Source organism: Gambusia affinis, linkage group LG05, assembly GCF_019740435.1.
Source record: "Gambusia affinis linkage group LG05, SWU_Gaff_1.0, whole genome shotgun sequence".
NCBI classification, from domain to species: domain Eukaryota; kingdom Metazoa; phylum Chordata; class Actinopteri; order Cyprinodontiformes; family Poeciliidae; genus Gambusia; species Gambusia affinis.
The window spans coordinates 30,566,281-30,847,010 of NC_057872.1; the positions used below are offsets into that span (position 1 = coordinate 30,566,281).

A 280,730-nucleotide genomic window follows, 5' to 3' on the forward strand; every position below is an offset into this window, starting at 1 on the left:
TGTCGGTCCAATCAAATCAGTGGTTTCATATTCAGTACTGGTGGCACATTTATTTTTAGCTTGCGAAGGTGATGATCACCTGTTAGAGCCTTTGTCAGTTTTGCTCATACGAATGACTCAAAGTCTCCTGGAGAGAAATGTTGAGAGCATAAGTGTAGGTCCTTCGTAAGTTGTGTTCAGGTCCAGCTTTCTCCCTCAGCGCTCTTCTTTTTTCATGTGGGAATTTATGCAGATTCACCTTTTTAATTACAGCCGATAGCAACACAGTGCGGCATAATCTAAAATTACACTACTCAAATGCAATGTGATGAACAACGACTCAGGTGAAGTTAGCCTTCCTGTGTTTATGTTCTGTACTGTGGATTTCAGAACAGAACGGACCAAAATGCGTCATCAACCCATTGAGTGAAAATTATAAAAATATATACATTTTGAAGTTGTTATGATCCTTGGCATATCACAAACAGCAATTGTTTAGTTAATAGGGAAATTATAACATATGTAGGCCAACATGTTCAACTAATCCTGGGTCACTTTGAGTAAAAATGTAGATGTATTTTCCACAAGCTTGTAGAAGAGTTAAATATACTGCGTGACAACGACTCCAGGATCTCCAGGACGCCTTCAGATGCCAGACCTTGGTGGACTGTGGCCTACACCAATCCTGGTGAAGGCCTTCATTGGTAAAGTCAGGGGTGATCAAGATGAAACACCTGATTTGCAAACATGCAAAAAGTGAAGACTTTTGTTCAGAGGGATGAATAATTTTTAGATTGGAAGTAAAACTTTATGTTGAATTTGAATAAAATATTTTTGCTACATTGGGTTCATTTAATTTTTTTGTGATTTATTTCATTTATGGGGTTGAATAATTTTAGATTCAACTGTTAAAACCACAAGGACATTTAGGGTGCAGCGGTGGCGCTGGAGTGAAGCGCTCGACCCGTGTTTGAGTCCCGACCTGTTGACCTTTGCCTCTTTCTCACAACCCACTTTCCTGTGCACTCGAAGTCAAATCAAGATCACTAGAGCCAAGAAAGTCCTTTCAAAAAATCAGGTCTTTAAAATCAGATTTTCCAAGTTTGTAAAACTCCTTTCATTTACTTCTGCCTGACTTCTTTCCACGTGTGTCTTCATTCATATAGAGACAACAACACATTTAGATGCTGACAGTGTTCAGTTTGATGTCAATAAGCTGCTGTAACATTTTAATTTTATAAATGTTCTGAGGTCCATGTTTCTGTTTTAAGGTTCTGGATTAAGGGGATTCCCCATACTTCAGGAGCAGCACTGCATATTCCACAGAAAAAGCCACAGAGAGCTGGAGAGCAGAAGACAAACTGGAAGCATACAAATTCATCTGTGAGCGTCTGGAGATTTCCTGGGCCTTTAGCTAACACGGTTCTCTTAAAGCTTCAATGACGAATACTCAGCTGTGTCACCACATTTTGGTGAATCTCATCAATAAAAACTCAATCTCTGAATGTTAAGTTTTGAGTTGCTATAGTTCTTCTAACATGGCAACTGCGATTCTGTCCGCAGTCAGAGGTTAGTTTTTATCCACGGATGCTCTTCCACCTCTGAGCGGTCCAGTTATTGTCCATCCTAACACCATGATGTCCATTTCCGATACTGTTGATTATCTGCAGTGGTTCCAATGCTTTGGGAACGTTCGCTCCACAATAAGCAAGTCAACTTCCACTTCGATAGTAGGAACCTTTACTTCTTCCAGATGTGACCAGATGTTAACATCCTCCTGACAGGGAATATTCTCTTTTTTTAGTACTTACATTTTATTCATTTTTACAGAGCAATTACACAGCCAAACATCAGCAATAACTAACATAAGTTTTTTCATTTGGCAATATGTGAAATAAATTAGTTACACTTTTGTAGGTAATGAAACATTTTTAAAATAGGATGAATTAAAGAAAGAATCATAGATAAAGTCATTATTCTGACTGATTAATTCTGATGTTCATTTCACTCCTAAATGTGATTATATTGCTCTCTGTTCTTTTCTTTTTATATTTAACAATCATGACATCTGTCGTTGAGTGATGCAGTGGAACACGATAACTGAAGCCACTGTAAGTATAAACTTTATCAAAACTGAAGGTTTTATGCCAAATTATAATGATAATATAAAAAAAATATTTTTTTGTCTTCATAGAGCAGGAGGCAAAAAGGTGGGTGAACAGCAATTTACTTACAGGTGAATGTATTTATTCACCCAACCACAAAGATGTAATAAATATGTGATCTGAATGTCTTTTAGTTTGCAATGTTTACAGATTTTCTGTTTATGTTCCCATAAATTTGTCACATTTTGAAGCTCTTGCTGTCTTGTACTGAAGTGGAAACGATTGTAAATCTGAAGTTAAATCGCTTTTGATTATTTTATTCGTTTGGTGATTAATAGTTTCTACCGGAAAGATTAATTTAGTTCTACCAGTTGTATTTGTCAGTTTGAGACACGCAGCCAACGTGGCCACAAGAGGGAGCCAGACACCGTCTGCTCTTTCTGCAGACCAGTTTTTAAGTAGAAGAAGCTTTGTCTGCCAAAGATCTATCAAATTCACCTGGATATATAAAATAACTGTAGACCTGTTTAGTTGGTCTTGTGTCATTTTTATAAACTTTTATTCGTTACGTCTGTTTCATTTAATGTAGGATTTCACTATGCATTTTAAACAGCTTTAGGTTTAAATAAATTTGTTATTGTCTGGTAATCTTTCATCCGTCCACAATAAAATAAAAAGTTTATGTATATATAAACTTTTTATTTATATATATATATATATATATATATATATATATAAATATATATATATATATATATATATATATATATATATATATATATATATATATATATATATATATATATATATATATATATATATATATTTATATATATATATATATATATATATATAAACTTTTTATTTTATTTATTTTTATTTAAACTTTTTTATTGGAGACTGATTGACTGTTCATTTAATTTGTTTTAGTTTGTTTTGTTGATTAATTTTTTGTTTATTTTTCCAAACATATTTACCGAAGTAAATACATTTTAAAAATTTCTACGTTTGTTTAATCTTTTTACTAAATGCTGTTTATTGCTTGTATCGCAGTGACTGTATGATGTAAAATCACTGAACTGCTTTTTCTTCTGCTGCTGCTTTTTTAAATATTCCCTAAGCAAAAACTGTTTTATTGTGAGCGTATCGCATATTTTCATATTTGAATCTTTTTAGTGTCTAAAGAGATCTTGTGGACATCTGTGAAATGTACCCAGTATTTTATGTGACTGATGTACTTTTTATCACAAGACTGTAAAGCACGGAAATCTTTCTGGTGATGACGTCAGCAGGGGGCAAACATTTATTAATCGATCTCTTTAAAAACAACAACAACACATACTTTAGATGATTTCAAGCTGAATGACGCGGTGATCAGAGTTCATTTGACGCTGGCCGCTGCGCTGTTATTACCTGCAGCGGGACAAAAGGTGAGTCATGCGCAAAGTCCAGCTGACCAATCAGCGCTCAGGATCGACTCCAGGAAACGCAGTCGGTCTCCAGCACCTGCTCAGACTGAAGTTGGACAAACAGCTGCTACAGCTGAGACAACCTCTGGCTTTCTGATCCGGACAGTGGGCGCACAGCAGCGATGGTTTGCGGAGGATTCATTTGCACCAAGAACGCGCTTTCTGCGCTCAACGTCGTTTATATTGTGAGTAGCTCTGACGAAATTCCGGAGTTTATCTTTGGGAGGAGGTGAAGGACTGGAAAATGGCAACCGGCTGATGGGAGGTTTTACCTGCTGTTATTATTCCAAGAAGTTATAAAATCTGCGCCGCCTTCATGTTCCTGCTGCTTCTCCGCGGTTCTTTATTCAGCCTGATTCACTTGGCGTCTAACAGCATAATTAAACATGAACAAAACTGACAAAAAAAACAAACAAAAAAAAAAACAACAACACCTGAGCTTTACATTAAGAGTCAGAATATGGCGTCATGTTTAAGACTGAACTCCTCTGTTTTTCTGCAGTAAACAGGAAAAGCTCCTAGGAAACACTAGAGGTCAAGGAAATGTCTGCTTGATTGGAGTCTGTTTTTTTTCTGGTGAATATTCAAAAATAATAAACAATGTGAAAACACCAGGCTCAACATCTGTGAGGATTTAATTAGAGAAAGATGTTAATATTTATAGACCCGCCTCTAAATGTCAGTTGAAACCTTTGAGTTGAATGACAGAGTCCACAGTGACGTTGCTGCCCCTCTGTTAGTGGGAGCAGCGGCTCATGGAAGCTGAGTGGCTGTTTTAAATAAACACACCTGTGAAATTCAGACCAACTGCACAATAGAGATGCATGAATGGGGGGCAGAAAGTTCAGAGAGGTTGTGACATAACAACCAAAATGAAATGTTGGTTCTGCAGCTGCTCAGTGAGAACGAAGTTCTGCGGTTGGTCTAACGCACACAGGCTGCTCGTGATGAGCCGGTTGCCTCACCAGTTTATGGGAGCTTTTTTCTGTTTGATTGTGATAAAGTTGTATCAACATGTGATATTCCATGTTGGTAACCATGGTTACTGTTGATTACGGCAACCATGGTTACTGTTTCTGCTGATGTCAAAGTATCTTGGCTTCCTGAGAAGATGGAGGCGCTGGAGGCTTTATTCTAAATAATTTGGGTGTCTGGTAACGATGCCCTGGTGTCCGTCTGTGTCTCCACCTGCTCAACCTGCTTCCCTGAAGAACCAGAGGCTTAAAGCTGTGGCTGCCGCTCCGCCCAGTCAGGAAACTCTGACCGCTGTGTTCACCCAGCAGGTCTGGATGCTCCGTTCCAATTCTTTGCTGAAATCAGACTTTTCTTTTTTTTTATGGCCTTGTCGTTGTCATAATTAAATCTGAATGCAGTCAGACTTCTGTGTGAATAACTTGCGTCCCCAAAACCACCCGCATGCGCAGAAGAACCCCTGAGAACCTGAGAGGTCTGGAAGGTTGATACAACAGCAGCAGATCTTTAACGTATTGTGCTGATTTATAAACTAACATCAGTATTTTAAAGTCTATTCTCTGAGCTACAAGGAGCCAGTGGAAGAACTGGGCGATGTGCTCCATCGTCCTGGTTTTAGTGAGAACGCCAGCAGCAGCATTCTGGATCAGCTGCAGCTGTTTGATTGATTTTATTAGTCAGACCTGTGAAGACACTGTTGCAGTAATCAGTGTGACGAAAGACAAACACATGGATGAGTTTCTCTGATTCTGAGACATTAGTCATCTGATCCTAAAGACGTTCTTCAGGTGATAGAAGTCTGACTTTGTGACTGTCTTTATGTGGCTCTGTATGTTCAGGTCAGAGTTCATCACTTCTCCCAGATTTCAGCCTGATTTCTGGTTTCCAGCTGTAATAACTGAAGCTGTGTGTGACTCCATGTTCCTCTTCAGGTTCAAAGACGGTAACTTCAGTCTTGTTTCTGTTGAGTACCAGTGACCTGCAGGTCGGATGAATCCAACTCATTTGTAAAGATCTGATGCTTATCGGATTTAGGACCACATATTCAGGTGGCCTGAGTCACATGTGGAAAAATCTGATCTGTGTTGTTCAGAGTCATGAAAAGATCAGATGAATGGGGGCAAAAAATGAGCTTTGGGCCACTAAAGGCTGCAGTGAGTGCAACCTAAGTGGGACGGATTGGATTATTTTGGGAAGGCAAAAGGATTTAATTGAGCCGTTCAGGCCGCTGTGAAAAGGCCAGCTGTAGGTCGCATGAGGGAAAAGCGGATTTGGGTTGCATTTGCTTGCTGTGTGTATGTAGCCAAAAGTATGTGGCCCCCAGCCACCCTGACCGTCCCTGTTCCTTCCTCCTTATCGGGTTTCACAGGAAACACTCACAAGCTACAGAAGGTTACTATGCTGTGCTGAAGGGAAGTGACTCTGTCAACCTTTCCACCTGTTGAGTGTTTTTGGACTGGGATTTAAAGTGACATTTAGCTCAACTGTCAACTCAAACACTTTGCTTAGGAGCAAAACCACAAAAAACAACCTGCGATAAAAAACAACCTGAAATAAAAAACAACCTGCAATAAAAAACAACCTGCGATAAAAAACAACCTGCGATAAAAAACAACCTGCGATAAAAAAAAAACAACCTTAGTTCAAAAGCTCCCATGATCACTCTTAAGTCTTATTCATTTTTAGCTTCACTGCAATCAAGCATTTAATTTAAGAGGCCAAATAAACTAAAGTTAACTGACCTGTAACGTTGGGTCACGTACAAAATGTACACAAGACAATTAAAAAAAATGAAAATCACATTTTTAATAGTAAAGGGAGGAAATGATCAAATTTAGTGACTAAAATAATTTTTTTATTCAAAGGAAAATCTCAGTGTTTAGAGGTGTTGCTGTGAAGATGATGGTTCTGATGATGTGATAACGAACCCAGCAGATCGGTGAGGTCTGACACTCACTCTGGGTTCTATTGGTGACGTTCTCCAGCAGAACCGAAGCTGCCATCGTTACAAACACCTTCATCAATCCTGTCCGATTTGATCGTTTTATTTTTCAGTCAGAACAAAAGTGACTCTCATACAACCTGCATCAGAAACCAATCATTTCCATTCAGTCTGGTTTTTGTATGAAAGCAGGTTTTTCCATCGTTTTAGTTCTTTTCTATATTTGTGTGTTACCTGTATGATAAAAGTGTCTCAGTTTCATCGGTTCAGATTAAACAATAACAACTCTGAAACACATGGAGGCCTTGAGTTAAAGACTGGAGTCTCATTTCAGTGTTTTTTGGGTTTTCGTGCTTTGTGTGCGCCGCTCACTGTAACTGCAGGAAGATGGCGCTATACAAACTTTCACGCCTCGTTTATGGCGACTCGTGTATAAAATTTGCCATTTTTCTGCGTATCCTGGCTCCATGCATGAGCCGGCTGATTGTTCTGCTCCCCTCAGATGGTGAGTCTGCTGATGATCGGGGTGGCTGCCTGGGGGAAATGGTTCGGCCTGGTCTCCAGCATCAGCGTGGTGGCGGCCGTCATCGGCGTGGGCGTCTTCCTGCTGCTGGTGGCCTTCGTGGGGCTTTGCGGCGCCCTGAAGCACCAGCAGGTGCTGCTCTTCTTCGTATCCTTTAAGTGGGTTCTGGTCCACGGTTCATCTCCTCCCCTCTCAGGACGTCAGAGTTCCTCAACCTCCACCAGTACATGATGATCCTGTTTGTAGTGTTTGTGATGCAGTTCTCCATCTCCTGCGCCTGTCTGGCTCTCAACACGGACCAACAGGTCGGTCCACGTCTCTGCTGAATTAAATTATCTGACTGTATGACGGAGATCTATGGCCATCCTAAGAAAAATAAAATAAACTAACTTTATGAGCATAAAGTCAAAATAATAAAGGAGTTTTAAGAATAGTCTATTCCGGTAATATTACAACTTCTTGTAATTCTATTCTTGTTATATTATCTCATGTGATGTAGATTTTATTCTGTATGATTTCTGCTAATGTTATAATGTTTAATCGACCCTGATGCTGCATTCCAGTCGTTTCATTCAGACAGCTGTCTGGGTTTCATGTCCAGCTGTGTGAATTCAGCCTTTGACTCTAAATGTGTTTCCTTGAGCAGAACCAGCTGCTGGAGGTCGGCTGGAACAAGTCCGAAGTGACCCGGGAAGACGTGGAGAAATCTCTGAACTGCTGCGGCTTCTCTTCTGTGAACCAAAGCGTCTCCTGCCCCGCCGTGAGTCGAGCCTCTTCCTCCTTCCTCCCTCTGCTGGAACTCCATGTGTTTTCTCTGACTCTGTCCTGCCGCCTTTCAGCGATGCTTCGCCAACCCAGAGTCCTGCAGGACCTGCTCACAGATCCTGCAGGAGTACGCCGGCCAGGTGCTGCGCTTTGTGGGCGGCATCGGCCTCTTCTTCAGCTTCACCGAGGTCAGTCAGTCAGTCGGTGGATCCGTTGGTCGGTCGGTCGGTCGCCTGCAGACTCGATGCCTCCCGTCGGTGTGAAGCTCGGTGGACATTTAAAAGCTCTTCCTGTTTGTTCCAGATTCTTGGCGTGTGGCTGACCCATAAGTACAGGAACCTGAAGGACCCTCGATCGAATCCCGGGGCCTTTCTCTAGCCGCTCTGACCCAAGTGAACCCAACATGCTGCGATTCCTGTGGCGCCCTCTGTGGAGATGTTTGTCTAAATGTGTTTAATTTGATTCACTGCAGGATCTGTTGCATCCATGTGGTTTCTGTCTCCTGCATAATGTCACTATCAGTCTCTATTTAAGCTCGTCGTCGTTTTTTCTGTTGGAGTTTAAAGTGGAAATGAAGTTTGTCCAATAAATTCCTCTGAAAGCAGTGAAATGTATTTTCTCTGCAGGTTTTTAAAGTGATTTGTTGTTTAAAACTGTGAAGGAATAAATGAAGAACTAAAGATCTGTTTGTTTCTTTACTCCTGGAAGTTTGAAGGCCGAGTTCTCAGTTTGCCTCTTCAGTCATTAATTGGGGGGAAATTCTGATTTATTTGCAAAAGATTAAAGATTTCAGTTTTTTCTGGTTAAATCTTCACTCTGACTTGGTGACATTTTTGCCTCTGAAACGGAGAAACGATTAGTAAAACAAATGAGCTCAGATTTCTGGTAAGTAAATTTTTAATTAAATAAAACTGAAGCAAATGTTTGTGGATCCCAAAGTGGGATCCTGATTAAAATCCAAAACTGATAACCTGCAAATTTCTCAATGTCTGATCCTCTTGCATAAAAGGCTGAAACAGCTGCAGCGTCCACCTCCACCTTTCAGAAATCACCATGGAGACCGAATCACCATGGAGACCGCGCCGGGCCAATAAACTGGGATCAGGTCTGATCCGGTTCGACCAGGACGTGTGAACTTTAAACACTCCTTCGGCAAACAGCCGGACGGTTACTGACCCGGTCGCAGGTTGAGACTGAAGCTACAGGAAATAAGAGTTTCTTATAAAATCCACCCTGATGTTGGATTTAATGTGAAGGTTTGTGGAGCATCTTCAGGAGTTTGTAGTGAAACGGTTTGAATCTCAACCTTTCCTGTCCGTCACAACTGGACACAACATTTGTTCATCTGATCATCCTATAAATAAGAAACTCATTTCAGCCGATTTCATAAGAAACTTTTAACACGTCACAAATAGATTTTGGATTAAAGAAGTTTCATGTAAAATTATTCATAAAATCTATCCTAAGGCGAATCTTCATTCTAGATTCAAGAATTTGAATCTGTTCAGTGATTCACATCCTGTTCAGGTGTTGTCCTCTTTTTAATGCTTTTTGACAGAATATGTTTGACTTTATCCACAATATAGAAGCACAACTTTTGCTTTTATAGAAACGTCTTTTTTGGCCTCACTGGTGAAGGAATGCTCAACAACTCTGAGTTTCTCATGAATCCTTTATTGTTTCTGTCTAAATATGGTTTTCATTGTTCCAAATGCTCTGAAAGGAAACCATGCGTTATGGAAAAAGGTTAGTAAAAGGAACTACTAATTAGTTACTAATTAAAGTTTTACTGCCTTTAATGAATGAACTGTTGGAACCCGACGCGCCTGTTTTTCTTGAGGGAAACAAAAGTTTGACTCGTCATTGTCTGGTTTTGACTCGTGGGTCGGGTTGGCAGGTTGCATTCCTGCAGCTGAGCAGGATGTTGGCGGTCCAACCGGTTCTCCAAGCCCGGCTCGGATCAGCTGGTTCCCTCCTGTCTGCGTGGGCCAATCAAACTGCAGCGTGTCGCCTCAGAAATCTGTCCTGATAATCCTTTATTCTAAATAAATTGTATAAACTGTTTTGTTTTAGAGTTTATGCCACATTTAGTAACAAGTTTATTAATCTGAAGGTAAATTTAAAACCTGTAGAAAATAAAAATCTAGTGCTGTTAAAGATTTTTTTTAAAATCCTCTTAAAGATTTTGTCAGATTTGAGTTTTCTAACATCGACAAAATTAAAGTTTCTTAATGAAATGTAAGTAAGTCTAAATGATTTAAAGGAGCAGTGACACATTTTGACTGAATGTCTTTCATTAAAGCCTAAAGGGTGAGAGGCGGGGTCACCGTGCAGAAAGACCCCGGGCCGGGAATCGAACCTGGGACCTCTTACTAAAAGTAAAATATAAAAACTGTCAGAAGAAAAGAGCATTTTGAAAGTTTTATTGCATTTCATTGCAACTTTGATCACAAATAACACTTTACAGCATTAACATACTGTTTTTAAAGAGTTTTATTTTACAGTTTGTCCTTTTCTAATTATTTTAGGATTAAATAATTTATTTTTCTGCAACCTCTGGTTGAGCCTTCAGCCTCAGACTCCTAACGCTGCAGCCTGTGGGGTGAAACTTCAGGCTGAAGAATTATGTTCATCGTTGATGAAAGCATTTAATTCCTCCTTTGAAGAGGAAATATGTTAAAGAACAATATTAAAATAAATGATAGGACCAATAAACGTCAACTAATATGTACGAATGTGTGATATATTTACATAAATGTGTGTGTGTGTGTGTGTGTGTAATCCATGACTTGATAGTTTTAGCCTCTGTGGCAAATCTGTGAAGTTTGTTAAAAAATATCCTTCTGTATATTTTTTGCCATCATGAAATATTTTTCCACACATTTACCAAGAGAGTCGGTTTTACAACCTTCATATTTAAAGTCTTAATTTAATTCAGGACTGTGGCTGTTTATGAATCATAATTTAAGCTTCTTTTTTTATACAGTTGGTTTTTCTGTTTCCTGGTTCTCAAGATAAAAAAAGAAAGCACAGTGGTTATTTAAACGAAGGTTTTTATTCGGTTTCCTGTACATTCATGTACCAAACAGCATCACATTAAAGTCATCGTGTTTGAAGGTGTTGAAGAAAGAATCAGATTTACGCTGATGATTCGGGTCCCTAAAAGCAACAGCAGCTCAGGGATCCAAACCAAAGAATAAGACGAGTGTCGATGTGTTTAATGGAGGCCGATTTCTCTGCTAAAGTTGGAGCACAAAGCAATAAATAGAAGAAGTTGGTAGTTATGTTAGAGGATTCTCAGAATGTTTCTAGTTGATTAGTGGAGGATTAGAAAAATAACTCCATTAGTTACATTCTTTAGTCGACGTTCTGCACAAACTCCATCCTGGACTGAACTGAGTCGATTCATCGTTTTATTCCTTTGGAGAAACTGAAAATTTTTTTTTATCTTGTTATTGAAATAATAAAAACCACCAGGAACTGGCATGAATTCATTTTCTATTCATGTTCAGGAAATTCAGTCATTTATTCAACATTTCTTATCAAATTTTCAGCTGTCAAATTATGCAATATACTGTTTCACCACAAGAGGGCACTAAAGTAACTTTACAGGTTTCTGATTTGCTGTTGTTCTTCCTGCTTCCCACTGAGTTCGTTATAATCAGTAGTTTTACGGCTTTAAACCGACTAACAGCGTAAAGAACTTGGATCTTCAGCAGCTGGAGCCGATCCGTTTTATCCTGAAACTTCCCAACAGATTTCCTGAAATAAATACTGGAATTTGCCTCTCGTGCTTTCAGACCAACAGAGAGGAAAAACGCTGCAACTTCTGCACAAGGATGTGCAAAGTGACAGAAACCAGCTGATCATGATTCCTGAATCTTGTTTGTTGAAGGAGCCGCCTGCCTCTCTGTTGGCCGGAAAGCGGACCCATCAGAACCCGGCTCCTCCTGGAGTCCAGCAGCTCTCTGGGATAAAGCGATCCACAGAAACCAAAAGGAAATACAAACGAAGGGCTTTAATGCTGCAGGGAGGCGGTTAGGAGTCCGGGGAGAAAGCTCTGTGTGTGTTGGGGAACTGCTGCGAGTTGAAGTCCGGGTCTTCTCTGACCCGCTTCTTCACGTCTGCTTTCACCTGAGGGGGAGAGAAAACATCACGACGCTCAGCAGCACAGAGGAAACATCTACAGGATCAAACTATTTGATTTTTAAGACCAAATCAGAAAACGTTTTTCTGTTGAAAATGGTGAAAAGATTCTGATTCAATTATGTGACTGACGAGGAAAAAACAAAACGATTCATTTAAAACAATTTGATAAAGTTTCATCTGTTTACATTGAAACAAACAGAAGGTTGTGCATAAAACTTTGTACCTTAAGTCACCAGTGGTGGGTTAGTCTCTTTTAAACCGTGACAGAACACACACCATGGTAAAAACAGTGACTCCCACTGTTCTGGTCGTAGTGTGTGTGTGTGTGTGTGTGTGTGTGTGTGTGTGTGTGTGTGGTGTCCAGAAGGAGCAACACACACGCACACAGACACACCCCAACATTCAGACTCCAGACAGGAAATCCACCAAACCACCCGTGACTTTAGAGTGAACAAACATGGCCGACGAGTCAGAGGCAACAGTCTGAGTGATGACAGACAAACCAAGAGGAAAAGGTTGGTGGAGACGGTGAGCAGCGGCTCTGGGTCAGACGGAGGTTCTGGGTTTCTATTAACTTTTACAATGTTTAAAAGTTTCTGTTTTATTTGGCTTCACCGGTTAATTCTTAAAGTTTTTGCTGTTTTAATATTATGTTTGCATTCATGTGGCTGAATGAATCTTGTTATAATCAGCGACAGCTGAGAATTTACCGGCTACATTCATTTCAGTCCAACTTGGTTCTGATCGGACTCACATGAAACGCTGAACAAACATCCATATTGTTGCCACTTATTCACTAGACAGGCCTCCATCAGTCCTGTTCCTTGGGACTTTACATCACCGCGCTTTCTGATTGGCTGTCGCATTCAGCAGGCTGCGCTCTCATTGGTCGACAGGGAACAACAACACACTGCAACGTCGGGCCAAAACCGACCCACATGCTGAATATCCCTGATTTTAGACCGGAGCGGTCCGAGCAGATCGCTCTGAACACACACACACACACACACACACACACATCCACACACCCACACACACACATCCACACACACACACAAACACACACACATCCACACACACACACATCCACAAACCCACACACATCCACACACACACACACACCCCCGGAGCGGTGCGAGCAGAACACACACGCAGCAGGATGAGGGCTTTCGCTGCTCTGACATTCAGGGCGTTCTGAAGCTGCTGAGGAGGAAATCAGGACGAACGTCACCATGAAATCTTCCCTGTAAACCAGTTATTGGCTGAACGGCTTCGTCTTAAATAAAACGATATCAAAGAATTATTGAAAATATCTCTAGAAAACATTAAGCTGCCAAAAACATTTTGCAGCGTTCTGAACTTCCCTACAGTCTCTGCTGAGCAGAAGTGAACAGTGAAGCTCTCCTTCACTTCCTGTTGAGTCGGTCCTGACCTGCTCTGAATACGCCTCCTTCACTTCCTGCGCCTCCAGGTCCGCCTGCAGCTGCTCCGGGGAGCTGATGGGCCGGACGCCGGCGCTCCTGGCCGCCTGGCCCACTGCGTCGGACAGCGAGAGCAGGCTGCCGCCGCCCTGACCCGTCTGCACACAAACACACACCGTGCTTTAAGGAGAGCTGGACACGCTGCGGCCGACGGCTGCGGCCGACCCCAGTACCTTCCTGCGTTTGGCCGGCATCCCGTGGAGGTAGGCGTCGGATAACGGCGGCTGAGCCTTCATCTTCCTCTGAGTCATCATGTCGCAGCGGATGATGGGAACCCACTCCTGCAAGAAGTTATTGCCGCCTTCAGTCAAGTTCCCGAACTCTAAGAAGTTTTATTTTCTATATTTGGACTTTTTCTCCCTGAGCAGTCTGGATTAAATGTTACTAATCGAGTTCAGAAACTGAACCTGGAAATTGTTTTGAAACTTAAAACACTTTGAATTCACAGCTGATTTTATTTATTTTTTTTGCTCATCAGGTGACATCATGCTGAACAGATAAATGATCGATTATCAGATTCAGACGGATGTGCAGCTGCACCACCAAGGAGAGGAAGAGTGATGAAGAGGAGTTGTCTTACCGGAGGAACGGCTGCCGCCCAGGTCTCCGCCTCCTCGCTGCCGCCCTCAGCTCCGGCCGCCGCCACGTCGCCCCCCAGCGGCGCGGCTCCGCCCGACGCTCCCAGGTCTCCAGGCAACGCTCTGGTCTCCCTTGACGACGCAGCGGGGGTGTCGTGGGACACGGACATGGCTTCCTCGGCGGTGGTGGCAGCTGCGGGTGAGAGAGTGTCTCCGATCTTGGGAGGAGGACAGAGAGGTGAGAGACGAGGCGGGACGGCGGCGTGCGGACGCAGGAACACGTCGGACTCACCGTGGCGCTCTGAGCCTCCTGCTCGCCGCCCGCTGAGCTCCGGTCCCTCTGTGGAAAAAAACCATCACATCTAATATTTATCAGCGCCTGAGGTAACATGAGACGCAGCAGGGCAGATAAAAGGGCCGGCCGGAGCGTCGTGTGAGGGGTCAAAGGTCAGGATACCTGTGTGTAGACGATGTAGCTCTGGATCTGCTCCTGGGAGACGGGGATGTGCTCCAGAATCACCTGCAGCCGCATCGTCATCATGCCGGTCATCCAGTTCACCAGGCTGGGGTTGATGTCGCTCGACATGCGGCGCTGACAAACAGCAGAAGAAGAAGAGTTTCCTGTTTACAGCTGCTGGTTCCTCTCAGGCTCACCGCAGCAGGTCAGAGGTCAGCTTTACCCCTGAACCTGTTGGGACCGGTTCAGGGTGTGGTGGTGAAAAACAAACCGACCGGCCCTTTAAATGGGCGGGGCATCAGGTTAAAGGTTAGCTGACCTTCAACCTGTAACAACATGCAGATGCAATCTTTAATCTTTAATAATTGATCCTGAACTGTTTGATACCGACAGTAAATCAGACGTTCAGTTCATGTGACTCAATTAAAATGTTTTTTGTAAAGTGTCTCAAGGCGACGTTTGTTGAATTGTTGCTATAGAAACAAACTGAACTGAGTTTGTACTGATGGCAACATTACAATGCTGAATATTTTTACAGAAAGTCCTATCAAAAGTATTCACACCCTGAATTAAAAATCTCAGTAAGACACAAAGAAGTTTGTTGCAGCTAGAAAACAGAGGGTGTGAATACTTTTGATAGGACTTTCTGTAAAAATATTCAGCATTGTAATGTTGCCATCAGTACAGCCTCCAAAACTCAGTTCAGTTTGTTTCTATAGCAACAATTCAACAATCAGTCACCTTGTTTTCTAGCTGCAACAAACTTCTTTGTGTCTTACTGAGATTTTTAATTCAATTAAAAATATTTAAACCCAAAGGCAAATTAAATGTTACAACTCAAATGTGCAGAAGGCCATTAGTGGATCGTGATGGTAGGAAGTGAAGGACCTCCAGTAGCAGTCAGAGGCCTGCAGACTGTGGCTGTACTACATTCTCATGACCATCAAGACAGCAGAGGCGATATTCCACAGCAACATGTCCTGATGACTTCAACATTTGATGGCTAGCTCTGCTCATCCACCTCTTTTGCTTTTGCAGCTCCTCTTTACGTCTGTCTGGCTGTTCGGTTAGAGAGACGCCAGACAAACGGCGTCAAAGATGGTTTGAACGTCCTCCGTCTCTCTGCTGCCATGAAGTCTCATTTTCATCTCGGCTGGGATTTGGGGACAGAGTTCAGGTTTCATTTGAGCGTTTAGATGCCAACCAGCTGCTTCAGTTGTAAAGACGATACCTTGTTGCCACAGTTACGCATCATAAAAACAAAAGGAGCAACAATTCTTCCAGGATGCAGAATTAGAGGAAAAATGAAACCAACGAATATGATGAACAAAAATGCAGAAAATGTAACAACATGCTGCCACCATGAGGGGCGCTATTCCAGAATGAAGTCACTGAGCCAGAGACAGTGTGAAGTGGAAGGAAAGTCATTTAAAAACAATCTATAAAGTGCAACCTGCCTCACTGCGACACCCAAAGTAAAACCAGTGCTGCCATCCGTCAGCTCATCAGTTAACAGAGAGTAATTTAGTCGGACAGCCGGCCATGCAGCAGCAGCAGCATCATGCTGGGGGTCAGGGCAGCTGGAGGAGAAGCTACAAATACTTCAATCTGACAATGGAATGCTTTCCAATGTGTTAGAAAGGTCTAGTCAAAGCCCAGTCCTCTAAAAAATGTTCTTGCAACTTTTTCTGGCCAAATTCTCTGAACAAGAGAAGTTTAGTCTGATTTAACTTCAGACGGTTAGGAAAAAAAGAAACCGTGTCTTTCTGTTAGGTTTATGAAAATATCTGGTTTCACTGTAAATTATATTTTCCAAATTTAGGCTTTCAATCATTTGTTTGACTGGACTTTATTCCAAACTGTGCATTTTCAATATCAAGCACTTTTAAGGACTTTATACAGAAATCAAGAACTTTCCACACCTTGAAATTCAAGCATATTGAAGGATTTCAAGCTGTTTGACTCCTGCACCCCTAAAAGCTCAGCAGCTGCAACAGCAGTGAAAGGAAGGGGACTAAACCCTAAAGCACACCACATTATCCAGATCTTTCTTCAAAAAACAGGAGAGATTTTTGATTCCTCCTCATATTTATGCAACACACCCCAATAAAAAACACAAACGTGGTTTCTACTCACGATCCTGTGGTTGATGACGTCGGTCAGCGCTCTCTGGTCTCCTCTCAGGCAGTGCAGGTTGAGGGCCAGACACTCAAACAGCGCCTGGTTGCACATCTGCAGCAGCCTGGGCCCAAACGTCTCATCTGGACCAGAATTATCCCAACATTAAATAACAGCTGATTCTGCCAAGCTGCAGCTGAGCCAGCAGGGGGCGATGGGGGGTCAGGATTACCTGTGCAGCGCAGGATGTGAGTGGAGATCTGCGTCAGCTGCTGCCTGAAGAAAGACATGTTGGTCTGAGTGGCGTCCACGCCGTCCAGCACCGAGACGGAAGACTCCCTCTGCAGGAGAGGAGGGTTTACTGCAGCTGCTTTCAGACGATAAGCTCAGGTTTCCTGTTGCATGTAACTGATGAACCGCCACAAATAAAAGCTGCCAAAGCTTCAGAATCAAGTTTGTTTTTAAAAAAATATGACGGGGTATCAGGGCCACGCTAAGAAAATAAAGTCATAATACTATGAGGATAAATTTGAAATACTGTAATGCGAGAATAAAGACATAATATGACGTTATTTTTGTCATTTTATTTTTCTTACTTTGGTCCTAATACGGCATCATAAAACAACGTGAAGAACTAGAACTGGAAGATATTTTAAATATCCAAAATAAATAAGCAAAACAAACAAAAACGTTAAATAAAATGACTTAAAGTCTCCAAACAAAACAAAGTGTTAGTTAGACCAAAGCATCCAATAAATTAACTGATTTATTGATTATTCCGACAGGCCTATTAATATCTTATATCTGCACATTTATACCAATCAGAGTTAGAATGAATTTAAATCTCATGGCAGCCAAAACGGACAGAAATAAAGTTCTGTGGCGTTAAACAGTAGAATTGTAATTTCAGTTGTACAGTGTGAAAACAGTGAATAAATGGGTTTTTAAGCATTCGGTGTGAAATGGTGATAATTAAAACCACGTTGTTGTCCAGTCGTGTCACACCCCCGTCCCGCTCAGCCAATCAAACGAAAACACCATGAACGGCCACACTGCGTTCAGAATGAAACTCACGAAGCTCTCGGTGATGTACTCCTCCAGATCGTTGACCAGGCTCTCCGCAGCCGCCTGCACAGAACACCAGAAGAAGAAACATCAGCCGCCAGGCGTTTGACTGGACCAATCAGAGAGGATTCGGCGAGCGGTACGGACAGCGATGTTCTGGTCCGTGGGCTCTCTGCCGCTGAGGTAGTTCTGGGTGAAGAACTGGGCCAGCTGGGGCTGGATGCGGCTCAGCGGCTGGTGCTGGCCGTGCAGCAGCAGCACCAGGTCAGACATGGTGAACGTCTGGCACACCAAAATCAGCAGCTCCCCGAAGAACCCTGGGAACCAAAAACACAGGAAAGGACTTTAAAACCCCCGCAGAGTTTCTCAGGCGCTCCACCGCCGAAGCCAAAACGATTAAATTGGGTCAATCAGCCCTAAACCGAGTCATCGTCAGGACAGCGGATGACACGGAGGGCAGTGGCTGCAGCCGGGAGCCGACCTGTGGGGTCATCCTGGCCGTTGAAGAGGTTGGTGGCCTGCGACAGCCGCTGCATGAACTGAGCGATGCTCTCGGTGTCGTTCTGGGCCTGGCCCAGCGAGCCCATCATGGTGCTCAGGACGCCGCGCATGATCCCTGTGAACAGCTCCGGGTTCACGGACTCTGCTTCACCCCCCGCCGGGTTGGCGCCTGCGGTGGGGCCCGCAGAGGGAGGAGGAGGAGGAGGAGAGAAAATGGGCTGGGAGGCCTGGAAGAAAAGGAAGAGGGTCAGAACCAGTCCTGGAACGTCTCCAACGGATCCGAGCAGCAGAAAGCCGCCCACCTGCTGCATGAACTCCGTCATGCCCTGGATGAACGCCGGGACGCTGGAAGTGGTGACGGTTATAGATGGGGCCCCAGCCGCGGCGGCGCCGGGGCCGCCGGCGGCGCCCAGGAGAGAGCTGAGGAGCTGGCGGAGGTCCGGGGCCAAGTCCTGGGGCTCGCCGCTGCTGCTCTCACTCTGGGCCGGCGCCATGGGCGGCGGGCTCGGACCCGACGTGGAAAAGGAAAAGGAGCTGGAGGATGAAGTCTGAGAGGAGGAGGAGGTGGAAGTGGGTGTGGAGAAAGAGGAGGAAGAGACGGTTTGGCCTGCTGGAAATACAAACAAATAGTTAATTATCATTAGTTTATGATCATTTAACGAGATTTAAATTTAAAGATGAATAAGGTACCCATCTGGCCCGGCATCAGGAGCTGCCCAACCAGCCCGCTGATCATCTGGTTCAGGGCAGCAGGGTTGAAAGCCTGGGGGGCGGGAACAGTTTAACAGTTTATATAGAGGCCAATATACATCACTGAGTCATCAGAAATATTCATTCATTGAAACAATCCGGGTAAATAAAATCCCAGCTCAATTTAAATGCTTCGACACAATAAGTGAGGAAAATTACAAAAAATCTTCTTGCTGAGTTCATTCTTGGTGATTCTAACTAAACTAAAGCAAGAGACGTTTGGTCTGATTTATCTTCAGACAGTGAGGAAAAATATCTGGTTTTATCTGTAAGTAACGTTTTCCAATCGATAAAGCACTTTCAGAAGGAATGTAGCATTTTCCAACTATCTGGTTGAAATTCAAGGATTCTCCAGGCCTCCAGGGCCTGCATGAGGCAGCAGCTCCGTGTTTCCCACCTGTCCCGGCTGCTGGCTCGGCATGGCCGCCCTCACGTTGATGGTGGTTCCCCGGGTCCCGAAGGCCGGCGGGGGCATGCCGGCGGCGAAGGGGGGCCGAGAGAAGACCACCCTGGCCTGAGGGTGTTGGGGTCCAGCCTGGGAGGGCGGAGGGGGGGCGGTGGGGGTGGTGGTGGGCGTGTTGGGCCCAGTGGTGGTGGCTGAGGAGGTGGGAGTGGAGCCGGGGGGGGTGGGCTGCGGCGGGACGGGCTGGCCGGTGGCTGCAGCGGTCGCAGCGCTGGTCGCCACAGCAGCTGCATACTGGCTGATCTGCTGCATGAGGTTCCGCATGAAGTCTGGCGGGAGGCCCCCTAGAGGGCGGAGGCCGGAATGACAGCGTTACGAAAATGGAGCAGAGATACTTCTGCTGTAATTCAACATCAGATTTCTGCTGTTTATTAATGTTCAGTAAAGTGTTCACACTCAGCAGCCTGGCTCTGCTTCTGGGAACAGGTTGAGTTTTGTAATTATATAAAAACAGAAAAAAATAATAATTCAGCAACTAACAAACTTATAAACAGAATGTAAAAATGTAAGGAATTATGTAACAAAACTAAAGATAGAGTGAATGTTTAAAATATAATTTAGTTAAAGAAACATAGAAATAATACAAACAAAGCATTAAGGATAAAAATAGTTAAATAAAACTAAACACAACATATAACATTATTAAACAGACAGAAAATGTGTGGAAAATGTAATAAACTTTTTAAAAATAAAATGAAAAACCAGATTTTTTAAATTTGAAAAACATAAATTGATTTTAAGCAAAAGACAAAAAGAAATATGTTTAAAAATAAATAAAATAAAACATATTAAAATAACTACCTTCATAAATAATTATTTTAAAACATTGAATAAATAAAAAAAACAACCAAAGAGGGAATCAGACCAACATTACCTGCTTGGCCAGGCATTTGCTGTCCACCTGCTGCACCGTTTCCTCCAGGACCTGCATGTGACAAGAAAAACGCATAAATAAAGTGAAAATAATCTTTTTCTCTAGGAAATCACTGGAGTTTCTCTGCGACTCGTTTCTGTTGAGCAAACAGCGACGGCTTCATCCGCTGCCGAGCAGCGACACACACACGTCTCAGAGCTTCAATCAGTGGCGGGGAGGGGACAACACACCGTCCGCGTTCATCTGCATCATGACCACCGGGACTGCCTGGTGGCTGATCCTGATGACCCGGGAGCCACCCTGTCCCTGTCCAGCCTGCTGATTGGCCGTGGTAGTCTGTGAGGGGGAGGTCTGTCCCTGACCTGCCTGCTCCGGCTGGCCGCTGGGCTGGGTGGGCGGAGCTTGTCCCTCAGTGCTGTTGGCTGCAACAGTCACTGTGGCTCCCAGGTTCATCTGTGGAGAGAGGTCAGAGGTCAGCGGGGCTCAGGGCCGCCGGCGGGGACGGGCACGGCGCCGCCTACTTGCACTGGGATGTGATGGTGCACGGCTCCAGGGAGGCCGACGGGGCTGCTGTAGTGGGAGAACGGGCGGACCACGTGGAGGTGGCGGGGAACCGGGCTCATGAGGTTCAGCCGCAGGTCGCTCAGGGCAACCAGGGCGTTGCCCAGCAAACGCAGACACTCACAGATCTGAACCAGAGTCCTCTGGTCGTCCTCTCTCTCCTGCAGGAAAAACACAACAGACAGGCTGCAAACATCAACGCCGCAGCTGCTGCAGCCATTTTGACCTCTGCTGTCCGACACTTTGAGGTGATTTATGATAAGTTTTATGTTTTAGTGAAACAGAATCTTCCACTGATGACCTCCAAACGTAAAATAGTGACACATCTAGCTTACAAAATGTTCAACTATTTAAGAAATATCACTTTTATCTGAAATTAATCTTTAGACTTTCTGAATAACCTTTACATGATGTCATGGTCTAAATTATGACTGAAGAAATTCATTGTGATGAATCAATTATTGAAACTAATTTAGTAATCAATTAATTGTTAACTGGAGGATCCAGACTAAAATATTTACTGACAGAAAACACTCAGATCTGAAATGAAGGTAAAACTGTACAGAAATATTAAAACATTCATGACTTGTATCCTGGGAAAAATCATTTCCAGGGCCACAAATGGCCCCTGGGCCACGCTTTGGACCTCCCTGCTCTAAAGTCAACACATTAATATCAATTTCTGCATGCTGTGAGAGACCAGAGTCCAGTGTAACTCTGTATTTGTGCACAGGCATCTTTTGCCCCGTACTGTATTGTTGTTGTACTCTGCGGCGGTGGCCGTCTCCAGGATGCTGTGCGCTCGCTGCATGAACGGCTGCAGCCGCTCCTCCACCCGCCGCAGCTCAGACAGCATCTCTGCCAGCTCCGCCGGGCTGGGGTGGCTGCAGCAGGGACCAAAAACAAACAAAACACACAGCAAGCATTTTAACATCCAGGATGTATGACGATGATCAGCTGTGAAAGGCTTTACCTCTGCAAGCATGACTGAATATTTTACTAAACTTGTTCCTGAGAAACTGAAGCAAACCAGAGGAAGTCCCTCCGTTCTGATCTGTCTGTGAGAATTTCCAGATTATCTGAACCTAATCTCCATGATGGAGGTGAACAACCTGTCCCCACCTTGGACCCGGCTGTGGGGTCGGTCCCTCAGACTGGGCGGAGGAGGAGGGCGGAGGCGTAGTCGGGGGTGGAGAGGTGTCCATTGGCTGGGCGGAGGGAGACGGAGTGGAAGTGGTGGAGGAGGAGGAGGGAGGCGGGGGAGCAGCAGCAGCTGCAGCAGCAGCTGCAGCAGAAGTGGTTTCGGTTTGGGAGGATGAGTCAGTGGTCCGACCCTGAAACAGAAACCAAACATCAGTGAAGTTGCTCTTCCCACGACTTCCACAAATTAAATGAATTTAGTATCAAATGTCTGTAGAGATGCAAACCTTTCTCTGTCTTTCCATTTGATGCTGATTTTTAGTGTTTCGATTCAATTCAGAAACAATTTTTCTGTTCAAACTGTCTAAATATTCTGTTGAAATGATGTGACCGTCAGAAGGACGAGGCAGTGTAAACAAAAGACATACAACTGAAGTGCATTTTAAAACTGATTTTGGAGCAGGACTACAGAATCTTTTTTTTCTGCACCTCTAAATGTCCGTGCAGCAAAAGTTCTCCTCTGTGTTTTCTGATCTTTAGATCAGAAAAAAACATTTCTGATCTAAAGAGATCAGAAATGTTTTCAAAGGCCAACCAACTCCCACACTCCACAGGATCAGGAACGTTTGGTGTCAATCAACTGCTACAAATATTTTAGCTGCACAAAAGTAACAAAAGTAACATCACCTTTACTTTGGATTGGCTGGCCGACCTTTAATAACCTCTGTAAACATTTAGTGATATCTTTAAACTGGTAGCTGCAAAAACAAAATATTTTTTGCAGACAGTCAGGTGCTGTGTGACCTCTGGACGACCTCTCACCTCCATCCTGTTGATGACGTCCTGGATGTCTCGCAGCAGGTTCTCGGCCAGCACCAGCCTCAGCCTGGGCTCGCTCTGGACCGGCTGGTCCATGTCGATGTGAACGTTCACCGAGCCGTTGCTCTGCAAAGGCAACGGCAGCTTCAGTCAGAGGGACGCTCCACACCGACAGGTTACAGGAAACTGAGCGGGTGGAGGAGCTTACCCCGGTGCTGGTGGTGACCCTGGCGTTCCGGGAGTTCTCCCCCATTCCCGACACCATCTGCTGCACCGTCATCTGCTTGAAGGGGAAAACACAAAGTGTTGGGAATCCTGGACAGCAAACCTGGAGCTGCTCATCAAGTCAAACATGAAATATTAAAAGTTTTCCAGAAATCAAACATTACTGAGTTGAAATATGATGTAATATTCTACCTTTGCCCTCCCAAAGTGATATTAAATATTTTGTTAGATTTTTGTTGCTCTGTTTCTCTGAGATGTGTGATCCGTGCTCGTTATTATTTTAAGCTCTTTTATATCAAAATGTCTCATTTATCAGCAGTTTTGTTCAGTTGTTTAAATGTATTTAAGAAGGAAGCTCCCAGTGGAAACGCTCTTTGACCCACTGAAGTGTTTTCCTCACTTTCTCATGCCTGTTATTTAATCTGCAACAACAGAAATGTTGTTTGAACTTGTTGAAACTGAAAACTGAAGTGAGTCACGTTCCTTCTCGTTTGTCTGGAAATGATAAACTCCTGACTATAAAAACCTTGTCTGTTTGTGACTCCAGTGTTTCCTACCTGAGAGCTGCAGCTTCCCACCAGATCTTAATCTGCCTCATAATTTCATCTTTTTCATTTCGCTTCTCTTGAAAATTTACCTAAAGCAACTTGGAACCATCAGATGAAGACGGCCGATGATTGTGGCTGTTTGTTCTCTGGTTGTGGTCTCCCAATGGAAAACCCCACTACCCACTTGTTTAGATGTTAATGTAAAATTTCATTATCAGTTTCTATCTGCAGCTTTCCCACAAACAATCTGACATTAACGCCCACGTCACGCTGAGATAAGCACATTCTGCAGCCTGGGGATCTGTGTGGCAGCTGTCAGTCTGCAACAGGAAGGCAGAACTAAAAGGTGTGATCCTCTCATACTCATCTGTTCTGAACTTTATTTGATCAACTTATTTAAAGCAGCATGTGTTCAAAGCAAAGATTTTCTCACTGAATAAATGATTTAAAGACTCATGACTGTTTTCTTTCTGATTTGTTAGTTTGCTGATTTATTGTCAGGATGTGGAGCAATAAATAGAATCCAACACTCTGGAGGCATCTGGACTGTCTTCAGAACGTTAATCTTATTTTTAGATTTTGAAGCAAATGAAAGCACAGTGACTTAAAAACAGTCAATTATATAAGTGAGAGAATTTATCTAATCTTGTGAACGTGAACAGGAGGAATCCATCTTGCTCCAGACTAACCTGGATCTGCTGGGGGTCCATGATGTTGACGGGGAGGTTGAAGGTTCCTAGCATAACGTAGCTGTTAGCGTTGCGGTCGTGTGGCACTTGGGACGTTCCCTGGGAGGATGAGGACGGGCCGCTGTCCGCTGAGGGTCCTACAGACCCCGGACCGCCCTGGGAGGGTGGAGGCGGGGCCCGCTCCACCAGGTGGATCACCTTTCCACCCACGTCTGGGAAAAACAAAAAATACCTCAGCTTCCATACAGAGAGGAAAAAAACCGATACAAAGCAACTAACTGTCCTGTCAGTTGATTTATTTATTACAGTTTCTCTAAAAATACAACAGACCACAAAAAAAACCTTAAAATGTTTCCTGACTCACTGTAGTCTGCGAGCGTCCGTTCATCCTGCAGCACTCTGCCCTGGTAGATGAGCCTTTGTTTGTCCACAGGAATGCCCACCGAAGGGGCGATGTGCTCCTTAAACTCCCTCACTGTCAGCTACAAACCGTGGGTCACAAACACGTGAGCGAAGGCTGACAGGAAACAGAAATGTGGAGCAGAGAACAAGTTTCTACCTGAGAACCAACAGTGTAGGTTCTGCTCTGGGAGTCTAGTGTTTTCACCGTCACTTCTATGTCTGAACTTTGCTCCTCCATGATGTTTCTGTAGAAAACATGAGAAGAAAAGACATTTCTGGAACATCAAAGTCAATAATAATGTTGATATTTCATTTTATATTAAAGAACAGTTGATAAAATCTCTGGGCGTTTTATTTGACACCATGTTGGATGGAGGCCGTGAAGAACCAGTTCCAGCCAAAAAGCTATTCAACATAGAACTATTTCGCCAATATATCTTCATTTAAATGTTGCTGTGTGCAACATTCACATTGCAAAGGACACACTGGAATGAAAACACTACATGGTAATATAACCACAACTGTTATGAACTTTCATTTTACATGCAAATGTAATATTTAGCCAGGTGATCTGAGTCTCACACTCGTTGATAATGATGTTGTCCAAACTGCTAAAGGCCACAGAGTGATGAGAAAGAGAGAGAATAAAGAGATATTCATATAGCAACTCACATCGCCAGCACAGAATTTATAAATATCAGGATTTTCAAACATCATGCAGCCCAGACAATAGAAATAACTCTCACAAGCAGGCAAACATATCCTGTAATAGTAAAGTTCACAGACAGCGGTGGGATCAGTGCAGATTAACTGCCAACAAGCCTGCAGGAGGGAGGCATCACTTAAGCTGCTGTTCACATCCTCTGTTGAAAACTCCTGCATTTTTTTCATTTCTCAATAAATATCGCATGATTAGAAAAAAATCTGAACGTCAGTTTATTCCAATATTCTGCAGCCCCAATACAACCAAATAAAGTCACCAATAAATGTATTATTTTAAATCTAACGCTGACTAAATTATAAAAGAAAAAATCATGACTAACAGAGTAACATTAATTTGATACTAAACATCATCCAGTCCCTGATGAACTCAACGCTCCATCAGGACATTCCACTTCATTACATCTGAAATTACAGGGGGTTTTTTTTTAGATCAACAACCAATAATTTCTGTTAACCTGACAAAATAGCACATGCACAGGGTGACTGAAATACATTTCATATACAACTGTAGAGATTAATACTGTCCTCTTGTCGACAGTCAAACGTTTGGGCTGCGAGGTTAGGAACAAACCAGAAAATGTCTCCATTAGAAAGCTGCAATAAACTGATCCTCTTCTTGGTTATGTAGACTACAGAAAAACAAGTGGTTTAGCTTTTTTCCATTTGACGCCATGCTTTGGTTTCCTACTGCACATAGTTCTTCAAACCTTCATGAGCCTCTGTATCTGTGACATTCAGATACTGAACACTAACTGGCCTCAAATTTCTGCAATTTCAATCACACAAACATATTTTTCTGACAAAATGCTTAAAAGATCCAGGAAAGTTTTAATAAATAAAAGCTTTTTATTAACCAACAACAGAAGCACAGAGAATAATCCTCCTTCAGTTGCTGAAACATGAATGTGTGACATGGAAATTCAGGATCAAAGCCCTTCTTTAAAATATCTCTTCATAGAGCTCACTCTGAGGTAAAGTTAAACTAAAGCATATTTAATAGATACACAAGCAAAAAATGAAATTGAATGTTTTCCACAACATTTCTTTTTATGTAAAGTTGCTGTAAGTAAAAAGAGTTTTGTTGTCAGAGTTAAACAAAGCAGACAAAAACATAAGCTGAGGTGCATAGAAATGACAAAATTACACAGCGTGGTTCAATGATTAACTAAAGGTAAACATGTTTTATTGTTACATGCCCCATTTCCCTTTAACAAAGCAGAACATCATCATTGAATATAAGAGTTATGACTCTTGATGTGAATAAACCACATTTTTCAGAAAACTTCTCCATATTTTTTTTATCATAACAACGTCTCCATCACTCCCAGTTTCCTCATCTTAAGCCCTAAAATCAGCTGTGGGCGTCCATCCAGCTGACATAAGCACTATTATGTGAATGTTATATTAACGGATACTGCAACAATGAGTGCAATTTCATTTACTGTGAGCTAAAAAAAAATAAAAATAAGGGAGATGGAACTGAAGGAGGCTCCAGGTCATGTTATGGAAACAAATTACATAATTATTCTGTGTTGTCTAATTAAACTGTGTGCTGTTGTGTGCACAATTAACTATACAAGTCAATATCCATCTAATTAAGTTTGATAAAACATAAATAATAATTGAAAGCTTTAAATCTTGTGAGTGTGTGTGACAAAAATGATTTGCTTTGGCAGCTGGTCTCTTCCAAAGGTTTAGCGCTGGTTACAACGCCGACATCCTGCTGCTACTCTAAATTAAATCAGTAAAATGTTTCATGTTAACTTTCACTCTAAACTATGTCATAATCAAAAATAACTCCAGTCTTGCATTTAATTGTTGGTTGTAAACAGCTAAGACTTAACAAAGACTATCCAGCTAGGTTTATGTAGCTAACTGGAATGACGGCTATGCTAAGCTAATGATAAGTAGCTAAACATCACAACGAACAGAGACAGTAAACGTTAATTTCCACGGATGTTACGCTCTTACCTATTAACCACTCTACCTTGTCACTATATCCGGCGTTATTTGGTTGTTTTCACCGGAGAACGAACCGCTTTCCGGTGGGTCGCAGCTCCGGTGTTTGCTTGAAGCTAAGAAGCTATCGAGGAAATGACGTAAGGGGGCAATCGGAAGTGTTCTACTGAGAGAAGAAAAGATGGCGAACTTGGTGGAAGCGACGAGCCAGAAGGATTTTGAGGAGTTTCTCGCCAAGGCTAGAAAATGCCTCACCGTGGTACACTTCCACGCTGCGTGGGCCCCCCAGTGCGGCCAAATGAACGACGTAATGGCGGAGCTGGCCAAAGAACACACCGGCACCACGTTCGTGAAACTGGAAGCAGAGGCAGTCCCGGAGGTGTCGGAGAAGTATGAGATTTCCTCGGTGCCAACTTTCCTATTTTTCAAGGCCGGGGAGAAGGTGGACCGGCTGGACGGGGCTCACGCTGCGGAGCTCACCAAGAAGGTCCAGCGGCTGGCGGTGAGCGGGAGCCCGGCTGGAGCTGCGGAGGTGCCGGACCTGAACGAGCGTCTGAAGAAGCTAATCAATGCGGGGCCGTGCATGCTGTTCATGAAGGGCTCCCCGCAGGAGCCCCGCTGCGGTTTCAGCCGGCAGATCGTGGGGCTCCTGAAGGAGCATAACATCCAGTTCAGCAGCTTCGACATCCTCTCCGATGAGGAGGTCCGACAGGGACTGAAGACCTTCTCCAACTGGCCTACCTACCCTCAGCTGTATGTCAACGGGGAGCTGGTGGGCGGACTGGACATCGTGAAGGAGCTGGCCGAGTCCGGGGAGCTGGAGAACACCTGCCCGAAGGCCGTCAGCCTGGAGCAGCGCCTGAAGTCCGTCATCAACCAGAGTCCGGTCATGCTGTTCATGAAGGGCAACAAGGAGGCGGCCAGATGCGGCTTCAGCCGGCAGATCCTGGAGATCTTAAACGGAACCGGGGTGGATTATGACACCTTTGATATTCTGCAGGATGAGGAGGTTCGGCAGGGGCTGAAGACCTTCTCCAACTGGCCCACGTACCCGCAGCTGTACGTGAAGGGCGAGCTGATTGGAGGCCTGGACATAGTCAAGGAGCTGAAGGAAAGTGGGGAGCTGGTGTCGGTTCTGAAGGGGGAGTCATAGGTAGATGTCCTCCACCGTCCTCCATCCTTCAGACAGGGAACAAGAAGCAAGGGCCCCAAACAGCAGCTCCTCAGGGGCCTCGAGAGCAAAGATCAACAAGAACTTTCAGATTGTAGCAGTTCGGTAGATTCTGTTTGCAGAAACAGGGAACATGTTTGTTTCTTAAGAAAACGCATGCAGACACTGGAGACTCTTGAAAATACATATTTAAAATGTTTAAAAAGTAGGAATATATGTGGGATAATGGCATAAAATCCTGTAATTTGGCCCCTCACATCTTATTCTTGGGAAGATTCTGATAAAAGTTGCTTTTGGTTTGAACTTTAAGGTTTTTGAGGTTCATCAGATCGTTCCTCTTCATGTTTTCACATCTTCATCTTTGGGAAATGTTTCATAAACAGCTTTTCATCCATTTCTTTCAATTCGTGAGACTTAAATCCCATTTCCTGCCTCTGTCATTCTTCCTTGATAAAACAATGATTAAATGATTTAAATGAACATAAAAATGTTTGCTTCTGTTGTGTCTAAAGATTACTGCACATTTATTAAATGAGTCGTCCTGTTTTCCTCTTAAACCTGCTTAGTTGCATCATGAATCCCGTTTAACTATTGAACATGATGCTATTCAAGCTGCAGCAGAGCCAAGCTAACTTTTTTTAAAAACAACACACCTGACCAAAGAGCTGAACAGATTAAACTGAGTATCCACAGAATCTGAACCTATTTCTGCCGACCTGTGACCTGATGAGCATAAATGTAGAAGATAAGACGCTGCGACGGCTCGTCACTGACATTAATATTTACTTGATTTACACCAATAAATAGGAAGTGAACAGTGGAGGAGCTCAGAACATTAAGAGAAGCATCTGAAGGTTTTATTAAACTGGTTTAATATCTGAAATAAGCCTTTGAACTAAAATCTTTGAGTATCATAAATGTGTGATATAAAGCCACGTAAACATCAGTTAGTCTTCACGTTTATGTTCTTCAATCCAGTTGCTGATTGGATGATTGTTTGGCTATAGGAGCCATTGAACAGGTGTACCTAATAAAATGGCCGTTCAGGATACAGAAGAAATTGCAGAGAATGAATGCACACTAAATAATCTGCATAGTAATATTATATTAATATTTAGATGACAGCCTTTCTTCTTCTGTTTATTCGGGTAACTCTAATATCCAGGTTGTCTAAAATTGTTTTTGTTTTTTTTCAAACTCTTCAATTGAATAAAACTTGCAGGCCAAAAAAAAAAAAACATAAAAAAAAAAACAAATCACAGAAAAATATTTCAGGATTTTTATGGCAGTTCATCAAAAGCTCAGCATGAAATATTTCAGTGAAACAAATATATTTTTGTAATTATGAAAGGGACATGAATCAAAACTTCAAAAAAGTTTCACCTTTTGAAAAAAATCCAGTTTTCTAAATCTCCTTGGCTTGATTAAAGGTAACGGAAAACGATGTAATTTATCATCAGGAGTTAAAGAAACAGGAGTTAAATCACCGTTAATTTAAAAACACTTTGTGTTTGGCTCTGTTTTTAAAAAGTGCTTAAAACTGATCTGGGTGCATCAAACTCCACTGGATGGATGTGATTCTATTCAGCATTAAATCACAGAAAAATCAGGGAACCTGGTTATTAAGATGCTTTGTGCTGTGGCAAACATTTTTGAAATATTATTTCAATTTGTGGATAATTATTTTGTTTCTACCTGCATCACATTAGCATCATGTAGGCCATTAGTGGCCCCGGGCCACACTTTGGACCCCCTGATCTGAGGTGAGTCTTCTGCTAAAACTTCACATCGTTAAGCCTTAAACCCTGAGAATCAGCCAGGAAAAGGTCAGGAAATGGTCAGGAAGTGGTCAGGAAGTGGTCAGGAAATGGTCAGAAAATGGTCAGGAAGTGGTCAGGAAATGGTCAGGAAGTGATCAGGAAGTGGTCAGGAAGTGATCAGGAAATGGTCAGGAAGTGGTCAGGAAGTGGTCTGGCTGACCCTCCAGATAAAAATACGTTTGTAGAAGCAGGAATTATTACAGTAACTAATCCTAACTCCACTATCTCTCTCTGCACCTCTCTCCTTGTTTAATAGTTTCCAGTGATTTGATGTAAATAAATTTCATTACTCATTCATATTTCTCATAATTTTTTACTTGGTAGAGCAGTCTAACCCTAATAATGTTACTATATTAATAATTTAAGCATTAAACACTGAGTCTATTTTGGATTAACGTAAAATGATTCAGCGTAATGATGACATTTCAGTGTGTGTATTTTAAATTGACATGGTGAAATCAGGTATTATTAAAACAAAAATGTATTTTTTAAATTTCCAGAGCATAGACTGACCTTTAGTATGTCAAGAGTTTCCCTGAGGGGTTTTATTGTTTACATGTAAATCAGTCCACACAGCACAGCTCCTGGAAATGACGACTGTGTAACCAGGGTTATGACTAAACAACCAGAAATGAGAAGCACTCAGGTTTTCTACTGTGGTCACTGAGACTTTAGGTGGTAAAACAAGAAATACATTCAAGCTAAAGACCAAAAAAAATAAAATAAAAATAGAATTTACTCTTTTTTTCAACTGAAGAGGAATAAAGGTTAGTTCACATCTAAGAGGAAATAAGTCAACCTGACCAGAACCCCAAAAGGTCACCAGAACCAGAACACATCCAGTCCTCGGCTGCTCCTTCAGCTTCATGCAGCTAAATGTTGGTTTGTTTATCCACACAGCATGTTAGTCATCTTTTTAGAGAGTATTGTGTGATTACAAGGTCATTAGATCCTCACTGACCTAAAGCAGTGAAGCACCAGAAGGTTTGCTAAAAGGATGAGATGCCAGAGTGGATGATCTGGCAGGCGTTCCCTCTGCAGGCAGCGGGAACCTGCAGGCGTTCCCTCTGCAGGCAGCGGGAACCTGCAGGCGTTCCCTCTGCAGGCAGCGGGAACCTGCAGGCGTTCCCTCTGCAGGCGTTCCCTCTGCAGGCAGCGGGAACCTGCAGGCGTTCCCTCTGCAGGCGTTCCCTCTGCAGGTGTTCCCTCTGCAGGCGTTCCCACTGTGTCTCCTGCTGAGCTGTGTGTGCACCTCCTGTCTCTGTTCACTCACCATCGCGGCAGAAGCTCCAATAACCTCCAGATGCCACTCATCATTTACAATCTCATCTACGCATCAAGTCCAAAATGGTTTTAGGATTTACTTATTTAAAAATAAATATTGATTTAAAAGTAAATAAATAATCAGTGATTCTGATCCATGAGGTATATTTCATTTTCTTTTTGTGGCAATGATAAGAAAAGAACATGGAAAATAAAGACCGCTCTGATCTTTTTTCCTAAAGTTATTTCATTTACTTATTTACTTTTTATTTTAGATTTATGCATTAAATATATTAAATACATCATATGTAGATTATATGATTTCTAAAAGTAATTTATTTAAATCTTTTGTTTATTGTTTTTTAAATATTTCAATTTCTTTTAGAATGGCTCAAACAAATTAGGGGGGAAACTAATAGCTGTAATCCTGTCCCCCAAAAAAATGCCTTTAAAAATATTTATTTATGTAGTTAGTTAGTTAGTTAGTTAGTTAGTTAGTTAGTTAGTTGGTTAGTTAGTTAGTTATTAGTTAGTTGGTTAGTTGTGAACCGTTTTTTCTAAAAATACGCTCTGCTCCCTGAATGCAGGCTGCAGCACAGTTAATAATTCTGTTGAGATTCTGGTTCTGACTGTTTTTCTTTAAACTGTCTCTGATACAGAAGCTGTGGTTGAAAGAAAACTTTCTTTAATGATCTGCTCCTTTTTGATGAGATTTTGACATTACCACATCCTCCCACAAGGGGCTGATTCACTCAGGAAGTTAGTTTTTTTTAAAGTGGGTTTTTAAATGTTCATCTCTTTGAAAAAATGAAAGTTGGATTCATTTTATACTCTGAACAAGTTCATCTAAAAACCACATTTGTTTGAATTAAAGGATGCTGAAACCTCATGTTCAGCCCCAGATGATTGTCGTAACGGCAGCACCGCCGCAGAACAGTGGCTAATAATTCACCCACACCCACTCTGTTTAATTTAGCAACATTGCATAAAGTCAGACGTGTCCTTGCAGTTCACTGACATTTCTTGTACATACTGATTTAATTTGCAGTCATGTTCAGTGAAGTTTGGCTGTACTTGTTGTATTTTCATGCTTTTGTTCAGCAGATTTTTGCTCCCTGCAAGTATCGTGAGCAGCTGGCTGTGAACTCGCTCGACCTGCACCAGGTGAGACTCAAAATGTTTGCTTTCTGTTAGTAAAACAGTAAATGGACCCCTGAAGGAATGCTAACCGTCCCTCGTGTGGTTTACTGGTGCTTTTACTGAGATGCGTTGCCTCAAAAGGGAACTTTCCACCTCCTCCTCTGTTCTTTCCGTAAGTGGTCTTTGCTGCAAGTCATGAGCTTCAGTCTTTAATAATCTTCTTCTCGTATCTGCCGCTCCCTCCCCCCACGCCACACCGTCTCTCCCTGTGTGTGTGTTTCAGTTCGCGGGGAAATGGTTCTTCAAGGCGGCTGTCAGCCTCAGGGACTCAGACATCAACAAGTTCAGGATGTTTGACAACATCGTCTTCACCATACAGGACACGTCCAACTCCACTCTGGTCCTGACCGGAAGCATGCGGATGTAAGAAGTCAAACTGCCCCACTACACACACACACACCCACAGCCGCACACACACGTGATGTTCTGTTTGCCATTCCAACACACTGATTTGGTACCAGCTCGTCCTTTTCTGCTGCAGCAGCTCCAGGTTTCTGGAAGGATTTCCCCAGGAGAGTTGATGGGAGTTTTTGATCACATATGTGAGGTCAGACACTGATGTTGGATGAGGCTCACCATTCTAATTCGTCCCATATGAGTTCTGTCAGGTTGAGGTCAGCCCAGTCCATCTCTTCCACTCTAGACTTTCCTGTTCATGGCTGATAATTTGTGCATTAGTGAGAGGTCATGTTAGCATGGCTGGAGGCCAAACTGCTTTTCATTTCTGCACTCGACGCTCCGCGTTGCTCTTGTTGACGTAACTGGCAGCTCGTATATTTTCAGCGCCTCAGTTACAGAAACCCATTTTTAGAATCTCTCTACGCACCGTTCTGAAGAACATATGAACTCTACAGAAGGCTCAGACCTCTGACCTCTGACCCCACTCTGTGACTAAATATATCTATCTATATATCTATATATCTACATTTAGATATATAGATATATAAATATATATACGTGTGTCTGTGTGTCAACAGCGGATTTCTTTATTGATTGGCCATTTAATTGTATAATCCAGCACTTATGATTCCTGACATTTATGATCTTCTGCCAGATGGTTGAACTTTAACCCTTTACAGACCCGTTTAACTTTCAGTTTTTGCTTACAGTCCATCTTTGGACGTTGAACCCAAACATACGAGACGTTGGTCTAAGATACCAAGATAAGCTCCAATGTTTGTCTGGCTGCTTTTTAGTGAAGGTTGATTAGCTTTTTGTATTTAAAAACTGTAGGAAACTGCATCTATAAAAACCAGCAACAGAGGACGCGTTGCTGTTCAAAAGTTTAAAAAGGGAAGTAAAGCTTGTGCCTGTGAATTTGCGTCAGTTTCATTGAAACCAGAGTTATTCAAGGCAAATAAAGCAGCTCAGTTTGTAAATAAAAACTAGAAAAGGGAATCTGACAGCAGAAAAAGCAAAAATGATTTTGTTTGAAAAATGAAACTGTTGCTTCACTCTTGTATCTCTCAATAGGTCAGTTTTGGTTTAATTTTTTATTTTGTAGGGGAGACGCCTGCATAAAGAAGAACTGGACGTATCATGTGCAGCCGGGGAGGGATGACCTGCTGCTGGAAGGTCAGAGCAGCTTTTCCTGTCTACGAGTGTTGACCCAGAGAGGAGAAACGGATCAGGATTTGGTGGTTAAAACGGGTGGTGGTGTGTTTATGTTTGTGTACGAAAACACCTGACATCGTGGATGTGATTCTCTAGAACTATTTTGTGAGCTGCTGGGGAAATCCCGGCACTGGTTTTGGTTTTCAAGCCTGTAGAAATGTGACATTCTTGGGAATGTGTTCATCTTGCCACTTTGCACCAAACATTAGAACCACTTTCTCATCACATGGAGATCCCCAGGGAACTGATTTGGGTTAACTGTTTTTTATTATTATTATCATTCAAACTCATCTTTCTTCACTCCAATCATAATATTTAGGAACTCTGTTTCCTCCAGTTTCCCCACTACAGATAATAAACTTGCATAATAGCATAAACTGCCTTCTATTGCATTTACTGTCAGCTGCTTCAGATTTGTCAAAGATCTCGTTTATTTACAGTCAAGGTCTAATAACAACACTTAATAAGACTTAATAAGACTTTAACAGTTGTTGAAGAAATGTTTCCTGCAATGAAGACAGTGAGGGACTATGACTGCAGGGAGTCCTCTGGACTTGATAGAGTGAAATACACGAACAGGAAATGAACCATTTACAGTCAGTAATTCAGAATACTTCCAGGATTTCCACAGATTTTGACAGTGATTGTAAATACCTGAGCTGCCTGAAACAACCTCGTCTGGTTTACTGTACGTCATTGTTTTGAATTGAAAATGTGTCTCAATTTTAAAATATTTTTCTTTATTAAACATATTTGGTGAAAAACTGACAGAATTTTATAAACAAAATGATAAAGTTTTCTGCTCACTTTAAGGAACAAGCTAAAATTTTTCACACCACTGTAAATGGTTAATGAGATTAAATTAAATGTACACAACAAAATAGATATTTGTCTTAACTTCATACTTATTAAAAAACAAGAAACCCTTCTTATACTCAGCTTGACTGTGTGATAAATGAAGCAGAAATGGATTTCCTTTTACATCTGGACGAGAGACGATCCGCCTCTGAGCCTTATCTGTGTTTTACTGGTGGTTGTCGGTTCTAATCCAGGGAGGCCACAGCGCCGTAATCTGCTGTGGAGCGGCATGTGGGCCAACTGCAGCGACTGCATCGTTTTCCAGGAACTAGAGCCGCCTCTGAACGAGACCGACTCTGAGGATTCACTCAACAGATTCCTGCTGTACAGTAAGGAGTCACATTCAGCCTTTTATCAAACAATAACCTCTACAACTGGAAATACTTCACTTTTCTTTTTTTACATCAGTTATATTTATATTCTGCTGGTCAAATTATTTCCATTTTGGTTTGTGTTGTAAATAATTTAGTTAGTTGTAGAGATGCAATTCATCAACTTGTGATTGATTGTTTATTAGATGAAAATTAATTAACCAATAATCGCTTAGACTTTTCTGTAGTGTTGTAGTTTGGGCAGCATCCAGAAGAGGGCGCCACTGGTCATCTTTAAGCAAATTAGTGGATTCATAAATAAAGATGGTGGGGCCATCCCAGAACGGGAGAGAGAAACGGTGTGGAGGGGGATGAAAAGTGCATTTTATTTGGTTCTGTTTTGAAATCTAAACACTCACAATATATAATGTTTTAAAAAATCCAGCATATTCTGAAAAATGTAGCCCTAAAGAGGCCAGAGAAAACGTCCAAGAATTTAGCTAATTGAACTAATCATTCATTAAATTAAATGTCAGTCGATTATAAAAATCAATCAAGTTTAGATTAAGTCAGTAATCACTAACTTGCATCCCTACTAAGTTACTTTTTTGGGCGGTTTGACCTGAAGGTCGGCAGAAGGACGTCGACTCGGAGATGTTGACGACGTTTCTTAGGAACTCGGCTTGCAATGGCCTGACAGCGAGCGTCACACTGCCGCATGAGAAAGGTTTTTCATCAGCTATACACATTTTGTTTTCTTTAATGTTAACATTTATTCTAACGGTTTGGTGTTTTTCCAGAGTTTTGCATCTAGACGTGAGAGTCGAAGGTAGGCACGGCTTCTACCTGCTGCAGAGTCGCTTCCTGCTCAGTGAAATCCCAACATTTATCTCATTTCTTACAGGATGCTTTGGGAGATCTTGGATCTTTGTAACTGCGATCATTTTGTCTCTCCTGCGCAACACTAAAGTGAACCAGATGGCCTCAGAAAGTTGCTATGATTTTGTTAAACGCAGCAAAGCCAAACCCATCCAGAGGTTTTACTTTCAGAGCTGCAGCTGCTGAGGCGGGAAGACCCGACAGAATCCACCATCAATAAAAACCCAGGAAATCCCAGCAGTCAGAAATACCCGATCACCTGCGCAGGAAGGAGCAGTTTGTGTTCTCAGATAAATATTTTAGTTTATTCTTTTGAGAAGAATAAACTAATGTGACGCTGTGACTCAATGTGAATATTTCCTTCACATTTCTCTGAATAAACAAAGTTTCATCTGGAGATCAATTTGAAATGGATTCACTGAACTCTGATCAGACAGTTAGTATGAAAAAGGAAAACGTTTCTGTTCCAAGAGGTTTTCAGTTTCAGAGGCTTGTTTTTGGTTTTTGATCTCTGAAGATGCAAAGCTGCATGAATGAATCATCCGGAGGTTTTGTTTAATCTGTTGTACATTAAGATGAAGATAAAAGTTTCATTTGGGTCAAAAGAATGTTACTAAAGTCAAGTAAAATAAATGTTGAAGCTTTGATATTATTTATCCTGAAAACATGAAGCTAATGCTCACATCATCTGATGTCCAGCTGCATCACTGCAGATTACAAGCAGACCAGTTAATCCAGCTCCATTAAAGCTTCATCACTCATCTTAATTCATAACTAATTATATTATAATCCTTTATGAATAGATTGGAATCAGATTTGAACTAAAAAATACATTTTAACCACATTTATTCCTCTGCAGCTTCCTGGCTGCTGATGGGAGATTTTAATAACAGTAAAATAACAATTTTTCAACTTGTCCAAATAGAAAAGATAAGAGCTTCAATCTGAGTTTTGGTCTGTCAATTATGACCATTTATTGAATTTAGATGAACTAACAGATTTGCAGATATATTTGGAAGAATCAGGGTGCAGATTAATAAAAAATAAAACAGAATACCTACAGAAAATACAGAAGAAGAAGAAGAAGAAGAAGAAGAAGACATGCAGCAGAGTCAGAGGAAAGGAGAGCAAAATAATAAAACCCCAGAAAGCTTAAATAGTAAAGGTCCAGGTGGAGAATGGGTCTGAGTGCAGGTGAGTTAATCAGGGGAATGTGGAACAGCTGAGGAGGAGAACCGAGGAAGAGGAGGAGGACTGAGGAAGAGGAGGAAAATGAACACAGAAATCACAAAGGAGAGAAAACAGTAAAAGCATTTTCTAAAATTTATTTTAGGTAAATCTTTTTATCAAATTTAAAAATGTTAAATTCGCTGAAATCCCAAAATCCTTCAGGCTTCAAAGTTCTGCAGTTTTTACAACAGAGTTATTAAATGCAAAACATTTACACACTGCAAACATCTGGCTAGTTCAAGTCCAGCTAACTTCAGCTGTTAATTATTTTATGTGTAGTTTTGTCAAGTTTTGCTGGTAATTTTCTTTTTACCTGCAGCAGAAAGATGTTAAATCACCGTCAGAAAAGGAAGAAAATCTGTTGTCAGCAGCAGACAGGAGAGTTTCTGTCCCCTCAGAAAAAGACAAAGAGTTGAAACAACAGTTTATGTTAAATGTGACTTCCTGTTTGCAGACCAGCTGAGTGGAGTTCAGGTCAACGTAGAAAAACGCTGATATCATCACTGCTGTTCATGTTTTTATAATTTTACTCTTTGGAATACTTGATTTTTCATCTTACTTAATGATAAAATGCAAATGAACCTTCAGGTGTGAATTCTGACTGGAGTTCAGATGTTTTTTCCTGGTTTTTCCTCCCACAGTTAGAAAACATCTCTGTCGGCTTCACTTCTCCCTGAATTGTCCTGCTGTGTGTGGATGTTTGTCCTCCATAATGGATTACTGGGTGACGGCACCAAAATGATGTCATCAGTTGTTTAGCTGGTTTTCTGCCACCGTTTTGAGGATGCATTTACTTTTCCTGTTTTCGGTCGGAGAACTCGGATTGGAGTCGAGATCCAGTAGAAACAGTCGAGTTTATTTTACTTCACTCTGTCCAGGTCATTCAGATTTACACCAAATTTTAATCCAGTCGACTTTAATCCGACTGGACTAAACTCAAGTCTTATCTTAATCTTCACTAATATCTCCATATTTATTATTTCATTTTGTCTGAAATTTGTTAAATACTCTTAAAGCAGCAAGTGGCTCTTTGGACTTTCCACAACGGCTCTTTAATATTTTTGCTAAAATGATAACTAAGTAAATAAAGTTTCTGTGTATATTTATTACAGTTTTCATAGTTTTTCCATTTTTTTCATGGAATAATTGGATTGAACTTCTACAGTCGAATGACTAACGTAGCAGTTACTTTCTTTGGGTCTGTTTTTCTTGTCATCAGGTTGGAAACTAGACGCTTTAGTTAAAATCGTTAAATTGACATCCGATAGAAAATGTTTCCATTTTCTTTCTGCAAAGGCTTTTTTAATTTGTTTTAAAATCTAAAAATAGAAACAAAATTGAGGTTATTTAAAAATTGCAACACATTTTCTAAAGTAAATATTTATCAAAAATGAAAACTGTTGTTTTTTTAAAACTTTATTTCCTCTTTATTAACTCTATTTAGTTGGACTAGTTAAAGTTTCACATCTCTGTGTTAGAAAACTGCAGCACAGTTTAAATTTAATCTCCTCCATCTGGCCTGTTTGTTTTGGTTGTTTGCTGCAGAAACTTTAAATACATGGATGTAAAAATATCCTAATTATGTTTTGTTTATACTGACGGATGCAACCTCAAACAGAGAAGTGTGAGCAGAGCAGCGGTGGAAGTGAGCATGTCCTCATTCTGCTGGTTTGAACTGTGGCTCAGTTAAACTGGGGCCTCACACTGGAACATGGTGCAACCTGTGGGTGAATCTTCACACTCTCTGACTTTCAAACAGCACCCGTTGGGAACTACCTGCGAACTCATCGCCCTCTTTACTATTACAGGTAGGATGCACAGGAAGCGGCGGTGCAGAGTCCCTCCGCTGTTTAGAGTGGGGACAGCACCCTGCAGCCCACATCCAGGCCGCTTTGTTTTCTCGTGTTGCAGGTGTAGGTGTGTGTCTGTGTGTATGCGTGAGCATGTGATGAAGCAGGAGAAAGTTAGTGACATTTTCAGAGTCCAGAGAAACCTTTTCAGCCTGGTGGGGGGAACTGAGGGGGAGGCCCATGGAGCACGAAACCAAAAACTGCAAAATAAAATGGAAACAGACATGCTCCTCTCACTTCTGCTTTTTTTCCCCAATCAGTCTCATCCTCGTGTTCAGATTCACACTTAAATTTGTGAATAACACTTCTCCTCTTCCAACCACTCAACGCAGCTTCTAGTTTCAAGCAGCATGTCTTTCAGAACAAACTGATTTTACAGAAATTACTGCCTCAAATATGGAAACTGGACAAATGGAGAACAAACTCCATGGAGTTCAGAACAACTGATAGTCACTGTGCATCGATTATTACTTCTTTATTCCACTAACAAATGCACACAACCAGAAAACACACCAGTGGTTTCCACTGCCTGATGTCACACAGTAGCTCTGGTTCTGCTTTAAGGGCTCCAGCTGATGACATCACCAGATTCAATGATAGAGTTACGCTCATAACGACACCAAGCTCTGCTAATCCACCTCACTTGCTTTTGCTGCTCCTCTTTAATTCTCTGTCTGAGCAGACAGAAGTCAGACAGAAACCATGTGACAGATTCATGATCCCAAGCAGATGAATTCTACTTTTCAACTCCTTTGGGATTTTGGGTCAAAGTTCATGTATTATCTTATTGATTAAACAAAGAAACTCACCTTGTTGCCATGGTTATGTATCATAACAGCTTTCCAAATGTAAAAACCATAAATGTCCAGACAGAAACCATTCAACCAGACAATGAACTAAAGTCTAGAAAACAACTAATCAGAACCAACAGAACAGAATAAATATAAAGGAACGAAGCTGGAAACACCTGCAGGACATAAAAACCCAAAAGAAAATAAACACAAACAAAAACTCAAACCCAAACACGGAGTGTGGATGTAGAAACCTGACATTTGTGACATCACAGTTTCATGGTCAAAGTTTAGAAAAACCTTTACATTTAAACCGATTCTATAGAAACATCACAAGTCAACAGAAAATAATCTCACTTGTATAAAACTGAACTTTCTACAAACTGAACTCTAAAAACATTTTTCTCCAACCAGAATGTTCTGCAGGAAACATTGAGAGATTGAATACTTTCAGTATCAGGGACCGTTAGTTCCTCTGCCCCATCACAGTTCATTTCTATTCAAAAATGGCTCATTAAATATTAATCAAGAGTAAAATGAAGTCCCTCAGGTTCCTCATTGATGTTTAATCTGCAGGATGAAAAGGCCTGCAGCTTCATATCTGACACTGAATCAGAAACGCTGGTAGTGAGGAAGAATTTCCCTGTCATGTTTGTTTGTTACACAATGACCTATAAACGTGGGAAATCTGAAAGCCGCCTTCAGCAAACATGTATGTGTCATTGAGGGGCCGCACCACAGCGCCTTTCTCTTTACATCAGCCTGCTTTCCTCACCAACATCCCCTTTTTCCTTTCACTGCTGAACCTTCAGGTTTAGAAGAAAGTGTTGCAAACCGCTTTACACACACACACACCTACACACACACACACACACACACCTACACACACTCACACACACGCGCTGGACAGGGCTGGTAGGTTTTATAAATTGAATAAACGTGTCAAACCAGAGGTGCTTCTGCGTTTCAGAGCGATGAGTGGAGCCACCTACACCACAAGCAGCAGCCCTCCCCCCTCCACTCGTTCTGTTTAACCACAACTCTCCCTGCAACAACAACAAAAAATACCTTCCATCTCATCTCCAGCTCAAAGAGAAAACCCTGCGAGGCTGGCATGTCTGTCAGAGAGGAGACTCAGATGAGCGTGGAGCAGGACGGCGCAGGACGCAGGTGAGTCCACTCTCTCACCAACATTCCTGGGATCCATCCCGACTTTTTCCATTCAGCCCAGCAGAACGATGCGGCTGCAGTTCGGCCGCTTGCTCTGAAATGCCTAAATGAATAACTTGTTTCTTCGTTTAATCGTCTGATTTTGAAGCATTTGGTGCAGATTTACTCATATGCCACCAAAGATTTCATTTAGTTCCTCTTTTGACAACTTTGTCCAGGCAATAACTGAGTTATGAATCGATTCCGTTGCATTTTACATTTTGAGTAATCAGCAGTTTTATTAGTCTTTCTACGAATATTATTAATGTGAGTCTTATGATACAAAGAAATGGTGATATTCTGAGAATCCTGGTGATGAAGAACTGCGACACTGCTGGGCCAATGAGATCATCCGCTTTTCTGTTGAAAAGATTTAGATCCGACAGCAGAGAGGAGATAAAACCTCTGAATATCAGCTTCTGTTTGCACAAATTTACTCACCATGAAAGACGTTTCAAACTATTTAAATAATTCATTTTTGCTACAGCAGCATAAATCTCAGAAAAGAAACAACCTTAATCTCTAAGTGGTTTTAGAAATAAAACATGAAACAGAATGGTGCATCTATGCACCACAAATCTGGAACAAACTTCCAGAAAACTGTAAAACAGCTGAAACACTGACTTCCTTTAAATCTCATCTAAAAACCCACCAGTTTAGAGTTGGATTTGAAACGTGATCAATTACTAATTTATTGAGGGAATCTGACTTGATGTGTTTTATTGTTGTTTCTGTGTTTGATTTGATGATTTGATCTTTGAAATGCTGCTGAAATGTGCTATACTAATAAAATTTGATTTGATTTTGTGAATAAATCCAGAGCAGCTCCACAGTTATCAGACCTGAACACAAACGTTTGGAATCTGTATAAAAACTTCACATAATGCTGTTCCAGTGTTTCTTAATGTATCAGTGACAAAAAAGCACATTTTTCTTTTTTTAACCTCATCTAAAATTTTCTCCATATAAAAAAAATTCAAAGCCATAAAAATCAAAATGCCTCAGTTTCTACATCTTTACTGAAACTTCAGCCGGTCTCTTCAGGAGTTAAAAAAAGCTGCAAAACCAGAAGTATTTGTGTAAAACCCAGCAGGGGGATTGTTGTGGAAACAACGAAGAGTCCTCAACTCAGAAAAAAGAAAGAAGTCAGTGTTTCATGTTGTTTAGGGGCGGAGCTTAAACACCTGTCACAGACTGACCACACATGGGAAAAAATCCCACATTTACTGAAAATATTACCAAACAAAAATCCTCCTGCTGTCACTTTAGCTGCGCCTGTAACTGTATAGTTAAAGCACAGAAACCTGCTGGGTTTGGATGTTTTTGGATCATCATCCTGCTTAGAGATCCAAATCTGACCAGACTCTCTTCACTGGCAGATTTTATGAGGTTCTCAGTCCTTCAGTGAACTGAAACGAGGTTCCTTGTGCCTTTGGAGTAAGAGGCCCACAGCATCACACGTCCTCTACCATGCTTCAGTGAGAACAGCCTTGTTCTTCAATGAGGAAACCGTTCCTCATTGATATTTAATCAGTGGCGTTTACAGAACTGGAATGTCAGCCGCCAAACAACTGGCAGGAGATCGATTAGCTTCAAACGGAGACTTTAACTCTGCTGCACGTCTAACCCCCCGGATCCAGCTTGGTTGCCATGGTTACACCTTTGCATTTCAAATATTCCCTGTAGGGATCAATAGGAAGTGCTGCTGGAATCAGTCCTCACATCCACCCGTCGAACAGCGGCGAGATGTGCAGGTTGAGGCAGGCGAACGGTTTCCACATATGAAGATCAAAACTCATCTGGTTTCTTGGTTGTTTTCTTGTCTTCCCTATTTTGGAGAGTTGTTCAGAGAAACGAACGTCTCAAAGAAATAGGAAGTAAAGAAGCTTATGAAACGCTTCAGTTCCATTTATCTTATGGGAATCATCAGGAGTTCTGACAAGTGAGGCGTCTGTAAATAAGAAAAAATACATTTAAATTTCCTTCACTACTAAAGTAAAAGGGAGTTAGATATTTTTTGTCATGTTTTTTGGGAGTTTTTGCTCCTTCAGATGAAAAGATGAATTCATTTTAAGGCTTTAAATGTGGAAACTTTGTCAAATAAAACAGATTTTATGAGAATGTCTGAGTAACTACGCCCTGATCGGCAGATCTTGTTGCTGATACAAACAATTTTTCTCCAACTGAAAATGACCGACATGGGAAAGAACGGGCGGATTTAGACCAGCGGTTCCCAACAGATGGAGACAGGGCTCCAATGTGGACCACGAAGAGTGAAGGAATGGGTCATAGAAGGTAATTACCTTCATCAAACAAAGTCACATTGAGAACAAATCCAGCCATTGTGGACTCATGCAATCAGGTTTAATATCGCTGCTCTGCACTCAAAAATTCCCACAACTTATCATAACACACTTTTGAAAAAGGCTTGCAGTCCGACTGAGAACCACTTCACTCGCGCTCCATGGTCAGGGGTATTTCAACCAACACAGGGAGTTTCACTTCACGTCACCACAGGTAGAAAATCTAGACCACCGTCGTTTTCTCCCTCCGTGTGTCGACGACTGAAAACTCCCACTGAGGTAAAACCCCAGAGAAGCAGAACAGGTTTGGTTGCTATAGGTTTAAGGCACATTTACCCACAATGCACTGCAGGCTGTTCTATAAATATCTTTCATAGTAATCACTGAGGCCGTTCAGTTTAACTCTTAGAGTCACAAACGTGTTGAGTTCAGGCTTTAAACCTGATGAGTGCAGCCAGTCAGCATTTCCTTCTGCTCACATCAAATCTCTGACGTCTGCAGGAAAAGCATGATGGGAATTTGTTTAAAAGTTATGCAGCCGATGCATCAGAGTCTCACATCACTGGAAACTCCTGCAGCAGAGTTAAATTTTAAACAGAAATGTTTCTCACAACACTGAAACCCCCAAAACCTTACAAAGTGTTTCTGTCTGCTTTCCAGTGCAAATATATTATTACACTTGAAAAAAGACACAAATAAATTACAAGTGAGTTTTCAGACATGGGAGCTTCAAGTCAATAATTCCTTAATATTGATGGGAAAATGAGGTTGACCAGTGGAACTGGTACTTTATTTTAACCAGTATTCAAGGATTGTTGACAAAAACAAACTCCTGTGTCTTATAGAAAAGTTACTTGTAACTTAGTTCAGTTTTATTTAAAGTGTGAAGAGATATTTCCACTAGAAACGAGACAAAAACACTTTGTAAGGTTTTGTGTTTTTGCAGAGAAACTGTTTTTTATTGCTGTCAGGAGATGTAGTTTTATGAACATCAAACTGTGTTTAATCTGTTAATCTTTTAATGTAACACTCCAAATAAACCCCAAAGTCACTTAATTAGAATTAGAATGAGACCAAAATGGATAAATTGTATTTAGTGCAGAAAACGAGCGATGATGGAAGAAACCCTGTTGGAAGCTGCAGAGTCTGAGGTGGAGCTTCGCCTTCCAGCAGGACAACCACCTGAAACATGCAGAGATACGATGGGCGGTACAGTCGTGTATCAAAATGGCCTAGTCAAAGTCTAGGCCTATGGCTAGACTTGAAAACTGATGTTCAGAATCCAGTCTGTCTGAGTTTAAACTGTTTTGCACAGAAGAATAAGAGGAAAAGTTCAGATTCTTTCAGCTTTATGACGGTGAACCAAACTGTGTGAAAGTTTGGTTTGTGAGTCTGAGGGTTTATGAAGGTTGGTGACATGACAAACTGTAACGCTTCAACGGAGAGATAAACCTCTGCATTCATGTCACACAATGGTGATTTTTCTCCCTGAATCAAAGCAACAGCAGAAGAAGAGAAGTAAAACCTAAAGGAGTGAATCCTGTGAAGTGAAGAAAGAGAAACATGTTTGGTTTGTCACTGGGTTGGAGGTTTGATGCAATCATTTAGTTTGCATGAAAACGGAGCACAAATTTAGCTCCCTGTTCTAAATTTGTGCTAGAGGTTTCCTCTGAGTGTCTTTTCAAACGGTACTCCTCCTCCTCATCGCTGCCCACAGCATGATGCTGATCTGAGTTCAGAGGTGGAAACTTTGAGTTGAGAATCATCACAGCTGGAAAAAAGAGTGAACTCACTCCAGCACCAGCTCTGTGTGACAGTCTCCATCTGATGTCAGTGTGTGTGTGTGTGTGTGTGGGTGTGTGTGTGCGCGTGTGTGCGTGTGTGTGTGTGCGTGTGTGTGTGTTTGACAGAATGGAGGGTCAGTGCCGGTCGTCTCAGAAGTACCTGCTGCTCCATGTGTGGTGCGGACTCCTCACCGTGGCCCTGGTCATCATGGCCGCCTTCATCGCTTCCACCAAACCAAAATCTGAGCCAGTAAGTAAATCTGATCCACACATTTTCACATTATAGCTTCAAAACTTTGGTGCTTTGAAAATATCTGAACCTAGATTCAAAGGAAAGCCAAGAAAACATTTTGTGGCTTGTTGCTAAATAGAATGAAATTCAAGAATTTAAAAGACAGAAACTCTAACGTTTCTCCAACAGGTTGTATCAAATGTACTCCTGATGAAAAACTCGTTTTCAGTGAGATAATCAAACATTAGATGACGTTTGAGTTCAGATTCCTAAGACCAGGATTACACCAGGATTCCTTTTATAGCACCAGAGCAGATCTGATCTTTCAGCAATAAAGACGACAAATACTGGCGTTTTTCTCTGAGTCGATTTGTGCTGAGGCCGTTATTGAGTGGGTCAGAACCAAAGTGATGCACAGAGAACCACACGAGATTTTGACCCAATAACAAATGTTGCTGTTAACTTGCAATTTAGAAAAATATCTACAACATCTTGATCGATATGAGTTATCCGGTGCAGAACAGCAGCATGGATTAGTTTTGATTGATCCATTCATTGAAACAGTTAAAACCGGATCTGGTTTAATTTTCGCCAGTAGGTGGCAGCATTTTCAAAACTGACAGACTCTCCTCGGGTTTCCCCAGAGGGTTTGGCTCCATTGTGGGTTCAGAAACATCTTCACACTCCGTCTGTGACTCTGATGATCTTTATCTATCTCTGATTGGATCGAAGCAAAAACTGATCAGAAAAGATTTGCTCTTAAGTGTCTCAGAGTCTCAGAGGAGGAAATTTCATGAAAACCCCCAAACCTCAACCAATCCACCAGTAAAGCTGACAGCATTCATGACCACAACCGGAGCTCAGTGGAGCTGAACAAGCTGCTGTTAACACCTGATGCTTCCCAGCAGGAGGACCAGAGTGAAGTTTCTCTTCATTTTTCTAAAAACTGGTTTTTGTTCATCAAATAAGTGAAACTTAGAGAGAAGAAACACATTAAAACTCCAGCAGGAGAAAATTTAATGAAAACAACATAGATAGATAGATAGATAGATAGATAGATAGATAGATAGATAGATAGATAGATAGATAGATAGATAGATAGATAGATAGATAGATAGATAGATAGATAGATAGATAGATAGATAGATAGATAGATAGATAGATAGATAGATAGATAGATAGATAGATAGATAGATAGATAGATAGATAGATGTTGAAGTGTGATGCTCCAGACTGATTTAAAGTTTCTGCCCCTGCAGCCCGGCGGTTCCCAGGGAAACCCTGCAGCAGGTACGCGTCACAGAGTCAGACTGTCTTTCAGAGTAAATCTCATCAACTCCACTAACTTTGTTTCTTGTGATTTTTCTGTTCAGTCAGCGCTCAGTTCTCTCCAGAGGGACTTGCTGGTATGTTGGATCATTTAACAAACATTAATGATTCACCAAACTGATTCAGGAAGCTGAAAAAATCTTGTTTGTTGCTTTTCAGGAAAGTGGTCTTCCTACATTGAACTGGAAACGGGTGAGTTCACCTTCACTTCCCTCTAACATTCAAATGATCCCTTTCACTTCCACAAGAAATTAATCCGTTTTATGAGTTTCTGAGCTTTTATTCAGGATTTTCTCCATGTTTCAAAGAAGAGAGCTGTCGTTTTTTCACTTGCTGCTCTTTAACAGGTTGAAATATTAAACTTCTCATTTTTCAAGCTGTGAAAAGCAGCAAACTGTTTAAAATGAGCAGCAACAGAAACAGATTTAATTCATGTTCACATATCTGTGTCCAAATCACCACAAACACATTCAGGTTCAGTCACATGGAGTCAAATCCAGTCAGAATTACAGTTCAGTTCATGTTTTACTCCTCCTTTGGTTTTCTACCCTCATTTTTCTCTGTGAAAGGGTAAAATAAACACACCCGACTCCTGAACTTTGATGAACTCTGACCTCAACCACATAAAGACGGTTACAAAGTCGGCCTTTTATCACCTGAAGAGACATAAACCTCTTTTATCAAAGCACCAATCAGGATGTTAATGAGGAAAAATACGAATGTAGGAGCGATAAATAAGTGTTACTATGGTAACGAAACGACAGCAACAAGTTTTTAATCAAAGTAAACTTTAATAATTCAGATATTGTTTAAATAAGTATTAAATATTCACATCAACCCAGAATTCAAAAATCCAAAAGGATATTTTAACTTTAAGGAAAATGTTATCATCATTAAATTACAAGGTAACAGATAATCAGCCCTCATTTACTGGAGCCTTGACCTTTAACCTTACTTGTGTAGATGAAAAGCTCTGATGTGACGCCTACATGTTTGGTTACAAAAACTTCAAACATGTTCTGGGAGAAGCTCAGTCATTCTGAGAACGGTACAACAAAACCCAAATCCGAAACTCCTCTGCTTCTGTTACATAAAAGTTTAATTTGTGTTTCCACCTTCAGGCGACTCCATTTCTGAATCCAGAAATCCTGAAACTGTAGCTCTGGTATTTGTTTTTGGCAAAAGATTTAACCTTTATAAGAGTATCTGAAGACTCTTTATCTCTGAAGACTCGAATTTATTTTCGACAAAATTTAAGATGGTAAATTTAAAAAGACAGGAACAGTTAAAGTTAGTTTTCAGTCACTGATATTACATTAGTCCAGTCTGCAGCGTCAGTAAACGGGCCGAGCCGGTCGGTGTGTGTGAGACGGGGCAGAGAGCCGGTCGGTGTGTGTGAGACGGAGCAGAGAGCCGGTCGGTGTGTGTGAGACGGGGCAGAGAGCCGGTCGGTGTGTGTGAGACGGGACAGAGAATCCGGCCTCGTCATGTTTCCAGTCGCTCGTGTCGGCTTCCTCCCACCATGTCGGCTCCTTCCTGTGTGAAGAGGCTTCCTACAACCACAACAAACCTGCAATGACTTCAGCCATAATTATGAGCCACAGCAGCAAACATGAGCTTGGTGTTTACAGAGGAGATTAGGCTCTAATTGGAGGCTCGGCTTCTTCAGGGTTTTATTTCTCACAGCTCATGATGAAACAGGTCTGTTTATCCAGCTGGAAGCTGAAGTGAACTCAAGAATCTCAGTTTTTCATTTCAAACCTTCTTTCATCCCTGTGACAGATCTGGAGTCACATATTAGCAACTTAAACACATTTAATCTTCTATCATTTGCATCTATCCTGTTTTCTCTCTGACTCTTTGGACGCCATCATCTCTGAGTTTCACTGACTGGACATGAGCAAAAATCTATTCCTTGTTTTTTCAACCTGGGATCCTGAAACTCTTGGAATCTTAAAGTTTTCCAGGTTTTCTGAGGATTTTTCAAAATTGTTCTGCATTTGAGGAATGATCCAGAATCAACACGAAGCTTCAGTTATTACAGCTCGAAAAAAAGAGATCAGGCCTGAAATCTGGGTGTGGTGATGAACTCTGACCTGAACATTCAGAGCCACATAAAGTCAGCTACAAAGTCAGCCTTCTGCATGCTGAAGAACATTTCCAGGATTTAAGGACTGATGTCTCAGCCAGATCTTTTTTAAATTGTTATTGTCTTTATTTAACCAGTTAAAACACCATTGAGAGCCACATCTCATCACATTGACCTGCAACACACACATCTAGAGAAACTAGAGGTTAATATTTAGTCCCTGATTAGTGCAGCAGCGTCTTCACAGCTTAAAAAAATCAATTCTCCGGCTGCAGCTGATCCGGAACGCTGCTGCTGGCTTTCTGACTAAAACCAGGAAGATGAATCACTGAACGTCTTCGCACCACAACACGTTAAAGATCTGCTGCTGTTGTATCAACCCTCCTGACCTCTCAGGTCTTCCGGTTCTGGTTCTGGTTCTGGTTCTGGTTCTGGTTCTGGTTCTGGTTCTGGTTCTGGTTCTCCATCCACAGAACCAGAACCAAACATGAAGAAGCAGCTTTCAGCTTCTGTGCACCAGGAATCTGGAACAAACCTCAGAAGCACTGAGTTCCTTTGGGGCCCGTCTGGACCCCCAGCGGTAACCACGGGAACGTCGACCGACATGTTTGATGTGTTTTGATGATTTTAATGATGAAACTTGACAAAATGTAAAATCTGTTTCTGGTTTCACAGCGTGATGTGTTCATGACGGCTTCATAATATAAAACACTTTGAACTGCCATGTTACTGAAATGAGCTAAACTAATAAACTTGACTGATTGATTAATTGATTGATTGATAATACCAATTGGTGAAACAACCCATAATGCCCTCTGGTACTTAGACCAGAAACATTTGATAAAGGTTATAAAAAACTAAATTCTTTCCTTTGGATACTGAAGGAAATGTTTTGGATGTTTTTGTGTTTTTGCAGACTTTAGTAAGGATGCGTGGAAGGAGCGTGTGACCTGTGAGTCCTGCTCCCTCTGCCTCCATCAGGACGCCGTCTACGTCAACAGCAGCAGCCTTGAGCGCTCCATCTTCTTCTTCTACGCCCAGGTGGTCTTCAGGAAGAACCTGACTCACAACCTTCCCTCGTCTGTGACGTTGATAAGAAATGCCACTAAATATCCCAAGAAGGACGAGAGGGTTCTGGTGTCTGTCCCGGCGGCGGGCGAGTCGGTCTGGTTGGGGAAGATGGTGATTCTGACCGGAGGCGACAGCGTGAGGCTGAGCATCACAGGAGAATATCTGAGAGGCGATTCGTTCTGGGGAGCTTTCCAGCTCCATTAACGCGCCACGTCTGGATGGACTCGTGGTCCTGCTGTAACTTATGAGCTGTTCAGTCATTTGGTTAGATTATTTCCCCCAAATACATTTCTGAAGTATTTCCATTCCTCCCATGGCCAACATGGAACACTAACTCCATCAGACAAGTTTAAATGCAGATTTTACTCCCAGTCGTTGAATAACTGGCCCTTTTTCTCCGTCCGTTTGCTTCAGTGAAGTTCATCCTCAGTTTGAAGCCAGTAGAAAGTTTAGATGAATGTAAACTGTGAATGGGCCATAAAAAAAACTCCTTCATCTTTCCTATTTTGTAACTTCTGTGTGTGTTTTAATTTATAATTAAATATTTTATGGTGGTTGTTTGGAAACTAATAAAATTTATTCTTATTATGAGTCCCATTGTGTTTTTGTGTTTAACATTTAATTTTTTATTACTCCAGTTGTTATTTTGTTCACTTATAATCTTTTATGTATTTATGAACAATATGCATTCATTTAACTGGACTCTGAATTATCCTTCGGACTGAAATGATGGATGTTATTTTTGCATTAAAATGTTCTAAAGGTTGTTTTTTCAGAAAATCCATGAAGTTTCTGTAAACATGCTGAATCTTGTCTCCTGAAGTAACACTAGACGGTTTTATTGTCCAACATTTTGAAATTCCATCATTTCATATTTTCAGATTTTTATCCGTGAACTTTTAAAATGAAAATCACATATTAGCATTTTATTTTCATTCAATATTCAACAAGTTGGGCGGAGATCCCACATCACACATCAAGATGAATACATGTAACCTTTCTGAGACGTAACAAAACCCTGACTGTGGCCTCAGTAACTTTATGAAAGCAATGAAAGTAAAAGACTGCTCTTAAATTATGAACGATTCTCCGGCTGTGGCCTGAATGCACCGTCTCACATCCTGGTCCTCATGGAGCTGAACTGGACCCTGTTTGTGTGTAATCACACGTCTCCGGGTCAACAGGCTGATCTGGAGGATGAATCCAGTCTCTGCTGCCTCACCGGAGGAGGGAATCACCAACACCAGCCAACGTGTTGAAATCAGGGAACATTTCTCCAACCGAAGTGATCAGAAGCCGGTAAGACTTTCTGAACGAGAAGTTTCCTGATCCAAATAACACCTCAGACGCTGCTGGGTGGAGCCAGGCCTCAGATGGAAATTTATATATCAATATATTTAATTAACTGAGTTAGCTGTGCGATATTCTCAGTGGATAAAACTGAAATGTCCTGGCATGTGCTCAGCTGTCTGAATTGTAATCCGTTAAAATGATGGAAGATCATCAGATGTTTCAGTTACTTAAAAAAATAAAAACAGTCAGAGATGTGAAATATTCAGTGGATGCAGACATTACTTCTGATTTGAAGTCATTCATTGTCCAGAAACCTGCCCTCCAGCTCTTCTTTAGAGGAAATGATTGCTAACAATAATCAATGATTTGAACACATTAACTCTGATCTGGACTCCTGCTTCTCCTCCTCCTCCTCCTCTGATGATGATGATGATGTCATCATCCCTATTTTCTACTAAACAATGAAGATGTGTTCTAGTATAAGTAAACTTTAGATAAACCTTTAATAACGTCACAAGTGACCAGCTGCAATTTGACCACATGGTGGCGCCACTTCCCACGTGTGTATTCTGTAAACACAAACTAATCGTTTTGAATTATAGTCTAAGGACACATTTATAAGTTACAAGAATAACAAAGAAAGACATAAATAAATATAAATATTGTATATGTTGTCAGTAAATTCTTCAGTAATGTTTTGGGTCTGAAGGTGAAAATGCAAACAGACATGGAGTGAAACCTCAAAGGTATTTATTTACAAGATGCATCAAGCAGCAGCAGCAGCAGCAGCAGCAACACAGGAAGCCACATATTTGGTGCAGCATCTGTCAGCCTCCTGCAGCCTCACTGCCAGGTTCATCTCTGAGGAACATTGATCCGGTGAGAACACTGACGTGTAAAACTGGGTAATTGTTTTCAGATGTTGTAACGTCTGACCTCAACACTCATTAACTCCTGACGTTTTGGGCTATTTTTAGAAAATTCCTCCTGAGGAGATAAAAATTCCCAGATTCAGTCAGAAACAGCTCCTCAGCCAGAATGCTAAAAATACATTTGAAAAGCTTTTGTGAAGGACTAAAATAAGCCACTTACACCTGATTAAATAAATCCATCCATGAGTCACATTAGTGTTTTAAAAATTGGAGAGTAGATATAAAGCCGGCTGCTGTAAACCGACAGCTGCAATGATTCCTTTAGGGACCATTTTATTCAAGACTTCATTTAATGTGCCAGGTTTATGAAGGATCTGTACCTCACTTGGATCTGCGCTTCTTAAAGCTCAGCTGAAATCATCCAGGCCTGAAAGGTCAGCTAATCAACCGGAGTGGTGTCATCAGATCTTCAGGATCAGTTTATTGTGATCTATCACAAGCAGATCCAACACGTAGAGTTCAGTTCCAACAAGATGATTCCCTGAGGGAGAGAGGTTTGCCACTTTCTCTGCAGTCCAAAATTTAAGCCTGAATTACAAACCCAGTTCCCTCAGAGGACCTGGATGAAACCTGAAGAGTGTAAAGAATATTTCAGAAGATTATTCTGGTTCTTTGGAACTAAAACCTGAAGATGTTTTACTCTTGACTGGATGGTGTAAACTAAAAAAGGCCTTTAGTAAGAAGTCCGTTGTTGTCTCATGTTATCACCGCCGTGTGACAGGAGGAGCCGTTTCTTGCTTTTGCTAACAAACAAAAGTCATTCCTCTGGAAGGTACAAGGAACGAAAATAACTGAAACCAAAAAATCCTGTGGAACTACATGAAGACTGCTTTAAAGATTACAGCAAAGTTTTGCTGCTTGGAAGGAATGTCCACATTTCAACCTTCATAAACAACAGCCTGATACTGACAGAAGAGTCTTCTCCGCTCTGTGATGTTTGATGGATTTCTTTCATGCTCTGTTGGTTTTAAATCTCCAGCAGAATCTCAATAAGACTCAGGTCTGAGTTTCAGAGCGATCTGCTCCCTTTCTGTCTCTCAGTCCTTTCCCTGATGGATTTTTTCGGTGCTGCACGCTTCACCTCGGCTTCAGCTTTGATTTTTGTCAGATGTCTCCCTCTGATACAGCAAAGTTTTCTTGTGCATTTCTGAAAAATGAGTGTGGATTTTCATGCTAATGCTTCAAATTCAAGCGTTGGTTTATTTTTAGCTTCAGTTCTCTGGATTGAAATGCAGCTGCAGACCAAATGATTCACATTAAAACACAAGCTGCCTTCATCTGACCATGGGTTGTATTCCTTTTGTCATTCGTCTTGTTTTAACTTGTTACTTTCTATGGTTGTTTTTTGAAATACACTCGTTGACCTGAACTCCTTGGAAGAAGAATTGTTCCTCATCTGGACTTTCTTGGTTGAAAAAGGCTGATTAAAATAACTAAAGATAGATTTTAGAGTCATCTGCCCAAACCACAACGTTCAAAAAGCCCAACTGTTTCCTCACTCTTTCACTTCTTTAATGTTTTTTCTGGTTATTTTTGGTCCAAATCAGTTGATCTGAACTTTCTTCTTTGTCTTTCTGTTTTCATTCTTTGTGTTTTTATTTTTCTTTTATTCATTTAAAGTCTGCACTGACAGACTGTCCATCGACAGCAAAGGCAGTGAAATCAGAGTCTCCAGCATAAATGTAAGTTTATAACATGAAGATTAATACGACAAATCATAAAGGAGGAAACTCAGGAGAAATGCAGCCTGCGTGACTGAACGGCACAGTTGACTTTGATTCACCACAAAGATTAATGGAGATGCCAAAATTTGAAATAACTTCCTCAATTTTGTAAAAAAAAAAAAAAAAAAGTTTTTATCTGACCTGATAGAACAACTTCTGACAGCAACACACTGAAAACCTGCCTCCATTTGGCTCAGGCACTGAAGAAGGTTTTCTACTTTCTGAAGGCTTTGTTGGTAAAAACCTGCAGAAAGCTTAGAGGGTTTATAGTTCTTGTTTTTTTTTAATCACTGTAGACTTTTGTTGATGTGATGCACAGGCGACTAGTAAATAAAGAGTAAAAACAACAGACACTTTATGCTCACAAACAACAGTGTGATGCCACACACTCCTGACTCACTGCTAGAGAAATCTGCACAAACTCTGTCATCTTTGGATTGTTCCTTTTCATGAAGCAAAGATCCAAAATATTTGATGATTTCAGAGCAGAGTGGACCAAACAGACTCTGTTCTGCTGAGTTCAGGTTTGATCAAATGCTCACCTCTTTTCCAGCTTAGGTGATGTTTGGGGAAAGAATCATTGTTCACTCATTTTTCTGTGTTATCATCATGTAGTTATGCATCTTTGGGACATTTTCCATTTAAAAAAGTCTCATTGTTAAGGGAATAACTTATTTTCTTTTAGAAATTAGTTTGAGCATCTAGAGAACATGTCGTCATCCACAGTCAGAAATAACTTTCTGTTTTAGAGAGCTGTGCTCTTAAATAATTTATTCTGCTTTCATTTTAATACTGTAGTCATGATTTTAGTTGTTTTACCAAAATGTAGGAATATTTTCAGAAACAATCTGGACTGATTGGGATTCCAACTAGACATAAAATGGATCGGTTTAGATATTACGTTTGCCTCGCATTTCCACAAAACCTCCATCTGATCCAACAGGGTGTCCTCGGCATTTCACTGGACTTTATGTTGTTACCGCCGTCCGACTGAAGAATTTTCTCTCAGGTGACTTTGAACTTAAACAGGAAAAGCCGGGGAATCACCAACACCTCTCTGAGGGACAGATGAATGTGAAATCAGAAGAAGAGGAAAGATTCACTGTAAAATTGTGTCAGATGAAACATTTTGTTGCTCAGTTTGATGCAGGTGTTTCCCCAAACGCTGCAGAGAGAGAACAAACTGTTTACATCAGACCAAACTCAGAACGGGCCTCAAAAAAGGAAGAAGTTTCAAATTACACAACTTCAAATGGAAAACAGACAAACAAACACAACAAAGACGAATATGAATCAGGATGCAGACAATATGTTTATCTACTTTTAGTTCCTGAACCGAATAATAAAAATTTGCTCAGCTTCTTCTAACCCCTGAGGAATCTGGAGCTTGCAGCACATTTCCTCTTCCGTCTCCAGCCTCGTTGATCCCCTGCTGCTCCTGTCAAACCTCTCATGACATTTAAATGACACTAAAAGCAGAAACGCTCCCTGTTCAAATATCACCCGACACTGTGGACTCAACACAAAGCTGTCCTTTCAGAAAAGCAAAAGTTCAACTCAATTTTCAATTCAGCTTATTTATAGAGCATCAGTTCACAGTGGAAGTATCTCAAGGCACTCTGGGAAAAACACAGAATGAACAAAGAGAAAAATGTATTTAACAAACTGCATGTTTACTGATTTATCTGGCCTTTATTTAACTATAGGTCAGTTATGAAGGGCAGATTCTTCTTTACATTAATGACCAGGCAGGAAAGGAGGGAAAACACAAACAGTTCGAATAACCAAACAGTAACTTTACTGCTGCGGTCAAAAAATAATGAAAACTATTCTGTGACATAAACAGAAAACAATCCAGCACAAAATAAAAAGCATGTGTTCAGATTGCTCCATAATGAAAAAATATTTCTCCACATTTTCAATTAATTTTGGAGAAACTGAGAAGAAAAACACAAACCAAAAGATTTTCAACCAGCTTTTCTGGAGACGACCAGATAACTGCAGAGGAGAAACCAGAGAGACTGAATGAAACGGGAAGAAGAGGAACATGGAGGGGAACATAGATCTACCTTAGAATAGAATAGAATAGAATAGAATAGAATAGAATAGAATAGAATAGAATAGAATAGAATAGAATAAAATAGAATAGAATAGAATAGAATAGAATAGAATAGAATAGAATAGAATAGAATAGAATAGAAACATTCTTTATTGTTTTCTAAAGATTTCAGGCATCATCAGGTTCACACAGAAAAAGTTCCTAAAGCATTAAAAACTATATATGTTAATAATAATAATAATAATAATAATAATAATAATAATAATAATAATAATAATAATAATAATAATAATAATAATTAAAGCTGCGGAGCAGCGTCGTGCGGCCCTCGCAGCAAGCGCCGCTCCGGCTCACTGGCCACCGCGGAGTTCCAGCCGCCGCGAAAGCTCTCGCACCGGCGCCCGCCAGCAGGAGCTGTCACGAACCTTCCCGCCGATCGCCCGCCAGACACACATGAAAGCGTTCGGCAGCGCTCCCCGACAACTCACAAAAAATCTGGCGCAGATCGGTCCATTTATGGCGGAGATATAGCTGATGGATTAACCTAGGGGGCGCAGTGGAGTCAAATTACATTTCAAAACTTTTGAGCTCTTTAAAGGTTACCACAGGTCTTACATTTCAAGTTTGGTTCCAATCGGCTCATCCATGTGTGATTTAAAGACAATCGTATGAATATGGCGAGGGTCTGATATTCGCCATTTGGCCACGCCAACACTGTTCAACCAGCATTGACAGATGTCATCACCTTATCATTTTAAGTGAGTTTGCACTGGATTAAATCCATATGCTCGGGTCTGATATTGTATTTTATCAGACCCGGCGGGCGTTAGAGGTCACTTGACATGCCGCCACGCCCACCTGCTCCATCAAAGCCGGTCGGGCTGGAATCCAAAATACACCAGAAAGTCTTCTGTGTCTGGAAAAACTTTCAAGTTGATTAGGTCAAAGGTGTAAGATAGCGACCGTTCCCAGTAAAACATGACACTTCCTGTTCTCAGGGGGCGTGGCCTGAGTGATGTCATCATTTGACCACAGGGTCTTTTGGGTCAACCCATGATGATCAATCACTGAAAGTTTGGTTCCTCTGAGAGTTTTACTGTAGGAGTTATAAGAGTTTTATGTTTCATGGCGAATAGTCAAAGTTTGACACATAGCCACGCCCACATACTTTGAAGTACGACAATTCCTTTGATAACTTTTCACCTTTCATGCCTCAAGTGTGTGCTGAGCGATTTTGAAGTCTGTATCAGAAAAACTGTAGGAGGAGTTCGATCAAATACAAAGGCTGTAAACATCAAAAATGGGGTCAATTTTGGAACTTTATTCCAAAATGGCCGACTTCCTGTTGGGTTGAGACCATGGATCCAAGAGACTTTTTTGTACATCAGGACAATATACAGATGGGTAAGAAGTGTTGTAATTATAGGTTAAAGCATGGCTTCGGGCCGGTCATTTAAAATTTTCTAGGGGGCGCTATAGAGAAATTAGGCCACGCCCACCAAATTTTATTATGGATTCCTGTCTTGGGGTGGATAAAGATCCATCCTAGTGAGTTTGGAGAAGTTTGGCCCAAAACTGTAGAATTCAGAGCCAAACGTATGACAGCGGCGTTAGAGGTCACTTCGCCACGCCGCCACGCCCACCTGCTCCATCAAAGCCGGTCGGGGCTGGAATCTTCAATACAGCAACATGTTTCCTGTCTGTTAACACAGTTTCATGTTGATTAGGTCAAAGGTGTAATATAGGGACCGTTCCCAGTAAAATATGACACTTCCTGTTCTCAGGGGGCGTGGCCTTAGTGATGTCATCATTTGACCCCAGGGTATTTTAGGTCAACCCATGATGCTCAATCACTGAAAGTTTGGTTCCTCTGAGAGTTTTAGTGTAGGAGTTATAACTGTTTTGAATTTCGTGGCGAGTAGGTGAACTTTGACCCCTCCTAACCCCCCTTCAGCATACTCAAAAACTCACCGTTTTGATAACTTTTAATCGGCCATGCCTTCTGATCAGACTCACCAAGTTTGAAGCCAATCAATCAAAATCCCTAGGAGGAGTTCGATCAAATACCAATGCTGTAAACGGCCAAAATGGGGTCAAAATGTGACCTTCGATCCAAAATGGCCGACTTCCTGTGATACTTGCACTATGACAATAATTGTAAATTCTGAGCGTCTTGGGGAGCTCTACAACTGTACCAAATTTCAAGTCTCTACGACAAAGTAAGTGAATAGAAAAGGGTCTTTTGAAAATTGCTAGGTGGCGCTCTTGAGCCATTTTTTTTGCGATTTTTGCAACGACCTTAAAATTCAAAATTTTTCACCAGTCTCTATGCTTCCGCCAAGTTTGGTGAGTTTTTGAATATGATAAATCCCCCAAAAAGGCCCCTCTTTGGGGGGGCAGAATAATAAGAAGAATAATTAAAGCTGCGGAGCAGCGTCGTGCGGCCCTCGCAGCAAGCGCCGCTCCGGCTCACTGGCCACCGCGGAGTTCCAGCCGCCGCGAAAGCTCTCGCACCGGCGCCCGCTCGCCGCAGCAGGAGCTGTCACGAACCTTCCCCGCCCGATCGCCCGCCAGACGACACACATGAAAGCGTTCGGCAGCGCTCCCCGACAACTCACAAAATATCTGGCGCAGATCGGTCCATTTACGGCGGAGATATAGCTGATGGATTAACCTAGGGGGCACAGTGGAGTCAAATTACATTTCAAAACTTTTGAGCTCTTTAAAGGTTACCACAGGTCTTACATTTCAAGTTTGGTTCCAATCGGCTCATCCATGTGTGATTTAAAGACAATCGTATGAATATGGCGAGGGTCTGATATTCGCCATTTGGCCACGCCAACACTGTTCAACCAGCATTGACAGATGTCATCACCTTATCATTTTAAGTGAGTTTGCACTGGATTAAATCCATATGCTCGGGTCTGATATTGTATTTTATCAGACCCGGCGATAGAGGTCACTTGACATGCCGCCACGCCCACCTGCTCCATCAAAGCCGGTCGGGCTGGAATCCAAAATACACCAGAAAGTCTTCTGTGTCTGGAAAAACTTTCAAGTTGATTAGGTCAAAGGTGTAAGATAGCGACCGTTCCCAGTAAAACATGACACTTCCTGTTCTCAGGGGGCGTGGCCTGAGTGATGTCATCATTTGACCACAGGGTCTTTTAGGTCAACCCATGATGATCAATCACTGAAAGTTTGGTTCCTCTGAGAGTTTTACTGTAGGAGTTATAAGAGTTTTATGTTTCATGGCGAATAGTCAAAGTTTGACACATAGCCACGCCCACATACTTTGAAGTACGACAATTCCTTTGATAACTTTTCACCTTTCATGCCTCAAGTGTGTGCTGAGCGATTTTGAAGTCTGTATCAGAAAAACTGTAGGAGGAGTTCGATCAAATACAAAGGCTGTAAACATCAAAATGGGGTCAATTTTGGAACTTTATTCCAAAATGGCCGACTTCCTGTTGGGTTGAGACCATGGATCCAAGAGACTTTTTGTACATCAGGACAATATACAGATGTGTAAGAAGTTTTGTAATTATAGGTTAAAGCATGGCTTCGGTCATTTAAAATTTTCTAGGGGCGCTATAGAGAAATTAGGCCACGCCCACCAAATTTTATTATGGATTCCTGTCTTGGGGTGGATAAAGATCCATCCTAGTGAGTTTGGAGAAGTTTGGCCCAAAACTGTGGAATTCAGAGCCAAACGATGACAGCGGCGTTAGAGGTCACTTCGCCACGCCGCCACGCCCACCTGCTCCATCAAAGCCGGTCGGGGCTGGAATCCCTTATAGAGCCACATGTTTCCTGTCTGTTAACACAGTTTCATGTTGATTAGTTCAAAGGTGTAATATAGGGACCGTTCCCAGTAAAACATGACACTTCCTGTTCTCAGGGGGCGTGGCCTTAGTGATGTCATCATTTGACCCCAGGGTATTTTAGGTCAACCCATGATGCTCAATCACTGAAAGTTTGGTTCCTCTGAGAGTTTTAGTGTAGGAGTTATAACTGTTTAGAGTTTCGTGGCGAGTTGGTGAACTTTGACCCCTGCTAGCCCCCCTTCAGCATACTCAAAAAGTCACCGTTTTGATAACTTTTAATCGGCCATGCCTTATGATCAGACTGACCGAGTTTGAAGCCGATCAATCGAAATCCCTAGGAGGAGTTCGATCAAATACGAAGGGTGTAAACGGCAAAAATCGGGTCAAAATGTGACCTTCGATCCAAAATGGCCGACTTCCTGTGATACTTGCACTATGACAATAATTGTAAATTCTGAGCGTCTTGGGGAGCTCTACAAGTGTACCAAATTTCAAGTCTCTACGACAAAGTAAGTGAATAGAAAAGGGTCTTTTGAAAATTTCTAGGTGGCGCTGTTGAGCCATTTTTTTGGCGATTTTTGCAACGACCTTAAAATACGAAATTTTTAAATAGGCTTTACGCGTCCGCCAAGTTTGGTGAGTTTTTGAATATGATAAAGCCTCCAAAAAGGCCTCCAAAGAGGGTGGAAGAAAAAGAATAATAAACAATACAGATACAATAGGCCTTCGCAGCGCTTTGCTGCTCGGGCCTAATAAACAGTACAAAAACAATAGGCCTTCGCAGCGCTTTGCTGCTCGGGCCTAATAATAATAATAATAATAATAATAATAATAATAATATGTGAAGACTGTAACTGAAAATTCTGTGCAGCTATTAGGAATTGGAAATCACTACAGTAAAAAATGTAAATAAAAAATGAATAAAAAATGTGAATAAAAAAATGTGAATAAAAATGTGAATAATTGTCTTTTGGACCAAAGTTTTTCTCTGAAATGTGAGGAAGTGTCTCACTTCCTCCAAACCTCATTAAAATGATTAAAATGGTTCATTTTAATCATCAGAAAACATCAGACAGAATAGATTCCTACTGTTTCATCATCAGTTGTGGAAAATTATTCCAATCTGTAAAACGTTTCCTGTCAAACGAACAGCAGGGCGTTGTCACGTTTGCAGCAATCCCTCCTGCTTTACGGCTCTCCTATGTGAACCAACAAACTAAGAACCAAACATGGAGAAGCAGCTTTCAGCTTCTATGAACCACAAATCTGGAACAAACTTCCAGAAAACTGCAAAACAGCTGAAACACTGACTTCCTTCAAATGAAGGCTCAAAGCCAGTCTGATATGAACCATCGTGAACCAAAATCGATGATTTCTGTGACGTTCGTTTCTGGTTTCTCAGTTGTTGACTGGAGTCGATTTTGTGGTTTTATGAAGTAAAGCATTTTGAAATGTGCTGAACAAATATTGATGGACGAATCATGAACTGTTGTTGTCTGGAGTTTTTTGTTCAGGTGATAAAAGTGACCATAAAGGCTGAATAAATGATTTACTTTACATTAGTGCAGAATGTCAATGTGAAGGTTTGACAGAAATAGAAGAATATCTAATATAATCTAAACAGTTTTTATTATATAAGTTCAATAAATATTTTTGTGTTTCTAAGTTCTTTAAATGATCTGTAAGTAAATGTGGTTCATTAAAAAAACCTTCTACAGGTTTGTCTTCTCCTCACAGCTAAATTATTGATTTTCAAAGATAAAGTCGGCTGAGGAGGTAAAACTGGAGGTTTAAACGTTTTAATGCCTCTTCCAGATCTGAAGGACTGAAAGGAAAAGTTTGCTGCTCCAAGCAGAGTCTGAGTGGGGAAGGAAACCGGATCTAAAGGGAGTCCAGCTGAAACCATCCAGCTGCAGTTCTGGTCAGATAAACAGAAATCCTTTATTCATGGTTGTGGTTTCAAACACTGCAGGAAAAACAAGCAGACGAAATATTTCTCTTCATTTTAATCACCAGAAAACAAAATGGATACATAAAGCACTAAATGTGTCTTTGGTTAATTGAGCTGCCTAATAAAGCTGATAAATAACTGAAACTTCTTTCCGAGCAGAAACCATTTCTGATGTCCAGCCTGCTGCTGTTCTGCATCCTGGGACGTCCCGGTTCAGGAAGCAACTGGAAAGTGATCAATCTGTGATCAATTTATTTAATGAGCTTGTATTTTTAGACTCTTAATTTACATTTGAAGCAGGAGAGAGATAGAAAAAAGAAGAATGTGAACTGTGAAGGTCCACAGTTCCTGCAGAAAACAGAAGAGGAGGTGAGTGAAGTGAAATCAGGTTCCTGGAGTCCAGCAGACACGAATACCTGCTACAACCATTTCTGGACAGAAACCTGAGCAGGGAAACTTACTGACAGGAGAAACTCTCAGATTGTGGTCACTGGTTCCTGCTGGATGAAAGAGGATTTAAAAACGAGAAGAAATGCAGGAAAACACAGAAACTGTTTTGGCCAGAAGAGCAGCAGCAGATCTCTGACAGCCGAGACTCAAACAGACAAAGTTCTCCTTTTCTCCATCTATTAATGCTTTTAGTTTCCATGCAGGCTCCGTTTGGACGTCCTGGTTCCACTGCTGGTCCCTGAAGTAAAAAAAAAACAAAACATGTTTTACCACCTTTAACATGAGCTGTCATCTGAAAAGCAGATCATTTCCAGCTGCTGTGCAGCAGGTGCATCACCTGGCCGCAAACATGAAATCATTTTGTTCATCACATCATCTCTACTTGCCTCTCTGCAGGAAACTGCACTTTCAGAGGACAAGGAAACAAAAACCTGACCTGTCAGGATCCCAGCAACCTTCTGTTTGGCTGGTTGCCAGCGTGTTGATGTGCAGAAAGTAGCCCTGCGGAGGACAGTGACAGGAGCTGAGGAGCTAAACTGCACAGGTTTTGATGTCTTTAACACTGCAGGACTCTGATCTACATTAAGATGTCGAGCCGCCGGGTGAAGAACTGCTGCAGGAATCAATGTGACCAAAGATAAAGGCCTGGATGAGTCTCTGATGCTGAGACATCAGTCCTCTAACCCTGGAAACGTTGTTCAGGTGATGGAAGGCCGACTTTGAGAACTGTCTTTATGTGGCTCTGAATGTTCAGGTCAGAGGGCAGCCTGATCTCTGGTTTCCAGCTGTAGTGACTGTTCCTGTTTAGGCCCAAAGATAATAACTTCAGTTTTGTTTTTGTTCAGCTGCAGAAAGTCGTGACACATCATCACATCGGTTTGTTCTAAGATTCTGTTCAGTTCTTCTTCTTTGTGGTTCATATTGTACCTCAGAACGCTCAAATATCAGTCCTGTGGTCTCCACCTACCTGCAATAAAATTTCCCATCAAGTCTAATAACATTTTTATCATCCATCTGCACAGCTTGTTGGAACATGAAGTGAATGTTATGCAACACAGATCCACGAGGCTTTATCTGATCACACAGGGTGAGATTTCAAATGATCAGGATTTATTTAACTTCTACTTACAATTACCTTATGGTAACAATTAGACTGCGTCAGAAAATAGCCTTTCTTCTGATGCGGCAGGGCTTTGAACAAGGAGTGACTCAGGTTACAAAACCTGTTGGTTCACCACAACAGGTGCACCACCTGTTGGTGCAACACTGGCAAAGAAACTGAGCTCAGACTGGAAAACACAGCGAGGGCAGAGCAGGAAGGAGACAAACCCAGAAACACCTGAGACACGACAGAGGCAGGCGTGACGATTAACTTCCTACCAGGACGGCCTGCAGAGACCGAACACAAAGCAACACAACAAAAGTTATTCATGACGATTTACAAGACTAACAGTTCTTAACATCCATTTCAATTATTCAATCAGATGGAGACGTTAAGATCTAATTACTTTCTGTTTAATTCAACCCAGATCAGCTGATCATACAAACCCAGGGTAGTAAAACGTTAATCATCTTATAAAGATTAAATTAAATCTGAGATTAAAGAAGAACGACCAGCCAGTGTCTGCTGTCAGAGCCTTAGAGTTTCAACTTACACACAAATTAAACTCAGAAGAAAGAAAACCAACAAGTACGCAAAGTAAACAGCAGAGACATCCAGGTAAAATGGAGAGTAGTAGGAGAAAGTAGTCAATGGTCACTGGAACTGTGAGGAAGGTTTTTGGCCTAGTCAAAGACTGGATGTGATCCGCTGGGTTGCTTTAGGTAGAAACTTTTTAAAGTATTTTGAATAATCAATTGATCATACTGTACTGTTTGATAACTTGGATCAATTGAAATGATTGAATTGAAATGATTTTTTGTAAAGTGCCAGAACCAACTCACACTGAAATGAACTGGGCTTTAAAAGTAGACAGGAAGTCTGTAAAGTCCAAAAAAAGGAAAGAAAGGAGAATGTTGGCAATGTAGGAAAACATGGAGGTCTGTAAACGTCCAGATGACCAAAAAACAAGATTTCTGAAGTTGTAAAGAAGAGAAGGACGAGTGGCACCGAGTTATTCATTCATAACTCCACTAATGTAAAACTCTAACTTCATGTGACTGCCACATAAATTGGTTCTGATATTGGAAAAGTTTCAGTTTTCTGCTGTAATCAGTACCTAAAAGGGAAGTAGATTGTTGAGTGAACCTGGTCTTTGTTCCTAAATACCAGCTTCTGGTTTTCAGCTCAGACTCGACCCCTCCAACCGACCAGCAGCAGGAGGGGGAGGAAACGTCAGAGCTGCTTTTGTTCAGGCGACATTAATGATCCACTGCTGTATCTGTGGCGCCGTCACTCTCCAGGCTGCGAAACAGGAAGTAACCTGCGGCGGTTTCCACGCTGCGTTCTGGTCACTGCTGCAACAAAACCCAGATCTCTGAGGGAACCGAACGTCTCGTCGCTCCGCTGACACTTTACTCATCCTCTCTTCAGGGCCTGACAGCCTCCGGTCCGTTTGGTTGGACTCTGTCGGCACGGCAAACCTGAATGTTCTCCAGCCACAGATGGAGAACAGTGCGGTAGAACATGACATGTTCTACCTCATTTAGTGAAGCTGAACTTTGACAGGCCATTTATGAACCAGAAGTTTCTTCAGGATTGATTTAGATTTATGTTGGGATTTACTGTGAATCTAAAAACATTAAAATCTGAGCTGTTGCTTTTAATCCCTACGGACAAAATTTAACCAAAATCCAACAACAAAGATGATGTCAGATTATGATGCTGCCACCACCGTGTTTGACCCTCACTGTCAACTGTGGCTTCACCTGAAGGCTGGAAACGAGAAGCTGGCTGGAAAATCCGACCCGATTAATCAGATTGATTATATTTGAACACAGGAGGGAAGTTTGAGGTTGTTGACATCCAATCAGAGTCCATCCAACTTCTTTATTAATTCATTTTTAATTCTCACTCCACCTGATTTTGTTTTAATATTTCTGAATCACCTGGACCAGCGTCTCCAAGTGTCACTATGAAAGTCAGCAGGATGTAACAACGCTTTAAATCTAACATGCAGTTTTAAATCTAACATGCAGTTTTAAGTTCATCAGGCCCTGACAGGTGCAGGACTACTAACAGCTGACTGAGCCTAAACCTTCTTTAAAACTGTATTTAATTACGTTTCATTTCTTCCATTTGATTGTATTTCATACAGTTTCAATACACTGATAAGGGGTTGCATTGTTATATTCTTGGTGGAGGCCCTTTGGGTTTTCCTTTCTTCATCTGTATTTTTAATTGTGCAAACTAAAGAAAGTTAAACTAAACTCCACTGATGTTGTTAACGTCACAAACAGAGTTTACAGCTCCTGTTTTAGTAGAAAGACGGTTCCTGCTGCGTTCCTCACACTCCCCTCCACACAAAGGGGATCACTGTTGCCTGCATGATAAAACTTTTGTCTTTTAAATGCAATGCTATAAGGATGTGGAAAATGGATGTCATCACTTCCTCCGTCGTTGTCGTGAGAACGTCACTCAGCTGACCTCAGCTCATGTTTTTAGGTTCTACTTCCTTTATTTACTACTGCCCTGTTTGCATGTATCAGTTTTTCTTAGTTCAAGCAAACGTTTGGACTTCCTCGCGTCCAATCAGTGAGACTCCACCGTTTACTGATTGTCTTTAGCAGAGGGGTTAAAGCTTGTTGCTGACTGTTTCTGCAAACATGAATCATGAAAAGGTCAGAGAGAAAACGCTGTAATGTCACTGTTGTGAGGATTAGTCACCTCTCAGAGTGACAGAATCTAACCAACATGAAACTGAAGACGGAGTGGAAACGCCTGACATACAGTAGAGAGTCGGGGCTCTGCGGTCCCCTGGCTGGCTAACAGGTGTGCTGATGGCCTGTAATGAAAGTCTCTGCGGTTGCATCAGGCTGGGCCTGCTGCACCAAAGGAGGTCAGGTCTCCTGACATTTACTCTGTTTATGAAAACTAAAACATCTCGTTGTTTTATAAATGTTCTGAAAGGATTTGTGACAGCAGCAGTTCAGGCTAAAATTATTCATACGCCTGGCAGATTTATCTCCAGATTAAATCCTTTCTCTGATACTAGAATTGGCCGCATGTGGCAGCATGTTGGAGGAACTGCAGCCTTCGTTCCAACCAGGAGGAGCAGCAAAAGCAAATGAGGTGGATTAGCAGAGCTGCCAATAACTAATGGTGTCAGAGTGAAAAATCTGCTCTGCTGTCTGGATGTTAACGACTCTGGATGATGGAAGTTCAGACACCATGAAGTTATTTATGAATCTTTTTATTTGACCTTCTGATAGGAAACATCCTCTGAAACATCCGACCTCAATCTGGAAAATTATTCCATTTTGATCTTCATTTTTCATGGCAGCCATGGCAGCCATCTTGAAAAAGCAAAAGCTTTCTGTGAAAATGATTTCTATGGTTTCAATTGAACATGATTTGGCACTTTAAGAATTCATTGATATATTGGCAAATTTAGCGCACAAATTTATTTTCCTTGACGGCCTGAATTCTTCAGAGGCCAATATTTTTATTTTATTTTTTTTTTTCCATAAAACAAACCCCTGGTAACATCTGTTAGGCTCTTCTATCCACATGTGAAGAATTTTGCTCACAGAATCAATTATTCAATGATCTGCTGGACTATAATATCCTCAATATATGGATTTACTACTTAATGCTCAAGTAATTATCATTTTTAATCATTTTGTGGAAATAAACTTCCCTTTCTTAAAAATAAAACAAACTCAGATCAATATTTCTTTGGTTCCTGTTTTGATCAATAATAGCAAAGCAGATAATCAATCCATAGCTAATCCATGCTAACGTGTATCAGCTGCTGACAACTAAGAGTCTTAGAAGATTCTGTCATTTCAATGTTTAAATGTTTAAACGTCTGTAATTAAAAATCTGAAATATTCAGGCTGATCAGATCTCAGCAGGGATTTCTGGGGGGACAGGAAGTGTTTGTCTGACTTCCTGCCCAGGTGGCGTCCAGGTAGCCGCCGCTGCTTTGAGTTCAGCCTGTGTCCAGCTTGAAAACAGGACAAAAAGTGAAACTGAGGAGAGTTTAGGTGCCAAATCAGATTCAGTTGAAGTTGACAATTATACTTTTACAAACTTGAACAGAATAAAGATAAATGAATCAAAGGAAATCAGTGCAGTTGATGAAGTGAAGCTGAATCCAGGCTACTTCATTGTAATTAAGCCCAGACTTCCTGCCAGAGGTTTGTAGGTCGCCGAGCGGCAGCTGAAGCCACGCAGCTTCGTTGGTTGAACCCGGCTGTGACCTGATTTCGGCTCCGTCAGAACCCACACACACGCTGCCACCGGCGCAGCGAGTGATGACAGGGAAAACCGAACCTTTCTGATGTGGATTTGTTTCTTAAAGAGTCGACACCTGTGAGTGTGTCACCGAGGGAATCTGAAACTGACGCTCTTTACACAAACAGGGCCTCCACTTCGCCTACAACTGGTTCCTTCCTACGCTTCCACTTCCCTCCCCCCGTCACGCTTCCCCTTTCCATCCCTTCCAGGTCTGATGTAATGTGTGGCTGCTTGGGCTCAGCTGTGTGATTACTGCACTTCTCTGGGATAAAAATGATGCAATCCGTGATAAAAATCTGTAAAGAACAAAAGAGAGCTTTTTTTGGCCGTACAGATAACAACAGGCAGAGTTAGAGGACAGAAATACGTCAGCGGGGGTTTGGAGGAGTGGAGGAGGGGAAAGGGCAGGTGGATACAGGAGAGTTTGTGTCCAGCTCTGTTTCCCCCGAGGCCGATGAAAAGAGGGATTTGTGTCAGGGAGGAATCCCATCGGACCTGAGTCACGTTCTGCTGACGACCTCTGACTGGGAAAACTTTCCTGCCAGGATTTACAGATACAAATGATTTCATTTCTACATTCTCAAAACAAAAGAGATCTGGAAGTCTCACCCTCCAAGGTTATGTGACAGCTTTTGTTTGAGAACATCCTAGAAAAATAAATCCCGTCTCTCCAGAGACTAAAACAATCACATAACAGCAGGTTCTGAGTGATCATCTTTCACTCAAAGATGATCTAAAAAACATCAAATATTAATAATTTAAATAATTAGAATGATACATATACCATTTATTTACATTTATTTACTGTTTTCTGAATGGGGGGGCACTTCTGCTAATGCACTGTCAGCAGAGATCATTTTTCTTTTAGCACTTTTGCGTTTTTGCTAACTTTGAAGCTTAGCTTCCTTCAAATTAATTTTTCCCAATAAACTCTAAAGTACTAAAGTACTAAAGTACTAAAGTACTAAAGTACTAAAGTACTAACTTACTGGACTGTTTTGTAAACTTTCAGTTGAATTAACTTAAATATCGGTGGAAAAGTTTTGGTTAATGACAGTTAATGCAGGAAACAGTTTAAAATCTACTGACATCTTTCTGATCAAAGTCCAAACGAGGAGGGTGGAGAGAAACCGAGTCCTGCAAAAAACAGGACATTTCCTCACTTTCTAAAAATATCCTGACTCCCGGGACAGGACGTGAAATACGGACGTTTGGTCACCCTACCATAAAGCTGAAGATAGTTTTACTCTTTCTCTTGTACCTTACAAGCAGCTTGTCCCAAACACTAAAATACTTAGAAAACTAAAATAAAATGCATTTTATGGTTTCATTATTTCTGCCACTGGAAAATGTTTGTAAATCTTTTATTCCATATATTCTAAGAAATCCTGATTCATTTAATGTTTTTATTCTTTTCCTCTGTTTACAAAAAAAAAAAAACCTTCTAAATGACGGGTGGAATTACAATGGAGTAAAATAGCAACAGCTCATTAAATATGAATTTTAACACTTCAAAAAATGTTTATGCTGAAAAGCTAAACATGTTGCAAACGCTAATGCTAATGCTATTGCTAATGCTAGCATCCACATTTCTAAGGAAGTTCTACAATTGATCAGCAGTTCCTGAAACTGTAAAACTGAACGGACAGAGAAACACTTTACACCAATCTGATGGATGAAGGACCTGAAGAGTTTTTCATTTGGAGATTAAAAACTATAAATATCTTTGTTGCTGAGTCTATATGTTTATTTATTTAGGGTGACCAGACGTCCTCTTTTTCCCGGACATGTCCTACTTTTCAGACCTAAAAATATATCCGGGGGGAATTTAAAAATTGTCCGGGATTTTGGTCAACTGCCTCAAAACACATTACATAGCTTACAGTGCATTGTGATCACATTGCCACTCCGTTCCACTACTCCATTCCAGGTTTCTTTGTATGGTAAATTAGTCCCGCCCTGCTCCCCAAATCCAATCACGTTGCATTATGTGTGTGTGGGAAAAGTAAAGATAGCTGAGTTGACTTGTTCACCGGCCGCTAGACTAGTTAAACCTTAAGTGTGACAGGCGATAGAACATGTGTGTCCGCCGATTCTACGGCAAAAATGCCTAAACGAAAGTGTTTACGGAGGAATTAAAGAAAAGATTCCCGTGCTTTCGTCAAGGTCGTGATCCCTATGAGGCGGAGTGTTTGACGTGTAAGGCAGGAACTAATGTGTCTGTGGCAAATAAAGGTGCCAACGACCTGCAAGTGCAGTGAATTCAGCAAAGCAGCGAAAGCAGCCAGAGGCGAAAGCTCTTCGGCTAAAGTCACAGATTTCTTTGTGACAAAGTCAGACAGTGCAGCCGTCACTGCAGCAGAAGGCAGCTTTGCTTTCCATACTGTTAGGCAGTATAAAGTTAATAACTTTTCTCTGTATTTGGTAGCTTTGCCTTTTAAACTGTATGATTTGAGTAAAACCATTTACTTCTCTGAAATTCTGGTCCGATCCTCCTGACAGAACCGGTTACATCATAGTAACTGTCATGAATGCTATTGCTAGTTAGCGCAGCCACCAGTGACGGTGGATGCACAGTTTTCCTGGAACGTTGAGCACCGTTGATTGACAGCGCTAACACCCGCCTCCTGGCTGTGATTGGTGCATTTCTTCAGTCAGTAGCTCAGACAGGAGATGAACCTTTTCCCAGATTATCTGTCTCATATTACGCTGTGGTGACATGATGACAGTTTTAAAAGTTTTGTAACAGATTTACGGGTTTCTAAAGGATCCATTTAAAGCTCCAAGCTTTAACTTCCTGGTTGATGTGTGAAGTTGTTGCCTCAATGTTTCCACATGTTATTCTCTCCTCATGATGCGATGTGTTCTTTGGAGAGCACCAGTCCTCCCACCTCTGCCCCCCACCTTCTTACTTCATAGTAGGGATGATTTTCTCAGACCTGCAAACTTCCCCTTCTCCCCTGAAAACGTCTCGATGTTATCGTGGCTGATCAGTTCCTCTTCACGTTCATGAGTCGACGTTCAAATATCTCATGAATTCTTCCTCCCTGATTGGCCTTTGATTCATGTTGGCTCTCTCACGTTGTTTAAAGGCACAGTATAAAATAAATCAATAAAAAAATTATTCTCATTCTTCTTGGCAAACAGAAATAAAGGTTAACTTTAACCTGACACAGGAGAGGTTTGATCTACAGTTCAGTAATTGTTCTCCTCTTAGATGAATCATGAAGATGCATGAGTCACCTCAGCTTTTAAAAGCACCTTAATGTCACAAAGTGTTGGGATTATTTGCATGTATTTCCAAGAACGTGTCCCCTGCACCTGCTCAGAGAGAATGAAAGTTGGGTTGGATTTTTACTGACCTTTAGGGAGCGAACGTGTTATTTAGGAGCTTCCTGTGCTGTTTGAACACACCGGATATCAAAACCTAGATCTTCGCTCGGTTATCTCCTTCTGAATAATCGAAAGGTGGGGGAGTGAGTCGCAGGAAACGTGAAGATGCAGCCTGTGTGTTTGTTTGTTTGTATATCCTGTGGGTGCTGCTTGATGAAGGTGAGGATGATGTCATCCGGCAACTTGTTGCGGTCGGATTGTGTTTGCGACACTGGAATGAATAAGTCGAGGTGAGACAGAGAGGAAGAGTTTCCCAACTGGGTTTAAACTGCAGTGTGGATATAAAGTCATAGTGCTGAACATCCAGCGGCCCACACAAAGTTTACCCACAATCCAATGGGCCACATTCAGCAGCTACTTCTGTCTCCCTCAGAAAAAACAACACATTCACCAGAATACAGAAAATAATTCATCTATAAAAAGATTGATGAAAGAACTGATTAAAGAACAGAGATAATAAAATACATTGAGGGAAAAATCCCTTTACCTGATAATCATGATAGTAACAATTGTTCATGTTACTATTTTTATTACTGTATTTTACTATGTATTTATTTATTATTACTGTAGTTATTCATGATATTTCACAATAAAAACCCTAAAGTATTACTCAAAGAAAATTTTAAAATATGAGAAAATAAAAACAGATTAATGAAGATTTATAAAACTAAACCAATTAATAACAACAACAATACTAATAATAATAATTATAATAATGTTAATAATTATCAGAAAAATCAATAATATTAGGAGAGGAAATCAGACAAATAATGAAGGAAATAATAAAACAGAAAAATAATAACAGTAATGCCCAAGTTAAATCACAGCAAATTTAAAAAGGGACTGAAAAATTATTGATTTACATTTTTAAAAAAAATTAATTTATGATCATAATAAAACAAAAAGATAGAAAAGAACCAATAAACAAACAAATAACAAAATAAAATTATTTTGGTTTATTTTGGTTCTGATGGTTCTGATGGAGAACCACCAGAACCACCAGAACCACCAGAACCATCAGAACCATCAGAACCACCAGAACCATCAGAACCACCAGAACCATCAGGACCATCAGAACCACCAGAACCACCAGAACCATCAGAACCATCAGGACCATCAGAACCATCAGAACCACCAGAACCATCAGAACCATCAGAACCATCAGAACCACCAGAACCATCAGAACCACCAGAACCATCAGAACCACCAGAACCACCAGAACCATCAGAACCACCAGAACCATCAGAACCTGACTGGCCTTCCTCCTCACACAGGAAGTTTCTGATGGCAGCAGCGTGGAAGACGATCCGACAGAACCGCCTGGAACATCTGGAGGCCGGAGGAGAACAAGATGGAGGACAGAACTCAGCAACAGGAACAGGAAGGAAGTTGATGCGTGGGGGCGGAGTCCAAAATAAAACATCTCATTAACAGGAACAAATTTGGACACATGAAGATGTCAATCTGGTGATTCACTGGAAGAAACACGATGAGACCTGATGCTCTGAGTGATTAAACCTCACAACTCATGGCTCGTAATCACTATCGTCATGGCAACAGCATCACAACTGACACGGAGGTTGAAGATCTGCCTTAGCAGCTCCAACGTGGCAGGAACCAACAGGACCGCCAACGGCCCAATGAGCTGTCGCCGTCGGCAACCAGGATGTGCCTACAGTTTACAAATGCATTATTTAAAAATAAGTATAAATAATACTTAATACTGTAAATATATTTTTAGGTGAGTTAAACTAAAGCACACAACTAAACATTTACAAATCAATAGAGATCAACAAAATTTGGCTTTTGGAAAAAGAAAAAAAAATGTCCTTGATATAAACAAAATAATTTCTAGAAAATAATGAGAATTAAATAAAAAGGTCTGACAAAATAAGTTATTAATATTCACACCTTTCAGTAATTAGGAGAAGCTCCTTTGTGTGGTTCTTTGTGCAGCTTCCCCTGACTGATACGTTTCAGGAAGCTCTTCTCTGATTGGTTGGAGTAATAATGAACCAGTCGCTTATTTTATCTGAAACATTTGTAATTAATATATATTTTGTATAAATACATGTTCACTTTGACATTAACAGCCTATGTTGTATTTTTTTGTTAAAAAAACAAAACAAAACAAAAAAACTGTTGAGTTCTGTTGATCATGATTGATTAATAATAAAATAATAAAATAATAAAAACAATAAAAAAGCTAAAAGTAATCCTAGATGGGAGAAAACGTTTTATAAGTTTCAAAATTCATTTACAAGATAGAAGGGAATATTTAATGTATTTAAATAACTTTTCTGATCCACGTTTTCATAATATTCCGGTTCTGAACAGAACCTGAACAGAACCTGAACAGAACCTGAACAGAACCTGAACAGAACCTGAACAGAACCATCAGAAAGAGTCCTGTGAACTCCTGAAGGAAACCAATCTCATTGAGGTTGTGGCTTCAACAGGAACATTTTCATAAACACGTCGTTTCTTCTGAACCTGCAGAGTCCAGAACCAGCCTGAGGAAAAAAAAGTAGAAACTGTGAGCTTTGATCAGCTAATGATTAATGATCAGCTGATGATTAATGATCAGCTGATGATTAATGATCAGCTGACGGTCAGTTACAGCCGCTCCACCTCTGAATGATGGCGTTATTCCTTCAAGGCGTTCTGGTGGAACAGGTTCTGTCCTGCAGGCTGAAGGTTTCTCTGCGTTTCTCCCTCTGCATGTCGCTGATCTCTCTGGGTACTCCGACTTCCTCACAGTCCAAAAACAGGACAGACAGATTAACGGGTCAGAAATGTATCAGATTTCAGCGTTTCAGATCAAACCAGACGGTGTGAGTAACAAGGTTTGTAATCACCCACAATCATAAATCATTGTTCATTTGGGCCTGTGTGGTTCTGGAGGTTCTGCCCACATTCGGGATCTGTTCTCTGCATTTCTTCTGTGGTTTTTCTGAGTTTTACAGAAAGATGCTGCTGCTTCTCCAGATCAGGAAACACAAATGTTACTTTCTCTCTTTTTGCTGCAGGCAGCTTCACTCCTCACTGTCAGCATCAAAACAAACCTCGTAAAACCGAAAGAGCTGAAGAACTTTGGATTCATGCAGAGGTTGCAGAGGCATGTTTTAGTTTAACAAAAAATTCTTGATTTTATTGAAATGCATGATGTCGCCGGGCATCTTTGGTTTCCCTTAAGAGAATCCATCATGTCTTCCTCACTGAGCGATGGGAACGTCTCCGGACCGAAACAGAGGACACAGATATCCTCTGGGTTGAATCTGAAGACTTTTAAAGTTCAGACTGAACTTTAAAATGGATCAGAATTGATTTTGAAGCCAAAGCTGAGCAGAGCTTCAGGATGAAATCAGACAGTTTGGTGAAAGTGAAAAGGGAGCATCAGAGGAGGAAGAACCGGCGGGCCGGCCGGGTCAGGTTGGATCACCTCCATGATGTGAAACAGAAAGTGTGGAGCTGCCAAGTTTTGCTTTTCAGACTGAACAAAACTTCCAGAGGACTTTTCACCCAAAGACACAAACATGAACTCACAGAAAAAGAAATCACTTTAAGCTTTTCTCATTCACTTTCCTTTGTGTATTTTTAAAACATGTTTTTGGATGTTGAGTAAATATTAATATTAATATTAATATTAATGCAGTGATTATGTTTTGCATTCCTGCCCACTGTGTGGTTTAGCTGATCATTCACCATCTGTTTGTTGTATTCGTGGTAACATCTGTGAACTTTCAGCCCTGCATTAAACTGATCACAGATCAGATAAACTGCTGGAGTGAAAACTGAGTCCAGGGTTGATTCCGGCTGCGCAGGTCGAGATTACAGATTACAGATTACAGATTACAGATTAAAGATTACAGATTACAGATTAAAGATTACAGATTACAGCGGCCTGAGGCCTGGATTACTTGTTGTTAAAGCATCTGAAGGCTGCGGCTCCAAACTCAGCTCTGACTGTCTCCTGTCTGCATGTTTGTGGATCAATCTGTCCGTCTTAAAAACTCCATCCACTTTCCCGTCCTGAAACCGCAGCTCCCGCCGCAGAGTAACACTCCACACACACACCGAGAAATTCTGTGACTTCTCTTTCCTTTGCGGCGCTCTGCTGCAGCTGCGGCCTCTCTCCGCTCACTCTGTGACATAACTGGAGTTTCCCTTCTGCAAGAGCAGCCGCCACTGCATAAATACTAAGAGGCGTGCTGGCAGAAGTTCATTCTAACTCAAAGACAGGCGTAAGCAGAGAGGGCTGCCGGCTCCAGCAGACTGCCAAGTGTTTCAGTCGGACACCAGAGGATGACGGGATACAAAATCACAGCGGGAGACGTGGAGGCCGGGCCTCAGGACAGGATGGAGGTCCTGGTGCAGAAGAAGTCGTCCACAGGGTGGCTGTGGAAGGTGCTGGCGGTGCTGGTCTTACTGGCGCTCTGCCTTGGAGGCGCCCGGCTGTACGTTTGGTACCAGCTCGAAAGATCACAGTCAACAGTAAGGAGATTCTGCTGTATGTCTGGGTTTAATCTGAAATCTGGTTTCATCTCTGGAACGTGTTTTTAATCAATGTTTCCTCTCCTCCAGACGCAGGCAGGACACACAGCAGCACCAATCAGAATGGGCTCTGATGAGGCAACAGGTGAGCATCCTGACGTTCGTTCACATGAAGACAGAAAGATTGGGTCGAGGATCATCTGAGCTCATGTTTGTCTGTTCGTCCTCAGGTGCTCACTCCACGCTGAAAGAAATGAGCAAAAAAGCAAAAGCAGCCATTCATCTAGAAGGTGAGTAAGAGTTTAACAGCTTCAACATGTTTTACCAAAGTTAACGTAAAAATGAGAAAAAATACTCATGAAAAACAAAAGTCTGCTGAAGTACCGATAATAAAACATCATTTAATGTTTAAAAATGACATCAATTTGGACCAAAACATGGAGTTATGTGGGAATTTTGGTATTTTCAGGATCAAAATGAAAATAATTGATATAAATAACTACAAACTCAGGAAAAACTAACATTTTTCAAAATCTTACCAAGTAGCTTTGCTCTAGTTTCCAGTGCAAATATCTTTCAGGAAGTTACAGGAGTTTGTTTAAATCAATAATTATTTGATATTTATAGAAGATTTCTAGTTCCTCTGGGAGATTATTTCACTCATAATAAGACATTTCTCCCATGTTATAACGTTTTTTCCAGATTAAGAGGTGACTCCCCTAAAACAAGCTCTTATATTTTGCACTGAAACCAGACAGAAACATTTGGTAGTATTGATGGTTTTACGGTGTTGACCCACCTGCGGCTCCAAGTCAGAGTTTTAACTAGTGGATCGTTTCAGGTCATTACGATGAAACAGGCAACGCGACGGCCGTGGAGTGGCGTGACCGCGTGGGCCAGGCCTTCTCTCAGGGCGGTTTCCGTCTCCATGACAACCAGATCATCATCCCGGAGAGCGGCCTGTACTTCGTCTACAGCCAGGTGTCCTTCCGGGTGTCCCGGTCCAGCGACCAGGAGGCCGGGGGGCGCCCGCCGTCCCTCAGCCACCGCGTCCGCAGGATGTCTCAGGCCATCGGAACCAAGGTGTCCCTGCTGAGCGCCGTCAGGTCGGCCTGCGAGAACGTCCAGGAGGACGGCGAGCGGTCCGGCCACGGCTGCTACAGCACCATCTACCTGGGCGCCGTGTTCCAGCTGGACCGAGGGGACACGCTGGAGACGGAGACCAACCAGCTGAAGCAGCTGGACACGGACGACGGGAAGACCTTCTTTGGCGTGTTCGCGCTTTGAGCCGCTGCTGTGATACTAAGAGACTGATCCTGGACAGGATTTAAAAAGACAAATGCACATTTTTACACTTTTATTCCGCCTGAAGGTGATGTAGAAATGCTAACATCTCCATGGAGATGGAACTAGACTTTATGAACTGTAACAGTTTGAAACTTTATCTGTTTTAGGCACTTTTTGACTTTATTTATGTTGATCTCAGATTGTAAGACTAGACTTCTGCTGTAGCAGAAATGTCTCCACTATTTACTTGTATGTATTTATTTATATTTATTGGTATTTAAATTTGTAGGATTTTTGGTTTAATATTATATTTAATATGAATAAAATGCATAAAAATCAACAAAAACTGAAGTAGATTTCTGAGGCTTGAAGCCGCGTTGGAAGTTCCAGTTTGCACACAAACACATAACTCTCTTAAACACACACACACACACACACACACACACACCTACACACACACACACGCACTCACACACACAGAGAGAGAGAGTTGGCAAAAGTTGTTTGAAATTCCTCTCCAGCCAGCAGATACTTTCTTTGTTAGCTCACAGCAGCGGAGGGGAATTTCCTGCTCGTTTTCAGTGACCCACTGACTGCTGTGTCAGGTGGAGGCCCGCAGAAGTCTCAGCCCAGATCGGGTTTTCCCCGGTGACGCCCCCTCACAACCCACACACACACACACAGTCACACACCCTGCAGCCTTCCTCCTCTCCTCAGCCACCATGACCACACACTCTGCCTTCAGTCAGCTGGAAACTCAGACGACACGGGAAGCTGTTTTCTGTGTGTGTGTGTGTGTGTGTGTGTGTGTGTGCGTGTGTGCGTGTTGTGGGATCATGGGATTACACCACAGCTGGTTTGCATCACACCATCATCATCTAAAAACACACTTGAACACAAACAGTGGCAGCAGTGGGAGCGATTTGTCTGCGTCTGCGCCCTTCGTCCCGGTAATGAGGCTCCGGCTGCTGAAAACAAACCACAACTTTCTGCTTAATGAGCTCTTCCTTTTGTTTCCACTCCCACAGGTCATCCAGAAAAATGTCTCCACACAAACACAGTCGACCTCAAACGATAAACCTCAGAAAAGGTCTCAGGAAGTCAGAAAACAGACATGTGGTGACCCCTAGTGGAGCCACAGGAGACAGCTTCTCAAGTGAAAAAACTATTTATTCATGTTACCCACATATTAACATACACATACTCTGAAATATATTAACATTTAAGATCTTTAGATATAGTGTGTACAAATATCCCCAAATCCATGTTTATTAGCATATCTGTGCAGGACAACAGAACATTTCTTGTGGTTTTGCTGCATTCATGTTACACAATCCGACCCACTGAGCTGAAACTGTAAAGCTGAACATCCGTCATCGTTTGGGTTAAAGTGCAGCTTCACAGCCAGCAGCTGGAGAACATCTGGTAAACTTGTTTTACCTGCAGATGGAGCTTATTGGTCGTTTCTTCAGAATAAAAACAGATTCTCTTCCTTCATCTGTAACTTTGACACGTTTGAGGAAAAAAAGAAAGAAAAACTGAAATCATTTATGGTTTTTAAACATCTTCATAAAAACTAGAAAAAGCTCACAGAGATGAAATGCAACAGAAATCATGCGTTTATTCACAAAGCTTTGCAAGAAGTTCTCACACCCCACTGACGTTCACATCATGTTCCCACAGACCTCAGGCGGCTGTTTAGGACTTCATGGCCAGCAGAAAGTAGTGGAGAATTGTGAGAAGTTGCCATGCCAACCATTAGTCGGCAATTTCCCAGGTAATGGAAACAGAGCAAAGAAGAAGCTCCTTTAATCAACGCTTTACATGTGGGAGAAACTAGCATTCCTCATGTCGCCTGGTGGTGGCAGCATCATGCTGTGTGGACAGATGGAGTCAAATCAGGACAGTCCAGGATTAAACCCCGAGCTATTCACTCACCGGTGCTCTTTACACTGCCATGCCACACTTTCAGGTCTAAATCAGTTAGAAAAATATACAATTGTCTGTGAAAATCTTTACTACTTTGTTTTGATCTCTCAGATAAAGTCCCAGTAAAACACGATGAAGCTAAAATGTGAAAATGTTCAGGCGTGAGAGATTGAACTTTAGGATTATTATCTTCTATATTCTGCAGTAAGAGAGCAAACTAAGCTGAAGCCACGCAAATGTCAAGCAGCTCAAACGTTTTATTTAGACTTTTAAATTAGGTGAAGAAACATGTTTAGAGTCTTTGGAGGAGATTTTCCTGCTGTTGAATCTGAAACTGAATCTTTCTGACATCCAGCTGAGATCAACTGCAGTCAAACGTTACTCAGAAGAATTCACTGAACGATTCTCTGCTGCTCAAGTGTTGACCCAGCGCTGAATAACCAATTTACAACAGGACTGGGGTCAAAGGTCAGTGAAAGTATTTTACATATTGAAGGCTGTGTGAACCTCTGATGATAAGTTCTGGGGATGTTTACTGACGTCAGACAATCAGATAAATGAGAAACTTCAGCTGCATAAAAATCCTTGTGGGTGGAACCACTTCAGGAACGACGAGGCGTTCAGGAACGACGAGGCGTTCAGGAACGACGCTGCATTCAGGAACGGCGAGGCGTTCAGGAACAACGCCACGTTCAGGAACGACTGGGCGTTCAGGAACGACGAGGCCTTCAGGAACGACGAGGCCTTCAGGAACGACGAGGCGTTCAGGAACAACGAGGCGTTCAGGAACAACGAGGCGTTCAGGAACAACGAGGTGTTCAGGAACAACGCCGCATTCAGGAACGACGAGGCGTTCAGGAACGACGAGGCGTTCAGGAACGACGAGGCGTTCAGGAACAACGAGGCGTTCAGGAACAACGCCACGTTCAGGAACGACTGGGCGTTCAGGAACGACGAGGCATTCAGGAACGACGAGGCCTTCAGGAACGACGAGGCGTTCAGGAACAACGAGGCGTTCAGGAACAACGAGGCGTTCAGGAACAACGAGGTGTTCAGGAACAACGCCGCATTCAGGAACGACGAGGCGTTCAGGAACGAAACGGCGTTCAGGAACGATGCAGCGGTTCCGCCCCGTCCAGAACCAGCAGCGGTTCTGTTTCAGCTCCTCCGATTTACGGATCAGAACAAAGAGACTTTTGTGTTTGGTACACAGCATCATTCCTCCACCACCGTGCTGACCAGTCAGTAGGATGCGTCCATCAAGACCCTCCGATCGGCCCAGATGTTCAGGTTTTCTCTAATTGGCTGAGGAGAATCTCAGACGGGTTTTTGGTGGTTCGTCTGAACCTACTGGACCTTCCACCCCTGGGAAGGTCAGCAGCCGTCCTAAATGTCCTCCACAGGGGAACGAGGTTTCTGCCTGCAGCATGTTGGACTTCAGAGAGACACAGATGGATGAGCAGGATGTCTGTGTCCTGCTGCATAAACCAGAACTGACATCATTTATAGATGATGATTGGATCCTATCCACTGATTCTGAGATCAGGAAGCAACATGCTGCACATCCCTCATGAGGCTTTAATGAAGCAGGAAGTTTCTCATTTGTCCAACTTTAAAACACCAGAACCGGGTCAGAAACTCAGCAGGATGTGTGGTTTCAGTAAAAGTGACCAATAAAGAGCCTGCGTGTGTTTAACCTCAAATTACAAGAAATTAAAAATCCCCAAGAAAAGAATCATGAAAAACTAATGAAGCTTCAGAAAAACCCCAGCTGGTCTCTCTGCTCTCCATCAAGGTTCATATTTGAAATGCAGCCTGGACAACAGACATGCTGACCTCTGACCTTCAGGGTATGGCTATTAAATAAATCACATGACAACTTTTGGATAAACGTGGCGTTCCCGGGAACGTTGAATAAAATCTGTACACTGCTTCAGTAACGTTCAGTTTTCTCCTGAAAAGTGAACAAAAATCAAACAATAACAGATCGAATATTACAGAACGAGAAGAACCATCTACTGCATGAGGGACGAACCCACCAGACACACGAAACAGCAGAAAAACACAAGAACATCTCCATCTCCACGGAGAGCGTGAGCGTTCAGGCGACCTCTGACCTCTGCAGGTCAGAGACTCTCGCTGCGGCGCCATGTGTGCTTCGTTTCTGGGTTTGGATGCAGAACGGTGAGGACAGCTGTTGATCTGTGGACTCCTGCCCGGCAGAGTGACCGTCACAGTCGTGTCCTGTTTGTGTCCACCCACCCCCTCCACCCCTTCACCGCCCCCGGCCCCCCCCCCCCCCACGGTTACGGTCCCCCCCCGGTCTCCCCCCGCCTCACCGCCTACTTGTAGAGCAGCGGGATCTGGCTGTTGTGACAGTGGTTGCGGTTCATCTTGCTGTCCGCCGGGTAGAGGCTGGACGAGTTGGAGAAGGACGGCGGCAGGGCGTGATTGTCCGCGGTGGGGTTGGGGTATCCTGGAGGGGGAAGCAGCGACTTGGGGTCGGTCTGGGACGGCGGGGCGTTGTGGTTCTGATTCTGGCCTGAGGTGGGTTGGCGGCGGTTGCGTATTGCCTGACGCTCGGCCAGCTGGTTGCGAAGTGCAGACACTCTCTCTTCTTTCTGGAAAACCAGATGACAGGAAAACTTTAGTCTTCTAGCGACTGCAGAGAACTTCTTCTGCTCAGTCCAATTCTGTCCAAGTCACAAAGCATTAATGTTTATGTTTTATTAAATGTTTTATTAAATGTTTTATTAAATGTTTTATTAAATGTTTTATTAAATGTTTTAGTGCTTTACCAGATTGGGCTCCTTTTGTTGTTTTTTTAAACACATTAAAGGGCAACAATAAATGGCACAATGGAATTTCTCCGGAACCAGAACTTTTGTTCAACTGGGATTTTATTAGAAAACAACATTTGTGCAAAAATAAAAGTGATGATAAATTTGTTGTGTGTATTTTGTTGACCCTTCACAGCCACCATAAAATATACTTTAATATTCATTAATCTGTCTTAGCTTTAGCACAGAGGCTAACATGAAATGTTTAGCTAATCTCTGCTGTGTGGGGGATCAGCCAATCAGCACCACTGGGTTCTGGTTGGGTTCTGATTGGGTTCTGGTTGGGTTCTGGTGTGGTTCTGGTGTGGTTCTGTTTGGGTTCTGGTTGGGTTCTGTTTGGGTTCTGGTTGGGTTCTGGTGTGGTTCTGGTGTGGTTCTGGTGTGGTTCTGGTGTGGTTCTGGTTGGGTTCTGATTGGGTTCTGGTTGGGTTCTGGTGTGGTTCTGCTGTGGTTCTGGTTGGGTTCTGTTTGGGTTCTGGTTAGGTTCTGGTGTGGTTCTGCTGTGGTTCTGGTTGGGTTCTGTTTGGGTTCTGGTTAGGTTCTGGTGTGGTTCTGGTGTGGTTCTGGTGTGGTTCTGGGTAAAGCTCCGTCACCTCCTGGATGATCTTCTGCAGCTCCCGGTTCTCCCGCTCCAGCTGCCTGGACTTCTCCTCGTCGTTGTTGTTGGTGGACGATCCGGTCTTCAGCGTGTCCTGCTGCTCCGACTGCCACTCGCCGCGGGTGATGAGGCGCCGCATCTGCACCGCCGAGGAAACAATGACTGATGGACGCAGCCAGGAAGTAACTAGTTACATTTACTCAGGTACATTTGCATGAGTAACCTTTTGGAAAAAAATACTGTTTGGTTTATTTTTGCTCCTTCTTACTATAAAGTACTGCTTCTCTCACTGAGGTAACATTTCTGAATACTCAGTCAGAGTAACTTCAATTAATGAGGAACCAATTATATGTTCTGTTTTAGTTTTATTTAATGATGAAGCGATGTGTGTGAGAAGGTTGCAGCTAAATGTAAACAGTAAATAAATTAAACTCTTGAGTTGATTTTTTACCAAATACTTTTTTACTTTTGCTGAATGTTTTGCACAGAAACGTTTATTTGAGTAAAAGTATTAATTAAGTAGCGCTGCTCTTAACGTTTGTCGGTTCTCTGCCTCTGATGGTGGATCTGCTGATGAAACATCTTTCCATTTCTGCAGCAGTTTTTCCTGCAGGTTTTCCAACACTGTAAACTTAAGTTAGATTGGATTTTGCTGCAGAAAGTCTTCTTCTTCTATATGTTGTATCACCTTCAAAGTTTTATTTTTGAGGCACAAAACAATGTTACTTTTCCCTCTTCACCTTGACATTGCAATACTATTTCTAAAAACAGGAAGACATGAAGGGAAAGATGCACTTCACTCAAAATACTGAAATCTGAATGTTTATCAGCTGAGTCTGAACTTTGTTCTGACAGGTCTGACCTTCATTTTGACTCTACTGTGACGGTTCAGTCACCTTCGGTACGAAGAGCACCACCAGAGTGATGTAAGCAGAGAAGACGATGGCGAGCGAAGCGAAGGCGAAGGAGGCGTCCTGCTGCGAAGACAGGATCATCGTCACCGGCGCCGTGATCAGGCACAGCACCTGCAGCCGGAGACGCGGCACCGGTTAGAAACAAAGGACAGAACCACTTCCATAAAAACGTTAGCCATCTGTTCATCATTCCGGAGAGGAATCCCGAGTGAAAACAGCATTAAAAAGTCTCGACCGAGGCGACGGCCGGAGCTGTGGACTCATCAGAGCCGGCGGAGCGGAGAGGAAGACGCTCCGCTGCAGATCCCATTAACTATTGACGTCTTCATAAAGCTGAAATGTGAGCATCATAACACTAAACACACACTCCTAACTTGTCTCTCATTATGGGACCGAGTGACGAAACGAGCACACTGGCTGTTTTTATTGTCCTTATAAATTATTTGAAGTTAAACATACATTTATTTTCTAATCAACAAATCAGCACAGTTTAGGCCGATCTCATTAAAGAGCTTCTTTTATTAATTATTCAGTCCAGAAGAGGAAAAATATCTGAATAACACGCAGCAAAACGAAAGTGGCTCTGAACTCCTCTGCAGTTAGAAGTGACAGAAACCACTTATTGTTTTCAGACATTTTACATTCATTCCAAAGTCGCTCCATGTCAGGAAATGACAGCGAGTGTTTCTCTAAAGTGGCTATGGAGAGCATAATGGCACCTATTTCAGCTGAAAGTGCATCCTAGGTGTCTCCATTTAAGGTGATTCACTTGGTATCAGCCGCCCCTGAAAGATGTTTACGACACACAGCTAGCTGCATTAATGTTCTCCTTCAGAAGCCAAATTGCTGCATTTTCCTGCGAACGGCCGGAGCAGATCTATAGAAGGCGCCATGCGTCCAGCCGCGTCCCGCTGTGAACATTCTGCTTATTATTTAGAATAAAGCCGAAGTGCTGCACTGTGTGCATGAGCAGCAACGGACCGCAGCACAATAGAAGGTGGATTTTATTGATTTTTGTTAACAAATGTCTTCAGAGATGCCCGTGTCGTTGCGGCACAAAGCGATAGTTTGCGCTGCGAGTTTAGCAGGAATCTGTTCCTGTGAAGGAAAACTTCACCACAAGCTGCTGAAATCTGTTCCAACTTCCTGTTTGTTTTAACCCAATCAGGAGCTTCAACATGTTCCTGCAGCAACAATCAGGAAGGTTTACGCTGCCTTCAGCTAACTTTAGAGGTCAAATTAAAGGTCTTCCATGAGAATGGACTGCCGAGCGCTGATGAACCCACTGACAGATATACTATGACCATTTTGTGCTGTGAAGCAATAAAAATGGCTCCTTATTGCTGCTTTAAAGTGGCTCAATGTGCTGCAGACTGCAGCAAAGCAGGGAAGCAGAAACAGCAGAAATGGCAGCAGACAGGAGTTTCTGTTTGGACTCACGGCTACGTTGTAGATGGCCATGCCCACGGCTCGATGGTCATTGATCTTCTCCGTGGAGACAGACTTCGTCTCATAGGCCAGAAAAATCCCCAGGAGCAGCAGCAGACCCTTGTAGCCATAAACTACACCTAACAGAAGATAAAAACAGGAAGAGCAGGAAAATAAAAGACTGAAGGAAACAAGTCTGTTGTTTTAAACACATCAGTTTGTTCCACATCATTCAGTGAACAGATACAACTGAATGAAAACATTTAAATGTTTATTGAAATGTTTACCTACTAAAATATCTCACTAAGTCTATCAGAATCACTGTATATAACTGGTTAAATCCGTTCATAGAGTTTTAATCTATTAAGAAAAAAGATCCACAGAAAGAGGCAGCAGGATGAAACTTAATGCTTCCTGAATTTCTGCCACCAGATTTAATCCAGTTGGTTTCAGATCAGCTTTGTTGGATTTGGAAAGATGATTTTATATCAAATAAAGTCGTTAAAACAGACCATGTGAAAAAATAAAGAACTTTTATCTATAAAACCTTTAAATTAATTAATTTTATTTTGTTTAACACAAATATATTTGAACATCTTCAATTAATTTCAAGTGTAAATTCTGTCCTAATGCTAGCATACCAAGAAGCTACAAAAGAAATAGTTTTATTTTTATTTTGTTTACCAAGATAAAGGAATTTAAATGGATTGTATTAAATGGATTTTCAAAATGCAAAACAAGACAATTATGTGATAAAAACATTTTATCTCATATTTTATTTTTGAATCATTTTCAATTCAGTCTTTCAGGAAATTAGTGATCAACAGTTTTTACTTTTATGTGCAGGATAAATTTGTAATGTCAACCATCATGGTTCTAATAATTACATTGATCGTGTTTTAAAATCGTTTCATCTTCACTTCAGTTTGATTAATAACAGGCCATTAATGAGCTGAACTATTAGTAACAAAATGTTTTATAACGGATCAAACTGGAAGGTTTATGTTAGAATGTGTCAGAGTGACTGGATTGAACTGATTTTCTGTAAAAAAATATAATTCCTATACTTTTGTTTGCATTGATAGATTTATTGTTAATCAGCATTATTTAAATAAATAGCAGGATGCTAATGCTAACCTGGAAACGAAACCTGAGAATAAAAACCTTTTAAGAAAATTAAAAGTCTTCATAAGGAAAACAGCTAATGCATTAACGTGTTGTGATAATCAGACATGTTGGTTCCATGTGAGACGAAACGTCTGATTGTTTATAAGGTAACAAATCCACAGGAACGGATCTCATCTCCCTCAGGAAGACGAGGCTCTAACAGCTGGAAACTCAACAGACTCATTTCTTTACTTTAGCATAAATTAACATTTATTTACAAATGAAATGACTAGAATAACTTAAGCAGGATTTTTGCAGAGCATTTTTTGTTTTTCAGTTCAGGATCCTGGAGCCTGAAGCTTCTGCAGATTTTAACCTGAAGAAAATTTATCAAATTAATTCACCAATCAAGGCTGCTTTTACAAGATGTAATAAAACAGCACTATTAAATCTGTTTTAGGAAAGTCTGAGGTGCAATAAAAAAAGAAACCAATTTGAAATGTGACCAGAGGCGAAAATAATAAAGATGGGAGAAAAACGGCGAAGCGTTTAAGATCAACTCCAACTGCCCGCCGTTTCCTGATACAGCCTGAAATTACTCCTCCATCTTCTCCTACTGAGGGGGGAGCGATGGGGCATTGGCCCAGTTTGTGACCCACATTGTTTGAATTTCAGAACTATTTCTCTTCCATAAGAGCAGAGCAGCCATGCAACGCAACAGAGACAGAGATGCAGAAGAAACGAGGGTGAAAAGCCGGAGTGAAAGCTGGAATCGAACCTAACTGAGTGATGAGAGACCCGTTTAATTCACAGTGAAAGGTCGTGACGTGTGTGTGTGTGTGTGTGTGACAAAGATACGTAGGGCGAGCTGAGAGAAACGGTGGAGAGGAGAGGACAGATACCGAGCCACGTGTTCATCTTCTCAGAGCTGCAGTGCTCCAGCAGAGGCTGGATCAGGACGTCCAGGTCTTCCTTAGGCGCCTCTCTGGTGAACTTCTGCTCAAACGGTGGACAGGGAAGAGGAAGAGGAGGGAGGAGGAAGAGGAGGGAGGAGGAAGAACAGGGAGGAGGAAGAGGAGGGAGGAGGAAGAGGAGGGAGGAGGAAGAGGAGGGAGGAGGAAGAGGAGGGAGGAGGAAGAGGAGGGAGGAAAACAGAGCTAATAAGAAACGATGAGGCAGCAGCAGAATAGAGCAACGTAAGCATGTAGCTGAGAGCTGCAGGTCGATCCCGTCGGGTCCAAAGGTTCCTCCCACGGCTCACAGAGACGATACCAGACATCCAATACACAGGAAATATGAGATTATAACTTCCTGTAGAGTCTGAGTGCAGTAAAGCTTAGAGCAGATTTATCCACACTCCCCTGAAAATCAGGCTGGAGGAATTCACTCAGAGTCATACACACCATGCAAATTAAACTTAAACCAATTATACACAGAAATATGTATTTGAAAAGCAAAAACCTGGTTCCATGTGTTCACACTCTAAAATAATACTGTCTAAAATCACACTGCAAAAACACAAAAACTTATTTTAGTTTCTACTGCAAATATCTCAGTACATCAAAACAGGACAAAACTAACTTAAAACTAACTTAAAACCGATAAATCAATAATAATCCTGTCATGTTATTCCACTTATGGAGAAAACATCTTAAGGTGGAACATGCAGAACCACAGGATTCAAACCCAGAACCTTCTGGCTTCAGGTAGCAGAGCCGCTAACTGTGGCGGCCATCTTTTTATCCTTCTGTTTGTTTTTCCCAAATTAACCAAAAATCAACTTGGAAATGATTCAGGAGGCAGAACCAGATGATTCTGTGCTGCAGGCGACAGACGTGTCCTGTATCCTCACCCTGCTGCAAAAAAAACATCGAGGCCTAGTCAAAGTCCAAAACTAAACCTGACAGAAAGCCTGAAGACGACCATGGACAAGAATTACATACAAACACTTTAATCTGAAATAACCAGATAAATGATCCACTGCAGAAATGATTTTCCTGAGTGAAAAAATACTTAAATTATTAAAGTCTTTAGAATATTTTGACCAGGATTTTGGGAGAATTTGTATTAATTATTTTTGCTTTTGTTTGTTTCTGCAAATCTTCCCTGAACTTTTTGAACTAAATCTGGGTTCTTCATCTTTTTTATTTGTTCATTTTTAATCTCGCATTGAGATTAAAAACCTCTTTCTGCCTTTGATCTCAGTCACATCACAAATTTTACTGTCTGATTTTTGGTTGTAATTCGTTTTTTCTGTTGAAATCCTTGTTGTTTCCCACGAGGTTAAGATTTGTTTCAAGAAACAAAATGTACTGTAAAATTCTGGATAGAAACACATTTTAATAAAAGCAAAGATAAAATTGATCAGAATGAATTTTGCTGCTGGTTTCTGAAACAGGTTGTGAAAAACAGAAATGAGTTTCTGCTCAGGATGGGAAAAGTTTTCCTTTTGTTCTGGTTTAAACAAAAACAGCCTTTTATTGCTACAACTCGGATTGTCATAAATATTGAGAACTAATGTTATTAATAATTCATGTTAAAAAATTTGGCATTTTTTAAACATTACAAAAGTTTCTATTTCCAGAGACTTTAGCTGTTTACTTCCTGATTTAAACCGTTTTTCTGGTTCAACCAAACATGTTGGATTTATTAAACTGACAAACACATTAGTCCAAATGAGTTTGGCTTCTGTTTTCTCAGTTTGACAACCTGCATTGATCAAGTTTCTTGTTTTGAGGCCTTTGAGTGAGGAAATGAAACCACCGCTCTGTCAGTCAGCGGCTGAACGCAAAACCGTGATCTCCTCCGTCTCTCGTACTCTACCTCGACCGTGATGTGCAGAGGATCCACAATCTGCCAGATCATGAGCGACAGGAAGTCGATGGCCAGCAGCACTCCAACTGTTGCGTAGAGTTTCCACGGCTCCAAGGGTTGCTGTGTGAGTGGGAGCCAAAGACATGCACAAACACAAACACAAGAGTCATCACTATCCAAGGGCATCACGAGCAAACAAAGACAAACTGCCCGGACAAACAACACGACAGGCGTCCTTGTGATTTCTGGATGACTGGGCACAAATTGTCTCTCTGGATGTGTGTCTTCGCCAGGCGGACGTGAGCGTCCGAGAGGATTCAAGGGAGCAGCAAGTGTCCGAGTGTCTGCAGGCGACACGCACGGCGCTGCGGTGGCTATATTTGTGCTGCCACCTGAAATCATCGTCTAAACACACAGAGGCGGCTCCAGCCTGGACTGTGTGGATCTGGAGCCGAGCCGTGATGGAAGCAGAACAAGCAGGACTGGAAACAAGCGTCCTTCTTTTAATTCAACGGCTTACTCACAGCTCCTCTGACACAGCAGCAGCCGCTGAAGCATGCGATGACTAAAACGGAGCAATGAAATAAAGAAGGAAAGTCGTTTGCAGCATTTCTCCTGAGCAGCAGGAGGAAAGCAGCCATTCTCCTCTCAGTTTGTGAAACTTTCTTTAAATAAGCGCTCTGAGCTCTCAGGCAAATTGCCCTTCTGCGGACATGAAGGGAGCTGAAAGTCAACCTGATTCGATGCGCTTTAGCTCCAATAATAAACCCCTGAAGGTTGGATTTCTGCATGGAAATTTAATGCCCATCCATATTCATAAATACTCCACAAATGGCTTAATCTCTTATTCTTCTGCTTAGGTCCTGGAAATCTGCACAACACACTGCCGAGTCCCTCTGCAGCTCCAGGAGACACTGTGTTGGACGCACACTTCAACATCAGCTTTCTACATGCATGAGCAGCGTCTGGAGCTGCATGTCTGTAGTTTTATGTCACATTGTTGAATAAAGACGCCTGCAAAAGCTTTGTTGTGGCGACAGGCTCTGCAGCTCGGACATGCTCTCCTCCGCTGCCTCTGCCGCCTGCAGGCAGGATCATCCCTCCATGCTTCCAGCAGAGCAGCACAATTAAACTTCTGCTCAGCTGGCAGAGGCTATTTACATGTAGCTTGAGGCTATCGCCCAGCCAAAGCCAGACACCACGACCGAGAGGCTGAAGGTGACCAGAGCCGAGGCGACGGCTCGTTTCGTTTCAGTCAAACTACGTCTAACACGGTCAGTTCAAGGTGACAGCGGTGCATCATCATCATCATCATCATCATCATCATCATCATCATCATCATCATCATCATCATCATCAATCACTGTCTACTTGGCAAGCAGGTGAGGAAGAGTTACAGAAAACCACCAGTTATCAGGCGGTTAGCTGCTCTGGGCCGCGGCGCCAACTGCTAACTAAAACATTATTCACATTAAGCTTTAACACTGAGCATTGTTCCGCTAGGCTAACACGCTACAACATTTACTGGCAGCTAATGCTGCCAGTAAAGTGGTAAACGCTAACTTCAACAAAATGTTGAACATTGCAACAATCAGCACTAATTTAATTTTAACGTTATAATTTACACGTTTCGTAATGTTCATTCACTTCCTGTTCTCTACCGGTTTATTTTGTTCCAGTTTGCATTTAAAATGACAACTCCAACATTTCATTGTAAAATTTTAACTTTAGAGTTCTTTTTTTTTTCTAACTGGTTAATGAGATGCTAAATTTACAAGATTAGCAGCAACAGACCAACGACCGGCGTGGCTGCAGTGATCACTGGATCATCCTTACCTTCCTCTTCTCCTTCTTCTCGTCCTTCTTGGTGAACAGCGTGTGGACCCACCAGATCTTGGTGAACATGCTGCCATAAGCGAGGCTGAAGCCGAGGCCGAGCAGCCACAGGCGGAACTGCAGCAGAAACATAAAAACCTTGTTTTTATTTTAAATATTTCTCATTTAAAGATGCAGCTGAGATTTAGGAAATGGGAACATAATGGAAGAAAACCCTGAATAATTTATTAACCATTAAGTTTTCATTGCAGGAAGATACTGACCAGCGTTAGGAAGATATCTGAATGTTTGAAGAAAACCAAAGTTAAGCTGAAAATCATGTTTCTGATTTCTTGGATGCTTCTTTTTGGTTTGAAAGCAGCTCTTCATTCTCCACTTCCTGAGGGCGTCGTCTGGACCTCTTCCAGCGTGTTGGAAGGAGTTCTGACATATGCTGAGCTTTTCTTGGCTCATTTTACTTCACTCTGACTGCTGCACACCAAAGGCTGAGAAACCTCCAGCTAACCCTTAGTTTACCTCTGTTAACTAGTCAAACAGAACTAGTCTGAGTTAGTTCAGCTGAAAACTGACAAGTCAAACATTCAGAAACAAAACTTCAAGATCTGAGATCAGCTGGTGCACTGAAAAAACACAAAATCTTACAAAATATTTCTGTCTGGTTTCTGGTGCAAATATCTTAGTAAATCTGAAATAAAGCAAAATAACGTACAAGAAACGTTTCCTGCAACACGCAGGAGCTTCGTTTAATAAATATTCCTCAATTATTTATGAAAATACTCCACAGGCAGATTATTTCTGACAGCAAAAAAATCTGCCAGTATGAATATGAAGGAATTAATGACTTAAAATAATATCTTGCTGAAAAGCTGCTTTTTATCAAGATATAAATATAGATGTAGTTAGTTTGTCTGTGACTGGAAACAAATACTTGGTAGTATGTTGTGTTTTTGCAGTGATTATAAATATAGCTGAAGTTTTGCATGTGAGATTTATTTACAGACAGAGAAGCACTGATCTCTGCAGCTCAGAGTCTGTGGCTCTCAGAGCTGCTGGATGGTTTTTCTCAGGACATTCCTGACTCTTCAGTGCCTCGTAGTCGACTTTACACTCTGAATTATGAAGAAGAGAGTCTTTAGAAAACTCCATCAAGAGGAGATTCTGCTCGTCCGCCATGTTTGTTCACTGGAGCTGCGAAACATGCAGACATGTTTCAAACATGGATGCCTTTGGGATTTTGTTGCAATGTCTCTTTCAGATCAGGTTTAACAAAGGAAGTGACTGTTGAGACTTAGTTGCCTTGGTTACGTCTAATCAGGGGATTTTATGTGCACCTGTTTACATGATCATTTTTATAAACAGTCCAGGTCATCAAGCCCGACGTAGACAGACAGAGCAGCAGCAGCAGGAGGCAAGACGTTTGAGGAGATGAGAAGAAGAGATCCAGGGCCGAAGGTGAGAGTCGGAGCAAAACATGAGAGAATAACTGGACGGGGACAAAGAGCCGAGAAAGCACAGAAATGGAAATCTCCCTTCTCGCCTCCGCAACACAAAGGCTCAACATGGGTGACACAGACACACTCCCACTCCTCATTAGAGCTGGGTTCCCGGCGCCGAGCTTTTCTGGCAGACAGGAAGTCACGGCTTCTGAGCCCAGAACCAAAATACTTTCAAAAAGGAAACAAACTCAAAACTTTTGCTACGTTTCATGTGAACATGCTCAGAATCGCAAAGAAAGCTCCTCACAGGTCGGCAGGTTTCTGTCTGCTGCAGACTGAACGCTGCAGTTTTCATGAAAACTAATAGTTGTTACTGAAAAATGCTAAATTCTTCCAATGAAATGGCAACAACTGGCTTAGAGCAGGCGGATTTAGGATAACAGAGGAAAATGGTGCCAAAACACATTTAACATTTATATATTCATATCAGAATAAACACTGGGCTTAAATTAAAGGCTCAAAGGTAATAAAATATACATGTGGCCTGTCAGTCACTACGGAGAACGGTGATATTTCAAACCACTGACATAATTAAAACAAGACAAGACCAAATATCAATGAGCATATTTAGGAACGTTGGTCTCAACTCTACATGACCTCAATAATAAAACAGCATAAAGTCCCTCAAACAGTAAAACAGATGATTCAACCGTTTTACTGACTGAACAGAAACTGTTTTATAAAACAGGAGAGAAACAAAACAAGACCTGATATCTAAAGTCTGCAGTGCTAACTGAGCCATGCTAACTGAGTCATGCTAACTGAGCCATGCTAACTGAGTCATGCTAACTGAGACATGCTAACTGAGCCATGCTAACTGAGACATGCTAACTGAGCCATGCTAACTGAGCCATGCTAACTGAGTCATGCTAACTGAGTCATGCTAACTGAGCCATGCTAACTGAGTCATGCTAACTGAGCCATGCTAACTGAGCCATGCTAACTGAGCCATGCTAACTGAGCCATGCTAACTGACCCATGCTAACTGAGTCATGCTAACTGAGTCATGCTAACTGAGCCATGCTAACTGAGCCATGCTAACTGAGCCATGCTAACTGAGTCATGCTAACTGAGTCATGCTAACTGAATCATGCTAACTGAATCATGCTAACTGAGCCATGCTAACGCTAACCTTTCATAGAGGTAACATTATCCAGCTCTGCCTGATTCATTTATTTTTAAATACTGAACAATTCAAAAGCAGAGAATAATTTTCAGTTAAATTTCAGTTTCAGGTTAAAGTTTTTCCAGTGACCATTAACAGAAGGATAAAAACTATTTGTTTAGTTTATGCTGCAGTTCTGCATCGGTGACATTAGGAGAGCAAACATCACAATAAGATAAACCAGAAATATTCTCCAGTTTAGCAGCTTAGTCTTTAAAAAATAAGCCGTTACGGATTAAACCAATGAAAATGTGTAGCAACGTAAATGAAGAACAGGTTTAAAGGAAATGTTAGGAGGATCATAACTTGTTCTGCTTTACCATTTCCTTGCAATATAGTCAAATCAAAGACAGTGTTTCTCCAATATTTCAATGCTGCTGCTATAAAGTGAGACGTTCCAGTGGACGTCTGGTCTCTCAGCTATCTGGGTCACCGGATTTCCTGCTGAAGGTTTTTGTTTCTTCTTAGGCTTTAACAGATATCACACAGATGTTTATCTGTGTGATAAAATCTTGCTAAATGAACCACTCTAGGATTTCTGCTGTTCCAGTGAGACAGAGACGAAGCAGGAAACCAAAGTCAGATGTATTTTCTTTCAGAAAGACCAGAAAACACAACAGAAATGAGTTAAACTCCTGACTGTTGATCTGATCCTGACCTGAAGTGAACTAATAATGTGTTGAACCAGAATCATGCAGCTTAGAGGTGAAGTTTCAGTCATGCTGTTATCTTCCCATTTTCTGCCTCTGACATTTAAAAATAATCACACACGTGTCCTAAAAAGGTACCAAACTTCATTATGGCTTCCTTTAGGCGACTGTTTCAGAAACGGGGGTTTTAAAAACAGAGAGCTTCCAGTGAGCAGCAGCTGCTCCTTGATTTCAGAGCAGAATGATCAGATGATAAAAAGGCAACAGCGTCTCTAACAACCACTCATCACAACCCAGAGCTGCAGATTCAGACGGAGTGGAACCTTGAAGCAGACGGCCGACAAAGATACAGGACCCACCGAAAACTGGGGCAACGGCTCACACTGGCTCAACAAAGCTGGACAATAAGAGGTTAGAGAAAAAATGTTGCCTGCTTTGATTGGCCTCAATTCTAGCTGCAAATTTCAGAAAAAACATTGAGTGGATAAATCCTGCTGGGTTCCAGCTGGACGATGCATCAGGTCACAGAGTTCAAATCATCTTAATCTGGTTTCTGGCTCCACTGTTGGGACGGAACCGCTAACAGGAAACGAGCCGCGCTAACCATAAAACACTAGTCATAAAGCATGAAGATAAAAGTCTACAAAACAGCCAAACAATCAGAATCAATGCAAAAGAAATTCATTTATGGGAAGCTAAGTGGGCTAAACGTTTTTATTTAGCAAACACACTAAACAGAAAAGTTAGCTCCTTGGGTTAGCAGCAGCGTGTCCTCCACGGCCACCACGTAGAAAATGCTCAGGGTCTGGTGGAAGGACAGACCGACATCACGGATGTGCAGCATCAAATCTGCAGAAAGAGGAATCGGATCTCCGCTCAGCAGAACCAAGACGGTTCCGAAAGCAGAAGGGCAGAACTAAGAAGTGTGCAGGAACCGACCTGATGAAGGATTTATATCAGAAAGAGAAGCCTGCTGTCGAATGAAAGGATCAGAGAAGGAAAAGGACTGACTGGTTGCCATGGTAACCCCTGTCTTTCCAGGGGAGTTGGTCGGGTCGGGTCGGGTTTCAGGGCATCACCTTTCTCCTCAGGGACCAAAGAAAAACAAACAATGACAGTTCTTCATCCGGCTGGTGTGGACCGGTTCAGAACCGGTTCAGGACCGGTTCAGAGATTGTTCCAGATGTCCGCCACTGTGAAGTCTATCGATGGCTGCTGTCTTCAACCTTCTGGCTGAACCAGAATCTAGTTTACCGGCTCCGGATAATGGACCGGCTCCGGATCGGACCAAACAAACTATTTCTGACTTTGAACCTAACTAATCAAAAACAGTCTTAGAAGTTGGGAGATGGTTGATTCGGTTCCTTCTTTAGACTTTGACTATACCAACGTGAAAATCTGGAACCGTCTCTCTGGTTCAGACTCAACAGTTTCACCACCTGCTGCCACAACTTGGGCATTTATTGCAACTTCTGAGCAAACAGAGGAAACAATATCAGAGGAATGCAGTCAGGCACGTCGTTACCTTGGTAACATCTTATCAGGTGATTAGAAATCCACTTGTTGAGGCAGAGAGAGGAGAAAGATGGATGTATGTGGGAACAGATGGCTGTAAAGCCCTCTCTTCTCCACCCCCCCGTCTCCCCGGTAACAGCCCCCCTCCTCCTGTTACCTGGCAGACGACGGGGAACTGCGGTCTGTTGACGTGGTGCCGATCAATCCCCAGCGGGAACACTGCAGCCAGCGCCATCATGCAGCCCACCGCTGTCATGTTGTTCAGGTAGGGCTGAGAGTTCTGGATGTAACTGCAACAGATTCACAGCAAACACAGTCAGTCCCACACACACACACACCCACACACACACACACCAACACACACACCAACACTGCTTTCTGCTGGGAGGTGAAATTAGAGAGGATATGAAAGGAAACTAGTCGGATGAAATGTTCTGATTTCTGTTAACCATTTTCTGCTTCCGTCTGGTCGTCTTTTGTCACTCTGAGAAAAGGGGCTGAAAATGGAAAGACTCCAGGGTTTCTCCTCTGAAGTGTGATTTCCAGGCACGAGGCTAATTAGTGTTGACAGAAGGCGACGTGTTGTCGTCTGTGCAACAGGACAGTTTCAGGTGAAAAGCTTTTTTTTCCAGAAAGAAAGGAAAATGTATTGTGTTCTCTGCAGACACACCAGAGAAGCAGAAAACATTATTTTTCCTAATTAACTGTGAATTAACAGAAATGTGTTGCTTTCACTGCAGAACAGCTGATCACAGGCAAACTGTGCACAACTAAAGGTTCATGAATTTAAATATGAATAAAATCATAATTTTCCAAAATACACCAACAATGAGAGCAGTTAGTTAATGACAACACCTGGAGATACATGAAATGAAAATTTGATTTACTGTCATCTTCCTCAAATCCCTCAGTTTATGAATAAAAGCCAGATGATGCTATACAAATAAAGTTTGATTGATTGATTGATTGATGATGGAGAACACGCCTGATGATGTTTGATCTGATGGCTTTATGAATTTACAGGCTGTCAGTTTATAATCCACATAATCTGAAGTTAAAATGGCCGTTCTTCAGACGCATCGCCTTAACGGGAAGCTCAACGATCTTCTGACAGGTTTGGGAGCAATTTGGAGGTGTGTGTGCCAATACCCAGTTTGCAAATTTAAAAATGATAAAAGAGCATTTCCTTACAGAAAGTCTCGTCCTAAAACCACAGAGCTGATCCTCACAGTCAGTGACTGTTTCCTAAAATCTCTGCAGAGGGAGAAATTCCTCATCCAGTGAAATAAATCAGAGTTCAGAGTTCACAGAGGTTCACATGTCTGTCCCTCTATTTCACAAACGTTTATTGTACATATGTACATGAAAATAAACATATATAGGCAAGAATTTCTGATTTTATCTCATCATGTTCCCTTTGGAGACGTTTCTCCTCAGAAACCATCGGCTGTGTTGAACAGAGGTTTTTGATTTTCTGTCCTCCTCTCTGCCTCTAAATCAGTTTTGGCTCCATCTGATGGTCAGACAAGCTCTCATCCTAACTGAACCAACATGAGCAGCAGTAGCAGCGGCAGCGGCAGCGGCATGCTGCAGCAGCGGCTGCAGCGGCGGCGGCAGCAGCAGGTGACCAGGTGTGTTAAAGTTGAATCAAACTTTTCCAGCCGTCGTGCTCAGAGGATTTGTGCTGCAGCTCATCCTGCAGCTCAGAGTCGGATTCCTAATCTTTCCTCCGCTGACCTTCCCTCACGTCTCCCTGAGGCCACGGCGCTTATTTACACCGCAGCAAACACACATTAGCATATAAACACATTTACTAATGAACACTGACCTTAATCCAACCTTTTAATATGTCTAAAACTTTAAATGCTGTCAGATTTCTCCTCACCTAATCCTCTCCGCTGCAGACGACTGTTCTGCATCTTTAATTATAATTCATCCTGGAAAATGATTAGATTTTGTACGAGCGAACTGGATTCAGTTCTGCAGGTTTAGTCGGTTTAAAAGCGTAAAAATAAACTCCAGTTAAAATCTGTCATCCATAAACATGTAAAGGTCAAATTTCTGTTTGTTTTGCCATTTTCCTGTAAATCATGAAATAATTGAAGCTGATTTTTCCTCAGAAGGTTAATATACTGGGAGACTCAGCAGCACTCTAACATTACCAGGACGTTTTCCTTTCTTATTGAAAACAAAGGCAGGTTTTATGTTTATTCTGTGAGATCGTGGTTAAATGTAGACAAACTAAAAGTCAATGCAGGGATTCCACAGTGAAACAGCAGCAGAATCAGAAAGTGAGTCTGGTTGCAGACAGATGCATTACATGTTTCAAGCTTTTGCTTCTGCTCATTTTGATCAGTAATAATTCAGAGAAATGTTCAGCAGCAGAACCAAAGCACATCAATGTGTGTTAATGAAAAGTTGAGTGGAAGGAAAAAGTGTGATCTAAAAGGTTGGTGGGGTTTCAGTCCCATTCCTGATGTCGTCTCTCCAGAACCAGAGACAAAGAAAACAAAGACTGCTCCTCTTTTTTTGTTTTTCTTCATAAAATGATAAAGACAAAATGTTTTTCAGGGACTAATCTTTTTGGATGAATATTTCATTTCATTTGGAAATCAAGGTCTCTGCAGCTGTTTGTTACAGAAAACAGAAATTCCTCTAAATGTGGATGAACTTTTCACATCATTTATTTTAATTAAAATTAAACATTTCTGTTTAAATTTACCTTACAGTCATATTCAGTAAATTGTAATTTTATAGACACATCAGACACATTATGTGGATTAATTCAACTCACTGTTTTTAAAATCTTCATTCCTGTTAATTATAATTTTCTGCTTACAGCCATTTCAAATATTACATTTATGTTAGATTACATCAGAGCAATTAAATAAACAGTTTAATACAGAAACTTAATGGAAAGTTTGTTTAATACGGAGTTTATGTTACAGGATTTAAAACTCAACATGAGAGGAAATGAGCTTTTTAGAAAGATAGAAAATATATTTATACAATATTAAACTGTATTTGGTGTTTGGAGTATTAAAACAGGAAGTCCAAGAGTTTTTAGATCGGCTCTCAAATATTCATACAGCCCATAAACATGAAGGCAAAAATAAGAAGAGCTGTAATTTGTTTATAGAAGTAGAACAAATAGATGCAGAGTTTCTATTTATTTATGTTTTTGTAATTGTTTTACTTTAATCATTATTTTATTGCTCATTTGAGCTTCTCCCAAAGAAGAGTATGAAGGCGTTGGTCCATCATGAGGAGAAGATTCAGAACCAGCCTGACAGGGCCTCCGGGTCCCTCAGGGTCCCTCCAGGTCCCTCCGGGTCCGTCCGGGTCCGTCCGGGTCCGTCCGGGTCCGTCCGTCCTGGTCCCTCCGGGTCCCTCCGGTTCCCTCCGGGTCCGTCCTGGTCCGTCCGGGTCCGTCCTGGTCCGTCCTGGTCCCTCCGGGTCCGTCCTGGTCCCTCCGGGTCCCTCCGGGTCCGTCCGGGTCCCTCCGGGTCCCTCCGGGTCCGTCCGGGTCCGTCCGGGTCCCTCCGGGTCCCTCCGGGTCCGTCCGGGTCCCTCCGGGTCCGTCCGGGTCCGAGCAGAACCAAGACGGATCATCTGTTTTCTGAATCTACTCAAGTTCAGGTTGAATCACTGGAGCCTCAAAACGTTTCCTGAACTTTGCTGCGGACCTGCAGAGGTCCGGTTCTGCAGAAACTGATTGATTCTGTTTCTGCCCTCTAAAGAGCCAAAGTTGCCTCAGAAAACAGCTCAGTGAATATATTGTGTTTGATCTGGCTCTCACTGTTTTGGCAGATGAGAGCAGCTCCGGGTGAAATTGCGTTTGAAATGTAATGAAAGCTGGAAGAGGGTCTGAACGGCGCGCAGGAGCCGGGCGCAGATTCCCTGAGGAACCAACGTCTCCGGCTCCACCAAAGGCTGCGTAAGCTCCGGACTTAAAATCACTTTGACCTCAGTTAAACATACAAATACCACCTTAAAAAAGCCCGTCTGCTCAGACGTGTAATAAGGTTGCAAATCCCAGTTCAAAAGATGTTTATTTTAAAGCACCTCTATTTGCATTTGGACCTGGGCTGAGCTTAAGCTGCGACAACAAAACCTGCAGCAGAGAAATCTCTCCACCCGACTTCAAAAGAAGAAACATTTATTCTTGTTCTGATCCACATCCTAGAAATGATTATTGGCACTTGAAGAGGGCATGCTGGGAGTGATTAGAGGGATCCAGGTGTGTTGGAGACGTCAGCAGTCTTTCACCTCTGGACTTGTTCTGAAGTAAAGCTACATGTTGGATCTCTGCTCTGCTCACCTCCAGTTACTAACATGATTCAACCAAAACAGATTCCTGGTTAGTGCACAGTCTTCATTATTCTAATGTTCTCCTCTGTCAGTCTGATACTCTACCCCCGTCTGCATGCGTGGAGGAAAGCAGAAACGCTTCACATCAGTGCTGAAGCACGGTGGAGGCGGGGTGATGGTTTCGGCTCGTTTTGCATCCGATAAATGCTGTTAAAAACTTTTAAGTGCAGAGATAAAAACTACACTTCTTACATTTTTTAAGGATAACATTATTTTTTTACCAAAGTTTTAATATTTTGATTGAATTTTGAATGATTCAGTTTTATTTGATTATTTTTATGGACTTCCTGGAAACAGTGACTAGTTCCTCCATCCAGGATGTTTTTATTTACTAATAAACTATAATCTTTCATTTTCAATGCATCTGTGTGCGTTATATATAAATTAACATTTGATTTCTGGTGATTAAACGAGACGTTGATGTTCGGTTTTGGTCCAACATTCAGCCTCCATCTTCAACAAAACCAGGCAAATTTCACCAGAGAAGAAGAAACTTTTAGTTTTTGTTATTAGAAAGCAAAAGTGGAGCTGACTGCCAAGAAAAAGATAAACCATCAGCCTCCTATTCTTCAAATGCATTTTTAACTTTCAGAAGTCTATGAGGGAAAACTAATCTGGACTTCCTGAGAACCCGTCGGCAATACAAACAGAACGACATTAAATAAAAATAAAAATGATAAGAGGAGAGGAGGAATATCGTTCCAATGAATATTTCAGCTTTATCAGGACGGACGTGTTGCTGTTTGGGAACTCACCGCACGTTGCCGTTGTAGATGTTGAAGGTCAGACAGACGATGCCCAGCAGGATGCCGAGGCCGGCGAAGACCGACACCGACGCAAACAGCTTCTGAGACAAGAGGCGGTACTCCTCCAGAACCACGGTCCGGTCCGCCGGAGGCTTCTCGCCTGAACAGGAAACCACCAGAGTCTTCAAAGGTCTGAGACCACGGAGAGTTTCAGATGACAAAATGATCTGCTGCGCTAAAATACTTCAGATCCACTTTTACAAACAGCAAAATCTGTGAAAACTTTCTGATTTCTGTCAGAACTGACAGGAAACAGAAATAAATCGACTTCAGGGTTGTTGGTAAAACAGTTAAAGTTGTTCTGTTGTTTCTGCAGCTCATTTTAAACTCACACTGCAGAAAAACACAGACTGTAAGAGCGCTGTGGGACATTTAAATACATTTGACTATTAGATCTAATGCTATGGTTGCTGATGTAAACAGAATAAATGTAACAGATAAATGAGGTGGCTTCCCTCCACACAGCCATGAGACTTCGGTGCAGCAGAGAAAACAGTTTTTACATTCAGTCTCTGTTTTCCTCCTCAATACGTTCGAATCAAACTGAAGGTCACAGATTTCCTGCTGTAACTGTTTCCAACAAACATCACAGATACAGATCAGTCACTTCTGCTTCCCACCACACCATTCAGGTTGAGCTCTGGGCTTTGACTAGACCAAAGCAACAACTTGATTCATTTCCTTTTTAGGTTTACTGCAATGAGCCTCAGATGTCAGACAGACAGACAGACAGACAGACAGACAGACAGACAGACAGACAGACAGACAGACAGACAGACAGACAGACAGACAGACAGATCCCATCCAGCTTGTTGATGTTTTAATATCAGTTTCTTTTCTCTGACCTTCCTGAAAACAGCGACACATTAAAGATGCAGGAACAGCTGGGAAGAGCAGAACCTTCATTTTCTCACAACGGCCGTTTGTTTGAACCCCAAGTGGCTCCAGATGGTGAGCACTTCGCACGGCAGCTCAGACTCCATGGCTTCATGAGTGTGTGTGTGTGTGTGTGTGTGTGTGCGTGTGTGTGTGCGTGTGTGTGTGTGTGTGTGTGTGTGTGTGTTTACAGGTGACTGAGTAAAAACCATTCCAACAAGGCCAAGGTTAAAAGGTGCTCTGAAACAGCAGATTGTTTCACTCTGTCTGGCTCTGGCAGTTGCGTAACCTTCGCTACAGATTCAGTGTCTGGTCTGAACACGAAGGTCACACACGCAGCTCCTGCGACGCGACGAGCTGCAGCATGCAGAGAGTGTTTAACAGATGCAGGTAAGAGACGGGACCGGACCGGCGCCACAGAGAAAAAATGATAACTTTATGATGAGCTACATCCTGGAGTCTCCATGTTGAGAATCTGTTACAAGGAAAAGCTTTTATTTGTGGAGAAATTCCCTTTGTGATTTAGATTTTCTTTGTTTCTAGTTGGGGAATGAGTTGGACCCTCAGACGGCTGCCTGGAGCCAGCGACTCGGATCCCGGGTCCGGGTTCGAGTCCCGGCCGGGATCTTTCTCCCTGTGTATGGGTGAATTCTCTGCAGGTTCCTCCTGCAGCCCAAAACCACGACTGATAACTGATTGATTGGTTAATTGGTTTCTAAATGGTTTCTGGGTAAAAACAATGGGAGGAAGACTTCAAAGGAAGCTGGATGGAGATTTACATTCCTGCTTATGTCCATCATACCTGAACTTCTCCCTCCAGTGAATGTACATGATGAACAAAGTGCCATTGGCCTGTAATGGCTAGCAGCAGTTAGCCTGGGCAGCTAGCAGCAGTTAGCCTGGACAGCTAGCAGCAGTTAGCCTGGACAGCTAGCAGCAGTTAGCCTCGGTAGCTAGCAGCAGTTAGCCTGGGCAGCTAGCAGCAGCAGTTAGCCTGGGCAGCTAGCAGCAGCAGTTAGCCTGGACAGCTAGCAGCAGCAGTTAGCCTGGACAGCTAGCAGCAGTGAATCCCCCAGTTTCTGGCTTCCTGCTGGGACTCGGTTAAGTTGAGCGTTTTGTTTTTCCCAGATGTGAGTCTCAGACCCAGACTCTGCCTCTCTGCTGTATTTACTGTTTGTGAGCAACTTCTGTCCAACCCCCCCCCCCCCCACACACACACACACACACACACACCCAGAGTACCGCGACTACAGCACTGCAGCAAAGCCACTGCAGCAAACACTGGCAAAAACAAACTGCTTCATTCAACACCTGGAAACTAAAACAGCGATCCAGAAAATGTGTCAATGAGTTATAATTTTGTCCCCAAAGCTTCCTGGTGATGGTAGAAAAACAACAAACTGTGTTTTAGTGTTTTTATTCTAAAACGTCTCAAATTGTTTCCATTTCCACTGAATGTCCTCATTTCTCTGAATCTCCAGGAGTTTTATTAGCTGTCATAATAATGACTTTTATCAGCACATTTTAATCTCTCTGCTCATGTTGCTCACTGTGTGACTGCATGCTGAACCTCACTATACGATCTGCAGGTTTCTCTGCTCAGAAGCTTTATTCTTAGCCCTAAACAATAAAGATTACCCAAGGTCACCTTTCCAAAATAAAGGCTTCGGTACAATGTTGTTATTTAGGAGCAGATTATCTAATAAATCCAACATTCAGACAACATGAGTCACATTCTGGCTTCACCTCCAGTTCCAGAAGATAAACTTTTTAGGATGTTTTCACACCTGATAGTCCAGTGAACTCGGTTTGATTGAGGATCAAAGTTTCACCATTTGATCCATTTCCAGCTGCTGTGGTTTTCTTTGCACTGCACTGACTCAAACCGTTTCAGGAACCTGTTCCCCTCTTCGCCTGCGGGGGCGCTGGACAAAGAACGTCGGGAGAAAATGACACAAAAACCTCTGAAGAAAACACTGAGCAAAATTTCCATCTTCACAAGCAAAAGTGGAGCAGCATCATATTTTAGCGGTTGGCTGAAAACCACGAAACATTTCTCCTGCTAATGCTACGCTAACACATTTGTTTTGGTTGTATTTACCCAGAATGCCCTGTGCTGCAGTCCACTTCCTGCTTTTGGAGCAGTTCCGGTCCACTTGTTGTTCACATACGCACTCAAACCGAACCAGAGTTCAGTTTTATCCAAACTAGACCGACGGAACCGAACGTTCTGGGCAAACGGACCGGAGTTGGATTAAAGCGAACTGATGATGGCTACTGGAAATGAAAGCTGGAAAATCCCATCAAATACTGCATCCAAGCAATCCTCAGTGAGTCTGATATCGCACAGAAGTCACAGATCAAATTTTGCATTTCTAATTAAAACTGAATGAAAGAATTCCTCTGACTGTAATAAAACCTTTTCGTTTTCTCTGGAGGCTCTAACTGTTTATTGGTGATGTTAATTTATTTCTTTAGAGTTGTAATGAAACATAATCTGAGATCCTAACGCTGATTTTTTTCTCTCAGAGTTTTAGATTTGTGACTCTCCTCCATGTTTTGTTTTATCCATGCAGTCAGAGGTTTGCTCGTTCTGAGCCGAGTAAAACTCTCCCTGACTGAGAGTGAAAATCTGAGTAAAACACCAGGGGCTTCAGTGGTTAAGGAATGTGTGTATTAACCACCAAATTATTCATGCTTGCGTAGCTTTACACCAGAAGAACTCCTCAGTGAGACAGGTTCAAACACGGGCAGATGGACAGAGAGTCTCTCTTACACCCAGCAGTCTGCATGAATCTGCGCCTGCCTGCAGATCCAAGCGTGTTCATCTGAGCACAGCATATGCAAATGTGGACTAAATAAATCCCACACGTATGTGGATTGAGACTTCAAGCATGAGTGAACATGCTCAAGTGCGAGCCCGCGGGAAGCCTTTCTGCATGCGCGGAGCGAGGAGTGTGTGCATGTCAGAGGGGAAGCAGAGCAGGAGTGTCAGCGCTGCGTGAAGCTGATGTGTCAGATGTCAGAGGAAAGTGTCAGAGCGTCGTCCCTGCAGGGCGTCAAGACGCCCATCACGCTCTGTTTAGATGCTTGTCACCTCAGTCACACAGCAAGTACGTAGCTGGTGACATCTGAGCGAGGAGAGATATTTTAATAGCATGTAGTGTTACCTTCCACATTGTCACACTGGCTAAAAAATGAAGATCTGAAGGAAAAAAATTAAAAATCTGAAATACAGTTCAGGATTTAGCGTGAAATCGTTTCATTCTCTTTGCAGGAACTTCCTCCAATTCATCAGGATTTTTCACCAAGAGAATTTTATTAACTGGTTGCAGTTTCAAACTGACTCAACAGGTGGCGACTCTGAGCTGGTTGGGCAACTTTTAACATAATCAATGCAGCTCTCTTATAATGACCAAAGCTGAGAACAGTGTTAGGCTAACTTCTGTTAATCCGCTAATATCAGAGTTAATTCTGCCAACTCTGAAAACGTTCAGCACTTTTTTTCTCCCTAAACTAATTTATCCAGATAATTTATAAAGAATTCATTTATTTGGCTGTTTGGTAAAATTTCAGTTGAATGAAGTTAAACATCTTTGTTAAAGTTTTGGTTTCTGAATGTTAAGAACAGTTAGATGTTTATATTCATGCTCTTATTTTGAAGTGGGTGAAGACTGTTACCTCTCTGTGTGTTCTCCAGCTGTGACTGTTCATCCTGTACCCAGAATGCATCACTGTAGCGGTTATGACCGAAGCCCCAACTGGTGAGTTAAACCAGTAACAGAGTTAGCAAAAGTCAACAGTGAAAAGTTTGTTCCTGAAGTGTAATAAATATTTAGATCCTGTTGAGGGAGAAATTCTCAACATAATTAAATTTTAATGCTTTAGAGTTTTAGCATTAGCTAATGCTAAATACCATGCTAATATAGCGCCTGACCATTAGCAGAACTAACATTTATGATTAGCGCCTAAGGGTTAGCATAGCTAACATTGTTAAAAACTTTCTTCTGATGTTATCATAGTTATTCAGTTTGGAAAGAAAAATCACAAATTAACGCTGCACATCCAGAGCATCGCAGGTAAAATGTTTAAACTGAAACTGAACAAAGGGATGTTATCTTTACAGCACTTTCTTTGTTTTCATGTCTTTGTGAAGAAAACTGATCATAACACTGTCTATGGAGCATTTATTAATCAAACATCAATATTCAGATGAATAAATTCCTCTGAAGGCTGATGGAGCGTAAACGTCTGTGGAACAGCAGCGTCAGGATCGTTAGGGTTGAATCTCTGTGTTGAGGCTGATTGACAGCTGAAAACTCTTCCTAAGATCCGATACATAAACAACCAACAAACACCAATTTATTATTTATCAAAAGATGAAGTATTGCACAAAGAAAAACAAAAGCCCTACAGGACATATCCTTCCATCTGAACACATCAGATTTCCTCCAGGACTCCAGATACTGAGGTTTAAATGTTTCTCCGTTGCCAGGTACAGGTGGTATAAAAGAAATGAGAGTTTAGTGGAGAAAATTCCAGTCCCATTCAGACTAACACATACTGGTTGCTTCATTTGTTCTGTAATGTTTTGTTTGGACCAAAACAAAGAGCCACTGGAAAAAGGTTTAATAAAAAGAGAAGGTTGCAGGTTCTCCACAAAGGAAAGAGAACAACGATCATGGGCAAAGAAAAGAAAGAACCTCACAACAAACCATAAAAAACCAGGAGCTTAAATACTGAGGTGGTGATGAAATGTGACAAAAGCAGCAGATGAAGCGATTCCAGGCGGCGTGGAGCAGCTGTGGCAGCGAGGGGGGAGGGATCTGAGGGGGAGACTAATTAACACAGAGGAACCGAACTCAGACTGCAGGATCCTCAAACCAAAATGTCTGATAATGATCTAATGCACAAAGAACAAAATACCAGAAACTAAACGAGGAATGAATTCATATGGCAGCACCTTGCTAACGGTGATGAACACAAAGAAATCATTTCATGTGGGAAGAAACATCAGACATAAATAAAGCAACTAAAACGCTCGTTTGTCCAAATGCTCAAAAACACCAGAATTGCTCCTTTTCTGTTTCCAGTTTGAATCTGGAGCTGATCAGCAGTCAGAACAAAAACACAGAGCAGCGTTTTGTTCATCAGTGAATAACCCAGGAACCATTTCCTGTCATCCTTCAAAACAAGAGTCCAGTATAGATGCTGAGTCTCCATCTTAAATCAGCCACTATTATTATTATTATCTATAATAATAATGACATTATTTCCCCTGATAAAGTGATAAATGTAACGTTGTTTCAACAAGAAATATGGTGCCATCTTAGTGTCATTTTTTTTTACTTTCTTAAGGCATAAAAAAAATGTAGGAAAAAAAATTGTAGAAATAAAAAAAACCTTTTTTTAGTTGATCAATTGTAATTTTCTCCAAATACAAAGTTGTTATTTGAAAAATAAATCAGTCATATTGTTCTTTTCTGATGTCACAATATTTGGTCTACAGGAGGGATCGGGTCAGTCGGCCATCTTGGATTTAACAAAAATAGTTTCTTGCATTTGCAGCTGATGGCCAGTAGTTGATATTGTATTTTATGATGCATTAATGTCCACTTCAGTGGTCTGTGTGCTTTTATAACATACAAATCCACAAGAAGCCAAGAAAATGGCCTTTAGAAAGCTGTCCACTGTAGAGACCTCTGTGCATGAAAGGGTTCATTTACGAGATACGTGGATTTGAATCAGCTGCTAAAAGGTTTGGTTATTTTTTGTTTCACTGGTTTGTCAAAGCAACCTGGCGGAGCACCAATCAGTTTGTTTACTGTGCAGGAACATTTTTGATCTCAGCTTTTTAGTGTTTCCCTACAGAACACCGAACAACCGGTTTCAAACAAACATCAGGCTTTATGACAGACCAGAGGAAAATATTAGAGACTTTTAAATTCCTTCTAGGTTTCCTAACGACTTTCCAAGACTTCTGAAGACTTGTTTTCATCACAATCCTTTGTTGGTTGCAGCACTGAGGTGCTTCTGTCTTTGCAGAACGTTTTAGCAGCAAATCCAGCCTGCAGTAATAACAAAGCTGCACAATTGTGCATTGACCCATAATTTTACTCTTCATGTAAGGAGAGAGAAGAGTGTGATGGTTATCATAATCCGACATCGACCTCTAAGGGTTTTACTGAATACGATGCTTCAGCTTTACATCGACGTCAAAACAGACGACTAAACATGGAGCCAGAACCAACAATGATGAATATATTAGAGAGAAGAACTTGCCTGAAGACAGGCAACATGTCACAGTGCTGGAGTTCTTTAAAAAGCATGCGGAGCAATAAAAGTGTCAGAATGGAGTCGACTAAGAAGCCTGTGGAGGCTAAATTCATACCAGCCACAGATCCGGCCTGCGCCGCTAACAGACAGCCGAGCGATGTGAAACGACAAGGCTCATTCGACCTCGGTGCCAACTCCAATCTAACTCAGCAAAACACTGGATTAGCCTTTGGCTCATCTGGTCAACAGAACAGTGAGGCTGACAGACCAACGGATGGAGTGAACCGGCAGCTGCGGCTCGCCGCTCTGCTCTTACAACAGCCAACTTTCACAACTCAGACCCACGAGAAATGATTTCTGAATGTTTTTACTGAAAACACATCCTGTGCTCTTTTTAAATGAGATCCGTTAGTTTCTCTGATTTTCCTGTGTAAGTCAGACAGTCATGTGGAATACCTGTCACCCACTTTCCTCATGTTACATTACATTTATCTGCTCCTCAGGAAAAGTTTAGTTTTGAAAATATTTGCAATGTCAAGAAGAAATGACAGAATAATTTTCTCGTGTATGAAGTTGTAGAAGTGTTGGATGCCTAATTTTAGGCTCAGCTGGTTCAGTGACTGGGATTCAAAGTAAACCTCTGGTCATTTTTAATGAGCTGCCAATCATGGAAACACAAAGCAGCCAGCAGCGCGTGTTCGAACAACGAGTCACCGCCTTATTTTAAACTGATCCACAATCATAATTTATCATGACTGAAATTATTTAACAATCACTTTAGTTTTTATGAGTCCATTTAGTGCCTGGCTAGGGATGCTAATACTTAGCCAAGCTAGCATTTTGTCAAGCTGGCAGGCATAAAAGTTTCAGGATTAGCAAAAAACGCTACCATTTTGGAGTTAGTGGCATTTATCTGAAATGAAACGACTCAACGGTTGAGTTGAGCTTTTGTTTCCATCCAGTAGGTTTCCAGAACCGGGACAGAACCGGGACAGAACCGGGACCGACGATATAAAGCTAGCAGCTTGTCCAGAACAGCTTCAGGAGGAAACATCTGGCTTTAATTTAGGCCAGGTAATTTACAACATGAAGTTCCAACACTTTTCACTTGGTGCAGTTCTCTTTCACACTTCACTGTCAAACCAACCAAACCCTTTAAAAGCCTGTTCCTCTCCTCGCCTGTGGGGGCGCTGCACCAAGAAACACTGAAGCAAACGACAAAAAATGGAGTCAGATTTTAGCGCTGGTAGCAGGTCTCTTTTGTCTTTGGCTAAAGACCACAAGACATTCCTCCTGTTAGTGCTAGCTGAGCATGTTTGTTTTGGTTCCATTTACCCAGAATGCCCTGCACTTCAGTCCACTTCCTGTGTTTGGAGCGGTTTCCAAACTGCTTGTTGTTCACATACGTATTCAAACCGACCCAGAGTTCGTTTGGAGATGGACCGGAGTTCACACCTCCACAAACGAACCGGACTTCTTACACAAACGGACTGGAGTTAGATTACAGTGAATTTTATTTTTATTTTATTTTTTAGCCATTCAGAGATGGACTTGGATCACAGTCCTGCTACATAACCAAGGTGTGTCTGAGCAATATTTTCATTTAAATCTAACATTTTCTCTCTGTCTTAAGGTTTTCATACATGAACCCAATTAAGAGCCGTCTTTCACTCTGGTGAGTAGCTGCAGAAATAGGCCTGTTTTGCTGCCATTTTAAATATATAATGAGAAGCTTAAGGTTCTAAATGTGAGTGAATGAATGAACAGGAAGCCGGAGTATTCCTGAGTGTGTGTGCATGTCAACTGTCCATTCACTTATTGTGTTTGCAGCACTGATACCCTCCTCCGTCCTTGATGAAAGAATCGGGACAAGGTGTTGCCATGGAGACCCTGCTCTGAAACAGTTGCCACAGCGATTAGAAGAAAAGCTGAGCTGAAGCGGTTGTTAGGGCGACCGTGCAGCGAGTGAGAAAGTGCAGGCTGGTGGTGCGGGGGTGTGGGGGGGCCGGTAAGACCTCAGTGAAATGATTGGAGGGGTTAAATGGAGAACCGCTGTGTTTACTCCACCCTGTCAGCGTGGAGCAATTCAAGCTCGCAGCCCCCCACCTCCCCTTCCTCAGCTCTACCAGAAGAAGACTTCCCTGAACGGAGTCGGCCCCAAAGAGCAGGAAATTACTCACTTCCTCCCAACAAAAGGATGTCGCATGGCGGCGCCTTTATTTGGTGAACAGTCAAAAACAAAATGCAGAAAGGGAGGGCAATTTCTCAACGGAGGCAATTAAATATGTTTTGTACTGCAAACAAAATTCACATCTGACCCTTTGAGGCAAACTCAGCTGCTTCTCACACATTAGAGGCTTCTGGAAGCAGCAAGGCAACGCAAAGAGCCGGACACGTTTACGGGTCAACCATGCTTCACCACGACGCTGACCTGGAATCTCAGCTTCTTCAGGACTCGGTTAAGCCTTGGCAGGCATCCGTTTCCTTAAAAGCCTAAAAAAGGGGCAGCTTTCTGTGAGCCGCTGGGACACGAAGGATTGATCAGCGACACACTCCGTCCATAAACAAGTGTGTCAGCTCCGCGGGGAGCAGCCGGGCCAGTGAACAGGCGCGGCGCCGGCCGGCCGCGGTGTTTGAGGTAAATCAACATTAACGGGTTTTCACAGTGAAGCAGGAGACAAGCTGCAGACTTCCAGCCAACGCTACGGTTGTTGTGGTTTGAGCTGCAGAAGTTCTGGTCCAGTTAGCCTGTGAGGTGTCAGGCAGAGACGTTTAGCTCATTAAAACATTTCCTGCTTATTAAAAAAAGTGCGTTGGCTGTTAGTCACGCTCTCTGCTGGTCATTAGGGTCCAGAAAATCCTTTTATTCGTGCAGCATTTAACCTCAAACCTGCTTTTCTTCTCTGTTCCATTTGATAACTGCAGGAATTACAGAAAATCACAACCACTTGAACATCCACTTGATGAGCGGAGGGATGCATTTACTCAGACCGATCAGAGAATACAGCATCACCTGTTCAGAAAGTTTCATACAGGGAAAAGCAGCGGCAGCCTGAAGACTGACGGCGAGCGAATGCTGCCAATAATAACCCTCATCTGAAAAACTTAACTACAGCCAATTGCACTTAATGTGCATCAGATTTGACACAAATGGTTGATGGATCTCTCCTCTGCCCCGGTGCGATTAACTGTCCGCCTGCTGCAATATGACTCAAAAACCATTTTCAAACATGATGCAATGCCTGTATTGAATGTTTTTTTTCCAGTTGCAGTGGAGAGTTTTAGAGGCAAATTACTCCAGACTTGAAAGATTTGGAAAAAGACATCAGAGTTGTAATATTCTGAAATGATTGTGGAGATTTCAGAGAACTGTTGATCAGAAAGATCCGGTTTACCAGAACATGTGAGTTAAATCTGATACATAAATGCAATGATGGGACTTCCTGTTCAGATGGGGGAATTATCAGAGTAACCAGATCATGTTCAAATATGAGATGAAAGCTGAGAAAACAGCATTTTAACGAGACAGAAACCAAAAACATTCAATCAGGATGGATGGAAGGATGGACAGACAGACGGTCGGATGTCTCACCGATCCAGACGTCGTTGTTGAACCAGCTCAGGTTCATCTGGGAGCTGTCATAGTAACCAATCTTCTTATAACTTCCTCCTGCAACATCAAGAGAAACAACAGGAGCTAATTATGTGTAATTTCTTCTGTCACAGAGCTACTAAACATGTATTTATAGCGCAGGTATTTCTGTCAGTGCAGCCCACGAGAGCAGCAGAGATGAGATAAACAGCTAAAGTAAATGATGGATGAAAAGCAGCATGGGGAGGAACAAGGGGAGCTGGACCGGGAATGCTGATGAGCTCCAGGTGGGATCAGGCATTCCAGTCAGGTCGCCTCATCCTGGATGTCAAATTACCTCAACGCCACGGCAGGAAGCGGGAGACACATCGTCACGGAGACAAGGGGGCCGGATTAGAAATTTTCATCCGTTAGGACGCCAATGAGAACAGAGGTGGAGAATAATCCCCCCCCTCATCTGGAGCCGGGAAACTCATTAAGTCACTGGTGACAAATAGGATGCCATTTCCAGTAACAGCTTCAAACCGGGAGGCTTTTGGCCAATTAGAGCGAAGTCTTGAGTCACCACATTCCTGCATTCAGCATGTTAGCATGTTAGCATGTTAGCATGCGCTGTTACAGTCAAGACTGCAGCAAGCAGCTGACAGCTGCAGCACTGGTACTCTGAGTCTGAGTGGGTTTACCTTGCAGTTGTTCGATGAGGGTCATTGCCATCCTGGAACCCTGAGCGTCAAACACCACGTGACCCTGGAGAGGACAGAACTGGGTTAGAAAACACACACACACACACACACACACACACACACACACCGTCTCCTCCAACACATCGCTGATCATTCAGGCTGCACCGCTGGCAGTCTAACATCAGAAAAACATGGTTTTGATGACCATTTAGCATCTACATTTTAATAACTCAATTAGTTAAAGTCCCTGCACAGATAATCAATAATCGCCAGATCAACCGATGGACGACATATTCACACTGGAGACGTTTGGACACAAATTCGTCAATTCAGAACAAAAACGTCCAAAAATGTGGGAATTAATCCCCAAAAATTTCAACGTCACCTATTTGGGATTACTTTGTCTTCAAACAGGACGAAGAGGTAAATCTACGGGGTGCCATTAGTGGAAATAATTTGGTTTGTTTAGCCTGTCAAGAAAAAAAATGTGGGTGTTAATTTTAAAGTCTGTTTTCCTTTTTATGTTTCCATCACATATTAATTGTGTTAATTGTATTAATGTACCAAATCGCTCACAAAGACTTAAGACTGCAGAGGAAATTTTTATTTACTTATTTAATAAATGCAAAGCAAACATGCTCACTACAGATTTATTTATTTTAGTTTTGTTTAATTCTGTATTTGTTGTTTTGTACTCAAACTTATAAAAGTGTGATGAAACTGGGGAAAGCCCGTCTGTCTGCCTCACCACTGCAGTTATTATTTAATAAATGTATTTTCTGAACTTTCTGGCTTTTTGTACCGAGTTTGAAAACAATGGCTGCTGCACTTGGAGTCACTCTGGAAAATAAAACTTTGCTTGCAGCTGGAAGGAGTTTGTGTTCGGCATTAAAAACGGCAGGAGTTATTTTGTTCATTGTCTCAGGGCTCCAATCAAGCATTTTTATTACTATTATTAAGACAATAACTTATAGGCAAAAAATTAAAAACAACCGCTGAACGGCTCGGACCGCAGTCAATAAATCTGTCCAATGGCCAAACCTAATCCAGGAAGGACGCCTGCAGGTTTCCAGTGGTTTTGTTGGAGTTCACAGCCAACAAGAGGCTGTTGAAGTCGCTGCGCTCAATTGACTCCTTTCAAGTTCACAACATGAGCTGCCAAATGTAAATGCCGCACTGGGAATCGATAACGAAGCTTTCATAGGATGAACAAATATTGATGCGCTGCCACAGAGCCGTCAATGAACCAGCCTGAGATCGGACGCACCGATCAGATCCGTTTCACAAGCAGAAACTTTTCCTCAAATCATGATGAGAAAAAGTTCAAAAAGGAGCTGGGTTTTCAATCTGCTGAATGCTGTTCAAAAATACTCAGTATTTACTTAAATAATAGCAATATAGATTAGTAATTGGTTAATTGTTAACTGGAGAACACAAACTCAAAAAAGGAATTGACTTAAAAAACAGGGGGCTGCACAGTGGTGCAGTTGGTAGAGCTGTTGCCTTGCAGCAAGAAGGTCCTGGGTTCGATTCCCGGCCCGGGGTCTTTCTGCATGGAGTTTGCATGTTCTCCCTGTGCATGGTGGGTTCTCTCCGGGTTCTCCGGCTTCCTCCCACAGTCCAAAAACATGACTGTCAGGTTAATTGGTTTCTCTAAATTCTCCCTAGGTGTGAGTGTGTGTGTGAGTGTGTTGCCCTGCGACAGACTGGCGACCTGTCCAGGGTGACCCCGTGACCCCGCCTCTCGCCTGGAACACAGCTGGAGAGGAACCAGCAACCCTCCTGACCCCATTAGGGAATAAGGGTTTTCAGATAATGGATGGACTTAAAAAACATATTCAGAACAGTAATTAAGCCAAAACTACAAAATATGTATACATGTTGAATTTAAGACAAAACTTTTGTCTGTAAACGTTGGACAGTTTTAGCTTCTGCTGGTCCAGATTCACTGCAGAAATGATGCCGATGTATTTAATGCAAGAAAATGTTTTTCTCATTTAACAAAAGTATCTGAATTGCTCATTTGCATATTTTAAAGGTTTTTGTGACTTTACAATAAATCTACAGAATGTCATTTTTATAAATCAATTAATTACTAAAACAATTGTTAGTTGCTGAAACTCTCCTGGAAGCCAGAAAGGCTCTGAAATGTGACAGGTTTCCTCCCAGTGTCATCCATCCATCCATCCATCCATCCATCCATCCATCCATCCATCCATCCATCCATCCATCCATCCATCCATCCATCCATCCATCCATCCATCCATCCATCCATCCATCCATCCATCCATCCATCCATCCATCCATCCATCCATCCATCCATCCATCCATCCATCCATCCATCCATCCATCCATCCATCCATCCATCCATCCATCCATCCATCCATCCATCCATCCATTTCAACCATAAAAAATAAAAACTTTTCAGTCTGAACATTCACAGACAGGATTTCCCTACAACGATTAACGTCAGAATAATTTCTCTAATTATTCTTCCCCTTCTCCCTGCACCAGTTCAGTACAGACGTCACTCAGAAGTAGTGAGGTGCTTTTAGAAGTCCGTGGATCCAGAACATCTGCAGAGACGGAAAGTCCGTCTGATCCCGGTTAGAGTCCGACTCTCACATGGAAACTTTATTTCCCGTGTTTTGTTGGCGTCCTGCACTCACCGAAACCCCTTCAAAGGAGCTGGTGTTGAGCGCTCTGTAGATCTCCGAGGTGATGTCGTGGTTGTTGTAGTTGAAGTCCTCCAGCCGCCGGCCCTTGGCCTTCAGGGGGGCCACGGTCTTGTTGAGGGCCAGAGCCAGGGCCCACACCGCGTCGAAGGCGAGGGGCGCCTCCTGGAAGCCGCCCGTCTCCTCGGGGTTCTTCCCCCCGAGACGAGACATCAAGGCTCCCAGAAACTCCTGTGAAGTCTGGCGGAGCGAGGAGAGACGGAGAGGAAGAGAAGAAACAAGTCAAACCGAGTTAATACAAGAAGCTTTCTGACACAAATCTGCAGGGCTGAAATCCACCAGCATGCTGCAATAATGTGTTCAGTTTGAACTTGGAAATTGGATTCCTGAACTTCAGACTGCAGCATGGCTGCCTGGTGTGGAGAAAAACGGCAGTAAAAACTATTTATTTGAGCTTCATTCAGTTTGATCTATTATACTAAATTCACATTTTCCATTTGTGTTTCTACTGATTCTAAACACATCCAGCTGTTTTCCAGTTGATGTTCTTTGGTGTCTGGAAAATGAGCCATTTCAAATCTCCCCAGCATGTGACATCACAAATCACCTAGCAACCTCAGAAAGCCCAGCCTGTTACTTAGCAACCTCAGAAATGCTCCAGCACATTTGCTCAGGTGGTTTTACTGATGTACAGGCTGTACAATGGCTGCTGGAAAAGACAAAAGCTTTGTTATTGATTTACCCTCCACAAACCACTTCCTACATTCTTGCTGGTTTTGCAGGAGGCTCCACCTCTGCTTTTCAAAGATGCATATTTGTATAATTGTGGATCTGTTTGTGAGAGGAAACGCTGGGTTGAAGGGGCGTGGCCAGCAGCAGACAACATGGACTTAAAGTGACTGAGTCCAAAAGCAGATGAAAATAGGAGAATAAATCTCATTATCTAAGAATAATTAAATGTGATGAACTTGTTTTGTAGCCCACAGACCATTTAATTCAGATACAGAAAATGCTGCTGAACGTTTCCAAGTTTACAGTCTTTCAGTACGTTGAATGCAGAATTAGCTTGTGCTAATTACAGTTAGCTTTGTCATTACGTACAACAATGAACAATTCCCAGCTGGAACACAGATGAGTTGGTTGAAGCTTGATGTTATTTCTCAAACTGATTTAGAGGGAAATAACTCAGCTGAGCTAACTACTAGAAATGAGCAGCTCCGTCCCAGAAGAGTTTAACGCAGGCAGTTAAACTCTTCTCATTACGCGGATCAATCACTTCCTGGTCGAGATCCGGCCCCAGTGGAGGAGCTGCAGTATGTCAGGGTCTCGTTCATGAATGAGGGAAAAACGCAGCAGGAGATCGATGGGCGGGTTGCTGCTCCCGACTGCTGTGGTGAAGACAGAGCTGAGCCTAAAGTCAAGCTGCGTTCACGGGCTCTGAGTAGAGACAGGAAGAACGAGATCGTGGACACAAACAGCTCCACTGAGAGTCTGCTCTTCTCAGGGTCGGGGTGAGAGGCTTGGAGCCCCAAACGAAGCAGCAGGCAGGTGGAGGGAGCTCTGAGCTGGCAGGAGGCATCGCTGGAACATCTGGACGTTGTTAGGAAGACAGGAGCCTCAAACGCCACCATTTATTTAGGTTTGATCATTTTATTCATTAGCGTTGAGTTCAGTGGGTTTTCAGTGTAAAATCCACCTCAGCTGACTGAGAAGCATCTGGTTTTGTGTTTGATCTGAAGCTACAGGCTCTTTCTACTCCCTGAACAAAAGAACAGCTGTGACCACTATTCGAACTTTACCCCTTAATATTTCAGTAACTGAAGAATCAAAGTGTTTAATTCAGCCTCAACGGCTTAGAGGCAGATCAAAATTAGGAAAACGTTTGATACGTAGTAAAAGGTGGAGAATAAGATAATTAATGCTGATAATTTCTTTATTTAAAGTCCTGCAGCATCTCTTTTTAAAGAAAATGAAATAATTCAACAAACACACATCTGGCTGCATTGGATAATTGAGTGCAATGCTGGCTGACTTCCTATTGGCTGGTTTCTGTAAAGCAGCCAATCAGCTCAGAGCATTTCCTCTGCTCTGAGCTGATTGGTTGTTTCCACGGCAGCAGAAACGTGGTTCCCTCTGTAGATGTGAGTTATTTACCTGAGGTCCGTTAACACGGGGATCCACTTTTAATCACGTTTAACTCATAAATATTCATTGACCATCAGTTTCCATTCCTGCTTCTTCAACTAAAAGTTGTGCTAAAAATATTATTCAATCATTGGTTTTGAGCTTTATTTCTGTCTGTTTTCTTATTTAATTTCATATTTTAAATTCTGAAAACTTTTTTTGCTTTTAAATGCATGAATAGAATAAGTTTGATTTATTTATTTTGCACACTGTGCTTGTAAATGATACTTTTAAAGTATAGATATTTGCATTTTACTTTGTGCGATGCAACAAATTAAAGTTATTTGTAAAACTGCAATTAAAACCATATTTTATAGGAGAATTAATCATTAAAAATAAGTGAACCAAAGCGCAGGAATAAAACCACCTTCCCTCAGGTTTATCTGAATGTTTTCCACCAATCAACAGGCAAACAAAAAAAGGACATTTGGCACCAGCAGCTTCCCATAGCTCCATTCATCAGACTGAGCAGAAATCTTTCCTGCATGTCGCCGGGCTGGCCTGCAGGAACAGAGAAGGTCAGCAGCGCTGACCACACAGCCACTCATAACCCCGTCCTTTTACCCGGGAATAAAAACGCCTGCTGGGATCAGAGTTGTGCCAGCTAAGCTAACTGCAGGCGAGCCTGAGGGACCGAGAGGGACAGGAAAGGTGACCGCAGAGGCACACACTCCGCTCTGCTTGTTTTCTTTCTGTTTAATGCGTTTATTAAAGCTCATTAGCATTCAGAGCTGGGCCCACCCAGATGACTGCTGCAATGTCACATTTGGCCAAACATGCCGGCTCCCTTCAGCTTCTAGATGTCGAGATTAATCGAGGTTTTTTATCGATGCATAAGTTGTTGATCTGGAGCAGCAGAGGAGATGACATGGAGTTAAAATGCTAAAAAATAAATCAATAACAGTATGGATGGAGCCAATAACTGGATCGATCACAATGCCATTACTGTGGCGTTAAAGCACAACTAATCATTTACAACTATTGTTTACTTGCTTCTGAACCAAAAACTAAACAAATATTGACTTTTCTTCAGGTTTTTCACTCAAACTTAGAAATTAAACTCTATTGTTCAGTTTGTGATGCTGCTGGATGGGATTTACATATAAATTCACCCCACAGGGTCACAAACTGTGACAACTTGAGAAACCTTGGCAGAGCAAAATCTGATTCACTGCAGCAGATTTTTAAAAAACAAAATGACCTCCAAACTTCTGGGTGATTATGACAATGTCTTCAACATGAGCACAAACTGCAAACTAAAACATTTCATTACATTTTCATAAAACAAAAAGTGAAAATATGTTTTCATTTCCAGGAAACGTGTTTTCCTTCATCCTGGTCCTTCAGGGATGTGAAAACAAGGCGACACGTTTCTTAAGAAAACAAACTGAACCGCCTTGTTAACGGCTGATTGGACTCCATTTAAATAGAGACACAGCAGATAGAAACAGTCGCTCTATAAAGAGAGAAAGCTTCTCACGTCTTTTCTTTCAGCCAGTTTTTCTTTTTTTTTTGGTGCTTTTGTGATAAAACACCAATCCCCCTGAAAGCAGGGACTCCATTCATCCAGCCGTCTCTCTGGATCCTTTCAGGATAATTAGGCCTACACACCTCCGATTCAGTTATGTCAATTTCATCTGATTGAAATTCCTCCCCAGCTTTTGCCATTTGAATCTGCCGCTGCCCACTGAAAGGCAGCTGACAGTCTGCTCCGGCTCGGCCCGCAGCATCACTCCAATCTGCCAATTTCAGCCTAGAAATTGAATTTGAATGGATCTGACTGTAAGCAGGAGGTCTGGCTGTAATTCTTATCAACTGCTGAGCGGCGCACGGACAGCTAAATCCGCAGGTAGTGGCAGGTGCTGCTGGAATATAAACAGCAGCTGCTGACGAAGAGGAGCAGACAGGAGGAAGGTGGGAGGAGGAAACGCTGAAGGAGAGAGAGAAGGATCATCAGAGCAACAACTGGACGGATCCGGAGAGGAAGAGACAACGTGAGACGATTAGAGGACGGCGGGAATCTGAGCTGCTACAGCAGAATCTTTCTAAATGAGAAAGGCAGGCGTTAAAACGAGCCAGGGCGAAACTTAGCAGGAGCATCCTGAGCGGATTCCCAACTAAATGGATTCAGGTCACACACAGTTCACCCAAGCCTTATCGTTATTGTTCCCAACACTCCGGCTTTTACAGAAATAACTCCCGTCTCAGGGGATTCCATACGAGAGCCGAAAGGCTCACAACCACGAATGAGCAGACGGGGGCTCAAACCGCGTCGCAGGAGAAAAGCCAAGAGAAAAGACGTGACGGATCGCTGAAGCAGAATCAGGCCAGAACCTTTATCCAGTCCAGAAAAAAAACATTTTCACCATTTAACTGATAAAAAGTGGTTCAATTTTTCATTTAAAGATGGAAAACTGATCAATGAAATGAGTTCAGACAACATGTGGCGTTCAGACGCAGCGTGACGGAAAGTCAAAAACCGTCTGATTCAAGTTCATCCAGCAGGGCTGGAGGACGCCAACCGCTCAGAGGCACGTCTGGAGAGCCCAACTGAAATCCATCAGCATAGAGAATCAAAACTAACGAGACAAACTGGAAACAAACCACTGAAGGCCTGCAGAGAGGCGAGCAGCCGGGCGCTGACAGGACAGACTCAGACGTTTCATTTCTGGTCCTTTACGGCGTTTCGGTGTCAGGAAGAGGCGGATCAGACCTGAGATCAGAGTCCTGAACCAGGGCACCAAAACTCTCACTCCCACTTCCTGCAGCCACTCTGCCTTTTATAAACCTCTTTCAGAAAAACTGGGACAGCAGGACAAAATACAACCTGTGGCTTTTTAATGCCACTGTATTTTTATGTATGTATTTTTTTAGATGAGCCACAGGTACAAAACACTGGAATGAAATGGTTTAATTACCTCCTCCTTGTGTAGATCAGTTGTTCTCCAGAACCTTAATTATTTTATTCAGGTGCAGCAGAGGCTCATCTAAAAGCTGCAGGACTGGAGTTTGAGACCCCTGCTCCAGATGAACTTGCTTAGTGTTTTTCATGAACTTTGACCTTTAACCTGGCAGCTGAGGCCTGTAGAGTCTGAAATGTTTTTTTCTGAACATTGATCCAACATCAGGGAGATTTTTCTCCTTGGTTTTATGGTTTATGCATTAATCATATTGATTATCAGTTACTGTGATAAATTGCTAAGAATTTTGATTTATTGTTGTCGCAATAAATTCCACTAGAAGATGATAAAACTGTTGTGATTGTTAGTTTTATATTTTTCTTCATTGTTTGTTCAATAGATTTGAAGATATTATTAAATGAAGTTGTGCACTTTAGTGACAGAAATCACTTTTTTTGGAATAATTTTATCGTTATCGAATTGTATCACAGAATATCGTGATAAAACTTTAAGTCCATATCTACTTCTGATTATTTTATCTTTTCAGTATTTGTAGTGGTTTAGCTTTGTTTCCGTTTCGTTTTGGATTTTCTTTTGCACCTGCTGCACCAGAACATGTTCTCTAGATTCTCCAGAGCCGTCATGTTTTACTCTTGACTTCCTGCCATCCGTTGCCACGGTTACGGATCCCTCTGTGAAAGCGGTGGATCTGGGTTGAGCCCTCACCATGTTGGAGACGCCGCGGACGGTCTCGGGGTTCAGCATGACGATCTCCGTGGTAACGTGTCCCTCCACGGCCTCCGTCATGTTCTCCACTGTGCAGTTGATGGCCGGGTCTTTGATCTTGAACCAGTTGTCGGCGTACCAGCCGATCAGGAACCAGACGTGCTTCTTCCCGTACAGCTTCTCCTTGAACACCTGCGGCGGGGAGAAGGGAGACGTATCAGTCCCAGAGGCGCCGAGAAAAACACGGGCGGACCGGGAGGAAACACACCGACCTCACAGAACACCTTCCTGGCCTCGGTTTCATAAAACAGCCCCACAATGATCCTGGCATCCTGGCGCTGCATCAGATTAGCAGAAAGCTTTGCTTAGTTACATCAGCAGCATGAATTTGACTTCACAATATCGCAGCTTGATGTGGCAGCACAATGTGCCAAAGTCCTGCTGCTTGACAGGATGGCACATATTGCTGTTCAGGAGTTGATAATTAGCGTGGCGCATTAATTTCCTCCATCAAGTCGCCTCTATGCTGATGGCGTCGTGTGCAGCTGTGAGGCGGAGGAGGAAGGAGACGGCCAGCAGCCGAGGTGAATTTTTAATCAAAGCACCTTGAGGTTCTTGACAGCGACAGCCGGGTCGGTGAGGAAGCTCTGACGAACGCTGATCTCGATGCCTGCCTCCTTCACCCTCTGCTCCAGATCATCCAGAGTCTGGCAGATGAAAGGAAGGACGGGGTGGGGGGGCAGAGAGACACGCAGAGAGGTGACAGGTTGAACGACAAAAGCAAGTCCGACGGGGAAAACAAAACTAATAACAGCACCTGGAGTGTATATTGGAAATATAGAGCAGAGGGATGAGTGTGTGAGAGATAAACAAGAGAAGCAGGGAGAATTTTTTTAGACATCAGCTGGAAATGAGAAAAGTAGAAGGCGAGATGAGAGAGGACGGAGCAGAATCATTAACTTCCATTACAGGAAACGGGCCAGGTGCCGCAGAATCGACCGCCGCTCCTGAGGAGGATGTATTGCTTGATCAATATTTCTCACAGCCAATATACAAAAAAAATCCCTCATCAGTCAGCAGCAGAGATTGACTGTGGCCAGAGAACACAAACGAGCTAATAAACAAACAGCGAGAGGCGGGAAGACAATCAGGAAACCAAAGACTGCCGAGATAAAACAAAGAGACGGGTGAAAACACAGCCGGGGGCGAGGCGGTTACTGACTGAGGTGAAGACTTCTGTGGTCTGCTGGATGGTGGCGATGCGTGACCAGTTCCACTTCTTGAAGAGCCGAACCCTGGTGGGGTTATGGAGGGTGGCAGAGGGGTGGGTGCGGAAGAAGGTGGGGAAGCGCTGGCGGTTGGACAGCGCAGGAGAGCTGGAGCCGTAGGACAGCTGGAGACAGAGAGGATGGAGGGGATGGAGGAGAGAGAAATTAGTAAAGAACATCTGTCTGAGAAGCTCAGAGACTCTGAATAGAGGTAACATTTACATTATGGATGCAAGATTATTGATTAATAAGTTAACCTAAATTTGATTGATCTTATTAATCAACTAATGATTAATAAGAAGCCACTTTCTTAAAAACCTGAGTTTTCTCTTGAACCAGATCGACTGTTTCAGAACATAAAGGACATTGAGATGTTTTTTCATCCCCTCGCCTTCAGTCCTGACTGAGATGCTAACGCTGCTCCGCCTCGCAGCTCGGCTGAACAAACACCGTTAACGTAAAACTAAAGGACAATCCAGTTTTTATATTTCCAAATAAAACCACATAAAGTGTGTTTTCCCTCCCACACTGAACTCAACTCACATCGTTTCTCTGTCCTGCTCTGGTATGGCCCCACCACCTTTGTTTCTGTATCAACTGAATATGACGAAAGGAAATGGAACTGCCGTCTAAAACTGACTTCAAAATAAGAGCTTGAATATAAATCTCTAATTGCTTTAATTCTTGACAGTTGAACTTCAACACAGATGTCAAACTTTATTCAACTGAAAGTTCAGGAACAACCAGCATCAGACCTCAGTCTATTCACACTTCACTACTTTCTGTTCAACTCCAAATTATTCACAGAAACTCTGCTAATTCTCAGACTCTTTTTCATAGAGCATATCTAACATATTGAAAAGAAGCTGAAATATCTAGACATGATGCTAATCGACACAGTGGCCAATCCAGCATTTATTATTCTTGGTGTTGATTGTCTGAGTGCAGAAAAGCAGCGATCAGGAAGGCAGATTTTAGCCTGTGCAGTAGTGATAGGATGGTTTCTATCATTAATAATGAACATAATGATAGATTTGGTGTTTGACTGGTTAAAACAGGCAGGAATATTTAATGATTTTCTCCATGGATGATGATGTGTACAGCGATCACTTTAAGATCCGCCGGTTATTAGAACCACTAACTCAAAAAAGATTTTTTTATTTGTTTTGGTTCACAAAGTTGTTACTTCTTCATTAATAACTGATGACATGCTGAAGGTCAGATTTGGAGAAAATGATTTGATAAAAACCAGATCATCTCTTCAAGCCCTGCAGTCAGAGGGTGAACTTATTTTTATGATATTTGGTGATATACTCTCAACCATTTAATCAGTTTTTGCAGAACTGTTGTTTTGTGTTTGAAAAGCAAAATGAACCACAAACATCTCAGTTTGGACGTTTATTTTGTCGCATTTCCTCTGCAGTCGGCTCAGAAACACCTAATCGTCTCTTCTTCCTCTTTTTAGCATCTCTCAATTTAATAAAACGTGTCAACAAAGTCTGTAACTGTGATTAAAAACCAAACATTTCCTGCAGGATTTCTCATGCAGATGCCACCATGAAGCTGAAATGGCACTTTGGTTTATTAGAGAGAAATGAAGGACTGATCCGGTTCTTCCTCCTGCCGCCGTCTGGACGCCGCCGAGGCTTTAAGGATCAGCGGCGAGGAGAGAGGCGACGACGGTCCTCCCATCAAACACTTCCACAGCAACGACGGGAGATAAAACCCTTGACAGGTCTTTCTTTAAAACGCAGAACCTGCCGTTCAGGGAACCATTAGGGAGCGAAGCGGCTCCAGCCCCATTACCCACAAACCCACTGGGTTTTAACCAGCAGCAGCCAGAGGGCCGCGCTGATGGATGTCACATGTCCGGTACAATGTGGGCTCCCCTTAGAAACAAATCCCCGCAGGCAGAGGAAGGTAGATGGAATAATCGATACGAAGGAAGGATGAAATTAAGGCAGAAACAACGGATGTGGAGGAAGAGGAGAAATGTCTGAAGAGAAAATCCTCCAGCGTGTAATGATGTTAAAATGACACCTCCACAAACAAATAAAGCTGATTATTGCCCACTTAAACATTGAACCGATGGAAGATTCATATTTATAAAACCTCAGAAGCCTGTCTTATGTTCCTCATGTTTTAATAATCTACAGTCAGAGAAATATCAGCAGGAGAAGCACATCTCTGCAAAATAAAGCAGACCAGTCAGTTTTCACATGTTTTATTGGATTTAATCTACTTTCCAACAGAAACACAACCAACAGCCTCTCTGCTGCATCTCTAACTGAGAACCATCAGGAATCAACCAAATCAATGTGTGAAGGAACATAAACACAGATATTTATTGGATGGACGGATGGATGTTGCCATGGTTTCTCAGGTCAACTGTTCAATATTTTTCCATTTGCAAAATGAAACTGTTTAACATAAAACCCCGGGTCAAGATTCAAAACCCCAACCTTCTTGTTGCTAGGCAACAGTGCCAGCATCGCTCCACCGTGCAGCCCCCCTTTCTGTTTTACACCTACACATTTTTAAAAACTCAGTCTCCTCCGATCCAAGATAACGTCACAGCCAAACTGATCCAGAGGTCAAAGTTCAGAGTTGTGAGCGCTTCCCTGCGTCCGCCCTCCAGTCAAACAACTTCCAGATCCAAAACCGGCAACCGGAGGAGAGAAATGTCGGCACAACTCATCCGGGGTTCTGTCAGGACTTCATAAATTAGTCTGAGTTTCAGCAGAGGACGACTCAGGAGAATATTAAAGTCATTACGATGAATTATCTGGAGTGTTAAAGCTGCTAACCGGCTCTGGGTTCACATCCCACATAAATCACAGAAAACATCAAACTACCGCAGGAGCTGGAGAGGAAATATGTTCCGGTCGCTTTAAAGTCACTCTGCGGCTCATTTAGGGCAGAACCTGGAAGAGCAGAACTATTTCATTTGTGTCAAAACCTGAAATAACCGAGTTTAAGCCTTCCTGATGGCAACATTTCAGTAAGGAGGCACAAATAAAGCAGCAGCAGAAAAGATGCAAGAGTCCCTCAGATCTGTGAGGATCCGGCTCCTTCCAGGAACAGGCAGAAACGGGATCGAATTAACGACTCTGTGATGCGGACCGGGCCGCCGCGGGCAGAGGGAGCAGCATGGCGGCTGGGAGGTTACGCCAGCAGTGAAAACAAACAGATCCTTTTCTTCTGCCGCTGGAGCCGAAACGGAAATGAAGACGGGGTGAAACAGAGAGAGAGGCGGCGGGGGAGGAAGGAAGAGGGGCGAAGAAATGAGAGAGAGGCTGACAGAGAAGAGCAGCTTCAGGCAGCGACAAACCGACAAAGAAAAGGAGGAAAAACAGCAAGTCAGGAGGTGGAAAGAGATTTAATGATGAGGAAACGGAGAAAGACCGGAAACAAGAGAGAGGGCAGAAGCCAAGCTCTTGAGCTGGTTGTTCTCACTGACTAATCTGTGGATGAAACGTCAATTATGGGACAAAGATAACGAGCCGAGCGCCGCGGAAAGAAGAGAACTGAAACTCAGAGATGCTGCAGATCTTCAGATCTGAGAGGAAACAAGCAGCTCTAATGTGTTGGAGGCTAAACGATGAGTTCTGTCCTGGACAGAAGAGCCGCTGCAATAATTAAAGGTGCAGTCAGAAACACGTTTTAATCAATGAACCAGCCAGGGCATTGATTGGTGGATTTAAGAGCAATTAGAGGAAAACAAACAAAAAGCTGAGCTTCACATCTGTGAAGGATTTTACGGTTGAATCCTGAAATATGAGCAGAAAAATCCTTCAAATTGAAACTTTAAATCCTTTATTTACTCTAAACGGAAGTGAATTCATAAGTGAATGTCGTCAGCGAGCCGAGATGCTGAGGCAGGAAGGATCAGCAGCTTCCATCGGCCACTAAGCTGCACATTTTAAAATGATTTCATTTACTGGAAACACGGCAGATTTTAAAAACCTGGAGGCTTTTATTACCCCAAACTGCCCCAACCCGGGTAATAACCTACCTGTGAATTAAGTTGAATTAATTTTGTCTGTGTGGCAAAATAAAAACTTATAATAAAAGTAATATTTTATGAGTTGAAATAATAATAATAATAAATAATAAAACTAAATTCTATGAATATTATAACGTTTCCCAGAGTTTCAACTGATTTTTATTGCGTTTCAGATTTTCCACCACAATCTGTAATCTGTAATCTGTAATCTGTAATCTGTAATCTGGTGAAACGTCTTTAAGATCTGTTCCAGTAAAAACTCCAAGAACTCTGCAGTAAATTTACTTAAACTGTGAAACTTATCAGCAGTGACAGGATGACTGGTTGTAGTTTTATTAGTGGAAAGGTTTGAACTGGGTACCAGCAGCTGCTCTTCCACATTCAGTTCCTGAACATTATTTAGAATAAAAGAATCGAATGGTGGAAACGGACAGGATGAACTCTAACGTTCCTGGGAAAACGTTCTGGAGGAAGAAACCTTCTTCTCCTTTCAGCGCCGAAAGAGATGCCAGAAAAATCTGTTTCTGTTCCAACATCAAACATGAGCAGCTTCTTCACTTCTACTGGGAATTTGAACTGGAGCTCAGACGCCTGGACTGGTCAGAACGACCTGATGTCTGCTGTCAGGCACGGCGGAGGATCTGTCATGCTGTGGTCTGCTTTCTGTGGCATCATGAGAACTTTGATGTTTCACATTTAAAACTGATCAGAGGATTAAATTTTGGATCAAAAATATGAGCAGATCAACACAATCAATTGTTTTTCCACATAAACATCAAATCAAACTGCGACAGAAGATAAATTTATTTTCCACATCTTGACCCGGCAGCGTGGACCCAACCCAAACAGAATGGACCCAACCCAAACAGAATGGACTCAACCCAAACAGAATGGACTGAACCCAAACTGCAGCCGTTTTTATTCACAACAAATTAAATGTAAAAAACTGGATTTTATTTCTATCTTTCTTTCTTTAGTTGAATTCAGAAAACTAAACTGAATCTGTAAAACGGGTTTGACAGACAAGATGGCGGCACAAAGACACTCTGGACCCCGAGAACAGAAAGAACGTCCTGGAGAGAACCCAGAACCACGGAACCCAGAACCACAGAACCCAGAACCACAGAACAACAGAACCACAGAACCTCAGAACCCAGAACCTCAGAACCACAGAACCCAGAACCTCAGAACCCAGAACCCAGAACCTCAGAACCACAGAACCTCAGAACCCAGAGCCACTCACCACGATGAGGTTCCACATGCGGGCGGCTTCGGCCACCAGCGTGGAGACGCCGCTGCAGCCGGGCATCAGGACGATCTTGATGGGCTCGGTGTAGAGCAGGTCGTACAGCAGCTTGGTGGCCTCCCCCGGGTCGCACTGCAAGGAGAAAACAAAACAAATGCATTTGGATCAGGACCAGAAATAGACGGACAAGAGAAAAGATAAGACTGACGGAGAGACGGGAGAGGGAGATAAAAAGGGAGAAACAAAGAGGCAGAATGAGGAATGAGAGGGTGAAGATGAAGGGAGACGGCAGCTGCCTTAAAAACAGCAACATCACAAGTGGAGGAAAAACTCTGGAAATAGAAGAAACAGATTCAAGACTCACAAACAAGGTGATAAAAATGTAAAAGTAAGAAAAATGAGCTTCACATTTTCATCCTGACAGCAACAATCTTTAATTAAATCCACCGTTTTGACTCCAGATCAGCACACAGAGGTGACCCGATGGGGCGGCGCCGGCCGTCACACACATTTACACCCTCCATCAAGTTGTTTACGACTCATCCAGGAAAAGGAAACGTTCCCGGCGATCCATCACCGGAGGATCAGCTGACAGGCCGCAGTCACGGATAGACGGCCGAAACGCCTCGCGACCAGAGAGGAACGCTGCGCAGAATCCCCTTCACCTGACGTCTGAGGCAAAAAAACTGATATGGGCCCCAGTGGGCCCCAGTGGGCCCCGCGGTCAGCAGCAGGGGGCCTGAGCGGAGTGTGTGGGATTGGTATTCAGCGGCTGGTCGCTCATTAACTCTCCGGCTGCGTCTCACGGAGTCAAGGAGCCGACAAGCTATTAGATCATTCTGGGCTCCATTAAAGAGAATCAGCTCCCAATTTAAATCCCATCTCTCTTCACTTTTACTATTTAAACAAAATTCAATAACATAGAAGAATTATGACAATAAGTTAGAAACCCGCCCGCTGGATCCAGATGTTCCCTGTTAGCTTTTAATCAGATTCATACTGGAACTGTGCAGAATGAATATTGTTCATCATTTCAACCACAATTCAATACAGTGAATACGTTTGTGAGGCTGTGAGGCAGTCGGAGCCGCATCGCCTCAGGACCGGAGACCGTTCACCTGACAACGGATCACTGCAGCTGCTTGTTTGTCCAGAAAATCCTCATTTGTAGAGAGAAAGCAGGAGCTGATTGGAAGTGGAGTCGTGACTGTGAATCTGATGAGGGTTTGGACGATGGAGCGAACGCAGGCGTGGAGGACCTGACGGCTCCCAGAGGGGCCAAAACATCTGCGCGATCTGGCGTTGAGCACAAGTGGCCGCGGTGATCAGCCTGAATTCATGTCTGTAAATGGCGAGCTGTGATTACGCATGGAAGAGCTGGAGTTCATCACAACACAAGGAGCCGCTTCAAAACGCTTCAATGAGACTCTACAGCTATCAATGAAAACAGAAAGTCATGAAAAATCATTTCTCTGCTTTAAGACGGCAGAGTAAATCACATCACATCAGTTTGTTTCTCAGTCATCAGGTATAACTCTACAGTTCTCACCTCCAGACCAAATGCTTGATTTCTTGCAGTATTAGCTTTAAATAAGCTAAACTTAATAATAATTAAAACAGTTAAAGTCCTACACATCTAAATGAATCAAATGAAACATAAAATCTGGAACAAACGTCCAGAAAACTGCAAAACAGCCGAAACACTGAGTTCCTCTAAATCCAGACGACATGCTATGAAAATTCAGTTTATTAGATTGTAAATAAAGACATGGCAGCGTTTAATAAAATGAAGTAGGAAATGAGAAACTTTAGAGAAAATGTTGGCAGTGACAGCAGAACGCAGATCTGGAATCAGAGAACCGTTTTCTGTTCCTTCAGATTTAGAAAAGATAAATCCATCCATCCTCCAGTCAAACCCTCAGAGGAGTCGCAGATTTATGTTTCAGTTTGGGGTAAATCTGAGAGTCATCAGCATAACGATGAAACGAGACGCCATGTTTTTTAAAGATGGCGCCCAGGGGGTCCAGAAACAGACCCCTGGGGGATCCCATCAGGAAGTGATGTTGGAGGAAGAGGCTTCCTCACAATCTGACCGAAAACTTTCATTTTATCCGTAAGATTGAAACATTTTGGAGCTCCAGCTGAGACACTCTGACGATCTGATCTGCAGTAAGAATAAAACTACTTCATGTTCCAAACATCTGCCTGGGATCAGCTGGGCTTTTGCAGCAGCTGCTCTGCATCCTGACTTCATGAACCTGCGTGAGGCCAACATGTCGGTCCGTCTGAAAACACTCTGATTCAAATTTCTGGTCTTTTCGCTGGAAGTTTTCCAGATGAGTTCAGTGTTGGAGTGAAAGTAATCCCTCTGTGACTGAACCCTGATGATCTGACCTCAGAGGAAATATCCTGAAACAAAACTGCTGGCCTTCACCATCCGCCCGGCAGCCGCACATAAAACGAGCTGCGATTCAAGATGCTGCACATGTTCCATGTGAACGCAGGAGAAAGATCGGTGGTTGATTCAAACGTTTCCTGTTTTATTTAGCCTAACATTCATTCCACTTAGCATCATCATTTTGTACCAAACCTTGGTATTCTCTGAAGCCGTTTAGATCCACGTGGAGGATCTGATGGAGCAGGTTCTGGTTCTGCTGGAGGTTTCTTCCTGTTAAACAGGAGTTTTTCCTCTCCACTGTCACCACATGCATGCTGGGTGTGAGGCATTACTGTAAAGCCAACATCAACGTGAGCGCTACGCTCTCAGCAGGAGGAGTGAAAGCTGCTCTGCTGGATACAAAACGTTTTTAATTTTAATAAACTGACTGATAATTAGAATCATTTAATCATTTTATAATCTAACTGGATTAAAAAGACGACATTTGTTGTTGGTGCTACATGAATGAACTGAACTGAACTGATGTCTGACCGTCAGATCTCCTGTTTCTTTTTCCTATTTTCCATTTTAACAGTTTAAAGAGGCGTGTTGCTGGTTAAATGTTCACAGGTTAGTTTAGTTGGATGTTTTCAATGAGTTCATTTCTCTGTTTGGAGCTAACTTAGCTCAGCTCTCTGCTGCAGCTCTCCATGTCTGCAGCGGTTCTGTTGGTGTTTCAGACAGACAGGCTGAACGCTGGAAGGTTGGAGCGGCACAGGAACCAGCCCAGTTTCAGGATCTGACTATAAATATGCCTGGGTGGCAGTTAAAGCACCTCTGTTTTAGCTTAGTAATTAGCAGAGAAAGTTTCCTCTTGAGCGCAGCAGATGGCAGGAAGAGACACTTTTAAAGCCGCTTCACTTCCCACCAATCCTCACAATCTGAATCCTTTAACTGATTAGTTCAGTTGTGAAACTTCTGAGTCTATATTTAATCTTGGGCTGAGCTGTTTTTAATCACTCGAATAAGAGCATTAATATTAATAGGAATGTTTATGTAAAGTGGGAGCGGAGAGCTTCCCTCAGTCAATCAGCGCTGCGGCTCATTCCACTGATTTTCCCGTCTCCTCTTCCGACTTTTCTAAGTGAAAGCAGCGGGAAGCGCGCCTGCGGCCCGGCCCGGCTCGCAGCCCGGTTCCTGGGAAGCATCGTGTTCAGGGAGGAGCATGCAGATCGACTCGCAGAGCTTTCTAAACACTCCGATTCCCCGAGGTTGTTTGTGTTCTGCGGCCGGCTGCACGCTGAGGACGAGCTTGTTAGTTTTCTGCTGTTTCAGTCTTAACTTCACTCTGATGAGCAGTACTTCATCACCCGCGCCAATTATCTCCTAATTATTTCATCAATCCATCACCACCATAGCAGATTACAGGTTTTAATAGCAGCTTGTTTTAATCAGCATTCCAAATGACTCACTGATTATAACATGTAGAAATGAGAATTTAATCAAGAAGTGCAGCTACTGGTCCTGTAGAGGTTATTAAAACATCCAAACCAAGACAAACAGCCATTAGCCCTCTACATGTTTAGTCAAGACAATTTTCCTGCGTAAAAAACACATTAACTGCAGACTATTTACATGGAGCCGGAGCAACACGCTCGGCTGCAGAGCTCCAATTTCAAAAAAGGGTCATTACAGCTGAATGTTTGCAGAGAAAACATAATGACTCACATCAGTCAGAAGAAGCATTTTACTGGGTGGCAAATCCAATAAGCAGCGAGAGCATTTCTCCTTAAAAGGCTTTAAAACGCCTCAGTCGTCACGTCAAAAACAAACGCTCAACTACAGCCTCTAACAACGGGAAGCAGAGAGAAAACGCTCCAAGGTCAAAGGTGAAGGTCACGCCTGGCACATGCCCCCCCCCACCGGATCCTGCTGATCCAACAAACACCTCCAACCGGATAGAAAACCGGACAGACAGAATCTGGGATAATCAGGACGGGAATGTTCAACTCCGGTCCAGATGAGCCTCAAATCATCAGAATATCATCAGAACCTGAACGACTTCCTGCTGAACTCAAAGTGGAGCTGAAGAAAACATGTTACACCAACAAAATCTTTTTACAACGTTCTGGCCTGCAGAACCACAGAGAAGACGGGCCAGTGCTTGTATCCAGCATATTAGTGGAAAGTTGAGTGGAAGGAAAAAGTGTGGCAGAAAAATGTGCAGCACCAGTAACTGCATGCCGACATCTAAACGCCGTCCTTCATGTCCAGTGATGACAGTTTGAGTTATTGTGCAGCTGTGAGGAAACAAAGCCGAGTGGAGAATCCGGCGGTTCGGACCGCAGCTGGAGTCAGAGCTTCTCTCCCTCTGCTGGCTTTATCCTCCTGGAAGTTTTAATTTTAATATATTGTTTGAAACATATTAAAGCTAATGAAGCTCTGCAGCGCCTCCTGCAGGTTGGTATTCACTGCAACAGGAAACCTGAGGCGTGAGCTGAATGGAGGAACTGAACCTGAACTGCAGATTTTGCCAAAATCAATTCTTTCTTAATGTTTTCAAATCAAATGTTGGATTTTTCTCTTTTTTCAGTTAAAATATGGATTCATCTTTTTTTACCGGAGGTGTTAGTAAACGTGGCCTGATGTAACGGCGCCAGAACCGGAGCGTTGCCGCGGCGCTCCGCAGCCTGAAGCGTCCCTGCCTCTCGGGGGTCTTCATCGTTTCCACTTCAACACCTGATGCCGTCCGTGTTTATGCAGCCCGATGCAGCCAATCAGGAGCCGCTCAGTCCCCAGCAGAGCCGCCGCGTCTCTCTCCTCCATGGTATAACCATTTTAACCTCCTACAGCCATAAGCCATGTCTTACGGTCCTGCTGGGTTTTCCAGGTGTTTTCCAGGATCAGGATCACATGTCCTGGAAAACCTTCCCAAACCTCCAGCGCTGAGGTGAATATCCTGCCCATAGCAACCACTTTAAAGAAACTCCTCTGGTTTATTCAAGAGGCTCTCCTGGTGAAAATCAACCTCTTGTTCTGCGCTTTGCTTCGTCCAGAAGCTCTGGACCCTCAGCTGCTGAGAGATGATTGTTTCCTGGAGAAGTGAACTCTGGGTAAAATCTGACCCATCGATTCATCGTTCACGTTTGGCTGTGATGTTTGTAATGCACCAGTTTCACCATTAAGATAAGCTATCTTAAGACATTAATGGAAAATCAGACTGAACAGGAACCCTGTGAGGATTAGCGCTGTAGCATCCATGTTAGCAGCAAAATGTCTGAAACGTTCCTGTTGCTCATTTGGAGCGAGACTTTGTTCACTTCCTGTGCTGAATTTTCTAAAGTACAATATGGGCAGATTATAATTTAAAAACAGAACAGAAACATCATCATCGTTCACAAATCAAGGTCAATGGGAGAAATCCCACATGGAGCAAGGAAGGGAAATGAGAATCCAGCAGAACTGCACAGAAAGTTAAAAGCTATGAGAACTTTTTCCCAAACATGAGCAGCAGCCATTGTATTTATATGAGCATGGAAAACCAAACTGATTTCAAACTTGGACATCTAACTCTTGGTTCATTCTGGTTTACGTCCCAACAATCAAATAACGAGACGGAGAACAGAAAGGAATCCTGAATCAGGCCCGTCTGGAGCAGAGAGGGACTGGAGGAGAACGAACCTCGCTACACCGCGCCGAGGCCAGGGGCCGGGGCGTTGGGGCCGGGGTGCCGGGGGCCGGGGCTTTGGGGCCGGGGCGTTGGGGCCGGGGCGTTGGGGCCGGGCGCCAGGGGCGTTGGAGCGTTGGGGCGATCTGTCTCACGGCTGCCGACTACAGAAAGTCGGACGTGAAGGAAGCACCTTGTTCCTCCATCTCTCTGCATCTCCACTGTCTCACTCATCATCACTGTTAATAATTGATCAAAGTTTGCAGTCTCCGCTTTGATATATCCATGGCAACGGCTCTGTGTGGAGAGCGAGTGAACGCAGCTCGTGTGTGTGTGTGTGTGTGTGTGTGTGTGTGTGTGTGTGTGTGTGTGTGTTGGGATCACAGAAGGCTGTAAATAGTCTGACGCTGTCACCAGAATAACCGTAGAAACGCGGCGCTCTGCTACCACAGGGTATCTGCATCCATTTAAGAGGACAGGCTGGGATTAAGCGTGGAGCTTCATGAATATTGGATGATGTTGAACAAGCTCCACACTCTCAGCCTTTAATGGTCACAAAACACTCCGCGTGGGTGTGTTTTCCTTCACTCCTGTTTGCTAAAAACAAGCCAGATGATGCGTCTTTCACACAGACAAAAAGCAGGAAGGAAAGTTTTTAACCCTTCAACATGAAACCAGGTAAACATGGACACCGCTTCAACAAACGCAGACATGTGGAGAGCTAATTAACCTCCAGAGTTCATTAAGCAGCCAGGGAACCAGCTGCTTTCACCAGAACCAGAATCTCTCCGATGTTTCAGGTCCTTCGGGTTCATTCCTTCAGGCGGAGCAGCAGCCACGTTCCCCCGGAAATCTCCACCACCTTTGTCTTTATTTTCATGGCAGCTCAATGTGAAGCAGCACATTTAATCAGAGGACACACACACACACTCCCACACAGCACCATATTTCATCTGTTTAGCATTTGATTGGAAAGAACAAGGTGGAACAGGATGCCGCGTCCTCCCAGCATCTCCTGTATGAATTTGCACATATATTGTCACAGAGCCGGAGCCTTGTTTGTTAACGCCGTTCGCTTCGAGAGTGTTGCCATGCCAACCCTCCCGCTCTCCCTTTCACACACACACTAACACACACTCCTCTCCCTCCCTGCTCTGCTGTTTAACAGGATTCCAATGCAGAGCTGCGTGCACCAATCAGAAAAAAGCTCGTAGCAGATTTCTAACCAGTACCGGCGCCGTTAACCGTTTGCTGCCTCGGCCTGCAGCTCTCCAGGCATCCGTCCCGCAGCATGATGGGTAACAAGCCTGGGCAGAGCGGGGCGGGGGGGCAGGGAGGGCTGCTTTTTAATGCGTCTGCTCTCATTCTGCTGCTCACAAAACACCTCAAAGTTTCAAGACGAGCAGCACCGAGGTCCAAACCCAGAGAGAGTCAGCGCCTCGGGAAAACGCCACCTGGGGTCGGATATTTCATCTATAATGGTGGCATTTTTTAAATACCAACATGATTAATGATTGATGAGTAACAAGCGGGAGGTGGGTTTGCTCATTTCCAGCGATCCGGCCCAGCAGGGTTTACTGTCTGAACTCTGACCTTTCAGGAGCCACCAGGCTTCCTGCACCTCCAGCTTCACATCCAATGTTAAATCTTCCAGATGCAAATTTAACATCCTAACTGGATTTGTGATGTGATGTGTCACTTTCTCTAAATATTTGCACAATATTAAATTTTTTACAGATATAAATGTTAAGCTATTCCTCAGAACTGGAAACAGATTATTTTGAGACATTTTCCATGAAGCTGTATGAGTGAGCAGCTGGAGTCGCCGCAGTACGGCTACAGACTCCAGCTGACAACAAAAAGCTACACGAACCGCTTCACAATTCTCACCAACTCGGCTGCGAGGAGCCGGGTCGACTTCAACCCACTTCCACCACAGAAACCACCAAGATGGCGCCTCAGGAGAAACGTTTGGTAAAAGTGTAACAAGTCAAATATTAATAGAGTGAATCAGTATTTCAGATCCAGATGAGTTGGGTAAAAATGCATTAAGATATTCATACAGTCATAAGTTTTTGTTAATGTGAATTTAAGACAGAAAGTTGCAAAATGTGTTGATTTAAATAAACATATTTTCATTTTTCTTGCTCTGAGATCAGAGACCAAGATTCCAGATATTTGTGTCAAAATGACTGATGGTTTTATTTAAGAGACAACGTGTCATATTTAACATGTCAAACTGGTTTATTTAATGTTTGAATGATCATTAATTGCTTCAATGAACATTTTTAGTTTTGGACATTTTTATAAGTGGACTAAAGTTCTGGTGGAACATTTCAGAACATCAGACTTTCTTTACTGTGTGGGAACCCTGCAGGGAGCCTCTCTCACAAACACAACTCCTGCAAAACTGGACAAAAACGTGCAAAAGGAGGCAGCAGGGTCAGATGTGACGGCATGTCAGCTCGGAACAAATTACAGAAGGAGAGCGGAGAGCCAACAGAAGAGGCTGCTGCTCCCCCAGTGACAACACTCTCCACTTAAGAGCAGCACCTCCTCTGCTCTCCTGCACATCCACTCACCATGCTGTCGTAGTGGATGAGCTCCAGCTCGTAGTCCGGCAGGATGTCGCTCCTGTTGTTCACCAGGTCCAGAGCCATCTGAGCGGACGGCATGCACGCCTGGCCGCCCGGCCAGCCGCCGCTCATGGGGAACAGCGCTCCGATGTACAGCTTCTTCTTCCCTGCAGACGGCCGGGGCCAGAGGAGAAGGAGGATGAGAGCGGAGCGGAGGAGCGCGGCATGCCCGCGGGACGCGCGGCTCACACGGGGCGGGCATGGGGACGCCAGCAGCATGGTTCAAGGTGAGCCGAACCGAGCCAGGCGCAGGATAGGAGGCTTCAGAGCAGGATCTGGGGGTTTGGAGGGAGTCAACACGTGTCCGGAGCAGGACGGAGTTTGGCTGAACGATGCGCGTCTGCCGCTTTGACGGAACGATCTGATCAGCTTATGGCTCTGCTGGGGGGAACATGCTGATGTTTCCCAGACAAAGTCAGACCCGGTTCATCCTGTTCGCCTCCAAACGAGTCGAGCTGAAAACAAAACCTGGTTCTGGTTCTCATCTCTGGACGGTTCCGACTCCGCGCATCCTCAGACTCCGCTTTAAAAAAATCAGAAAAAGAAAAGAAAAAGAAAAAACGCGATCTGTGTTGAAAATAGAGCAGCGCGTTTTCCGTCCTCACGACTTTTTCTTTTTCTACGCAGAATAAAAAAAGCTGCGATGCGAAGCGAAGCGCGGTTCGGACGCGGGTTTGGAGCCGCGCAGAGGACGTCGGGTCGGGTCAGAGGAGCGCGGAGCGACGGCCGCAGATGGAGAAAACAGATGGAGCGCGAAGCGGCGGAGAGACACACATTTCCCCCCCGGCGGTTTTTTTTTTAACGCCGCCGTTTTCCAGGAGATGAAACGGGTTAGCAGGCAGGCGGTGGAGCTCTGCGACTGATCCACTGCAGCACCGGCTGGCAGAGTGAGAGGAGAGGGGGAGTGAGGAAGAGGAGCGGGAGGGAGGAGGAGGAGGAAGAGGGAGGCTCTATCTCTGATGAATTACTCACTTCAGGTTGTTTAAAGGTGATAGATTATCACATCATTTCCTGAGCGTTTAATGAAATGTCTGAAATCCTCCGGTCCAAATGCAGCAGGCCTTTAATTCCTGCTGCTTTGTTACCATCTGGAGGTCATCAATGCTTTTTTACTCCTACTGGATTGTTTTTATGCTCTCAGTTAGTTTCATCTCTTCTAACGGATCAGTTTCATTAATTATTTTTGTTTTTATGCAGCATTTCATTTTCATTATCTCTGGTTGCTGGAATAGAAATAAATCGGTCGATAATGACGGGAGGAAAATGGTTTTTTGCTGGCAAAGATCAAATGACTACAAGATTTTAGAAACTTCACAACAAAATATATTTTTAGATCACATAAAACAATCACGTTTATTGATAGTAACACCATTGATTTCACTATTTAGAGAACAAGCAGGAGTCACGTGACTGTTCGCTGCTCAGGCTGAAGCTGCTGGTTTATTGAGAAAAACGGATTTAGAGGTAAGAGAGCGTTTTGTTTGAACTAAACTCTCAGCTGGAATCATAATTGATGTCAGATAAAAATGTAACTTCTCAAGCAAAATGGTGGCGCAGCTAATGCTAATGCAGCTAATGCTAATGCAGCTAATGCTAAACAATGGCTGACAGGGTTTATGGATCTAAAATACAGAAACGATTTGACTTTTCAGGATAATTTCCACATCAGATGAAGTTATTCCAACATTTAAAGCCCAGTATCATCAGTTGCCTCCATCATAAATTTCTCTACTGATTTTAATCTATCAGTCACCTGGACTTTGACTGGACCGTTGCAGCAGGTTGGCCTCATTTACAGCTGTTCTATTTGGGATGATTGTTCAGAGAAGCTGCAGTGAAACACTGAACTTCGATGATGTTCTGGTTCCTGAGGCTGTTCAGCCCTCATCACCACTCCTCCACCACCGTGTGGCAGACGGCGTGTTGTGTTTGGTTTTCTCCCAACATGGCGCTGAAACATCTCCACTCATCGGATGTTCCAGATGTTTGCTAGCTTCACTTGAGCTGCCATGTTGGTTTAAACAGACTTCATGACCTTTGACCTGCTAGCTGAGTGCTGGAGCTCAGCAGGAAGTCAGTTCACTACTGGTGAACATTTTATGGACTTCATTTATTCTGGAAATGGTTTTCGGCCGTTTCCTGTTTGCTCAGATAGAAAATCCAGATCATCAGGAGGTTCTGACACCTGAACCCAATACAAATAAAGATTTATTGTTTTAGCCTCAGGTTTATTTACAACAATAAATGGTCAGATCAGATTAATTTTAAACTATTAAAGCTCAGATTATAATTAATATTAAACTGGAAGCCTTCAGGTCGGCCGGCGATGAGCTTCAAGTTTTATCACGATATTTTATGGTGGTATTGTGACAACAATAAAAGTGATGATTAAAACTATTATTTGTTTTTTTAGTAACTCTGACTGCATAAAAATCAGCTCTAAATACAAAAACTGCTCTTGAGAATCATTCATAAAATCATCATTTAGGACATCAGTCACAAATAGATTTACTGCACACAGAAAATGACTTTTAGTTTTATTTAAAAATGTTTGATGCTCTTATTGACCAATGAAAAAATAGTCAAACTTAAAATCCCAACAATGCACACATTTTTAAAGAGCACTAATTGGATTTTACTGACAATAATAAATCAAAATAGAGAAATTTATCATAAATGATAAACGATTGGATAAAAGCCCAGCCAGGCGCGTTTCTTTGTGAGGTAATCAGCAGTAAGGAGGCTGATTGGACGATAGGCAGCAGATAAACGTCAGTGTGAACGACTGGAGGAGTGTGTGTGACAGCGGCTGAGAGGCGGAGCGACCCGGGAAGACGGGAGGAGCAGAGCGGAGCCGTGAATCCACAGCGCCTCGCAGCCATACAGCAGCTTGGAGCTTTATGGCACCTCATTATTTTTTCAGCAGCACTATGAGTCAAAACACACCTTCAGGCTGCGCTTGACCAGAAAACAGACTGATGGAGAGCTGCATGACAGGAGCTGTAATGCAACAGCCCTGCAACAAATGATCCCTCATGAAGGCTTCAATGCTGGTGGAGGAGCGACTTTCAGATCAGATTTCTGGGACGAAACGCAGGAAATTCAACTGTTTTCACTCTAAATGTGGAAATCTGAAGATTTGACTGAAAATGACAGAATTATGTTTACAGTTTGGGCTGTTAAACATGTAAACATGTAAACAGTTCATGTCAGCGCCGGCGCTGCTTCTGGGCTGTAAATCAATATGAAGCAACGAGCGTCTCTGATCCGTTGCAGCTCTGCCTCTCCATGAAACTCACAAAATCAAAGAAAAATAATAACTTCAATCACAGCTGGGTTTTTCTGCCCTCATCTCTGACTGCCAGGCGCGGCTCACATGTAGGCCAGGTTGGTGCTGAAGAGCAGCAGGAACAGCAAACCGTTCGGCACACACTCCGGATCCCTGACCCACAAACGGGTTCAGAACCGGCCCTTTAAATCTGAACCATCACAGCTGCTTTATTCCTGCTCTGCTCTAAAATTAGCAGCCAGTTTGTCTTTAGACAGACGAGAGCGAAACTGCAGAGAATTCAGGTTTTGATTTGGATCAGTGCAGTGGAAACAGACTGCAACTTTAATACAGTTCAGGGGTCAAGGGTCACCATGGCATAGAAGAAACTGTCTGTCTGCTCATTCCAGCTTCTCTTTGAAGAAACTACTGAAAACACAGACATTTATTTCTGGCCTCATTACAGATTTTTGGAGAATTTGAGGTAAAATGTAACTCAACAAGCAGCGCTGACCTCCATGACCGCCGACTGCTGCAGCAACCGCTACTGTTACTGACTGCTGCAGCAACCGTTACCGTTACACTCTGCTGCAGCAACCGTTACTGTTACACTCTGCTGCAGCGACAGCTACCAACTGCTGCAGCAACCGCTACTGTTACACTCTGCTGCAGCAACCGTTACCGTTACACTCTGCTGCAGCAACCGTTACACTCTGCTGCAGGAACCGGTACTGTTACCGACTGCTGCAGCAACTGCTACTGTTACACACTGCTGCAGCAACCGGTACCAACTGCTGCAGCAGTGACGGCCGCTGTCCTTCCAGGCCGTTCTTCATCTTCTCTCACTGAACGCTACAATGTTGTCTGCAAACATCATCATTCATTCACAATCATTTCTAAACTTCTATTTATAAATATTTTGTCTTCATATTTTTCAGTTCCAATATTTCATAAAGGTTTCATTTTAATTCATCTCCATTTTAGCCCAGAAAAAATCCTGTTTGCTGCCAAACTGTTAATTTTGATATTTTTCTTGGATTCATAGAAGAAAATGAGGAGAATTTTGTCTCAGTGACGTCAGTGGAGCATTTCTGTGAAAATGTTTCAGGTGGGAATAAAACTGAGCCAAAAAGAAATAAAAAATGAATATTTAGAAAAGGTTGGAGAATTATGAGCACATGAGTTTATATGGAAGTTTATCTGCTGAAATGTGAAACAGGAAGGGAGTATTTTCTGACCTCCATTACAGTCAACATGTTTGTGCAGCAGGAAGTTGAAGGCGTTGAACTTCCTGGTTCAGAGGTTGATCAGCTGCTGATTTTTCAGGATCCTGCAGAACTTTCTGACCTCCTGTCCTCCTAATGAAGCTGAAATAAACTCCACACTAACAGATCCAGCTGCTGCTGCAGCTCTAATTACAGCGAAGCTCCTTTTGTAAAATTACTTATTGCACCGATCGAGTCGACCATTATGACTCCAGTCTAAATTAAAAATTCTCCGTAGTTGAGCGGTGGAATGGGGCCGTTATGTAACCTGGTTCATTACCCGGCTCTCATTATGTGGATGTGTGTGGAGCAGAGAGCCAATCAGATCCAGCTGCCAACAAGCCCTCACAGGCCGACCAGCGCCGCCATCATCTCTGCCTTGCTCTTCCTCCTCCTCTTCCTCCCGCCACCCTCTGACCCGCCAACGATCCATCAATTATTCAGCCCTGAACTTTACCTGCTGCCTGCAGCCAACAGCAGAAGCAACAGCGCAGCGTTAGCGTTAGCGTTAGCGTTAGCGGCCCTCATGGTGGCCAGGGGCCCATTAGCGGCGACCCGGTCTGAAGATGCAGCAGCAGCTGCAGCAGCTGCAGCAGCAGCTTAATGAGCTCCTTTGACCCGACATGTGTTCCCGTCTGCGTCTCCCGTTAATCAGCCGGATTCCTCTGGAAGGAAACCATCCTAACGGCGCCAGAGGTTCTGCTGGAGCTCATGTTGTTCTGATCCAAATCAGAGAGAAAAACCTCTGACAAATCATGCTGTGTAGAAATCAATGTTGCTCTTCCCCAAGACGCTGATATTTATAGATGTGAGGTTTGTGCAGCGAGCTGCAGCAGAAGCATCCAGTTATGCAGATATGAGGAGGCAAACAGCAGATCTGCATCCGCTCAGAGTTTCCCTGTCAGATTCAGGCCTTACTGGGAATCTCACAACCAGAGACATTTCAGTTACTGAGCTGGAAAAATGTTGACCTGGAATTACCTGGAATGATCCGGTTCTGTAAACCGTCTGACAGCAGCAGATGGTTTGTGTTCCTCTGCTGCAGGTTTTCTTAAAATCACTCAGTTTTACATTCGTGTTATTTTTACATCAAATATATTTAAATGTAACAAAATCAATTTTGCATTTAGTTCAGTTAATATAAAGACTTTCTGATTTTCTACTGGAAAAAATGAAGTCAAAAGAAATATTTGGATTGGAAGTTTTCAATCCAAATCTAAAACCTTTTTAGGGGAAGCTAAAATGTTTGGCATTTTTTTACAGTTAGCAAAAATGTTAATGGGTTAAAAAAACATTTGTTTCAATATTAGCAAAATAGAACGGCATTGAAAACATTACAGGTTTAACTTTTTTATGATGTCATTGCTGAATGTAATAAAATATAAACTCCTTTGAGATTCCAGAGAGGATCCTCCTCCCCCACTAGTTGCTGCAGCCAGTCTGGTTTGCATCCCTGAATATTTACTGACCTAGTTTAATTTCTAATCTATGGACAGCAGAGAGTTGACCTGAAGACCAGATTAATAAATATTCTGTGGAAAATGATCGTTTGGAGAAAATCAACATTTAGTTTTTCAGTATTTACTTGTTCAGATTCATCAGCTGAGTGGCTTCAGTGTTTCAGATCAAATAACTGATGAAAAACCTCCAGTGAGGCTGAAATCAAGAATCGTGCCGATCAGAGTCGGTCTGAACAGCTTCATCGTTTCCTTTTGATTAGTTTCCTCCAGTAACTTCACAGCTTTTATTTTATTTTATTTTCTTTGCAGAATGTTCAGATTTGTTTTACAATCTGAAACAGATTTGATCTGCAGACTCTTCCACCTCGACCTGAACTCCAACTGGGTTTTTAGCTCCAGGAATGTTTCTGAGCTTTTCCTCTCAAAAAAAGGAAAAAGTTCAGTTTTATTTCAGGAAAAAACTGAAATAAGAAATAAGTTGTTATTTTTCTACATGTGATTCTCAAACATTGAACTGAGAGATGACGTCATCGTAACGGATCATTTTAAAGGTGTGAAAGAATATTTTAAGAGATCTTGGAATGAAACCGGCACCAGTTTAGCTCCTCAGTTCTGGAGGGTTCTGGTAGTTCTGGAGGGTTCTGGTAGTTCTGGGGGTTCTGGTAGTTCTGGAGGGTTCTGGTAGTTGCGGTCATGTTGCTGTCTGAATCTTCGGGTCTTTGGTTCCGTTATCCTGCCGGGTCCAAAGGACAGTTTTCCGGTTTCCCTTCTGGGTTTCGTTGGAGGTTTGATCCGCAGCGGTTCTGTTGTCGTCATGCAGACCCGGTTTGTCGGTTTAATAAGTTCTGCTGCGTCTCGGCTCGGTTCTTCCGTTTGTCTTTAATTTGCTCCGGTTTTGCTCTTCTCCAGTCCGGTTTTCCACTCAGGAACGACGCGGATGTGAAAAAGCTGCTTCTGTTTGTGACTGCAGGTTTCCTGAACGTCTCTTCGTTTCCGGTCCTCTTCCACGCCGCGTCTCTTCGTTTCCGGTCCTCTTCCACGCCGCTGTGGTTTTGCTTTCACAGAAACTGTCAACAGGCTTTTCTGTTACGGGTTTTGCTGCTTTCTCCACTCATTTTCTGTTTCCAAAAAACTGTTTAAAAAAACGATCCGTTTGATAAACCACTGAACTCTAAATTCATTAACTGAGGCATTAAAGCTTCTGAACTCAGAGCGGCGACGTGGTGACGTCAGGAGCCGGTTTACGGTCTGCAGCGTTCAGCACCTGGACGGTTCCGGGTTTATGGATCTGTTGCATCAGCAGGTTTACAGAAAAGTCTGAATATTGTTCAGATCTAAGACTTTAAATGTCCTTTCGGTTTCATTTATGGCAGAATGATGATGTCACCGCTTGTTTTTTAATTATATTGTGTGAACAAACTTATTCACTTACGAGAAAAGTGATTTCATTTGCATTTCTTATTTAATGGAAACAGTTGTAAAATTGCTCTTTTTTGACGTCAGCTGAATACTGAAAGCGTTTTTCTCTTGTTGCCTCATGGAAGCGGAGCCACAGGTTTGATGCCCGGATCGGATTTCCTCTGAGCGCGACGGAAGACCAGGCGGCTCACTCAGACTGCAGCGTGACGCCAAACCACGTCAAAGGCTTCAAAATATCTAAGTGAGGTTCGTTTTGCTGTAATTTATTATGGATCGATTCCTGAAAATAAATAGGATTTATTTCAATTTAAAATTTAAATTTATATATTAATTTGCAAACTTCCTTTAGTGGGAAGTGAAAAAGAGGAAGGATTTCCTGAATATGTAGTAGATCATTAAGTGAAATCATCTTAAGCTTTTTCTTCTTGCATTAGCAGCAGATTTCTTGGACATAAGCTGATTATATATTTTATTTGTTTTCTTTTTATGTTTCCGTCCCTGCAGACCTGCAGTAGTTATCAAGTGAAACAGAGGAGCCTTCCTGCCACCGATCCGGAGAGCAGGGCAGCGACAGGAGAGGGTATTAACCTTTCTCCCGCTGAGGAGCCAGTAGTGGGTGGTGATGGCACACGGAGAGGAGGTGGAACCCGACCAGAAGGAGGTCAGCACAGAGACGACGCTCGGAAATGTCTATTTGTGGAAGCAGTCTGCGGCTGCTTTCTTAATTATCTGTTTGTTGAGTCTGTCTGACATTTCCAAAGCTTCTGTGAGAAAGTCGCGAGCCAAGATACGTTGTGGTTTCAGAGCTGCTCATCTCGGCGCTCACACTGAGGGGACAACATGTGCTACTGGGCAGGGCCGGCTCAAGGGCAGACAGGGACCTGAGCAGAATCTGATTCAAGGACATAAAGGTGATTCGATCCTGAGTCACTGGGATCAGGGAGGAGAAGCAACTGGTCATTATTTACCGACATGCTGGAGCTCAGACACTTAGAAAAGACTAAACTCATAGCATCAGACTGTTACTATGGTAACAAAAAACAGTCTTTTCAAGGGAAAAAATATCCAACATTCACATCTTAATTGAAATTTTAAATCTACAGTCTGTGTTCAGACCTTAGGATTTTTGGGGAGGCTTAAAGACTTAGTATACCTTGGGCCGGCTCTGTTTTACTTATAACAGTTAAACAATGTGGAGGAATCAGTAAAAATATCACATGATGTGTAATTAATTAACATTTATAAGTATTCTTCTATTTTAAGATCCAAATTTAGCAAAAATTGTAAGAATGTTGATTTCAACAATGTTATACTTTCGGCTGTCCGTTTTGTTATAAAACCGTTGAAATACCTGAGCTTGGCCACCAGGTGGCGACAAAATCCACATTAACGACACACGAGCGAGTCGATGATTTATCCAGAACAATCACTCGTTTTCTGATGACAATGTTGGTAGAAATGACACTGACGTCACTAATTACCAGGTGACGTCACTAATTACCAGGTGACGTCACCTCTTCTCCAAAATCTAAATGCTAAAGTTTCATTTAGAAATTATTTTGCTCATCTTAAAAAAAAACAACATTTATGCAGATATTCTGTATTCCTGCTCCAGAATCTAAGTGTGACTCTACAGAAACTCATTGGTTACAAACTTCTAAAACATTTTTTTTTATATTAAAAATTTCCAGAGCTCTATCAAAGCCAAAGATCTTTTTATCTCCCACCTGAAACCTACAGAGGCCCCCAGCCGCCAGGGGGCGCCACAATAACAAAGAGGTGTGGCTAATGGGTTCCTTCAGTTTTGTTTTCAGTCTGGAGTTGAGTAGATATTGGGTCTTTAGCCTGGCAGAGAGAATCAGTCGAGCTCTAAGCTTCTCCAAGTCTGTTGGTCTTTCCAAAGACAAGAGAGAAATCCTGAAATCTCTAAAAATCTTCAGTTTGTGGAGGTTTGTTTGACTCTGAACAAACCTTCAGGAAATGGAACAATGCTGGAGTTTCGGTTCCAAACAGAACCGGGTCTGCCGGACTGTCCGGTGTGCAAACACCTTTAAGAGGCATGAACGAAATACAGCAAGACGTTTTCTGAGCCCTGCACAGACTTGCAGCAATTCTTGCATTGCCTTGGTGTGGAGTGTCTAAATTTAAACTAATTTTCTGTACAAACACTTAGGAGAAACTGATAAATATGTACGACTTCCTTACGATGAGATCATGTGACGCTGCAGGTAGATGCAGCTGGGAGCTTGAATCCATTACAAGATAATTTTCTACTTTTGATTGAAGGAAGTTTTTGTAACTAAAGTATCTAACATTTGTTCACGTTTGCGTACAGAAGCTCCGTTTGTGAATCATCTGTTTTATTTATTTATTTATTTATTTTTTGCTTTAACATCCAGAGGAAAGGTTCTGATTTGCCAAACTGCGAACCGGACCACCAGAATCCAGGCTTCTGAGTAAGAACTGTGAAATATCTGCTGCTTTCTTAATATCTGTGGCTGTAGTGCCACTTCAATGATCAGCAACAAACTAATAAGAATACAATTTCCATTAAAACTTTGAAATTCCAATTAAGAGAGGACATGAGGGAATTAATTTAACCGAAGTGAAAATACTCCCCCACTAATGAGCAAATTACTTTTAATCCACTCCGTAGTATCAGAAGGATTTGTGGAGTAGTTGGGCGGAACAATTATGTCCCCCATGTAATGGGCTGGCTGGGAGTTAGAGGAAACGCAGAATGCTTTCTCAAATTATTTCCGAACTTCAGAGCTTGGGCTATAATCTCGTTTCCTTCAGCTGAAAAGGCTTTAATTGGAAAAGCTGTCAGAAGAAGCTTCTGTCTCTTCTCGCAGCAAGTGAGAGGATTCAAAGCTTCCAGAGCTCTTATCAGAGCGGGAGACTTCTTCAGGACTCACCGCCTCCAAAAGATCACTGCTGCCCTCTGGTGGCCACAACACAGACCGCAGCCTCATGACGCACACGGTGTTTGTGTGTTTGTTTGTTTGTTTTTGTTTGTTTAATAATGATGTGATTTAGGCTCTAAAAAAATCTACTGAAGTAAAACAGTATCGGGTTAAAATGTTACTCAAGCACCGAGTAACTGATCAGAATATCCGATTCAATATTTTAAAATGATGTCAGACTGACAAAAATATAAAGTTATGTTAAACTAAAATGAAGAAAAAAAAGATACCATAATTACAAAATAACAGAATCTGTTATTTTGTAATTAGCCATGGAGTAGTTAGCTCATTCTGCTGCAACGTCGTTTATTTGCTTCATATTCTACAGTCTGTGAAGCAAATGATCAACGTTAGAGCAGAATGAAAAACTTCTGGTGCTGAATGACTCAGCAGGTAAAAAAAATACAAATAAAACATTTAGAAAAACAAACATTTTGCACAAAGCAGCAGTCTGACTTTACGCTGCAGTCTGACTTTACGCTGCAGTCTGACTTTACGCTGCAGTCTGACTTTACGCTGCAGTCTGACTTTACGCTGCAGTCTGACTTTACGCTGCAGTCTGACTTTACGCTGCAGTCTGACTTTACGCTGCAGGCGACGCGTGTCTGTCTGTGTCTCATGCAGTTTGTGTTTCTTCTTCATTCAGTGACGTTACGCTCAGAGGATCCAGATGTTTTGCTCAACAATAGAATAGAAATACTTTATAAAAATATTACTCAAGAAAACCTAAACAATACAATTAATTATTGGTAAATGTACATGGTTTCCAAAATGATAATGTAACTAATTACTTCATGACTCTGGATTTAGATGAGATTTAAAGCAGCAGGAACCTTTCTAGAGTTTCTGGAGGACCTTTAAAACCGAGACACCGCGATAAGTAGAAAAGAAAAAAGAAAAAAAATAAATAATAAAGTGGAAACAAAAGTCTAAAATGTGTGATTTCAATAATAGTTTGTTAAACACCAATGCTTAAACTAAACAGAAATATAATTAGTTTAATTTATGAAATTGTAAAGTTTTTTACAATTTTACCAGATTTTCTCTTGCAGGTCAGGAGCTTCATGCCACCCCCTGAACGATCCCACCCTGGGAATATCACCATGTCAGAAATGATTGTCTTTAAATCTAATTTACTTTGTTTTACGAGATTTTGATGTTTGGATGGAAAAAAATGTCCAGAATGAGATTTATTCTTTGATTCTTTGATTCTTTGATTCTGTAACTGCAGAAAGTTTGAGCAGATGATGGATTCAGTCAAACAGTCAAAATTATTATTATTATTATTATTATTATTAATAATAATAATAATAATAATAATAATAATAATAATAATAATAATAATAATAATAATAATAATAATAATAATAATGTTTCAGAAACTGGGGGAAATAAAATTATAGTTATCTTTTCCGAGAAGGGAAGAAAAAAAAATGTTTCCCAGAAATGTATTTATTTTTTTTTCATTAATTTACTGATGCTTCGGTCAAAGACCAAATGTCCAGATCAAGTTCTTCTTTAATAACAAAAACATATTCAATAGTGCAAAAGAAGCATATTCTAATTTAATGATAAATCAAATAAATCACATTAAAAAATGAAATGTTGCATCTGGAGAAGAAGAGCTGATCATAAAGTGAAAAAGGAAAAACATTTCAGGGAAATTGCCTGTTTTATGATCCATTAAATATATATTCAAAATACATTAGAAAACAGTGTTTTCAAATGATAAAATTAGAGTCCTACCTGTGTAGTTTCTGTCATCTTGGGTGAGCAAACAGAAAGAGAAGAAAAAAACAGAAATAAATGACTCAGCATTAGAAACGGCATGGTCTCATCCGCTCCACTAGGGGGCAGCAGAGTTGATTAATGTGGAGCAGATCGACCGGGGGCCAATTATTATGTAACTGCTTTACAGTGTGTTCCAGAAACGTGTTAAAAAAAACTTCTATTTACAGATGGAATAATGAGAAATTAAACGTCACAGTTTTTATCCTGAATCTGCATCTAAAATCAAACCATAAAGCTTCATGAGAATCTTAACATTTGAGCAGGATTGCTCACTCCAGCTGTCCCGATAATCCCCCTAAAAACCACCATTCCCATAGCAACCTGACTGGTTGCCATACCAACATTTCCTTCATCGTTCTCCTCTCTTTCTGCCCATAAATCCTCTTTATTTTCTCTAATCGGAACGAGACGTTCCGGCAGCCATCTGCTGTCTGTGGAGGAAGCACCAACTTCCGGTCTAAATTGATTCATTCACTCTGAGGCCTTCCTCCTCTCCTCCTCTTCCTCCCCCTCTACCTGCCAGACAAACCCCTCAGAGGATCACGCTCTGATTGGTCGGATCATTTGTCGCCTAGCAACCGGCCGGCAGAGCAGGTGTTTTTAATTACGTGTTGCGTTTGAGGCCTGATGTTCCAGTTGATGAGGGAATTTGGAGGAGCTGGATTTAACTAAACTCTTTAACACGTTCACTAATATTACATGCATGATGCATTAGTATCAAAAATGGATCAATAATGTCAATAATGAATTTATTAAATATTTATTTTACCTCACACTCATTAGAAATGGCTAACTGAATATTTTTTACAGTGCTGTTTTATGAATTGGCTTTGAATCTGAGGTGCATTTATAAAGGAAAAAAATCTGAATTTTGAGTTTTCAATCTGCTGTCAGGATGTTATGAACCTGCTGCTGTTTCCTGTTCATTGTTATATTTTCAAATGTAAACATAAGCTTTAACATATGGTGGACACACACACACACACACACGCACACACACACACACACACACGCACACACCCACACACACACACACACACACTCACAGAGGCAGGTGGGTTTGGGGGCGTCCCATTTGCCCAGTTTGGTGCAGTGGCTGATGTTTCTGCCCTCCAGGGTGAAGCCGGAGTTGCAGCTGTAGTGGAGGACCGTTCCCTCCGCCGGGGGCCCCGGGGGCCGCGCCGTCACCCTGCCGTTCTCCAGGGACGTCCACACCTTGGGGCACTGCAGCACTGAGGGGGAGCAGAGCAGAAGGCCGGAGGTAAAACTTACAGGATGTTTCCTCTGATCAGTTCCTCAGAGGCGAAGGGAAAAAAAACACAAAATGTTTCTTACGCTGGAGAGCATTTCTCAGCTAATTGTCCAGAACGCTGCCTGGTAACCATGGCAACCTAATATGGACGGTGGACAGACAGCGCTGGCTGTTGGAGAGGCTCTGCCTCTGATTGGAAACTTTCAAACAGGCTGCAGGTAAACGCTGAATATAAATGAGCAAACAGGGAAATCCTTCTCTACGTTCAGTCGGTTTCCTCCTGTGGGATTTAAACAGCTTTGGCTTCCAGGTTTGGGCTCCTGTCAGCTTTCATGAACGGGATTTAAGCCGAAACGCAGAAACAAAGCGAGGAAGACGACAAAGTGAGAGAAAGGGAGAAAGAAATCAGCGGCGCTCGGCTGCTTTGGTCTGACTGCCTGACAGAGAGGAGGAAAATAATTTGGTTTAGCTGTCGGGTTCGCTCCAGCGTGTGAACACACACTGCAGCCTGCGCTCTTACATAAGCAGAGAAAACAAAAATCCTGTTTCACTGAAGCTGTGAGAGCCAAACTCCTCCGGAGAGAAGAACCAGAACCGAGACAAGCCGGACGGATCCAGAACCTTCTGACGATTCTTCAAGTTTCTCTCCTTTCACAAAATCTGCAGAACTAAAGATGCTGCACAATGCTGCATTATGCTGCATGGTGCTGCATTATGCTGCATGGTGCTGCATTATGCTGCATGGTGCTGCACGTTGCTGCATTGTGCTGCATTATGCTGCATGGTGCTGCACGTTGCTGCATTATGCTGCATTATGCTGCATGGTGCTGCACGTTGCTGCATTGTGCTAAATAACTGAAAGTCATCAGTAAAACTTTGGTAAAATGTGTAAATATTCATGTGATCATCCGGACTTCAGCCTCTCATGATGCTGGTTTTTGTCCAAACCTCAGTAGGAACTCAACATTTCCCCCAGGATTTTCACAGTAAAGGTGTTGCAGGTTTCCCTTTATAGGCCCGTGAGAAACCCAAACAGAATCAAGCAGAACCGCCTGAACAGAACCAGGAGAAAACGTGAATGGTTCTGATCTGCAGATCTGACAAGTTGAATAGTTTTATTATTTGATCATTTTAATGTTTGTTGAGCTGCAGCTGTCACACTAAACATTTTCCATTCACAGATTTTTATCTGGAATCTCCTCAGTGTGTTTTAGGAGATAAGATTTAATTTAGTGTCGTTTCATAAACTCAGCATCTTGTCAGGCAGCTGCAGAATAAAACCCTGAACCCTGCAGACTAGCTTCCACAAACAGCAAACTGTGACGCAGCCATCTTTATTTCAGTGCATTAGAGCTGATGATGGAGCTGACAGACCTCCAGGGCCGTAACAGACGGGGGAGACAGGGGGGACACACCGTTTCCAGGCGTTAAAACCGTTTAGAGGTTCTGCTGAGCCGAGCTGCACCGTGAGTCCGAATCACGTTCAGAAAACCAGTAAGAAAATGACAGAAAATATTTATTATTTATCACTTCAGATATTATTTGAATTCTGCACTATTTGTGTCAAAGCAGCAGCTCAGGCCAGTTTTCTTTCTTTTTATCCGTTTTGTGCCACATTTAGCTACAATCTCAAGGTGTTTTCTATGTTCACATCATTACAGTGAACTATGTGGATCATTTACTGTCACTTCCTTTCTGTGTGTTAAATAATAATCTGCCTACAGGAATAAAGTTTCCTGGATATTTCATGCTGGAATGACTTCCTGAAGGTGGAGCTTCTTAAAGAGACAGTGACACATTTTCAAGATATTAATTTACAATGTTAAATTTCTGTTTGATTTATACAGCATTTTCTAACTGAAGTTGCTAAAAGTTACTTGGCTGTGATATAAAATGGCACTGTGTTCCTGGAAAACACGTGACACCGGCCCTTTAAGGGTTAAATTCAGGGAAGATAAAGATGAAAATCCTGGATTTTATTTTCTAAACTGAGGTTTTAATTTTGTGCCATGAATCTGATGCTGAAGGAGAAACGCAGGAAAAGTTTCTGAGTCGTTTCGGAGCCGATGGTGAGTCAGATCCTCATTCTGCTCTTTTTTAAACCCAAACAAAGAGAACTGGACGATGATGTGAGCTTCCTGCTGGGCTCCTGAAGTCTCTCTGAGCTCCAGCCAGCAGCCTGCAGCTATTCCTGGATGGGAATCGAACCTGCTCGGCTTCAGACAGAGTCCAAACCGGCTGCCGGGCAGCCAGGATGCTCCCTGGAGGAAAAACTCTCAGCAGTGAAGCTTCACGTTAAAATATAAATATAAACTGACTTCAGTTCGGCCAGAAATCTGAACGTCTTCTTTAAGTGGAGCGAATCAAGACAAGAAGCCGACATTTAAGAGGCTTGAAAGGAAATCCAGATCAATAAATCAACCATTAGCCAGAGAGCATCATGGGAAAAAATAACAGCATTATCAAGCTGTCATTCAGTTTTTGTTTTAAACTGAGAAACACTGAGAAGCTTCTCATTTCATTTTCCCATAATCAATCAACTATCAATCAATCAATCAATCAATCAATCAATCTACCTACCTGTCTGTCTGTCTGTCTGACATGTTTGATGATGTTTTTAAATTTTGAAAGAAAGAACTAAAAACAAAATCTGATTACTGAAATCTGGCAGAAAAAAACTTTAATCTTTTGCTCCGGTTCACAGAGTCAGTTATTTATCTATAAACATATTTTTATCTAACAGATCAAATAAAAAATATATGTATTTATAAAATCCATAAAACTACTAAAAATGATGAGTGACAGTTCAGAGGTTAATAAACATAAAGATTCAGTTTATTTCTTGAATTATGATTTATTTTCCATGTTTACCCAAACCAAAGATGATATTTAATAATAATCTTATTTCTGCTTTTTAATATCAACTAAACTGAATCTGAAGGCAACGACCATCAGCAGCGTAAAGAAATAAGATCTCCTAATTATTTTCAGTAAAGCGACCCGGAACCGACACGTCGGGTTCTGTTCCGACCCGGTACCGACACGTCAGGTTCTGTTCCGACCCGGAACCGACACGTCGGGTTCTGTTCCGACCCGGTACCGACACGTCGGGTTCTGTTCCGACCCGGTACCGACACGTCGGGTTCTGTTCCGACCCGGTACCGACACGTCGGGTTCTGTTCCGACCCGGTACCGACACGTCGGGTTCTGTTCTGACCCGGTACCGACACGTCGGGTTCTGTTCTGACCCGGAACCGACACGTCGGGTTCTGTTCTGACCCGGAACCGACACGTCGGGTTCTGTTCTGACCCGGTACCGACACGTCGGGTTCTGTTCTGACCCGGAACCGACACGTCGGGTTCTGTTCTGACCCGGAACCGACACGTCGGGTTCTGTTCTGACCCGGTACCGACACGTCGGGTTCTGTTCTGACCCGGAACCGACACGTCGGGTTCTGTTCTGACCCGGTACCGACACGTCGGGTTCTGTTCTGACCCGGAACCGACACGTCGGGTTCTGTTCTGACCCGGAACCGACACGTCGGGTTCTGTTCTGACCCGGTACCGTTCAGCATGACACACCCACTGGGTGCTAAAATTGATGATAAATATTTACTTCCAGGTTGGGAGCCGTCCAGATGGCTGAACAGCCAATCAGAGACGTGCGCCGCAGACAGCCGTTTCCTGGTGGACGGCCAATCAGGAAGGTGGATTTTACACGAGACGGACCAAGAACCCAAACTATCCAACCAGACGAGAGACGGTTTCTCCTTCAAGCTTTAAAATCTGTGATGAGTGAAGTAATGAAGAGATTCTCCTGGTCGCCTGGGAAACAGGAGGAGTTTCAGCACGGTGGAGGACCCGTGATGCCGCGCAGCACAAACACAAAATATTACCAAGTATTTTCTTCCACTTTCAGGTGCTAATATTTTATTACACTCGAAATAAGAAAAAATCTGCCTGGTAACGTCTCATCCAGATTTAGAAACTTGTTTTAGAGAATAATTCTCTAAAGTTCAGTTATAGTTCCACTGGCAGATTATTTCATTCATAAGACGTTTCTCTCATGTTATCAGTGCATTAATCTGCCAGTCGAGATTCAACTTTTGTATCAATATTAAGGAATTATTAACTCATAAAAGCTCCTTTATTTTGCTGAAAAGTTTTGTCTGAAGATCTTTGCAGTAGAAACTGAACCTGGTTAGGATTCTGTGTTTCTGGGCTTTGGATCATCTGGTGGTTCTGAGCAGAGATAACTGGACCGTCTGAGACCTGAGGCTACAGCAGCTGACAGCTCCAGTCACAGGCTGGTGAACATCAGACGGAGATTTGAACCTTGAAGAAATGATGAACTCACGGCATACGCTGAGCTGCGTCATGTCCGTCCACGTGCCGTTGGGCAAACACTTCCTGACCTTTGGCCCCGCGATCTGCCGGTTTTCTCTGCAGATGTACTCGATCTCATAATCCACAGGCAGAATCCGAACACTGCGGATCTGAAAGGAAACGCAGCGTTAGAGAAATTTAACTCTGGATTAAATCCTCACATTTACTGCAAAATAACAGAAATAAAAAATGCTAATTAATTCTAAATGTGTTTACAGATATGAATCCAGACCTGCAGCTGTCTGACCCTGGATGGGTGAAACAGCAGCTTTCACACACCTGAAAACTAGTAAATATTTTATCATTTGTTCATCTTCATGCTGTCATGAAGATGAACAAATCCTCCAAACCTGGAGAATTAAACGGACCAATTCTGCTCTCTGAGTTTTACCACAGAAACAACCTCAGCATGTCGTCTTAAAGATACTGAAGGATACTTTGAATAAAACACAAATTATTTAAATGTAACTACATCAGATACAGTTTCAAAATAATATTTAATTGAGTTTTGTCTTTTTTTCATACAGCAGTTGAGATATTAAAAATATTTATTGGACCCAAAAGCAGAAGGCAAAAGTTCTGTTGTTGATTAAATAAACAAAAATGAAAAAAAGGAAACAACTTACAAAAAAAAAATCCAAAAACAGGAGATAGAGAGAAACAGGGAAGTAACGACAAGGAGAGGAGATGAGGAGCTTAAATACTGGGAGGCTGGTTGTGGGAACACTGGACCCGGGCTAATGAGCTAACTGACTGCAGGTGTGAGTAACTGGAGCAGAGCCAGACTGAGGGGGGGTGGAGGGAGGCTGTACACACGCAAAAATACAAACACTAAGGAATAACTGGACCTACTGAAATGAAACCTTGTACAACTAAGAGCTAAAATGAGCTGGAACAAAAAACTAAAGAGGAACAGAAACAAAGAAAACCCGACCCAAGTTGAGTTTCTAGTTCAAATATCTCAGTAACTCACACTGAGATAAAGGAGCTTGTTTCACGTCAATAATGTCTTAATATTGAAAAATAAACACAATCGTTGCACTGCAGATTGTTTTACTTACAGCAAGATATTTTCCCATATTATGATTATAATGATCAAGCTCCTATATTTTATAAGTTAGTTTTGTTTCATTTTATGTTTGCTAAGATATTTGCACCAGTAACTCCACAGAAGTTCTTGTGTTTTTTTGTGTTTTTGCTCTTCGAGGAGCCAGAATGTCGGGTTCTGCTCAGTTTGATTGGGTCGCAGCAGCACTAACAGCTGCAGCTCTCCAGTAATCAGATTACCCGCTGATGAGCTGAAATGTCCAACATGGCGCAGAAATCAGCAGTTAATTCATGTCAGACAGTAACCGCTGTCGTTCTGTACCTGCTCCTGTGTCAGGCCTCGGTAGCGGATCCCTCCGTCCCGCGGAGGCCGGATGATGGCGCAGCCTGCACAGGAAGAGACAGGATGAAGGACAGGAAGAGGACAGCAGGACATCAGAGGACATCAGGACAGCAGGACAGCAGGACATCTGTCTTCAGGTAGACACGTCTCAGAAACTCCAGCTGTTTTGGTTTGAGCCTCGCTGCACAGATTCCAGTGTTTCACTCAGGAATCTCTGCTGTCCGTTAAAGACTCACTGCACACACTCCATCACACACACACACTCCATCACACACACACACTCCATCACACACACTCCATCACACACACACACTCCATCACACACACTCCATCACACACACACACTCCATCACACACACACACTCCATCACACACACTCCATCACACACACACTCCATCACACACACACACTCCATCACACACACACACTCCATCACACACACACACACTCCATCACACACACACTCCAATTACCTCCCGCTGATGAATTATGTATGGGCACAACCAGCGCTGGGAGAGAGCAGAGGATAATCAGAAACAATATCCGCGCCATTTCTGGATCTGGAAGAGAGAGAAGGTTTAAAAATAAGGAACGGAGGAAAGGAAGACAAACGGGACATTTTTACATCTGTACTGTAATTCTGCTGCTCTCAGCATCCCAGCATCTCTTTCTGGTCCCATGAATCAAAATGTTCTGTGGTTCCATATTTCCAGGAATATTGGTCCATATTTAACCCTTCAAAGGGAAATTCATGAATGAGTTGATTTGCTTCTGCGAGTGAATCCATGAGGAAAACTTCAAATGATGATATTTAAACCAATTATTTTATTTACATGCACTAAATTAGAAGCAACATTATTAATAGATATGAAGTTTGCTTCGTAATTTTTACGGCTGATTGTAATCTGGTAAATTTATCCCTTAAACTCATGAGATTGTGAAGGATAATCTGGATAATTCAGCTGCAACCAAACACATCCAACCATCCATCCATTTTCTGTTCATCTTGTCCCTAAAGGGGTCAGGAGGGTTGCTGGTTCCTCTCCAGCTGCGTTCTGGGCGAGAGACGGAGTCCAAACACATTTAGTTGGTTTATTTATTTAACTCAAACGTATTCATAATTCAAATTCCTGGGTATATATTTAGATAACCTTTTAATATTGAAGGCAGAAACATGAACTCGTTGGATTCTGCCCCTTTTCTTTTACATATCTCACTTCTTACAGGTTATTATTTATTTACAGAAAATAAGAAAAAAAAATTAAATAAAGAGAACATTTTAAAAAAGAAAGAAACTATGGATCCAAATAATTTTCCTACATATTTTTGATGCGGCTGAGCTTTATGTTAATTTTGCTGCTACTGAAAGGTTTTCTGATTCATGAAAAACAGTTTTATGGCCTGGAGTCACTGTGACACCCAGAAGCCCCGCCCACTGGTCCTGCCTTACCTGTGACACCCAGAAGCCCCGCCCACTGGTCCTGCCTTACCTGTGACACCCAGAAGCCCCGCCCACTGGTCCTGCCTTACCTGTGACACCCAGAAGCCCCGCCCACTGGTCCTGCCTTACCTGTGACACCCAGAAGCCCCGCCCACTGGTCCTGCCTTACCTGTCAGCCGCTGCAGTGACATCAACCCAGCAGCTCATCATCCAACCCTTCTCATTCCCATCGCAGGGAATTTGTTTTTTTCTCCGATGTTTTGAGGTTTATTTATTAAAATGATAATATTTCCTCTTCCTCCAGTCAGAAAGGATTTAATCTGAACCGTTTGTGGAGCTGCTGAATAAACGTGACGTTTATCTCTGACGTCCTGCTGCTGCTTCTCTGAACCCTGGAAACGTTTTAGTTCAATCAGTTTATTAAAGCTGCCATTCACTGGTAGCTTTTAGTCTGGAGTTGAACTCAATAAACTATTATTAATCTGATTTTTAAAGCATTTTTAACTCAATGGTTTTAAATGATTCTGGTGAAAAATGAAAATATTTCCTTTAAATCAAGTTTGAATTTTTTGACCTTTGACTCATTTATGCTTGAAAAGTTTTTCAAAATCAAGAATGAACTTTATTTCATCTACACAACTCTTCAGAACGTTTTATTTATGTTCTGACTTGAAACAATCTGGATTTCTTTGGTGTTAGTTTCAGGGTTTAATTCTTAGAAGTGATATTTTTCTCAGTGTTAAATTTTTTTATTGTCATTTGGAAACATTGAAATGCTGCTAAAAAAATTATGTGAACAATTTGATCTGACAGCTCACTAAACATACATGATTATCTTAAAGACATAAATGTCTATATTATCCAATAAAATGTTCCATTTTTACATGAGAAGGATTTATAATAATAATAATAATCTGAACTGATCTGGATTAATAATCCTCTCAACTTTCTGAAGGATTTTCTTTGGAATCTAAAAATTTGAGAGCTGTGGTGGGTTTGTTTAAAAAGTGGAAAAGCTGAGGAGAGACATTCATCACATGATAGACTAGAATCACTTAGTCAGATCTAGGTTCATATTTTCTATACCAGATTGGGGATCTTTGGACTTTTCACATATTAAACTAAAAATAAGTGAAATTCTGAGCCGCAGACGCCGGGCTCACAGAATCTTTTAATACTGCTTTGAAGAGTTTTCAGTTATGTGCCATAATTCAAACAACATTTTTCTCAATATTGGTGCAATAAGGAAACATGTAATTTACTAAAAATAACAATCAAACTGGCTCTGAAAGCAGAAAAATACAATTTCAATCCCAAATAAACGACTCAGTGTTCTGGTCAGTCATAAATGATGGAGGATAAAACGTCCGTTCATCTCCTGAGTTTAGAAATAATATTTAATGCCTGAGTGGGTCAGAGTTCAGCTGCTCAACAAAATAAAACATGGATAGAAGCTGGCTGATAAAGCCACTAAAGTCTGAGGAGATTTTTTTAAAATGACTTAAAGAGTTTTCAGAATATTTCAGCAGATCCATTGGTTCTGATTTTTTCCTTTTCTGGACTTTTTCTCATCCTGATGGTTGAATTGTTGCATGTTTGGATTATTAATCCCTTGGGTTATGGATGCTGTTTCAAGAACTGAAATAATCCCTGAACTCTGACCCCAGGTCCCAGAGGAAGTTCATCCGTCATAAAGATCAAGATCCCACAGTCACACACAGCAGCAGCTAAAGCAAAGGAGCTGGAGGAGCAGAACTGACACCTGATGATGATGATGATGATGATGATGATGATGATGATGATGATGATGATGATGATGATGATGATGATGATGATGATGATGATGGTGGAATATCATCTCTGCAGCCCAAATGTTGAGCTGTTAGCAACATGCTAACTGTCTTCAGTCAGAGGCTTCTTTAGATTGGTAACAAGACTGACTGCTACTGGAGATTCTGCCTCCCCACAGCATCAGGAGCCACAGCGATGTTTTAAAGACACCTGATGTTTTCAGTTATGATAATATTTCATTTCCATTTGGGATGAATAAAAGATTTTTTTAATTTGAAGTAAATGTAGAAAGAGGCTGGTCCTGCTAACAGAGCCAGATGTCGTCACAATGAGCAGCCATGTTTCCAGAACTAAACATGTCGTTTAGAAAAGCAACGGGTCCAAATCCAGAACCCTGAGGGACTGATTGAAACTACCTGACAAATATCTATAACAACATTTTATGGTCTGTAATCTCAGGTTAGAACAAGACCAATAAAATCTCTAGAAACACTTGAACAGATCTGAGGGAATTCTGAGGAAAGTGGTGTAACTGGGTTTGGATCAGAACTTTTCCATAACGTCAGCGTTCTTAATGACCGGCTGAATGGCAGAAGCTGCTGGTTCTTCATTTCCTTCCTTCCTGGCAGAGAGGAGGACTGAAGGAAGTCCCGATGCTTCCACCGGCGAAGCGGGAAGGAAAGCAGGCCGAACCGGTTCGGCTCGGTCCATCAGCTGTGAGGACGGCTGGGGAATTCCAGGTAGCGCCTCGGAACCAGCGCAGGCCTGACAGACAGAGCCCCACCGCCCAGCAGCGGGCTGCCGGCCGGAAGCTGCCGATCCGACTCGGTTTCAGCACCGCGGACAGCGCTCACCCCTCTGCTTCACGCAGAGACCCGCAAAATGCTGCATTTCGTGCGTGGCTGAGCGTGAACCGCGGGTCACGGCGCGGCTGCCGGCGGTTCCCGCTCAGGGAGTCCGTGGCGGCCTGCAGGGGAAGCCGAGCCTCCCGCTCGCTGGGAAACCTGACCCAGAATGTCACCGTCTAATCTCTGGAACAGCGCGAGCATCGCTCCCGCTCGGGCCTGGCGGCTCCATCGAATAATGCATGCTGCCTTCTGCATTCACAGCCTGATCCGCCCGGATCCGCTGCAGCCGCAGTGGATCTGGACCGGAAAGCCGAGCCTCGGGTACTTACTGTCGGTTCGATGGCTCCCAGTTCAGACCAGTCCTCCCAGTAAGTCTGATTAGTGGGCAGAAAGGTGCATCCTCCTCGCGCTCTGCATGGCTCTGTTATTATGGCTTTGCAGTAAATGAGCGAGCAGCTCCGCGCGTAAACAGCGCTGGTCCGGGTTATTTCCAAGTATTGCAAAGAGATGACAAGAAGGGGAAAAAAATCCACACACACACTCACACACACACCCATACACACACGCTCACACACAAATGAAGATACACAAACGCATCCACAGAAACGACGAGCAGCGATTCAGCACTCCCCTCCTCCTCTCTACAATCTGGAGCTCATGGCGACGTCATGATGGAGACGCACCGTGCGTAAAAGCTCCCGCACGTATTTATCTGGCTTTTTCTGAAACCCGAGCAGGGAACGGACTGCGCCCAGCCCGGCAGGAAGCAGCTCCTGATGGAGCTACGAAGCGCTTCGGATGGAGGATCATTCCGCAGACATGGCGCCGCTGCTTTAACGCGTTAAGCCTAAAAGCTCATCGGAGCTTAAATGACAGAAGCTTCGCTCAGGTTTCTGCTCATCCGCCGAGCCAAAGCCCTGCGCGCGCCATCAGCTTCACATGAAACACCTGCGGAGGACACGAACACCGCCGAGTCATTTTAGAATCATTTCTTCAATATTCAAGGAAACATTTTCAATTCAAATGGAGTTAAACTCTGATGACATCTGAATCCTTATTTCTCTTAAAGAACCCGAACTGAGCTCCTTCTGGAAAGGTATCAGTCAGGAGCAGGGTGTTTATTAGGTGTTAACCTGCAGCAGCAGCAGCAGGACTGACCCTGCTGGGCTTCCTTAGAGACATCCTGAACTCTGCAGAGTCATCACTGCTGTTTACCTTCCTGCTCATAGTCACAGATTCTTATAATCTGCATTTTGTCCATTATGCTGAAGGATTACTTTTTCTAAACCAGAACTTTTGCGATCTAGAATGAGGAAATGGTTGTAATTTATAAACAGATCTGTTTGAATCTTGAACTGTTTCCATCGTGTGTCAAATCCAGACAGGTTCATAAAAACACGTTCAGGAGTCAAAGATGAGATTTATTGATGCAACAGGAAGCAGAGTCACATTTACAGATGTTCATCATCAAACACATTTAAATATTCTCCATCTGAATAATTACAAACATTTACAGGCTGTTCCACTTTATTGTTTTAGACGTTTCAGTCGTCAAATAAAAAGTTTTGTCCGGAACATAAAAGTTCTGATCAGTTGGGAACCAGAAGCGTTAAAGTGTCAAGGCACACATCAAGTCACAACAGGAGCTTCTTTTGTTTTTAAGGCAAACAAAAATCCATGTAAACAATATTTTAAATAACACAAATCTGACTTCACAACATTTAAATAAAAGGCTGATTCTAAAACCTGGACCGGAACCGCAGGACCGGTCCAAACACGCTCCTGCAGCTGCAGGCAGAACCAAGAGTTTAATCAAGTCCTCCCAGGTTCTGCCGGGTCCGGGCGACCCGGTCCGCTTGCAGCTGATCCGGCCCAACAGTACACAGGGGAAACGGAGCCTCCAGAGGTCCGACCGGACCGGACCGGACCAGAGCCTGAGAAAATAAAACAAACAGGGATTTTAAGGTTCTGATGGTTTCGTCATGCTAGAGGAACGGATCGACCTTCAAGGTTCTGCTGAGGTTCTGCTGAGGCTCTGCTGAGGCTGCAGGGTCAATCGGGTCGGTTTAAGCTCGTTCTGGTTTGAGTTTTCCATCCCGGTCCCGGTTCTGGTTCCAGTCCCGGCTCACAGGCTGAAGCTGCGGTGGTGCTGCTTGGAGAAGTTCTGCTGGCGCTCCCTGGCGCCGCTCGGTGCCGTCAGGTCCCGTGTCCTGGCCCGGTCCCGGTCCGCCTCGTCTCCAGTCACGCTGCCCACGTCGCTCAGGTTGCCCAGGTGTTCCACCGAGTCGTACTTCTCCAGGTCCGAGGCGATGGTCTGCAGGCTTAAGACGGACAGCGAGTCGGACCCGGCCCGCTCCCGCTCCGCCTCCCTGTAGTGGTCCGCCAGGTCCAAGGCAGCGTCCAGACGCTCCTTGGCGGCGGCACTGCAGGCCGCGTCGTCCTCCCGGACCCGGGCGTCGGACTCGGCGCCGACGGGCGGGCTGCGGGTGGGGCAGTCGGGCGGGTCGCGACCCCTCTGGGCGTGGATCTGCTCACTGATCTGCTCCAGGTTCCTCAGAGCGATGGAGTAACGGGTCTTCACCTTGGAGACGTTCTGCTCCAGCTGCAGGACCTTCGTCTTATGATCCTGACACACACACACACACACACACACACACACACACACACACACACACACACCAAACCGTTTTAATGGATCAGCTCCAGTATGAACCCGTCACCAGGCTGATGACAGGTGTGTGTTCCCGGTCTCAGAACACACTCCGGCCCGCTGTACCTCCAGGATTTGGTTGAGTTGGGACTTGAGCTCGAAGTAGGGCTTGGACTTGATGATGACCCGCTTCAGGGACTTCTGCAGGGTCTGGACTCGGGCCTCGGCCTCCTGGCAGGCATGTGTAACACGCATGTGTTCCCGCTCGCTGCGGATCCGTTCCTCCTCGGCTTCGTTCACCTGCAGGACAAACAGACAACAACCAAGCAAGTTTTGGTAGAGTTAAAAATGACTTAAAAGTCCAAATCAACTTTTTATTGCAGATAAATGTCAACATTTATCATTATGGGTTCTAGTTCATGTTTCTGTGCAAATTGTGACATTTCCATATAAATGCTGCAATCTTTGCCCTATAACTGTCTCAGTGCTGCCCTCTTTGGGTTGAACAGCGGTACTGCCATCCAGCTCGGTTCAGGAACGCCCCCTGGTGGCCAGTCAGGAGTAGGACCAGAGCTTTTATGGACCTTCCTGAGCGTTTCTCAATTTGCTCATGCTGAACCCGCTGCTCTCAGCTGCTGCAGGGATCGATGCTTCACGTCAGAAATCTCAAAACGAGAAAAAGTCACTAGATTTGTTGGCTAAATAAAGTCCAAGTGTCTGAAAACTTGCTAAATATATCGAGTTATTGACCGTTCCCACTCATCTCCACACTTAGCCACGGCCCTGCGACTCGTGGCTCCGCCCACTATGGTGGGACGTTTCTACATTTGGGGCTAACCGTCACATTGGTCTAATAAATCCAGAAGAACTGAATTTTGCCTCCATGTTTCAGTCATCTATATGTAATCTTATTAAACAGATTCTGCTCAGTATTTACACTCAAATATTTAAAGCGTTTATTTTTGTTATTGAATCGTTTTAATAGAAAACAAGATCCAGAGTCTCAGAATATTCCATCAGATCAATAAAATTTCATTTTGAACAGAGATGTCAGGATTTGGTCTGGGCTCCTTCTGCATCAATGTGGCGCAGTGTGGAGGTTCTGGTTCTGGTCCTCTCCACTCTTCCTCCAGTCTCTGGGAACAGTGGAGGGGTTCTGGTTCTGCTCAGCCCAGGTAAGACGCTGGTGTCTTGTTTCCACCAGGTTCTGGTTCTGACCGTCCAGAAGACGTTCGGCTGGTCCGATCTGATGATCCTGGAAGCTGCAGCCGTTCTTCAGATTGCTTTGGGTTTGATGTTCTGAGACCAGCAGGCGGGACGCAGCAGGACGCCGGCTGTGTGTGTGTGTGTGTGTGTGTGTGTTTACCTTGGAGGTGGCGTGGTTGAGCATCTCCTGCCAGGTGGGGTCCAGCGTGTTCTTGCCGTCGGCCATCAGGCCCTGCTCCGCCACGTAAACCATCTCCCTGGCAGCCGTGTGCATGGAAACGGCACGTTCATAACTCAGCGCCGCCTTCTGCGTCTCCTGCTGCGCCTGCAGGAAGCAGGAAGTTCAACCAACGCTCCCTCACTGTCCTGTGAGATGTCTAGGTGTTGCTATGACGATATACTGTGAAGTCGTACCATGAACCCAAAACAGAAACACTTTAATACTGTTTAAGTTCAGTTTTTTAAAAAGGCAGAAAAGGTATACTGCTACTTAAATAATCTTCATCCTGACAAGTGATATTATGCAAAAATTCTGCATATTTTACATGAAAATACACAAAACAAAATGTACAAGCTGGCAGTTTTATTTATTAACTTTAAATCTGACATATTTTTATTTATTTTTTTCCCACCAGGGGGTCTTTTTGTGGGCTCTAGTGTCCCTTATTCAACAGTAGGCTGACAGGAAAGGGGGAAGACATGCGGCAAATGTCGTTGGGTCTGGGAATCGAACCCGCGACGGCCGCGTCAACGACTGAAGGCCTCCAAACGTGGGGCGCACTACCCTCTATGCCACCGGAGCACGCCCCAAATTTGACATATTTTGCTGAGTAGCAGGTTGATCTGCAGACCAGAGACAAACCGATCGATCAGCAGATATTTTCTGGTCCAATCAATATTCTCAAATGTCTGAAAATAATCCACTCTTCTGCGAGAGACTCACAAAATGTAACAAATTACAGACTAAAAGGTATTTAGTAGTTTTCCTTTATACTTCACAGAAACTAAAACAAGTTTGTTTCACTGGTATTATACGAGGTTTATCAATAACATAATATTGGAAGATTGAAGTTGTATCGTGACCTTTTATCACCTGACTGAGTCAGTAAAAAAAATTAAAATTGAACCCAACAGGTAAGGAGTGGAAACTCTCATATCAAATAATCACAATAAGACAGTTTTCCATCATTAAGTCATGGATGAATGAATTTCTACCAGAACAGATCAAACAACCTGCAGCTTCGTCCCTCTGACATCTTTTAGTTCAAATGTCAAATGTTTTTCCTTACATGTCTAACTCTACAATGTCAGACAACATCTTAGTTTTCAGATCATAAATCTATGCCTTTTTAATTATTTTTCCCTGCAAATTTACAACAAATATGTAAAATTAATCCAGAAGTTCATTTCTCCAATATTTTAGCCTACAATGCTCCTAATCCTTCAGACCAATCCGTACCTCCTTAGCAAGGCGGCGGGCTTCGTAGTACGGCCTGGCTTTCTCGATGCAGCCGCCCAGCTGAGAGCTCTGGGCGTTCAGCTTCCTGGCAGACTCAGTGAGGATCTTCCTGTACGCTGACCTGGCATCCTTCAGGGTTCATGCAGGAAAACAATGAGCCACATCAGATTCATCTGCCTTGGGAGTGCAGATCAGGTTTCACACGGAAGGAACAGCCAGATACTAACATTTACAGTTTTTGTTCTTTAAATTAGGAGCGATAAACACATTTATCAGACTAACTTTAACAGATAAACATTTGGTATTTGTATTTGTGCATTAAACCTAGAATTAATGAAAGAGTGCCATCTGAAGCTGAATCTTCTGATGACTGACTCGTCTCCACTTACATCCAGCTCCAGCTCCAGTTTGTTGATTTCTGCGCTGGCTTCGTTTAGATGCTCCAGCTCCTCCTGTGAAAATGCAAACAAAAAATCATCAACTGCAAGAGCAAACCAACATGTTTACCTCTGGGATTAAAGGGAATAAAGGCCAACAATGACAGCTAATCTGAAACTGAAAGCTGGTGGAGCTCTGCTGTTAAAGCTCTGCAACAAAGATGATTACTTCTGACAGACAGTGGGATTATCACAGATTATTATGATTTATAATGAAGAACAAAGCATTCTTAAATAATTAATCAGCTATGTCTGAATCGCCCCTCATCGAAAGTAATCCAGTCATAATATATCTACCACTATTAATACGGGTTACAGAGCTGCTAATAGGAGCACCAGAGGCCGGTGGTCTCACCTGAATCCGGGGGTCCAGCTCCTCCTCATACGGGCTGTGCAGCTGATCTCCTACGCCTCTTTCACTGTTGCCTTCGTCACAGGCGTCTCTGAGTGCATTTTCTACTTTTGTCCCACTCGTTTTGGTAGCATTCGCCTCCAAATCCCCCCCCTCCTCCTCACCGCCGGGAGTGACCTCCCTCCAGCCCCCCACATCCGACTCCCCGGAGCCGGCGGGGCTTTCTCGCAAGTCGCCTGGTTCCATCCCAGGCCCTACACAGACGGGCGGGTATTAGCTTAATTTATCCCGGCGACAAGCACCTTCCGCCCAGCAGCGACCGAGAGAGAAGCGGTTTGAGATCAGAAAATAATCCAAGTGGCGGAGAGAGAGGAGTTTGAAGCCATTTTTATTCTTCACAGAAACCCGAACCCGCAGTTAGCCTAGCCTAGCATATTCTGTACAGATAGTCGCTCCAATTAGCCTAGCCTAGCCTGTATAGAAACCAGTAGCATAAATTATCCTAGCCTGTCAAAATGCTAATTCCGCAGCTAATAGTTTTCTGCGAACATGCGAGAACCAACAGCTGCTGTTCGGTATAAACTACGTGGAGGTTTAATCAATAAAACTATCTTTTTTTTACCGCCACTTTTCTCCATCTCTTAACATCTCCACTCCAGAGCTAGACCAGCTAGCCGCCCCGTTCTCACACCATCATCACAGATGAAGTGAACAGTTCAGAGCTGAATGCGCTTGAACCACGACAGCCACCGTAGACAAAACAGAACTCTGCGGCAGTTTCTCTTCAACACCCAGTGGCAGTAAATGTTTTAAGACTCGCGATTTCACATTAATAGTATATTCCTTTTTCAATTATTTCAATATAAATATACTTTGGTTTATTTCTTTTTATTCGTGTGAAAGTTGATTATATCCCTCTTTCAACCAAATCACAGCGTCATTATCCAAACTTATTTTCTGATTTTTTTTATGACTTTTTTTTGGAGATCTGAAGTTCCAGTTCCATTTTTAATTAGTAAAATGAAAAAGAATAAAACGCTATATTTGAGACTTCAAAATATGAAGTAATTTTCAGTCTGATTGGAAAGAAATGCAATATTAAAAGTTACACCTTAACTGTTTGCATAAATTAGACATAAGCTCGAACATTAGACGATTTATAGATCATAACTGAGAAAAACTGAGTTGCATTATGACCAAAAACTCTGCATTAACTTTGTTTTTATTTAAAAAAAAAACCCACACATACAAATCCCCACAGTGATTCCAAGGCAACAAATATTCCAAACAAAATCATCTGACAAAACGTGAGCAGGAAGAGCAGAATTTGGTTTCCTCTCAGTCATCAGCAGACAGAATCACAGATTACAGGATTAACTCAGATTAACTCCAATAATTTAAAACCAATAAGGCAAACTGGGGTGATGCATTAAATGCGTGGCTGCAATGCGCACAATCAGAATCATAGAAAAATAGAACTCTGGCGATTTACAGCAGATCTGTTTTGCGCTGCAGGGAAACCTGAGTAGTGTTGGCTGAACCTCCTAAACATCCAGCATCTGTAAAGGCAAACAGCAGGAATCCTGTTTCTCTTTGGTGTGGAATGTGTCAGACTCTCTGCGGACCCTCAGCTCCAGGTGGGATCGTACTGACTCCACCCAGGAGGCGGGGCCAGGTAGATCCTCCGCCCCCTGTAGAAGAAGGTGACCACGCCCCGGTATCCGGTCCGTGGCACGCCGGACTTCAAGTCGTCCATGATGCCCAGATTCTTGGCCATGACCTTGAAGCTGTCCTTGCTGGAGTACTGGAGCCGGAACGGTCCGGGGCCGCTCAGCCGGCCTTGCTTCACGTCTTCATAGGTTACCACGGCGGCGCTGTACACCTGCTTGTTGAAGCTGGTCCGGTACGCGTCCTCCTGCAGGTAGGCCAGGTCCAGTTTGGTGAAAGGCACAAACTCAGAGTTCAGTTTGATGAACTTCAGGTATTTGTCGTAGAACTGGCCCAGGCTGACGCCCTGCCGGCCGAAGGTCAGCGTGCGGGAGATCTCGGGCCGGACGCAGGCGCGGCCCCGCCGCTGCTCCGGCTGCCGCATCCAGTCGTCCCAGAAGGAGGAGGGCCACTTGGGCTCCAGCTCCTCCCAGGTCTCTCGGAGCAGCATCCAGCCCAGACCCGGGAAGAAGTCGGTGCGGTAGAGGAGCGCCGGCTGGCCGGGGTCCACCATCCCGTCCCGGCCGTTGTCGTTCCAGGCCGACACGCACCACAGGGTGGGGTCCGACTGCAGCACTGGGTGCAGGGCCCGGAAATACTCAAAGAAGTCTGGCGCCACCTGCAGGAGAGGATGGATGTTTTGAGGAGAGAGACGGAAAATGAGAAGGATTTGGAGGGAACGGGTGAGCAAATGATCAGTTAATGAGTTAATCAAAAGTTGATCTTATTGATTAACTAAGGATTAATTAAAAACATGAGTTTTCTCTTGTATGAAACATAACATGAAGGGCTACGTTTTTCATAACATGCTGAATTAAAAAATACATAAATTGTGTTTGATAACATCCTTCAGCTTTCTGCTGTGAATTGGAATGTTTTCTGTTGTTGCTGAAAGTGAGAATTTAATCTCACTTTAAGGTGAATTTAAGGTGTCATCTATATAAACTGGGAAAACAGAAAATTGTGATTCTCACATTAATAAACATATTTATAAAATGTAACAAGACACAAACCTCTTCGGTTACTGAATAGGAAAAATAAAATGTTTCATTCCCCATTAACCTTTACGAAAAATCCTTTGCTCAATGAATTGAACAAACTCATGACAGCCCTCTGCTGGATGGGAGTCAAATTACAAGACTGAAAGAAAATCTAAGCCAGTGACTTTAAACTGTTCCAGGAGGTCCAGAGTCCTGCAGCCTTTCGATGCGTCTGCTGGTCTACATGCCTGAACTCAGTGGTGAATCTGCCTCACCAGCCTGCAGTCAAGCTGTGGATGTTATTACTTAGTCAATTAGAACTAATTTTAATCTAATAAACCGACAATCATAAGTTGGTTAATTGTTTGCGTCCGTGTCGGGGAACGCCGGTACCTCCAGGTCGTCCTCCACGATCACCACGGAGGAGTGGGAAAGGGTCCGGAAGACCTGGTTCAGAGCCCAGCGGTAGTGTCTGGAGATCTTGTAGTAACCCTGGAACTTCTTGTGCTCGGGCCGGACGGGAATGTCAGACAGGTCCGGCTGCTTCAGGTGAGTGACTTTATCCCCGTAGGAGGCGATGACGTCGGCGGTGGCGGCGTGCCCGCAGTCCTGGCTCACTATGATGGGATGGAGCTCGGCGGAGGGCCGCAGCTCCAGCAGCTTGTCCAGGCAGCGCCTCACTGTGACCCGGTTACAGGCGACCACCAGGATGGGAATGACCGGCGGACTAGGAACGTTGACCTTCGCCCTCTTTCTGTTGGCCGGCTTCCACAGCGACCGGTGGCTCAGGATCTGGGACAGGATCTCCTTCTGCTTTACCAGCTCCGATTCGAAGGAGTCTGCGACGCGGATCACGTCTCCCACCACGTCATCGGTGGGCATGGAGGCCGGATCCCACTGCCCGGCACCCTGCTGGCCCGGCGGCGCTCTGCCCCAGAGCAGCAGCACCAGCACGGCGTTCCAGGTCACAAACAGGAACGTCCCGCATAGAATGAGAGAGCTTCTTTTCCGGAACATGGCTCCGGGTTCTGGGAAGAGCTTGGCTCTGAGTAGGCAGTGTCCTGGTTACAGACAAAAGGAATGGGATCTGGGAGGGTCCGTCTTCGTTCCGTTTCATCACAGAGCCATGTTCCCAGATGTGTCCTGCTCAGGGTGCAGCTGCTGGCGCCAGGGGGAAAAAATCCAGCATGTTTTCAGGATTACAGCCCAACCATCCTGGAGTAATTATCTCTGGCTTTTCGGTTCCCGTTTCACCTGAAACGACAAGAGCAGAAACATGGAAACCAGAGGCAAACCGAGCAGGAAGGCATGAAATGGAGCGCATCGCAGGAACAGTCCGGACAGCTGCGCAGCATTGATTTTCCCTTATCACCTGGAAGCAAACAGCACACACACACACACACACACACACACACACACACACACACACACACACACACACACACACACACACACCTGCAGGTCCTGAAACTCTCTAACTCAGCGCTTCCCAAATATTTCAGCGTCTAACCCAGAAAAAACCGTGACCCAGATTATGGGTTCAGAGACGACATGAACAGCCGAGTTATTTGCTTTAAAAGATTATTTCCTCTATTAAAAAAAAAAACTGAAAATATTTTGACTGAAGGTTTAAGTTAAAGGAAACTGTAAAAAGTTGTGACTCAAAAATCACCAAAAATGAATTAAATTCAACAACCGTCCAGGTCAAAGGTCAGTCGTTCCAGCAGAAGATGAAGGTTGTTTTTTTAGCTCAAAAACAAAGAATATTGTCCCTGAAAATTAAGAACTTTGAGCTTCTTTTGGTTTTCAAAGTAAACTTTAGAGCTGAAGCCTGACTTGAAGAAATAAATGAAACCTGGAAACTTTGACTAGTCCATTCTTTTGTTGTTTCTACACTCCAAAAACAATCTGCTGCTTTTTGCTCAGCATGAAAGAAGATAATTAACGAGAACATGAGTGTGTTTACTTTATTATAAAACCTGCAACAGCAAACAAAAAGCTGCTCTTACAGGAGCGGCAAAGCAACGTGCAACTAATCAATAAAACATCCGCGAGACTCACGGGGTAAAAAAAATAAATCACCTCAACAAGCTTCAAGCTTAAACATGTTTAATATGTGATGCATGATGCAGTTCCACGGTCACTCAGACCCACAGACTCTCCACCTGCCGTGGATTCCCTCCCTGCTGCATATCCACAGACACTAAAACCCACCCTCCCCACCAGCCTGCCGTGGATCGCCCACCAGTAGCTCTAACCCTGTTGAAGCTCCACAGGTATTGAGACCCACTCCCACCCAGCCTGCCAGCCTGCCAGCCTGCCTGCCTGCCGTGGATCCCCCACCAGAAGCTCTCACCCTGCCGGAGCGCCCTCCGCCTCCTGCCGGCTCATTCCCCCGCTGACAGCCGGACTCAGGTGACCCTCGCGGCGGCGGGAGGTGGCGCGGACCTCGCTCCTGTCGGATTTCCTCCCGCTGGAGCAACTTACAGCCGCCGAGTTAGCGTGTTTTCTCCCACGGAGAAGAACTGTGACGCTGAAGGAAAGTAACACGACGACTTCCCTGTTTGAGTGCTCGGGCGGAAGTCCCGCCCTAACCGTCACCTTGAGGAGTTATGCAACAGTTTGAGGAAGGAAAGAATTAAAAGTAATGAAAACCAGCTGCAGGTCGCTGACATGCTGAACACAGTTCAGACTCAGAGACGTTGGTTTAATGAGGCTCGTTTTTCTGCTTCTGCGCAACAAAATGCCCGGTTTTTATCTCCTAAAGAAAAAAATGCAGAAGTAGGAGAGAAAGTTTTTACTTTCTGCCCGCGGCTCCCTGTTCGAGTCCATATCTGCTGCTCAGGTTTCAGTCTTCTGTCAGGCCGAGCTGGTCGCCTTTTCTTTTCTCTAAACTGAAAACTGTTGCCTGCGGAAGGAATGAAGGGCAACAAGTTTCAGTTTCCCACCTTTAGAAATGTTCTGAATAAAGAACTGATTTCATAAGTACATCAGAATATAAAACATCCAAAAATGCACAAATGTAAAGAACCCAAACAGCAATCCCTCCATTCAGAAATCCGTTATCTATGGAGTGTCAAATGTCATGGTTCAAATTTAACTGGAAGTAAATACATTTAATTATTTCCATGTTGCAGTATTTTAACAAATAAATCATTTTATATGTATTATATATTGACTAATATTTGTAACTGATTCAGTATTTAGTTTTATATTTTTATACATACCTTTTTATTTGATAACTTATTAAATTGTGCCACCAATGGCTCCCAGTATCATTTTGAATGCTTACAAGAAGGTAAAAAATTATGATTTTCTTCAGATATTTTCAACAAACTGCAGTAATTTGGAGGCTGAAACGTCTGAATGCAAATATTTATCCTAAAGTGATTTTAGTGAAAATGCTGATTAAGTTTGAGTCTGATGCTTCATCCAGTGAGCTTTTCCTGGTTCAATAACGGCTAAAAACTATAAATAATAATCTAACCAAACATTCCTCAGTTTTTCATAAATCTGTAAATCAGTCAGTTAATCCTTTATTGTTTGTTTCTTTGTTTGTCCAAGACTGGAGTCACAGAGGGAAAAGGTTGAGCTGTAAAACTCAGACCTTCCTCCCTCCATCTGTTGTTCATTTTATCCAGATGGATCCAAAGCATTTGTGTTCATAATCATAGCAAACCAACATCATGATATTCTACATGGAAAGTCTTTTGCTGCAGTTATTAGAGGAAGAGAGATAAACCAGACGTTGTGCTGGTTATGGTTTATTCCTCTGAAAATATGGGATAAATGGGAAATCCTAGAAATGTGTTAAATGAACCCCAAACCTCATCTAAAGAGAAAATGATGCTTGTCAGCTGAAATGCTTTCTGAAGCTTAGAAATGAAAACAAAATCCAGAAACTCATGGCTGAAAACAGAGAACGACCCTTCAAACGGAAGGAAGAACAGGTGAAACAGCAAAAGAGGTCAGAGGTCACCAAAAACACACTCAGTGACCCCTGGAGCAACATTTTATGGACTGCTGACAGACAGATGGATGTTTGCAGATCTACGGCCATCAGGCGGTTTCTCAGGCGACGGTAAATCCAGAAGAGAAATTTCTCTCAGTCTTGTGTTGGTCTGGCTCAGTTTTCTGCAGAACTAATTAAAGTTGGTTTTGGTCTCATCAGCAGATCCTGGTTGCTAATGTGACTCTTGCGGTTCTCTGTGTTTTGCTGAGACAGGGAGCATGGAGGGTTTTGCAATGCAAAAAACTTCTACTGAAAAACCGACTTCAGAACAGAACAGAACTGCAGCTGTTGGTAAAACAACGTTTTATTTTACACTCAACTGGATGTGAAACTGAAGCTCTGGTTTCCTGAAAGGCTGATTACATTTCAAACTCTTTCTGTTCAGGGAGAAAGTAAATGTAGACCAACCCGTTTTTCAAGGACTGTAAAAAACAGGATAATTTATCTGCAGAATATTTTTAGATTTCCTAAAATAATAAGAGTCAGAATCAGAATCAGGTCATTTTTGAAACTCTTTCCACATTCATCCGGTGAATATCTGGTCCAGGTTGGTAGCTGAACTTTACATTTTCTTGGAAACACCAGCAGGAAGCCATATTCATGTGTTCATGTTCATGTGTTCATATGGATCACTGGAGGTTGGGTGCAAAGTGGGAACATCTGGACCTCCTGGTTCCTAGAGTCTTAATCTGGATAATCTGTAGTGTTTTCTCTTTTGGTTCCTGAGCTTGGCCTTTGACCTTACTGGGTGTGCATGCACAACTGGCTCTTTGTTGACGCTGCAGTAGACTACATAAACTGACCTCTGACCCTGACCAGATTAAGCAGCAGGTAAGAAATGGATGAATGAATGCATTCATGTTTTCATATTTCTTGTCTGAAAACTGGAAACAATGAAACCGATTTTATTTTCAGAAGCTGATTATTAAAAACCCCATTTTGAACAATCGCCAAGGGAAATGACATGAAAGCCGTTTCATGTGTGGTAGTTTTCTGTTTGTATTGAACAGATTTTTTGTGCAGTGAGAAGGAAAAATAACCACAGTGTTTGAATTTCACCAGAAGTTTTACTAGATGGTGCTTTTCGTTGGTTTCCTGTTTCCTGACTCGGAGTTCAGGGGGAGCTAAAGCGACGCGGGTCCTGACGGCGCCAGCAGGCCGACGTCCAAACCTGTGAGTAAATGTAAGCAGATCGATGCTGGGCTGGAGTCTGGCTGCGGGGAGCTCAGTCAGGTGGGTCATGGGTCATCTGTCGGCCAGAACTGCACATGTTTTCCTGCTTCTGTGTGTTTTCCTGAAAGAGGAAAAACAGTACGATTTCATACACACTGAACTGCAGACATGATTATGTTTCATTTAGAAAAGCTCACCTGTGTTGGGTCAGTGCTGCTACTCTTTATCTGTCGTTTTGAGAAAATGAACCAGGACACCCAGGAGGTGAGGGAAGAACCGGGGTTTTGCACCTTCAACCCAGAGCTGATGGAGACAGAGAGCTTCAGGACTCTGACTGGAAGCTGAATGAAGCCCTGCAGACATATCCTCTCTGATGCTTCAGGGATGAAGATGTGAATTATTTTGGAGAAGACGGCGCCTCTCTGCTGCAGTGGCGCCTTTTGGCCGCTGGGGGCGCCACAAGCCGAGGATTGGGAAAGTTTGGAAGAAGATAATTTATGATTTTTCTTAAAAACTTCTTCTGCCGGAGCTTCACCGTCTCCACTACCCCCCCTGCAGCAGACAGAGAGCCCTGCGGCCGACACCAGGCGCTCTCCTCGGCGGAGAATCCTCCACTCGGACCCGCGGGATGATCCGCCGCGCTTCGCCGGGGAGTCGCGCAGCGTCCCGCCGGCCAGTCCGAGGCTGTACGCCGCCGAGGCAGGCCGCTTGGTCGGCGGGTTCCTGGTCCAGATGTTCCCCCTGCAGCGGAGCACGGCGGACAGGGCCGAGGCGGAGGGGGTGGAAGCCATGGCGAGAAGGAGTCGGTTCGTCCTGGAGGTCCGCAGCCGAGCAGAGAGTCACATAATGAGGCTTGGAGAGGCTAAAGGAGGGGAGCAGCGGAGGGCCGAGGGGTCCAGACCATGTTCCAGTCCCACTGGGGTGTGTCTTCAAGGAGAGGCTGTCATGAGACTCAGCACCAAATAAAACTGGGTCAAAGGTCTTAATTTAGCTTCCAGAGCAGAGAAACACAGAACAGCAACAACACTGATTACACAAGTCAGGATATTCAGCTATATCTGAGAAATTATCATTCAGAAAGTTCATATCTGAGAGAAACAACGGCAGCTGGAAGACTGAGCAAAATACAGACAAGTTGTCACGACCACAAAGCTCATCAGCAACTAGAAATACTGTCAAAGGTCCATAACAGAAAGGTTAGTGGAAGGAAAAACTGCAGTAGAGCACTTCTGCTGGTGTCAGAGCTGGTACTTTGATATATTTTTGTTGTGGAAATTTAATGTACTTATTTAATAAAAACCTGTTGAGACCTACATTTGTGTTTTAGTTGACAATTATGTTTAGCCTGATTACAGACCCCTGGTTTTACCCAAACTACTAAATTAACTAAAATAAAATAAAAATAATAAAATATTCCTTCCTTTAGGTTTTTATTTTTCCAATTAAATTGTTTTTCATCCTTCCACAGCAGAGCAAAAGTGGACAGCAGCTGATTTTCAAAGCTGCACTCCCAATCTGCAACGGAATCTAGAGGTTGCAATGGTCTAGTCAAAGTCCAGACCTCAAGGCAGCTGAAATTAAAAGGTTTCAGTTTATTTCTGTTTCAGTTGTTCCTGTAATGTGGGATCAGATTTGGTCGCCCGGATGTTTCCTGACATTCCCGCATTCCTTCTGTTGCCCTGGGTTACGGACCCGGCATCAAGCAGTGTGTCGGCATGCGGTGGAACCGGCTGGTCCACCTGGACCTGAACTGGGCCCGAACTGGGCCCGCTCTCAGCCGTTGTGCTTTCACCACTAGAGTGTCAGGTGTCACAGTTCAGGGAAATCAGAGATAAAATAACTCTCCAGGAAGCATTTGAATAAAAACAGTTTTATTGAATCGGATTCCTGTCAGTCTCTGTACATCATTTCTGTTCAGAGTTCCGGGTATAAATAAGGAGTTTCAGAAGGTTTAGTGCTTTTCATGGTCTGGAGACGATTCTCCCCCCGATTCTGTTTCACATTCAGATTCGGTGGCTGAGAGACGCAGTCAAAACCTAACCAGTAATTATCTATTTTCATAAGAGAAAACGGTTTCAAAGTTACAGTTTCACATTCATTCATTTATAAATGTCACAGTTTCAAAGTAGATATTGAACCAGCTAATTATTTAGCTTTCTAATTAAATATTTAGCTTGGAGCAACATTTTTAGTTTAAAGTTAAATATTTAATTTGCTAACTAAACAATGAGCATAAGAATATGGTGAAAAGATGAATGAAAGATTCATTTCCATTTTTTCTCTTATGATGGTTAAATATTAAATTATTGCCGTTAATTTTTCACTGTATCGTCACGGATGGAACCCCATATCCTTCACACTCAGCCTGGAGAAACGGCGCCATCTTCCTCTTCCTCAATCCTTCACCGCTTCATATCTGGAGTAAAACCTCAGCCTAATCCTTCCTGACCCCTCAGGGGTCAAAGTTCTTCATGCTCAGCCGCAAAAAACGCCTCAGTCCTCGTCCTTCAATGTTTCACACCCGGAGTAAAACCTCTGGCCCCGCCCCTTCAGGCCCCGCCCCCTTTGGCTCCGCCCCTTCAGGGTGAGTTCGGATCTTAGTCGTCACTGTTATCATGTGAGGAGGAGCCGGTAAAGTTCCCGCCGGGTCTGCCAGGTCCGGGCGTCACTTTGGGGACGATGATGAAGGCCAGGATGCCCACCATCATCAGCGCCACGGTGATGGTGATGATGGACACCACCACGGCGTAGTAGCAGCGGTCGGCGTGGAACAGGCGCCGCACGCGACCCCTCATCCTGCTCGGCGGTCTGCCCACGTCCACCATGGTGGGCGGGGCGCCGCCCTCCTCTGCGGCGGCCGGGTCGGTGCCCTGGGCGGCCGCCGGCGGGGCCTGCTGCTTCTTGACGGGCAGGCTGAGGGCGGCGGGCTTGGCGGCGGGGGGCCGGTGCTTCAGCAGCAGCCGGCCCTTGCTGCGCTGGAAGCGGATGGACAGCGCGCGGCGCATGTTGTCCGGCAGGCGGCCGATGACGTCCTGGTTGTTGCCCAGGCGGGGCAGGTCGCGGCCGTGGGGCAGCTCGGTCAGGACGCGGCACACGGGGCACGACAACGTCTTGATCTCCGGCGATGTGACGTTGATGCGCGCCAGGCACTCCAGGCAGAAAGTGTGACCGCAGGCCAGCAGCTTGGGCGTCTTGAAGACGTTGTCATAGGAACAGAAGCACACGGCGCACTCCGTGTCCCCCAGCATGTCCACGGGGGGCGTGTTCCGCCGCTCCGCGTCCGTCCCGTCCCGCCGCCACGTCTCCTCGCTGTGGCCCCGCTGGTGCCGGTCGTCATGGAGACGCTCCCGCCTCCTCCCTCGCTCTGAGTCGCTGCTGCGGGAGCGCCGCGCCTTTTGGGGCCGGTCCTTCCGGGTCGGAGCCGGCTGGCCCGGTTTAGGCTTGACGTTCTGGGGCATCCTGGACCCCCGGGGGCCCTCGCCCTGTCTGCTCATGATGGCTCTCCTTCACCAAACAGCTGCAGAGGACAGAACGCTGAGTTAAGGAATGCTGCAGCACCGGCTCATGGTGACGAAGCACAAACGTGACTAATGAAGACCTCTTGTTCCAAAATGTTTTCCTTCCACTAAACTTCCTCAGGGGCATGCTGGTTCGGGTAAAGGACGTTCCACCAGCAGATCAAACTTTGTTTACAATATGAAAACAGAAAGTTAAATAACAAAATATTACCAAGTATTTCTGTCTGGTTCCTAATGAAATGAGACAGAAATAATTAATATTTGTCAATCATTCTGAATATTCACAATACAATCCTATTTCTGCTGCTAGATTAGTTTCTTTTATAGAAAAATGTCTTGTTATTAGTGAAACATCTGCCAGTGGATGTAAACGGTTCACAGGGTTTGTACCGGCGCTGAAATCCTTGAAAAACCTTGAATTTCATTCAGATGCTTGAAAGTCATTGATTTCTGTATTAAACTGCTTCATATTCAAACTTCACCGTTTTGTAATAAAGTTAAATGAAACATTTGATTAACGTTTACAGTTTATTTAAAAATAATTAAAAATTGTTAAATCAGACAAAATGTTTCTTTTCTTAGTTTAGTCAGTTGTATAAAGATTATTTGTATTTGCTGAAAGCCAGAAAACCTGGGAACATTTTTGGAGCTGGTTTTGTAAGTCAGGTGTGTGACGGTGTGTGTTGGAGGCATTTCAAAACTAAATGTTGTTGTTTCAGTTATTAACAACAGAAATACAAATATCAAAGCAGTGAATGGGAACTGCTTTATTTCATTTGGATTATTTTTGTATCTAAAGTGGAAAGTTTAAAACTCACCTTGAAATGTTTGAACCGTGATTTTATGAATTTTGAGGAATTATTAACTTCAGCTCATTTATTTACGCGTCAGTTGGTTTGGTTTTGTTAGCAGTGTTGCAGTTGGTTAATTCTGACCTGATAAGTCGGAAAAGGTCCAATCCGGTTTTCCGCTCCGCTCCGGACACTCAGGTAATCCTGCTGCGACAAGTGGGATCAAAAAACTTCATCTTTGAGTAAAGAAAGCCCAGCGGTTCTGATCCGGACTGACAAACCTGGGCTCTTCTTCACACACTCCTCTCTCTCTGCCTGTCGGTCGCCCGCCCGCCCTCGCGTGTTCTGGTCCGACCGGTCCGACCAGCTGCAGCTCAACCAGGACGTTCAGCCAGGAAACGCTCGGTTCTCCTTCCTGCAGAATAACATCTGATGAGACTCACCTGGTCCGATACGAGGCGCCGGAGCTGAAGGAAAGTTCCAGCGCAGATGCAGCGCATACCTGTCATATTTCAGAACCGGATCAGAACCAGAGCAGAACCGGAGCAGAAAAGCCTCAGTGCATCCACATGACCAACACACACTCAGAGTCGTTGTCAAACATCACTCTCTTTATTTCTGCACAGTGTTTTGGGTCAGGTGTTCACACAGAACCCAGAGCTGGGCGTGTTCGACCAGAACCTTTAACCTGTTTACGTCTGAAAACATCAGAGGACAACAGATCACCATAAACTTTATGAGCCCAGATAAACCGTAACCTACATCTGTACAACCCAGTTCTGTGAGCATTCAGGTCTGTTAATGAGTCTGAGGTGCGTTCAGGTGCAGCAGGAAAAAGCACCGACAGTCTGTCTGGACCCGGCTGGTTTATCATTAAACCTGTCCATCAGCGTGGCCCGGTTCTTCCTCCATGACAGGCTCAGCAGCTTTACAGCTCAGATAATCCAGATGTGTGAACATCGCTCTGGGCCCCGGGCCCCCCAGTCCCCCCGGGGCCTCAGCCCAGCTCCTCCCGGGCCTTGCCCTGCTTCCGGGGCATCTTCTTGCTGCTGCTGTCCTCCAGCTCTTTGCTCTTGTAGTAGTGCGGCGCCACCTCCAGCAGCCAGCCGCTGTCGATCTCTATCACCTGTTGGCACAGCAAGGAGCCGGATCAGAACCGGACCGAACCACTCTGCTGGGTTCTGATCTGAACCGACCCGGCTCTGATCCGAACCGAACCGCTCCGTTCCTACAACCCGTCCCTCTCCTGAAGGTCCAAACTGTTACCTGAGCCTTTATATTAGCACCAGAATCTTCTGGTGGGTCAAACAGGCAGAACCAAAATGGATCTGAATATTAAAAAGCCTCAGAGTGTTTCTTTTAATATTCATACTTTCATACTTATGTTAAAAACATAAGTAAAAGTTTTACCTTCCACATAATTTTCCCTGAACATGCGCGGCTGCAGCGCTCTCTGAGCAGCCAGCAGCCTTTTGTTGCAGTCATTACATACATGTCTGTAGAAAAGCCTTTCAAATGAAGTTATTAAATTAACGTTTTGAGATTTTGACGCAGCTTTAATGTTTTTATTTCCTCCATGGAAGGAGCTGGAAATCTAACCAGGAGAGAAACAAACTTTCATTCAGTGGTTATTTATAGTTATTGTTGATGAATGGAGACTGGAGGAAACAGGGATGGGCTTGTTGCAGCTGAATCCTTTCCGTCGTGTTTGTTTGTTTCTTACATTCAGGTAAAATTGCTGGTCTTTGCAAAGAGCTGCAGGCCACAGTCAGTCTGTTATCTGTCAACACAACATCTGGAGTTCAGGAGCGTTTTTATCTCTGAGTGGCTCAAAGGTCAGATTAGAGGAACGTGAGTTAAATAAAGACTCCTAAGAAAAGCCTGGAGAACTGAAGATGGAGGCTAACTGGACAGATTACAGAGCTGATCAATCTGATTTCACTGTTTTCACTGCGTGGTGTGAGGCCTCCAGCTCCCTGCCCGCCGGCTTCAGGGTGTGTTGTTTACTGTCCAAACATGCAGCAGAGCTGCTGTCACCTGTCTCATGAACTCCTTGGTGGTGAAGACGAGTTCGTGGTAGATGAGCCAGCGCGGCTGCTCCTCGAACAGCGAGCTGTTGGGATGGACGAACACCGTCTGCTGGTGCTTCACCGTCCGGTAGCCGCCCTTACTGAGCCGCGCCGTGTGGTAGAAGTACCCGGCCGTCACCGCCTGCCGGGGGACACAGGGGCCGTCAGGGTCAAAGGTCATCAGACAGGAACACAGAGGATCACAGTCAATATGAGAGACATTTAGAGGTTCAGTTTGTGTTGCTGCTTTCCAAACAGAAACAGCAGCTGAGTCATCGGGTTAAAAACTCGTCCGTCAGGTTTAATTCTCACTGCAGGAGGGAAAAAAACAAACGAGCACAAATATTTAAATCATCCTGTCAAACAAACAGATCCGCCAAGTCGCTCTTCATTCAGCAACTTTTTCAGGAAATGACGGTTCCCGAAAATCTGGTTCTGGGAACTTATTTCCTGCTTAAATCTGAACTCTGACCCCTCTGTAAGCTCATTAAAAAAATCACGTTTAAAGCAGAGACCTTACAGCTGTTTTCCTGAGTCACTGTTTCATGCAAAAGTATGCAAACAGCGTCTGAGTCCCGACTGACGAGTCCCGACTGACGAGTCCTTATCCTGCCATCTGTTGCCCTGGCAACGGGGCAGCTGCTGCTCTTAGCCATGTTATATTACCTGTGTGAACCACATCCAGTCTGTTATTCCTTTAAAATTAATGATAAAAGACTAATATTCTAATTTTTACTTTATGCAAATGAGGCCTGACACTCTGTGGCAACCTGACCCACCTTACTGCAGCTGTTAGTAAAACATATCCTAAATAAATAAAATCTGAACTCTGACCCCTCTCTAACGTCTGTTGGTAATTTCTGAATTCAGAAAACAAAGAAAGGAACAGCTGCAAAGTGTTTTAGTGATTGTGACGAGACGGACGGAGTGTTTCCGGTTCCCTGCTGTGGTTGAGGTTGGGCCCGCTGGTCCAACACACCCAGCGCCGCCTCAGATAAGCTGAGGTGTCGGTTCCTCTGTTTGCTTCTGGTTCTGCTGCACACAGCCGGGAAGAGAAACACGGATCAGAACTCCGAAGAATAAATGAGGTTAGAGAAATTCCCTGTTGCGTGACTCGTGTCTCTGAGATTTGCCTCCTGAAGTCGTAGTTTTGTTCTGTGAATGAACTCGACGCCTTCGGCTGCAGGAGGCCTGAGCAGCTTCCTGGGATCAGGATTAGAAAAGGTGTGAAGGAGTTTCTTCATCTGTCGAAGCAACAGAAAACCGACCTGTACAGGAATGTTTTCATTACCTCACAGAAATCATTTATTGAACACTGATTATGTTTATGCTGGAGAGAGTGACTGATGAACATCTAAGACAGAAAACTGATTCCAACAAGCAGCTGCAGGTCAAAGGTCAATATATCACCACACACATGTGGTTTTCACATCAGAGGGAGTTAGCTGTGATGTCTCCTGCTGCTCAGAGATCGGACCCGGCTCTCCATGAACAGTTTCCCTGTCGAGTCTTTGTGAAAGAACCCAGGAAATCCGAGAGGATTTTGGGAAAGTGAACCTTTTGTTTAGCAGATTTTATCTGGAGGAGCCAGCAGAGAGGAAACAGAGAGGCACACGTTTTGTTCCTCATTTCAGACGGCAGGGAAACGCTGTGGAAGGACGACCGCTCCGTGAGCAGGACTGACCTTACGGATGGGGATGTTGTCCCCGCTGCAGCTGACCACCTCCACCTCGATGCGCTCCATCAGACCCTCCAGCTGGTCCCGGACATCCCGGGCTCGCCTCATGGAGCGGAACTGGATGAAATTCTCGTAGCACCACTGGGTGGAGTAGCCGCTCTCCACCCACTGGGGACGAAGCAGAGCGGGACACAGCTTAGAGACAGAACCAGCAGAACCAACAGCTGTCCGGTCCAAACGTCTGGACTGAGATCCTCTACCACACAGACTTTAAAGGTTCGTTTTGAAGAACAGAATTTAGGACTGCATTCAGCTACCTAAAAATTAACAGGCGCTTTTATTGTTATAATGATAATACCACAAAATACTGTGATGAACTGCAAGTCCATATTGCCAGTTCTTCAGAACTGTCCCGGCTGTGTCCAGTCTGGCCCGTTTGTTCCTGACACTCATCAATGATTTGAATTTTCCAGTGAACATTTGCATTTTCTCAGAGCTGGTCTGCAGAGCGGATCGATGCAGCTCTCGGTTTTAACGAGCAGCGTCGCCCGGGTTACCGCTCACCTGTGTGTAGACGTTGAGCAGCACCAGGTGGTCTCCGCCCGGAACCATGAAGTTCATCCTGGCGTTGTCGGCGTGCACCACCTTGTCTTTGGGCCGGTAGAAGATGGAGTTGTTCACCGACAGCATGGCGGCGATGGTCAGCACTTCCTCTGAACACTTGTACCTGGAAACCATGGAAACGACATTTATCAGGATGATCACGTCTGATTTAATCCTTCATCATAGTGAGAAGTGAAACTGTGCCACTCACTGCTCTGAGGCCAGGATCATTTTACTCAGCATGGGATCCACCGGTAACTCGGCCATCCTGCGACCCAGCTGGAGCAGAACCAAAACAACCGGCTTCAGTTCACATAAACAATCCCTCGGTGATCAGTGATTAACAACGCCGGCCGGCCGGGAAACGCCGAGTCATCCCTCAGTTTGAGGAAGTCAGTGACTCAGCAACACGTGACAAACATCACATGTAGAAATATGCATAAGATCGTGATGGATCTGGTTCACCCAAATGTTAGATCTGGAGAAAACAGATGAACCTGAACGCATCACCAACATCTGATGCCTTCAGGTTGAGAAAGTTACTCTGAGTCTCCTTTACTTCAATCATTTCATCATAAAAGTGTTTCCACAACACTGCAGGCATCCTTCGAATTATTTACGATTACTGCATAGATAAGGTGATACGGTTCCTTTTGGGAATAATAAAAATCTGACCTTCGACCTCCGCTTGGCTTCTAGGTATCTGTAATAAGACACTAAAAGCTGAAAAGCATTGATCATTTCCTGTCATTTCCTCCCATTCAGGGACTGTTTGTCATTAAGGAGCTGCATCTTGACCCTTGATCATGGTAAACATGCAGCGACGCCGCAGCTCGGGGCCTCCACGGCCGCAGTCGTATTAAAATGTTGTTTTGTGTTGCAGGTTTAGAAGTAAATGCTAAAGAGTGTTTCTGGTACGGTGCCGTACGCAGCGCTACGCAGCAAGCTGAGATAAAACATGAAGGACTGAACCTTGGTGAGCTCCCCCAGGTGGTTGAGGGCTCCCAGCGCGTACAGCTGCTCCAGAGCCAGAACCAGGGTCTCATGGGGGGGCGGGTCCATGAAGTCAAAGTGAATCAGGTCGTTGATTCCTGCACAGACACACAGCAGTGAGCTGGGAGGGCAGCGGCGGGCCAACATGGCCGCCGTCTCCTCAGACCGACCTAAACTCTTCAGCAGCAGCACCACGTTGCCCAGGTTGGTCCTCTGGATCTCAGGGACCGTCGTCTCCTCCATCTCGTGTTTGAAGGCCCAGGCCGTGTAGAGGCGGAAACATTTCCCAGCAGCCACTCTGCCCGCCCGTCCTGCTCTCTGATTGGCTGAAGCCTGAAAGCAGGAGATACATGATAATTATTACCAACCAACCACAGCAGAAAATAATAAACATAAAACTCAATCAATAACATAATTTTGTGGAGTTGCCCTATTGGTTTCTATGGCAACGTTTTGAACAGAGATCAGAACGCTGTCCATCTGGACGACACACTGCAGACACTTCCACACAAAGTGACCGCAGGTGTGTGGACAAACTTCCTGTCTGATTCCTCCTGATGCTTAGGATTTATTTTGTTAAACGCACCAGTCTCTCTTGCAGTAAAACAGACCCACAACATGATGCTGCCACTTCCGTGCCTCACTGTAAGCTTCCTCCCTTTCCTCCAAACACAACGATGCGCATTATGACCAAACACTTCTCACATGTTGATGTTTTTCAGCTGCAGATCATCGTTTGCCTCAAATGATCAAGCGTTCACTAATGGAAGCAGCTGCTGCTTCTTCTTTGTAATAATCAGCTGCACCATCAATGATTGGGAGGCAGAATTAAGTTATTTTGTATTTGGGGGCAGCAGCTACCGTAGCAGCCAACAAATTTCCATAATTTGTTTCATAGAAACTCCAGGATCTCCACCAGAGCAGCTTCCTCATAAAGAACAATCCCTTACAGTCAGAGCTTGACCAATAAACCCTCCTCTGACGCAAAGCTGCAGCCGGTTAAACATTAAGAAGAGCAGAGCTTCCCGTACCCTGGAGCAAGGCGTGACGATGAGCGACTCCATGCCTGTGCGCGCGTTGTAGCTCTTCTGTTTGCAGAAGCCGGGGTCGATGACGTAGATGATGCCGTCTATGGTCAGAGACGTTTCTGCGATGTTGGTGGCCACCACCACCTGGGAGTGGAGAGACCAGACAGTGGAAGTTACAGCTCTGATCCACAGATGCACCGCAGAGCTGCTTCGGTTCACAGCGGCTCGTCTGGGAAGAGTTATTGTTCTTCTGTTTCCTGGAATGAAACTTTACACTCTGTGACTTTCTGGGTGGGAAGCATCAGCGTTCCGAGGAGACGGACTCACCTTCCGGGCTCCAGGAGGAGTCGGGCTGAAGATCTTGGCCTGCATGTCGGACGGCAGGTTGGCGTAGATGGGCAGGACGACCAGCTCGGCGATCTTTGACCCCAGACGCCTGCATCTCTCCTGCAGCATCTCGCAGCACGCTTCGATCTCCTCCTGCAAAACCCACAGGAGGAATCAGTTCCTCTCACGGCAGGAAGCAGAGACGCAGTTTGATCCATCACAGATACTTTAAAAACTTCCTGAGCATTTAATCAAATTAAAATATGGAAATATCAGTGAAAAAGAAACAAACTTTGAATTATTAATCAGTTGCTGACCTAGAGTTTATTAATACAGAAACTATAAAACAATAACATCAGCTGCAGAATGAGGAGAGGATCCATGCTGATGTGAAATGAAGCCAAAACACGACACAGAGCAGCCAGCAGAGCGGCTGACAGTAAATACTGCAAGCAGCTCATATTCACTGTTTACAGCGACACAGGTACCTTTTTAATACCAACACCTTCCTGTGGACCGTCACTCAACAGCGCCACCTACTGGACAATGCTTCCAACTGCTAACTAATAAAAACAAATCCATAAACTAAAAATCTGCTGCATACAACTGAGTTTTCACTTTCCTATTATCTTCTGAAGTTAAAAGTATTTGTACCTTCTGGAACCAACTGGAACCGTTTCACATTTTTGTGAAGCAGAAAGAAAAGACCACTTTGATAAAATTCCTGCTGCTTGATGTTTGATAAAAAGCGAACCTGTCCGGTGAGGAAGACCAGGATGTCTCCGGGAGGCTGGGTGACGTGAATCTGCAGCACTGAAACCACACAGGCGTCCAGGTAATCCGCCTCCGGAGCCTTCACAGCGCAACACAAACACCAGAACGGTCAGCAAACCCACAGCAGAACGGAGAACATTTCTGAACAAACAGCTTAACTTTGTTATGAGGGTGAAGTCAAGAGATGTTAAAGATTTTCAAAAAGTCTGTTTTCCAATAATCAGGAAGGAGAAAATGATCCATTAAAGATTTTCAGAATAAATCTGTTTCCACCAATAAACCTCTGACTTACTTTAGTGTAGAAAATGTCCACAGGGAATCTCCTGCCGGGAATCCTGAACACCGGAGCGTCGTCGAAGAAGCAGGAAAATCGCTCCGTGTCCAGCGTGGCGCTGGCCACCAGAACCTTCAGGTCGGGTCGGAACCGAGCGATGTCTTTGATGAGACCGAACAGGATGTCGGTGTGGAGCGTTCGCTCGTGGGCCTCATCGATGATGATCACACTGCAGAGGGAAACGAACCGAGACGCTCAGGAACCGAACACAACAAAATCAAAACAGAGCGCAGACTTTACTTTTTATTTTTAAAAGTTCATTTATTGTGAATTTTTAGTAATGGGAGCTCTACCAAAAGTTTCTGCCTTTTCCACCAACACCTTATTATCCAAGTTTCCTAGAGTTTTGAAGTCGAATCTGATAACAAGAACCAGATTTGTGTTGCTGTTCCTTTAAATGTGCTGCTGTAATTAGACACTTTTAATGCCACTAAAAGTCACCTGAAGTGAAACAAACTTCAGTGAAACATAATTCAAGGAAAATACTGCATCTTGAACCTAAAAACCCAGTTCTAAAGGACATTGACCCGGAGCTACAACCGGGTCATAAAAAAAAAATCACTCCACGAGACGTAAATGGACACGTCTGGTTCAAAAGACAGACTTAAAATCTCATTTTTCACAGACTTGGTGCCCCTGCAGGATATAGTACATGATATAAAATGTCCATCTGGGGGTGAATGCAGATTTTGTGAATATTCCCCTGGTTTTAAGTCTTTATTTTGAAGGTAATCATCTCCTCTACCTGTAGCTGGCCAGGTCGGGTTCAGTCAGGAACTCTCGGAGCAGCATCCCGTCCGTCATGTACTTCAGCACGGTGCGTTCAGAAGTGCAGTCCTCGAAGCGGATGCTGTACCCCACCTGCACGACGACACCAAATAAAAGGTTACAGGGACGGTCTGAACCTGGGTCCAGGCCCTAACCTCCGGGCTCACCTCGTTACCCAGCTTCACGCTCATCTCCTCTGCAACGCGGGCCGCCACAGACATGGCCGCCACCCTGCGGGGCTGCGTGCAGCCGATCTTCATCCCTCCTTTGGTGTAGCCCTGCAGGAGAAGAGGCAGGTTTTTCTATCATTATTTTTCAATGAAGAATTTCCCCAAAAATATATTTATCTGTATATTTTCTATCTCTGCACTGATGAAGGGAGACAATCAATCAGACATTTCTAGTGCAGACTCACGTCCTCCAGCAGGTACTGTGGGATCTGGGTGGTCTTCCCGGAGCCCGTCTCCCCCTCTATGACCAGGATCTGGTGCTCAGTGATGGCGGCCAGCAGGTCCTCCCTGTAGGGGAAGATGGGCAGGCTGCGGCGCCCCTCCTGCATGGAGCGCTTCTTCAGCTCGGCCTGCGACAGCGCCGACTCCGCCTCGTCCTGGACACGCCATGGAGCATGTTACCATGGTCACCATGGCAACATGCTTTAAAAGGGTAGGGGGGTGAGGATTACCCTAACCCTGACTACTTTTACTGAATCGCAACCAGGTGAAGCTAAATCTGCCACTAGATGAGATTTACAGGCATAGAAAGGTTTTTATTTTTAATGCAAAATGTTTATACTTACTGTAAAGTTTTGGCTTCATTACTGCTAGTAGGTTTTAGAGTCTGTATACTCCACTGGAATCTATTATTCCAGTAATAGATTCATCACGATTATGCTGATAAAAGTCAAATGTAATACCAGATATTTGTGATTATCAGGTGGCTGGGTGGGGAAATTGATTTTATTAATTAATCACATTTTTTGTTTTTCAGGATTTAGTTTTGGGAAAATGTGGATTTTTTTCACAGAGCTCTCAGAGCGACGTCGGCACGCCGAGGGCGGCCATCTTGTTTGACAAGCCTGTTTTACAACTTTTATATTTGGACTTTGAATTCAAGTTTCTCTACAATAAAATGTTAGGGCTGGGAAAAGAGTTCCTCTTTTTTCAGTACAAGAATTAAATTCTAGTATTACGATAATAAAGTCCTGATATTTAGAGAAATTTTATGAAAACTCCAACTCAGAAAATAAATAATAATTCTCCAAGATTTTTTCTTATTAAAATTAGTTTTTCCTCATAATTTTAAGACAATTACATCTATATGCTGCTAATATTATGACTATGTTCTCTTAATTAAACAAACATTCCTGTAGCTGGCCCTACAACTCACAGCAGGGATGATTGAAAATATTTAGTAATATTTGTAATTCTTTATTCAGAAAAGAATGCATTAAAAGTATTAAAAATTGAAATCGGATCTGGGATAAAAAGAAAGAGAGATTTATACTTTTAAGTCATATTTAGCAAGTAAATTTATAAATTGCTGCATAACTTGAATAAACTTTAAATGACTCATAGTGACTGAAATAAAACTCTGGAACCACAAATCCCAGAATGCACTGCAGCAAGCTGGTGAAGACTGCTCCACAGAGCGCCTGGTTCCTGCACATAAGGACAATTATTAGAAATAAATATTGTTGATGTTGTATTTTTGATGTTTGCAGTGATAAAATTTGAAACCAAGTTATTTTAAACTCAGCTGCTGCGCCCTCTAGTGGACAGTCTGAGGAACCACATGCTCAGCCTCTGAAGTGTTCAGGTCAGAGGGTTGGCTGCTGTGAGGTTTGGGTTCAAAGGTCACCAGATCCTCTAACTGTAACTGTTAAAAGTCCGTCTATTCGTTTAGAACTACGTTACCCAGGATGCATCTGTTCATTTTGTGTTTCCGTTTCACGTAGCAGTGAGTTGTTTTTTCTGTGCTTCTCTGTGGATCGGTGGCACGGAAGCGGCATCCGCAGACATCCACCATCAATCCTTTCTCGTGTATGAAACCTGTGTGCGTTTTTTATGATGTAAGTGTGCAGTTTCATGTCCTCTATTTGTGTTTATGTCGGTTGTTGGCCCAGGTGGTGATGGCGTCCTCGTGTTTCTCTGGCTGCCGACAATGCAGCCATTTACTCATAATAGCTCAAGTTTTACTATACTTTGCTATATATTGTTATTGTGAGGGAATTAACGTACATTGTGTTCTGACGGTTTAGTCGTTTATATGTTTATTACATTTAACCGATGGTTCATTTATGGTGTTGTGGTGCCCTCTGGAGGATTTCTGTGGTGCTGCGGGGCATTTTTCATCCCGAATGTATATGTAGCCATTTTTGTTTGCATGGCTATTAATATGTGCATTTATTGTTTTCTGTTTCAGGTAACCACACACACACACACACACACACACACACACACACACACACACACACACACACACACACACATATACAAACACCCATATGATACATCAATAAACCTTCTGAGCTGCACCGTTGGAGTCATCTTACTCCTTCTGACCGAGGAAGATTCGATTGAAGAGAGATCTAGTATTAGCCCCTGTCAGACGCACACAGTCTTCTACAGTAACCCTCCCGGATGTTTCTGGAAGCTTGTCGGATCATTAAAGCTTCAGGAAATGTTTTCCTGTGCAGCCGGTGAGAGCTGCAGACGGGGCTGACCTTGTCGGAGCGCGTCCCCTTCATGGTGATGGCCGTGCTGACAAAGTCGATCATCTCCTCCTCCTCCAGAACCAGCTGGTACCGGTCCTGCTCCTGCTTTAGGCCCAACTCGCGCTCCTTCCTGGCTCCGAAGCTGAGGGAGGCCGTCTTCAGCCGCTCCTCCTCCCAGCGGCCCTGCTCCCCCCCCAGCTCCATGGGGGCCTCGTCCAGCTCCAGATCTCGCTGGGGGACGTCCTGCAGGCGGGAGACGCTGGCTGAGCCCGGCTCTGTTTGCTAAGCCATGTTGATCAGACACTCTGCTCACCTTGCTCCTCCTCTCCTCAGGCATGTAGTAGCGGTTCTTCCTCTCCTCCTGCTCCTTGGCCCCGGCCTGCTTGTAGTCCTTGGCCAGGTCCCGGAGGGTCCGCTTGTACTCCAGCTCCCGAGTCTCGCGCTCCGTCAGCTCCTCCTTGGAGAACAGATACTCGTCGTCTATGATCTCCGCCTCCAGGTCCTCCAGCTTCTCCTCCTCTCTTTTCTTCAGATATTCCCAACGGGAACGCTTCCTCAGCTCCGGCAACTGAAGGCAGAGAGAGAAACTTTACAACCAGGCTACAAACCAGAAAAACCCAAAGCTGACGATGTGATTCAACCAACCATGTTCCTCTGATCATCTTCAGCCATCTTCAGTCGTTTCTGAGCTTCTTCGTAGGCCTGAAGACAGAAGAAACAGAAGATAAAGCTTCTACCTGTAGGAGGCGCTGTTCCCTCTTATAAAAAAGCTTAATCCACCTTTTTATCTGTCCGCTCAGTGATGTTCCGCGTCTTTTCTTTGTCTTTCTGCCTGACTCTCTGAGCGAAGGCGTCTCTCTCCTCGATGTCTAGCAGTCGCTCCCTCTCCTCCTTCTCCCACTCCTCTTCTTCTTCTTCTTCTTCTTTCTTCACAGATCTGTGGTCCTCCAGGACAGAGCCGCCCCTGAAGCGACAAGAACCAACCGGCTGTTCACAGCTGGAACTCAGTAAACTGTAAAAACTGTTTCTGTGCAACTTCAACACTGAACTCTAATCCAGAACCGCACAGCATTCTGGGGGATGTAGGCAGAGGAAAGGCTTTAACTGCTTAACCTCTCACAGCGAGCAAAGCTAGGTTGGGGGAATCAACTAACTAACTCACTCTTTGGTTACCTAGCAACAACCTGTAGGGTAACTTGCGCAGCAGCCCTTCATAACGACATTGAAGTGGAGTGATGGTTAAAACAGGAAAGGTCACGCCACAGTGTGGAAATATTTCAGATATTTAAAACAAAAAACTAATCAATCAATAATTATCAATATGGATTGATATGAAAGCATTATATCCAGATACATCATCCAGCTCTACCTCTTTGGCCTTTCATCGTCGCTCGACGACTCGCTGGCTTTCTTCTGTCTGATGTTCTTCCTCTTGCTTCCTCTGTCCTTGTCTTTCTTCTTCTTGCCTCTCTGTTTGTCTGCCGCCGCCGCCTCTTCGCCGCTGTCGCTGTCCTCCAGCAGCGTGTAGGTCCGGTTCTTCCTGTCCATCTCTATGGCCTGGCGCTCCAGGGCTTTGGACGGCTTCTCAATAACCTGCTGGCGGGGAATCTGCCACATGACAGAGAAACGTTAGTGAACCGAAAGACCTTGAACCCAACAGAGAAGCCACTAAGGTTTAGGAAGCTGGTACTTTTTCAAACAGTTCCTTTGCGAAGGCAGAGACGCTCTGGTCGATGTCGATTGTTCCCGTCTGCTCCAGGCGGCTCACCAGGTCCTCCGGGCTGGACGCTTTGCGAGCGATGCCGATCATGAACTGGGAGACGTATCTGTCGCTCAGGCCGAGGATGTCATGGAGACGGTCGTTCACCCACTGCTCCAGCTGGGCCATCGCACCTGGAGACGGAACAGGCGGAGCAGAACCGGTTTAGTTTGGTCAGGAAGTAGAGACAGCAGCTCCAGAAACAACACGTGAAACCTTTAGCAGAATACGATCAAAAATAATAAGAAAAACCAGGAAATAAGCACATCAAAAAACAACTGAATTATAGAAAACAATCTAGTTATAACGTATTTTTTCCAGAAAAATCTCTAAACTTTATCAGGTCTAAATTTACAAAGTTTTAGTTCTCATAAAACCAGTTTGTAAAACACTATAGTCAAAGAAGTTAATTTTTAACTAAAGGTCAGGCAATTAAAAAAATACTAAAAAGCAAAGAAAAAGTTTCCATAGTGAAACTTTCGATTTATGGAAAACAAAAATAAATTGTTAAATTTTTCAGATTATTCCAAACGGAGAGAGATTCTAGGGAGAAATAGATGCTTCGTGTATCAACTTCACTTGGATTGAGAGACAACGATATAACAGTTTTAATTAAAACTTTGACTTTTAGCCGACAAAGCGCGGCTCCTCATTATTATATTGTTCTTCTATCAGAAGTAAATACAGTTAATGGAAAACGTTAGAAAACAGTAACTGTCTGTCTTGAACCAGGTTCAGAGTAATGAAACTTTAGTCATGTTGGAAACATTTAGTTTTTCTGCACTTTTACTCAGAACAGCGTAGAAGGTTTAAACAGATTCGTTTTTCTCATTTAAATTTTTTCTATTTGTCATTTTTAGGTGAAAAGAACAAAAACAACAAAAGTAGCTCCACTCACCGATTTCAAAACGCTCCAACAACGTTATAATAGTTAAAAAATAATAATACAATATTTTTTCTATTGCAGGTAAAAGTTCAGAGTCTGAACGGTTGGAAAATACAAACCGCCGCCTGCAGCCATGGAAAAATCTTTTTCTGAACCCTTATTTTCCAGAAAACTGCCAACAAAAATCAATTTAGTTAGCTTAGTTTAGCATGGGGCGCGCTACAGGGGAAACAGGAAACACGTGACCCTACTCTGCTATCGTCAGCGGCAGCGCTCACTGCCCCCTGCGGCCACATTAGGAACAACAAGTTCAGAACCCAGTTCATTTTAAAACGGTATAGTTTATTTTTACAGTGCACTACTCTAAACGTCGGAGCTCCTAAGCCGAACTAATTCAATAAACAATAATAAAAAAGTAAAAGAGGCAAAAAAGAGAGAAAAAAAAACACCATTTGAAAGTTAAATAACGGTAAATTCCCTTATATTTGGTGCATCTTATCTGCATAAGCGGATCTGTTAGCTCTACATCCATACTAGCATTAAGACACTAACGTGTATTTTTTTATATAGAAAAAACAAGACAAAAACATTTAATTTTGTTCGGATATTGGGAAATTGAAAGACTGGTCCAGATTTGGAAAACAAATTCATCTCGTTTCCATATTAACTTTGCATGATTGATCTTATTCCCACATCCTGACTACCTGTTGTAGAAGAGTTCAAACAAATATACATCACATAGCCACATTTCTGAGTTTTTTTCAGAGGCTTTTTAACAATGTCATATTTTTTCACTATCTGCAGGAAATGAGTTGAGGTGATTTTATTTTCATAGTTTACTTGGTGTCACGTAAATCCAACAGTTAATTTCTAAGATCTAAATGGACAAAATTTACCACGCTGCTGATTCTGGTTTTGTACGAGAACTTTCATGTTGGAAACCGTAAAGTTACAGAAGCGCTGAAGCGCTGCAGCGTGGCTGCGTGGGTTGGGTTTCATTTCAAATGACCACAGAATACTGATATTGCAAAGCAAGCACGCCAGCCGTCACAAAGAGGAGGGAACGTCTGAAAAGCAAGCAGTTCTTTATCAGGTCTCCTCCTGCCGCCGATCCTCAGCGACTTGTGACCAGGTGGAGATGAGGGGTCCGCGGGCCAGCTGGGGGCCCCCAGCGGTGCTGCTGCTGCTGCTGCTGCTGCTGCTGCTGGCTTCAGGCTCCACGAATGGATACAAACCTGTCATCATCGTGCACGGCATCCTGGACGGACCCGAACAGTTAAAAAATCTGTCAGGCTTCATTAATCAGGTGGGACTCATCACCAGTTCAGAGTTTTTAATCTAGATTAAACTACAACAAGCTATAACTGGTATTATTTTGTAAAACATCGTATACTATTTGCACACTTTATCGCAGCTTTTTATGACATTTATCACTTTTTTGTCCCATTTTAAAATACTGTGCAAAAGTCTTGATCCCAGTTTTTCAGTATTTTCTTTCCAAGCAGCCAGATTCCTTTCTATCATTTAAATTTGACCTTGGACTTCTAAATCTTATTTTCTTTGCACTTTGGTTTCTTAGAACCAGGACATTTTATTTTACATTTGCAGATACTTTGAATATATTATATTTAGATTAGATTTGTATCAGAAAATTATCACAAAAACACAATTTGTTGAAAAATGTAAAAAAAACCCAACAACAACAAAACAAATAATTGACAGATGGAAATTACAATTTTAGCTATAACAAAAACAAAAAAAAAAAACCAAAACAATCCCAGAGGATGAAACGAACCAGTGCGGTAACGCAAACGAACCCGGAGAAGCCGGCGGGAGCCCCGGGGAGACTTCTCTTTTCTTTGTGAAGGGCAGGGCGCCCTGGAATGGGTTCGTCCCGAGAGAGGGGCCCGCGCCCTGGTGATGGCCTAATTTAGATTACTGGTGTTATTAACAAAACAAAACTGAGCTCAGGATTCAGATTTAAATAGAAAATAATAACTTTATTATATGTTTTAAAACTTCTGTCAACCATTTATTATTCAAGTTTTTTAATTCATGACAGAAAAAGTAAGTTTTGAACCACATAGGTCAGCTTTTCAAAAGAACATCCACCATTTTTATTCCACAAATGTTATGAAGTGCGGTGTAAGGAGGTGAGGCAGACACTGAGGATCCAGGTAGATGAGAGAAAATGAGGATTTATTGTATAGAATAGTCCACAAAAGTCCAACAACCAGGCAGCAGAGCAGAGCAGAAAGCCAGGGCTCAGCACCAGTAGCAACTGGAGGCAACGAATGGACAAACGACACTGACTAGATGCATAGACCAGGACCCGACGAGGAACAAAGGACACAGGTGGGGTTAAATACACAGAGGGTAATCAAGGAAACGAGACACACCTGGGAAACAATCAAGGGCAGACAGAACAACACAGAGACTCAGAAACCCAGGAAACTCGAAATAAGCACACAGAAAAACACGGAACATGACAACAAAATGTAGGAGGAAACCTCATTGTAGCTCAGATAGACGCCAAAGAAACATTGCAATCAAGTTCAGTTCATGAACGCCATAAAATAAAAACTGTGAACAGTTTGAAGCCCAGGTGGAGATTTTAGGTGAAGTGAAATCCAACCTGGCATTTCAAACCCCTGATTTCTGTTCCTCTGTGATTTTCAATTCCTCACAGTGAGTTTTATTTCAGGGAGCGTTACTGGAAACATCTGATGGTTGGTTGGTAACACTCAGCTGAAGAACTGCCAGATTCATCTGTAATTACAGGTTTATGGAGTCACAGTTTTTGTTTTAAATGGTTTATTTCTCTGATTTATTTATTGTTTTTACTGATTTGCATCCAGGTGCATCCGGGAACGGAGGTGAAGATCATCAGTCTGTTCAACAAACTGAACAGCATGAAGCCGTTGTGGATTCAAGTCCTAGAGTTCAAGAAGACCATCGAGAAAATCACAAGCGCTCATCCTGAGGGAGTTCATGTGCTGTGTTTCTCACAAGGTGAGCAGACTCAAACCGTCCTGAGGCAGGAGAAAAAGTGACGCTGAGTGAGCAGAAAATGGACAAGAAACATCTTTAATTTTAATATTTTCCAGCTCTAACCTGTAAAATCAGTTTGTCCTTCTCACATCCAGCCCTCAGCTCTGCTGCAACACACAACTATAGACAATGGATGGATGAATGATTGGATTCTGAATCAATGAAGATCAACCTCCAGGCTCAGATGGGCTGAGTTAAACTTACTCCAAAAGTTCTTGAATCCCTCTTTATTTAAGGATTATGAAACTTTATGCGTAACAAAAACCAGAATACATTCGTCATTTCGTTCCTCCTCCAGCTGTCGTGTTTTCTTCACTGAATCTGGGAAAAGTTCCTGCCTGTTGTACCTTGTTGGATCCAAGAAGTTACCTGGAATTTCCTCTGGCCTTTAATAGACCAGAGGATGCCTCCTAATATATTTTTTACAGTTCTTCAGAGCATGGAAACAAGTTTAACTTGTAGCTGGTTGGAAAAGGCTTTGTAGCTGCAAGACACACCCGTAAATAAAAACCCTAATTCATCTGCAGGTGTACAAATATACCTGCTGTTGCTCTGGTCTTTACTCACAGAAATCAGTGATGGCTGTTTATTAAAGTTAGTTAATAAATAAAGTTGCTCCTGTCGGTTCTCCCCTTTGACTAAATTTACACAAAATAAAAACCAGATGATTAGCATTAGTGATAACAGAAACCTGTTAGCATTAGGGTTAGCTGGAACCTTTTAGCACGTACATAAGAGTGACTGATAAAACTCTCAATCTGTCAGATTATAGATTAGCATAGTCTGAAATCTGAACAGTCAGTAGCAAAACTATTTAGGCAGATCCAAGTTTAAAGCAAGTCTTCAAGATGTTTCTTATGACTGGCAGCTGACAGAGGATCAGTGGCTGAAGCTAAAGATAAGGGTGATGGTAATGAGGCTTTCCAACCTGAAGACTCGAATCTTTTCACCAAAGATAATCAGCTGACCCGCAGCCTGTAGCTGCTGCCTTGGTTCCTGAGAAAGGTCCGTTTGTTGGGTCAGAACCAGGGACAGCAGCGCCCCCACCATGTGGGAGTAGGACAAACATCTGCTGTTTGTTTCTGTTAAATCTGCCACAATCAGATCACCTCCATCCAGGTGAGCTGATACTGGTAGCGACAGCCACAGACTACCAGCATCTGACGTTTGGCTAATTTAGTTATTTTGACTCTTTTAAGGTGGTTTAATCTGCCGAGCAGTTCTGTCGATGTCTCCGAATCACAGCGTTCACACCTTCATCTCGCTGTCATCCCCCCTGGCTGGACAGTACGGAGGTCAGATGTTTGCTTCTCTTCTTTTCTATTTAAAGGACAATCAGCACCAGGCTGACAGGTGTGATGTTTTTCCACAGACACAGATTACCTGCAGTGGTTACCTGGCTATGTAAAGAAGACTGCTTATCTTTTCTGCTACAACAAAATGGGGCAGCATTTTTCGCTTTGTGACTACTGGAACGGTATGTGGGGAGCAGGAACTCTGCATGAGCCTCTGAGTGAACAGAACACAAAACAAACAATACGCTGTTTTCTCTGTGCAGACCCTCACCATAGAGCCCGCTACCTGAAGGGCAACACCTTCCTGCCTCTGATCAACGGTGAAATACCTCACCAGCACCTGAAAGGTGCGAAACCATCTGCCTTCATGGCACCTTTGGTCTTTATTTCATTACTTAATGATGTTTTGTCCTCATAATCCAAACAGACACTTAGAACAAGTCAGTGCATGATTTCTGAAAGCTTTCTGCAGCTGAACAGAAACAGAACTGGAGTTTTTTATCTTTAAAAGAGAGGAATCCATATTTTGTAGGGAAAGTAAAATGTGACTGAGGCTGATTAAATGAGCTGTTAAACTCCAGTGATATCCATGTGAAACACTTTTTCTCATCTGGATCTGCACTCCTTCCCTCAGATTGGAGAGAAAACTTCCTGCGTATCAAGAAGATGGTGCTGATTGGAGGACCAGATGATGGCGTCATCACTCCATGGCAATCCAGGTTGAAGAAACGTTTTCCCTCTACGACTCATGACCTGCTCAGTTCAGTGACTCTGACCAGGGCAGCTGCCATGTCAGGCAGCATCAGGACCAGCTCACTCTGGTTGTCATTTAGATTAATGGCATCTTGTGCATCAGAGATTATTACAAACAGTCAGAGGTTTACAATCAAATCATGTTGGTTTGGTGTGAACACAAAAAACAGAGAAGTGGTTATTTTCACTTTTCAGTTTATCAACATGAAGTTTCGACCAAATAAGGTTTCAGAAGCTTTAAGCAAGAAATAATTGCTTCCTCTTTCCTGTGCAGCCACTTTGGTTTCTACGACTCTAACGAAGACGTTGTGGAAATGAGGAACCAGGAGGTAGGTGACCAGTTTTTCTGCAACCAGTTGATGTTTCTTCAACCTCTTTCAACTAGATTGAGAAAGAAAAATCTGATAATAGAGTGAAATACTCTTTATGAGGGCAGAAATCTGACATTTATGAGGATTACAAGGTGCTGGGTCGCCCCTGCTCCATTCCTGGAGGATAAAACTGGAGGTCCAGTCGATATCTGCTGCGTCATTTGGAGAATAACTTTCTGTGATTGGTTGGAGAACTTTAATAACAATAAACTTCAGCTGGAAAACCAGCCAGTTCAAATGTATTAACCTCATCAACACTTTGTTATTCATAAGTTGTGGTCTTCCTCTCTGACAGTTTTATAAAAACGACACGTTTGGTCTGAAGACGCTGGACGCCCGTGGCGACGTGTCGGTGTGTGTTCAGTCCAGAGTCAAACACACACACTGGCACTCCGACTTCACCGTGTTCAAAAACTGCATCGAGAGGTGGCTCATATGAAATGACTCAGCAGCACACAGAGATGCTGGTTGGAGGTTCGATTTGCTCCAAGATGATTTAAAACTTCTCATCTTTAAGGACAGTTTGCACTAAAAGAGAAATTGTGAAAAGATTATGAGGGCTCGACGTGGAGGATGAGGTAAAATATTACAACCCAATCAATAATTGTCCTTCTTTCCCCTGAAGTCTGTAAACACTTTGATATTTGTGTTGTTTAATTATTGCTCCATCTATAGTCATACTAGAAAAAGATTGTAAATGTTAATGTGGAAAAAAAAGTGTTATAAAAGAAAGTTTTGACTGAAACTTTAAGTGCCTTTACAAACAATTACCTCATTGTTTGGAATCTATAATCAATTTTGATATTATTCATACTGTCCTAATAATCCCACTTTCTCCAGAAAGTTAAAATAATCAGATGGTATGTTATTTTATGGGGTTTGTTTGTTTGTTTTTTCTAGTTTTGTCGTAACAAATGTCGTATATTCTTGCAATAAACACTTCAAACTTCCGGTATTAAAGAGTTTAAACGGGTAAAATGTAGCATTTGGTTGATTTAGCATCTATGTTTTTGTAAACTGGCTATTATCACAGGGATGATTTTAAACTCGCCTATTTTTTCCACATAGTTAAATATCGGCTGTCCGTGAACCAACCGGTGCACTGCTGCCCTCTGGTGGTGGAAGTTCTTCAGACAAACTTTTGAAATGAAATGTTTTATATCTGGGCTTGTTTTATTTACATTATCAATAATATTTCATATGGGTCTTTTCTCTGTTGCTTTCAGAACTTTTTTAATGTTTCATATCTTTAATCATGGAGGTTTTCTCAAACACTTAATTATCTTCAGTTTTTTTTTTTTTTTTTTTTTTGCTTTGTGTGTTTTTAAGGTCAGAAAATGATACATTTTACAACTCTAAGAAATAAAGTGATAAATCACTGATACACAGTTTCTGCATTTTATTGAAATTTGCATAATATTTGCTGTGTTACCATAGTGACCTCCTGAGATCCTGAGCTCTGCTCTGCAGCCTGGTGACTCTTCTGTCCTTCAGACATGATTAGACAGAAGCTGCAGCAGCGATCAGTCAGAGACAGACTATTGATTTTCAGGAGCAAACTGATGAGGGCTGGACGTTATTGATCCTGTTCGATCACACATAAACCATCCTGCATGGGGAAACACACAGGTCTGCATGCCAGATGATCGTCCTGTGACAAAAAGTGTGGCTGTAATTTTTAATAAAGGTTTTAAATCAAAACCATTTTTTGCTTTTGTTATTTTTTCAAAACTAAACTTCTTTTTTGAAGTTCCAAAAAAAAATCCTCTGCAGGTAAAGCAGATAAAACTGTAAATGTTAAACTAATAAGTCATCATGAGTGATAAATGACCAAAACTACACGAAAAGAAAAGTTGAAAACCTTTAATAAAGTAAGATTTACAGTCACAAGAACGCGCGTGTCTCTGTGGAGCTGAGATTTGAACACGTCAGCGCTCCCGCTCAGACAGGTGTGACCAGTGACGTCAGAAAGGTGACTCCCCCTCCCGTCCCTGTCAGCTCGGTGTGTCTCAACGCGGCTCCTCTTCAGTCGGTTCCGGAGGTCCAGATTTGTCCCGCGGCTCTCGGTTCTGCTCAGACCGTTTTCCTGCTCCACTCTCCCTCCTGACGTCATGTGTGATGAAGACACTCGGTCCTCGCGCGGACACTGAAACCGTGACCCCGGGCTGAGCGCGTGAGTCCTCGGGACCACTTCAAAGGTAAGTTCACCGCTGCGCTTCAAAATAAAAGCTGGGAATGTGTTTGTGAAGCTTGGCAGCGGTTAGAGCGACCGGAACCGAACCGAACCGGACCGGGTTGCGCCGCTGTGGGTTATAAATAGCAGCAGAAACAGAGGAGAGTTCAGCCGTTTCCAAAGTTTCCTTTCGGGATTGAGGAACGTGTTGCTTTAAATGTCTCCGCCCTGAACTCATGTTTTCCTGTCCGGACCGCGGACAGCCTGGCCCGGTCCGCCGGGCTGTGCAGTCAGTGACAGCGTGGCTAAGGACGACGTGTCCCGCCCTGCGGGGGAAACATCCTGCAGCGGCTCGAACATCCAGGAAGAGACCGGAGAGCCGCGAGTCCGAGCTCATGTCAGCATTCCCTCTGCGAGTTTTCCAGCTGCCAGCATCAACTCGGAGCTGCTTCATGGAAAACGGCTCAGTCCAAGTCCAGCAGCGGGTCTGCAGAGATCCCCGAAGCTAACCAGGTTTATAACGCAGATTTCTGGTGAACCGGTCTGATCTGGGTTCTGTTTGTGCTTTAGTGTTTTCCATGTTTTTAGATTGTGTGAGGAAACTGGGATTGGAACCCAGAACCCTGGGATTGCGTCACTGTTCTAAAAGGAAGACAGAATTATCTTAAAAGTTTGCAACAGTCTTTAGGTGAAAGTTAAATGTCAAACATGCTTTTTGCCCTTCGCTATGATGTCATTTTTCTTGACAACAAGAAAAACTTGAAATGTTCTCTTCAGGTTGATGGTGAGGTTTTAATTTGCATTAATGAGCTCTGATCTGTCATTTTGATGGACATTGGCTGAGATTTGACCATCTAGATTCAACCTTCATTTCTAATCCTGAATGGAGATGAGCTGATATGATCGTTTAGGCTGATATCAATATTTGATACTTAAATTGCTGTTGTGGTAGTTAAACCATTTTTACCAACATTATTTAAATTTTCCTGTTCCTTCGTCACCATGATCACATCACTGACGGCGCATCACCGATACGATACTGACGGATCGCTGGACCTGAAATGGGCCGGAACTGAACAAACAGGATCCTGAATTCTCCTGAAATTAGTTCAGTTTTAATTCAGATTTCGACTTGTTTTAATTACGCCTCGGCTTTCTGATTGGCTCCAAAGATTATCTTCTGAATATCCCGGCCATCCCCAAACTGCTTCTGTTTGTTTACTCTGAACTCATCTTTGGTCTCGAGAGGTTCTGCATCTGCCATCTGAATGTGTGTGTGTGTGTGTGTGTGTGTGTGTGTGTGTGTGTGCGTGTGTGTGTGTGTGTGTGTGTGTGTTGCTCCTGCTGTGAGGTCGACATCACATCCTCTATGACCAAACTTGTTAGATCTATGATTTTTAACATCATTTTGAAAAATGTTGCTGTGTGAAGAAACCAGTTGACGTGGTTTTGTTTGGTCCATTTGGTGTCGTGGTTCTGATGTCGACTAATTCTGTAAATTCTGCTTACATCCACAGAGAAGTCTCCATACTTGTTGGACCCTGGAAGCTGTCGCCGTCTGCTCCATGATGTCCAGCACAAGGAAGAACGAGCTTTGCCGAATTTGCGGCGGTAGTCTCCAGGGAAACCAACGCCGATGGCTGTTTGCAGCCCAGAACAGGAGGAACGATCAGCCCGGGACCCCAACCGGGTCAGCGAGAAGCGGGAGCCTGACCCGGTCCACTCAGAGCAGTCCCTGGGGTGAGTCTGGAGAAAACAGATACGATATCTGAGGCTTAGTATCGGCCGATACCGATCCGATACAGAGAAACTGACTTAAATCGTTTCTCTTTTTAACCGCTGACATAAATATTCTGAACTTCAGATTTATTTAATAACTCTGCACCAGTTCAGCTCAGGTTAATAAACCAGCAGCTTCACAAACTGGTCAACAATGTAAAAACCAGCTTAATCTGTTCAGTCAATAGAAAATAAATAATAAAGAACCTGATCAAATCAACAGATTCACAACCTGACATGTAAAAATCAACAGCAACAAACTTTCTTTCAAATGTCTAAGAAAATACAATTATGAGTTCTAAATATAAACCAAAATAAATGACAAACAGGACGTCGCTCAGAGCACCAAGCATAGAATTAGATTGGATAGATCTGCCCTCATGGATCGTCACATCGGCTCTGATACCCGATCTAGAAGTTTTTCAGTATCAGAACCGATACAGATATCGGATCGGTTCTCCACTCCACGCTGCGTTCAGGAAATAAACCTGTTGTTTGTTCACAGGCAGCACGTTGTCTCTGGGCTCCTCCGGGTCTCTGTCCCGGTCCCAGGTGACCCTCAGCTCCCCGTCCAAGTCTGTGGACATTCTGGCTGTTCTGACCCACATTCTGGGACAGTCGGTACCGAGGAATGGCAGAACCGGAGAGTTTGTGTGCGGCAAATGTGTTTCCGCTTTGGAGCGAGTGTTCAAGTTCGACACGGTGATCTCCCGGGTCCAGGTTCTATCGTCTGAGCGGCTTCAGAGGCTGACCCAGGAGCGGGACAGGATCAGGCAGTGGGTCCGGCAGAACTACCGGCAGAGACACCCGCAGGAGCTCCGGAACCGGAGCAGCGCCAGCGAGGAGGACAGCGAGGCGGACAAGGAGGGCTACCGGGAGATGCTGAAGGACAACATGGCTCTGTCAGAGTACGAGTGCTGGTCCGAGAAGTGGGACACGTGTCCGTACTTCATCAGAACCGGTAAGCGGTGCCGGAAGGGCAAAGGCTGTGAAGGCTGCGACTCTTTACGGGTTTCTGATTCAAACTACGAGTCGGTCTGCGGGATTCCTCGCCACATGCCCTTCTCCCCGTTGGAGCTGACCCGGGACAAGTCCCAGAGCATGCCGCTCCACTGGCACGGCGGTGCCAGGTCCAGCCCGCCGTCCCTCACCGGGTCCAGCCTCTCGCTCCGGCCGCCTTCCCGCACAGAGTCCGTCCATTCGCTGGACACTCTGGACGGCAACGACCCGTTCTGTTCCCCGGGCGACCAGTCGGTTAGCTTCGTGCTAACAGAGCTGAGGAGCATCGAAGGGAAGCCGCTCAGCTCGCCGTCTGGCAGTAAGATCCCGGTGCTGGGCCGGAAGGGCGGGAAAAACCCCGGGCCGGCGTCACCCAGGGTCAGCCGGGTTCTGAGCTTTGGGGATCTGGAGAACGGAGGAGGCCGGGTGGAGGCGGAGGACGGAGATGTGCTGACAGAGCTGAGGGACGAGTACATGGCGCTGCACCGAGAGGTGAGGCTCCACCAGCTGCAGGGCGCAGCAGAACCCAGGGAGGCTGCTGGTTGTGAACGTGTTTCTTTCTAGCAGTAAATTAGTGCTTTACAATCTGTAAAAATAGATTTAAAACCAGCTGAACGATCAGCTGAACTTTTCCCACCGCCGGCAGCTAATATTAGGTTGAGCCTCTGCCTTTTGGACCGCCTGATCCAGTAGAACCTCTGTGATTCCAGAACAGCACCGGCCGGCTTCAGAGTGCAGTCAGGCACCTACGAGCCCAACTGGACCAGGCCGGGACCCGGATCAGAACCCTGGAGGCCGAGCTGAGACGGGCCGGACCGGATCAGGTCAACGGATCGGAGGACCTGGGCTTGGTAAGAACCGACCTTCAACACTCTTTATCTCAGAAGGAGACTGGATTATCAGAGATTATCAGAGATTATCAGAGATTATCAGAGATTATCAGAGATTATTAGGGATTATTAGGGATTATTAGAGATTAGTTATGTTGATGGTGGAGATTTGAAGCAAGAAGAAACCAAAACAACTGAAGAGATCAGAGATCAGCTGATTTACTCAACTCACTCAGTTATGGAAATAAAATCTGGGAACTGATTGTAATCTGACTGGATGAACATTTTTTTAATTTTTATTTAAACAGGTTTTCTGTTCAGAAAACAGTAAAACTTCATACAGCAGAAAACAGAAGAATATCATAAAACAGAAAAATCTAAATACGTTGAAGCAACGAGACACAGATCAGTTTCTGAAAGGAAAAGCTGCTAAATTTCTGGAAACATGACTGAGGAGCAGGATGACCTTTGACCTTCTCATGGTGATCCTAAATGTTTTACGGCCTTCCTCACGTCTGACCTCCACCTGTCAGCAGTTCTCCAGAAACTTCCTCCTGCATGTTTACCCAGTTAAAGCGAATAACTTCTGTGATTCAGGATTCGCTCCACAGCTTCACTTCGAAGTAAAAACCTCTTCCAGGTGATTCCAGCAGATTAAACTTTGCAGTTTGCGGCTCTGACTGCAGATCCGCGTCCCGCCCTGGTATGTCAGCAGCTCTGAACCTTTTGATTCGGCTGGACAGGTTTATGGGAGTCAGCTGGCAAACAGCCTCGTGAAGAACGGCGCAGGGCGTGTCGTCGGAGCTGCAGGTGCACACGCAGGCCGGCGCTGTGAGGAATCCACCCGGACCGGTGCAGCGGCCCCGGGGCCCCTCAGCTGATCAGAACCGGATCGGTCAGGTTCAAACCAGCAGGAAGCTGCTCTCATGACCGATGGCTTCCACTCAGGGAAAATCTCATTTTATTGTGGGAACGAGGCGTTAAAAAGCTGCTGGAGTTTTCCTTCAGGAAGAGTCGGAAAAACCAAACCTTCCCTGAGCTTCGACTTTATCTCTAAAGGTTTCAGATGAAAGGGAAAAGCTTTCCTCTTTAGATTCAAGATGAATGTAAAACATGAACGTTAGTGGGAGATTGACAAAACAATCAGCCATCAAATGTGTTGTTGTATATTATTTTAGCCATAATTAGCATAATTTAACAAGTCTTACATTAATGTATCTAAAATTAAGACTTTTAAATTCAGTCTGTTAGTAACGGGTCTTAAATTGTTCTGTGGTTTGAGCCGTTTGATGCTTCCTGTAGCTAACTGCTAAAATCTGCTGCTGAGCTTTTTGGTGTTCAACAAACTGATGGGCTGAGCAGAGAGCGACCAATCACAGCCCAAAGTTTCACATGCTTGGCTGTCATTGGTCGCTTGGCTGAGGACGGCTAGCGGTCGTAGCCTCATCATGCTAGCTCTGTAGGAAATGACCGGAGAGGGCGTGACCTCCGCTGCCTTCGTTTCTGTTGCAGCAGGATTCATCAGACACTTTGATTCATCGGGGTTTTAGGTCTTTGCAGGAATTAAATCTGGCACTAAAATGTCTTAAATTTGAGTTTTTGAAACCTGCAGAATCCCAGATTAGTCTGTAGAAACAGCCTTCACAGTTAAACTGATCTCCATCACAGTTTAACTCTCCAATCGCAGCCTGTCGTTCTTCATGTTGACTCCATGTGTGCCTGGATTCTCTCCGGCTTCTGCTGCTGAGCCAACGGCTCTGAATCATTCTGAGTGTTTGGTCGCTTTCTGTGAGTCTTACATTTGGTTCAGAGTCTGATCTGACACACACACACACACACACACACACACACACACACCTACACACACACACACACACACCTACACACGCACACACACACACACACAGGTAAGTTTGTTTTGACCCGGTTCTGCCTCCAGATTTCCAGGTTTTACTGCAGGTTGTTGATGGTTTTCTGTTCTCACTTCCTGTTTTCCATCTTAATGTCTGAAATCAAATCATTCTTCTTCTCTCCCTCCAGCTGACCCCGGAGGGCGGTGTCGGTGTCGGCGGCGCCTCGGTGCTGCAGAGCCTCGGCCACGCCCTGCACAGCCGGGAGCGACTGATCCAGGTGTGTGAAGCCGGCCGGGTGGATCCGGTGGATCCAGTTGATCCTCAAAGGCCACAGGAATGTTGTTTGCTGTGGAGCTGCAGGGGGGCGGAGCTTCAGCTGCTGGGGGTTAATGATCCACCAGGACTTTGTTTGACTTATTGTGGGCAGACCTAACCAAACAGCTGACCTTTGACCTCTGCTTTTAGCTGGTTTTAGAGAGAATGAGCAGCAGTTAAAGAAACAGAGAGTTCATTTAGAGGAGAGGATTTTTCTGCTGACCGGTCCAGTAAGCAGCCGACTGCAGTTTGGTCCTGTGGGTCCGGCACAGAGGTCTAGTCAAATCCTGCTGGGATCTGGATTCTGCTGCCAGAGTCCAAACCAGCACCAGGAAACTGGATCAGAACCTGTTCTCCAGTCACGCCTTAAGCTCCCTGGTGGTCAGACAGCCAGAACCAGAACCAGAACCGGTGTTTGTTTTTTCTTGTTTTCAAACTGCTGCTTCTTTTAAATCGGGACTGAAAACATTTTTTCCTTCCAGCAACTTTTGAACAAAGACGAACTGTTTTGTTTAATGTGTCTTTATTTAACCTGAGTGAAGCAGAACCCTGACCTGGACCTGTTTCTGTGTTTCTGCCTCTCAGGAGTGTTTGGTTCTGATCCGAGGTCTGTGTGTGGAGAGCGGAACCGGCGCCGAACTGGGAACCCAGCTGACTGGGAAGCTGCTGGAGACGCTGAAGGAACTGCTGTCTGATAACAAGGTCAGAGTCAAGGTCGTCTGATTGGCTGCTGACGGCCTGCAGACGGCGGGTCGCTGTGACCTCCGGGCTGGAGGTCATGCGGGTCAGCAGACGGCCTGCAGAGGACCGGATGGAGATGAGGCGTCTCTGCTGATCCGTCCTGATGTTTCGTCTGTCCCTCAGGTTGCCCTGGAGACTCTGAGGTCTGAAGCCACTGAGGCGGAGAGGAGCCTGGCGGCGGAGGTGGAGGCGCTGAGACGAGCCGGACGGGACCGTGAGGCGGACCTGGACACGCTGAGGACGGTTCTGCAGAGCAGCCAGGACGTGGTGGACGTGAGGACAGACGGGTTTTTTAGACATCCGGGTCTGGGCCGAGCTGAGCGTTGTTCCGTCTGCAGGAGCTCCGGGCGTCTCTGGAGGACAGGGAGCGCCGGCTGGACGAGGCGGAGACGCTGTGGAGACGGAGGGACGCCGCCGCCGCCGCCGCCCTGAAGGACAAGGACGCTCTGATCCTGAACCTCCAGCAGCGCCTGGACCACCCGGTGAGCAGATCCGGTTCTGGTCCAAACCTCCATCTTTGCTGTGGTTCACTGGAGGTCTGTGTTCGTCTCCATGGAGACGGGCCGAGGCCTGGAGCGTCGGAGGCTGAGAGCGGAGCCTTCAGTCCTCTCTGAGGAACCAGACAGCTGGTCTGGAGTTGACCTTTGACCTCTGACCTTTACCAGGAGCTGCTGCTCTACACTGCAAAAACACAAAACCATACAAGTACAAAATAGATTTTTTCTTATTTCAACTAACTGCAGTTAGTACAGTTGAAATAGAGAAATGGTTTCTTGTTCTATTCAATAGTTCCTTCATGAAAGTCTGGCGTGTTGCGGTGGCGTAGCGGACAGCATGACCCACATTTGGAGGCCTTGAGTCCTCGACTCGGCCGTCGCTGGTTCAATTCCCGGACCCGGCGACGTTTGCCGCATGTCTTCCTCCCTCTCCCTCCCCTTTTCCTGTCAGCCTGCTGTCATATAAGAGACACTGGAGCCACAAAAAGAACAAATAATATTGATGGAACTGAAAAGCAGCTCCTACGTTTGATGAAAAGTTTTATAAATGTTTTATAATTCTGTTTGCAGTAGAAACCAGACAGAAATAGTTGTTAATATTTTGTGTTTTTACAGTGCAGTGTCTTCGCTCTGAGCGTCAGGTTCTTATCAGAATCTGAGCGGTTCGGTCCGATCTCTCAGAACTGCTGGGTTCTGTTGTTCTTCTGCACTGGTTGCAGTTCAAACCAGCAATAACCGGAAACTATTTTTTAATCCTAAAACTTCTAAATCTTCTCTCTCTCTGATTGGTCAGCAGTCGACAGGAAGTGAAGCGCAGGCGGCGGCAGAGGAAAACAGCGCCACCTTGTGTGAAGAGGTCACCACACTGAGAGCAGCTGTGCAGGCGTCGCAGGATCTGCTGCAGGTTCAACATGACGAGGATTAAACATTTCTAAACTCTGAAGATATTTAAACACGACAAACGGGCAGAAACTGCTCAAACCTGAAGGCTTTATGTGGATTTATCTAAATATTCTGGACTTGTGAATAATTTTACCACTAAATGCAAGAAATACCAAGGTTTTAAAAACCAGAAAATAAAGTTAAATGGAGCTTCAATCATGAATAAGAAGCAATAAAATGTGTAATTACAAAACTAGTTGCTTAAATCTGGGATGAAAATATTGATTATGATAAATCCTTTTTTTCCTGAACCTTTTCTTCAGGGTGTTCAGTGTGTGGCCCCTGGGGGCCATTTGGCCTCGTTATCTTTCCTCCAAGACACCGTCAGGTTTTGAGGATGTTGGATGTGAAAGGATCCGGGTCAGTCGGGCTCAGCTGGACCGACTGTTCAGCTCCAAGCCGTTAAAATGATCTGAAGTTTGTTATAAAATAAGAAAGAGTCAAATTAATTATTAAGATTTTGAAAAGGAGCAATAAGGTAGATAAAATAAAAACAAGGCCTGGATATTTCTGAGACAATATTTGGATGAAGGTGGCAGTTTGAAGGGAATCATTGATAAACTAGAGGCTAACAGTGAAAACCTCCCCAGTTTAAATTCAGCTGAAGGTTCAGCACCATCTGGCTGCAGCCGGCGGCTCTGACCCCTCCGTCTCTCCATCAGGCTCAGCAGCAGAGCCACGCCCAGACGCTCAGCTCCCTGACGGCCCGGCTGCGGGACGCCCAGCAGCAGCGGAGGCGGGCGGAGGAGCAGCAGAAGAAGACGGACAGAGAGCGGCGGACGAGCCGAGAGGACGGCGAGCGGCGGGAGCGCCTGCTGAGGGAGAGTCTGCAGAAGAGAGACCAGCTCATCGAGGTACAGAGCACAACACCCACTTCTGCCCTCTGGTGGCCCAGCTCTGAACTACACCTGATTCCTTCTACAGATAACACAAAGCTGTGGTTGTTTGGACCACAGCTAAGACAATTAGAATGTTGTGAAAAAAGTTCACTATTTTTGTCCATTACTTCATGAGGTGAAGTAGTTTAACATTTCCAATCCCAGAACTGTATAAAAATGATTTCAAAAGTTTTTAAATCTTTTTTTTTTTTTGCTTCCAAAAAGCCAAACTATCTTCCAAAGTGTTTGTATGACAGCACATTCAGCCATTGTAGTTAGAAAAGATGGATGGGTAAATTACTGCCAGGAAAACTCAAAAAATGTTTATAAAAAAATATAGAAAAAACATACAAATTTCTGGGTTAGAAAAGTCAAAAATTATCTTGAAAAAAATCATAAGAATTATGTTAGGAATTCTAAGATAGCCTTTCTAAAGTTGAAAATTTCTGACTTTTGAAACTCAGAATCTCAGAAATTTTCTAGAAAAAACTAATTTTGACTTTTAGATCTGAGAAATTTCCAGATTTTTTTCTAGAAAATATCTGAGATTAGTCTAAACATTTTGGTGCAAATGTATTCCTTTTCTCTCTATCTACAGACACAAATACACAAATACACTGTCGTATGTCTGAAATGCAGAAATCTAGGAAAAGGTCAGAGGTTGTTCAGAAAAACCTGAAGAACTGATGATTAATTTGGTTTTATCAGAAAACAGAAATATGATCTGGATTCAGTGTTTACACTGTTCTGTTCAAACCAACTCTTCTGTTTCTGCTCTTCATGGCAGCAAATCCTGGTGGATGCAGAGGAGCGAGAGCGCCTCCTGCAGGATCTGCAGCAGAATCTGCAGCAGAACCTGCAGAACAAGCGGGAGCCGGTGATGGCCGTCAAGCACACGCTGTGACAGCAGCCGTTTGGACCAATCAGGAACGGAGGAACCTGGACCAATCAGGGACGGAGGAACCTGGACCAATCAGGGACGGAGGAACCTGGACCAATCAGGGACGGAGGAACCTGGACCAATCAGAGACGGAGGAACCTGGACCAATCAGGGACGGAGGAACCTGGACCAATCAGGGACGGAGGAACCTGGACCAATCAGGGACGGAGGAACCTGGACCAATCAGGGACGGAGGAATCGTTTGCACTTTGTTCCCCTCTGATGTATTTATAGTTTTGACCTCCTGGGTTAAAGGAGCATTTCCACAGTTTCATCTGAGCTCTGTGTGACTCAGATTATTAATACTTGAATTATTGATTGATTATTGAGTGATTAATTTTGAATGTTTCATTTCATAAGGTTGGAACATTTCCATGGTTACTTAATGTGGGACAGGGTAGGGTCATTGAAAGCTGCTTTAATGTTTCTATTTGTTTTAATCTGAAAGTCAAATTAAATTTTAGCTGCTTTGATTTTTCTCATTTTTAAGTTTCTTCTGGATTATTCTGTTTTCAGTCTTTAAACACGTCACTGTTGCTCTGGGATTCATACTGGAAAATGTTTGTGTGTTTTTGGCTCAAGAGAATAAAAACCTCTGAACCGGATGAGTTTGAGTTTGAGTGGTTTCGGTTTAAGGAGCCGATCGAAGCCATTACGTTTCCACCATCTTCCAAATTATCATTTTATTATAGAATCATCACTGGGCAACAATCTGATGCTGTGAAATGAAATGTTAAATATTAAAATCGGGGTGGGGGGGGGAAGCTCCTTTAACAGTTAAAAAGTTATTTATTCAGATATAAAAACTGGATCACAAGGCTCCTCATGTCACATCCAGACAGTAAAACTGAGATTTAATTTCAATAGAAAATACTGAACCAAATTTTGTTTGCAAATAAAACCAGTCTGTCCCATGATGTTTCCTTATGAGCTGGTTGGACTTATTTATAGAATAATATCGTGATATTTATGATTTGTACATTTTTGTATATTTTAAACCTTTTTTATTAACATAAAAGTGAAAAATGTAACAAACGCTGAGATAGTCTTTGATGTCTAAAGAAGTAAAGCTTTTAATTCACAGAGCTCCTTAAAATTTGGTAAATAAATTAAAATGAGTTTGGTGCAGTTGGGTCTGGTGAACCAGGTGATCTATCTGTGCTGTTCATGTCCTACCTTGTAATGCGCATACATCCTGCTTACTCTGCAGATTTCTGATCAATGCATCCTACCTGCGCTCCAGAACCAACAGATGGTTATCTATCCGAGCTACAGAAGGAAAATCTGAGAAGCAGCTTGGCGCTTCTCAGATTTTAAATATATATATATTTAAATATATATTTTATTTAAAATGAGGACACAGAATGGGCTTCAGTTCAGTTCAAATGTATTTAATCAAGGACATTAAACACTGCTACAGAAACTGGTTTTCTAACCTCTGCACAAAACAAGAGAAACATAAAAAGCTAATTCTCCATAACAATGTAGTTCAGTATAAATCCGTCTTTGTTTTGGTTTTAGCCAATGTTTCATCTGCGAATCAAAAACTCTAAGCTCAGTTTCCATTTGTCTTCCTGCAGGTCTCTGTGTGCAGGTCAGTGTTGGCATAGTTACTTTGAAAAAGTAACTTTAATCAGATTACTGATTACTCCTTGAAAAAGTAACTTAGTTATATTACTGACTACTTGATTTGGAAAGTAACTAAGTTACATTGAAAGTAACTTTTTTAGTTACTTTCAGCAGCTGCTAACAACAACGCTCCAAAAATCACATTGATCTTTGCTAATGCTTAATTGTCAGCTATTTTATAACAGTAACATCAACAATGTGTCTCAACTTATAAAGTTGAACTGAAGAGATTATTTAATGGCTACAATAGTACAAAATAAAACCGTGAGCAATTTGTGTGGACTGTTGTCTGGAAAACTCTAAGAAATGTTGCACTGATGTAGAGTTTTTCAAGAAGAACAAAGGTTAAGTTTTAGATTTTGTTTTTGTTGGTCAAACTGCTGTACTGAGTTTAAAACTGCTGAGTCCCATTTTACTGGCTGTTTTTAACTTTAGAAACAGAATCAGTTCAATTGACAGTCAACAGATATCAATGCAGTTTTGAACAATAATCAAATATATTTTGATCAAAGAAATATATCAGAATCCTGAGTGTGCTACCAGAGGATTTATCTCGCTAACTGTGAGGAAAATGATAAAGTGAGTGTTCGTACTGGAAGACATTATATTTCATTAAAGACTCAAACCATTTTGTTCAAAAGGAAATGGAAGAAAAAGTTTTTGGGGCAGTTTGCCTACTTGAGATGATAAAACATATGAACACATATGATATATAGTTAATGTATTACCAGGGATATCATAGGTACTTTAAACAAGTAACTTTAATACTGAATAAAAAACCCACCAGTTAGAAAATGTGCATCTTTTCCCTCCATCGTTTCTGTTTGTGTCGCTGGTTTTTCACATGAACCGTAACTCCCCAAGGAAAAATAAGAAGGCAGCAATATGTGTTTACTAAAAAAAATACAAATATAGAAAAACAGTGACTTTAATCTGATTATTGAATTATAAATAGTAACACCTTACAAGGGGTCAGATTATAGTAATGCGTTGATGACACCATTGATTGATATTTCTGCTCAACATATTTATGGATCTGTCAGGTTTCCATTATGTGTCCTAATGATAAAACTGTTTCTATACTCTGGGTTAGTGAAGCCAGAGCAGCACACCAGGAGAGACAGGTCTAACTGATTATATTTCAGAGCCATTTTTTATTTGGAAGTGTTGATTTTGTTTTAGAACCTTTTTATTTTTGAAGTATTGTTTGTCTGAAAGACTTTTGATTTTCATTGACCAGTAAGGGAATTGAACCACCGACCTCAGCGTTATTAGCACCACACCTCGTCCAGCTGAGCTAACCCAGCTGGACAAGGTTTTCATAAATACATGGTAATTCATAATGTCAAGTTTCCATGGATTTAAGAGAACTTACATGATTTTACCACAATGAAGATTTGAGTAAAGGTCTCATATTCTGTTGCTTTTCAAAATCAATGTGCATAATGGTTTAATATCCAGCCTCCTGCTATTATAAAGAATTGATTTCCAGAAGACTTTATATTTCAGCTGGCCAGTGTGGGTCTTGAACCCACGGTGTAGGTATTACAAGTACCCTACTCTTACTAGCTGAGCTAACCAGCCACACATAATGTTGAGTTATCATCAATATGAGAAAAACTTACATGACCTTGACAAAAGCAGTGAAATTCCAAAGTTTTAAAAATGAACATGAATTTTGGTTTAATTTGAAGCCTCCTTCTATTTTGAAGAGTTGATTTACTGAGTGACTTTATGCTTCAATTGGGCAGTGTAGGGTTTGAACCCATGACCTTGGATTTATGAGCACCACACTCCGACCAACTGAGCTAACCAGCCACAAGCACTTTTGTGTCTTTGTAAATATAAGACAGACTGAAATGATCTTACTACAATGAAGATTTGATGAAATGGTTTTATGTTTTTCAAAATCAAAATGCTTAAATGTGTTTTTTCCAGCAATATGTAATTTTGATGTATTGATTTCATTTTCACCCTTTTTTTATTTGGAAGTGTTGATTTTATTTTACAACCATTTTTATTTTTGAAGTGTTGATTTTGTTTTACAACCTTTTTATTTTTGAAGTATTGATTTTGTTTTAGAACCTTTTTATTTGGAAGTTTTGATTTTGTTTTACAACCTTTTTATTTGGAAGTTTTGATTTTGTTTTACAACCTTTTTATTTTTGAAGTATTGTTTGTCTGAAAGACTTTTGATTTCCGTTGACCGGTAAGGGAATTGAACCACCGACCTCAGCGTTATTAGCACCACACCTCGTCCAGCTGAGCTAACCCAGCTGGACAAGGTTTTCATAAATACATGGTCATTCATAATGTCAAGTTTCCATGGATTTAAGAGAACTTACATGATTTTACCACAATGAAGATTTGAGTAAAGGTCTCATATTCTGTTGCTTTTCAAAATCAATGTGCATAATGGTTTAATATCCAGCCTCCTGCTATTATAAAGAATTGATTTCCAGAAGACTTTATATTTCAGCTGGCCAGTGTGGGTCTTGAACCCACGGTGTAGGTATTACAAGTACCCTACTCTTACTAGCTGAGCTAACCAGCCACACATAATGTTGAGTTATCATCAATATGAGAAAAACTTACATGACCTTGACAAAAGCAGTGAAATTCCAAAGTTTTAAAAATGAACATGAATTTTGGTTTAATTTGAAGCCTCCTTCTATTTTGAAGAGTTGATTTACTGAACTACTTCATATTTTAATTGGCCAGTGAGGGAATTAAACCATTAACCTCAGCGTTATTAGCACCACAAAAAGTTTGCACCAAATAAAACCCAGCAGATTGTGTGGAGTCATCACTTACAGCATTCAGTCCTCCTGACCAGCAGGGGGCGACAGCAAATCCCTTGTGTTGAGTTGTTGACTTTACACCAATCCGTCATCCAGAATATGCATGTAGCGACATTGGAGAGGAAGAACTTCCCTCAATCAGGAAGAAACCGCCAATAGAACCAGAACCGGACTCAGTACCAGCAGCCATCTGCTACGACCGACTGGAGCTGAGAGAAAACGGAGCAGAGATACAACAGGTCAACTGATCAGGAGACCTTTCCATGTTTTTGGAAATAAAAAGGAGAGGGAGAACGGTTAGGTGATGGCAGCATCATGTCAGCCACAGCCAATCAGAACGCCAGACCAGGTGGCGTATCTTTGAAGAGAAAAATAACTGAGAAAACCAAAAGTTTAGTTTCTAACTAAACTGATTGTTTAGTTAGAAACCCCAGAGCGCCACCTTCTGGCCTCTCTCCAGATCATTTCCGGTCAGAGAAGAGAACTGTTTCTGGCTTTGTTTTTCCCCTCCGTGGGCTGCAACCTTATCGTGGTGGAGGGGTTTGAGTGTCCCAGTGATCCTAGGAGCCTCCAGAGGCTTCATGCCTCTATTTGGGTCGGTTCTGCCGGGGCAAACGGGTCCTAGGTGAGAGATCGGACCCAGAGCAGCCCAGAGATCGCTTAGAAGTATAAACACAGAATGTTCCTGTTTAGAGATGGTGAAATAGACAGAGCAATAGACAGAAGTCAGAGTTTCTCCCAGTGCTTTATCAGCCTGGCTTTATTTTGCCCCCACTAGACTATGGGTTGTTATTTTAAACGGGGACTTTTCTACACCAGTGATAGTAAAAACAGAATAAGCTAAAGGTTTATTTATAATTGAGGCTTTGAACTGACTGATGAGTTGTGAACCAATAAAATCCAGTTTCCTCCGTCTGATACTGTTTCATTCTTACAAACAGCTCCGTATTTAAAATGTTTTTTAAAAAGTAGGATATTCTCATGAACGGATTAGTACAAACATCTGCAGTAGCTTCATTTTAAACGGATAGGATATTCTGATGAAGGAAGTGATGTTTTTGTGTTTTTGTCGTGTCTATAAATTGTTCCAATGCTATGCTAATTATAACTCCTAATCTTCCACCTCAGTCGTCACTCAAATAATGTTATCCAATAATAATATTTACATGTAAAGTAAAACATGTTGGGGGAAAATGAGAATGTCAGAGGAGACGAGCCGATTTCAGAATCATGATGTGAAAAAACCCTTAATATGAGGTCATTAAATGTGAATCTTCTATGACAAAAAATATAACTATAAATGTCTAAATAAATGTTCACTGGTGACACAAATAAATAAATAGATCCATATAAAACACTGCAGAACCACGAGGTTCTGACAAAACATGCATCAGATCAGAACAGGTTGATTCATTATCCTCTGATCATAAAGCTAATCATATTTATTTACATATTAAACATTTATTTGTGTTTTTTCTGATCCTCAAACTGATCCTCTTCATGAATCAAAAGCAGAATCATTTTGCAGTCAGCTCCAGTCATGAGACTGCAGGTCACCTGATTTCCTCCTCCACGACTCAACGTCCTTCATTAACAGAAGAGTCGTGATTTAATTAGGCCACCATGCCTGCTAACGTAGATCTTCGTCAGGCAGAAAGTGACCGACAGAACCAGCTGATCTAAACTGGCTGCTTGTTTTAACGCTGAGCAGGAGAATATTTTCTCTGCAGCTGCACAGATCAACCCAGGACACTAATGAAATCAGCAGCAGGTGGGGGTGGGGCTTCAGCGAGTCATCATCAGAACATCAGAAGGAACCAGATGAGTCCAACGTTCAGAACCTGCAGCCTGGTGGACAAGCTGAGCTGGTCCAGCGCCTTCAGCATGCAGACAGCTGGCAGCCTGTAGGAACCAAACCACAGGAACCGAACTGGACTACAGGAACCGAACTGGACCACAGGAACCGAACTGAACTACAGGAACCGGACTGAACTACAGGAACCGGACTGAACTACAGGAACCGGACTGAACTACAGGAACCGGACTGAACTACAGGAACTGGACTGAACTACAGGAACCGGACTGAACTACAGGAACCGGACTGAACTACAGGAACTGGACTGAACTACAGGAACCGGACTGATCCGAATTGCAGGAAAAGTTTTCATCCCCCCTCCATGATGCCCCACCTTCTGCTTCTCCTGTGTTTCCCTCCAGCTGTGGGTGAGAATACCAGAAACTGGATCCGTTTGTGTTCCGGCTCATAGAAATCTGACAATATAACATAATCAGTTATGATTAAAACAACTTGATTAAATCTCTGATTTTATTCAGTCTGGTTGTTTCTCTTCAGTTTTCGTTCAGTCCATAAATAGAAACGAGATCCTTTAGATATAAAACATACATTTTTTATTGTTTTATATTCCCACAATAAACAGATGGTTTCTTATTTCCAGTGAGGTTCTGCAGAGCGGTTCTGAGCAGTCAGCAGGATCTCAGTGTGGAGAATCAGGGAGAAATTCTCATAAAGGGACCAAAGCAGGAAATAAGATGGAAAAGAATCAGATTATTATTGCTTTATGACACCATGTTATATTACATCATATTATATTAATTATATTACCATTGAACACATGAACAATGCAGTCTGCTGTATTTTATGACGCTGACTGCAGCCTGCTGTCCTCCAGTCTCCCTGTTCTGCTACACCTGCGTGTTTCCGGCCGTCTCTCCTCTGGACTGCATCCGCTTCCCGCTGAAGTGTCCGCCGGGGCAGCTGTGCCTGTCCAGCCGGGCCGTGGGGCAGAAAGGTGAGCTCCCCTCGGGTCACTGGGTGTGTGAAAGCCAATCGAACCGATTTAATGGGCCTGGTGGTTCTGCAGGTGACCTGCGGGTGGTGCTGTACGAGAAGAGCTGCGTCCTGCCTGCGCTGTGCGGAGTCACTGGGGAGAAGTTCGCTCTGGGTCTCAACTTCACCTTCATCAACGAATGCTGCAACACACACCTGTGCAACGCGGCCGGCCCCCCCACAGGGCCCCCACTCTGGACGGCCCTGCTGCCCCTGCTGGCTCTGGGCTGCGCACGGTGAACAGAGGAACATGAACGCATCATGGATCCTAACAGGGAGTGAAAACTTCTGATTCCAGATACAACAGAGTTTTAAAGTAAAACTAAAACTAATCTCTGAATTAAATTCGTCCGGATTCTTACAGCAGAAACTTCAGAAATTATTCCAACCAGCTGAACCTTTCCTGATTGGTATTTTATTCAGATTTATGAGCAATACAAAGTCAAGCAGGATGTCTGAACTGCAGGGAAACAGAAATTCTCCTTGGAGCCGAAATATTAAAACTGGTCTGATGAAAGAACATTTTGTTCCTGAAATGTGATTAAATGCTTCTGATAAATGATTTAGAGTCTGAGGCTGGATGAATGCTGGAATGTTACCATGATGCTTAACTGTCCCAGAAAAATGGTTTGGATCCAACATTCATGCAACAATTATATCAGTTACTTTTTGTATTTTCAGTTTTGGATCAAATTCAACATGAAATAATCTCAGTAAAACATAAATAACAGTAAATCAAAGAGAATTTGCACATTTTAGTTGGACTTTGATAAATTCATGCGGAGTTCAGCACCAGACTGGACTTTTTACTGAAAGTGTAACTAACCAAGCTGGACCTTTAGAACCGACAGGAACATCCAACTGCAGTAGCAACACTGCAGCCCTAGAGGGCAGCACTGACACGGTGTTAGGTCAAATATTACAGAAATAGTCTGAAAAGTCTCAAAAGCTTTTTATGTTTTTATGTTATGTACAAAAAGACATCAGCAAATAAAATAGAGCAAATAAAATAAACTGTAGAAAAATATCAGACTCATTCTGTCAACAATATTTAGGTTTTTATTGCATGTTTTGGTCAAGGCTGAATTTTCTCTGCTTTGCATTTATAGATGAAGAAAAAATAGTTAAAACTGTCATTTTTACCAAACTTCAGAGACAGTTAAACAGACACTTCAGGAATATCAAAATGCATAAATAAATACATTTACTTAATAAAATGTGTATTTTTTAAGTTAATACATTAAATAAACATAAACAGTGTTATTAAGCAGTGAAGGAGTTTATCATTAATGTACTTTTACGTGACAGATTTAACTGCTGACCTCAGCAGATCATGGAGAAGAAATTTGTCTTACATTTTCTTCTGAATCTATATTTAAAGATAATCTCTAGTTTGGTTTGGATTATCGGTTTGCTGCATTACCTCACGCTGCCAGTGAGGGGCGCCACCTCCCGTCCTTTCCTCCAGCACACATATGTCAGAGTCAAGGCCCGCGGGCCACATCCGGCCCGCGAGAAGATTTTCTACGGCCCCTGGGATGATATTAGAACCGGCCCGCAGCAAGCCGGCACCCCGTCTGAAAAAATGCGAGATGCAACGCGCGCACCCCCCGCGCGCACCCCCCCCCCGTTCGATCCTCACAACGCGCACACACCCCCGTTCGATCCTCACAACGCGCACACCCCCCCGTTCCCCCCCCCCCCGGCTCAGTCCGGCCCTCGGCTTGTAGCTAAATTTTTTATTTGGCCCTCCGTCCATTTGACTTTGACACCCCTGCTCCAGCAGGTGTTCCTAATTGAACTGAGATCATGAGAGGCAGCAGAGCTGCAGCCTGAACGGTGTTTTTCTCATCATGGTTCTGCTGCTGCTCCTGCTGCTCTGCGCCCGTCAGTCGGTCCAGAGCCCGAACCGAACCGCCCCGCTGCAGCCCCGGGCCCAGACAGCCACCCTGCTGCAGCACTCCTACCTCAGCCTGCCCATGTACCTGGACGGGGACCTGCCGTTGATCCGGAAGGACTTCTTCTCCCCGGCCAGAGGCAGCGGGCAGGGCGGCTTGCCGCGGCCGGTCCGGGAGCTGCTGCTGCCGGTGTGGCCCCGCGCCGGCGGCCCGCCCAGCGTGTCGGGGGCCGCCGTGAATACTTCCTGTGAGCGCAACCGGATGCAGCTGCAGGTGGAGCGGAGCGTCCTGGGCTCCGGGGAACCGGGCTCTCACCTGAAGCTGGGGACCTGCGGGGTCAGCAGGTCCACTGAGGATCGTCTCTATTTCGAATATGATCTGCGCATGTGCGGAACCAAGCGTACCGTGAGTCTGAAACGCAACAGGGATGCTTTAAAAACCAAGCAGGACGTGATTTAAATCTAGTAGAATCGGGGATCCCGTTCCCAGTTTGTCCAGTTTTGTTTTAAGGTCTGACCTGTTAATTCCAGTTTGACCAGGAAGAAACACACAAAGCAGAAAAAAACTGCATGTTCGAGGTGGCAGCTTTGAGTCGAGATGAGAATGAAGAAATTACAAGATAATTTTCTTTATAAACACATAAAAACTGAACAGAAACATGATCTGTGTTTTAGTGAACTGAAGACCGATTCAAGCTGCTGGTTGAAACTTTTAGACTGAATATTGTGACTGAGCTGATCAATTAAAACCAGCTCATTTATAATCTGATCAATTAATCTGTGGTTTTTATTGTTTCAAAGTTTTTAAGCTTTTTCAAATGTTTGGACATAAAACTCAAATGGTGCAAATATTCCTGTTCAGATCCCCAAAATATTTAACTGCACAGAAAATGAGTTTAGACTCTGGCCAGTCAAGTCAAAAACTCTTCAGACGTAAAATGTATGGAGAAAACGCGTCTTTAGTTTTGGAAATTACACCTATCAATGTTTTATTTGAATTTCTAGAGGAGGAAATCCAGTCGCTCAGCTTTAGATACAAAAGTTCAAGTCCAGTAGTTCAGATCAAAACTTCTCTGTTTCGCTTACAGATGATCAATAATCGGATGGTTTACTTCAACATGCTGCATTACGACCCTCCCAAGCCAAAAGGACCAATCAGACGAACGGCGCCGTTCAGCGTGCCGGTGGCTTGTTCTTTTAACAGGTCGGATTAAAACGGGACGAACTCGGCCTTTTGTCACGGAGCTGAAATCATGTTGGGTTCTTTGTTTTTTTCCTTTAACTGTTTAGGTTTGTGTATTCGTATAAAGTTGGATACTCTCCGAAGATCCAGATGTGGAAGTTCCTGAAAAAATTGAAGAACGTTGTTAAATTCATTCTGACTCCCACAAACGGTAACGATCCTTCAGTTTCCTTTGGGATGTTTTCAACTGAAAGACAAACTTTGTTTTCTTCTGTCAAAGTTGCTCCTTTGTGTTTGAACTACAGACAGCTGAGATCAACACAGAGCTTTTAACGTCCTGCTGCTGGTGCTAGGCTACTGGATCTCCATTCTACTGCTTTTCATCCATCTCTCCTGACTTTCTCTTTCTAAATTGGAATAATTAACAGAACTCTTGATTTTATTCACTCACAGTCTGTTGACTTTATCTGAAAGTATTTCACAACTTCAGACATGAGGTTAATGATTATATTCCAAATTAAATGTCAAAAATCATTAACTAAGCTCTTCATTTCCCCCCTACATGCTAAAACCATGGATGTCCTTGTGGTGGGTTTGGTCCGGCCTCCAGCCCAGTGGAAGAAGCTTTCCGGGTCGGATCACTTTCTCCTCGGTGAGCCCGTGTTCTTCGCCGCTGAGGCTCAGTCTGTGTCCAGAGATGAGCGACTCTACGTCCTGTCCTGCTACGTGACTCCAGAGGAGTCCCCCTCCTCCACGCCTCAGTTTCCAGTCATAACTAACTTTGGGTAAACTCAGCGGCGTTTGTTTAGAGGGTTTAGATGAACCCGTGCTGACAGGTTCTCCTCTCTCCTGACGGTGCAGATGCATGGCTGAGAGTAAGAACAGCCGCTCCAGATTCATCCCACACGGAAACGACGCCGTCAGGTTTTCTGTCGACGCCTTCGTCTTTCAGGGAGCGACGGGTCAGGTCAGCAGAAATGTCAAAACTTTGAGTTGATGTTGAATAAGCCGCTGCAGCTTTTAGAGGTGAAATAAAGAATCGTTTTTCTCCTGTGCTGCAGCTCTACATGCACTGCAGCATGTTGGTGAGCGGTTCAGAACCGACACCAACAGCAAAGTCCTGCAACTATGACACCAAAACCAGAAGGTTGGTGGGTTATTTTCCACAGGCATGAATAATAATTCATCTCATTTTGATGAGTGGACTGGTGGTTCTGGTGGTTCTGCAGGTGGGTGGAGCTGTTCGGGTCCAACTCTGTGTGTGACTGCTGTGATTCCAGCTGCAGCTCAGATGAATCTGCAGGTTTGTTGTGAATTTTTGAATGATCTGAAACAAACACAAAGCGGTTTTAGTGAACATGATGAAAGTTTTCTCTGATCAGTCTGTGTCGCTTTGGTTCCGGTCCAACTCTGATTTCCAGCAGCGGTTCTGTTCTGAGGTTGTTGGTTAATATTTAAATGTTCTGTGGAGAGGGCAGGAGCCCAGACAGCGTCGCCAGTTTGAAGGAAGTTCTTTGGTTTTTTCAGATGAAATATGAAGTTTGTCTGTGAAAACTGAATCATAAACCTGCAGTTTCCCCGGAATGAAACGGCGTGGAGCCCGGTTCCCTTCATGGTTGTTACTGAACCTGGTTCAGTTCAAGGTTCCCAGAAACGTGAGCTCCACTAGCCAACAGGTTTATGCTCAGAGCTGGTCATTGCTGATGTCTTTCTAACTTGGTGTTGGGTTGAGCTGTTCTGGTTTATTCCACAGAAACAAACTGTTTTGATTAATAAACTTCCTTTTCTTTTATCTGCTCCCTGTTTTGTGATCAATGAAACATCTGACTGAAAGGTTAAATATATATTTTATGTTCAGAGGCTGTGGTCATCAGCAGCACGTCGTGGACCGTAGATCCTAAATGAAACGGAGGAGGACGACGACGTCTTTGATTTTGGACTTAAATTATCATTGCATTTGCAAAACGCCAAATAAAATGAATATTTGAGTGAAATCAGTGTTTGTTTCTGACCAGGAAGTAAAACCACAAAGATATGTTTTTATTTCTGCTTCTCTTCGGTGGGAACTGTCCTGAAAACGACTGACCGGTTGGAGGCTAAATAATCTGTCCCTGGTCAGTGAACTCGCCACGCCAACGCACCAACAGGTGGCAGGGAAAACACTCTTCGGTGTGGAAGTTGTTACTGGAGAGGAAAAATCAAAGGTGTTCAGAAATTTTGTGGAAACTTAAACTTCTGGAGAAGAAGAGAAAGTCTGTTGTGTTACAAACTTAAAAACTCTGCATGCTAATCATGCTAAAGGCTAAGATGCTAAAGGCTAAGATGCTAAAGGCACGGTTTAAAATGTCAGCTGGATTCATGCTGAATGTCGGTGAAATCCGTCTTACTGCAGAGCTGGGTGGCACCTGCTGCTCTCTGCCACACAGTGTGACATCTCCTCTGCTTGAGGCTCCTCTGTAGTTGGGATGAATAAATGTTTGGAAATATTAATGATCATAGAATAATGCAAAGAATCTGGAAATGTAATGCATGTTTGATTTTTGTGTGCAGCAAGGACTTAAAACGTGTCTGATAACGGAGTAAAGATCCAGATTGTGGTTCTGCTGGGTTTTAATTATAGATATTTTATTATTCTCATGCAGAAACAACGCTCTGTAAAACCTCTTTGTTTGAATTTTTCTTTCTTTATGAACATTTTAGTGCTGACAGTTTGAATGTCAAATCACCAGAAAGTATTTTAAATAGAAATGAGACTGGGGTAAAGTCAGTATTTGTGGGTCAGAAACTGATCATTTAGTTGAACTTATCAATACTTCTAGTTTCTTGAAGTGGATTTTTACCAGATGAATTAAGACGTTGATATTCTAACAAAAGAAACTGAAGCCTTGATTTAGCTACAGATAATGCATAAATGTTTTATTGTTTCATGAAAAAGATTCTGTACAGATCGTTTTACAAAAAGTCATCCTTAAAAGTGACAACTTGTGTTTTACTGAAAGAACAATCATTAAACAGTTAATAACAGGTGCTATCAAACAAAACTACTTACAAACTGAATGGCAATGTTAACTGAATGCATACACTGTCTGAGTCCAACCCGCGGTTCTGGTTCTGAGCGGGGAAGTGTGATAATGCCTGGTAGGAAAATGGACCGCAGCGTCACGTTTCCTTCTGGTTCTGGTTGAGACGGGTCAGCTCAGGTTCAGCACTTGGGTTCGCCTCCGGATCGTCCCGTCATCAGTAGTACGAGCTGAGGTGGGAGTGAGCGGCCGGGTGTCGGGTCATGGCCGACCCGGGGTAGATGGGGCTGCTGGCCGAGTTCCAGTACGGCGACGGGGAGCCGAAAAAGTTCCCGGGGGAGACGGACATGGGAGCGGGATGTCCGCCCATGAAGTTCATTTTGGGCTGGTGGCTGTGGTACTGCTGGACGTAAGACATCTCAGTCTGGTACTTGACGAGGCCGCCGTCCGCCCCGTGGTTCTGGTGCGCCTGCGAGATTCCCTGGAAGTCGAACTTGTAGGCGTAGCGCTTGCCGTGGACCTTGGTCATGATGTTCTTGTCGTAGTAGTAGCGCAGGGCGCGGCTCAGCTTGTCGTAGTTCATGTTGGGTTTGCTCTTGCGCTCGCCCCAGCGCTTGGCCACCTCATCCGGGTCGGTCATCTTGAACTCGCCGTTGGTTCCCTCCCAGGTGATGATGGCGGCGTTGTTGCTGTCGGACAGCAGCTCCAGCAGGAACTGCCACAGCTGGATCTGACCGGAGCCTGGCGGGAGACACGCAGTGTTAGGACCACTGACCAGAGAACTTCTGCCAACAAACTCCCACATTTCTCAGCTCCAAGTCAAACATTTACAAGAGAAAAGTCAGATTTTCTGAGCTAGTAAAGTCAAAACATTTCAAATGTCAAAGTTGACTTGACCAACTTGGAAAATCTGTTTGATTTAATAGAAGATTTTGAGTTTATCCTCTAAATTTGAGGGTTTTTTCAGGAAAATGTTCAATGTTTTTATTTCTAGAAATTCCCAGATCTCTCAAAATTTCTGTTTTAAGTTTTCAAGCTCAGAATTTTTTTCTCAGTTTTTCTCACATTGTCGACTTTTAGAGCTCAAGGAATTGAGTTGTTTTTCTGAGATTAATCTAAACATTTCAGAGTCTTTGGTGAAAATGTACTCCTTCTATCTTTATATCTACTATGGCCCCAATAAGCCGCTGTTCAGTTTATTCCTTCTCTTCATCTTAATGCAGCCACCTCAGACAGCTCTATCAGGTCAGAGGTTATTCATTTCACCAAATGTGACCTTTTCACTGTGAGGCTTGGAGGAGCAGCAGGAAGCTGGGGCAGAAACCTACCCACAGGCCTGTGAGCGCTGGGGTCAGGCAGCTTGTACGGACTTTGTTTGCCTGTTCGGTTCTTGGATGAGCTCAGGACTTGGCCTTCTGTGAGGAAACAGAAGGGCAAACGGTCACTTTGGTGAGATGGACGCCGGGTTTCGAGTCCGGCTGAATAGTCTGAGGTTTGTGAAGGAGTGAAAGGACCTGGAAGTGTCTAAACAGCCTCGATAAGAGCTGGACGGAAATGAGCTTCAATGCTTCCTAAATCATCTGAGGAAACGGCGGATCATCCTTCATGGATGAAACTTTGAAGGAGATTACGGTCTGAATGAAAGCAGAAGCTGTTGAGCTCCTGTGGATTGTAAATTTTCTCCTAGAAAAAGGTCAAAGGTTGTGGAGAACGTGATGGGATTGGAGGTTTGACTATTCAGCCGGATCCTTGGCGTGAACTCTGCCAGCCCTTTTCTTGCTTGTTTTAAGTTTTGAAATAATTTTGCCAAAGCAGACAGTGTAAAGGCCTCATTTGTTTCACGTTAGTGTTTCCTGTTTCTGCTCTGGGAGTTTTACCTGGATTGGCCAGCCGGCTGCTGATCGGCCCCAACGTCTGATACGGATCTGCAGAAAGAGAGCAACAGTATTTTAAACATTTTAAGTTCATTATTCCTTCAGCTTTCACAAAGTTCTCATGATGACATCAGGAAAGATGGTTTCCATTTGTTAGTTTTTGTTTGTTGTTTTTTTTTTTGGCCATATCAAAATTTATTTATTTAGCAAAACTGGAAACTGTTTTTGCATCATGAGTCACCTGGTCAACGCCATGAAGGCGACAGGAAGTAGCTGCAGGAGGATGTTTAATGATTTATCACAAACGTTTTCACGTGTGATTTTAATTTATTTAATGGAATCGCCACAGTTGCATTGTTGTTTTCAACACAGTGGAACATTGACGCCACGTTGCAGAGATTTGCAGTGGAAACGCAGCTTGTGCTGCCTGGATTCGACCCGTTACACTCTGACCGACTCACCAAGTTGATGGTCTGTGAGAGTTTTTAGGATCTTCTGAAATCAAGGAGAACTATCTTACAAAAGGTTTGTTTTCTATAACGAGTTTCCGTCAGAACCACCGTGGCTTTAGTGAAGTCAGAACCTGAGTACCTTGGATGATTCTGGGCGTCGGATCCGTCACCCTGCTGCTGTGTTGGTGCTCGATCGGAGAACCTGGAAACCGGAAGATGGACGAATTGCACATGAAGCTGTTTGATCATCCGCTGTGAAACATTTTTATGCAAACGTGGTTCTGTGTTCACGGGTGAGTGGACCGTCACACGGCCGGCCTCGCCGCCTACCTTTGGGCACCGTGGGCGTCATGCTGTTGGTCGGCCAGCTGTTCCTGCGCCCGATCTCATCAAAACTGCTTTCTGCAGCAACACAAAGAGGGAAAACTGGATGAACTGGGTGTCAGTGTTTGAAGTGAAGCCGGCTCTGCTGGGAGGAAGCAACCGGAGACCGACCCGATAAGAGCGGAGCTCTGAAGATGACCCGGACTCTCTTCTTGGGTGAGCCTGCTTTTGTTTCGGGCCACCAGCAGATGAAATGGATTGTGTCCCAGGAGCAGGACTCATACCCCCCATTTCCTGTGACGGCGCAGCTGTTTCCTGTCTGAAACTGGCTGTTGAGTTTTGGACTCGTCACAGTTTTTGTCAACAGGAGTTTGTGCCGTGCAAAGAAGCCTTTCAGCCCTTCGATACCACGTTAGCGTGTTTCTGAAACTCAACACGTTATTCTTAGATCCCTAAATCAATCAAGAAAGTTCCTTACAGCTTTTCTCTGAGTTTTATTTCACACCAAACCGCGTGACTCACAGGAAATGGTGGCAGTTGTGAAATGCAGAAAGATCTTTTGCATGAATTTGAATTGTGCAAAGTTCGAAGTGACTTCTTTCCCTTGAGGGGAGTTCTTATAACCCGTCCAGCAGATGGACGGGCCTGGCATGGAGACGTACTGCAGCTCATCCTGCAGAGCAGCCACATCATCCATTATCATCTAAATGAAGATGTGAGTGTCTCCGTGGCCTGTGAGTCGTGTTTCACTGAGCCGTACGTTTCCAGGATGTTACTCATTCTGCTCAAACGTGTGAAACTCGGCGCCGTTTCCACGTGTTCACCTGACGCTGCTGTGTGAAGTCTTCCTCCACACCTGCCAGGTAAATGTTCTGATTCAGTGTTAAAACACTGAATCAGCGTTTGGGTGAAGCTGACCACAGACCATCTTCCTCCATCTGACCCCATCTGACCCCAGCTGAACCCTGTGCTAACCTCAGTCTGAGCATCAGGAACCATCCTGTGGTCTCCGCCTTCTTCCTCCCTGACAGCTTCTCCATTAATTAACCTCCAATATTTGTCTTCTGTTGATGTCCAAACCACCTGAACACAACTTTCAACCCCATCACTTTAATTATTCAGTTCCTCCATTTCCTGCTTCGTTTTCTCACTAAACTTCACAGTTTTGATCTGTGAACATCAGAGGTTTAGAGTCCATTTAAACCTTTTAGATAAACAGAAAATGAGCCGAGTTTCCAAAAGAAAAGACTAAATAAAATGTTTTTCATTACAGATTGATTCAGACTGTTATGTTGACTGAAAACCTCCACAGGACATTTTTGTCTGGATGTTTTTTACACTCGAGTGTTGAATTAAAACAAAGTTCACATCAATAATTTAGACTGTTTAAACAGAAAATAACAATATGAACTTCAGATCTTAGAGAAACCTGGAAGTCAGAAACAGTCTGAAGAATCCTGGCTGAAGTTGGTTCTGGTTCTGCCCAACAGGTTCTCTGTTAAAACACGTTCTTGGTGTTCCTTAAATTAAGGTATGAATTCATGCTTAAAATCAGAGGCTGGTAGTGAACCTCAGTGAATATCTGCTGATTTTCTGTCCCACACATTCAGAAAACAGAAGTAGAAAAGTTCTCATATTGAAAGATGAAACTGATTTTCCACAACTTTAATTAGTTTCTTGCTGCCAACATGCATAAATGTAAACAATGTTAAACATAAATACTATAGAGGCTGAATAACTGGGGGCCAAACGCCCATCATGCACATGAAGTTGGCTAGTTTTGGTTTTTTTAAGTAAATGGTGTCAAAATGTTTGAACTCTTTCATGTCTGACCTTTGCAGTTCCTCAGAAGTTCATATGAAAGGCTGCATTTAGATTTTTGTGATGAAATCTCACCTGCTTTCACTTGCAGCCTGGGCTGTGGAGGCTGAGGTGGAGGCGTGTTGTTGGAGGGCGTCGTGGAGTACGAGAACGTGGGGCTACCTGAGCGACACATGAAGAAGAAAACTGAAGTTTTTCCTGCTCCAAACGTCTGAATCCAGAAATGAGCCGTTAGTTTGAGGACAGGCCTGCAGCCTCAGCTGAAGTGCGACTGTTGCAGCGATCAGAGATCAGCGATGGTAACGCGACAGGGTCATGCAGCAAAAGTCACAATCGTCATGAACCTGCATGTTTACCAGGCTGAGGAGTCGACGACCACAAACATCGTTTCCAGTGCAGCAGTTCACAGCTTCATGCACCTGAAAACGTTCTGCTGCAAACGTCTTCACACTGTGGTGTGTGAGAATGTTCAGCTCAATTTCTACCACTTATCAAACTAGTTTGAATTAAATGTTTTATAACATGCAAAAAATATCTTTGTTTTTCTGCTGAATTAAAGGTTAAAATTAGTTTTAATTTACTTTAAAAAAGTAGCCTGAAGACTCGACTCTCCTTCAGCTTTATCTCTGAATAACGACGTGAACCAGAGCAGGACTGAGGCGGGTCTTACTCTGCCGGAGGTAATTGAGGTGAGACAGCAGGATGTCTGCGTTGTAGGCCGACGTCAGACGCATCATGTCGTCTTTGGTCATCTTGCACAGCGCCTTGCCGTCCAGCGCCTGGAAGAGCGAGACGTCCACCTCTTCCAGGACGTACTCCTTGATGGCCCAGTCCAACCACTGCCGCACGTGGTCCTGGGTCCAAACCTCAGGGTCTGCAGAGCAGGAGGAGGAAGAGCTGCATGAACTGCATGAATTATCATAAAGCAGCTAATGCAAACAGCAGAGGTTTTCTACTGAACACAAATAACCAGCAGCAAGTTGAACATGCTAATTCATGACACGCAGGTATTTGTATTTTGAGACACGTTAACATCAGTGAAGTGAAACAAAATGAAATGAAAGTCCTGAATAAGAGCAGAAACTTGATGCTTGTGATTCTGACACTGATCATAACAATGAGCTGAAAACAAAAATACCAGAGACTCCGCCCCTAACATGCTTAGACCTGCAACATTTTATCAGTTCAAACCTTAATATGCATTAATAGACGGTAACATCTAGTCTTTATCTCTAAGTAACATGAATGGTTCTCCTGTAAAAGCAGATTCACTAACGTCCCATTTAAGGATTTCAGCTCAACAAGCTGCACTGAGTTCTGACCCATAAGAACAGGAAAAGTCCAGACAGGAGAATCTCACATGGCCACAAGTTGTGAAAACGGACTGGAGTGATTTCTAAACACCGTCGGTGTAACTGGAGGTCCGGCGGGTCAGGGATTAAATATTAAAACAAATCTAAGGACATTATGGGAAACACGGTGGTGGCAGCATCATGCTGTGGGACTTTACAGATGCCACAGTTGAGAGAAAACTCATTTCTTTACCGAGTCAGAATCCGGATCCAACATCAAACGGGTTTAAATGGAAAAAGGACTGAGATGAATTTGATTATTTAATAAAAATGTAAACATTCAAAAGCACCATTTCTGATATTTTTGCAATTTAAAAAAAATATATATTTTTATGCACATGAACTTTATAATTCTGTCATTATTCTTTATAAAAACTTTATTTTATATTGAAAGGTTCAAATAAACAATTTTAGTCACAAAATGTTTGTTTAAAAATAATGTGATAAAAAATACCCCAATATTTCAGATTATTAAACTAATTTTAATATCAAAGGTCATTAATTTCTGTTAAGAGAAACTAATTGATCCTTTATTGAATCATTAAATGTGATTAACTCCATTTTCTGTAAGTCAGTTTGGTTTTACTGAGGCCTGATGAAAAGGTTCAAATATTCCAGATTACTGGTTGGGTTTAGGGTGCACTTACTTTTCACATACAGCCTGATTGGTTGGGAACAGTTTCCCTTATTAAATGAAGCCATCATTTAATAATCAGCTTTTTTATTTATTTATGTTTCCTTCAGCATTTTAGTGACCAAAAAGCAAAAATAGAAAAAGTTTTTCCGAGGGTGTGAATACTTTTTCACTGAACTGTGAGAGAATTTGGAGTTACATCCGATACCTGATGAAGGTTTTCTGCATGTTGACTCATTATCGTGAGGAATGTCAGCGTTTTTCTGCCAGTAAAACTTTAACTGGACCAGTGGAATGTTTCCAGTGTGATTCAGGACGCGGCCTTCCAGAGGCGAACAATGCGGCCGTCATGTGAACGGCCCGTGGAGCTGGACGGCGGCGCGAGGGGCGCCACGCCCTGGGCAGCTGATTGTTTTGCTCAACACATGCAGCCTGACGCAACATCCGGCCATTATGGAGCCCAGAAACGCGGCCGGTGACTCAGTCTGACTGCGAAGCCAAACTACAGACAGCAAATGACAAGCGATGTTTAAAACCTGGAATAAATCACTGATATTCCTACAAAGAAAACTGGAAGTGAATCTGAAAACTTACAGAATTTAATTCCAACGTTTTTCCATATTTATGTTTTTTATTCTTATCTAATTTTATAGTTTAATGTCTGCTGCTAAAGCTACAAGCTGGTGGCGTTTTTCATTTTAACAACTTCTGCCACAAAAACAAAAACTGACACGTTGAAGGAAGTGAGGATTTCTACTGCAGGTTCTCACTAAAATACAGAAACAAGCTTAAAAAACTGGACTGATTCTGGACTGAAGGTCTTCTGTCTGATGACATCACACCCTCCACTCTGACCCTGAAACTCTGGTATAATTTATTGATTTCAAAATTCTCATTTTAAACAAGATAGGCAGAAGTAAAAACTTATTTCCTCCTTTCATTTATATCTCACTTTTTCATATTACTTATTTTTTTAAAAAGATATTCTGAGTTTCAGGTGTTAAGAAATTACATGATGAAGAACAAATGTGATTAAAAAACAGAAACAGTGAAGATGGAGGCAGTCAGTTTCTAGGTCATGTGACCTGAGCCTGTTGTGACGTCATCAGAAGCAGAAGTTTGTGTAAGATTTGATTTCATCACAACTAAAGAGATTTACAACAAAACGTAAAACCAAATGAGGAAACTGTTGGAAACAAACCCTCACAGATTTATCCTGTATTTTTATTTTTATTTTTATTTCCTGTGTTTAACCAGATAAACTCCACTGACATCTTTGTTTTTCACCAGCAGCCTCCGGATCGCTGCCAGGCTGGGACCGTCTGACAACACGAAGCAGGTCAAAGCAAAACGGAGTCGGTCAGAGCTTCCTCCGGTTCTGGGAGTCCAGTTAGAACCGTTACCCATGGATGGAGAACCGTCCAGAGGCCGACCCACCAGAGCCACTCCAAGAAGGACATCTACAGCCTCACTGCCTCAGTTAAGGTCAGAGGTCATGATTCAACAGTCAAAGAGAGAAAATGGCCGACGCTCATCAGCAGCGGTTAGCTTCAGGCGCTGAAAGCTTCTTCTATTTAAAAAATACTTTTTAGTTTGTTGAAATTAGTTTGATCATTCTAAACATTTAAGTGGGACATAAAGGCAACCGGAAGAAAATGAGTTTTACTGTCAGAAAAAGAGCAGATCAATGACGAGGCCTGTCACAATAATCAATAATCAATAATGAAGAAATCAATTAATCACATGATAAATTGGAACAAACTCATTCATTTCCATTTACATGATTTGTAATTTTTCTCTTTCTACCAAAAACTGGCTGATAAAAATCTTCAGTCTGGTGATTTGGGCTCCACTAAGACTTTTATTTTGAAGGTCAGTTTTTTTTTTTACAGGCACTAAATAATTAGTTGGATTTATTGTTTCTGTTATTTTTGCTTTTGATTTTGGATATTTGAAATGCCTTCCTGCTCCGGTATTAAAAGTTTATTGACGATGAGTTCTTGCATCATTACGTCACCATAATATTAGTTGAAAATGGTCTGAACATCAAAATGATCGTTTATCTCAATAACTTCCGGAACGATTTATCATCCAGCAAAATTTATGTGACAGCTGTAGGCTACTTGTGACTTTCAGAAAACTTTTGTTTTATGATTTATTAAGAAGCATCAGATGTTTGTTCCTTACAGAACAGAAAAGTGAAGCTGGGAAGATTATAAACAATCATATCTGCGCCTAAAACTGTTCGACCCCGTGACGTCACGCTGCAGCAGCCAGTTGCTGCAGCGGCCTGCGGGAGGAGGAGGAGGATCAGGGATTCAGTTGCGGGTTGGGGAGCCGCGCTGTGACTCACCTGCCGGGACGATGACCCTCTTCTCCTCGGTGGGGTTGCTGCTGGGCGGGGTGGCGGTCTGCGGGCTGACCCGCGGCTCCGGGTAGGACGCCTGGTACGGCAGCGGCGCCCCGTCGCTGCTCATGTGGCGGGACCGTTTGGTGACGCTGCAGTCCACCGGAGACCCGCGGCTGAAACACACCCGGTTCCCCTCATTACTGCAGCTTTCAGGTGTTTTATCTGAGCTGAGGCGGCGCAACTGAAGCTCATTAAACCCGGTGGGGGAAAAACTGCGGCTGCTAATCTCTGGCTGCAGAGAAGATTTTGCAATATTAGTGCATTTCCTCTTGCAGTGTTTTATCTGTTGGTGACAGGAGATAAACTTAGCTTCTATCTGAACGAAACTTTTCCACTAAGCAGGTGACCACGACTGAAAATGACTTCAACCACATAAACAAGTTTTTATTTTTAGCCACCAACATTCATCACCAGAGGGTTTGTCCTTTCCTTTGCCGACATGTAAAAACTTAACGTTCTTAGTTTTAGTCGTATTCTAGTGAAGATAATCTTTATCGATCAGTTATCATTAATTTGCTTCCGATGAAGCGCAGAGACATGAGCTCTCTATCCGACAGTTAGATAAGAAAGCTGAGTCAGTTTTTAACTTCATAGGAAGTTTGATGTTCATGTTGCAGTAAAAGCAGCTGCTTAAAGCTGCAGACAGAAACATTACAGTCATATCAGGTTACATATTACATATTAACATATTAATGGCGTTAATACAGCCGAGAGCAAATGAAGAACAATTCATTGGAGATTAAACCAGAGACAATTTATTCAAATTAGTATGAAAATAAAGTTCCAGAGATTTGATTTACAACCTCTAACTATTAACAGGCTAGTTTAGTATTAAATGTTTCCAGTTTTTATGTGTAAATTGCTGCAGCAGCAGCTGGGCGTCAGGAATTTCTTCCTCTGAGGCCATAATGTGTATTCCTGCAGTTCGGGTTAAAAACAGAACAAAGAAACAATCGGGACGTTCCGTTTGGACCCTGAACAGTAAACAAAGAATTTAAGTGTCTGGAAAAACCCGGGTGTCCACACCGGCAGCCAGCCCATCCGGGAACCCGCCCCCCCTCTGCGCGGCCCTGTCTGACTCACCTGGTCCCGTTGACGTGCTCGGATCTCTTGCCGGGGTTCTGCGCCGCCGAGCCCACCCACTCCGACTCGGCGGGTTCGGGGCTCGGCTTGGAGGCCTGGCTGAAGCCGCCAGGTGACGTCATCTCGCTCTTCATGTGCATGGCGGGCGCCGCGGAGAAGTTCGGCTCGAATATGGGCTGATCTTCAGTCACCACAGAAAGCGCTTCCTGTCCAACACAGAACCGGCAGACGGTCACGATCCGAACAGGTCGGGTTTAAACATGGTTTACTACGTTTTTAACAGAATACATTTTAAATTTAAATGCATTTCAGTATATTGTTCTGAATTTTAAAAAGTTTTTCCAGCTCACTAAAAATGAATTCACTTTTAAACAATTCAAAAATTTCTGGGGAATAATTGTAGTAGAGATGGGATTCAGGGTTCAGTGAAGGGAACCGGACCAAGCTGAACAGTTCCTCCCCTTGTGCCTGTTCTCTGTCCCACTGCTAGCGTAGCAACGGAGCAGCTAGCTTGTGTTAGTAAAAACACTGGAGCCGCTTCCCGTTATTCACATTAACAGGTTCTGATTCTTCTGTTTTCCCACTTTAGGGTTCAGTAACACAAACATGCCACGATAGCTAAAGGCTAATCGGCTACAGGCTAATCGGCTACTGGCTCAGCTCTTTGGGCTTTTAAACTGAAATGTTTTAATCGTTTTTAATGATCTTAAAGGTGTTTTTCATATCCAGGCTCAGTAATAAGTTAAATCATTTGAACCCCTGGAATATTTGAGATATTTAACCTGTGAGGGAAAAAGACTGCAGCTGTTTGGGTTCAGTGCTGCTTAGGCTAACTGTTAGCTTTAGCCTCCAGAAACAGCTAATCTGTATTTATTTTGCTTTCAGAAGTCAGAATTTCCTTTTCCTATACAAATATTCTAAAATGTTGATTAATAAAAATTACTTCCACCTCTGACAGACTGGATCAGTGGCAGACGTAGAACGATTCAGCCGATGAACACGTTCAGCAGAACCGGAAGGGAAATGCGTCATTGTTACGGGTTTGGCTGTTGAACAGAAACTTGGACTGGACCGTGACTTCTGACAGATAACAACATGAACTTTAACACAAATGAAAACATTATTTATGAAGGTGTGTTAGTGTTTGGAACATCCTGTCAGTTTTCATCTCAGCAGTTCGATAAGTTACTTCATCACTTCATCGCCTGCCTGGGGTTTTCTGCACAGAAGAATCTGGACCAGGCAGGATCCAGTGATCTGGAGCCTCTGACCCGGCCTGACCTCCAGGTCCAAACTCTGTTGGGTTTATGTAAGTAAAGTAATGGGACGTTTTCATACCATCTCATAAATTACCACTGTGGAAATTGAAATGAATGTTTTCAATTCAACATGTTGGGTCTTATTGGAGGTCCGCCATCTTTCATTTCAAAATGGACGCCATTTTTATTCCAATTCTTTTTCTCAGTGTATTTGAAATTGACCAAAACCTGAAAAAGGTCATGAACCCTGAGAAACCATCTGAGGTTTTCCTGATGAGGCTCCAGAAACGTTTTGGGTTTTCTGCATCAAGTGAAAAATAACTCCAAAGCATTAAACCGTTTTCTGTCTGTTTGTTTTTCTGAGGAAAACTTGTTGTGTTTTGAAAGCTTGTTATCGCCATGGAAACTATCTCTGACAGGTCACAGGAAATGATGTACGTCAGACTTTTCAGAATAAATAAAACGTTTTGAAGAGTTATTTTAATAATTTAAATCGGCCGTTTTTAGACTTTATCTTTTCTTTTCCTTGACTGAATATTTCAAAACAGTTGAAGTTTCTTTCAACCAGAGAGACTCTGTGGTTCTGATCAGTGCTGACCGCTGCCTGGAGATCCAGACGGAGGTTCTGGTTCTGACAGGTCCACTTGTCAGATTAACTGAGATTACGGTGATTAATCTGTTGGATTGATTTGGACTCTGGACCTGCCTTCAGATGGTTCCTGTTACTCTGAAGAGCTGACAGAAACTCCTCCGCGGCTTGATGTTCAGCTTTAGGTCCAGTCTGAGTCGGACGGTGTGGAAACCTGTCGGCTTGTTTCCTCCAACAATGGAAGGAGATTCTGCTGCTGAACTGCTGGAGGTTTTCAAGCAACTAAGAAAAACTCTGAGCAGCGACGTGAGAAGCTTGGTGCTCAGAAATAGTGTGAAAGCAGCCAGCAGGTTTTCTAATCTCACATGACATCAGTAACCTTAACCACACTTTTATTTAGTCGTTAGGATCGGGGGCTGCCGCGGGGGGAGGGTGAAGCTCAGGGCGGAGTCTAATTCAGATTTAACTCCGTCTTCCTGTGTTCCTCCACAAACCGCCCTGAGATGGCACTTCCATCCAGCGGCCCGTTCTTCTTCTCTGCTCCTCAGATGGAGTCGGGGGGGCGGGGGGCTGGGGGGCTGGGGGGCGATGCGTGTTTGTTTAGAGGAGCCCAGCATTGTCTTCAGGCCTTGTACGTCAGCGCTGAGCTTTTTCAGTGGCCTGCAGGAAGCCGGGCCGCCATGTGCACAGGAACCTTTTGGCACAGGCCAAGGGAGAGGAAATGGAGGGGAGGGGGCACAATGTACGAATGTGGGTCATTTTAAAGCTGCAAAACAACTCTGAAAAGAGGGGGGTATTGGACAGAAAGGAGAGCTCAGGCTGTTTGAAGTGCCGCCATCGCATTGTTCTCTCTTTGTGTTGTGTTTTTAGCTCAGTTGCTGCCTGAATGCTGGAAACCACATCTGACTGCCTGGCACCAGCCGTTCAGGCGGCTCCGCAGCCTGCAGTGTGTGTGATCACACACTGCAGGCTGCAGCTCCTGGCTCTGCAGCCTGCTTCATGTTCAGCTTCAGAAGAGTTGATGATGCATTAACTCAGTTTGTGAGGCTCCGCCCCCTGCAGGTTGACCGAGGCAGCACCTGCTGCAGGCCTCAACATCCTGCAGAGGCCTGATACCGTTTCACGTCTCTTTATCAACGTATCGCAGCTCAGTGAGGCCTGAAACATGACTCCTTTGTTCAGAAGCAGCAGAACCAACATGGCCGGGTTCATGAGCTCAGCAGAACTTCAGCTTCTAGAACCTGAAGGTCCATTTAACCCAGAGAGCCAGAGCTGCTCCAATGAGAGCTACAAATGTTTTCTACAGGTTTTAACTCAGACTGAACAAACCTCTGCTTCCAAACACACACACACACACACACACACACACACACACACACACACACACACACACACACACACACACACAGGTCAGGCTGATCTGTGATTCACTGCATCATTTTTCGGCTCCTCGTTGCATCAGATGTGTAATTTTTGCGTAATAATTCTACAAACTGCAAACTAAAGCATCTTTTATATCATATTTAAAATAAAATTATTTTTTTTTTACTTTACAAATAAAAAAAAAAAAATCTGTAAACATTTTCATCTCCAAACCTTCTAAACTTTCAGGTTGAATGTTTTCTGGGTTGATGAAACTTTTTCTGATGTTGTGATTAAATTAAAAAACATCTCAAAGTTTTTACATTTTCAAACTGCTTGAACTTCAGTGAGTTTATCAGATGAGCACAAAGTGGAGTAGAAGGAAAAACAGAATCTGAAAAGTGCTGCGTGCTCCCCTGAGTGGACAGTTTACAGAACCGCCTGGTCCGATCTTTGCTTCAGAACCTCAGGCAGACTGGATGGAGAGCTTAACGTCTCTCCTCAGATCCTCAGTGGTGTTTAGGTCTGGACTTTGACTAGACCATTTTGTAGTTCTGGCAGAAAGCTCTGGTTTTCCTCCAGGACTGAGCTGTCCCACAGCATGATGCTGCCACCACCATGTTTCACCACGAGGAGGGATGTGCCTAACGTCCATCCAGGGTTGCCATGGTTACCTGGCCTGATGCTGGTTCCTGATGTTGCAGCAAACAGAAACTTTTCTCTGTGACAAACGGAGAGGAAGTTCAAGGAGTGAGAATCACTCAGTGAGTTTCTGCTAAACTTTCATCTTTGATAAAAAATAAAATCTGATCTTGAAAGTTTCACAGCCCAAGTTTCCCAGGAGTCTGATTAATGTTTGATTTATAGGTGAATAAACATCAGCTGCTGCTCCAGGGGAAGGTGTGTGTAGAATACACACATTTACTCAACAGAGCAAGAAACGACTGAAGAGTAAAAAAATATTTGGTAAAAAAGCAACACAAGTAACTGAGTGACTGATAGAAACATCAATTATTTAATATTTCAAAATTACATCATCAGATGGACCAAAATATAAAGTTAGATGGAGATTTGAAATGAAGATAGAGATGAAAATAATTTATATAGATGACATATTTATAAAGTAACAAAAAAGACAAAAAAATTAAATTAAATTCTGTCAATATAAAGTTTATAAAACTTTAATAAAACCTGCAGGTTTGTTCTTCCTTCAGTGAAGTGACTGCAGAGGAGCCAGACATTTTACTCAACAATAATTATACTTCATAAAGTTACTCAAGAAAAGCAGAAAGCACAAAAACTCTTTAAAGTATGTTTTCCTCTAAAACTGACTGACCTCACAGAGCTGCAGTTTTCAGCTGACCGGTGAGAAACTGCGGATAAATAATGACCGTTCCGGCTTTCTCTGCCTCTTCACTCCGAGCAGAAGTGAAACTTTGGCCTGAAGGGGGGATAAAAACTCACTAGTGACTCCAGACTGAGCAGAGCAGTGAAAACCGGAGGACTTTCCTTCTTTTATGAACTTTATGGAGTTGTGCCGTTTTGCTCTGCAGAGTGAAGGAGGAATCAGGCCTCAGTCTTCACCTGCGTCTCTCTGCGTCTCTCTGCACACTGATACAAATATACCAAACTGTGGCCTGACCGCCGATGCCACAACTGACTTCCTGTTCAATGTGTTTCAGGCTGTTGCTCGGTGACACAAAACAACTTTATAGAAAACAACATGACCCTGTTGAGGCAGAAGCTGATGTCCTAAAAATCCTCTGCGCCTGAACGCGCAGCGCTGCAGCTCGACACTTTTTACCTGCTGCAGCACAAACACCGAGTCCTGCGTGGAAACCGTGAGCCAACATGGCTGAGCTGCCAGCGGCGCTGCGGGTTGCATCATGCATGCTGCCCAAAGGAGCAGTGAGCTGCTGCAGCAGCAACAACAGCGGCTGCAGCAGCAACAACAGCGGCTGCAGCAGCAGCAGCAGCAGCTGCAGCAGCAGCAACAGCGGCTGCAGCAGCAGCAACAGCGGCTGCAGCAGCAGCAGCAGCAGCAACAACAGCGGCTGCAGCAGCAACAACAGCGGCTGCAGCAGCAGCAACAGCAGCAGCGGCTGCAGCAGCAGCAACAGCAGCAGCAGCAGCAGCAGCTCACTGCCAGATGTCTGACTCCTTCACCAGAATAACGACAAAGATCAGCAGATCTGCAGCGAGTCTTCGTGACCTTTAGGCTCAGAGACGTTTTAGGATTGAGAAGCAGAAAGAAGCAACAACACATCTAACACTTTTAAATCAGCATAATTATTATATTCCTGGAAAATATTTATTTATTTAACTTTTAAAAACATTTTCCAAAGCTTCTCTTTGCAGTCAGGGTACATTTAGTTTTCATTTATGTTTCAGTTTATTTAAAATCATATAGTTTCCTTATCTTATTTTTGACATTTTTATTACGATAATCCACTTAAAAATGAGTTTTCAATAATTGAATCTTTAAAGTTTTGTACGAATTTTACTATAAAATGTATGAAATAATTTTTTTAAATTGTCAGAAAAGACAATTTGGCGTTTTTAAACTTAAAAATATTTATGGCACGATGGCATATAATAATAATAATAATAATAATAATAATAATAATAATAATAATAATAATAATAATAATAATAATAATAATAATAATAATACAAAGTTTCGCCTTCTGAAAATGTTTGCACTGTTTCTTCTGATTTCTTTGCTGTAAATAAAGAAATCAATAAATAATTGTCTGAGTTTCGAAACGTTTTTTTCTGCGTAAAAAGCCACAGAAACAACAGCAGCTCTGGAGGTTAGAAGTAAAGAAGGAAGGACTTCCTCCGCCTGGAGCTCAGCTTGTGGTTCAGTTTTTCTTCTTGCATAAAAACCGCTTTCAGATCCATCAGTTTGTGACACTTTTAGGTCATCGAGTCTTTAGTTTTCACACTAAGATCTGCTAAAAGAAAAAAAGAGAGAAAAAGAGGCGTTTCTGGTGCAGCTTTTTTCAGACACAACGAGAAAAAAATGTTTTCCATCAACTGAATTCGTGGATTTTATTTTATCTTCAGAAAAGCAAAATTATTCGAGGATTTTTTTTTTCTCTTTCTGAAGCTCAAAGTTTGATTTCCTGGTTCGGAGATCCTTGTTTGGATTTTTAAAATGTAGATTTGAACTAATTTGTTCCTGTTGTAATTACAGCTGAATTTATTGAGCAAATGGAGGCAGGAGAGGCCTCACAGGGGGTTGTGTAAAGGCGCAGTCCTGCATGGCGCAAAAAGCAGAAGTAAAAGTCGCAGCGAGCTGAGTGTGCAAAAGGCAGCGCGACTTTCTGCGGCCTTTTCTCTGCGCGGCCCGGTTCGGTTCGTCCACCGACTCTTTCTGCGCGGCCTTTGTTGCCTTTCTGATTCTTTAAAAAACTGTGTGTAAGTGTGTGTGCGTGTTCTCGGGTCCAGGGTGCGGAAATGTGTGCGGAAAGTCTGAGGTTTGAGACAGGAAGCCTGCAGAGTTCAGATAACGACACCTGACAAGCGCTCCAGTTTGCAGCCATAAATTCTGCTTAAAATAAACCAGCAAACACAATCTGCTCCGGAGAATAATCACCTGGAAAATAATCATCAGAGAACATTCCCGGAGCCACAGCAGCGGATTCAAAACAGCAGAAAGTTCAGATGAAATGAAGTTAAATCACACGCTGCTTAAATCCAACCGAACCCAGAAATGATTCAGAACCTTTTAGTTCGTCGGAGAGAAAACACGAAACGAGCGAAATATTAGTTCCTCAATCTGAGGAATTGTTTTTAAAAGAAACTTTCATTTTCTGGTTTTACATAAAAATATTAAAAAGGACTTAATTTAATCCCGATAAAATCATCTCCAAATTAAAATATAGAAATTAGTAATTTAGTTTTAAATGTAAACAGTTTACATTTTATTTATCAGAAAACTGAAATAAAAACATCATTTCCAGTCCTGCTGTGAATATTTTAGCTGAAACTCAAACTGATATATTTAAGATGAACTTGTACATTTTTCACCTTTTCTCCTTTTTGCGCAATAATCATTTTTGAGTTTAAAACAGATGAAAATCTAAATGTTGGCGCAGCAGCGGCAGAGCGCGGCCCGCAGAGGAGGAGCGGACAGGTGGACCCGACAGGCAGGGCCGGAGAAATACCAGTTAGCTGCTGGGAGCGGACCCCCCCGCTCCGGTTCGGTCCAAGACGCCTTCAGGGACACCTGCTCTGCGCCCATCGGGGACCGCGGCCCTTCAGGGGCCCATTTTCCGTGAAGTTCAAAAACAAAATAATAATTCAAAAAAGCTGTGTGAGATTCACGCTCCGTGTTTCTGAAAGAGGCTCCGTGGACGGCGAACACGCAGAACACAAAAGACTGAAAGAGAGAGAAAAAAACGCGCAAACTTGTGCAGATTCCGCTTTTTACGCGCGCAGCCGGCCACCAATTAGTGTTTTTATCTGAGTGTAAAGATGCAGCGGTTAGTTGTGTTATTATAGAGCCGACATACAACCACGAACGGGAAGGAAGAGGAAATTTTGTAGCAGAAGGAAAGAGTGGGGAGCCTCTCTCACTGCGCAGTCTGCTGCGGCCGCCCGCCCGCCGCCTCCAGCGGCTCCAGCGGCTCCAGCGGCGCCTCTTACCTTTATGGAGCAGTCCATGTCGGCAGCAGCGGCAGCAGCCTCCAGCCCTCTGGCATTTAGTCGGTTTGTGGAGAAACTTGGAACCAATTCAGCCTCTGACCTCAGTTCACTTCATGCAGCCTTGCATTACCTCTGTGGCGCAAACCATTGCACTCAGTTTCTGCTGCGCGCTCTAACCGGATGACAGCTCGTTTTTTTCTCGCTCTCTCTCTCACCCTCTAAAATTGGGAAGTGAAGTCACTGTGAAGCCGCTTCTCATGAAACCAACAACTCCTGCTCACAAAGAACAACAAAAGCAGCTTTTTAAACCGAACAGGAGATTTATTCAGCTTTCTGGGGAAACCATGGCCGACCTGCCGCGCACAGAGCTGCGCAGAAACACGTTTCAATGAAACTTTCTGCTTTTGGGAGGAAATAAATGTAGATTAAAATGTGGAGCAGCTTAAAGAGACGGTGGGCTTGTAGAGTCTAAACTCCGCTGTAAGGAAGTGAAAATACTCAGAGTGAATGAATGTGTCATCAGCAGGATGATTATTAAATATTAGCTCTTAAATCCCTTCCATCATGCGCTCACATTATGTTTTCATTCATTCAATTCTTCCAGACATGCCTTCCTCTATGAACACATGAAAACAGAATTTATGCTCTCACCTGAAAGTTATAAAATACATTAAAAATATTTATAAATGTATTAAGGCTTTTTTCTGCTTCAGCATTTTATGGAGTGTATATCAGACAACTGGATAAAACAATAAAGATGTTAAAAATAATATTTTTGCTGCAGGAGAAATAGAACATCTCAGCTTTGACTTTGTCTGCTTTAATCCATCTGAGCTCCTGGTTTATCTATAAATGTTGCAAAAGTTTCAATAAAACAAGTTTTACATAAACAACAACCATAAAAGTTGCCGTTGCAGACAGAAAAATGGACAGACTTCCTCAAGATGGAAACAAACATGTGGTCAAAGTTTCTTCTTTCACAAACCGCCAGTTTTGAACCCACTTCTAGGTCACCGTGTCAGTTTCTCACCTTCGATGCTGAAACAGAGAAACTGATCAGATCACACAATCTGCAATAAATAAACAATCAATTCTGATTATTTCACTGACTTTTCATGATACAGAGTCCAGATGAGAAGAACAGAACCTGAGCGATGAATCGTCTGATCACTGATCATGTTTCCTTCCTGTTTCCTTCATGTTTCCTCCATGTTTCCTTCATGTTTCCTCCATGTTTCCTTCCTGTTTCCTTCCTGTTTCCTTCATGTTTCCTTCCTGTTTCCTTCACGTTTCCTTCATGTTTCCTTCCTGTTTCCTTCCTGTTTCCTTCATGTTTCCTTCCTGTTTCCTTCATGTTTCCTTCATGTTTCCTTCATGTTTCCTTCATGTTTCCTCCATGTTTCCTTCATGTTTCCTTCCTGTTTCCTTCATGTTTCCTTCATGTTTCCTTCATGTTTCCTTCCTGTTTCCTTCATGTTTCCTTCATGTTTCCTTCCTGTTTCCTTCCTGTTTCCTTCATGTTTCCTTCATGTTTCCTTCATGTTTCCTTCATGTTTCCTTCCTGTTTCCTTCCTGTTTCCTTCATGTTTCCTTCATGTTTCCTTCATGTTTCCTTCCTGTTTCCTTCCTGTTTCCTTCATGTTTCCTGCATGTTTCCTTCCTGTTTCCTTCATGTTTCCTTCATGTTTCCTTCATGTTTCCTTCATGTTTCCTTCATGTTTCCTTCATGTTTCCTCCATGTTTCCTTCATGTTTCCTCCATGTTTCCATCCTGTTTCCTCCATGTTTCCTTCATGTTTCCTGCATGTTTCCTTCATGTTTCCTCCATGTTTCCTCCATGTTTCCTTCCTGTTTCCTCCATGTTTCCTTCATGTTTCCTCCATGTTTCCTTCCTGTTTCCTCCATGTTTCCTTCCTGTTTCCTTCATGTTTCCTTCCTGTTTCCTTCCTGTTTCCTTCATGTTTCCTCCATGTTTCCTTCATGTTTCCTCCATGTTTCCTTCATGTTTCCCCTCATGTTTCCATCCTGTTTCCTTCATGTTTCCTTCATGTTTCCTTCATGTTTCCTTCCTGTTTCCTTCATGTTTCCTTCCTGTTTCCTCAAAGTTTCCTTCATGTTTCCTTCCTGTTTCGTTCATGTTTCCTCCATGTTTCCTTCATGTTTCCTCCATGTCTCCTTCATGTTTCCCCTCATGTTTCCATCCTGTTTCCCTCCTGTTTCCTTCATGTTTCCCTCATGTTTCTTCCATGTTTCCTCCATGTTTCCTTCATGTTTCCTCCATGTTTCCTTCCTGTTTCCCTCATGTTTCCTCCATGTTTCCTTCATGTTTCCTTCATGTTTCCTCCATGTTTCCTTCATGTTTCCTTCCTGTTTCCGTCATGTTTCCTTCATGTTTTCTTCATGTTTCCTTCATGTTTCCTCCATGTTTCCTTCATGTTTCCTCAAAGTTTCCTCCATGTTTCCTTCATGTTTCCTCAAAGTTTCCTCCATGTTTCCTTCCTGTTTCCTCCATGTTTCCTTCATGTTTCCTTCATGTTTCCTTCATGCTTCCTTCATGTTTCCTCAATGTTTCCTCCATGTTTCCTTCCTGTTTCCTCCATGTTTCCTTCCTGTTTCCTCCATGTTTCCTCCATGTTTCCTTCATGTTTCCTCCATGTTTCCTTCCTGTTTCCCTCATGTTTCCTCCATGTTTCCTTCATGTTTCCTTCATGTTTCCTTCATGTTTCCTCCATGTTTCCTTCATGTTTCCTTCCTGTTTCCGTCATGTTTCCTTCATGTTTTCTTCATGTTTCCTTCATGTTTCCTCCATGTTTCCTTCATGTTTCCTTCATGTTTCCTCCATGTTTCCTTCCTGTTTCCCTCATGTTTCCTCCATGTTTCCTTCATGTTTCCTTCATGTTTCCTCCATGTTTCCTTCATGTTTCCTTCCTGTTTCCGTCATGTTTCCTTCATGTTTTCTTCATGTTTCCTTCATGTTTCCTCCATGTTTCCTTCATGTTTCCTCAAAGTTTCCTCCATGTTTCCTTCATGTTTCCTCAAAGTTTCCTTCATGTTTCCTTCATGCTTCCTTCATGTTTCCTTCATGTTTCCTTTATGTTTCCTTCATGTTTCCTTCATGTTTCCTTCATGCTTCCTTCATGTTTCCTTCATGTTTCCTTTATGTTTCCTTCATGTTTCCTTCATGCTTCCTTCATGTTTCCTTCATGTTTCCTTTATGTTTCCTTCATGTTTCCTTCATGCTTCCTTCATGTTTCCTTCATGCTTCCTTCATGTTTCCTTCATGCTTCCTTCATGTTTCCTTCATGTTTCCTTTATGTTTCCTTCATGTTTCCTTCATGCTTCCTTCATGTTTCCTTCATGCTTCCTTCATGTTTCCTTCATGTTTCCTTCATGTTTCCTCCATGTTTCCTCCATGTTTCCTTCATGTTTCCCTCATGTTTCCTCCATGTTTCCTCCATGTTTCCTTCATGTTTCCTCCATGTTTCCTTCCTGTTTCCCTCATGTTTCCTCCATGTTTCCTTCATGTTTCCTTCATGTTTCCTTCATGTTTCCTCCATGTTTCCTTCATGTTTCCTTCCTGTTTCCATCATGTTTCCTTCATGTTTTCTTCATGTTTCCTTCATGTTTCCTCCATGTTTCCTTCATGTTTCCTCAAAGTTTCCTCCATGTTTCCTTCATGTTTCCTCAAAGTTTCCTCCATGTTTCCTTCCTGTTTCCTCCATGTTTCCTTCATGTTTCCTTCATGTTTCCTTCATGCTTCCTTCATGTTTCCTCAATGTTTCCTCCATGTTTCCTTCCTGTTTCCTCCATGTTTCCTTCCTGTTTCCTCCATGTTTCCTCCATGTTTCCTTCATGTTTCCTCCATGTTTCCTTCCTGTTTCCCTCATGTTTCCTCCATGTTTCCTTCATGTTTCCTTCATGTTTCCTTCATGTTTCCTCCATGTTTCCTTCATGTTTCCTTCCTGTTTCCTTCATGTTTCCTTCATGTTTTCTTCATGTTTCCTTCATGTTTCCTCCATGTTTCCTTCATGTTTCCTTCATGTTTCCTCCATGTTTCCTTCCTGTTTCCCTCATGTTTCCTCCATGTTTCCTTCATGTTTCCTTCATGTTTCCTTCATGTTTCCTCCATGTTTCCTTCATGTTTCCTTCCTGTTTCCGTCATGTTTCCTCCATGTTTCCTTCATGTTTCCTTCATGTTTCCTCCATGTTTCCTTCATGCTTCCTTCATGCTTCCTTCATGTTTCCTTTATGTTTCCTTCATGTTTCCTTCATGTTTCCTTCATGCTTCCTTCATGTTTCCTTCATGTTTCCTTTATGTTTCCTTCATGTTTCCTTCATGTTTCCTTCATGTTTCCTTCATGTTTCCTTCATGTTTCCTTCATGCTTCCTTCATGTTTCCTTCATGCTTCCTTCATGTTTCCTTCATGCTTCCTTCATGTTTCCTTCATGTTTCCTTTATGTTTCCTTCATGTTTCCTTCATGCTTCCTTCATGTTTCCTTCATGCTTCCTTCATGTTTCCTTCATGTTTCCTTCATGTTTCCTCCATGTTTCCTCCATGTTTCCTTCATGTTTCCTTCATGCTTCCTTCATGTTTCCTTCATGCTTCCTTCATGCTTCCTTCATGTTTCCTTCATGTTTCCTTCATGCTTCCTTCATGTTTCCTTCATGCTTCCTTCATGTTTCCTTCATGTTTCCTTCATGCTTCCTTCATGTTTCCTTCATGCTTCCTTCATGTTTCCTTCATGTTTCCTCCATGTTTCCTTCATGTTTCCTTTATTTATTTTCCCTCCTTTCAATTACACTGTAAAAACAGAACAGTTGACCAAAGCGCTGGACGCCACAACCAGAAACTAAATCAAACAGCACCAATATAATATCTACCTACAAAAACCGACACGTCAAGCTGAGTTAAAAGTCAGAGAGAAAAACTTAAGAGAAACTTCAACTCATGAAGAGACTCAGTTTGTCTGAAATGGATCTAGATGTTTTTGTTTATTGTTTCTTTTTGTGTTATTATGAAAGTATGAAGGTGCAGCATGTCAGCGGTGAGCTTCTGATGTCTGGCGCGTCCAGGGTCAAAGGTCAGGCAGAAAAATCTCTAACTCAAGATTCACTCCTGCTTGTTTCCATGGCAACGCAGCTCTAAAACGATAAAGCTGAAACCTCTCTGCGTTCCTTCAGGACCCACATGCAGGCTTTTTGGGGGGAAATTCAGTTAAATAAACTGGATCAAACTGGATCAAACTGGATCAAACCGGATCATCTGTTTCTGCAGGATTTTAATTACTTTTTCCTTAAGATTTAAAGTCCAAAAATAAATCTGGAGAACTGTTGATCCACAGAACTTTGACCGCTTACAGGACAGTCTGGATTTCAGGAAGGAAAAAGATGAAGACTTTAACTCAATGTTTATTTCCTGCTGTTTCTTGTTTTAATGTTTTTTCTCCTCAGTAGTTTTCCAGGTTTTTTTCTGCTCTTATTTTTCCTGTCTGGAACATTTGCTTCCCGTTAAGGATTCGTTTCTGTCGCCGATGCGTCAGAGGAGGAAACTAATCCGGAACCAGCAGGAGGAACGTTTGCTCCAGTTTCCGTGATGCTGCTTAAATCCTGGCAGCATCACGGTTCTGGAACGGCACAAAGAGAGAACTCCAGATCTCCAGAACCAAACGGACCTGTCAGCGATGCTGAAAGCCTCACTTTGATGTCGGAGACCAAGGTCAAGGCTGGAGCTTCAGGCCTCTGTTACCGGGCAGATTTCCAACACAGAATCTACAGAACAAATAATAAAAAGAAAGAAAAGAAAAAACACGAGACATAATGACAAACCTGCAGTTTATGTTAGAGTGAGACCTCTTGTTCATACACCAGCTTTGCTGTTCTAATCTTATTTTCTATACTATAAACTCAATGTATAGAAACATTTTCATATATATATAGATATAGATAGATAGATAGATAGATAGATAGATAGATAGATAGATAGATGGATGGATGGATGGATGGATGGATGGATGGATGGATGGATGGATGGATGGATGGATGGATGGATGGATGGATGGATGGATGGATGGATGGATGGATGGATGGATGGATGGATGGATAGATAGATAGATAGATAGATAGATAGATAGATAGATAGATAGATAGATAGATAGATAGATAGATAGATAGATAGATAGATAGATAGATAGATAGATAGATAGATAGATAGATAGATAGATATAATGTATAAGGAATAAGTCATAAATGAAATAAGGCAGATTGTTTTACTAATAAAACATTTTAAATTTGCCAGTTGAACTATATTCATCAATATTAATGAATGATTGTCTTAAATCAAATTCCTCAGTTCTGTTGAAATTTGACTTATAATTTCGTTTTGTCTCGTTTCAAGTGGATGAAGATATTTGGACCTGAAATTAAACAAAAACATTTGGTAAGATTATGTTTTTGCAGTTCATACAGATTTCATTTATATTTTAACAACATTTGTTGAGCCGGTGAAAAAGAAAATGTATTTCAAAAAATCACAAACTAATTTTTGCATTTTTAATGTAATGAATTTTGTGATCTGCCAGTTTTGGAAAAAACTTTTTTATATATAAATTTTGGTTATATGTTATAATAATTGTATTTATATATAATTTTCTATTTGCATCAGCAGCTTTGGAGCTGCTTGAAATTTTCATGATTAAAAAAGATCAGATGATTTGGACCGAATCCTCTTGTCCTCTTGTCCTCCTGTCCTCTTGTCCTCCTGTCCTCTTGTCCTCTTGTCCTCTTGTCCTCCTGTCCTCTTGTCCTCCTGTCCTCCTGTCCTCTCCTGTCTCGCAGATTCCGCTCAGACTTATTTCTTAATCTCTTGTTGTAGATCTTCTCCCCTCATGTCTCTTTTTCCTCGTCACGACTCCTTTCTGTGCACGACTGCGCCGCCGCACTTCTCCAGATGCAGCCTGTCCCTGCGCGTGCGCGTGTCTCTGTGGCTGTGTGTGCGCATGTGCGTGAGCGCGCGCCGCAGAACGTGAGACTGTTTGTTTACTCAGGTCTCCGGGGTCAGCCTTATCTCCTGCAGCCACTCACGCCGAGATTTCTGACTTTCTACAGCAACTCCTTCTGTCAGTATGCGTGTGTGTGTGTGTGTGTGTGTGTGCGCGCGCGTGTTTTACGGGCCATTGTTTTGTCAAATGGTTTTAAAAGATCCAGGGATTTTTTCTGCTCTTGGCCTCCACCTCATTAAAAAACGCTCAGATTTCAAACAGGCGCAGCTGAAATGTGTTAAAGACATTCACACACACACACACACACACACACACACACACACACGCACACACACACACACACACACACACACACACACACACACACACACACACACACACACACACACACTGAATGACACTTAATACCTGTAGAGCAGACGTTGTAGCAGGTCAGACTTCACATGATATCTGGAAAAAAGACACAAAGCAGAATTATTTTCCTCCAGGCTTTTTAAAAATGCAGTAAAATAAAATTAAAGCAGATTTAAAGTGAACATTGAACCTCAGCATGCATTTAAAGGTCTACTGTCTAAGAATTGATTTCTTTTTGTTTTGCGTTAAATCAAACAAACCTGTTATTTAACTCAGAAACATTTAATTCAATTATTTGTTGCCAATTGAAGTAATTTAAGTCAGAACTTGGTTCTGATTTTAGACTTTAATTTAATGGAGATTTGCTGCCTTGTCAATATTTGTTTTAGGATGAGTTGGAGATTTTTGGAAAATAATAAAAAATAAATCAGACATAATCACGTTGGGACTCCTTAGAAAAAATATTTTAGTCTAAATGTTTTAACCTGAAAAAAAATAAAGGTTAAAAAAGAATCTCATTGATTTCAGAGGCACAAAAAAAAACTTATCTGTTATTATCAGTCTGAGGTTTTTCAGATGCTTTCTGAACCATAAAGAAATATTTAATACTTTATAATCAGATTTGGGATTGATAAAGAATCCTCCAGATTAGGATAAATAAATTCCTGAACATTTCTCCACAAACCTGTAAACCATCACAGCTTTGAACTTGAACCAAATCTTCTCATCAGTTCCTTTCCATGAAACTCTTCCAAACTTTACGAGCAGCGATTCTTCATCCGCAAATAAAGTTTTACTCTCTTATTTTATGTAAATTAACGTACAGTATGTGGATTATTTTACGTAGAGTATAAAGTGTTTAAGCCCAGACACAGAGCCGTGTGGAACACCACAGGAAACCTTCATTGATCTCCTCCTGGGATCTCCTGGGATCTCCTGGGATCTCCTGGGATCTCCTGGGATCATCTCCACTGTTTGGTGTCTAATGTAGATGTTACATATTAATTTTTTCATTATATCTTTCCAGCTTTTCTGTTTCGTTATTAAACAGTATTTTCTTTTATTTTCTTGTTGTTTTTTTAAAAGCCTGGAGTTGAATTATTTTACATCTTCAGATTAGAGATGATCAAATATAATCTTAAAAGTTTGAAATGTCTCTTTAAGCTGTAAATCAGACACTGACTTCGGCCATGTTTATTAATCACATTCATGATGAATGAAGCTGAACAGAAAAATGGAAACCAGTAACAGAAAACTCGCTTTTTTTCTCCAAATCTTGGCGCCCTGGGCGTGAGCCACGTCACCTATCTGAAAAATGAGCAACAAATAATGAGTTTATGGATTATGAGTTTCTGCTCCACTCGCTGTTGCTGCTCCTATTTTGCCTCAGCCTCCACTCTTTATGACAGTTTTATTCTAAACTTTAATATTTCTAAATGTTGAGACTGAATTATAAAAAGCTGTAATGATTTAATATTTTGCATTTCCCGCGCTTCTTCTTCCAATAAATAATGAGACACTGAATCATAAATAGTTCATCTGCGGTTTGTTTGCGGATCTTTTATGAATGAATGTTGGTCGCTGCTTCATGTGGGGAGGCTCTGTGTGTGTGTGTGTGTGTGGGGGGGGGGGCTCTGACGTAATCAGACCTCGGATCCGCAGGTCACGACGCGCCGCAGACCCGCGCCCCGCCCCGCGCCGCTGCGCCTTTATAAGCGGCCCGGAGCCCACCGACCACCAGGCTGAGCGCTGCGCTTCCACCGCCGCTGGGAGCCGCTTGTGGGAACGTTTGGGAACCTGGAGCCACAGAGGGGAACAACTTCAAACTAAAGGTTCGTTCTGCTCTTCATTCCAGTCAGATCCTGGTTCCTGAGTCCAAACGGAACATTTTCAGATTCAGGTCGAATCATTCGTGGCTGAAGCTGGTTTGTGCCTGCAGGAAGAGGAGATGGAGGTTTGTCACACTGGATTCTACACCGAGGACTTCAGCACGCAGGAAGTGCCTGCAGGCTTCGACTTTGCTTCTTATGGTGAGTTCAGGTTCTGCTGGTTCCTCTCTGACCCAAAGGAGGAGGAGGAGGAGGAAGGCTCTGCGTGTTTATCTGAGGTGTTTCCTCTGAGCTGAGCAGCTGAAGGACGCAGGAAGTGCCGCAGACTGTGTCATCACGTCTGTCAGAGGGCCTCAGCCAGACCCTGACCCGGACCGGGCCGGACCGGGCCGGGTGGTCAGGCTGAAGACTGGCTCCGTCTGTCGTCCCTAATCCTTTCCTCCAGATTTCCTCTTCCAACAGATTTAGAGTCCTGCCTCCTCTTCCTCCTCCTCCCATCCCTCCATCAGTGCTCTGTCACTCCCTCCGCTGGCGTTTCCTCCCCTCCCTCCCAGCTTCCTCCCTGCAGCGTCTCCATCCATTCATGTCATCAACACTCAGAGCATCACCGTTTCCTCCTCCTGATGAGGGAAACGGCTCAACACGCTGCTGCTTTCACAGTTATAGGAACCGTTTAAAGTTAGAAATAAAACTCTGCAGAGAGAATCTAAACATGAAGATGGTTCTGGTCTGGAGTGGAGGCCGGATCAGAACCAGGAGTTTGATTGATGCTGGTTCTTTCAGCTCCTGATGAAATGTTTGCAGCTTCATTTCATTTATTAAATCTGAAACTAAATTCTCATATTTTCCTGAAATGTTAAATCAATCAGCCTGCGATCGGCTCCGACCTGCAGGCGGAACATGAAAAGGTTTTATTAAAGTTTGCTGCTTTTTCTTTCTTTTACGGTCAACATTTTGACATTTGATCCTGGATGGGAGTCAACGGATCAGTCCTGGTCCGGACCTGGACTGAGGCCGGGAGGAACCATCTAACTCTGTGTGTGTGTGTGTGTGTGTGTGTGTGCGTGCGTGTGTGTGTGTGTGTGTGTGTGTGTGTGTGTGTGTGACCTCCAGACTGTCCAGGTGAAGACCCGTCCCTCCTGTTGGACAGTAAAGCCTTCGGGCCGCAGCAGTACTACCCAGAACCGTCTAAAGCTCCAAACCTTTACCACCACAGCAAAGGTAAAACCTCCAGACGCTTCCCTCTAACGCGCCGCTCTGCTCCGGGTCTGAATGTTCTGATGGGACCGTCTTCCTCAGCAGGTACCGCCGATACCGGACTCTTGAACCTGGACTCACACCAGGACTTCACCTGGTTGTACCCGGACGGTGAGGCCGGACCGCAGAGCGCTGACTGGCTGCCTCTGAGGTTTGTTTGGATGTCTGACCGTCTCCTTCATCCCCAGATGGTTTGACTCTGGACCAGAACCAAGCTGGGTACCAGGAGGCCCTGCAGACCTACCAGAACCTGCCTCAGGCCGGACCGTTCAGCCCGGGCCTGGACGGCAGCCACAGCCCGTTTCTGACCCGGAAAGGATCCAACCCGTTCCAGAGTGAGACCTTCAGCCCAGCAGCGGGTCTGGGGGCCGTTACACTGTAAAAAAACATTTATTCATCCTGTCAGGTCATTTTACAGTCAGATTGTCATCATGATATTTATGCATTTATAAAAGTCCAAACTAAATATTTCATGGTTTAGATTTAGTTTCAAACTGAATATTTAATTTGAAAGCTGAATGTTCACATTGTGATATTTAATCTGGAACTCTGACATTTCTAAATGTATGAATAACTTGGTGACAATATGACTGTAAAATGATCTGACAGGATAAATAAACAAAGTACTTCTGTGTTTTTACAGTGTAACTGTTCCGACTGGCTGCCTTTCATCCCAGCCCTCCCACATTCCCGGTATTCCCGTTTAACTCCGGGTCTTTCCGTGTTTCTCCAGATAAAAGCGATCAGAGTTTCTACGACTCAGACGGACACAGACAGGTTTCCTCCTTCTGGCCTGAATATTCACCTCCCAGCTTCACCTCCACCCCGCTTCACCCTCCTCCTCCTCCTCCTCCTCCTCCTCCTCCTCCTTCATCCTGCTCCTCGAACCCCAGCACTCAGCCTGCAGAGCACTACTGCCCCCGTGTGGCCAAACGCAAGAACACACACCTGCAGAGGCCAGAGAGGGAGGGGCAGGCAGCGGGAATGTCAGCGTATCCAGGTCTGAAGAATCAGAACCGGAAGGATTTCAGGTGAAGAGATGAAGCATTAACGTTCCTTCCGGGTTCTCCAGGTTCTGGTCCCATCCAGCTGTGGCAGTTTCTACTGGAGCTTCTCCTGGACTCCGCCTGCAGAACCTTCATCTCCTGGACCGGAGACGGATGGGAGTTTAAGATGTCTGATCCCACCGAGGTGAGGAACAGTCCAGGTTCTGGTTCTGGTTCTGGAACCAGAGACGAGGTTCTTCTCTGACCCGTTTCTTAATTTTGAAAACAGATATCTGAAGAAAAGTCGCAACAAACCAATAAAATAGATGAAAAGTTGATTTTGATTAAAATGTCATCAACTAATGTTTCAGTAGAAAAGCAAAGAGTCATAAAAATTATTCAGAAAAAGAATTTAAATAACCGAAAGAACAAAAAAAAACCCCAAATAAAAACAACATCTCTTACAAAAACATCACAGATAAATGAGGGTTTTATTTTTAAATGTGTTGTTCATTAATAATTATTGTTAGTTATTTGTTTTTGACTGGTAAAATACAACTTATTGATTAAATATTGATAGATAAACAGCCTGGTGAAAAACGTCACATCAGGTTTCAGATGAAAGGATTTCAAAAACTGAAAAGAGAAAAGAAATAAAAATAACACACACAAAAAAAACCTGTGTAAAATTGTTGAATAATTAGTTAAAACATTAAATAAATCTAAAATTTACCTGAAACATTCCTCAAAACCAGACTTAACTTCTGCTTTTCCATCTGTTTCTCATAAGAGATTTATTATGATTTATGAGATAATTAATCATGAAAAGAGTCATTTATATTTTCATGTTTTCAGTCAGAGTTCTGATCTCCACTTGGATCCGTTAAAAACTGGTAAAATATGAGATCTGATCAAAATGAAACGATTAAAATGATCTAATCTTATCTAAAGCTGCCACATTTACATAATACTTCATTAATCAACACACATCGTCTCTTTAAATGAACTAAAATGAAGAGCTGAAGGTTTAGTGTCTGCTAGCTGACAGTAAACCTCTGAGCATCATCAGCTGACGGACGTCATCAACCGACGCGCCGACATTTTAAATCCATGATTCTCTTCCACTCTGCAAACATCAGGTTGAAAAAACTCATCATCTTTACGAGAGAAGGAGCTGAAACTCTGAAAATACCGAACAGCAAAACGAACTTCTGAGGAATGTCTGCAGTTTGGAGGAAAACATTTCAAACTACCAAAACTTTCACTCTTCTTAGCTCTATGTTTAAACAGTTACAGATATTTAATGATATTTAATGTGATTCAGAGCTAACATCTGTCCTGACCTTTGACCTGGTCTGAGCTGCTGTGTCTCTACATCCAGACTAACAAATTCATCCCAGTTCAAATCAACATTTTCTGCTCAGAACAACAAAAATCTCAGCAGGAACCATTTGATGTTGATGTTGATTGGTTCATTTTCTACATTAATATTCCCATTGAGACGTTAAATGAAGTTCAAATATTCACTGAATTATTAAACTGCATCATCAGAACAGATCTTTGGGTTTGAAATCCATGATTTTCTCAACACACTGACCCTGTTAAGGCCCAGTATTATTTCAGATTCATAACTCAAACCTAATTCTGTGGTTTCTGGTTCCTGCAGGTGGCCAAGCGCTGGGGTCAGTGCAAGAACAAGCCAAAGATGAACTACGAGAAGCTGAGCCGCGGCCTGCGCTACTACTACCACAAGAACATCATCCACAAGACGGCGGGCAAGCGCTACGTCTACCGCTTCGTCTGCGACATGCAGGGCATGCTGGGAAAGACGGCGCAGGAAGTCCTGAGCAGCCTGAACGTCTCACCCACAAACACAGAGACGTGGCCGGCCTCCGGGGCGGCGCCGGCCGAGCCCAGCGCCGGGCCCTGGTGAGGGTCCAGTCGGGTCGGGAACTCTGCCAGAACCAGAACATCCTCAGAGGAGAAACCAGCTTCAGGAAATGTAGATGCTGCATTTCAGAGAGCAACCAGCAAAAACACACATCAAAAAACTTTGTTTCATGTAAAATGTTTGAAACGTCCGGACCAGAGAAGCACTGACGCTCAGAGGACCAGAGTAAATATTGTTCATAAGACTGTCTGTAGAGTTTTGTGCATTTATATTATTATTATTATTATTTTATACAAAACTCATTTCTACCTCCTTTGCTGCAGAGAAGAACAAGCCGGTGTTTCGTTCAGACACCTGGAGAAAATATTTTTATCTTCTTCTGATGAATATTTGTGTAAATAAAATTATTTCAGACGAAAATTGTGTTGAGGCTTGTTATATTTTTGAACCAGTAGGTGTCGCTGTTGGCTGATTCTTCCTGCTTATTGAACTATTTAACTGTATTTTATTTGAGAATCAAACGACATGAAGTTTTTCTGGATTGAGGTTTTTTTCGGTCCTGAAGCATCACAGCGAATAAACTGAACTGGAACATTTATGGTGAATTTATTTATTAATTTGGGTAAGTGATGAAATGACTGTAAATTTTTCACTGAAAAAGCATTTCATGTAGAAACATGGAAATTCAAACTATAAGCCATCAGTAAATATTCTGGTCATTTGTTCTGAATTGTATTTTTTTTTTTATAACAAAATGATGAGATTTTTACTGAAAAAAAAAACATTAAAACTTTAGACATTATAAACTGTTATCTTGTTTCACATTTTGACATGACCAAATATTTTAGTTTTATTTTTGTTTATGAATTATTTATATTTTCCTGGTTTCTGCTGCTGGTGTGTTTTTTTATGAGCTCATTGGAAAACCTGCTGGTTCCAGGAATCACCTGGCTGGAGCTGCTGACGTCATCATCATCACCATCACCTTCATCATCATCATCATCATCATCATCATCCTCATCACCTTCATCATCATCATCATCACCTTCATCATCATCCTCATCACCTTCATCATCATCATCATCGCATTTCTATATTCTTTACACCAAATGTTTTCTAAACATTAATGTTGTTTCCACATATCATCTCCAATGTCCGCTGGACTTCGGGTTGCTCCGTGTCAGCTGTTTGGGATTCCCCTCTGTAATTTCCCCTCAGAAAGCAGGAGGAGAATCCGGCTTTCTGATTGGCTGCCTGTCACATTCAACAGGCTGCGTTAAGCTCCCAGTGGGGAAAACCCCTGATTTAGATCGGAGCGCCACAACGATCTACCGTAACACACCACACACTACAGGATGATCGGTTATGAAACCACAAGAGACAATCTGAGAACATCAACGTTCTCAGATTGTCTTAAGGGGAAAATGTAGGAGTGAACTAACGTGTAGTGTGAACTATTGCATCAGGTAGTCGATGTTCCATCTTCTCTATTTAAATCTAATGATTACTGAAGGACAATATGGTTTACAGACTTCATAATCTGAACTCTTTTGGTTGAATCCAGTATTTATTTACACTTTGGTGTTTTTATTCAAGTACATTTTTGTTAATGGAGACTGAGAATCCATTTTATTTTTGGTTGTTTTGTTTATTTTATCAGTTCCAGTGTTAAATGTTCTTTTGAAAATAAAGTGTATCTATCTTTGGTTGGAAATCACATGAATTATTATATCATTTCCATTAAATCAGTGTAAAAAGGTCTTTAAACAATATTGTTGTTTATCACAATAGTTTTTGAGACAATTAATCACTCAGTAAAATTTATTGTAACAGGCCTTGGTAAAGGAAAACAGCCTTACCCACAATATTGATTATAGACATTTTAAGCAGGAATGATTGGAAATAAGCATCTTGTAGCTCTAAAGAACCACAAGTGTCCCATCAGAACATCTCACCTTAACATCATTGCCAACAAATTCTGTCCACGGTCCAGATGGCGTCTGAAGACAGACTTCTCTGATGATACAGTTTTTAAGTTAAAACTTATAAAGGGCATATTTCACAACATAAAATTGATAAACATGTATGAGAATGCAAGACAGTTGTGAGACAGAAAGGTCTCTTGATGGTCCAGCTTTAATTCATGTCCTGTTTAAAAAGAAACAAGACTGCTTAGAAAATGTTTGTGTCGGATTTCAGCCATTAAAATATTATTCACAAATTCAATTTGGATATTTACTGTTACATAAATATGAAGATGAATGCTGAACCTTTGCCTCCGTGGAACGACATACTGAACACATGCCACTTTCAAACTTATTCCTAAAACCTCAATGTTTTGATGAGGTTTTCATCTGTGAAGCCACTGATAGAATCAAGGAAGAAAATCTCCCTACCGTGTCGCTGCACATTCTTTCAACAGTTTTCAGACAGGAGTTCAGGATCTCTGAAGAATTGTAGAAATCATATTTTCACAACATAAAAAAACATTAAAATATATTTAAACTCACCTCCCCACTGATGTCCTGCGATATCATAACATATCTCTTCTAGCAAGTAAATTTTGTTGATATGCAACCTAATGCAAGTAACTTAACTGAATGAAGAACACATTTTAATCCATAAAAAAATAAAACAGAATACACAGATAAATGTTGTCTCAGTTTGGTTTTTTCTAACCTTAATTTGTTGTCTTGTATTAATATTTTTCATTTTTGGTTTTAAAGTACCTAACGGTGCACATAACTTCATTTTTATTCATGCCTGCTGAAATAAATGGGTAATATTACATTGCACATTATGATCAGTAAAACAGTACTTAATAATAGCCATTTCACCAAATACTTTGTTACTTGTGTCGTTTATTGGATACTTACTAAAAATATAATGAAGTAGTGCTACTCACATCTGGATATTAGTTTATAAAAATAGACTTTCCAGAAATTTAACATTGGTGTACAAAACATATTTAAAAAAGACTGACCTTTAAAAATAAAAGAAAACCCTAGAAAACTGGTAAGTATGTAAAAAAAAAAATCATATTTTTCAAGTGTAGTTTTCCATCCCGTTATGCTGAACCATAGCAGTTTGTGCTATATGGTTCTGTAACCTCGCTAATTGTGATCGGGTACTTCAGTCGGGTCTGTGTTGTGTTAATAATGAGCCAGGAGACAGGATGAGATGAAATGCTGTTTATCTCTCTGTGTGGAACAGGATAAGAACTGATCAGGGATCAGGATAATCACCGCGGGTACAGCACCTTACAAAGAATAGCATTTTGTTAGCATCAAGCTAACATAACATTTCACTAGAGCGTTAAGTCAGTGAACCTACCTCGCGCCCATTTCTCATGAACTGGCAACGAGCTGTCTGTGTCCACTACATTTAACGATACCAACCACCAGAAGGGGGCGCTGTTTCGCCCATTACACATTAGCCCAAACTTGGGAGTAATGACAAGTGGAATTCTCTACTACAACATTAACTATGTTACAACAGCAATAAATATCGTTTACCGGGAGAATCTCCTCTCCGTTCCGAATGTTGCAAATGGATAGGTGGATCTGTATAATAAAAATAAAAACCAAAGTTTGAGCATAGAATACATTTCTCAATTAAAAATGTTATCGACTTTTCTATTTTTATCTAATGTTGCCCTGCAGGATAATAATTAGCTATGCTACATGCTAAAATTAGCTTTCCCCTTTATGAATTACGAATTTCACTAGTTTACAGCTGTTAATTATATTTTCAACCTAATCTAGAAAAGCGTATTGATTTACTATGGGAAAAAATTTTAAGAAGGTAAAATTACCTTTTCTTGACTGTGGGTTTTGTTGATCGTGTGCCGAACACCAGTGGAAGAACCTCTTTAACTTCTTTCCTTCTTCTTCCTTTCCTCTTAACCCCGCGTCTTTAAGGTATTTATACTAATGATTATGAAAATAGCGCCCCCTTCATTTCCGGAATGCAATAGTCCCATTTCCAAATAAGGTATGGGGCTGAGGCTGACGGAAAGGTCCGGCCCCGCCCCTTTCTGTTTGCTGCAGCGAGGTGTACTTGGGTTTTACCAGCTGCTTTAAGAGGAAAATATGAAGGATTTACTGTAACTTTATGGATCAATCGGATTAATTTCAAACGAGCAACAGCAGGTAAAATTTTGTTAAACATGAAGTTGTTCTTTTTTGCTTTAAGTGTTTCAGTCGGTTCTACAACTTGCATTTCCTCGTTTGAACTCTTTGCTGTCGCTGGTGAACAGAAATAATTGAGTAAAAATCTAAAGAAAACGTTTTATATTCCGGATGTTTGGCGAATTTATTGTATCCACTGATCAGTGACGTGAACTGAGCTCTGATAGGAGAGATTATATACATAAAGAAAACAGATAAATGTGTCTAAACGTTTTTATTCGTGATAGTTTAAATAAACACATTTAAACCAAAAACCAAGCAGAGAAAGTTATGCCGAGAAACATGCCTGACGAGAATTGTGGTTCTGTTGGACCTCAGTGTTGATTATAACATACTATTGAAACAACTGGAGAGTTGGGTCGGACTCTCCGGTGTTGTGGATTAACTGGTTGAAATATATGCGCAGCACAGATGTTTCTAAAACTTAGGCGGCTGCGTTAATGCCTGTTGAAAAACGAAGAATTTGTAACAAATCCGTTTGCAAAACTTCCCTATAAATCCATTCATGCATATATTTTTAATGTCATAAATTTAATGGCTTTTCTATTTTCAAACAACACATTTATATATGTGAGGGAAAAGTCATCAGGATTTTTTTGGGAAATAAATGTACAAATATCTTATAAAATACATGAGAAATGGCCTGACCAGAATAAATGACAGAGATCTTCTTCACAGAGTTGGCAGAATGAACAGTTTGTGTCTTTTCTGTATCATTGAAGGAAAACCTTGTGAAAACTTGTGTGGATAAAAACAATGGATCACCTTAAAAGACACTTCCTTCATCTTATTAACAGTTTAATATTTAGACAGAAGACACCAGACTTTTTTCCAGTTCAGTTTGATGTGAAGTTATTGCAATAAGAGAAAACATTAGGAACAGAGATGATGTCCTTCTGGAATAAGGCATAATATATTCAAACTGTTGTTCTTTTTAGTGGAAAAACAAATTTGACCAACATAACAGGATCCAGACTGGGTGGAGTCAGAACAGAAACTATAGAGGATTTAAGAAGCATTATAACAACGTTAAAGCATCAAGAACAAAATAAGACATTAAGACGCCATCAGGACTGAAAAGCTGCTGAACCAAGATGATTCCATGTTCAAACCAATTTCCCAAGAATAAAGATTTATGTTTGTACAGAATGTCTCCATTGTTCCAAATATGATAATGATGGGGGAAAAATTGTGCTTGTAAATCAGAGAGCATTTGTTTGTGGAAATTATGAAATTTATAGGAAGTTTTTTAATGTTGTAGTTGGAAAGGAAAATAAAATTAAGGCCACCAAGTTCTGAGAATAAATAATCAGGTATAAAATTCCAGATTGATTAAAATCCTTCTTAGAGTTTTCCAGACAACAGTGGACCACACAAATTACTCACGTTTTTTATTTTTTGTACTGTTTTTTGTACAATCTCCTCTTCAGTTCAGCCTTATCAGTGGAGACACATTGTTGATGTTACCATTATAAAATAGCTGACAATTATGTATTAGCAAAGCTCAATGTGATTTTCACAGGAGGCGGAGCGTTGTTGTTAGCAGCTGCTGAAAGTAACTAAAAAGTTACTTTTAGTGTAACTTAGTTACTTGCAAGTCAAGTAGTCAGTAATATAACTAAGTTACTTTTTCAAGGAGTAATCAGTAGTCCGATTAAAGTTACTTTTTCAAAGTAACTATGCCATCACTGGTTTTGGCCAGAGCAGGGCTGAAGGTGGAGTTTTTACAACTGAACTGTGACATGGAGCTCATGTCACAGTTCGGGGGTTGTGGGGGGGGAAGCAGGCATTGTGGTCCTTGGAGGGGGGCTCACCCTTTCATACTTTGAAAACCCCTTCTTTAGAGAAAACGTGATAAACTGTCACCATGGACAGAGTTTTGTTTTAATACAATGTCACAGTATTCCAGTATTACTGCAGACAAACTGACATTTCTCCTGTCTAGGAACAGTGAGGATCAATGACAGAACACCACTGCACTTTACAGAAACCTACCAAAAACAACAAGAGAGCAATTTAACAGAGAAAACTCTTGTATTTCAAAGTGTACAGAAAAATGGCACGAAAAAAAAATCTGACTTTTTAAGACGTTGTGGACTCGATATGTATGTGACATCAGAACTGATGATGATTGGGACCGGACGCCTGGAGAGGAAAAACATTTCTTGTATATTAGGAGGAAGAAAAAAACTTTTTGGTTGAATTTAAAATAACTTTTGATTCAGAAACAATCTGTGTTGCTGAAACTGACGGTGATGCTGCGTAAAACATCCAGTTTGCAGCATTAATGTTGAGGTTTTTGTGTTTTATTGTCCAGGTTGGAACGATGGAGACAAGCGAGCTTCTGGTTGAAACCCTGAAGCAGCTGAACCTGGAAGAGTTTGGAAAGTTCAGGACTTTGGCTGAAGCAAAGCTGAGCTTGGTGACCTCCAGCAGCCTGGAAGCAGCAAACGTTCAGGATGTTGTTGATGTGATGGTGAAGAGCAGCAGTGCAGGATGTGTGGAGGCCGTCAGAACCGTTCTGATGAAGATGGACCGCTTGGATCTGGTGCAACGATTGTCAGCTACTGACTCAGGAGCAAAAGGTGAAACAGAGGAGAGAGAAATGTTTCCTCCTGAATCTGTTTCAGGAAACCTTGTTAGGAAATGAAACTTATTCTGATCAGTGAAAGTTGTCAAGATAAATGAAAACATGTTGGAAAGATTTTGTTGCTGTTGTGAAACTTTGTGGTTAAAATTTTACAGTCCAGATGCAAAAACTTCTGCTAATCTGAATGTTTCTATTTTTCTTGTCAGATAAACTTTCTGTTGATGAAGAACGACTTTCACTGGACCAGAGGGTAAGTAAGGCTGCAGGATGTGACTGCAGAGGTCAACTGATACTCAGACCAGGTGAAATTATCTGAGACACACATTTATTAAACATTCAAATAAATTATATGTAAAAATCCAGGTGCTTGTTTCAGGTTGGGTTGCATTAGATGTTGAGGGAAATTTAGTTTTCTTGGAAAAAACCAAGGAAACCAAATAAAATCCAGATAAATGTTTCTTAGTAATACGGCTCATAAAATAGAAAACTGTCACTTATATAATCAGGATTTATGTCTTACACTTTTCATCCATATTTATCTTTATTTATCATGGCTGAACATTTTTTCCATTTTGTTTTTATTTCCTTTGATTCTTCTAGATAGAAAAGCTGAGCCGTGATTTTAACCTGCTGTTGGAAACACTGAAGCATCTGAGTGATGTTGAGGTCCAGGACTTTAAAAGACACCTGAGAGTCAGGAGCTCTAGGTCCAGACCTCGGTACTCGCTGCAGGAGCAGCCAATATGGATGGAGAGTAAAGACCTGCAGGATGTTGTGATTTTCATTATTCAGACCCATAGAAAAAAGTCTTTAATGGTGACCAGAGATGTTTTAGAGGGAATCAGGAGGGAGGATTTGGTCCAGAGGCTCAGCAGCAGCTCAGCCTCCAGAGGTAAGATGATAAAAACTGGAGATTTAGAAATCAGTCATACACGGTTCTTAACATGTTCTATATCCTCAGTCTTACTTTAACAAGGTGAGATCAGCAGTGTGATCAGAGTTAGGAAGGTGAGTTAATGATGAACCAGAATGTTGGGCTTCATCATGTTAGACAGCAGTTAGTGGCAGCTGCTGCATCTATGAGAGAAACAGAGTTAAACCAGAGAGACAGACAGACGGATCATCAGTGCAGAGGTCACCAACTCTTCTGAACTTGATCCTGAAGAACATCTACCAGTTGATGTACTTTTTATATATTTCATGCTCATATTTTCATTTGTTTTACTCAGAGATGCCGTTGGGAAAACAACCTGCTCTGATCCATAAAGTGAGTAAATCTTGATTTCCCAGATCAGTGGACAGCAGAGGATAATTATTCTGGTTATTCTCGTCTCTCTGTGAAGAAACATCCTGAAAATGTTCTTGAATCTCCAAGGTGGCGACCATGACAGCTGTTAAAGACGTTCTTCTGGAAACTCTGGACGATTTAAATGAACCTGAATTCAATGAGCTAAAACTGTTACTGCAGTTCACAAACTTCCAGAGAAATATTCCACTATTGTCATGGAATGGACTTTATTCTGCAGACAGAACCAGGATGGTGGATCTTCTGGTTGATAAATGTGGTAAACAATCTGTGGAGGTGATCAGGGAGGTTCTGTTGGACCTGAACAGAACCGATCTGGTGCTGAGGCTGCCTGAGACCAGCTCATCATCTAAAGGTACCAGATGATTGGATCTTTAACATCTGATGAAACTCAAACATCTATCAGAGCTTCAAGCTGGATTAGTTAGTGTCTGTTTTCTGATTGGTCCAGAATAAAATGAATTTAAAGCAGAATCTGTGAAAACTGATCAATGTTTCATCTTTTCTCCTCAGAGAAACTTTCTATGAAGCTGAACTCTGCTTTTCTCCAGAAAGTGAGTTATGTCAGTTTTTACTGAATAATGTCATCTTTATCCTGAGGAGTTTGTTTCTTCTGGAGTTAAATCAGCTTTTGGTTGCTGCACATGAAGAAGAAACTCCTGGTTCGATGAAAAGAGCTCTGATGTGTTTCAGCCCTGAGAGATGATGAGTTTTTATTCACTAGGTGGAAAAGTTGGAGTTTGTGACGGAGCTGCTGCTGGAAACACTGGAGGAGCTTCATGAAAAAGAGATCAGGAAGTTCCTGGAAATCACAGAGAGTAAAATTGACCATCTCAGTGGATACATGCTGTTTTACCATTTTCCAAATGTACGATACATTGTGGTGGGTTTGGTGCTGACTTATTTCCACCAGTCAGTGGAGAAGACCATGGATGCTTTAAAGGAGATGAAGAAGGATGATCTGATAACGAAGCTGTCAGACAGAAGCTCAGGACTTAAAGGTTCAACATTTCAGACTAAAACATCTCAAACTTTTCAAAATGGCTGATTACAGTGTTGTGATGTTTCTCTGCATGGTTTGGATCACATCGTATTGTGTTGCACAAAGAAGTGAAACTTTCCTCCTTCCTGTTTTCTCCTCAGAGAAACCTTCTGCAGGTCAACATGGTTCTGCTCTGATCCACAAAGTGAGTAAAGAGACATCAGGAGTTTATTTCATGTCCTTCAGGTGAAAGAGTTAAAACTAAGATCATTTCTAACCTCTGTGATTTAATTTCATAGTTTGGCTCTGAGGAAATAAGCTGCAGTTTACTAATGTGACGAATCTTAGCCGCCATGTTTGTGATTTTCCCCTGAATGAAGCAGATTTCTCTGTAATGAACTGAATGTTTCAGGTGGCAACGATGGCGGCTGTTAGACAGCAACTGCTGGAAACTCTGGACAAATTAACCCAGGAGGAATTTATGGAAAAGTTTAAAGACAGTTTATCTGAGTTTTCAATAAGATTGGAGTTCACAACAAAGAAAGCAGAATATATTGATGAGATGATGATGAAGTTTGGCCAGCAGTCGATGAAGATGATCAAAGATCTTCTGATCAAAGTAAACAGAAAAGATTTGGCTGAGAATCTTCAAGAAACTGGTGAGAATCAAACCTGCTGATGTCAAAGGTGTTGATGTGTTTCTGCTTGTCTGCATGTTTGACCATTAATACCAACTGCCTGCCTCATAATATGAGGACAGCAAGTAAACAGAGAACAAGAAGGGACCAATCCCAGCAATCAATCAATCAATCAATCAATCAATCAATCAATCAATCAATCAATCAATCGACCGACGTTTCATTATATTATGGGGTCGAGAGTGGAACGTTATCATTTGTTCCACTGTATATTCTGAATCTTTTATAATTGTTTTTGTTTGTTTTTATAGTTTTTTTCTCAGAGAAATTATTTGTGGATGAAGGAGATTTATTTCTGAAGCCAGTAAGTGTGATTTTATTTAACAAAGATTCAGTGAATTCAGCTTTAATGTAACTTCTAACCATTGATCATCATAAATTTAACAACGTCAATCATTTTAAAACATTTTTACACGTTTAAGAGAAATACAGGTGTGGCTCAGCTAAAGTTCTGCTGTTGCTGCAATATTAATTAAATCCAGTTAAATAGACTAAAAATCTGGTTTTAATTCTTGTTTCAGAAAACAACCACAGCAAACGTTCATCTGGATCTTTTTGAGATTCTTCATGAGTTGGACTGGAGGACTTTAATGACATTTAAGTTACTTCTTCGGTTCACATGCTTTGATCTGGGCGTCCAGCAGATTCAGGATGTCCATCTAGACCCAGTGAACCCAGCACAGACTCTGGTGGGTCTGATGGTGAAGGAGTTTGGTCAACGGTCAGTTGAGATAGCCAGAGAGGTTTTAGCAGACATGACTGATCTGGAGGTCACATCCAAAGGTAGGAGCTGTGAAATATTTCCATTGTCTTTTTATGACCCATAATTGGCTTGAAACTGAAACGGCTCCATGAGAGAAACCGATTCATCTCCTCATCTACCTCAGCTCTTTTTAGAAAAAGGATTCAGTTCTGTTCAGAATAACAGAACTGAACTCGAAGCAAAAGCTTTTAATTTCATACAAACCTTGAAAACTATTTTCTTTCTGATCCCATCAAAAGAAAACCATGATCAAATTTATACTGTCTGTATGGAAAATCTGGCAAACAGGAATATCAGGCTGTCCAATAAATAGCTTTTCTCTTCACCTACTGAAACATTCATGGCATAAAGCACAACATGCAGGAAGGTGTTGTAGTATATAAATATTAGTTATGAAAGGATTTCAGCCGACTAACGTCTGGCACCTGTGAACAGATATTCCTCCAGGATGACTAGAAAACATTCTGTTCCTCATTCTCTTCTTGTCGCTCCACAAGTTTTCTGGTGAATGAAGGTCTGGGGAACAGACAAACTGCTCTGTAAACGGAGTTTTGTTGGTCGGGAACCAAGATGAGGTTCCTTACAGGTGTGTTGTTGAAACAAATATTCCAAACACATGAACTATTTGGCGTGAGGCATCATGACATCCTCATGATGCCTCTACTGTAATTGAGTCAGTAGAGGATCCACTGGGAACCCCCCACTGGGATCTGGTTTCCACGTTGTTTTGGATAAAACTGATTCTGACTTTGAATTGATTCACTGCTGTTTGACCCCTGACCTTTTCCATGACCTCCTCTAGTTTGAATATTGCAAAGTGTCTGCAGAAGAATGAGCAGACTCTGATTAAAACAAATGCACAAAGTTTTCATAACTTGACAAAAAGAAATCATCTAAAACTTTTTAAAACCATTTTATTTCAGTCTTTATGGAGCATCTTTGTTACAGCCACATAGTAACAGAAAACATGTCAGAGTAAAAGTCTTGTTGACCTTCAACAAATGGTTCTGTGGTTATGAAGCTGTAAGAATTGATTTACTTGTTTCCAATTTGCTTTCCTGTATTTTGTGCATTAATGAAGTCTTGAGAATAAAGTTGGCACATGTTCAGATTTAATACAAAGAATGATTTCTAAGCTTTAATTAAAATATTGTGTTTCTCTAAAAAGGGATTCCAATGGATTTGCGACTCAAACATGCAGAAACAGTCAATTCCCAAAAGGTAGTTTTATGTTTGATTTTCTCATTTTATTATTTTATTGACCTTCACGTAACATCTTGGCTGGTTTGTAAAACTGATTGTTCTCCTCATCAGGACTCCAGCAGCTGGACTAAAGTTGAACCTGAGATGAAAACTGCAGATCCAGACGAGGCTCCAGCTTACAGGTGAAAAATAATGTTCCTCCCAGTACAACACCAGTAAACCCAGTCAGTTGCAAAGGCAGACGAGAGTTTTGTACATACACACACTCCCTTCTATGAACAGTTTGGAGGCACCAATAGATCTAACTTATGTTTTTAGACTATGAGGAATCCGTCCAGCAGGCCGTTTAAATTACAGGAAACTAAACTGAAAATTTCTCCTACATGCAGATAAACAGAGAAATCATCACATTTTCTTGTTTTATTGAAACGTTATTTCAGCCTCCAGAGTGAAGCCGGACACTTTGAGTGCAGCGTCTCTGGTCTGCGCTGGTTCTGTTCAGAACGGGTCGTCTTTAGGTACCGGTTCTGCTCCTGGTTCGGACACATGGAGAGGATGGAGAGCAGAGGATACCGGCCTGCTGGTCCTTTACTGGACATCAGTCTGATTACTGGGAGGATGGCGGAGGTGTTCCTGCCTCACTGGATCTGTGTCGGTAGGAGAACATGATGGTACCAAACCTTTTAACATCATTGACCCAAAACTTTTCCTCCTCTTTGTGTTTTCTTCAGATGACGTCCCTGAACCTTTGGAGCAGTTTGCTGTCCTCCACATGGACGACTGTGGAGACGTTGTGGAGAAAGTCTCTGAGGTCTCACCGTCACACGTCAAACTGACTGAACCCATTTTCTCTCCCAGAGCGGTTCTGATGAGAGTCGGCATTCCTATGAAAGTCTTCTGCAACATGTTGCTCTATCGGACCAACACGGCTTTCCTCACGTTGCATGTTTACCTCATCCCACGCGACCCAGCTTTACAGCAGGTAAATAATGCTGAGTTTATGGTAGAAGGAGTTCATCCATCCATCGTTCTTCTTCCGTTTATGCGGGTCGGGTCGCAGGGGTAGCAGCTTCAGAAGGGAGGCCCAGACTTCCCTCCCCAGCCACTTGTTCCAGTTCCTCCAGGAATCTCAAGGCGTTCCCAGGCCAGCCGAGAGACATGGTCCCTCCAGCGTGTCCTGGGTCTTCCCCAGGGCCTCCTCCTGCTGGGACGGGACATGAACTCCTCACCAGGGAGGCGTCCAGGAGGCATCCTGACCAGATGCTCCTCAACTGGCCCCTCTCGATGTGAAGGAGCAGCAGCTCTACTCTGAGTCCCTCCTGGATGACTGAGCTTCTCTCTCTAAGGGAGAGCCCAGACACCCTACGGAGAAAACCCATTTCTGCCGCTTGTATCCGCGATCTCGTTCTTTCGGTCATGACCCAAAGCTCATGACCATAGATGAGGGTGGGAACGTAGATCGACTGGTAAATCGAGAGCTTCGCTTTTTGGCTCAGCTCTCTCTTCACCACGATGGACCGGTACAACGCCCGCTTGACGGCAGACGCTGCACCAATCCGCCTGTCGATCTCCCGCTCCCTTCTTCTCCCATTCGTGAACAAGATCCCGAAATACTTGAACTCCTCCACTTGGGGCAGGACACCCCCCCTGACCCGGAGAAGGCACTCTACCCTTTTCCGGCTCAAGACCATGGCCTTGGATTTGGAGGCACTGATCGCCATCCCAGCCGCTTCACACTCGGCTGCAAACCGCTCGAGTGTGAGCTGCAGATCACGTCCTGATGAAGCCAAAAGGACCACATCATCTGCAAAAAGCAGAGATTTGATCCTAAGGTCACCAAAACGGATCCCCTCAACACCCTGGCTGGTCCAGAGATTCTGTCCATAAAAGTAATGAACAGAATCGGTGACAAAGGGCAGCCCTGGCGGAGTCCAACTCTCACCGGAAACGAGCCCGACTTACAGCCGGCAATGCGGACCAGACTCTGACACCGGTCCTACAGGGACCTGACAGCCCGTATCAAGGAGCCCGGTACCCCATACTCCCGGAGAACCCCCCACAGGGTTCCCCGAGGGACACGGTCGAACGCCTTCCCCAAGTCCACAAAACACATGTAGACTGGTTGGGCGAACTCCCAGAACCCTCCAGGACCTGCTGAGGGTGTAGAGCTGGTCCAGTGTTCCACAACCAGAACCAGAACCACACTGCTCTTCCTGAATCCGAGGTTCGACAATCCGACGGACACCTCCTCTCCAGAACCCCCGAGTAAGAGTGTGACCCCCCTGTAATTGGAGCACACCCTCCGGTCCCCCTTTTTGAACAGGGGGACCACCACCCAGGTCTGCCAATCCAGGGGAACTGCCCCCGATGTCCATGCGATATTGCAGAGTCTCGTTAGCCAACACAACCCCACAACATCCAGAGCCTTAAGGAACTCCGGGCGGATCTCATCCCCCCCTGGGGCCCTGCCACCGAGGAGCTTTTTAACCACCTCGGCGACCTCGACCCCAGAGATTGGAGAGCCCAACCCAGAGTCCCCAGGCTCAGCTTCCACAATAGAAGGCATGTCGGTGGGATTGAGGAGGTCTTCGAAATATTCTGCCCACCGGCCCACAACATCCCGAGTTGAGGTCAGCAGCACACCATCCCCACTGTAGACAGTGTTGGTGGGGCGTGCTGTGGTGGCATAGGGGATAGCGCAACCCACATTTGAGTCCTTGACGCGCCCGTCGCGGGTTTGATTCCCGGACCCAACTGACATTTGCCGCATGTCTTCCCCCATCTCCTTCCCCTTTCCTGTCAGCCTACTGTCATATAAGGGACACTAGAGCCCACAAAAAGATCCCCTGGAGGGGAAAAAAAAACACTGTTGGTGCTGCACTGCTTCCCCCCCGAGACGCCGGATGGTGGACCAGAATCGCCTCAAAGCCGTACGGAAGTCCTTCTCCATGGCCTCTCCAAACTCCTCCCACACCCGGGTTTTTGCCTCAGCAGCCACCCGAGCCGCATGGCGCTTCGCCCGCCGGTACCCATCAGCTGCTTCCAGAGTCCCACAGGCCAAAAAGGCCCGATAGGACTCCTTCTTCAGCCTGACGGCTTCCCTCCCCGAAGGTGTCCACCAACGGGTTCGAGGGTTGCCGCCACGACAGGCACTGACCACCTTGCGGCCACAGCTCAGATGAGCCGCCTCGACAATGGAGGCACGGAACACGGTCCACTCAGACTCCATGTTCCCCACCTCCCCGGGACGTGTTCGAAGTCAGTGGACAGCTCCACGCCTCTCTTCATCCGAGTGTCCAAGACATACGGCCGCAGGTCCGATGAAACGATGACAAAGTCGATCATCGAACTGCGGCCTAGGGTGTCCTGGTGCCAAGTGCACATATGGACACCCTTATGCTTGAACATGGTGTTCGTTATGGACAATCCATGACAAGCACAGAAGTCCAACAACAGAACACCACTCGGGTTCAGATTGGGGGGGCCGTTCCTCCCAACCACGCCCCTCCAGGCCTCACTGTCATTGCCCACGTGAGCATTGAAGTCCCCCAGCAGAACAAGGGAGTCCCCAGGTGGAGCACTCTCCAGTACCCCCTCTAGGGACTCCGAAAAGGGTGGGTAACCTGAACTGTCATTCGGCCCGTAAGCACAAACGACAGTCAGGACCCGTCCCCCCACCCGTAGGCGGAGGGAGGCTACCCTCTCGTTCACCGGGGTAAACCCCAACGTACAGGCGCCGAGATGGGGAGCAACATGTATGCCCACTCCTGCCCGACGCCTCTCACCTTGGGCAACTCCAGAGTGGAAGTATGTCCAGCCCCTCTCAAGGAGACTGGTTCCAGAACCAGAGCCATGCATCGAGGTGAGACCGAGTATTTCTAGCCGGAACCTCTCAGCCTCACACACACTAGCTCCGGCTCCTTCCCCACCAGAGAGGTGACATTCCACGTCCCAAGAGCTTCTGCAAACGAGGATCAGACCGCCAGGGTCCCCTCCCTCGGCCGCCACCCAACACACAATGCACCCGACGCCGTTGGCCCCTCTCACCGGTGATAGGTGGTAGAAGGAGTTTTCATATATAGCTCATATTTCTGTCTAACTCATTTTTCTAAACTCCAAAATATTCTTACTCAGTTATTAAAATGCAACATTTCTAACCTCATGCAAAGGCTGTCGATGGCTAACATCGTTAGCTGTGAGATTCCAGCTAGCTGTGGCTAAACAGTGCACAATTTTCCTCTTCTTCTCTCCTTTTCATTTCTTTTCTCTGTCCAAACTGTAATGCTGGTACCGGGTCTTACAGACCATCAGCCACAAAGTCACGTCAGGTTCAGTTCAGCCAATTTAGTAGAGACATAACTGACGCGACTCACCTTTTATAGCCTTAAAATAACCTGCTCTCCAGGGCCGGTCCAAGCCTTCTTGGGGCCCTGAGCAGCTGTTTTTGAGTGGGACCGGTTCTGCTTCTGGTGGCCCATGCCAACATGTCAACACCAACTGATTTATCATTTCTAATTAGCTCTATGTGTGTAACACACATACTATAATTAGCATAATTTGTAGTTAGCATACATGATACCATTATTACTTTTGATTTTAACCTTACAGTAGCAACAAATATTTTTTTTAAATATATAGTAGTGTTTAAGTGCACCATTTTATTTTAATGATTTGAAAGTAACATCAGTTGATAAACATTAAATTTAATATCTATATCTCCAACAGTGGCAGCAGCCATCAGTAGGAAGAGCTGAATCATTAGTATTTATAAAAAAACAATACAGAAATAGTTTTTCCATGTGCAATAGCATTTAGTTAGCAATATTCAATGTTATTAAAATATATGTATATTTGTCTTTTATGGTAGTTTGGTGCTCTTTGGAGGCCCCTGTAGTGTGGGGGCCCTATGCAACCCCGTAGCTCGCTTATTCCTTGGTCCGGTCCTGCTTCGCTCTGCCTTAACTTAATGAGTGTAGCTGACCCCCAACTCCTGACTCCAGCACAAAGGAACGTTTTCCCCGGCCGTCAGTCCTTAAACGGGACGCGAGACGAGCCCAGAGTCACCAGTCAGCTGAGATCTGAAAGTTTTTTCTCCTTTGGGTCTGTTTACACGGCAGGACCAAAATGGATCAGTCTGGACCTGGATCAGAACACATCCAATGCTTTTTGCATGTTTGTTGGCCAGAACTAAACATTTCAGAGTCTTTCTGCTGAACTGAGTGAAAGTGTTAGGCACTCCCCCTGCTGGTTGTATTTGGTTCTTACATCTTCAGAATTCAATTAGACTATCGTATTTTTACACCCAAATTAGTGTAAATTTAAATAATATTGTTGAAGTCTGTAAAGTATACAACATGCTGATATGTTCGGAGTCATAGTAAATATTTCTCTGGCTAAAAAATGAACTCATTTCAATCCATCTGATTCACTTAGAAGAATCACAACTTTTAGCTGTTTGAGAAACATTTCCATGATTCTTATGATACATAAATAATAAACTTGTGTTGTTGATTGTGTTTGTTTGGAGGAAATGGACCAAAGGGAAAAATCTTATGGATACAAAGTCATCCGAAAGCCAGATCCAGACCGGCCTCTGAAAATGTCTGAATACTTCGTCCTCACAGCAGATCTGAAAACGGCTGAAGTTTGTCCTGAGGTGAGATTCCACGTCTGTGATGCTGAATACGATTCGCTCAAGTTTATGTTGATATTAATCCTGCATTTCAGACCAACACTGGAAAGATGCAGCAGCTACAACCTGATCTCATTGGCTCATCTGTTTCAGTGGGGTGTTATAAACTATTTATGAGCAATCAATATCTTACTTTAATTAGGCCAGTGTCTTGCAGACGGGAGAATGGAACAGAAACAGCAGATTCATCAGAATATGAGATTTTAAACATTAAAAACATTGTAAAGCTGCTAAGTGATGTAACTAAGTCATATTTATTGTATTTACATTATTTTCATCTACAGAGTTACCATTAACTCGGGGCAGAAAGTTTCAACCAGTCACTGATTCTGCTGCTGCATTGTGTGATTGCTGCTCTCTCTCTAGTGACAGTAAATGAGAGGGAATCCTTATGAGACTCAAATCTTCAATATCACCGAGATTTTAACTTCCCTCCTTTCCTGTGTGAACAGAGACTAAAGCTCAGGTACGACCCCAAAAGGCCAAATTTCTTCGAAGTGTACATTAAAAATGCAGACACAGACTTCCAGATGAAACTCTCAAAAGCAAAGCAGCCCAACCCAGTGTGGAGCTGCACACTTCGAAAAGGTCGCTAAAACAGCCACGCTGTCACCTTCATACTCTGCTAAAAATAATCCTGTAAATGTTAATTTACTTTGTTTGAATTTCAGATGAATACCACAAAACTGAGGACAGAGAAGGTAAGAGATTAGACCCTTCATTTCTGCAGATAAACAGCATTTTGGGTTTTAGATAAATTTCTAAGTGTTAAGAATGAATCAATATTCTGGAGTTTTTAGTTTCAATGAAGGAGAGAAGGAAAAGTAACAAACATTTCTTCTGCAGGTGGATCTACTGGAGTCACTTATTCACACAGTGGTAACTTTGTTTTTAACAGCTCATTAAAAGAAAGTTAGTTACTGATTGTGTTTTTAATAGTTTCTGTTGGTTTTGTCCTCGGTGAAACATCACGTGGATGAACATCCGTCTCCTCTCACACAAAAAGTGAGTCATTTTCCTGATTTCATTTTTGGATGAATGTTTTTCAGACCTTCAGGTTTTATTTACTTCGTATTGAATTTCCTGATCTCTGCTTTTGTTTTCATTTTTCTGCCTTTGCCTCTTATCTGGTTTTAAATTACTCAGAGTTAAGATCCCAGTTAAACAAACTGGTTTGATGGTTGTAACTTAATGGGCGCTGCCTGCAGGTTTCTGCTCTCCCTGCTCAGAGTTTTAACTAGTTTCACTGTTTCTGTCTCATCTTGTTTCCTGATGAGGATTTATAACTTTATTTCAGCTGCATTGAGTTTTGTTCCACTTTTACGTTTTTTTTCTTGTCATTAACTTCCTGCTTCTTAGTCTCCCTCATTGTTCTTTACTCAGTCAGGGGAAAACCCCTCCCACTCTACTAAATAAATTAAGATGCTGTTTAATTAGAGATGCAATTAAACTGATTTACTTTCATAAAGTTTGTTTCCATGTCGCCAGGCGGCATCCCTGCGCTCGGACAGAGAGAAGCTCCTGGAAGTGATTGAAAATCTGAATCAGCAGGAGCTGAAAAGGTTCCGGTTTTTCCTGAAGGACGTTGAGGCGTTTGGCTGCGGAGCAGACGGAGGAGCCGCTCCGCTGAGCATCACAGCCGGTCAGCTGGAGAACGCAGACGCCTTAGACCTGGTGGATCTGATGCTGCAGACCTTCAGCCAGCAGGCTGTGGAGAAAACCAAGGAGGTTCTCAGGAAAATACCCAGGAATGACCTGCTGGAGGCGCTGTCTGGAAGCGGCTCCTGATCCAAACAGGAACCACTTCCAGACAAATTCAGGACAAACTCCAGAAACATTTCACACAAATAAATACATTCAGATTTTTCCCCCTTTTTTTTCTGTGGATGATTTTCTTTTTTTTAGAGCAAATTATCAAATAAACTTTTGATGCAAATATTTTTATTTTTTTTTAGTTGTTTTTTTTTTTTGTTTTTGCAGACTTTTGTGTGTATATATATATATATATATATATATATATATATATATATATATATATATATATATATATATATATATATATATATATATATATATATATATATATATATATATATATATTTCCATCCATTTGTTGGAAGCTCTGGAATTTGCTTTTGACATTTTTCAGGTTTAAATTGTTACAGAAAAAAAGAAAACTGAGAAATTAAAAGAAAGTTTGATTTCTTTTTTATTTCCAGACTCTTTTTTCCCATTTTCTAAAGATCAGTGATAAGAAAAAAATCTTAACATTTTTTTTTGCAAATTTTTTTATCCACTTTTTTAGATATTTATTTCAACCTTTTTTTAAAAAAATTATTCACTCATGATTTATCCAATGCATTTGCTTGTTTTGTTTTTAGCCCTCTGTGGCGTTTTGACAGCATCCTTCACCTTTAATCAGCCAAATTACAGCCTGATTTTAACGTCTCCCTGACGATTTTTAAGTTTTTAAACGTTTTTAAAGGTTTTTAAGATGGGAGAGCCACAGATATTTCCTGCTGTTTTTTTTTCTTTTTTTGGACTCTAACTTCTTTCTTTTCTTTTTTTTTATTATTTATTTTTTATTGAACATTTCTGAACACATACAGTGGAGAGGCATCAATACATTCAACTTCATATACAATGTTGGTCAACCGTGTCCATATCTAGCTGGAGACAGGAGTGGCATTCGGCCTGCCTCTGTAGTCGCTCCATTTTTCCCATTTAACATCAAACTTGTCCTCCTGCAGTCTCAGTCTATGTGATTTTCTCCATTATGAAAATCTCTTCCACGATGCTCAGCCACTGCTCCACTGCAGGAGGGTTTTGTCTAAACCACAGTTTTGTGATGGTTTTCCTTGATGCAGAAAGTAATATTTTCAACAGATATTCATCGTCCTTTTGAATTACATGGTGTGTGAGGCATCCCAGGTAGAGTGTTTTACATGATCTGGGTATTCCGTATCCCAGTATGTTTTTCCAGATAAGGCTAACATTATGCCAGTATGTGGTTAGCTTTGGACAAGACCAGAATATGTGTGTATATTTTACATCAGTATCTCCAGCATGGCTGTGAACTGGATTCCATCCCGGACTTGATCTTTGGTGTTATAAAAAATCTAATCATGTTTTTCCAATTAAATTCCCTCCACATACGGGAGCAGCTGGCCATGCACTGCATTTTACAAATTTTAAACCATTCCTCCTCGCTTCCTTCAATTCGTCCTCCCATTTTTCTTTGCTGTACATAGTAGATGTCTTCCTGCCTGCCATCAGTCCCTGGTGCTGAAATAACCTGCAATTTATTCCCCTTATAGGCCTTATGAAATATCTCTATTATTTCACTTACGTTGGTTTTTATCTCTTTCTCATAATAATCTTTTATTTGCAGATATCTATACTGGTCTTGATCCTCCAGTCCATATTTTCCCTTTAAGCTATTAAAGTTCAACAGATTGCCCTTTTCAGTCAATGTACACATTGCTGTGGCACCTTTATCTGCCCATTGTTTGAAACCTGTATCATAAATACCTGGTTTAAACCTCGGGTCCCAAGCAAACCAGCTCCAACTCTTTGTTTCTTTCTCTAAATTGTAATTATCAATCACTGTGTTCCATATTTCAATTGTAGTTTTAGTTATTGAATCTAGCTTATTGCTTAGTTTGCCTAAGAGTGTTTTATGTGCTATTAAATTTTTTACTTCTATGTCTTTTCTACTTATTTCCATATTTTTCCATTTTGAAACATAGTCATCATTGCACCAACATACCAGGGGTCTAATTTGTGCGGCCCAGAAATATTCTTTCAGGCTGTTAAACCCAGGCCTCCTTTATCTTTTGGGAGCTGAAGTGTTTTATATCTGACCCTATATGGTTTCTTCCTGTTCCATATAAACCTTGAAATCCATCTGTCTCATTCTACAAATTGTTTTTGCGGGATAATCAGTGGCAGGGACTGAAACAGGTATAACAGTCGTGGTAAAATATTTATTTTAATTATCTCCACTCTAGAGCTGAGATCCAAGCCAATGTCCATCCATCGCCCCAGGTCTTTCTTAATATTGTGGTTTATTTCTAAATAATTTGCATCATAGAGTTTGTCAATTGTTTTGGTTATGTTCACCCCCAAATATTTTATAGATTTTTCATTCCATTTAAGTTTATAAGTGTCCCTTATTTTCTGCTGCGAGGAGTAATTTATTGTTAGGACCTGTGTTTTTTCCACGTTAATTTTGTATCCAGAGAATTTCCCAAACTCCTCAAGCAAACTTACTGTTTTTAAAAACATTTCATTTGGGTTTTTTAGATAAATCAAAATGTCATCTGCAAACAGCCCAATTTTATGTTCTTCCCCTCCTATTTCCACTCCTTTCATTTCGTCTTCCTGCCTCATCATCGGAGCCAGTGGCTCTATAAACAGAGCAAAAAGACTCGGAGAGAGGCAGCATCCCTGCCTTGTTCCTCTCTCCAGAGTAAAACTTCCTGACAGGTTGCCATTTATTTTAATCCTTGCAGTTGGGTCTTGATAAATTGATTTAATACAATTTACAAATGTTTCATTAAATCCAAATTTTTCTAAGACCTTATACAAAAAGTTCCAATTAACACTGTCGAAGGCTTTTTCCGCATCTATACTTATCAGAACTGCCCTCTTCTCTGCAGATGGTCTATGATATGAAGAGTTCTCCTTATATTGTCTTGTGTTTGTCTTTCCTTTATAAAACCAGTTTGATCCTCATCAATTAAATCCTGCATTAAATTTTCCATTCTTTTAGGTATGATAGAGGAAAACAGTTTATAGTCTACATTTAGTACCGATATCGGTCTGTAGTTGTGGCAGTATTCTTGATCTTTACCTTCCTTTGGGATTACGGAAATAATGGCTTCTTTCCAAGAAGGAGGCATCTTGCCAGTCCTGAGACTATAATGAAACGAGTCATATAACAGTGGTGTTAATTGTTCTTTGAAGGTTTTATAAAAGAAGCCCCTAAACCATCTGACCCTGGTGACTTTCCTGTTTTGGTCCTGCCAATTGCCTTTGTAATCTCTTCCTCTGTAATTTGAGAAGTCAATGTCGCATTTTGTTTTGTGCCTTTTGCTGGTAAATCCAATTTTTCCAGAAAATTACTCACCTCCTCTTCCCCTGCCGATGGTGGCTGTGCATATAAAGTTTTGTAATATTGCTCAAATGTTCTTTGTATTTCTTCTTGTTCATATAAGATTGTATTGGATAGTGCATCTCTTATTTTATGTATGCTACTTAATGTTTGTTGTTTCTTAATGCACCTAGCCAGATTTTTTGTAGCTTTCGGTTCCCCCTCATAGTACATTTGTTTAGTAAATCTAGCCTTCTTTTCTACCTCCTCCCATAAACTCTCATCCATTTCTTTCCTGGTTTCTTTAATCAGATTAAATACGTCTGGGTCATTTGTTTGTTTATGCTGTTTTAAATCTCTTAGCTTTCTTATTTGTTTATTGTATGTTTCTAATCTTGCTTTTTTTATAAATGCTGTGTAAGAAATCATTTTCCTCCTGTATTACTGCCTTCAGAGCATCCCAAAGAATTACTGGGTCCACTTCACCGTTATCATTTTCCTCTTTATAACGGATTATCTCCTCTCTTACTTCACCAACTGGTCCCTTGTTATTTAATATGCCTTCATTTAGTCTCCACAGAGTATTGTTCTTTTTGCTGTCCAGATGGATCTTAAGATAGATTGCGTTATGATCAGAAACGTCTGAAACTCCAATCCTACACTCTTTCACTCTGTGTAATTCTCTCTTGTTCATTAGTACATAGTCAATTCTGGAATAAATACCGTGTGGTATTGAGTAATGAGTATAATCTTGATCTAAGGGGTGAAATTCTCTCCACACATCTACAGTTGCCATTTCTGACATCATAGTGTTTAAGTACCTACTAATTTGTTTTTTACTATTTTTCTGGCTTGTAGTATCCATCCCATAATTTAACACCACATTAAAGTCCCCGCTACATATCAATATTCCCTCTGCTTCCAAGTTAATGAGATCAAATATTTTCTTAAAAAGTACTTTGTCACTTTCTGGAGGGGCGTATACATTGAGTAGTGTGGTTAACTGGTTTTCCAATTTGCCCTTTATCATTAAGTATCTTCCTTCTTTATCCCAAACTCCTCCAACAATTCAAACTTTACACTATTTGAAATCAGTGTCATAACTCCTCGCTTATGCTGGTTTGAATCTCAGCCTCTCCACTTGAACTATGAACACAAACTAAACCAACAACAAACCTGAACTCCCAGAGGCCCTGTCCCCCTGCTGGAAAGGGAGGGGGGTATCCTTCTTTTTCCATGCTTTTGTCAGGATTTCTTCTTTGGTTTTGTATTTAAGAAAGTTGACCACTATGGACCTGGGATTAGCTTCGGGTGGAGGTCTCTTTCCGAGGCTTCTATGAGCCCGCTGGATCTGTAGCTCGGTTCCGGCCGGTAGGGCTAGCTCACGGTGTAGCAGCTTCTCCACCCTTTCTTGGACTAATTCACCTTCTTGTTCAGCCACGTTGTAAATTCTCATGTTGCAGCGTCTGCCGTGTCCTTCCAATTCCGTTAGCTTCTCTTGTAGTTTTCTCTGCTGTTTTAAGAGGTTCAGAATGGCGGCCTTAGCTTCCGTGTTGCTCTCTTCCAGCTCTGCTTTGCGGCCCTGCGCCTCGGTCATGTCCTCTTGTTGTTTCTGTATTTCCACATCATTCTCTGCCACTTTTTTCTTAATTTCTTCTTTAAAGCCCATAAATTCTCGCTTCACCTCCTCTTTGAATTCGTCTTTGAATTGTGTGAGGTTCTCCTTCACCTCCTTTTTAAAGTCTCGGATTTCCGCCGTGATGTTATGTAGCTATGTAAGGTCTCATAAGGCTCCATAAGTTCTCATAAGGTCCCATAAGACCTCATAAGGTCCCATAAGGCTCCATAAGGTCCCATAAGGCTCCATAAGACCTCATAAGGTCCCATAAGGTCCCATAAGGCTCCATAAGACCTCATAAGGTCCCATAAGGCTCCATAAGACCTCATAAGGTCCCATAAGGCTCCATAAGGCCTCATAAGGTCCCATAAGGCCTCATAAGGTCCCATAAGGTCCCATAAGACCTCATAAGGTCCCATAAGGCTCCATAAGGCCTCATAAGGTCCCATAATGCCTCATAAGGTCCCATAAGGCCTCATAAGGTCCCATAAGGCCTCATAAGGTCCCATAAGGCCTCATAGGGTCCCATAAGGCTCCATAAGACCTCATAAGGTCCCATAAGGCTCCATAAGACCTTATAAGGTCCCATAAGGCCTCATAAGGTCCCATAAGGCTCCATAAGGCCTCATAAGGTCCCATAAGGCCTCATAAGGTCCCATAAGGCTCCATAAGACCTCATAAGGTCCCATAAGGCTCCATAAGACCTCATAAGGTCCCATAAGGCTCCATAAGGCCTCATAAGGTCCCATAAGGCCTCATAAGGTCCCATAAGGCCTCATAAGGTCCCATAAGGCCTCATAAGGCTCCATAAGGCCTCATAAGGTCCCATAATGCCTCATAAGGTCCCATAAGGCCTCATAAGGTCCCATAAGGCCTCATAGGGTCCCATAAGGCTCCATAAGACCTCATAAGGTCCCATAAGGCTCCATAAGACCTTATAAGGTCCCATAAGGCCTCATAAGGCCTCATAAGGTCCCATAAGGCTCCATAAGGCCTCATAAGGTCCCATAAGGCCTCATAAGGCTCCATAAGGCCTCATAAGGCTCCATAAGGCCTCATAAGGTCCCATAAGGCTCCATAAGACCTTATAAGGTCCCATAAGACCTCATAAGGTCCCATAAGGCTCCATAAGGCCTCATAAGGTCCCATAAGGCTCCATAAGACCTCATAAGGTCCCATAAGGCTCCATAAGACCTCATAAGGTCTCATAAGACGTCATAAGGTCTCATAAGGCCTCATAAGGTCCCATAAGGCTCCATAAGGCCTCATAAGGTCCCATAAGACCTCATAAGGTCCCATAAGGCTCCATAAGGCCTCATAAGGTCCCATAAGGCTCCATAAGACCTCATAAGGTCCCATAAGGCTCCATAATACCTCATAAGGTCCCATAAGGCTCCATAAGACCTCATAAGGTCTCATAAGACGTCATAAGGTCTCATAAGGCCTCATAAGGTCCCATAAGGCTCCATAAGGCCTCATAAGGTCCCATAAGACCTCATAAGGTCCCATAAGGCTCCATAAGGCCTCATAAGGTCCCATAAGGCTCCATAAGGCCTCATAAGGTCCCATAAGGCTCCATAAGACCTCATAAGGTCCCATAAGGCTCCATAAGACCTCATAAGGTCTCATAAGACGTCATAAGGTCTCATAAGGCCTCATAAGGTCCCATAAGGCTCCATAAGGCCTCATAAGGTCCCATAAGACCTCATAAGGTCCCATAAGGCTCCATAAGGCCTCATAAGGTCCCATAAGGCTCCATAAGACCTTATAAGGTCCCATAAGGCTCCATAAGGCCTCATAAGGTCCCATAAGGCTCCATAAGGCCTCATAAGGTCCCATAAGGCTCCATAAGGTCTCATAAGGCTCCATAAGGCCTCATAAGGTCCCATAAGGCCTCATAAGGTCCCATAAGGCCTCATAAGGTCCCATAAGGCCTCATAAGGCTCCATAAGGCCTCATAAGGTCCCATAATGCCTCATAAGGCTCCATAAGGCCTCATAAGGTCCCATAAGGCTCCATAAGGCCTCATAAGGTCCCATAAGGCCTCATAAGGTCCCATAAGGCCTCATAAGGCTCCATAAGGCCTCATAAGGTCCCATAATGCCTCATAAGGTCCCATAAGGCCTCATAAGGTCCCATAAGGCTCCATAAGGCCTCATAAGGTCCCATAAGGCTCCATAAGACCTTATAAGGTCCCATAAGGCCTCATAAGGCCTCATAAGGTCCCATAAGGCTCCATAAGGCCTCATAAGGTCCCATAAGGTCCCATAAGGCCTCATAAGGCCTCATAAGGTCCCATAAGGCTCCATAAGGCCTCATAAGGTCCCATAAGGTCCCATAAGGCCTCATAAGGTCCCATAAGGCTCCATAAGGCCTCATAAGGCTCCATAAGGCCTCATAAGGTCCCATAAGGCCTCATAAGGTCCCATTAGGCCTCATAAGGTCCCATAAGGCCTCATAAGGTCCCATAAGGCCTCATAAGGTCCCATAAGGCCTCATAAGGTCCCATAAGGTCTCATAAGGCTCCATAAGGCCTCATAACGTCCCATAAGGCCTCATAAGGTCCCATAAAGCCTCATAAGGTCCCATAAGGCCTCATAAGGTCCCATAAGGCTCCATAAGGTCTCATAAGGTCCCATAAGGCCTCATAAGGCTCCATAAGGTCCCATAAGGCCTCATAAGGTCTCATAAGGCTCCATAAGGTCCCATAAGGCCTGATAAGAATTCATAAAGACCTCATAAGGTCTCATAAGGCCTCATAAGGTCCCATAAGGCTCCATAAGGCCTCATAAGGTCCCATAAGACCTCATAAGGTCCCATAAGGCTCCATAAGGCCTCATAAGGTCCCATAAGGCTCCATAAGACCTCATAAGGTCCCATAAGGCTCCATAAGACCTCATAAGGTCTCATAAGACGTCATAAGGTCTCATAAGGCCTCATAAGGTCCCATAAGACCTCATAAGGTCCCATAAGGCTCCATAAGGCCTCATAAGGTCCCATAAGGCTCCATAAGACCTTATAAGGTCCCATAAGGCTCCATAAGGCCTCATAAGGTCCCATAAGGCCTCATAAGGCTCCATAAGGTCCCATAAGGCCTCATAAGGTCCCATAAGGCTCCATAAGGCCTCATAAGGTCCCATAAGGCCTCATAAGGTCCCATAAGGCCTCATAAGGCTCCATAAGGCCTCATAAGGTCCCATAATGCCTCATAAGGTCCCATAAGGCCTCATAAGGTCCCATAAGGCTCCATAAGGCCTCATAAGGTCCCATAAGGCCTCATAAGGTCCCATAAGGCTCCATAAGGCCTCATAAGGTCCCATAAGGCTCCATAAGACCTCATAAGGTCCCATAAGGCTCCATAAGACCTTATAAGGTCCCATAAGGCCTCATAAGGCCTCATAAGGTCCCATAAGGCTCCATAAGGCCTCATAAGGTCCCATAAGGTCCCATAAGGCCTCATAAGGCCTCATAAGGTCCCATAAGGCCTCATAAGGTCCCATAAGGCCTCATAAGGTCCCATTA

The 280,730-nt window shown here is 42.9% G+C and overlaps 18 protein-coding genes and 1 long non-coding RNA gene across 37 annotated transcripts; 12 read left to right on the plus strand and 7 right to left on the minus strand.

Annotated features, from left to right (window-relative positions):
* The first annotated feature begins 3,514 nt into the window (after positions 1–3,514).
* tspan13a (tetraspanin 13a) lies at positions 3,515–8,435 on the plus strand. The gene is made up of 6 exons (XM_044118379.1): positions 3,515–3,738; positions 6,970–7,137; positions 7,215–7,295; positions 7,637–7,750; positions 7,830–7,943; positions 8,059–8,435. Exons 1-6 carry the CDS (start codon positions 3,676–3,678, stop codon positions 8,131–8,133), a joined length of 615 nt encoding a protein of 204 aa, XP_043974314.1. The 5' UTR covers positions 3,515–3,675; the 3' UTR covers positions 8,134–8,435.
* A 2,356-nt stretch (positions 8,436–10,791) lies between these two features.
* bag6 (BCL2 associated athanogene 6) lies at positions 10,792–31,606 on the minus strand. Of its 6 annotated transcripts, none has more exons than XM_044118381.1 (25): positions 31,522–31,606; positions 24,733–24,820; positions 24,538–24,655; positions 24,174–24,385; positions 22,920–22,994; positions 22,715–22,837; positions 21,875–22,086; positions 21,504–21,636; positions 20,713–20,913; positions 20,422–20,644; positions 20,192–20,242; positions 19,252–19,601; positions 18,795–18,867; positions 18,407–18,714; positions 18,085–18,331; positions 17,751–17,920; positions 17,613–17,666; positions 16,771–16,879; positions 16,557–16,681; positions 14,421–14,555; positions 14,256–14,303; positions 13,966–14,181; positions 13,559–13,666; positions 13,337–13,483; positions 10,792–11,889 (listed from the first exon to the last, which is right to left on the minus strand). In XM_044118381.1, exons 2-25 carry the CDS (start codon positions 24,811–24,813, stop codon positions 11,794–11,796), a joined length of 3,615 nt encoding a protein of 1,204 aa, XP_043974316.1. In that variant the 5' UTR covers positions 24,814–24,820; positions 31,522–31,606; the 3' UTR covers positions 10,792–11,793. The 6 variants fall into 6 exon arrangements, with proteins under 6 accessions (XP_043974316.1, XP_043974321.1, XP_043974318.1 ...); XM_044118386.1 differs by lacking the exon at positions 31,522–31,606 and adding an exon at positions 27,270–27,403 and having other exon boundaries at positions 18,407–18,711; positions 22,920–22,991; XM_044118383.1 differs by lacking the exon at positions 31,522–31,606 and adding an exon at positions 27,270–27,403 and having other exon boundaries at positions 22,920–22,991.
* Positions 27,297–29,000, plus strand: glrx3 (glutaredoxin 3). Its single transcript, XM_044118387.1, has one exon. It carries the CDS (start codon positions 27,439–27,441, stop codon positions 28,408–28,410), a length of 972 nt encoding a protein of 323 aa, XP_043974322.1. The 5' UTR covers positions 27,297–27,438; the 3' UTR covers positions 28,411–29,000.
* Positions 31,607–32,399: 793 nt separating the features above from the next.
* On the plus strand, positions 32,400–36,770 carry apom (apolipoprotein M). Its single transcript, XM_044118388.1, has 7 exons — positions 32,400–32,675; positions 32,935–33,074; positions 34,216–34,286; positions 35,378–35,512; positions 36,123–36,221; positions 36,295–36,323; positions 36,399–36,770. The coding sequence occupies exons 1-6, from the start codon at positions 32,562–32,564 to the stop codon at positions 36,306–36,308; spliced, it is 573 nt and encodes a 190-aa protein (XP_043974323.1). The 5' UTR covers positions 32,400–32,561; the 3' UTR covers positions 36,309–36,323; positions 36,399–36,770.
* Positions 36,771–41,271: 4,501 nt separating this feature from the next.
* Positions 41,272–50,773, plus strand: LOC122831864. Its single transcript, XM_044118389.1, has 6 exons — positions 41,272–41,414; positions 45,667–45,790; positions 47,032–47,062; positions 47,146–47,178; positions 47,261–47,293; positions 50,107–50,773. The coding sequence occupies exons 1-6, from the start codon at positions 41,359–41,361 to the stop codon at positions 50,463–50,465; spliced, it is 636 nt and encodes a 211-aa protein (XP_043974324.1). The 5' UTR covers positions 41,272–41,358; the 3' UTR covers positions 50,466–50,773.
* Positions 50,774–74,010: 23,237 nt separating this feature from the next.
* Positions 74,011–77,472, plus strand: tnfb (tumor necrosis factor b (TNF superfamily, member 2)). Its single transcript, XM_044118393.1, has 4 exons — positions 74,011–75,785; positions 75,876–75,930; positions 76,016–76,075; positions 76,627–77,472. Exons 1-4 carry the CDS (start codon positions 75,597–75,599, stop codon positions 77,070–77,072), a joined length of 750 nt encoding a protein of 249 aa, XP_043974328.1. The 5' UTR covers positions 74,011–75,596; the 3' UTR covers positions 77,073–77,472.
* Positions 77,473–78,675: 1,203 nt separating this feature from the next.
* Positions 78,676–160,214, minus strand: gabbr1a (gamma-aminobutyric acid (GABA) B receptor, 1a). The gene is made up of 24 exons (XM_044118390.1): positions 159,261–160,214; positions 155,325–155,411; positions 154,830–154,894; positions 153,432–153,570; positions 148,869–149,054; positions 147,778–147,795; positions 135,600–135,760; positions 126,971–127,105; positions 121,676–121,846; positions 121,059–121,160; positions 120,726–120,791; positions 120,454–120,645; positions 114,638–114,883; positions 111,969–112,032; positions 111,286–111,363; positions 100,491–100,641; positions 95,522–95,654; positions 90,539–90,655; positions 88,712–88,822; positions 86,791–86,884; positions 84,794–84,921; positions 83,336–83,464; positions 82,435–82,578; positions 78,676–81,622 (listed from the first exon to the last, which is right to left on the minus strand). The coding sequence occupies exons 2-24, from the start codon at positions 155,401–155,403 to the stop codon at positions 81,344–81,346; spliced, it is 2,988 nt and encodes a 995-aa protein (XP_043974325.1). The 5' UTR covers positions 155,404–155,411; positions 159,261–160,214; the 3' UTR covers positions 78,676–81,343.
* Positions 140,811–156,550, plus strand: LOC122831870. Its single transcript, XR_006370778.1, has 7 exons — positions 140,811–142,961; positions 143,191–143,311; positions 143,570–143,726; positions 148,939–149,083; positions 152,697–152,993; positions 154,845–154,987; positions 156,244–156,550. It is a non-coding gene; the product is annotated as an uncharacterized LOC122831870 (long non-coding RNA).
* A 117-nt stretch (positions 160,215–160,331) lies between the features above and the next one.
* Positions 160,332–165,816, minus strand: sh3bp5la (SH3-binding domain protein 5-like, a). 2 transcript variants are annotated; one of them, XR_006370777.1, is made up of 7 exons: positions 165,039–165,814; positions 164,636–164,698; positions 164,247–164,375; positions 162,948–163,112; positions 161,708–161,881; positions 160,935–161,557; positions 160,332–160,865 (listed from the first exon to the last, which is right to left on the minus strand). XR_006370777.1 is itself a non-coding variant. In XM_044118392.1 (6 exons), the coding sequence occupies exons 1-6, from the start codon at positions 165,279–165,281 to the stop codon at positions 161,057–161,059; spliced, it is 1,275 nt and encodes a 424-aa protein (XP_043974327.1). In that variant the 5' UTR covers positions 165,282–165,816; the 3' UTR covers positions 160,332–161,056. The 2 variants fall into 2 exon arrangements, 1 of the variants encoding a protein (XP_043974327.1); XM_044118392.1 differs by having other exon boundaries at positions 160,332–161,557; positions 165,039–165,816.
* A 423-nt stretch (positions 165,817–166,239) lies between these two features.
* On the minus strand, positions 166,240–170,336 carry mgat1a (alpha-1,3-mannosyl-glycoprotein 2-beta-N-acetylglucosaminyltransferase a). Its single transcript, XM_044118391.1, has 3 exons — positions 170,079–170,336; positions 168,116–168,976; positions 166,240–167,361 (listed from the first exon to the last, which is right to left on the minus strand). The coding sequence occupies exons 2-3, from the start codon at positions 168,737–168,739 to the stop codon at positions 166,663–166,665; spliced, it is 1,323 nt and encodes a 440-aa protein (XP_043974326.1). The 5' UTR covers positions 168,740–168,976; positions 170,079–170,336; the 3' UTR covers positions 166,240–166,662.
* Positions 170,337–172,020: 1,684 nt separating this feature from the next.
* Positions 172,021–177,533, minus strand: rnf183 (ring finger protein 183). Of its 2 annotated transcripts, XR_006370779.1 has the most exons (3): positions 177,361–177,533; positions 173,105–176,424; positions 172,021–173,028 (listed from the first exon to the last, which is right to left on the minus strand). XR_006370779.1 is itself a non-coding variant. In XM_044118396.1 (2 exons), the coding sequence occupies exon 2, from the start codon at positions 176,399–176,401 to the stop codon at positions 175,505–175,507; it is 897 nt and encodes a 298-aa protein (XP_043974331.1). In that variant the 5' UTR covers positions 176,402–176,424; positions 177,361–177,533; the 3' UTR covers positions 173,104–175,504. The 2 variants fall into 2 exon arrangements, 1 of the variants encoding a protein (XP_043974331.1); XM_044118396.1 differs by lacking the exon at positions 172,021–173,028 and having other exon boundaries at positions 173,104–176,424.
* Positions 177,534–177,806: 273 nt separating this feature from the next.
* dhx16 (DEAH (Asp-Glu-Ala-His) box polypeptide 16) lies at positions 177,807–191,447 on the minus strand. Its single transcript, XM_044118395.1, has 21 exons — positions 191,161–191,447; positions 190,194–190,396; positions 189,873–190,111; positions 189,284–189,467; positions 189,149–189,205; positions 188,817–189,071; positions 188,513–188,746; positions 186,206–186,397; positions 185,958–186,068; positions 185,768–185,883; positions 184,981–185,191; positions 184,669–184,767; positions 183,915–184,067; positions 183,591–183,731; positions 182,730–182,892; positions 182,539–182,657; positions 181,778–181,845; positions 181,528–181,690; positions 180,970–181,131; positions 179,254–179,427; positions 177,807–178,342 (listed from the first exon to the last, which is right to left on the minus strand). Exons 2-21 carry the CDS (start codon positions 190,389–190,391, stop codon positions 178,214–178,216), a joined length of 3,168 nt encoding a protein of 1,055 aa, XP_043974330.1. The 5' UTR covers positions 190,392–190,396; positions 191,161–191,447; the 3' UTR covers positions 177,807–178,213.
* A 755-nt stretch (positions 191,448–192,202) lies between these two features.
* On the plus strand, positions 192,203–198,002 carry LOC122831873 (lysosomal thioesterase PPT2-A-like). The gene is made up of 8 exons (XM_044118397.1): positions 192,203–192,454; positions 194,007–194,160; positions 195,399–195,494; positions 195,572–195,676; positions 195,758–195,841; positions 196,129–196,213; positions 196,522–196,576; positions 196,914–198,002. Exons 1-8 carry the CDS (start codon positions 192,287–192,289, stop codon positions 197,055–197,057), a joined length of 891 nt encoding a protein of 296 aa, XP_043974332.1. The 5' UTR covers positions 192,203–192,286; the 3' UTR covers positions 197,058–198,002.
* Positions 198,003–198,563: 561 nt separating this feature from the next.
* Positions 198,564–209,170, plus strand: si:ch73-95l15.5. 4 transcript variants are annotated; one of them, XM_044118399.1, is made up of 11 exons: positions 198,564–198,816; positions 200,309–200,531; positions 201,076–202,061; positions 202,280–202,420; positions 204,440–204,529; positions 205,153–205,269; positions 205,432–205,581; positions 205,647–205,790; positions 206,599–206,709; positions 207,410–207,601; positions 208,413–209,170. In XM_044118399.1, exons 2-11 carry the CDS (start codon positions 200,357–200,359, stop codon positions 208,527–208,529), a joined length of 2,223 nt encoding a protein of 740 aa, XP_043974334.1. In that variant the 5' UTR covers positions 198,564–198,816; positions 200,309–200,356; the 3' UTR covers positions 208,530–209,170. The 4 variants fall into 4 exon arrangements, with proteins under 4 accessions (XP_043974334.1, XP_043974335.1, XP_043974336.1 ...); XM_044118400.1 differs by having other exon boundaries at positions 206,602–206,709; XM_044118401.1 differs by lacking the exon at positions 198,564–198,816 and adding an exon at positions 198,918–199,304 and having other exon boundaries at positions 206,602–206,709.
* Positions 209,171–214,606: 5,436 nt separating this feature from the next.
* Positions 214,607–216,834, plus strand: LOC122831876 (lymphocyte antigen 6 complex locus protein G6c-like). Of its 2 annotated transcripts, none has more exons than XM_044118402.1 (3): positions 214,607–215,218; positions 215,671–215,805; positions 215,878–216,834. In XM_044118402.1, the coding sequence occupies exons 1-3, from the start codon at positions 215,173–215,175 to the stop codon at positions 216,081–216,083; spliced, it is 387 nt and encodes a 128-aa protein (XP_043974337.1). In that variant the 5' UTR covers positions 214,607–215,172; the 3' UTR covers positions 216,084–216,834. The 2 variants fall into 2 exon arrangements, with proteins under 2 accessions (XP_043974337.1, XP_043974338.1); XM_044118403.1 differs by having other exon boundaries at positions 215,686–215,805.
* Positions 216,835–217,630: 796 nt separating this feature from the next.
* On the plus strand, positions 217,631–220,917 carry zp3d.2 (zona pellucida glycoprotein 3d tandem duplicate 2). The gene is made up of 8 exons (XM_044118408.1): positions 217,631–218,146; positions 218,829–218,944; positions 219,031–219,134; positions 219,534–219,708; positions 219,785–219,890; positions 219,985–220,070; positions 220,153–220,226; positions 220,782–220,917. The coding sequence occupies exons 1-8, from the start codon at positions 217,697–217,699 to the stop codon at positions 220,826–220,828; spliced, it is 1,158 nt and encodes a 385-aa protein (XP_043974343.1). The 5' UTR covers positions 217,631–217,696; the 3' UTR covers positions 220,829–220,917.
* An 895-nt stretch (positions 220,918–221,812) lies between these two features.
* On the minus strand, positions 221,813–239,935 carry fli1rs (Fli-1 proto-oncogene, ETS transcription factor-related sequence). 3 transcript variants are annotated; one of them, XM_044118404.1, is made up of 10 exons: positions 239,757–239,935; positions 231,894–232,099; positions 230,754–230,923; positions 227,085–227,288; positions 226,490–226,576; positions 224,600–224,671; positions 224,409–224,471; positions 223,821–223,868; positions 223,272–223,358; positions 221,813–222,684 (listed from the first exon to the last, which is right to left on the minus strand). In XM_044118404.1, exons 1-10 carry the CDS (start codon positions 239,772–239,774, stop codon positions 222,161–222,163), a joined length of 1,479 nt encoding a protein of 492 aa, XP_043974339.1. In that variant the 5' UTR covers positions 239,775–239,935; the 3' UTR covers positions 221,813–222,160. The 3 variants fall into 3 exon arrangements, with proteins under 3 accessions (XP_043974339.1, XP_043974341.1, XP_043974342.1); XM_044118406.1 differs by lacking the exon at positions 239,757–239,935 and adding an exon at positions 239,276–239,583; XM_044118407.1 differs by lacking the exon at positions 223,272–223,358.
* Positions 239,936–246,810: 6,875 nt separating this feature from the next.
* LOC122831250 (ETS1-related protein) lies at positions 246,811–253,669 on the plus strand. 3 transcript variants are annotated; one of them, XM_044117316.1, is made up of 9 exons: positions 246,811–246,871; positions 248,771–248,940; positions 249,048–249,138; positions 250,051–250,158; positions 250,237–250,305; positions 250,383–250,529; positions 250,928–251,194; positions 251,267–251,385; positions 252,847–253,669. In XM_044117316.1, the coding sequence occupies exons 3-9, from the start codon at positions 249,057–249,059 to the stop codon at positions 253,111–253,113; spliced, it is 1,059 nt and encodes a 352-aa protein (XP_043973251.1). In that variant the 5' UTR covers positions 246,811–246,871; positions 248,771–248,940; positions 249,048–249,056; the 3' UTR covers positions 253,114–253,669. The 3 variants fall into 3 exon arrangements, with proteins under 3 accessions (XP_043973251.1, XP_043973254.1, XP_043973252.1); XM_044117319.1 differs by lacking the exon at positions 246,811–246,871 and having other exon boundaries at positions 248,799–248,940; positions 250,240–250,305; XM_044117317.1 differs by lacking the exons at positions 246,811–246,871; positions 248,771–248,940 and having other exon boundaries at positions 248,956–249,138.
* A 3,434-nt stretch (positions 253,670–257,103) lies between these two features.
* On the plus strand, positions 257,104–272,426 carry LOC122831280. Of its 4 annotated transcripts, none has more exons than XM_044117360.1 (21): positions 257,104–257,222; positions 259,579–259,846; positions 260,058–260,101; positions 260,452–260,743; positions 261,081–261,118; positions 261,227–261,512; positions 261,671–261,711; positions 261,882–262,158; positions 262,301–262,344; positions 262,552–262,798; positions 263,089–263,141; positions 263,359–263,620; positions 264,769–264,821; positions 264,915–264,985; positions 265,244–265,458; positions 265,535–265,785; positions 270,331–270,459; positions 270,948–271,083; positions 271,167–271,196; positions 271,342–271,374; positions 271,985–272,426. In XM_044117360.1, the coding sequence occupies exons 2-21, from the start codon at positions 259,588–259,590 to the stop codon at positions 272,281–272,283; spliced, it is 3,060 nt and encodes a 1,019-aa protein (XP_043973295.1). In that variant the 5' UTR covers positions 257,104–257,222; positions 259,579–259,587; the 3' UTR covers positions 272,284–272,426. The 4 variants fall into 4 exon arrangements, with proteins under 4 accessions (XP_043973295.1, XP_043973296.1, XP_043973297.1 ...); XM_044117361.1 differs by having other exon boundaries at positions 263,101–263,141; XM_044117362.1 differs by lacking the exons at positions 263,089–263,141; positions 263,359–263,620.
* The last annotated feature ends 8,304 nt before the right edge of the window (positions 272,427–280,730 follow it).

Bases quoted from the DNA above. Each gene is read 5' to 3' on its own strand.
- zp3d.2 (XM_044118408.1), top strand. From the start codon at position 217,697: ATGGTTCTGCTGCTGCTCCTGCTGCTCTGCGCCCGTCAGTCGGTCCAG. The intron at 218,945-219,030 runs GTCGGATTAAAA...TTAACTGTTTAG, and splicing joins GTGGCTTGTTCTTTTAACAG to GTTTGTGTATTCGTATAAAG. The intron at 219,891-219,984 runs GTCAGCAGAAAT...CCTGTGCTGCAG, and splicing joins TTCAGGGAGCGACGGGTCAG to CTCTACATGCACTGCAGCAT.
- gabbr1a (XM_044118390.1), bottom strand. From the start codon at position 155,403: ATGGCGCGGATATTGTTTCTGATTATCCTCTGCTCTCTCCCAGCGCTG. The intron at 121,161-121,675 runs GTCAGTAACCGC...TTCATCTGCCAG, and splicing joins CCACAGAAGTCTTCACCTCA to ACTCTGGATGATCTGGAGCA. The intron at 95,655-100,490 runs GTGAGTTCCCAA...AATCTGTTGCAG, and splicing joins ATCTACAACGGCAACGTGCG to TTACATCCAGAACTCTCAGC.
- LOC122831873 (XM_044118397.1), top strand. From the start codon at position 192,287: ATGAGGGGTCCGCGGGCCAGCTGGGGGCCCCCAGCGGTGCTGCTGCTG. The intron at 194,161-195,398 runs GTGAGCAGACTC...GACTCTTTTAAG, and splicing joins TGTGCTGTGTTTCTCACAAG to GTGGTTTAATCTGCCGAGCA. The intron at 195,495-195,571 runs GTCAGATGTTTG...GTTTTTCCACAG, and splicing joins CCTGGCTGGACAGTACGGAG to ACACAGATTACCTGCAGTGG.
- tspan13a (XM_044118379.1), top strand. From the start codon at position 3,676: ATGGTTTGCGGAGGATTCATTTGCACCAAGAACGCGCTTTCTGCGCTC. The intron at 7,296-7,636 runs GTCGGTCCACGT...TTCCTTGAGCAG, and splicing joins CTCTCAACACGGACCAACAG to AACCAGCTGCTGGAGGTCGG. The intron at 7,944-8,058 runs GTCAGTCAGTCA...TGTTTGTTCCAG, and splicing joins TCTTCTTCAGCTTCACCGAG to ATTCTTGGCGTGTGGCTGAC.
- tnfb (XM_044118393.1), top strand. From the start codon at position 75,597: ATGACGGGATACAAAATCACAGCGGGAGACGTGGAGGCCGGGCCTCAG. The intron at 75,786-75,875 runs GTAAGGAGATTC...CCTCTCCTCCAG, and splicing joins TCGAAAGATCACAGTCAACA to ACGCAGGCAGGACACACAGC. The intron at 75,931-76,015 runs GTGAGCATCCTG...GTTCGTCCTCAG, and splicing joins GGGCTCTGATGAGGCAACAG to GTGCTCACTCCACGCTGAAA.
- fli1rs (XM_044118404.1), bottom strand. The intron at 227,289-230,753 runs GTGAGTCACAGC...CCTGCTCTGCAG, and splicing joins GAGGGTCATCGTCCCGGCAG to ACCCTGAGGTTTGGACCCAG. The intron at 223,869-224,408 runs GTACTCAGGTTC...CTCTTTCTGCAG, and splicing joins GACGCCCAGAATCATCCAAG to ATCCGTATCAGACGTTGGGG.
- glrx3 (XM_044118387.1), top strand. From the start codon at position 27,439: ATGGCGAACTTGGTGGAAGCGACGAGCCAGAAGGATTTTGAGGAGTTT.
- LOC122831280 (XM_044117360.1), top strand. From the start codon at position 259,588: ATGGAGACAAGCGAGCTTCTGGTTGAAACCCTGAAGCAGCTGAACCTG. The intron at 261,712-261,881 runs GTGAGTTATGTC...TTTATTCACTAG, and splicing joins ACTCTGCTTTTCTCCAGAAA to GTGGAAAAGTTGGAGTTTGT. The intron at 262,159-262,300 runs GTTCAACATTTC...TTTTCTCCTCAG, and splicing joins CAGAAGCTCAGGACTTAAAG to AGAAACCTTCTGCAGGTCAA.
- LOC122831876 (XM_044118402.1), top strand. From the start codon at position 215,173: ATGATGCCCCACCTTCTGCTTCTCCTGTGTTTCCCTCCAGCTGTGG. The intron at 215,219-215,670 runs GTGAGAATACCA...CGCTGACTGCAG, and splicing joins GTGTTTCCCTCCAGCTGTGG to CCTGCTGTCCTCCAGTCTCC. The intron at 215,806-215,877 runs GTGAGCTCCCCT...GTGGTTCTGCAG, and splicing joins CCGGGCCGTGGGGCAGAAAG to GTGACCTGCGGGTGGTGCTG.
- dhx16 (XM_044118395.1), bottom strand. From the start codon at position 190,391: ATGGCCCAGCTGGAGCAGTGGGTGAACGACCGTCTCCATGACATCCTC. The intron at 186,069-186,205 runs GTGAGTCTGCAC...CTTCTCCTGCAG, and splicing joins CACAGTACCTGCTGGAGGAC to GGCTACACCAAAGGAGGGAT. The intron at 183,732-183,914 runs GTGAGTCCGTCT...CTCCACTCCCAG, and splicing joins CTCCTCCTGGAGCCCGGAAG to GTGGTGGTGGCCACCAACAT.
- LOC122831864 (XM_044118389.1), top strand. From the start codon at position 41,359: ATGTCTGTCAGAGAGGAGACTCAGATGAGCGTGGAGCAGGACGGCGCA. The intron at 41,415-45,666 runs GTGAGTCCACTC...TGTGTTTGACAG, and splicing joins CAGGACGGCGCAGGACGCAG to AATGGAGGGTCAGTGCCGGT. The intron at 47,179-47,260 runs GTATGTTGGATC...GTTGCTTTTCAG, and splicing joins CTCTCCAGAGGGACTTGCTG to GAAAGTGGTCTTCCTACATT.
- mgat1a (XM_044118391.1), bottom strand. From the start codon at position 168,739: ATGTTCCGGAAAAGAAGCTCTCTCATTCTATGCGGGACGTTCCTGTTT. The intron at 167,362-168,115 runs GTACCGGCGTTC...CCTCTCCTGCAG, and splicing joins TCGTGGAGGACGACCTGGAG to GTGGCGCCAGACTTCTTTGA.
- bag6 (XM_044118381.1), bottom strand. From the start codon at position 24,813: ATGGAGGAGCAAAGTTCAGACATAGAAGTGACGGTGAAAACACTAGAC. The intron at 22,995-24,173 runs GTTAGTCTGGAG...TTCCCCTTCAAG, and splicing joins TGGACCCCCAGCAGATCCAG to CAGATGACGGTGCAGCAGAT. The intron at 13,667-13,965 runs GTAAGACAACTC...AACTTCTTGCAG, and splicing joins GGGCGGCAGCCGTTCCTCCG to GAGTGGGTTCCCATCATCCG.
- sh3bp5la (XM_044118392.1), bottom strand. From the start codon at position 165,281: ATGGAACCAGGCGACTTGCGAGAAAGCCCCGCCGGCTCCGGGGAGTCG. The intron at 164,699-165,038 runs GTGAGACCACCG...GCATTTTCACAG, and splicing joins AGCTGGACCCCCGGATTCAG to GAGGAGCTGGAGCATCTAAA. The intron at 164,376-164,635 runs GTAAGTGGAGAC...TGAACCCTGAAG, and splicing joins AACTGGAGCTGGAGCTGGAT to GATGCCAGGTCAGCGTACAG.
- rnf183 (XM_044118396.1), bottom strand. From the start codon at position 176,401: ATGAGCAGACAGGGCGAGGGCCCCCGGGGGTCCAGGATGCCCCAGAAC.
- si:ch73-95l15.5 (XM_044118399.1), top strand. From the start codon at position 200,357: ATGATGTCCAGCACAAGGAAGAACGAGCTTTGCCGAATTTGCGGCGGT. The intron at 204,530-205,152 runs GTGTGTGAAGCC...TCTGCCTCTCAG, and splicing joins GCCGGGAGCGACTGATCCAG to GAGTGTTTGGTTCTGATCCG. The intron at 207,602-208,412 runs GTACAGAGCACA...TCTTCATGGCAG, and splicing joins AGAGAGACCAGCTCATCGAG to CAAATCCTGGTGGATGCAGA.
- LOC122831250 (XM_044117316.1), top strand. From the start codon at position 249,057: ATGGAGGTTTGTCACACTGGATTCTACACCGAGGACTTCAGCACGCAG. The intron at 250,159-250,236 runs GTAAAACCTCCA...CGTCTTCCTCAG, and splicing joins CCTTTACCACCACAGCAAAG to CAGGTACCGCCGATACCGGA. The intron at 251,195-251,266 runs GTCTGAAGAATC...CGGGTTCTCCAG, and splicing joins GGGAATGTCAGCGTATCCAG to GTTCTGGTCCCATCCAGCTG.
- apom (XM_044118388.1), top strand. From the start codon at position 32,562: ATGTTCAGTGAAGTTTGGCTGTACTTGTTGTATTTTCATGCTTTTGTT. The intron at 33,075-34,215 runs GTAAGAAGTCAA...TTTATTTTGTAG, and splicing joins CTGACCGGAAGCATGCGGAT to GGGAGACGCCTGCATAAAGA. The intron at 35,513-36,122 runs GTAAGGAGTCAC...TTTGACCTGAAG, and splicing joins CAACAGATTCCTGCTGTACA to GTCGGCAGAAGGACGTCGAC.